Consider the following 288,358-nt stretch of genomic DNA (forward strand, 5'->3'; position numbering starts at 1 on the left):
AAATACAGAATATTTGACAAAAAAATATTGAAATATAACATTGAAGTACAGATGTTTATAAAAAATATATAAATATATGAATAAATAAAAATAAACATACAAAAACAAAAGAATGTTACTCTATCTTTTGCAACCTATGGAAATGCATTCAATTTATAATAAACTGCAGTTATCCAAGTGGTAATAAAAAGAGAGAAGGGTAAACACTCTGAAATAAGATGAGAAGTTTATATAAGCTAGAGTAAACTGAAGTATAAAAGTTGTTTATAACTGAAGATTTGAGGAACTCAATAAACTGGAGAAGGCAAGAATATATCTATTTTACTTATTTGAACAAAACTGAATCTTGGCCTCAGGTTCAATTATATAAGGATAACAAATACTGCAGTATAAGAAAAGGTTGTTTAAAAAAAAAATAGTCTTTAAAGAAGCATGGAAGAAGAAAATGGTAAAAAGAAATGAGGGCAAAAAGGAGGGGAAGAGATAGCTACTTAACTTCAGGGGTAGATTTTAATAAATATAGTTAGATATAATTCCAGGGGAAAAAAAATTGAATTACCATGACAAGAGTATTTGATTATCAAAATTATCTGACATGTAGTATTTGATCCATGGTTTCCATATACTGTTGAACTTTGACAAACGGTTATTATCTAAAGCGTCCATTTTGGCATGTATGAAAGATTGGTTCATTCTAATTTTGGTTTCTGCAATATTCACAACTGATGTTTTCCATGCATTGGCTATTGTCTGTTTCACAGCTATCAGAAACGTGAGGAATAGTTTGAATTGATTCTGTGTGAGAGAAACTGGTTTTAGATTAAGGAGCGCTGACATTGGGTCCGGTAAAATAGAACAGTCGAATAGTTTCGATATAATCAGGAAGACCTTCTTCCAGAATGTGTGTAAAATAGGACAATGCCACCAAATGTGCATATATGTACCCTGTTCCAGACAGCCGCGAAAACAGAGGCCTGAATTATCTATTGTGAATTTGGCTATTCTGGCAGGAAACAAATACCTTGTAAACACTTTATATAATGTCTCAATCGCCAAAATGTTTGTAGAAGATTTAGTGTTAGACCAGATATGAGACCAAGTCTTGGAATCAATTGTACACTCAAGATCTTTTTCCCAAATGGATATATATGTAGGTACTATTGTGTTAGATTTAGTGATCAATTGGGTATAGATTACAGAGGTACAACCTTTAGCGTGAGGTTCTTTGAGGCAAATTTTTTCAAATTGGGAAATAGTTTGTAGATTTTCACTAGAATTGAGGAAAGGAGTATACAAATTATTAATTTGTAGATATCTGAATAGTTCAGATTGGGGTAGCCTCATAATTCTGGGAAAGGTCGTATCGAGGATGATGAAGTTATAATCATATAGGCAAGTAATGCCAGCCTTAGACCAGGCTTTAAAAGTCTTAGGATATTTCCAGGCTGGATAGAAGGTTGGATTTTTATGGAAAGAAAGAAGCAGTTTATGCAGAGATTGTAAGCCATGTGAGGTTTTATGTCTATCCCACAATGATAGGGAATGCCTAGGGATTGTGTTTTTTAAAACCTTGCAATCTGCAGGTTGTAACTATAATAAATTATTAATAGTAAAAGGGTCACAGTCAATAGCCTCGATGGATACCCACATAGGGATCTCCGTAGTTGAGTGATATTTTGTTAATTGTGCTAACTGAGCTGCCTTATAGTACATTGTAAAATCTGGGAATCCCAGACCACCCAAAGATTTAGGGAGAACTAAGGTTTTCTTATGTAGTTGGGGTTTTATTTTACCCCAAGTGAATTGTATTGCCCTTTGCTGGATCAATCTGAGAAAATAAGCAGGAATATGAATAGGAAGTGTTCTAGATAGATATAAAAAATTGGGAAGTATGGTAATTTTTATAATGTTAATTTTTCCAAACCACGAGATCGGTAGGGATGACCAGTTAGATAATAAACTGGTAATGTGTTTTAATAAAGCCGGATAATTAGCTACAAATAAATATGAAGGATTGGGGGTGAGTTGAATTTCCAAATATGGAAGACTGTGATATACCCATTTAAAGGGTAGAGAATCTTGTAGAGTTTGTTTAATTTTTTTCGTGAAGTGAGATATTTAGTGCCAGTGATTTATGGACAATAACTTTAAGGCCTGAGATAAGTGAAAATTCATGTAATACAACCATAAGGTTTGGGGCAGAAGTTTGTGGTGAGGATAAAAATAGCAGAATGTCATCCACAAATAAGCATATTTTATGATGACATCCACCTAAATCTATAGCCGTGATTGTAGGTTCCATCCTTCTTCTTTCTGCTAGAGGTTCAATGAGTAGTGCAAATAATAATGGAGAGTGTGGACAACCTTGACGTGTCCCTCTCTGTATATTAAATTCATCTGATTTGTACCCTGCATATTTAATGTAGGCTTTGGAGTCATGATATAATGCGGAAATCCATTGGAAAAAGTGTGGACCAAAGCCTCATTTATTAAGGGTGAATTGCATGTAGGACCATGATATAGTGTCGAATGCTTTCTTAATGTCTAAAGAAAGAAAACAGGTTAGGATTCAACATATCTTAGTGGCATGTGACAGAAGTGCTGCACGTCTGATATTATCGCCAGCTTGTCGGATAGGTATGAAACCTACTTGGTCACGGTGTATGAGGCTACCAATAATCTTATTTAATCTATTGGCTAGAATTTTTTTGCCAGAATTTTTACACCCAGATTTAATAAAGAAATAGGGCGATAGTTTGACCATATTGTTTCATCCATATGTGGCTTGGGTATCATGCAAATAATTGCAGTCAGATTCCCTCCCCGAAGGAATGACCCTCCAAGAGAGAATTGAAAGTGTTTCACAAAACTGGTGATAGAATATCTGCATATGCTTTGTAATACAGAGCAGAAAATCCATATGGACCAGGCCTTTTGTTTAATTTCAGATTCTTAATAACTTCAAACACCTCTTCAATAGACACAGATTTTTCCATCATTTCCAATTGTTTTTTAGATAATATAGGGAGGGATATGTGAGGGAAAAAATAATTTGCTTTGGATGGGTTTAACTCATTATCGGATGAGTATAAGTTTAATTGTGATTTAAATTTTATTTAAGATTTTCAGTTTGTTTGTTTGTGTATATATCTCTGGAAGTTTTAAGATGGATAGGTTTAGTTGGGTTATGGCAGGATTTTAGAACCTTGGCTAAAAGTGTGTTTGGTTTGTTTGCATTCATATAAAAGTTATGTTGTGATCTTTTAATGGTTTTGTCTGCACATTCGGTAAGGAATAAATCAAATTCCAATTTGGCTTTATCTTATTCTGCTTTGGAAGAAGGAGAGGGGTTACGTTGAAATGCCATATGGCATGAATTAAAATTTGTTTCTAAAGTGCGGCAAAGGGCTTTTCGTTCTCTGTTTGAATATATTGGCTTGTTGTAAACATATGCCACTGATGACAGGTTTGTGTGCTTCCCATATAGTGGTTTGAGAAACGTCAGGTGTAGAATTATTTAATAGGTAGTCCTTAAGTGCAAGTTCAATATTATTTTTATGTACTGGATATTTGCTAAATACCGTGCCACCCTACTTGGCCTTGATATGCCTTTTTCCACCTTGGGTACTAACCAATTGGCCCTGCCCACATCTCCCCTTTACGTTGCAGTCAAGTAAAAAGGCTTACATAATGAGCAGCCAGTATGTACAACATTTGTGATATTACTGAGATAAGACGCTCTAATTCGGAGATAAGCAACCAGTAGATCGCAATCTACCACTAGATCTAGTAGATCAATGTGTGGGCTTGCCATTCCAGAACATCAAACAGAATTCAAGGCAGAAGATCTACTTGTAAAGTTGGAGCTATAGTATAGGGATCAAGTGCCACATAAGTGAATGCCTCCTCTATAGTGCTGACTCCTGTCCCATGCAGAGTGGTACCAACTGCACTCCACCTCTTATCATGGCTAGAGGTCTCCAGAGTGCCAGCAGCAGGAAATAAGAAATCTTCAGGTCAGTGTGAAGCAATACATTAGGCATAATAATATATGGCTGCTTTCACACTGATGCGCTGCAGTTTATCCACATCGTGGGAGCAGTGCAGTGTACCTGCACCTTTCCTGTGGGTTTGCTGTGCTTAGCCTAAGACTTCTATTACATCCTGCGGGTTTGGCGCACGTTCTGAAAGTATACCAAAACTCCTGAGTGTAGGGTATAAACCAGCAGGATATAATAGAAGTCTATGGCAAAGCGCAGCTAAAGTTGCAAATGCACTGCGCTGCACGCACGGGGCAGGTAAACAGCAGCACATCAGTGTGGAAGCAGTCTTATAGGTGGCTCATAACAGTAAGGGTTCAGTTACATTTGCAGTTTGGGATTGGTAAAACCCCATAGTTAAGACGCGTTTTTAGCACCCTGCCCCAACCAACCCTCTTTTGCTGCAGTGGCCAGGGGTGTACACATGTTGCAGCCACAGCAAGAGCATGACCCATTCAAGTGAATGAGGCCACTCTGCAAGAGCCCTGTAACCATGTGCAGTACAGCAAACAAGGGGTTTAAGCATTGTGTTGCTTTCTCGCCACCTGTTTAACCTCTTGGATCCCGCAGAAGCATGCAGTTTTAGGGCACTATCAGAGTGGCCCCTTTTACTTGAATGGGTCACAATTAGCAGGCAGTGACACCTACCAAAAGCAACAGGGGACTTAATCCCCCCCCCAACTTTACACTTGAACAAGCACTGAGGGTGCTGCTGCCGAATGTAACTAAGGGCTCATTCACAAGTGCAGTAGGCACTGCTGTTCCTCTGAAAAGCGATCTAAGTGTGTTTGACAGGTGGTGAGGAGGCAACATTGCTGTTCAATGCATGCAATTGCAACACGGTAGTATGACAATTGGAGGATTAAGTCAGGTGTGAGGAGGCAACACTGGGCGGCCCACTGCTCAGTGATCTTTCACTTCTGCCATGTTGTCCATGTAGATCTCCCACCTCTTAATGGCTTCTCCCAAGCATGTTACTTGAAGGATTGGGGTTTTCCATTGTAGCCCTCAAAGTCACATAAAATAGGGGGTCCTCTCCCTGCTGGACGGTATTTATTAAAATATTTTTTTACATTGGTACATGCAGGGCAATTTTAACAGCATCATGGGCCCCTGGGCATAGTAATACACTGGGGCCCCTACAAGCCTTTCCCAATTTTCGCAATTACTCTCAAGAAATATAGTATTAATAGTTTATAGAGTCAATTTGTTAATAGATTATTATTTTATTAGATTTGATATCAGATGATTTGTTTATTAGATTAGATAGATCTGTGCTGCAACCATGTGCAATGCACATGGTCCTAGTGGGGTGGTGGGGTGATTCAGCATTTTCGCAGTTAAAACAAGTGGTAAGGAGCTGACATCGCTTCCTCACTGGCTGACATATGTCTCTAAAAAGAGACATTTGGATTGTTTTTCAATCTGTATTTACACATAATGCAGAGCTGCCAGAATGATTCACCACACCAGCAGCTCTGCATAGCGACTGTGGTGGGGGCAGTGTGATGCTCAATTCAACGCATCTCATGGCTCCTTTTTCCTTGTATAAACTTTATTTGGAATGTAAAAAATGTGCACTTCATTCACGGTGATGTACAGTAGTGAGACATGTTGCATTGCCATGCGATTTGTCATATCTGCATTTTATTGCAGCATGCCGAAACGCAGCCATATGCTATTTTGCATTGTGAATGGGACACATAGGAAACAATTGCTTCCTGAGTGTGACAGACGTTTTACAATGCAGTAAAATATCTGTCACTGTCAGTGACTGGGGCAGGTGTAAATGGAAACAACAGTTCCACCTGCAGCTCTCAGCGGCTGTCAGTAGGTGGGAGCAGCCACCGGCCCTATTCACTATAACAACATGTTGCTGGTGGCTGCACCTATTGATGGCTCTCTGCGCAGCTAGCGATTACCTGTGGTGATTGTTGATGGACACAAACAAATTTCTTGCTGTAGCGATCACTATAGTGAGCAGGGTCAGCGGCCGCTTGCACCTACTGACAGCCACAGAAGGAACTGCTGCTGCAATGTACACCGGCCCTAATCGCTGGGGTGAATGTAGCCCAAGTGAGATATTGAGTACCGTATTTATCGCCGTATAACACACACTTTTTTCCCCTTAAAATCAGGGGTAATCGAGGGTGCATGTTATACACTGATCCCCCACCAATTGTGAGCCTCTCGGGTGCTCTCGGCGGCTTTTGGCCGCTCTCGCAGTCCCACGTGAGGCACCGAAAGCCGTCGAGAATGGCCAAGCGCGGCCGTAAGCCGCTGGGGGCCGCCGAGAGCGGGCGAGAATGGCCAAGAGCTACCGAGCGCTGCTGAGATGCACAAGACATCCGGCTCTGTATCTCGGTGGCGCCATTTTTAAACGGCAAGGCTACACTGACAAGGCTGCAAATGACACTGACAAGGCTGCATGACAAGGCTGCAAATGACACTGACAAGGCTGCAATGATGGTCAAGGCTGCAGATGGACACCGATAAGGCTGCATTGATGGGCATTTAAATGTAAGTTTTTTTCCTTAAACTTCCCTCCTAAAAGTTTTTTATTTCCTTAAAAGTACTCCTAAACTTGGGGTGCATGTTATACGCAGGTGCGTGTTATACGCGATAAATACGGTAAATGGATCGGCAAAGCACAGTGACAGTGCACCCACTCCAGGCCACAAACTCCTGGGACTCCCTGCCAAGTGGCTGATTGTGCTGCCTACACCAGCAATCAGCCATGGTAACAACTTAACCACTTGCCGACCGGCGCACGCCGATGTACGTCGGCAGTATGGCACGGACAGGCAAATCGGCGTACAAATTTGCTGCCGTGCCATCACGTGCGCGCCGGTCAGGACCTCCGTGAGTCCGATCGTGGGTCCCGCGGACTCGATCGCTGAGGGGATACCCACGATCGTCTCACGGGGAGGAAAAATGGGTAAATGCTAATGTAAACAAGCATCTCCCTGTCCTGCATAGTGACAGTGTCACTGATCTCTGCTCCCTGTGATCGGAGCAGAGATCAGTGACATGTCACACGTAGCCAAGCCCCCCCACAGTTAGAGACACTCCCCAGGGCTCACTTAACCACTACACTGCCACCTAGAGGATAGCCCCTTCACTGCCAGTGTCATTTACACAGGAATCAGTTTATTTGTATAGCACTGATTGCTGTATAAATGCCAATGGTCCCAAAAATGTGTCAAAAATGTCCGATGTGTCTGCCATAATGTCGCAGTCATGATAAAAATCGTTGATCGCCACCATTACTAGTAAAAAACAAATGATTAATAAAAATGCCATAAAACTATCCCCTATTTTGTAAACGCTATAACTTTTTACCAAGAATAGGTAGAAGAATACGTATCAGCCTAAACTGAGCAAAAATATAGTTTTTTATATATTTTTGGGGGATATTTATTATAGCAAAATGTAAAAAATAATGATTTTTTTTCAAAATCGTCAGTTTTTTTTGTTTATATCGCAAAAAATAAAAACCGCAAGGGTGATCAAATACCACCAAAAGAAAGCTCTATTTGTGGGAAAAAGAGGGATGTCAATTTTGTTTGGGAGCCACGTCGCACGACTGCACAATTGTCAGTTAAAGCGACGCAGTGCCGAAACGCAAAGCAAAGTGCTCTGGTCTTTGGCCTGCAAAATGGTTCGGGGCTTAAGTGGTTAAAGACTGCACGCAGCAGGTGCGCGCCGCGCTGCTGCTAACGAAGCTGCTGTCTATTAGCCCCCCCCCCCCCCCCACATTGACTTCAATGGTGTTTGGATTCAAAGTTTACATTTTCGGGAATCTACTTTGAGTTTTGTGATGGCCCAAGAATAAAACTCAAGCACATTCGATCATTATTAGTAGTAAACTAACCCATTCACGTCAGGGTACACATATGAGTAGCTAACAATTAAAAACACCTAAGAAATTAATTTAACATCTGGCATCGGATGTTAAAATACCTTAAACATTGGAAGTATTTTGTCATTTGAGAACTGAAATTATTCACATAATTTGGCAAAGTAAAAAATGATTTGTTCATTATCATATAAGTATATCTGTGTCTGGATTTGGGGGAAAAAAAACATCAACACCAAAAAGTGACTCTGGAATTGAAACAGATCGTTATTGTCCTTCTTTGTCTATATAACATACTTCTCAGCCTCAGTAATGAAGCAGATATTTCAAGTATGCAGAAGCATAGAAAAGAACTAAAGGTAAGAGGATCCTGCTTGCTGAAGTTTGGCATTGAATATTTTTACTATGGTATAAATCCAGAGAATTTGGAGAATTTGATCAACTTGATAAGTATTTGAAAATGTCAAGATTATGGGACAGTCAGATACATTATATGTCCATTTTGACATAATCCATTCAGTAAACTGTCTGGCTTGTCATGTTGTATTACTTCCTGGCAATTTTCCTGCTATGTAAAGAAATCTACAAAGCTGTTAACTCCATAATTTTAAAATCAATGGTCTTGCAGACAGACATGCACTCTAGTGCCTCTTTTTAAGGCATTTCTGAATTATTTTCTGGTGTATTAATGGCAATGTGAAATCATTTTAAGCCCTAGAATCATATAGTCCTATAGTCTGTTTTTTTTTTTTTTTTTTTTCATTTAACTTTATATTGTATTTTGCACTCATTAGTCAGTACACTATTGGCATATACAGTGCCTTGAAAAAGTATTCATACCCCTTGAAATTGTCTACATTTTGTCATGTTAAAACCAAAAATTTAAATGTCTTTTATTGGGATTTTGTGATAGACCAGTGGCGACTGGTGAAGTTTTAGGATGGGGGGGCGCCAGACCCCGCCCTTCCTTTTTGGCCCCTCCCACTTGGTGAAAATGGGCATGGTTTCAGCGAGATAGAGGGTGTGGCTCTAAGGTGGTGTGGTTAGCGTCTCAGAGGGAGGGACAGCAGGCCCAGATCCTACACAACAATAGAAATTTGTGTATTCTAGAAAGTTTAACAATCAGCAGATAAAGATACTCCAAACATCATCCCGGCACCATGGTTGTTGCGGTGTCAGGATGATTGAAGCGCATTATTTCTATTATTACATTGTCAATTACACCATCAATTTTACCAAGTGCTTATTAATTAAACCGGTCATTGTCACCAAAGGGCATCTGTAGTAATCCAAACCTCAATACCTAAATTGTTATAATAGTGCAGCTTTACCTTTGAGATATTAATAGACATGTCATTGCTTGAAAGTTGCTACAAATATATCATCTATTACAGGCAAATGCTGCTGGACACAAGGCTGAATTATACACCAAATAGCTGCATACTGCACTCAATAAAAGTGCTCTAGTGCAATAACTTCAAAATTCATATATAAATGATCAAATTACCAAAGTGCTACAGTGCAAATTGTTTCACATTATTATAATGCTATTAAACAAAAAAATAAAGTACCCTTGTGTATTCCAAATAAATATAAATATTCCAACTGGCTTCATAAAACATAAATTGAACTGATACTGTGAGAAATCCACACTAAAGTGTGATAAACAGATTCCAACAAAGTGCTCCTGTGCCATTAAATATAAATAATCAGAGTCCCAGAAAGTTAATAACTTAATAGGTGAACTATGCAATAAGAATCAACTCCAGCTTCACTGCTGTGCAGCCACCACTACGCATGCACAGTTCAGAATCAGAATTTTTTTTCCCCCCAAAGTGTTTTATTGACAACCATTTGTGAGTTGTGGTTGGCCAGGCTGCCAAGGGAGCCAGAAGTACTCGCTGCATGCTTCCCCACAGAAATTGCAGGTAGCAGGGCCAGAATTTGTGATGACAGGCCAGGCTACTGCTGAGCAAGACAGGTACTCTTAAGCCCCATACACACTATCAGATTATCTGCTGAGTTTTTCCTTCAGATTTACCAAAACCATATAATATGAGGACAACCCTTAGGAGTTTCAATGTGTATGCAATCAGGCAGGCCCTTCTACTACATGGTTTTGGTAAATCTGAAGGAAAAACTCAGCAGATAATCTGATAGTGTATATGGGGCTTAAGGCTTGGTTCACACTGCAGCGATGCGGGAAACCTGCAAATCCAGTATGGGTTCCTGCATCGCATACAACTTGCAGGCAGTTCACACTGCCCTTTACAAACTGCTGGGGGTGTCAATACAATGTTAATGACACCTCCAGTAAAGTTTTCATATTGCAGTGCGAACTGTGAATTTGGACAGGAATCGGATCACATGGGTGTGAACACTCATGTGATCTGATTCTGGTGAGGACCAAAAAATGGGTCCTGTGTGAGTTTGGTCCGAATGCAATTTCAGCCATTTGCATCACACAGACATCACATGAGATTTGCACAGCAGTACGGTGCGAATTGCATGTGATGTCTGACATCGCAGCAGTGTGAACAGGCCCTAAATGTGCCCCTCTTCCACTGTGGTGTATGAGGAATCTCAGGGGGATCACAGAAACTAGGCATGCAGAGAAAGCAGGGACAGGAGGTGTGCAGTCTGTGAGGCTGGAAAGGAGCCATTATAGTGATCTCTGTTATCAAGCCCAAGTAGAGGAAGGGGAGAGCATGAGGGAGGATCAGAGAGGCACCGTGCAGTGGTTGGAAGAACATCAGAGACAGTAGCTGGCTGGAGAGGACTTCACCTCCATTATCAAGCACAGGGAGAGGAGGGGGGGAGCGCATGGGAAGGATCAGAGGCTTCTGCTTTACAGCTACAGGGCTAGAGTTTTGTCAGGGACAGGCTGGAGCCATGTGATATCAAGTGTACTCCCTGGCAGGGCTCTTCTATTTGCTGTTATGTACAAAGTTAGTGCAGGAGGGAGAGCAAAGTTACAGCTGCCCAGGAAAGCTGCAGATCAGAACAGCAGAGCTCTCTCTATGTGTTCTCTCCAGACAGGCAGGGGCAGGCTCAATCACTCAGACAAAATAAAACCATAAAAAATCCAGCAACTTTAAAAAGTTTTACAGATACTCCCCCTCCACCCCCCTTCTCCATGGGAGCACAGCATCAGCACTTACCTTGATGACTGTGTGCTCCACTCCTCTCCGGTGTTCTCCGCTCCTCTCCTGCGGTGTGCTCCACTCCTCTTACTTCCTGTTTTCTCTCTCGGATGCAATGGGAGAGAGAAGACAGGAAGTGACATCTGAGTCAGATGTCAATCAAACCGCCCGGCCATAGTAATACATACTACAGCGCCGGGCGGAAACTACTCAGCGCTTCAGAAAGCGCCCCAAGGCGGGCTAAAATCGCGCGAATGAAGCGCCACGTCTGCAATCTCATGATTGCATTGACGTGGCGGTTCCCATAGTGCACTGTGTCCGGCTCTCGAACACAGTGCACTTCCTTAAAGAATTTTTTTTTTTAAAGGAGCAGTTTTAAAAATTTTTTTTTTTTGTTATTTGTTTTTTTTATTATTATTTTTTTTTTTGTGACTACACAGAAGGGGGGGGGCGGCGCCCGGGCGCCCCCTATGGACGGGCCGCCACTGTGATAGACCAACACAAAGTGGCACATAATTGTGAAATGGAAGGAAAATAATAAATGGTTTTCAATTTTTTTTACAAATAACTATGTGTAAAGTGTAGCATGCATTTGTATTAAGCCCCCCTGAGTCAATACTTTGTAGATCCACCTTTTGCTGTAATTACAGCTGCAAGTTTTTTTGGGTATGTCTCTACCAGCTTTGCACATCTGGAGAGTCACATTTTTGCCCATTCTCCTTTGAAAATATAGTTCAAGCTCTGTCAGATTGGATGGAGAGCGTCTGTGAACAGCAATTTTAACTCTCGCCACAGAATTTAAATTGGATTTAGGTCTGGGCTTTGACTGGGCAATTCTAACCCATGAATATGCTTTGCCCTAAACCAGGGATGTCCAAACTTTTTTCAGAGAGGGCCAGATTTGATGAAGTGAACATGCGCGAGGGCCGACCATTTTGCCTGACATTCTTTGAACCATTAAAATTTGGTCTAATGCCTCATACACACGATCAAACAATCCGGTGGAAAAGTCCAGCGGACTCAAGTCCGCCGGACAATCCGCCCATGTGTAGGCTCTGGTGGACTTTTTTTTACCCAAAAGTCCGGCGGACTATAAAGTATTTTTGCACTCCAATCTGTCCTCCGGACTCGCATTTCGGCGGACAGTACAGCCATGTGTATCCCAGTCCGCCGTACTTTTGAAATGAATGGACTTTTCCCCCCTAGGTCCATATTAGACCCTTATCCGAGCACACTACCCGGCCGGCCAGGAAAGGGGGTGGGGATGAGCGAGCGCCCCCCCCCCCTCAGCCGCACCAAGCCGCGTGTCCTCAACATAGGGGGTGCTGGGACTGTGACATCATAATGGGCAAGGACATCATCCGGTAATGTCCCTATATAAGTCGCCGCATGCCGCGTCCCTGCCATTGTGACCGGAGACAGAGACGAGGCAACATCTCCAGAAGAGAAGAAGAGAAGATGGCGACAGCGGCAGTGGCGACAGAAGACCGGGCCACCGCTTGTAAAAGAGCTAGAAGAAGGCGCGGTGGGAGAATTCAGGCAAGAAGAAGCGAAGAGGGTGACAAGACCCCTGAAGTCGGAAGAAGAGGGCGGCGGCGAAGAAGAAAGCCGGCTCCTCCGCTAGTAAAAAAGAGCTAGCAGAAGATAGCGGAGGAGTCCGGCAAGAAGACCCCCGAAGACGGAAGAAGACCCCCGGAGCTGTGCGTAGGGATTCCCCATTAAGTCCATACCAGGTGACGGGGCCAGCGACACCTCCTTCGCTGGCCCCGGCTACCTGGAGACGCGCTCAAAATGAGCAGACTTTTCTCCGCGTGTGTGGGCGAGTCCGTTCATTTCAAAAGTACGGCAGATAATCCAGCGGACTTAGTGCGCCGTATTAGTCTGCCGCAAAAGTACCGTGTGTGGGCAGGTAGCTCGTTCGGAAAGTCCGGCGGAAAGGCCGCCAGACTAAGTCCGCCGGATAGTCTGCTACGTGTGTATGCGGCATAAGTGTGTTCGTCCGAGCACTAATACACTGCCCAACAAGAATTCTCTTGCCTTTGTGGCTGTGTGTGGTGAAGAGATTAACTCAAGTGTATTATTTGGATACACCGTATTTATTGTCGTATAACACGCACCTTCACTTTAAGAGGGAAGCTTCAGGAAAAAAAAAACATAAAATTTTAAATAAAGAACTGTGAAGCAAAATAAGGCCCATCTGCATACCCACAATTGCCAGGAATGCAGCGCCCACCATTGCTAGGAATACAGCGCCCACCATTGCTAGGAATGCAGCGCCCACCATTGCTAGGAATGCAGCGCTCACCATTGCCAGGAATGCAGCCCCACCATTGCCAGGAATGCAGCCCCACCATTGCCAGGAATGCACCCACCATTGCTAGGGATTCACTCACCATTGCCAGGAATGCAGCCACCATTGCCAGGAATGCAGCCACCATTGCCAGGAATGCAGCCACCATTGCCAGGAATTCATCCAGCATTGCCAGGAATGCAGCCCCACCATTGCCAGGAATGCAGCCCCACCATTGCCAGGAATGCAGCCCCACCATTGCCAGGAATGCAGCCCCACCAATGCCAGGAATGCAGCCCCACCATTGCCAGGAATGCAGCCCCACCATTGCCAGGAATTCACTCAACATTTGCAGGAATTCACCCATCATTGCCAGGAATGCAGCCACCATTGCCAGGAATTCACTCACCATTGCCAGGAATTCACTCACCATTGCCAGGAATTCACTCACCATTGCCAGGAATTCACTCACCATTGCCTGGAATGCAGCCACCATTGCCTGGAATGCAGCCACCATTGCCTGGAATGCAGCCACCATTGCCAGGAATGCAGCCACCATTGCCAGGAATGCAGCCACCATTGCTAGGAATTCACTCACCATTGCTAGGAATTCACTCACCATTGCCAGGAATGCAGCCACCATTGCCAGGAATGCAGCCCCACAATTGCAATTGCTAGGAATGCAGCCACCATTACCATCAGTGCAGCCATGGAGGGCAGGGCGAGCGCCAAAGACATCCTACAGGAGAATCTCCTGTTTACACAACGGCCTCTTTAAGAGAAAGTCCCGCCTCCTTTGATGGACAGAACAGTCCTCCAATGGCAGAGATGGGACTTTCTATTACAGAGGCTGCCGTGTAAACAGGAAATTCTCCTCCTGTGTGCACGGCACTCGTCCCGCCTCCTCCCTCCGAGGCAGCCATACTACTCTTTTGTGGCCCCCGGCGATCTCCCAGATATATATGCTTAAATTACCAGGCGGGCCGTTCAAAACCGGACCACGGGCCAATCGTGGACTTTGGACATGCCTGATCTAAACCATTCCATTGTAGCTCTGGCTGTATGTTTAGGGTTGTTTTCCTGCTGGAAGGTGAACCTCCACGCCAGGCTCAAGGCTTTGCCGACTCTAACAGGTTTTCTCCTAAGGTTGCCCTGTATTTGGCTCCATCCATATTTCCATCATCACTGACAAGCTTCCCTGTCACTGCTGAAGAAAAACATCCCCGCCACCACCATGTTTCATGGTGGGGATGGTGTGTTCAGGGTGATGTGCGGTGTTAGTATTCTGCCACACATAGCATTTTTCTTTTAGGCCAAAAAGTGTGCTCCATCTGACCAGAGCACCTTCTTCCACACGTTTTGTCACCCATATGGCTCCCTGCAAACTGCAAATGGGACTTCTTATGGCTTTCTTTCAACAATGGCTTTCTTCTTGCCACTCTTCCATAAAGCCCAGATTTGTTGAGTGCACGACTAATAGTTGTCCTGCGGACAAATTCTCCCACCTGAACTGTGGATTTCTGCAGCTCCTCCAGAGTTACCATGGGGCTCTTGGCTGCTTCTCTGATTGATGCTGTCCTCGCCCAGCCTGTCAGTTTAGGTGGACGGCCATGTCCTAGTAGGTTTGCAATTGTGCCATACAGTTTCCATTTTCAGATGATGGATTGAACAGTGCTCCGTGAGATGTTCAAAGCTTGGGATATTTTTTTATAACCTAACCATGCTTTTAAACTACGCCACAACCTCATCCTTGACTTGTCTGGTGTTTTTGTTAGCCTTCACAATTCTGTTTGTTCACTAAGATTCTCTAACAGCCCTCTGAGGGCTTCACAGAACATCTGTATTTATACTGAGATTAAATTACACACAGGTGGACACTATTTACTGATTAGGTGAATTCTGAAAGCAATTGGCTCCACTACAATTTTGTTAGGGGGATTCGTGTAAAGGGAGCTAAATACAAAAGAACGCCATACTTTTTACATATTTATTTGTAAACAATTTTGAACACCATTTGAACACCATTTATCATTTTCCTCCCACTTCACAATTATGTACCACTTTGTGTTTGTCTATCACATAAAATCCCAATAAAATAAATTTACCTTTTTGGTTGTAACATGACAAAATGTGGAAAATTTCAATGGGTATGAACACCTTTTTAAGACACTGTATATGTCAATGGTCTACTGACTAATGAGTGCAAAATACAATGAAAAGTTAAATTTAAAAAAACAGACTATAGGACTATATTATTCTAGGGCTTATGAAGTATAAATAATTTTGTAGGAACAAAGTGGTAAAGATACAAAAAACACAACCTACAGTTATACAAATTGTAGTCATCCATAGCAGCCAAGCAGAATTAATCTTGCACAGAGTTATGAATTTCTGCCCTAGAAGAGCAAATAGTTTATTATGAATTTGTTCTCATAAAATTATATAAAGAGAATTCTTGGTTGTTAGACAAAATTTATGACTAAAGCCGCGTACACACGGGCGGATTGTATGGCCTACTTAGTCCGTCATACAATCCGACGGACAGTCCGTCATACTTTCGAATGAACGGACTTGACCACACACGGATGCACAAACAGTCCGTCGAAAGCTTGCACGATGACGTGTACAGCACGTACGACGGGACTAGAAATAGGAAGTCCAATACACAGCAATGCAACCTTCCGCCGTGTAAATCCTTTCTGAGCATGCGCCATTCTTAGTCCATTGAACTAGCCTACTCACGAGCGGATTGTCGGCTAAAACCAAAGTATGACGGACAGAATTACGGAAATTCCGAAATACTTAGTACGCCAGACTGCACGCTGAAAAAGTCAGCTGAAGCCCACACACGAGCGGACTGTCCGCTGAAATGTGTTTCGACAGACTAAGTAGGCCATACAGTCCGCCCGTGTGTACGCGGCTTTAGAAAATAGATCAAGGCTGTGGATGAAATTTGAGTTTGCTACTACCATGAGTTTGATGAGAAGCCTGCTGATCTTGCTGCGGTCCTTAAAGATAAAATAAAGGTGATTTTGGATAAGCCAGCCACTTCACTAGTGTAGCACTCCCCCGAGGGAGCCTCTGTAACTTAACTGGTCCTTTCCCAAAGTCAATGCAGAGGCAGCCAGGCACACAGCAACATGTTACTCATTCTAGCTCAATGATCAGGCTAGAGGTTATTCTTTTGGGATTTATTGCTGATAAACTTGGATGTGATGCAGGGATCTGTGGGATACTCCAGCAGCACTACAATAATAAGGGGACACTCTCCACTTCGTCAAAACTTCTCCCTCTGATCAGTGGTGGGTAGTGGGGTCCCACATGGTTCTGTGCTTGAACCAATCTTATTTAATTTATTCATAAATGACCTGTAGGGTGGAATAAACAGTTCAATCTCTGTATTTGGGGACGATACTAAGCTAAGCAGGGCAATAACTTCTCCGCAGGATGTGGAAACCTTGCAAGAAGATCTGAACAAATTAATAGGGTGGGCAACTACATGGCAAATGAGGTTTAATGTAGAAAAATGTAAAATAATGCATTTGGGTGGCAAAAATATGAATGCAATATATACACTATGGGAGAACCTCTGGGGGAATTTAGGATGGGAAAGGACCTGGGTGTCCTAGTAGATGATAGGCTCAGCAATGGCTTGCAATGCCAAGCTGCTGCTAACAAAGCAAACAGAATATTGGCATGCATTTATAAAGGAATTAACTCGAGGGATAAAGCGATAATTCTCCCACTCTATAAGACCCTGGTCCGGCTGCACCTGGAGTATGCTGCCCAGTTCTGGGCACCAGTCCTCAGGAAGGATGTACTGGAAATGGAGCGAGTACAAAGAAGGGCAACAAAGCTAATAAAGGGTCTGGAGGACATTAGTTATATAGAAAGGTTGTGAGCACTGAATTTATTCTCTTTGGAGAAGAGACGCTTGAGAGGGGATATGATTTCAATTTACAAATACCATACTGGTGACCCCACAATAGGGATAAAACTTTTTTTGTGGAAGGGAGTTTAACAAGACACGTGACCACTCATTAAAATTAGAAGAAAAGAGGTTTAACCTTAAATTACGTAGAGGGTTCTTTACTGTAAGAGCGGCAAGGATGTGGAATTCCCTTACACAGGCAGTGGTCTCAGTGGGGCGGGGGGTATCGATAGTTTAAAAAAACTATTAGATAAGCACCTAAACAACCGCAACATACAGCGATATACAATGTAATACTGACATATAGTCACACACACAGGTTGTACTTGATGGACTTGCGTCTTTTTTCAACTTCACCTACTATGTAGTCCCTCTACAACCTGCTAAGGGAATGAGCAGCACTGGGACACCATAAGAAATGCCCCAACTCAAGAAAGCTTCTGGAACAAAGGCACAAGGGATAGTAGCAGCAGTCACTAGGTTCCTACATTCAGGTCTGTACTCGCAATGCCCAGAATACTTGGAAACCTCCCTCCAATATCTGACACTCCTCTCATAAACGTTCCAGACCAGAGCCTCAGTAGACTTCCTTGATCAGGCTGAGGCCCTATAGATATCCAGACTGCTCATTTGACTTGCTTCATTCCTATCTTCTAAAACCTTCTAGAAGGTAGGGGCAAGCAATCAAACCTGCAGCCTGTGAGACACAGAACAGCCCATATCAATCACAAACTACTCCACTGATTACAGGGAAGCCAAAAACAAGACCTACATGTATCAACTATTCTAGCAATTTGTCTAAGAGGGTACTACATTAGAACGGGGGGGGGGGGGGGGGGGGGCACGGGCAGCCAAAGTGTAAGTGCATTGGACGCAGCTGTAGGGAAAAGGTAAGGAAAGATGAAAAACTACATAGGGAGTTGAGGTCAGATTGGGGCCAGTTATTTATTTATTTTATTTATTTCAGGTACTTATATAGCGTTGTCAATTTACGCAGAGCTTTACATATACATTGTACATTCACATCAGTCCCTACCCTCAAGGAGCTTACAACCTAATGCCCCTAACACAGAAACTACATAGGGAGTTGTGGTCAGATTGGGGCCAGTTATTTATTTATTTTATTTATTTCAGGTACTTATATAGCGTTGTCAATTTACGCAGAGCTTTACATATACATTGTACATTCACATCAGTCCCTACCCTCAAGGAGCTTACAACCTAATGCCCCTAACACAGATTCGTACATATACTAGGGCCAATTTAGACAGGATCAGATTAACCTAACAGCATGTCTTTAGAGTGTGGGAGGAAACTGGAGTACCTGAAGGAAACCCACGCAAGCACAGGGAGAACATGCAAACTCCAGGCATATGGTGTCGTGGTCGGGATAAAATTGTACTTAAAGTGTTACTGAACCCACAACAGTAAAAGCAGTCTGTATATGCAGTAAAGCATGCTTGTTATACTCAATGTGGAACCTAAGGGGTTAATCTTCTGAATTGTGCATAACGGCTGTGTGGTTCTGTCTTCTCTGATCCTCCTCTTCCTTAACTGACTCCAAAACATCTCTCGATGGAACAGAGCATTAGGAGTCAGGTTGCACGTGCTCAGATTCGTGTGTATTGCTAGAGCATAACTCCCAACTGACTATCTCGGGATTTCAAGTAAGTCCTGGGGTCCCACGGATCTGGGCTGAAGTCCTGGAAACCAGAGCCCAGCACTATAACAAGTTCCAGCACTTGGCTCTATTCAGTGCTGGTATTCTGAATGGGTGCAATGTGTGCTCTTGCACACTGCATTGAGTAAGGATACCTGTGAGGAGAGCCATTCTCCCCCGCAATCTACACTGTTATTTGTTGCTAGGACCGCCGGCGTCCTAGCAACCGATGACATCACATTTTTCAGGCCACCTCCCAGCTCCACCCACCACCTCTGGCTTCCTGTCTCTCAGTGGCTCCAGTGTGGTAAGAGGAGCCACAAAGTATCTTTAAAACAGTGACAGGCAGCGACCAAGAGGCATTGTGGGAGAAGCACAGAGACCAGAGCCCTCTTCTACACTGCAAGCCAGCCAGCGATCTGGTCAGCATCGTCCACCCCCAAGTCAAGAGACTTGATTACACACAGGTGGATTCTATTTATCACCATCAGTCATTTAGGACAACATTGGATCATTCAGAGATCCTTGCTGAACTTCTGGAGTGAGTTTGCTGCACTGAAAGTAAAGGGGCCGAATAATTTTGCACGCACCACTTTTCAGTTTTTTATTTGCTAAAAAAGTTTAAATTATCCAATAGATTTCGTTCCACTTCACAACTGTGTCCCACTTGTTGGTGATTCTTCACAAAAAATAAAAATTTTATATCTTTATGTTTGAAGCCTGAAATGTGGCAAAAGGTTGAAAAGTTCAAGGGGGCCGAATACTTTCGCAAGGCACTGTATATATATATATAATTTTTTTTTTATGTTTAATTGCTTTTTGTCTATTATTAAACTTTATATATTTTTAATATTCATTCTTTGATTACTGAGATAGTCCAATCAACAATCCTTTTGGGTGTGGTTGTACGAGGGTCAGTATGAGCAACTGCTCTGGCACCTACATACCAGCCAATTTTTCTGAATTATGAATTTTGGATGAGGGCACGTCTAATGTAAATTTCTGTGAATCTGAGGCTATACTCACATTGTGTCAATTTCTTCTTTAAGGTAGGCTTAGACAAAGCAATGAAAGCATATTTTATAGGTACAAGGAAACCCGGGTTTCATTTAACCATGCCCATTAAGCCCCTCCCACAAGTAATACTTTGGCCACACCCACATTTTGCATTGCCACGCACAACCAGGTCACTCCTTCTCTTAAGTGTCCCTCATTCTGAAGTTACAATGTTGGGAGGTATGCTAAAGAGTTTTTTTCTTTTGTTTTTTTTCTTGGGAGAGCGCATGTGATCAGCACAGGGCCAATCAGCACTGCCCAGACAAAGGATCAGGGAGGAATGAAAACGCCTCCTACAAGCTTAAAGCGTAACTCCACTTTTGTTGAAAAAAAAATATTCACTCTGGGTGATCTATGTACATTACAAAGATTATAACAACCTTTGTTGCAGATTCCTACCTTTTGTTATTCTGAAGAAATCACTGCTGTTCCTCGGTGCCCCTGTCTAATAGGAGTGGTTTCATAATTATCAATCAGCTGTGCAGCTGCAGAGCACTAATGAGGAAAGCTGCTGGGCTTACATCCCTTTAGACATGATTTCCTATTGGGAATATCTCATCAAAAATTACATTCTAAATAGAACTATAAAACCGCACTTGCAAAAAACATACAATGTGCTAATACAATAAAGTGCTCAAAAATACTTGTGATAATGAGACAATCAAATTACATCCATAATTGAAGAAAAACACAGTCTCTTGCAATGTGCTGGGTGCTCCAAATGCATAAAGTGCTCCAAATATATTGCAGGTGATGTGTCACCAAATATAAAGAACCCTTAGCTTTGCAGTCTGTGGGTTGGACATGCTGTGATAAAGTCATCTAATGTAAATGGGATAAGCTTTGGACTCCTCAGAAAACTCTCCACATAAACAATCTTGGGGATGATCAAAGTGAATTCACCAGCTTCAAAAAATGGAAAAAAAATAATAGTGAAGTACTGTTGAGAATATGATTTGGGTAATCAACGGCGCAACTTATGAGATTGCTAGTGGAAAACAGGCATCAGTACAAAGGACTAACTCTTCTTCTTCTCGGCGTGCGTTCCATGGAGAGCAGAAGTATCGTCAATGGTTTAAAAAGCAGAAGTACGTCAACGCATTTCACCCCTTCTCCAGGGCATCATCAAGGACATGTCAAGGGGCGAAAGTGGTGCATCTGTACCGTGTATAGAACCTGCTGCAGCAAAAATAACATTTTATAAAGAAAATCAAACAACTCAGTTGACTCCTCCATGCATGATGCTGATGGCAGGAGTAGCTGTGGACAAGGAGGTAGAATAAGCTGCTCTGACAGCTGCAGTGGACTGCTCACTAGTCTCAGCTTGGGTGATAGAGGCCGAAGAGGATGGTTTAGTAAGCCAGTCCACCATCTCCTCTGCATGCTGTGGCTGGATAGCATGGGAACACCACTAAACAGAAAAAAACGTGCCCTGCCAGAGGATGGACCATATCCATCTTTGCCTGTGGACACAGATGCTGCTGGCCCCCTTATAGTTGCATGGGAACGTTTGCCTCTTCTTGTTGGCCTCCCAGACATGATGGGGGGCTTATTACCTGAATTTAATAGAGATGGGTAAATGTGTAATTGGGTGCACTTTATTCAAAGAAAAGTGGTGTTTGGTGCACAATATTTAGAGGACTGCCGCTGACAAACTTACAAAAATGGTAATGGGTAAATTGGGTAAACTGTCAGTGCTGTCCTCCAATTGTTTCCCAATCACATGACCATTATAACAGTCAATCATAGTGATCGTGTAAAGTAAGGGAAGTTGGGACTGTTAAATTGAATGTTAAAAAAATATAAAAGTTATACAATTGATTTTCAAGCTGTTTAAATGAAGTTCACCCTTGATTTAATCAACATAAATCGGTATGTAGCACCAGCTCCTGAAGAGCACGCGCTATGTGTTTTTCTAATTTAAGGTTAAAATTGTCTAAATTAGGAGCTCAGCATCAGCCTGACTGGACTATGGGATGTTCAGCCTGGCCACAGTGGGAACTGTCTCTTCTGGCAGGCATGGAACTATGGTCTAGTTGGGTGTTTAAGTTACTCTCTCTCGGAGCCTGCCCAGTGGCAGTGGCGCTCTTGCTGTGCTTTCTGGGAGAGAGTATTTAAGATGCGGATGTCACATGGTTCGGGGTTACTGTCCAGAAGGATGTACTGACTTCATGGTCCTGGTCCTCCTTACCAGCCCCCAGGAAGGCTATGGCCTGGGGCGCGGATCCACCCTTTCTTGTTGTCTCGGGGCTGGCTAGCCCGAGGCAAGGAAACTAAAGGAGGATTCTGAGGTTTTTGGGTGCCATCTTCGGTTTGGGAGAGACCCAATGACTTCACGCTATACAGGGGAGGACTCTTCAGAAGAAAGCCACGTACAGGTTGGTCTCTTAGCAAGAGTCTGGAGGAGCTGAAGTACCCAAGAGAATCCGGTCACATGGATATTGCCAAGCTGGCTGAAAGATCCAGGTATCACACGAGTGTTCTACAAGTTTAGTTTTCCTACGTTTTCTACAACGTCCGTGGCAGAGACTTATCCTTGTATGTTCTACAACAACGTCTGTGGCAGAGACTTGTTCCTGGGTAAGCACCTTGTTGGCTGCTAGGCCTTGTGAGAGAGGGACTATCCAACTTGAGTGAACATCCAGTTGTGAATGGCTATTCTCTGGTGCAATCAAAGTAAGCAAGTTGTTCAATATTGACTTTGACAATAAGAGTACCTGAACTTCCTTTCCAACCCTCTGATCCCATTTTAAGAGACCGTTCATTGTCTACGTTTTCTCAAATAAAATCCATTTAAGTGGATCTGTCGTCAGTCTCTCAAGTTACTGGGCCATCTACCACGGGACACCCCTAGACATGAAGTGAGGAGAAAGAAGGTAACAGTAAGCCCAATCTAACCAACAGCTCCTTCGGGGGTTAGTGCTACAGTATATAACACATGCACCTTGATAAATGCAGAAGCATTTGTTAGCCATCTGTCTATGTTCTGATTGTCTAGCTATCAGTATAAGAAAACTGAAGCTCATGCAGCTCAGTGGGGTTGATTTACTAAAACTGGAGAGTGCAAAGTCTTGTGCAGCTCTGCATAGAAACCAATCAGCTTCCAGTTTTTTTTGCCAAAGCCCTTATTGAACAAGCTAAAGTTAAATGCTGATTGGCCACCATGCACAGCTGCACCAGATTTTGCACTCTACAACTTTAGTAAATCAACTCCAAAGTGTCAGTCAGCCTCACGATATCTATGTCCCGTGATTGTAAAGTCTAAATGGAAACTGATTAAATACACATCTTCTGTGTCATAGATAGCAAGGTAAGGATGGCTGAGAGACACCTTGAATTGCGTGGTGTCACTAGTAAAAGCAGGCCGTTTCCAATGATGATTAATGAGAACACAAACCGCATTAAAATATGGTGCTATGCACTTATCAAGATACATACACTCATTGGCAGCCTAGGTGGTCATTTCAACTGCATGAATTTGAGAGGAACAATACAAAAGATCTGTGCTTTCCATGTACGCTTCCCCCCTTTTTTCTTGGTGGTTCCTGTGAGCTCTGACTTGCCGTCCTGTAGGAGTGGAAATTTGTTCCGGCCGCCAATACAGATCCATTTAATACTAAATGTTTAATATACTTTAGTCAGTAGCATGATCCTAGTGCTTAGGGCAGCATTCTATCTGCCCATACCCCATGCTATACAACCTAGTGGATTTTTGGAAGTAGGACACCATCCATTGGCAATGATGCTGTGTATCATCTCTTTTTTTTTTTTTTTTTTTTTAAAGGAACATGTGATTTCCTCTGGTCCGTTTCTCCTTGGATCCTGTGAATGGGATACAAAGTCATGCTGATGAAACGCGCCAGGACGTGACCTAGTGACGACCGGAAGTGACGCCCAGACACCTTGCGTTCCAAAGTACTGAGGAGAATAACCGGAAGTGGTATAGGACAGCGTGGGGAGAGGCGTACTGTGCCTAGCTGTACGATTATCCTTCTGCTTTCTTAGCGAGTGGCGATTAAATACCGCATGACTACAAGGTATTTGGCCAAATCTGAACAAGGTCTGCGGCAATGTTTTAAAGAGGACAAGTTTGGTTTATTTTATTGGATACATTGTGGGATTTTAATAAAAGTTGTAAATGGAACTGGACTATGTGGAGCTTTTCTTCTTTTCTATATGGTGGTTTTGCATGAACCTTTTGGAAGCTGGGAAGTATTAAAGGCACAGGGAAGCGGAGTTCTGGAATATTTAAAGTGAGGCCTGATATTTTCGGAATTGTGGTGAGTGTGAACTCCAGAGGGGAGTGTGACGCACGTGTGGAGGAATCTGGTGGATGGGTGCAGGGCCGATCCTGGGCGGGGTGCACAGGGTGCAATGCACCCAGGCGCCAAAGAGGTGAGGGCACTGAAGCGCCCGAGTGCTCACCTCCCTCCTCTCCTTGTCCGTAGGTGTCTCACACCTACGGTCACTGCCACTGTGTTTCTTGCCGAAGTCCATCCCTCCTCCTTCCACCTGTCAGAGGAGGAGAGCGGAAACAGCCAGAGATCGTATCGGCTGTGTTTCTATGTGCAGAGAGACCAGCTGCGAAGTGATGTCACTGGGGGGGTTTGTCCTGGGGGGTCTATACTAATGGAGGGGGGTTGTCCTGGGGGGTCTATACTAATGGACGGGGGTTTGTCCTGGGGGGCGTATACTAATGTAGGGGGGGTTGTCCTGGGGGGTCTATACTAATGGAGGGGGGGGTTTGTCCTGGGGGCCTATACTTATGGAGGGGGTTTTGTCCTGGGGGGGTCTATACCAATGGGGGGTTTGTCCTGGGGGGTCTATACTAATGGGGGGGTTTGTCCTGGGGGTTCTGTACTAATAGAGGGGGATTTATCCTGGCGGGTCTATACTAATGGGGGTGTTTGTCTTGTGGGTTCTGTACTAATGGCGGGGGGTTTGTCCTGGGGGGTCTATACTAATGGAGGGGGGGTTGTCCATGGGGTCTATACTAATGGAGGGAGGTTTGTCCTGGGGGTCTATACTAATGGAGGGGGAGTTCTATACTAATGGAGGGGGGGTTTGTCCTGGGGGGTCTATACTAATGGAGGGGGATGGTTTGTCCAGGGGGAGGTCTGTACTAATTGAGGGGGTGGTTTGTCCCAGGGGGTCTGTACTAATGGAGGGGGATTTGTCCTGCGGGGGTCTATACTAATGCAGGGGGGGTTGTCCTGGGGGGTCTATACTAATGGGGGGGGCTTGTCCTGAAGGGGTTTTGTCCTGGGGGTCTATACTAATGGGGGGTTTGTCTCTGACCATCTCGTGTAACATGTCTGCAGTCTCTGACCATCTCTTGTAACATGTCTGCAGTCTCTGACCATCTCTTGTAACATGTCTGCATTCTCTGACCATCTCTTGTAGCATGTCTGCAGTCTTTGACCATCTTTTGTAACATGTCCGCAGTCTCTGACCATCTCTTGTAGAATGTCTGCAGTCTCTGACCATCTCTTGTAACATGTCTGCAAGTCTTTATATTATAAATTCAGTTTTTTCTGCCTGGAATTTGGAGATTGTCCATAGCAAAAAAGTGTCCCTTTATGTCAAAAGTGGTTTTAGACCAGCTAGAAAACAACAATAATAAATTAGAATCACTTGCAGAATTGAGCGATAGCAATTTGTGGGGAAATTCATCATCAATCACTAAATCTAATGACAGCGACAATTCTGCAACTGAGCAAATTTCAGTGTTTTTGATTTGATTAAATTATTGAATAATTTATATTTTTATTATATTATTATTTGTTAGAATTATTTATTATATTATAATTTATGATTTTGTGTTTCAAACTTTATCATACCCAGGATGTTTACTAGACTCTAGATTCCTAAGAATTACAGGCCTACAATATAAAACGCCAAATTTCCATGCAAAATAATTGTACCGCTTTCAGCACCTACAATCAGAAATACTCATACCGCCGGGGAGGTTAATGTGGCCTATAAAGTGTATAACTCAATTAAAAATAAATAAAAAACAATGTGGTTGCATAAGTGTGCACACCCTCTTATAACTGGGGATGTAGCTGTGTTCAGAATTGAGCAATCACATTCAAACTCATGTTAAATAGGAGTCAATACACCCCTGCCATCATTTAAAGTGCCTCTGATTAACCCCAAATAAAGTTCAGCTGTTCTAGTAGATCTTTCCTGACATTTTTTTAGTCACATCCTACAGCAAGAGCCATGGTCCGCAGACAGATTCCAAAGCATCAGACAGATCTCATTGTTAAAATGTATCAGTCAGGAGACGGGTACAAAAGGCATTAGATATACCAAGGCATTAGCAATACCATGGAACACAATGAAGACAGTCATCATCAAGTGGAGAAAATACAGCACAACAGTGACGCTAAAAGAACACCATACCCACAGTGAAGCATGGTGGTGGCAGCATTATGCTTTGAGGCTGTTTTCCTTCAACTGGAACTGGCCTTAATCGAGGTAGAGGGAATTATGAACAGTTCCAAATACCACTCAATATTTGCACAAAACCTTCAGGCTTCTGCTAGAAATCTGACCATGAAGATGAACTTCATCTTTAAGCATGACAACGACCCAAAGCATACATCCAAATCAACAAAGGAATGGCTTCACCAGAAGAAGATTAAAGTTTTGGATTGGCCCACACAGAGCCCAGACCTGAATCCGATTGGAAATCTGTGGGGTGATCTGAAGAGGGCTGTGCACAGGAGATGCCCTCACAATCTGACAGATTTGGAATGTTTTTGCAAAGAAGAATGGGCAAATATTACCAAGTCAAGATGTGACATGCTGATGGACTCATACCCAAAAAGACTGAGTGCTGTAATAAAAACAAAAGGTGCTTCAACAAAGTATTAGTTTAAGGGTGTGCACACTTATGCAACCATATTATTTTACTTTTTTATTTTTACCTCCCTCTACCTAAAAGATTTCAGCTTGTTGTTCAAATGAGTTGTACATTTTTTAGAGTATCTTAAAGAGGAAGTAAACCCTGATGGGTGTTACTTCCTCTTTGTTTCCCTGCAAATGGGCCCACGATGTCCCTGTCTTCCTCGCTAGTAGCGAGTGTCCATTCTTCACCCCTCTTCCTTCTGGGGCCACAAACTCCGGCTCTGTGACTGGCAGGAGTTGCGTGATGTCATGCGCGTGGGAGCCGCCTTTAATGGCATGACCCGAGCTAGAAACGGCACAGCGTGCCCTTCCTAATTCCGGTGCTTGCGCAGGAGAAATCGCCGTAAGGCGATTTGCAAATATCTCCTAGACCATGCAGGCGGGGGAAATATTTCAAGCACCTACAGGTAAACCTTAATCTAGGCTGACCTGTAGTTTAAAGTGTTTTTTTTTGTTTTGTTTTTTAACATCACAGTAACCTGACATTTTAACAGGGGTGTGCAAACTTTTTATATCCACTGTAGCATAAAAAATTGTAATAAGGATACGATAGTATAAATAGTGTACAGCCCAACAGGTTATCAGAACCCATTGGGCTACATTGAGAAAACAGTAGATGGAAGAGGAAGAAAGAAAATAAAAGGGTTGTGCACACTGAGGGATACCAAACAGAAGCATCCAGTTCAGCTAGGAACACAATACCTGGAATATCAGGCAACACAAAGATGCTAGCTTTCTATTGAACTATGTGGGAAAAGTAATAATGAGTGTAATAAGAAGGGAAGGAAAAAGCAAAGCCGGGGAGAAAGATGTACAGGAGGGAGAGAGAGAAGAAGAAGAAAAAAAAGATGGGGTGGGGGAAAGATACCATGGGGGAATCCCAGGTAAGGAAACCTCAATTTTTATTGTAGATAAAGGAGGCAAAGTCAGAAAATATCTGAAATGGGGCCAAACTGTCCACATAAGTTTGTGTGATTCAGATTTATCTATAGACAGGGGTGGACTGACAATTCATGGGGCCCCAGGGCAATAGAAGATCATGGGGCCCCCTTGGTCCCCACACTCGAGCCAAACCTGCACAGGGAGACACAGGGGGGAGGGAGAGCACCCAGGGGGACACTGGGGGGGGGCAAACTGGGGCACACTGAAGGGGGGCACACGGGGACACTGAAGGGGGGGTGAAGCACACAGGGGGACACTGGAGGGGGGCAGCACACAGCGGGACACTGGGGAGGGAGAGCACAATGAGGGACACTGTGGGGGGAGAGCACATGGGGGACACTGGGAGAACGCACACACACACACAGGGACACTGGAGGGAGAGCGCACACACAGGGGGACACTGGTGGGAGAACGCACACACACACAGGGGGACACTGGAGGGAGAGCGCACATGCAGGGGGACACTGGAGGGAGAGCGTACATACAGGGGGATACTGGAGGGAGAGCGCACACACAGGGACACTGGAGGGAGAACACACATACAGGGGAACACTGGAGGGAGAGCGCACACACAGGGGGACACTGGAGGGAAAGCGCACACACAGGGGGACACTGGAGGGAGAGCAAGCACACAGGGGGACACTGGAGGGAGAGCAAGCACACTGAAGGGAGCACACACACACAGGGGGACACTGGAGGGAGAACGCACCCACAGGAGAACACCCACACGGACACACACACGCAGGGGGACACTGAAGGGGGGTGGAGCATGCAGGGGGACACTGGAGGGGGGGGAAGCACACAGAAGGACACTGGGGAGGGAGAGCACAATGAGGGACACTGTGGGGGGGAGCACACAGGGGACACTGGGAGAATACACACACACACAGGGGGACTCTGGAGGGAGAGCGCACACACAGGGGGACACTGGAGGGAGAGCGCGCACACACAGGGGGACACTGGAGGGAGAGCGCGCACACACAGGGGGACACTGGAGGGGGCGGAAGCACACAGCGGGACACTGGGGAGGGAGAGCACAATGAGGGACACTGTGGGAGAACGCGCACACAGGGGGACAATGGAGGGAGAGCGTGCACACAGGGGGACACTGGAGGGAGAACACACACGCAGGGCTGCACTGGAGGGAGAACGCACCCACAGGAGAACGTACACACAGGGGGACACTGGAGGGAGAACGCGCACGTAGGGGGACACTGGAGGGAGAACGTGCACGTAGGGAGACACTGGAGGGAGAACGCGCACGCAGGGGGACACTGAAGGGAGAACGCGCATACAGGGGGACACTGGAGGGAGAACGCGCACACAGGGGGACACTGGAGGGAGAACGCACACGCAAGGGGACACTGGAGGGAGAACGCACATGCAGGGGGACACTGGAGGGAGAGCGCACACACACACAGAGGGGGATACTGGAGAGAGAACACACAAACACAGGAGGGCACTGGAGGGAGAACACACACACAGAGGGGGACACAGTGTAGAACACACACACAGACATTTTCCAAGTTGTTGAAAAAAAATTGTGAATAGACCGTTCATTGATTTATACCAAAAAAAGTTGAGGCTGTACCATTATACAATGTCCTTTTGGCTTTTGCTTGCCTTGGAAAGCAGATGGACTGCAGCAGATCAGTGGGCCGTGTTATATCAAACCCTGTTATTAGTAAGGAGAAGCCAGTGACTGAATAAAAGGTCTTGCAAACCAACTCATTGCCTTTAGCCTGTATACTCATAGTAGGTCAGTTCCCACCATCTATAAGGGATCCCTGCCAAGAATAGCTCAGTAGTCTCAACATAAAAATCCTTTGGAGACCTGCATGTCTAACTACACATCAGTGCCTTTTATATACCACCTACACGTTTTCATTTTAAACATACATTTTGTATATTTGTGACATAGTGTGGCCACTAATATACAATTTCTTTTTGTACCAGACGTTAGAGTTGTACTATGCTTTACAAAGTGCTGTATCCAACTTTTAGCCCTTGTACACACGGTCGGACATTCCCTCAAAACCCGTCGGATTTTGTCCAAAACTGGTGTTGCATACACACGGTCGGACAAAGTTGTCGGAAAATGCGATCATTCAGAACGTGATGACGTTATTTCCTTACGACGGGACTACGTTCAGGCTAGTAGCCAATAGCTTTGGTCTTGTAATTTGATCTGAGCATGCGTGGCACTTTGTCCGATCGTAATTCTCTACAAACGATCGGACAAAGTCCGATCGGACCATGTTGTCGGAAAATTTTATAGCCCAGCTCTAAAACTTTGTCGGTCGGATATTCCGACGGAAACAGTCCGATGGAGCCCACACACGGTTGGATTATCCGGCAACACAGTCCAATCGGACATTTTCCGTCGGAATGTTCCGACTGTGTGTACAAGGGCTTACTGTTGCCTACAGCAACTAATTATATTCTCACTTTCTTGTATCTAGTGTAGGAGGTTATAAAATTAATGACTGTAGCGGATTGATTGGTAGCAAAAGCACAGTTTAATTATTTTACAGTTTTGATCATGATTTCTTTTTTACTCATCCACAGTCCACAAATTGGCATTCTTCTACCTGACTAAATCATCTAGTTGTGGCATAATTGCCATTCATAAAATCCCCTTCCTGCCGAGCGTACGCAGATGTGCGTACTTGGCTTTTCGGGGGTTATATCAGGATGATGCTCGCAGCTGCAGGCATCATCCCAGTACCGTTGTTTAGAGCGGGCGATCGGTTTTCCAGGTATAACAACCGATGCAGCTAAAAGCTGTTCGGCTGTTATACCGGAGGAGCAGGAGGGGACCCCCATTCCACCGGAAGGCCCGAGAGAACATCCGCTGCTTCCGGCGGCTAGTGACAGACTGGAAAGAAGCTGGAAACGGCTTTGTTCCAGTCTCCTGGATGTAAACACGGAAGCAACGTCACAATGTCACTTCCTGTTTACTCGGCTGCCAATGGCACGGGATTAAAAAAAAAGATACGGTATTCATATACACTGTATTCAGTGATCTGAATACTTTGAAGTGTAAAGGAGGGATTTGGGGTCTTTTCGACCCCCGATCCCTCCATAAAGTGTACCTGTCACCACCTATTACTGTCACAAGGGATGTTTACATTCCTTGTCACAGCAATAAAAGTGATCAATTATTATTATTTTTTTAAAACACAATTTAATAATATAAAAATAAATGAAATAAATTAAAAAAAAAATTCAAAGTGCCCCCGTCACCGCGACCAAAGAAAAAGGCATAAGGAAGACGCGCCCGCATATGTAAATGGTGTTCAAATCACACATGTGAAGTATCACTGCGATCGTCAGAGCAAGAGCAATAATTCTAGCATTAGACCTCTGGAACTCTAACCTGGTAACCGTAAAAAAAAAAATTAAAGCATCGCCAATGGAGAATTTTAGGTAATTTTAGTTTGTCACCATTCCACGAGTGCGTGCAATTATAAAGCGTGACATGTTTGGTATCTTATTACTCGCGGTTACATCATCTTTCACAGTATACAAAAAAATTGGGATAACTATACTGTTTTTTGTTTTTTTTAATTCATGAAATTGTCCCCTTTCCCAAAAAGTTGCGTTTAAAACACCGCTGTGCAAATACTGTGTGACATAAAATATTGCAAAATTCACAATTTTATTCTCTAGATTCTCTGCTAAAAATATATATATAATGTTTGGGGGTTCTAAGTAATTTTCTTGCAAAAATTACGGATTTTAACTTGTAAACACCAAATGTCAGAAATAGGCTTTGTCATGAAAGGGTTAAAACCTCCCATGTGTATAAAACAACACATAGGGGCTTACTTGTTAAGTGGTTATCACGCACACACCACACATGTGCGTCCATGGGCGGCAGAGCGTTTTTTGCTCAGAGCGTGCTCCCTGCACAGTGACTGAACGATCGCAGACAGATCTCCATCTCTAGCAGTGATTGGGGGCTGGTGGGAAATGCAGCTACTGTGCCCATAAAATGCAGCTACTGTGACCCCCCCCCCCAGCTGCATTTAACAAGGTTGCATCCCCCCCCACCCGCTCGTAGTCTAGCTGCCACTTACTTGGTGGCGGGTCAGGCAGCAGGTGACAGCTGAGAGCTGTGGGAAGGGCAGCGGGTAAGGCGGCGGGTCCTCTGTGCTTTTCCTTCTGCCGGTCGTCCAATAGGAATGCCTGTCCTTTCAGCCAATCAGGTGACAGGCTCTAATCAGCTGCTTAAAAAAAAACTCCCCGGCTTCTGTACTTCAGGCGCCCGGCTTCCTGAAATGGGATGGACGCATTAAAAGGGGGGCCATGGATAGAGTCATGCTATGCTATGCATGATATCCATTAAGCATATAGAGAAGGGGCGGAGCCCGGGTGCCCCTAATGGACAGCCCGCCCCTGGTGCCTGATGAAAGCGTGGCTCTGAAACATTGCCAACGTATGTACCATGTGACCAAAGCACTGGACCGGTTAGAGGAATTCCTGGTGTTCTGGTGACATTTCTTCACATTGGTGAGCTGCTGGGTACACGTCCAGTCGGCCATAGAAGATAATTTGCCGTAATCCGTAAATACCAAAGCAAAAATCATCAGTGGAGTCCAGCCGTGTCCCCATATAGATGACAAATACACCATGTAAGAAAAAAGACACTACAAAATGTATAACAAATAAAACAATACACACAGTACAATCAAATAAAAATCTCATGGAAACACCCGCCAGACCACCAAACCCCACCACACACTTGGTCCTCCACACTATAAACTGAATGATGAACTAAATAATAATGAGACGGGAAATGACTTCACAGTCAACAGCGACAATTAGGAATTCACCAATACCGAGTATTTTCACACGTATGCTCCTGATATGATTCTTTGCATCCCTACAAAATGAATGGATGCAGGTATCGGCGTGTGTGTGACCGAAAAGTACGTGCGTAGTACGATCGTGATTTTTGCCGTCTCTACTCACAGATTTAAAAAAATGCGTATTGGTGCAACACGTATAATACATGCATTCTATGCATTAAGGTGAAAAAACATCTGACAGTGCCTGCGCCCCCAGCCCCCACGTTTTACTTACCTCACCCCTCGAAAGTCCCGTGCTCGTCCCCCGACGTCCTTTCCACCGTTCAGCCTGGCCGCTGATTGGCTGGAGTGGATGGATGGAAAGCAGAGCAGCCATTGGCTCGCGCTGCTGTCAATCACATCCACTTACGCGGAGCGCCGGGGGGCGGGGCCGTGTGATACAGCGAGCGGCTATAGCCACCGGTGTCTTATCATATAAGGTCCCCCATCAGATAGCGTCCGCTGTGTACTGTACATGCGCAGTACACAGCAACACAGATTCCGAAAATAGCCGAGGATGAACGGCGCCTGCGCACTGAGTCCAGGTTCTAGCCCCACCATCCAAGTGCACATAGAGTAGGAATAAAAAAGAGCCGAGCGCAGCGAGGCCGAGCCCGAAGCGTGGTGAGTGAAGCTCGCCCGCGAGGGGCCGAATAGTTTGCACAACCCTATGTCCGCTTGGATGGTGGGGCTACCACCTCCACTCACGGCGTAGGCGCCGTTCAGCTTCGGAAATTTTACGAAGCTTCTTCTGCCCCATATTGCGCATGCGCAGTACGGGGCGGACGCTATATGATGGCCAGACTGAATATGCCAGAACACCGGCTGTATCACGGGAGCGCGCCCGCAGATGCTTCTCACCATGCGAGGGAGCTCGCATGAACGTGAGAAGCACCTGCGGGAGGAAGCCGAGACAGCCGCCGAGGGACCCCAGAAGAGCAGGTTCCGGGCCACTCTGTGCAAAACGAGCTGCACAGTGGAGGTAAGTATGACATGTTTGTTATTTAAAAAAAAAAAATAATTCACTTTACAATCCCTTTCAGTCTGAGCTGCACATTCAGCGTCCAAAAACAGCTTCGCTAGACTGATGTAAAATCCGGCGCATGCGCAGTGCGATCGTGATTTTCGGGGACTCTACTGCGCATGCGTCAGCCGGGAATCCAACGCATGTGCAGTGTGATACGGATTTTTCAGGACTCTACTGCGCATGCATTGGCCAGGAATCCGACGCATGCGCAGTGCGATCAGGATTTTTGCCGTCTCTATTGCGCATGCGTCGGCCGAATCCGACACATGCGCAGTGGGATCTGGATTTTTCGTGACTCTACTGCGCATGCGTTGGCCAGGAATCTGACGCTTGCGCAGAACGATCGTGATTTTCGGAGACTCTACTGCGCATGCGTCGATCGCGAATCCGACGCATGCGCAGTACGATCAGGAATTTCGGGTGCTCTACTGCGCATACGTCGGCCGGGAATCCGACGCATGCGCAGTGCGATCGTGATTTTCGGGGACTCTACTGCGCATGCGTCGATCCAGAATCCGACGCATGCGCAGTACGTTCAGGAATTTCGAGTACTCTACTGCGCATGCGTCGGCCGGGAATCTGACGCATGCACAGCACGATCGTGATTTTTCGTGACTCTCCTGCGCATGCGTCGGCCGGGAGTCCGGCTACAGAGCGGACGCTAACTGCCGGGAGGCCTTCCCTGGACATCCTCCTGTTTACTTCCCCTCTGCGCGCCACCGCGGGCGCGCATCGGGGAAGTTCTGTGCTGGCCGTGTCCCTTGGACACAACCAGTCACAGATCGCTGTAAACGGCCAATCACAGCGGCCATTTACAGCGCGATCGGTGTGTCCAATGAGAGATGATCTCGTATGTAAACATATGAGATCATCTCTCAGCGCCGCTCTCCCTCCTCACACAGACAGCGTGTGAAAAGGGAGAGATGAACGGCTGCAGCGGGCATAAGTAAAAAAAAAGTGCCATTCTCCCCCAGTGCCATCCTCCCCCAGTGCCATCCTCGCCCAGTGCCATCCTCCCCAGTGCCATCCTCCGCAGTGCCACCTGCCCCCAGTGCCACCTGTTAGCACTATCTGTCCCCAGTGCCACCTGTTGTCAGTGCCATTTGTCCTCAGTGCCATCTGTCATCAGTGCCACGTATAAGTGCCATCTGTCATCAGTGCCACATGCCATCAGTGCCACATAGTGCCATCTGTCGTCAGTGCCACATATTAGTGCCATCTGTCATCAGTGCCACATATCAGTTCCATTTGTCATCAGTGCCACCTGTCAGTATCACGTGCCATCTGTTGTCAGTGTCACGTGTCATCAATGCCACTTATCAGTGCCATCTGTCATCAGTGTCACGCGTCATTGGTGCCACGTATTAGTGCCATCTGTCATCGGTGCCACATATTAGTGCCACGTATTAGTGGCATCTGTCATCAGTGCCACGTATTAGTGCCATCTGTCATCGGTGCCACGTATTAGTGCCATCTGTCATCCGTCCCACGTATTAGTGCCACGTGTCATCAGTGCCACGTATAAGTGCCATCTGTCATCAGTGCCACGTGTCATCAGTGCCACGTACAAGTGCCATCTGTCATCAGTGCCACGTATAAGTGACATCAGTGCCACATGTCATTGTCCTGGTGCTCCAGATCTTTCAAAAGTGTAATAGGTAGTCAACAAGTTAGATGTGTAATTTATGCTCCTAGAACATGTGACGGCACTCCCTGCATGTTGGGCCTCTCTATGTGGCCAGGCTGTGAAAAAGTCCCAGGAGGATTAGCAGAATTTTTTTTGGGGTGTCATTTGTGGTATACACATGCCATGTGAGAGAAATAACCTATTACAATGACAATTTTGTGGAAAAAATAAAAAATAAAAAAATCTTAATTTTGCAAAGAATTGTGGGAAAAAATTACAACATCAAAAAGCTCACCATGCCTCTTATGAATTACCTTGGAATGTCTACTTTCCAAAAAGGGGTCATTTGGGGGGTATTTGTACTTTCCTGACTTGTTCGGGTCGCAAGAAATGAGATAGGCCACAAGTACATCAGATGTGATCAATTTTGTGTGATTCGCACCACAGCTTGAAGACTCTCTAACTTTCACAAAGACCAAATAATATCCACTAATTTGGGTTATTTTTACCAAAGATATGTAGCAGTATAAATTGTGGCCAAAATCTATGAAGAAAAATTAATAATTTGCATAATTTTGTCACAGAAACTTTTTCGGCCTTTTTTCAAAATTTTCTGTCTTTTTTCATTTATAGCGCAAAAAATAAAAACCCCAGAGGTGATCAAATACCACCAAAAGAAAGCTCTATTTGTGGGGAAAAAAAGGACAACAAATTTGTTTTGGTACAGTGTTGCATGACTGAGTAATTGTCATTCAAAGTGAGCACCGAAAGCTGAAAATTGGTCTGGGTAGGAGGGGTGTTTAAGTGCCCAGTAGGCAAGTGGTTAAACCCAACACTGGTGTTAGTGGACGCATTATTAACCCCCATCAGTGGTGTCAGCAGACGCATTATTAAACCAAGCACTGGTGTTAGCAGATGCATTATTAAACCCCAGCACTGGTGTTAGTGGACGCATTATTTAGCCCCAGCACTGGTGTTAGCGGACGCATTATTAAACCCCAGCACTTGTGTTAGCGGACACATTATTTAGCCCGAGCACTGGTGTTAGCAGACGCATTATTTAGCCCCAGCACTGGTGTTAGCGGACACATTATTTAGCCCCAGCACTGATGTGAGCAGACGCATTATTAAACTCCAGTACTGATGTCAGCGGACAAATTGTTAACCCCATCATGTCTACAGTCTCTGACCGTCTCCTGTAGTATGTCTGCCATCTCTGACCATTTCCTGTAGTATGTATCCAGTCTCTGACCATCTCCTGTAATATATCATCATTCTCTGACCATCTCCTGTATCATGTCCGCAGTCTCTGATCATCTCTTGTAACATGTCCGCAGTCTCTGATCATCTCTTGTAACATGTCCGCAGTCTCTGATCATCTCTTGTATAATGTGCACAGCCTCTGACCATCTCTTGTACTATGTCCGCAGTCTTTGACCATCTCTTGTATTATGTCCGCAGTTTCTGACCTTCTCCTGTAGTATGTCCGCAGTCTCTGACCATCTCTTTTAACATGTCTGCAGTCTCTGACCATCTCTTTTAACATGTCCGCAGTCTCTGACCATCTCTTGTACTATGTCCACAGCCTCTGACCATCTCCTCTAGTATGTCCGCAGCCTCTGACCATCTCCTGTATTATGTCTGCAGTCTCTGGCCATCTCCTGTATCATGTCTAAAGTCTCTGGCCATCTCTTGTATCATATCTGCCGTCTCTGACCATCTCCTGTAGTATGTCTGCCATCTCTGACCATCTGCTGTAATATGTCCTCATTCTTTGAGGATCTCGTGTAATATGTCCTCATTCTTTGACCATCTCCTGTAACATGTCTGCAGTCTCTGACCATCTCTTGTAGCATGTCTGCAGTCTCCGACCATCTCTTGTAACATGTCTGCAGTCTCCGACCATCTCCTGTAACATATCTGCAGTCTCTGACCATCTCTTGTAACATGTCTGCAGTCTTTGACCATCTCTTGTAACATGTCTGCGGTCTCTGACTGTCTCCTGTAGTATGTCTTCAGTCTCTGACCATCTTCTGTATTATGTCTGCCGTCTCTGACCATCTCCTGTAGTATGTCTGCAGTCTCTGACCATCTCCTGTAGTATGTCCTCATTCCCTGACCATCTCCTGTAGTATGGCTGCAGTCTCTGACCATCTCTTGTAACATGTCTGCAGTCTCTGACCATCTCTTGTATCATGTCTGCAGTCTTTGACCATCTTTTGAAACATGTCTGCAGTCTCTGACCATCTCTTGTAACATGTCTGCAGTCTCTGACCATCTCTTGTAACATGTCTGCAGTCTCCGACCATCTCTTGTAACATGTCTGCAGTCTCCGACCATCTCCTGTAACATGTCTGCAGTCTCTGACCATCTCTTGTAACATGTCTGCAGTCTTTGACCATCTCTTGTAACATGTCTGCGGTCTCTGACTGTCTCCTGTAGTATGTCTTCAGTCTCTGACCATCTTCTGTATTATGTCTGCAGTCTCTGACCATCTCCTGTAGTATGTCTGCAGTCTCTGACCATCTCCTGTAGTATGTCCTCATTCCCTGACCATCTCCTGTAGTATGGCTGCAGTCTCTGACCATCTCTTGTAACATGTCTGCAGTCTCTGACCATCTCTTGTATCATGTCTGCAGTCTTTGACCATCTTTTGAAACATGTCTGCAGTCTCTGACCATCTCTTGTAACATGTCTGCAGTCTCTGACCATCTCTTGTAACATGTCTGCAGTCTTTGACCATCTCTTGTAACATGTCTGCGGTCTCTGACCGTCTCCTGTAGTATGTCTGCAGTCTCTGACCATCTTCTGTATTATGTCTGCCGTCTCTGACCATCTCCTGTAGTATGTCTGCAGTCTCTGACCATCTCCTGTAGTATGTCTGCAGTCTCTGACCATCTCCTGTAGTATGTCTGCAGTCTCTGACCATCTCCTGTAGTATCTCCTCATTCCCTGACCATCTCCTGTAGTATGTCTGCAGTCTCTGATCTTCTCTTGTAACATGTCTGCAGTCTCTGACCATCTCTTGTATCATGTCTGCAGTCTTTGACCATCTTTTGAAACATGTCTGCAGTCTCTGACCATCTCTTGTAACATGTCTGCAGTCTCTGACCATCTCTTGCATCATGTCTGCAGTCCCTGATGTCTCCTGTATTATATCTTCAGTCTCTAACCGTCTCCTGTAGTATGTCTGCCATCTCTGAAAGTTTCCTGTAGCATGTTATGATGCCGATTCCTCCCTCCCCTCTCTGTACCGATCAGTACAGGGGAGGGGGAAGAGATTGGTGTCAGCAGTGCTGTGGGCTGCATCTGCAGTGCCCACATCGCTGCTCACCGATATTTAACCCCTCAATTCCCTGACAATACTCTGCAATACCCTGCCAATACTCTGCAATAACCAATACCCTGCCAATACTCTGCCATACCCTGCCAATACTCTGCAATACTCTGCCATACCCTGCCAATACTCTGCAATATCCTGCCAATACTCTGCAATATCCAATACCCCGCCAATACTCTGCAATACCTGCCAATACTCTGCAATACCCGCCAATACTCTGCAATACCCAATACCCCGCCAATACTCTGCAATACCCACCAATACTCTGCAATACCCACCAATACTCTGCAATACCCTGCCAATACTCTGCCATACCCTGCCAATACACTGCAGTACCCAATACTCTGCCATACCCTGCCAATACTCTGCAATACCCTGCCAATACTCTGCAATACCCTGCCATTTTTTTTATGTCAGGCTTCCTAGCCTAGAGGTGAGATGTGGGGTCTTATTGACCCCATATCTCATTGTAAAGAGGACCTGTCATGCATATTCCTATTACAAGGGATGATTACATTCCTTGTAATACAAATAAAAGTGATCAAAAAATGAATTTTTGGGGAAAAAAATTTCAAACTAAAATAAATAAAGTAAAATGAACAATAAAAAATAATTTTTTTTAAAGCATCCCTTTCCCCATGTGCTCGCATGTAGAAGCGAACACATACGTAAGTCCCGCCCACATATGAAAACTGTGTTCAAACCACACATGTGAGGTATCACTGTGAATGGTAGAGTGAGAGCAATAATTCTGGCCCTAGACCTCCTCTGTAACTCAAAACATGTAACCAGTAAAAAGATTTAAAGCGTCACCTATGGGGATTTTTAAGTAGCAACATTTGGCGCCATTCCACGAGCGTCTGCAATTTTGAAGGGTGACATGTTAGGTATCTATTTACTCAGTGTAACTTCATCTTTCACATTATGCAAAAACATTGGGCTAACTTTACTGTTTTTTTTTGTTTTTTTAAGCACAAAACTTTTTTTTTTTTTTTAAACGCGTTTGAAAAATTGCTGCGCAAATACCGTGCGTGATAAAAAGTTGCAATGACCACCATTGTATTCTCTAGGGTCATTGCTAAAAAAACATATATATATAATGTTTTGGGGTTCTATGTAATTTTCTAGCAAATAAATGATGATTTTTACATGTAGGAGAGAAATGTCAGAATTGTCCTGGGTGCTCCAGAACACCTGATGGTGCTCCCTGCATGTTGGGCCTCTGTATGTGGCCACGCTGTGCAAAAGTCTCACACATGTGGTATCACCATACTCGGGAGTAATAGCAAAATGTGTTTTGGGGTGTAATTTGTGGTATGCATATGCTGTGTGTGAGAAATAACCTGATAATATGAAAATTTTGTGAAAAAAAAAAAAAAAAAAAGGAAAAAAAATCTTGATTTTGCAAAGAATTGTAGGAAAAAATGACAACTTCAAAAACTTCACCGTGCCTCTTACTAAATACATTGGAATGTCTTCTTTCCAAAAAGGGGTCAATTGGGGGGTATTTGTACTTTTCTGGCATGTTAGGGTCTCAAGAAATGAGATAGGCCGTCAGTCCTTCGGGTGTGATAAATTTTCAGATATTGGCACCATAGCTTGTGGACTCTATAACTTTCACAAAGACCAAATAATATCCACCAATTTGTACTTATTTTTACCAAAGATATGTAGTAGTATAAATTTTGGCCAAAATTTATGAAGAAAAATTACTAATCTTCTCAATTTTATAACAGAAACAAAGAAAAATTATTTTTTTACAGAATTTTCAGTCTTTTTTCTTTTATAGCAAAAAAAATAAAAAACCCAGTGGTGATTAAATACCACCAAAAGAAAGCTCTATTTGTGTGAAAAAAAGGACAAAATTTTCATATGGGTACAGTGTTGCATGACTGAGTAATTGTTATTCAAAATGTGAGAGCACCGAAAGCTGAAAATGTATCTGGTTATTAAGGGTGTTTAAGTGCCCAGTGGTCAAGTGGTTAAGCAGCTGATTTTGCACAAAGTTAAAGGGATATCTTTAATTTGTGTATTTATATTTGTTTATTATATTTAAATACCATTGCGCTGAGTGAAGGAGATAGTGACACCAGTAGCGCCAATTGTTTATTTCCTTTCTTTTTATACAAAATGCAATTTATTGCAAAAAATAAATAAAAATGTGATCCATTGATAAAAAAACAAAACAAAATAAGGCAGTTTATTAAAAGGGGGTATTAAAAAGTCCTATATATTCTTTAAAAACAATGTAAAATTATTTAGGTGGCCAAACTATTTATAGTTACTGTCAAGTTAATGTTAAAGTGTATAATTAATGTGGGCTACTGGCGCTACTTCAAACTTATTTCTATTCAAAATATTAAAATTAAACTTATTTAAATCACCATTTGCTGGCCCTAAGGCCTAAGATATATTCAGATAGTGTTTAGTGCTTTATACCAACTAAAGTGATTAGACTGGAAGATTCCTCACTATTTTAACCGAGGAAAATGTGATTTCTCAATACTTTATACCAACTGACTTGAATGAGCTAAAATATTCCTCACTTTTTTAACCAAAAAAAATTGAGTGATATCTAAACAGTTATGTGATATTCTGAAACAAGAGAAGGAAAAAATTCCCATACATAGGGAGTATGGCAGCTTAAACCCCCAATTGATACAAATTAGACAAAAACAACTAAATAAACATCCCATGCGCTAAATACAAAAAATCCCGAAACCAATCCTACACCTTCCTTGAACCACTCATAGGCAAGGAATATTACAATGTGAAAATTATAGATGTGAGGAAATGAAAAAAAAATATATATAAAAATGTATATAAAAAATAGAAAAAACAAAACAAAAAATTTTTTTTTTTAAATAATTAAAATATAAAAAGGAAGAGAGTGAAAATAGAAAAAAGAAAAACTAGAAAAAATAGTCCACAGTAACTCTTCTATCAAATATGCAAATTTTCTGCTTCAGGAGACAAGAAGGTGACTTTCGTGGTTATGACTGTTTATTGGTGACTTCCGTGCTCATTCCCCCTCAAGGGTACCCACTCACCGAATCCACGCACCCCCTAAGGGGTTATAGGCATATAAGCTGTATTCCACTTTGTTGAGGATTCCACCGCTCGGCTGTATCTTCAAAAGGTTCTCCACAGGTTTTATTCATTATTGGAGAGGAAAAAGACTCTTGTATCCGGTGGTAGTTCCTGCAATGGAGTCGTATAAGGATCCTTATACGACTCCATTGCAGGAACTACCACCGGCAAACCTCAGCAGTGATTAAATGCTACCAAAAGAAAGCTATATTTGTGTGAAAAATGATAAAAGTATCATTTGGATACGTTGTTGCATGACTGCGCAATTGCCCTTCAAAGTGTGAGAGCGCTGAAAGCTGAAAGTGCGTAGTAAGCAAGTGGTTAACAAACTTTGTTGCAGATTCCTACCTTTTGTTATTCTGAAGAAATCCCTGTGTGTTTGTGCCCATGTTCTGAATGAGTCTAATGGTAGTGGTTTCATAATTATCAATCAACTGTGGCACCTGCAAAGCTCTAATAAGGAAAATTGCAGGGTTTGCATCCCTTTAGATGTGATTTCCTATTGGGAGTATCTTACCAAAAATGTCCTTTTTATTGCAGGGGATGCCTGATATCTGAGAAAAGAAAGAGTAGGGTTTGCGCTATGGAGACAGTGGTTGGAAATCAGAAGAAACCAAAACTAAAAGCGCTTGGAAGGGAGGCTGCCACTACCAAAAAACTCCCAACTAAATGGGTAGAGAAAAGCTATATGAAAATGAGGAAGTAGTTACGGCGCTCTCCTATGCTAGTGGAATAAATCGCTTGCTGTTCATAGATGAAAATCGCATGACATAAAAATCGCATATGGGTTGGATTACCACTATTCAACTTTCTCAAGTGTTAGTGTTGCCAAATCACAGTGTAAAAAAAGCCAGACGACGTCCAATGACGAAACGCGTAGGGTGTGGCCTAGCGTACACACTCTCTCTCATTAGGCGGCGGCGGTGTTTTTACTACTTGTGACTATACAAACGTTTTAATCTACATATATTCTCTGTATCTCTTTTCATATGTGCAAACGAGGAACAATTGAATAGCACACCGAACCAGCTTTACATAGTGACAGAGGGGCTCACACTGTGGAGGCAAGTTAACCCCTGCAGGGGCAGGGGAGCTGGTGAGTGCGGCAATTTGCTTCACGCATGGATAACGCACCGGTTGTTTTTCAATATACACCAAGGCACTGAGCACGAGGCACTTTGATGGTTTATGAAAAATTCTTGGAAGAATAAAACTTTTTTAGAGGGATTGTTTTTCCAAACAAAAACTTTTATTTTTTTAATTTTTATTTATTTTTTACAATTGTAATTTTTTCAATTGTTTTTGGTTTTAAAAAAATTTGAAGAGGTTTCTTGATGCACTTTATAAAAGAGTTTTGTTTATGCAAAGTAAACGTAAGCTAGTCAGGCACTGGATGCACTAATTCACACAGTAGCACCTTAGCACTTTTTGCACAGTAGCTGTTTATGTTTTTTCCCTTATGTTTTTTCATTGTTATATAAGTTTTGCATTTGAGTTTGAAAAAAAAATTTTTTTTTTTTTTACACTGTGATTTAGCAACACTAACACTTGAGAAAGTTGAATAGTGGTAATCCAACCCATATGCGATTTTTATGTCATGCGATTTTCATCTATGAACAGCAAGCGATTTCTTCCACTAGCATAGGAGAGCGCCGTAACTACTTCCTCATTTTCACATGACGCCTGATATCTGACTTGTATCTTAGTGCAGACTTCTGGGAAAATCAGTGAACCACACGAGCAGGAAATTATGTTTCTGGGGTGCGTTCTGTATACAGAACACCTCCAGGTAGCCATATTGCATTGCATTTCACAGAAAATTACAGAGCGGCAGATTGAAAAGCAAAGGTCATTTTTTAATAACATTCAATTACAATATGACAATTGTATATGCTATATTATTTTTTTTAAGATACTATTTTTTTTTTTTTCCTAAGAAAGTGGAGTTACCCTTTAACCGGTGCATACTGATGCTGACAAATTTGGTTGGAACATCTAGGTTTTGACCTCTAGTAATAAAAGTTCCACCTCTTCTTTTATTTCAGTCTTCTAGCCATTCATGACATGTCAAAATTTGGGACCATTATGACCAAAGAGAGAAAATTGTAAGGTGTGTCCCATGTATTGTCAACAATTTATTGAGGTATTTCCTTAAGATAGTAAGTCATCTTACATGGTCTTGACATTACTAGCATTTTATTGGACACCATAAAAAATATAAATATGTTTATTTGATATACTGAAATTCAAAAGTTACTTTGTAGACTTCAAAGACTTTGGATTGATTGCATCAGTGATCAGAGATATATCTTAAATTCTTCACATAGTTCTTTTAAATATAAACCTCTTGGAGACCATAAGGCCTGCATTGATGAGCACAGAATAGAATCTGTGTTGGTGTAGAATTCTGCTGAAGCATTCCATTTTATTTAACTCATACACTGCAGCACTATGTTTTATAAAGTGGTTTATGTTTATATGGTCATTCTAACAGAAAAGACTGACTGCTCCTTACAGTGCCTTGTGGTTGTCCCTTAAAGTGTATCAGTCACGTGAACTGAATTCTCGGTAACCTCTACTGGGAGAAATATGTAGGCTACCATTGCTGACCTCCTTTTGAAAATGCTAGTTGCCAGGCTGTCTCTGGATTTAATGACTTCTGAGTCACTGACTTGGCACAAGCTGGCAGTTAAAGTGATACTAAACAGAGAAAAGTTAATTGCCATAATTCATTTACATAAATCATATATATCATGCCAGTGTTTTTTTTTTTTGTTTTTTTTTTTCTAATCCTCTAAGTACCTTAATGTTGTGGTGTTGTGTGGTCACATGATCGTTCCCTGCTCCTTGGCATCTGCAGGGAAAGATCTTTGGCAGGGGCTTCTATTACTCTGCTGATGTAGGTTCTCTACAGTGTGAGACACAGGGGTTGATTTACTTAAACTGGAGGGTGAAAAATCTGGTGCAGGTCTGCATAGAAACCAATCAGCTTCCAGGATTTTTTTGTCAAAGCTTAATGGAACAAGCTGAAGTTGGAATCTGTTCAGATGATCTGGATCCAAGGCTCTTTTTACTTTACAGATAATATGCAATTGCATTTCATATATTTAATATTGAACAAAAGAAAACGAAGCTTTGTTTGTGAGTTTCTTGGTGCATGTAATCAATCAGCATACTATATCCAGCCCCCATAGTATTTAACAATATGAGGGTTTATGGAGGAAAAAAGAGGGAGGGAAATGTCATTTACCACCATGTATATGCCAACTTGTGTGACTCTGTACTCATATGGGCTGTACAGATATACATAGAAGGGAACTGAAATTGAGCATGGTCTGTAGAGGACACCAGCACAATCTCAGGCTGCAGTGGGGACACAGAGAAGATGGGAGTGACAGCTGAAGGCGGGATCAGCCAGGTATATTTCACTCTTCACAAAACAAATGTGGTAGTAGCTTTGTGAGTATGAACACACTCTTGTATAGCATGTGACGAGAGTTTCTCATAGTCTGGATTTGGTGACACTCTAAGTTAGAACTGTGACTAAGAAAGTAACAAAATAACTGGATTAGCAGGGCATCAGCTATTTTTGGAAGAAGTTAGTAATGGTTGTCCACATACTTTAGCTCTTTCAGTTGGGACTTTCTGCCACAGGAATTTTGTAACTGCCAAAATGACAGGCAGTCTTCTTAAACTGTATGCATGGGGCAAAAAAAAAAAACATATTTAATGCATCTCTGTAATACATGCACAAGTCCCCATATTTTATGCCAGAAGATTTGTGGTTAGTTTTCCAAGATGTTTGTGTAGCGGCCATAACCCTTTGTAGGGCGGCCTTGACTTATTGGGCTTACCGGTTACCTTCGCTTGGCTTGTTCTTCCACGTCTAGGGGTTCCCAGGGTTGATACCCAACAACTTGATCGCTGACACAAATAGTCCTTTTTAAAAGGTTTTATTTTGCAATTGTAACATCCAATAACACAGTCTCTCATGGGAACAGAGGGCACGGGTGAAGAATTCAGGCACCTTGAACTGCAGATCTATCAAAGTCTCTAAATCCACCCAGAGAGCAGCCACACGCAGCTGGGTATTTCAAAGCTGAACAGATCTCTAGCCAGAGATCATGGCAGTCAGCACGTTGACTTAAAACTTGAAGCAATCCTATGAACGTGTACAAGTTGTAACTAGGGGTGAACAGGAACCTTGTTTCTCAGTACCTGGAACGTTCTCTGTCTCCTCAATGGTACTGGAAAAACGTGAATTCGTTAATGTCCTTCTCAACTCAGTAACCAGGCACTTCTCAGGATGCCACTTGTCAACCCTCCTCCGAAGAGTCCTCCCCGGTCACTTTCACGAGCTGTGGTGCCTCTGCAAGCTGAGAACACACCCGGACACCTTGAATCCTCCCTCAGTTACTGCGCCTCGGAACAGACGGATCCCTATCCCAGACCACACGGGTCCATTGGGGGCATCTAACAGGAACATGTTGCGGGATGTCGAACACCCCGTGACCGGGACCCCTCATGGGGCTACCCCGGTCCTGGAACCACACCAGACATGAACTCCTCTCTCTAAAACACGTGACCCACACTCCCACTGATTGGTTCCGAGAAGGTTGATACTCAAAATGTCCAACCAGGCCTGGTTCTGGCCTGTCATGTGCACCTCACCATTCGCATGTCCAGGCAGAACTTCCAACACAGCCCGGCAGGACTGATGTCAAGGCCAACCTATGTAATTAACCCTCAGGACCCCTACTGTTCTGAGGCAAAAAACTAAATTTACATGCGTATTACACTTTGTCCAAAATGTCATCCGCTACATGCTAAGTTCCTTCAAAAACCGTGTGCAAGTGTACCTAGAAGAAGTGATGCTGGTTTGAAGCAAAGGGGTAATCACACCAAATATGGATTAGATTTTTCTTCTGTTCGCTCACTTTGCATTTTGTAAATTGATAAAAATAATTAAAATATATATCAATATATTTTTGAAAGCATTCTTAATTTACAGCATTTCTTCACACCTGCCTAAACCTTTTGCACAGTACTTTATATTTAGGTTGTAACATTAAACATGGTCACAGTCCCAAGCCCCCACCTCTAGCCTTCCCCACCTTTGCTGAATTCTGCGGTTCTTCTCTCACCAGCTCCTGTCAGTTTTCTACATTTAGCATAGCTATGCATGGCTCTATCCGCACAGCTGTTTCATCCATTCACTGAGATCTGTAAATAGGGAGGGTACAAGTTCCATTTTCCAAGAACATATGGACTTCAATGGAGAATGAATGCAGAGACGTTACTACACCTATAGTCTTCTCTTACTCCCTCGAGCCCTAGTGGGTCGTAGGCGCAATGTACAGACTCCTGTAAACTGTTCCTCCAGCTCCGTCGGGGCTGGTGGAACAGTTTACAGGAATCTGTGCATTGTGCCTATGATCCACTGGTTGCTTTGCAATGCTTTTTAGTCTGCATAGCAAAAAAATTTAAAAATTCAATTTTTTTCAATCAATGTGGGTGCATTTATTAGTTTTTGCAAAAGGTGGAATACAACTTTAAAGTAATTTATGTGCATATTCTTGACAAGAACATAATGATAGACAACAAATGTGACCAAAATATAAAGATACTTTATTTCTTATTGTTTTTTTCTAAAGGTTAAGACCCCTTTCACACGGATGGACCGCCTATCCATTTTTCTTCCATCCGTCAATGGATGACAATGCATTCCTATGGGCAAACAGATGACCATCCGTTAACCTCTGCTTCCGTTTTTATCCGTTTTTTATTAACGTACAAGGCTACGTCCAGATCAACCAAAACGGATATTAACTGATGTTAACGGACAATGTCTGTCAACGTCCGATCAGTTAAGATCCATTTTGAAGAAATCATTTTTTTTTGTTTATCTGTATGGGAGGAGCAATGCTTTCTGGATCAAAACAGATACAAAAACGGATTAAAAAACAGATGTAAACATGTACATTAAATTATGAAAACAGATATTAACGGAACGGAAGACAGATGGGCGGTGACTGATCATCCCGGGAGCCAGCATACCTGTAATTCTGGACAGGCATTGATTACCAGCCATAGCTAAGCCAAGAAGATTAATCTTCAGCGAGTTGGGGGACTTATTGTAGGGAAGAAATGTACGTGAACCATGACAATATACTTCTTCTATTTGTGCCCTTTTCGACTGTTATCTATATTTTTGGATTTTTTTTTTTATCTGTTTGATAAGTACAGAAACTTACTGTATGTGATGACCCACCTGGAAAATCAGAGCTGCCCTGCTTTCTTTTCCCTGTGCCTGTGTAACCTCAAGCAGTCTAATCAGCCCTCCAAAAGATTTCCTTAGACTACAAGACATACCTCCCCCATGTTGTAAAAATTAGGAAAGGGTAGATGTTATGTACTATAGCAAAACACAACAGGGCAGGGCTGACACCATTTCTTGTGATTTCAGCTCAAGAAAGGTATTACGATCAAAATAATTGTAGCTCTGATGCCGGTGGTCCCTTTAAGGCTCAGAAGCAGTTTAGCATGGGCATTGAGCATGTGCCAGCTTGCTCTCCTTCCCATGGTGATTGACATGCTTGCAGGAGGAAGCAGGAGGAAGGAGAACTTCGATCAGTCACATTAGTGGCCCAGACTTGGGAACTGGCAGGGAGGCCAGGGAGGAGAAGAGAGATTGCTGTGTAAAGTTCAAGGAAACCCCAAGGATGCAAGCCAGGAGATGATCAAACAGGGGAGGGACCTGGAAGAGGAAGGTACAGGGAAGATCTGCAGGACTAGAATGCTCTCCTAAGCAGCCAGAGACAAACTCCCTTCCATTGTTCCAGAAAACAGCAAAGCCTCCTCCTTGCCCTCGTCCAGCTGTGACAAAATGGTCTACTCATTTCATCTGCTCCCACCCTGCCTGCAGCAACCACCATATGAGTACAGACTGCACTTGACTGGCCACCCTTTGGGTACTTACATTTGTCTACACTTGCTGTGACACTACTGCTTGTAAGGGAAACATACCATAATTGTACTGCCTGCAATTGCAACACTTTGCAAAGATCCTCCTTTGCCTCTGTGGATTATAAATACCTTAACTTGAAGGCTGAGCTCTCCACTGTTTAAAGGACCACAAAGCTTGCAGACTTTGTGTAGATTTAACCAGTGGCCAGTGGTTAGCTAGCGTCTATAGACTACATTTAGAGCCAAGTAATTAGCCCTATCCCTCCCATTTTGGTTTAGAGCATATTTGTTGTAATGTCTGTTGCCATTTATTGCTGCAGAATCATTCTCCACTTTACTAATGCATTTAGGGCAGGGCCCTTCACTAGAGGTAAAAAATAACAGATGTTAGACCTCTCTGTGCTTCATTGAATTTTGAACCATTCTGCTGGTTTTGAACTTTGGCTTATTGCAGCTGTCGCATCTGTTTAACTAATACCATCCTGCAGGGTGCATTTTTGTTTGAAAATGGCAATTTTTTCATTGGTGTTGTCCAGTCACTGGGCTGGTCATCTCTAAAAACGGTTGGGGAACATAAAAGTTTTTTGCATTTTGGGGGATCACTGCTACATCATTTTATTTCTAGATTGCTGGTCCACTGTATTGTATTCAAAAATACCACAGACAGTGGCAAGAGCGACAAAATATTTACAAATTAATACCAACAAATGCTTTTCATTTTGATGGAATGCTTAGTCTTCCAGATTGAATTGCACCCAACTTCATTCAATCCAGAAGATTGAAGACAATGAATGCAGGGCATCCTGGACCTATCCTCTAGAGCAGGGGTGTCCAAACTTTTTTCAAAGAGGGCCAGATTTGATGGAGTGAACATGAGCGAGGGCTGACCATTTTGCCTGACATTCTTTGAACCATTAAAATTCGGTCTAAGTGTGCTCGTTCGAACACTAATATACGGCCCAACAAGAATTCTCTTGCCTTTGTGTGTTGAAGAGATGAGCTCGGCTGTGTTATTTGGATATACCGTATTTATTGGCGCATAGCACGTACCTTCACTTTAAGAGGGAAGTTTCAGGAAAAAAACGTAAAATTTTAAATAAAAAACTGTGAAGCAAAATAAGGGTCAGTTCCCATCTGCGCGCCCACCATTGCTGCGAATGCAGCCCCCACCATTGCCAGGATTTCACTTACTATTTCCAGGAATGCAGCCACCATTGCCAGGAATGCAGCCACCATTAGCCAGGAATGCAGCCACCATTAGCTAGGAATGCAGCCACCATTAGCTAGGAATGCAGCCACCATTTCCAGGAATGCAGCCACCATTAGCCAGGAATGCAGCCACCATTGCCAGGAATGCAGCCACCATTGCCAGGAATACAGCCACCATTAGCCAGGAATGCAGCCACCATTAGCCAGGATTTCACTCACTATTAGCCAGGAATGCACCCACCATTGCCAGGATTTCACTCACTATTGCCAGGAATGCAGCCACCATTAGCCAGGAATGCAGCCACCATTAGCCAGGAATGCACCCACCATTAGCCAGGATTTCACTCACTATTAGCCAGGAATGCAGCCACCATTAGCCAGGATTTCACTCACTATTAGCCAGGAATGCAGCCACCATTAGCCAGGATTTCACTCACTATTAGCTGGGAATGCAGCCACCATTAGCCAGGATTTCACTCACTATTAGCCAGGAATGCAGCCACCATTAGCCAGGAATGTACTCACCATTGCCATCAGTGCAGCCTTGGAGGGGACATGGAGGGGGCAGGACGAGCGCCAAAGAACAGGAAAATCTCCTGTTTAGACAGTGGCCTCTTTAACAGAAAGTCCCGCCTCCTTTGATGGACAGAACAGTCATCCAATGGCGGAGACGGTACTTCCTATTAAAGAGGCTGCCGTGTAAACAGGAAACACTCCTGTGTGCACGGCACTCGTACCTCCTCCCATCTCCGAGGCAGCCAGACTGAGACTATATATCTTTTGTGGCCCTGGCGCTGGGAGATCGTCGGGGGCCACAAAAGATATATATGTTTAGACAACCAGGCGGGCCGTTCAAAACCGGACCCCGGGCCGTAATTGGCCCGCGTGCCGGACTTTGGACATGCCTTCTCTAGGGGGAGTCACCATAGTGCCTTTCACTTATACTGTAATGATTACATTAACATTGGTGCCCCTTTTTGTTTGGTTTACTAGGGACTGCCCACCGCTGAGCCTTGAACCTTACCTAACTGGCCTGAACATTTTTGATAAAGGTAAGTATAAAAAATTAAAAACACGCCATTTTGTGTAAACACATGCAGATTTTTTAGCCTAGAAATTTGCTATATATTGAGCTGATACAGTCTTATCTTTCTTTGTATTAAACCTGTTCACAGTGATCTTCCTGTACATTAAAGTGTTACTAAACCCAGTAATAGTTCATATGCCCCCCCCCCCCCCCCCCACAGTGCCCACGGCTTATAAATCTTTTTTTTACATTAAAATACTGCCACTATATACCTTTTTGGATGATCTGTATACCACAGTTACATGATAAACTATACAGTTTCTTCAGTGCTGAGAGTTCAGATAGGAGGAAATTTCCACTACAGCCTGTATACACGCCCACATGTGTGATGTTATGTCAATATCATGTGACCTGGTTAGCTCTGAGAACAAATAAATGTTCTCTCCAGCATAAAAGACACAACTGAGCATGTGAAGTTCAGCTACCCTGCCTGTGTTAGCTGGCCTTCCCCAGATAGACAGTGCAGGAGGGGGAGAATCTGTGCATACATGATAAAACATCTTTTTTTACACAATGCAGAGGCTTAACCTCTTAAGTTCCACAGTGAGTATAACAAGCATGATATTTTGCATATACAGACTGATTTTACTGTTGTGGGTTTAGTAACACTTTAATGTCATGGCCAATTACTAAAGGCATCTTCACAGTGCACCTCTGCACGTTTGCTAAACGGTTTTCATAAGGGTTAGCTGTGCTTTTCCACAGATTTCTATGAGGTCCTGCTGTTTCAGAAACCACACCAAAACTCCAGCATGCTGCATCATTGGTGCGCTTTTTGAAACTGCACCAAGACTGCAGGACAACATAGAAGTCTTTGGGAAAGTGCAGGTAACCTGCACAAATAACCGCTAGTTAACTACACTTTGCCCAAAGCACAGCGAGACTGCACAGGGCAGTGTAAAGCCACCCTAAATTGTAATGGGAAATGCCTAATATCTAGCAAGCTAAAAATATGCATGCACTTGTTTATCCACTGTATGGTGCAGATGTATGTATATTCACATGATGTACATCATGTCAGAGGTCCACCCCTTCATGTCAGATTGCTCTCATCATATCAAAGTTCCCTCTGTATATCAGAGGCTTCATATCACATAGTTAGAGTAACCTCATCAGAGAGTCCTCTCATCCACCTGTAACCCAGGGCAAACTGGGTTTCATGATTGGGGCCAGGCCCGGACTGGGACAAAAAATAGGCCCGGGCATTTTAGACTGAGCAGCCAACTTTTCCAGGGACCGGGGGGGGGGGGGGGGGGAGATGTCGGTAGACATTCGCGGGGGTGGCACTGTGATATAAAGGGGACTGCACTGTAAAGGAGCACTGTAATGATTACAGTGCAGTCCCCTTTATATCAGTGTCCCTGTCCTATTGTGGCCATACAATGCTAGTACTGTCTGTCTCCTATTGTGCCCATGCTGCCCAGTGACCTGCTCTCTTTGGTGGTCCTGGACAGCATGGCGCTCTCTTTCTGGTGTTGCGGTACAGCGTGGCTCGGGTACTGCGTGGCTCTCGTGGCTCTCTGGTGGTACAGGTACAGTGTGGCTCTCTGGTGGTGCAGGTACAGCGTGGCTCTCATGGCTCTCTGGTGGTGTGGGTACAGTGTGGCCCTCTGGTGGTGGGGATACAGCGTGGCTCCCATGGCTCTCTGGTGGTGCAAGTACAGTGTGGCGCTCTCTCTCTCTGGTGGTGCGGGTACAGCGTGTCTCTCTCTTGTGGTGCAGGTACAGCGTGGCTCTCTCTGGTGGTGCAGGTACAGCGTGGCTCTCTCTGGTGGTGCGGGTACAGCGTGGCTCTCTCTGGTGGTGCGGGTACAGTGTGGCTCTCATGGCTCTCTGGTGGTGCGGGTACAGTGTGGCTCTTTCTTTGGTGGTGCGGGTACAGCGTGGCTCTCTCTCTGGTGGTGCGGGTACAGCGTGGCTCTCTCTCTGGTGGTGCGGGTACAGCGTGGCTCTCTCTGGTGGTGCGGGTACAGCGTGGCTCTCTCTGGTGGTGCGGGTACAGCGTGGCTCTCTGGTGGTGCGGGTACAGCGTGGCTCTATCTAGTGGTGTGGGTACAGCGTGACTCTCTCTGGTGGTGTGGGTACAGCGTGGCTCTCTCTGGTGGTGCGGGTACAGTGGGGCTCTATCTGGTGGTGCGGATAAAGCGTGGCTCTCTCTGGTGGTGCGGATAAAGCGTGGCTCTCTCTGGTGGTGCGGATACAGCGTGGCTCTCTCTGGTGGTGCGGGTACAGCGTGGCTCTATCTGGTGGTGCGGGTACAGCGTGGCTCTCTCTGGTGGTGTGGGTACAGCGTGGCTCTATCTGGTGATGCGGGCACAGCGTGGCTCTATCTGGTGATGCGGGCACAGCGTGGCTCTATCTGGTGATGCGGGCACAGCGTGGCTCTATCTGGTGATGCGGGCACAGCGTGGCTCTATCTGGTGATTCGGGCACAGCGTGGCTCTCTATCTGGTGGTGCGGGCACAGTGTGGCTCTATCTGGTGATGCGGGCACAGCATGGCTCTCTATCTGGTGGTGCGGGCACAGTGTGGCTCTATCTGGTGGTGCGGGTACAGCGTGGCTCTATCTGGTGGTGCGGGTACAGCGTGGCTCTATCTGGTGTTGCGGGTAAAGCGTGGCTCTCTCTGGTGGTGCTGGGGCTATTAGTTCCTCAGCACAGTCCTCTTTTTACATGTCTCCTGTAGTGCCTGATTGCAGGTTTTCTCCCCCCAGCAGAGTGCATGCTAGCTAATGTAGCCATCTCCCTGCTGAGATCAATTGGGCCGCTTATCTCTACTACATTTCCCATGATGCCCCACTATTTTTTTCTGATTGGCCCTTTGCTGTGGCCAATCGGGAGAGAAGAACAAGCTCTCATGCTGCAAACAAGCCCAACATGAGAGAGGGGAGGACATCCTGACAGTGGCCCACAGCTTACACACCCCCCCCCCCACTGCGCAGAGGGACAGCTATGGCTGGAGGAGCAGTAGTTCATAGAGGCCGAGAGCCGAACTGTCAGCGCGGCTCTGAGGCTGAGCTGTGTGTGAGAGACACACAGCTCAGCCCATGCAGCCGCTAGTTCCGCTGGAGAAGGCACAGGCTGCGGCCGCATGGCGGTAGGCGAGCAGCGGCTGCAGCCTGTGTTAACCCTGTCCAGGCCGCGGTCGCCGCTTACCTCCCGCTGTGCGGCCTGATCATCAACAGGCTGTGGAGCGGGCAGCCCACCGGGCAAATGCCGGGTCTGCCCTATGGCCAGTCTGGGCCTGATTGGGGCACTCTGGGGGAACTCAAACAGGGTGCCATGATACCCTGTGTTGAGGAACACTGCTATAGTATAGAATATACAATATACACATTTTGGGATCCCTGTACTCAAGATGAATTACAGAAAAAAAATTGAATAATGATTTGGAACTATATTACACAACAAAAGAAACTAAAACTTTTTTTTTTCAACTTTGTTAATTTCTCTGTTTATTCTAAAAAAAAATATTCAGGTTACTCTTGCATAGAAATTACTAAATGAAGGGCCAATCCATGCTAGAAATAATGGAGTGAAATTAATTTTGGTATGCAAAGCAGTTAAAAAGTTATTTTTCAGTAAATTGGTACATACCAAAATCTATCATTTTGTCTGGGCACTAAGATTTTGTTTCATCCCGGGTTAATTGTGTAAAAATAAGTGTTGTTTACAAAGCAGTTATAACTGTTTGCATTCAATTTCAATGTTTTTTGTATTAGTTCTGAAGGGAGGATTTCTGTACAGCTCATTACCCCCACCTTGTGGTTATTGAAGTTATTACAGTTTTAAAAGAAAATTCTATAGCCCTACAGAATAACAAAGAATTAAAATTAAGGTTCTGTATTCAGCATTTCTCAATTTCTTCCAGTCAGAGCACCCCTTAGAAAGTATGCAAAAACCTGAGGCACCCCAGTATAAAATATAACAAAACTTAAATGTTACTTATCAATGGTAATCAATGGGAATCCTGAGCCAGGGACAATGCATACAACCACCATAATTAAAATGAATTTCACATCAGGAATCCCTTCATTACATCAGAGCCCCCCCCCCCCCATTCACATCAAGTCAGAGGTCTACCCCTTCATGTCAGAGTGCTCTCATCACATCAGAGTTCTCTCTGTATGTCAGAGGCCCCGCATCACATAGTTAGAGTAACCCCATCAGAGAGTCCTCTCATCCAGCTATAACCCAGGGCAAACTGGGTTTCATGATTGGGGCACTCTGGGGGAACCTTGTGTGGAAAAACACTGCTCTATTGTAGAACAGCAGGACAAACCGTTCAGCAAAGCTGTAGACTCTTACAGTAACAGCGAGACTCCCAAATTCAACATGAACCAGGATCTGTCCCACAGACAACAACAGGCATAGGGCTTGCAGGTTCTAGAGCTTTTCTAGGCAACAACATATATAAACCTGAGAGGTTGAAGAGAGAGAAACTGCAGCTCTGAAGCAGTCAAGCTCTTGGCAGTGTTTCCAGCCAGAAGGAGGCCTCATCTGAAGAGGTAAAGAATTGGGTTGTTTCGCCATATTTAACCTGGAGACAGTCTGGAAAGATCATGCTGTATTCAAAACTTTTATTTCAGAGGTTAAGTTTGACATGGTCAAAGGATCTCCAAAGCTTTTGTGTGTCCATAGTATTAGGAAAATCATTAGTTCAGCAGCCTGGAATTTCTGGAATCTCTGCTCAGTCATCAGTCCCAGGATGCATAGTCTCTTATGCCTATTGCGGTTCTCCACATCCTCCACCCTGGACTCCGTCAACTTTACTTTTGTCTGTAGTGATACACAAGGTGATCTCTGATGGTGCCCTCCATGTCCCCCACACGTCGCTTCCTCTCAGTCAAATGGGCCCGAAATGTATTCATATCCTTATATATCCATCCAATATCTGTCTGGAAAGAATCCATCTTGCCCAGGAGTGTGGTTTGGCAAGTAGGGATCACTTGCATTAGAGCTGAAAAATTAGCTTGTTCCAAGAGAACTGATTCACTATCCTCTGTCTGACTCGCCATATTGCTCCAGGTGTTTGCTCTCCCACCCTTCTGGAGTAGTGCGCAGTGTTTACCATGTTCTGGGTCGCATATTGTTTCCTGCCTCTAGTCCTAATCAGTTTCTGTCACCGAAGAGGTGAATGGTAAGTTTGTAGACAGCAGATTCAGTAGGGGAACAGGAGAAAAGTGTCACATGGCAGCAGAGCTCTCCTAAAAGAGCTCTCCAATCCGGTTGCTATCTTTGACAAGCCCCAGTAATATATTTTTAGCATAATATAATTATAATTTTAATAATATGAATCTATAATAATTGTTTTGATGTATTAGTTTTTATTTATCATTTCATAATCTGCATTAAAGTGATGGTCAACCTATTTGATATAGGGTTCTCAAGTGTGGCCCCTGATATCACCAAAAGGCCACACATAATATTCAGTTAATGTAATGCTGCAGAAAAGCTGTCAGAGACTAAAATCATGTGATGAGAGATGGTCAGAGACTACAGACATGCTATAGCAGCTGCCGGAGACTAAAAATTAGCTTCAGGAGAGTCATAGCCAGCAGATACATTAGACTGCTATAGATCACCGCTATTACAGTCCATATACAAAGCAATGCTTCTACATTTGTGCTCTCTACAGCTCTGTTAAAAAAAATTACTTGTGGCACATTTGATAATTTTCTCAGCAAGATCCTTCATAAAAGTAAAAAAAAAAAAAAAACATTTAAAGAGAAAGGGGATGGAGAGTTCAAAAAAAGTAAGAGTGTGAAAGAAGTTAACCAAACTACTAGAAAGCCATTCTAACAAATATTTTCCTTTACCTGCTTATGCTGCCCCAGTCAGGAGGGTTAGTGTTAAATGTGTTTCCTGTTTCTTTTCTTGGCTGGCTCTCCTGAGTCTGACTCCCTTGTTCTGTGTGATATAAAAAGGACAGGGGTCCGGATCTGAGGGGGGCTGAAAAGCAGCTGAAAGTCTAAGGTTGCTGCTGTTACCCTTATCTGACTCTGTCCTGTTGGCCTGCTGTATATGCCGAGGACTGGAATACCAACTAATGCACCTCCATCCCCAGGATCCTTTTTTAGCCTAGAGGGATTGCTGGGACCTGAATCCCCCCCCCCCCCCCCCCCCCCGAAGTTGCCACTCTTCGATACTACCATCACCAACTCAGCCAGATGTGGACTCTTTCCTGTGCAGGTAGGCTGGGGCAGCCATAAGCCTAAGTTAGTGACGAGTTTAGGGAGAGACTGTTGCCTTTTAACTGTCATTTGAAACTTTGCCTTTGCCTGGTCTGAATTTACTCAAGGGATGTAACTGAGTAACTGACAGCCTACAGTCATGGTCAGCTAAGCATATTGCGGTATGAAGAAAATGGTAAAAGAGCTAATGTAGTGTGAAGATTCAAGTGTATACAAAGGGTAACATAGGAGTCTTTAGCAGCTGACAATTGTAACATATTGTTGTTATGTTACCTTAGTAGTTATAGTAATTTAACAAAGGTAACTTTCATGTCACTTTTCATGTAATTTTTAAGAGTTATGATTTTCATTTCATAGTAAATATTGTAATATCACATTCTTTTTATTTTTTTGCCAATGCAAGACATATCAAACTCCATATATTATATTTTTTTCAATTGAATATACAGTATATGCGCTTTTGTGTTATACATTATTGCACTGTGAATAAATAAGAAAGAATATCTCCATGCTACCTGGACAACAATAAACAATGGAACACTAGCTGCAGCAGACAACGAACTTGTCAAACCGCACCAACAATAACGAAATAAAAATCAATATATGGTGTCGTGCTCTAGTTAAAAAATTAGTACCATAAATAAAGTGCTAAATTAGTTAAAGTGCTATATAAAGTGACATTGTAAGTGCAAAACTGCATAAAACGCATTTCTGATGAAGTCACGTGATCACGAAGATACGCGTTGGATTAGCTTACACGGGTACGGGAAGTGACATAATACCGCAAGCTTGCTGCTCGTTTTTATCTCATTTTTTACCTGTTTCTTTATGTGAGTACTCTTCAGCCTGCAAACGCAAACAAATATCTGTGATTACATACTTCATGATTTGGGTCCCCCCCCTCTCCTTTTTACTCTATGCTCACAGACCTGGGAGGCTGTCCGCTGTCACTGAGGCATGTAGAGATAACCTATCATTATATATGAAGACTATACATCAGGCTACCAGGCATATTAGGATATCTAGTCCATTGACGCTTCCCCTGGCCACTACCACACAAGAGGAACATCGGATGCGAGCCATTGGAGGATTTACTGACCACCACCATTTGTTACAACACGCTGTTACCTTACAGCGATAAGCCACTGCACACCTGAGGTGTTTATACACCAAAAAGGATTCACATCACTTATGCACTGAAAGACTGTATTTTCACTGACTGTCACTTGGAGCACAGCACTTCACTACATCTTATTTTTATTTTATTTTTTAATGTTTTCTATTCATGTGCACGTTGGACTCTACCTCATATTTTGTCAGCATTAGCACCTTTTTATTCTATGCGATTTGAAGGTTATGAGATTATGTAGCAATTGTGTTTCTATGCAATTTTGAACATGCGATGTCACTTTATATACCTTTTTTTTGCAATTTGAAGGTTATGTGATTATTTAGTAATTTTATGCGTTTTTATACAAATTTGCACATATGTTGTTATTATATATGCGTTTTATGCAATTTTACACATACGATGTGACTTTATATAGCACTTTAACAAATTTAGCACTTTATTTATGGTACAAATTTTTTCACTAGAGCACGACACCATATATTGATTTTTATTTAATTATTGCACTGTCACCTATTTGCTTATCTTGGAGTAACATAGCAGCAGTGTAATGTTTCTCTACATTTTCAACCCAGTTGATAGCCTTTCCTTTGGCATGTATACCGTGTATAAATAAAGAACATTGTGGACATTATTTTCACTCATTGAAATCTGAAGATTCTTTAGCTCTTTGACAAACCAATTGTTTTCTTAGCTGGGAGCAAAATACAGCAACTTCTGCCTCCTCTTCACTGTATGCAGGGTTTTCAGAGCTCTGCAGGAGTAAAAAAAAAATCTGAGAATGGTAATACAAAAACGTCATATACATACTGTGTGTAATATGTATATACTGTAAATGTATGTATGTAAATATATATATAAATATATACTGTATAGGGTATATCACAGTACTGTGCAAAAGTTTGAGGCAGATGTGAAAAATTGCTGTATATTAAGAATGATTTCAGAAATAGAAATGTTAATAGTTTATTTTTAGCTATTAATAAAATAGAAAGTAGAGAGCAATTCAAAACAAATCAATATTTGGTGGGATCACTGTTTACCTTAAAAACAGCATCACTTCTAGGTTCCCCTTCACACAGTTTTTGAAGGAACTCGGCAAGATGCTCAGCAAGATGTTCCAGACATTTTGAAAAACTAACCAATGATCTTCTGTAGATGTAGGCTGCTTCAAATCTGTAGGCTGTTTCAAATCCTTCCACATCTTCATGTTATCTCATACAGACTCAATGATGTTGAGATCAGGGCTATGGGGGCCAAACCATCACTTTCAGGACTCCTTGTTCTTCTTTACACTGAAAATGGTTCTTAATGCCATTGGCTATATGTTTAGAGTCATTGTCCTGCTGCAGAATAAATTTGGGGCCAATCACACACCTCCTCAATAGTATGGCATGATGGATAAGTATGCTTGTATTTCACAACATTGATCCTGATCAAATCTTCAACTCATTTTGCAGAAAAGCAGCCCCATACTTGTAAGGAACTTCCATAATGCTTCACTATTGCCTGCAGACACTCATTACTGTACCGCTATCCAGCCCTTCAGCAAACAAACTGCCTCCTGCTTCACCCAAATAATTTAAATTTTGACTCAGAGCACCTGCTGCCATTTTTCTGTACCCCAGTTTCAATGTTTTCATGCATAGCTGAGTTGCTTAACTTTGTTTCCACATCAGGGGTATGGCTTTTTGACCACAATTCCTCCATGAAGACCACTTCTGGCCAGACTTCTCCAGACAGTAGATGGGTGTACCCGAGTCCCACTGGTTTCCACAAATTCTGTGCTGATGGCACTGCTGGACATCTTCTGATGTCGAAGGGAAGTAAGCACGATGTGTCGTTCATCTACTGCATCAAGTTTCTTTGGAAAACCACTGTGTCCACAGTCCTCAATGTTGACCAATCCATGGTGTCCTCAATGCTGAGAAATACAGGGAGATACTTACCTATCATAATATACCATCAGGGAGGTGTGTGATTGGCCTCAAATTTATTCTGCAACAGGACAATGACCCCAAACATACAGCCAGTGTGATTAAGAACTAGCTTCAGTGTAAAGAACAAGGAGTCCTGAAAGTGATTGTTTGGCCCCCACAGAGCCCAGATCTCAACATCATCTAATCTGTCTGGTATTAGATGAAGGCAGAAGGATTTAAGGCAGCCAACATCCATAGAATATCTGTGGTTAGTTCTCCAAGATGTTTGGAACAACCTATCTGCTGAGTTCTTTCAAAAACTGTGTTTAAGAGTTCCTAGAAGAATTGATGTTAACTTGAAACCAAGGGGTAGTCACACAAAATATTGAATTGATTTTACTTCTGTTTGCTCACTTTGCATTTTTAAAATTAATAAAAACAATGAAAGTATATATTTTTGAAAGCATTTATTTAGACCTCGTTTGGGGGTGGCAAAAATGTGCGGTTCAGCCTTGCTTTTGTCACCGCCCCCCTAAGCTGCAATAGGCTGGATGTTTACATGTCACCACCAAGACGTTTCGGGACCGCGGTTAAATTGACCCGACATGTAGCGATTGTCAGGCGGCAAGTAAATGGGGAAATTCCGCAAACACCTGCACAATTGTCGTCAAAAATGGGGTTAAAACAGGTGTGAGGAAGCATGCAGTGCTTCCTCGTTGCCCGTCAGTAGCCTCTAGAGCGTGACCCAAATATGGATCGGGCTCTCAGAGGCGAGGGAGATTAGATGCGCGTTTACCCTTACAGCATTTTTTCACATCTGCCTAAATTTTGCACAGTACTATATATATATATATATATATATATATATATATATATATATATATATATATATATATACACAAAAACAAACTTGTAAATTTCCCTTTTTTATTCTTTAATGCCATGCTTTAAGCCGGGGGCCCCAAATTTTCGAAACAAAGGGGCAGATTACTGTCCTTTAAACTTTATGGGGGATGGACTGTGGCCAGTGGGAATAGAAAATGCCCTGACATCAGTGGAAGTAAACAATGTCCCATCATTCGTTTTAGTTGAAGGAATAGTGCCTTATTGTTATTAGTGGGAGGAATAGCACCCTGTTCTTGGTGTCAGTGGGAGGAATAGCAACCCATCCTTGGTGTCAATGGGAGGAATAGCACCCCGTCCTTGGTGTCAGTGGGAGGAATAGCACCCCATCCTTGGTGTCAGTGGGAGGAATAGCACCCCATCCTTGGTGTCAGTGGGAGGAATAGCACCCCATCCTTGGTGTCAGTGGGAGGAATAGTACCCCATTATTAGTGTCAGTTGTGGATAAAATAGTGCCTCAAGGGCTGGATAAAGACAATCAAAGAGCCACATCTGTCCCCAGGGCTGCAGTTTGCAGACCACTGGTTTAAACTTTAGATTCCAGGGCATTAGCAGAGATAATGTTAAAATCAGGAGCCTCTTGAGTGGGAGCATAATCCAGGAACTTTTGCATCTTTTTACAATTGTAAAATTGCTGTGTGACTGTTTATTAATATTCAGTAGCAACAAACATAACCACCTCAGGGGCACCACCATAGTGCAAAAAAACAAGGCACACTTTACTAAAATATATACGAAATAGTATATTCACAAAATTAAGATTCTGCACAGTGGGCCCAGAAGGTCAGCATGGAGGCCAACAAGTATGAGAAGGATCCTTAGTGCAGACCTGTTCTGCAGTATTAGTAATCTGTTAATAAATTACCGTTTAATAGTGACTTTAGATATGCTGCTTTAAGGCTGGTTCAACAGAAGCTGGCCGACATTCAGCCCGCGTTTACAGCAGTCCGCCCGACAGAAGACTGTCTAACGAACGGATTTTATCAAACGGGCAAGCTGGAAAACCAGCATCGATCAGCGCTTACAGCCAATGTGATCTGTAAAAGGGGGGCAGTCCCAATGTCAGAACAAAATAGCGCAGTGGGGAAGATTGCTGCACTTTTATCGCTTAGATAGCATGGCGACCTCTCTTTTTTTTTTTTTTTTTACGTTCAGCCTGGTGGGTTGAATAAAAAAAATCTTCCCATGTTTACCTAGCATTTGGCTGGTGAAATACAGATTTTTGGTCTGCTGCTCCATGCTGTTGAACATGATATAAAAAAAATTGTTCCTGAGAACACTGAAATATCTACCTTGCCTTTTGCCTATCTTGCTCCCATTAACTATTGTATTTATATCACTTTACCATGGCTCTGTGTAAAGCAGATAGGCTGCCTCTGCCCAAGCAGCTAATCAGTGCCTCTAAAAAGCCATGGCGAACATTAAGACAGTGGCCAAAAGGACCCAGACAAAGCTGACATGTCAGAATGTCAGCATGCTCAAGGGAGATTTTTGTAACTGAAGTAGCACCATGGAAAAATGTACCTAAAGTCAATATACAGTATGGTTTGCTTTAAGAATACCATGGGCCTACCTTGATACAAGCCGCTTCTGCTGCTTTCCAAGTTGCTAAGACACTGTGTATCAGGTTTTGAGCATTTTTCAATAGAACATCCTCTGCAGAATAATCATCACAGCCCGTAGCGGCCTTTACACTGTTGACCAAAATAAAAACCATTATAAATAAATGAACAAAGTAGTTATTATGAAATTATTATTTCACTCTCTATACCATGACATATCATTGTATTCAGCAGTTTCAGCTCCTGATCAGCCACAAGCATTCCCATTCTGACAAATCTAAAGATGGTCCCATGCTGAGTTTTTCTTTTGAAAGGTTGAGCAGCTTATATATACAGTATATATAGGTGAGTCACACTTGATGTTCCAAACAATTAAATCAGACTTACAATTCAAGCAGGCGCCATACTTACTGCTTCCATATAATCAGTCAAGAGGTGTGGACCTCTTGATTGAACCCAAGTGCAGAAATTTACAAATCACATTAAAGCAATACAGCCCGTTTTAAGCTTACACCCTTTTGACTTGAACAGGGCGAGAAGAGAAATCCAAATGAAATCAATATTTGGTGTGTGTCCCCTTTGCCTTCAAAACAGCAGAAATTCTTCTTGGTACATTTGCACACACTTTTTGAAGGAAATTGGCAGGTAGGTTGTTCCAAATACTTTGAAAAACTAACCACAATTCTTCTGTGGATTTAGGCTGCCTCAGATCCTTCAATCCTTTCAGTACAGTCTCTTCTTCTCTTCAATCCAGTCTCTTCATTTAATCCCAGACAGACTCAATGATCAGGGCTCTGTGGGGGCCAAACCATTACTCCCAGGGCTCCTTGTTATTCTTTACACTGAAGATAGTTCTTAATGGCATTGGCTGTATGTTTGGGTTCGTTGTTCTGCTGCAGAATAAACCTGGAGCCAATCGCATGCCTCCCTGATGGCATGGCATGATGGATAAGTATCTGTGCCTGATAAGTATCTGCCAAATCTCCAAAGCTATTTGCAGAAATGCACCCCCAAACTTGCAAGGCACCTCCACTATGCTTTACTGTTGCCTGCAGACACTTATTATTGTACCACTATCCAGCCCTTCGGCAAACAATTTGCCTCCTGCTACAACCAAATATTTTACATTTTGACTAATAGGTCCAGAACACCTGCTGTGATTTTTCTACACCCCAGTTCCTATGTTTTCATCCAAAGTTAAGTCACTTAGCCTTGTTTCCACATCATGGCTTTTTGGACACAATTCTTCCATGAAGACCACTTCTGGCCAGATTTCACCAGACAGTAGAGGGGTGTATCTGGGTCCCACTGGTTTCTGACAGTTCTCTGCTGATGGCACTGCAGGACTTCTTCCAATGATGAAGGGAAGGAAACATGATGTGTCTTTCTTCTGCTGCATGAAGTTACCTTGGCTGACCACTGTGGCTATGGTCCTCAACATTGCCTGATCAATGGTTACTCGATGCTGAGAAATACAGGCAGATACATATCCATCGTGCTATACCATCAGCGAGGTGTGGAATTGGCCTCAAATGTATTCTGCAGCAGGACAACAACCCCACACATATAGCCAATGTCATTAAGTACTATTTTCAGTGTAGAATACAAGGAGTCCTGGAAGTGATGGTTTGTCCCCATAGAGCCCTGATCTCAACATCAGTGAGTCTGTCTGGGATTACATGAAGGGACAGAAGGATTTGAGGCAGCCTACATCCACAGAAGATCTTTATGCTGGTTTAAAGCCAAAGGGTAGTCACACCAAATATTGATTTGATTTAGAGCGCTCATTTTGTATTTTGTAAATTTATAAAAAAATAAATAAAAAAAAACAATTAAAATACATATTTTTGAGAGCAATCTTTTCTTTACAGCATTTCTTCACACCTGCCTAAAACTTTTGCACAGTATATATATTTGCATCTGGGCAGTTTATCACAGTAAAGTTTCTCTTTGGCAGTTGACAGTACCCATTGGAGGAATAGTACATTTACTACAAGTGTTGCCACTGTTTAAATACAGCTGCAGGGAAAAGAATGGAGGAGTAAATACACTCTAGACAATAACAACACTTTAATACTTTACCTGGAAACAATGTTGAGTTGGTTGCTAATTGTTTGTATCTGCTCCATACCACACATGAGATCAGCTGTATTCCTCTCATCCATACAGTTTTTAGCCATTATTCGAACAAACTTTACAAAGGTCTGACCAAGTACAGCTATGGATTTAGCAGAGGCAATGAACTGTTCTGGGGTCTACATTGAAAAATAATTACAGCCAATGTGTAGGTCTTAAATATTGAATAAAAAAGTGGTTTGAAAGAAGCACTGCAAGGATCATAACACTTCATGCACAAAAGAAGAAAAAAGAAATGACATGCTTCAGCTGCACTGAAATAGAAGTCTTGTCATTGGCTTATTCACATTTTCTATAGGGCTATGTATGGGCTTTTTGTGGGATGGTGGCCCTTTTATGGCTTTTTCTGGGGAACCTGTATGTTTGTTTGCTTGTTTGTGCTTGGGGAGGACCCTGGATACTAGACCCGGTCTTGATACTGGATCTCAATTGCCCTCCGAATTAAAAGTGGGTCTGATACCATTTTGGATTAGGGCTGGCCTTTAGATTTACCGTCAACTATATAGTGCCTGCCTGATTGCATACAAATTGAAATGGTTTAGGCTTGACCTTATATTATATGGCTTTGGTAAATCTAAAGAAAAATTGTACAAGAAAATAAGAAAATTGTATAATGTATGGCCAGTTCATGTCTTTGGAGAGAAGTCAGGGCCTTCTGGTAGTATGTTGTTTTTTCAGATATAAAGGAACTGACCTGAAGGTGAGTACAGGGACTTTAATAATGATATCAGTTTATACCAGTGGCGGAATTATAGGAGTCGCCAAGATCGCCATGGCGACCGGGCCCCTTGCTGCAGGGGGCCCTTGAGGGCCCCCTGTACACTTCCATAGAAGGGGAGGCTGAGAGGAGCTCCCTGATCATCAGCCGAACTGAAATCGGCATTATGCGGGAGCTCCTCACATTAGCCTTTAGTGAAAGTGTGCTCTTTGTCTCCCCCTACAGTGCAGTACCTGGCAGGAAAAGCCAAGGTAAATAAATGTCTGCCTTTTTTTTTTTAATAAGACTAGCTACTGTATTTGTGTTTGTGTGTGTGTGTGTGAGCATGCATGTATGTATGTATGTGTGTGTGGGTGTGTGTGTGTGTGTGTGTGTGTGTGTGTGTGTGAGCATGCTTGTGTGTGCATGTGTGTGAGCATGTTTGTATGTGCGTGTGTGTGAGCATGCTTGTGTGTGTGTGTGTGTGTGTGAGCATGCTTGTGTGTGTGTGTGCGCGCGAGCATGCTTGTATGTGTGTGTGTGAGCATGCTTGTATGTGCGTGTGTGTGAGCATGCTTGTATGTGCGTGTGTGTGAGCATGCTTGTGTGTGCGTGTGTGTGAGCATGCTTGTGTGTGTGTGTGTGTGTGTGTGTGTGTGTGTGCGAGCATGCTTCTATGTGTGTGTGTGAGCATGCTTGTGTGTATGTGCGCGTGTGTGCGTGTGTGTGAGCATGCTTGTATGTGCGTGTGTGTGAGCATGCTTGTATGTGTGTGTGTGTGAGCATGCTTGTATGTGCGTGTGTGTGAGCATGCTTGTGTGTGTGTGTGTGTGTGTGTGCGAGCATGCTTCTATGTGTGTGTGTGAGCATGCTTGTGTGTATGTGCGCGTGTGTGCGTGTGTGTGAGCATGCTTGTATGTGCGTGTGTGTGAGCATGCTTGTATGTGTGTGTGTGTGAGCATGCTTGTATGTGCGCGTGTGTGAGTATGCTTGTATGTGTGTGAGCATGCTTGTATGTGCGTGTGTGTGAGCATGCTTGTGTGTGTGTGAGCATGCTTGTATGTGCGTGTGTGTGAGCATGCTTGTGTGTGTGTGTGTGAGCATGCATGTATGTGTGCGTGTGAGCATGCATGTATGTGTGCGTGTGAGCATGCTTGTATGTGTGTGTGTGTGTGTGTGTGTGTGTGTGAGAGCATGCTTGTATGTGTGCGTGTGAGCATGCTTGTATGTGTGTGTGTGTGTGTGTGTGTGTGTGTGTGTGTGTGTGTGTGTGTGTGTGTGTGTGTGTGTGTGTGTGTGTGTGTGTTGTGAGCATGCTTGTATGTGTGTGTGTGTGTGTGTGTGTGTATGTGTGTGAGCATGCTTGTATGTGCGTGTGTGTGTGTGAGCATGCTTGTATGTGTGTGTGTGAGCATGCTTGTGTGTGTGAGAATGCTTGTGTGTGTGTGAGAGCATGCATGTATGTGTGTGTGTGTTCATATATGTATGTGTATGTATGCATGTGTGCATGTATGTGAGTGTGCATGTATGCATATGTATGTATGTGAATGTGCATGTGTTTATCAGTGGCGGTGCATCCAAAAGGGTGCACAGGTTCCACCCCCTCTATGACCAATGGATAGATTCATGCATAGCATAGCATGAATCTATCCATGGCCACCGCTGCCACCCCCATATTTAGGTGTCTGGTCCCTTTTGGGGTGCCGGGTGCCTGAATTACAGCGGCGGGGGTTGTTTTTGCAGCACCTGATTAGAGCCATGGGCTCTAATAGGCTTCAAAATAGGTGAACTGCGAGCGCAATGCTTGACGCTCACAGTCTACCCAGGTGTGTTAGGAAAGTGAATTAATATTCACTTTCCTAACACTGAACCGCCTCTCCACCAATCAGGTGTGCGGGTCTGTTACCCATCACCCGATTGGTTGAAACGATAGACACAGCTATTAGACGCCCATCAGGAGGAGAGGACGGGAGATGGGGATAGCAGGAGATGCATGGAGGACCCCGCTCATGGCCGTTACCCGCTGCCCCACCAAGACAGGGTAAGTGGCGGGCAGACAGCGAGCGGGCTGTGGGGATTCACAGTGGCAGCATTTGATGGGCACACCAACAGCATTTGATGTGCACAGTAGCGGCATTTGATGGGCACAGTGGCAACATTTGATGGGTACAGCGGTGGCATTTGATGGGCACAGTGGCAGCATTTGATGGGTACACTGGCAGCATTTGATGGGCACAGCGGTGGCATTTGATGGGAACAGCGGCAGAGCTTGATGAGCACAGCGGCAGAGTTTGATGGGCACAGTAGTGACAGTTGATGGGCACAGTAGTGAAATTTAGTGGTACAGTGGTGGCGTTTGATGGTACAGTGGTGGCGTTTGATGGGCACAGTGGCTGTAATTTATGTTTTCTAAATCTGTTCCTTTATATGCGGCCACCCACTTGGGCCTGGGCCCTTGTGTTCCACCATTGGGCTCGGAGAAAAGAGCCCTGTCCGGAGGTCGGGGGGGCCCACCATGGTTTCCTGCATCGGGGCCCTGAAGGTTCTAGTTACGCCACTGGTTTATACACTATGGTAGACATGACAGGTCATGTTAGGAGATGTTAAAGAATAACGAGATTTATAGAAGAGCATCACCAATATCATTGTATGAATTTCACTTGCAGTTCAAACATATTTCCAGATTTAAGAATTGTATATTAAGAGATTATAATAAGGATATATTTTTACTAAATATATCATAGTTATATAAGAACCCATTCTCTCTTTGCATCCCAGTGACTGTCCTAGCCCACAATGATTAGAACATATACAATTCTTACTCCAAAGATAGTAGCCAGCATTTCAAAGAGCTTTTGTCACATTTCAAATACCTTCATCAGCACAATGCTAGTCATACAGTATATTTTCTATTTATAATGTTTTTGCAATAAAAAAATAAAAAATAAAAATAAAAAATACTTATTCACATGACCTGACTCTCAAAAGTCTAACCCATAGTGACTACTCCAGAGCATCCTCTTCTACACTCACATTCTGTTTACAGGTTTGACTTCTGACTTCCCCATTTCTCCTCTCTTAGGGAAGAGGAAAGAGTTTTAATAAATCCCATCATGAAAAATAAAAATAAGTGCACTAGTTACACGTCAACTAGTAGGGTGAAGGTGGGAGGGAAAACCTATGTATAAACAAAAATATGCATGGTGGATGGCCTAAATTAAACACTGTAGGCCAGACTTTTGCAAGAAAATTTTTAAAAAGTATCAAGCCAAAGTTATTTAAAAAGTGACAAATTCTCTTTCAAATTACAAAGATACAGTTCTCGGATGAATACCTGTATTGGTCCTTTCCTATTTATGTACTGTACCATGTAAGACATTTGTGCTGCCATTTCCTTGGTGATTTTTACAATTGTGTTACTCTCACCCTCCCATGTCTCCACTTCTGCAGCTAGAACACATGTCGTCACTTTGCGGGGATGCCAACCGATGTCTTCCAATGATGTATGGCTAGCCTAAAGGCATACAAAATTAAAAAATAAGAGTAGATTTTTTATTAACCTCCCTGGCGGTATGATTCAGTCTGGATTTAGGTGCTGAAAGCGGTACAATTATTTTGCATGGAAATTTGGCATCTTATATTGTAGTCCTGTAATTCTTAGGAATAACTCTCTTAAATATGTTCAAACCAGAGTCTAGCAGACATCCCGGGTATGATAAAGTTTATAATATAATAAAGAATAATAAAAAATATTCAATAATGTAATCAATAGGAACTTTTTCCGACCGAAAAATTGAGAACATGCTCTCAATCTTTTTCTGGCCAGCAAAAGTCCAATGGAGCATACACACGATCACATTTTCCGACCAAAAGCTCTCATCGGTCTTGCTGGCCGAATTTCCGATTGTATGCAGAATGTATGCGGCATAAAGGTTGATTAGCTAAAAGCAATTTAAGTGAATGAGGTAAGTTGACTTCTATCATCCAATAGTGTGCAAGCAAAAATACTGTTTGTTTTTTTCATTGCATGTGACTGGATATTTTTTTAACAGTGAATTAACAGTGAATTTTCACTACGCTAAGGGAAAATTGCCTTGCAAAGTGGACAGCTCCTTGCAAAACGAAGCCTATTTGCCATTAATAAATCAATTTCTTACTGTCATCAATCTGATGGGCAGTATCATTCAACCTATTTCCTCTGTGCCCAGGCCATCCTAGACCCACCCTAACCTGTGACTGAAGAGAAGGTTGAAACAAGCCAGTGATGAGCTCATCTCTTGGTCACTCCACTTTCTCTTCCTGTCAGCATGATTCTTTTCAGCAAATGAGCTGAGTCTCCCTCTTTTTCTACTTCCTTTCACCCCCATCCCTGCTGTACAGAAACTGTAAGAGGACTATACCAGATAAAATGTAGGTTCTTACACTGCTTGCATTCATAAATATTTTAATTATGCATTTATGATTATACAACTGCAATAATTCGTATTTTATACCTGCATATAGTTCAGCTTTTAAACTTCAATTCATTTGTCTTCTAAAATCAGATCACATGAATCTACCAGTTCTTTGTCATAACATGCAGCCTAATGCCGCGTACACTGGACTGGACTTTCTGGCAGACTAGGTCCGACGAGATCAGTCCATCGGACAATCCAATCGTGTGTGGGCTAGATCGATTGGTCTTCAAAAAAAAATAAAAATCAGACGGACCTAGAAATAGAACATGTTTCAAATCTATCCCACAGACTCAATTCCGATGGACTAAAAATTGGGTAAACCGTTCGTCTGTGTGCTAGTTCGATGGACCAAATATGACGCAAGGGCAGCTATTGGCTACTGGCTATTGAACTGCCTTGTTTAGTCCCGTCTTACGTCATCACGTTCAAAACGAACGGACTTTCAAATGGACTTCATGTGTGGCCAAGCCGGTTCATTCAGAAAGTCCATCGGAACTCCGCTGAAAATTGCTGCGGCGGCAAAGAAAGAAGAACACCGGTCAAAGAAGACAGAAGAAGAGTGGAAGAAGAAACAGGGGGAGAAGGAGAAGACCGGAGGATGAAGATGTGGGAGAAGATGGAAGACCGGACGAAGAAGCGGAGAAGAAGAAGAAGATTTTTAATAAAAGATTTGTCAAAAACACTACACTATTTTTTTAGTGAATGGGTAGGGGTACAATGTACCCCATACTCATTCACACAGGGGGGGCAGGATCTGGGGCCCCCTTGTTAAAGGGGGCTTCCAGATTCTGATAAGCCCCCTGCCCGCAGACGCCGACAACCACCAGGCAAGGGTTGTCAGGAAGAGGCCCTTGTCCCCATCAACATGGGGCAAGGTGGTTTGGGGTGGGGGGCGCAGAGGCCCCCTTGCCCCAAAGTACTCAATTCCCCCATGTTGGGGGCATGCGGTCTGGTATGGTTCAGGAGGGGGCCTGCTCGCTCGTCCCCTCCCTTTCCTGACCTGCCAGGGTGCATGCTCGAATAAGGGTCTGGTATGGATTTTGGTGGGACCCCCGTGCCATTGTTTTGTAAATTTTGGTGTGTGGGGGTCCCCTCCGGATCCATACCAGACCCAAGGGCCTTGTATGGACCTGGGGGGGACCCCACGCTGTTTTTTCTCTTGATTTTTTTTTAAGCCGGCAATTCTGTTTTTTTTTTTTACATTCAGTGTGAAGCCCGCTGACAACTGGTGACTCATTGGTTGTTAAGGACGCAGGAGCCGGCTTCCCGGCCCCCCTACTTAGCAACTAGCTATATACAATGTAAAAAAAAAAAACGAAAAATGCAAATCGTGGTAAAATCACAGTAAAAAACGTGGCAAGCACCTCAAAAAGCACTGCAGAAACACTCAAAAGCAACATGCATAGATGTGACTCAAACCTAACACCATGCCATCAATCAGCCTCAATAGGCAGAGAGAAGCAGAAGAAGGTTCTGTTGCCGATGGACAATTCCACCTCCAGTGTTCCCTTTGAGTCACTGTAGTATTAGAAGTGCCAGAATTTATGCTCTTTTATTGAAGCGACACTGTTGCAACCCAAAGGAATAGTTGCTGAGATCTAGGCTTATGTTTAGTGCCTGATATTTGAAAAATTCTAACTGCACAGCAATAACGCAAAATGTAACTAATGTTGAAAAATCCTAAAGTGCTGTTCCCAAATAAGCTTTAGCCTGTCAGTGTTACAATTCTGTAGCATAATGCTTGACATGACGCTACAGAATTGATCTGGTGTCACCAAATCATAGGGAAGGTGGAAACAAATATTCAGCTTATTTCTCATTTGTCTACAAATGTAAAATTAGAAAAAAGCTGAATTGAAATCTAATGTGCACTGAATTATGTGCTTTGCACACATGCATTACATTTGGCACTACCTTATTAAATTTGCTAATTTATGTAACTCAAGTAACAATTCTACCTTTTGACATTCCATAATGACAGATGTCTTCCTTAGATGTTCAGCAGGCACCAGCAGTAGCTTGGACTTAATTAAACTTTCAGCTTTTGATACTTTTAATTCTTTATTTAGTGTGTCCTGTGATACCGTAGTTGGTGTCATGTGTGTTTGTTGAGTGGCATATTCCCGTTTGGTTGTTTTTGTTTTTCCAAGAGATATTGGGGAATATGTTCTCCCGCAGGGTGACTCTTTAAAATATTTTTCATTGTGTTCTTCTACAGTAATTACCTCAGTTTTTGGACATATTGCTACGTGAATGCTTGTTTCCTTCTGCAATTCCTCATGAATAGTTTCAGCGTGTCCTCTATAAAGCACAGTATGAGTTTTTCTGCTCTTTATATTACTCCTTGCTATTTTTGTTTGTATCCCAATAAAGTCTGAAGGACCTTTTAGATTCTTTAGTTCCTGGCTTTTTGTTTCCTTTTGCCCTTCAGAAAGTAATATATGCTGTTGTTCATGATTCTTTGAGCCCTGTTCAACTTTTTCTTTCTGGTTTCCAGGAGTTAATTTATGTGTTCTTTGTTTTAAGGATTCCTGAATATTCATTTGTTTTGGGACATTAGAGCATTCTGAAAGTGCTTTATGATTCCTTGATCCCTGTTTAATTTCCTCCTGCCCTCCATAGACCACTACTTGCATTTCAAGTGGTAGCCCAGTACTATCTGAAAGGACTTTTTGATTTAATGATCCCCAATTGGATGTATCTTTTTGTATTGTGGTGTTTTTAGAATTAGCTCTGTGGTTGCTCGGTTCTTGTATTTGTATCTTTTTGCTTTCTATACCTGGTCTTTGATTTCTTGATTCCTGATTGGATGCATCTTTTTGTATTGTGATGTTTTCAGCATTAGCTCCCTGATTGCTTGATTCTTGATTTGATGCTTCTTTTTGTGTTTTTTTGCTTTCTGTAAGTGTTCTTTGATTTATTGGTTCCTGATTTGATGCATTTGTTTGTATTGTGATGTTTTCAACATTAGCTCCCTGATTGCTTGATTCCTGATTTGATGCTTTTTTTTGTATGTTTTTGCTTTCGGTAATCGTCCTTTGATTTCTTGATTCATGATTGGACACATCTATTTGTACTGCTGTGTTTTCAGCATAAGCTCCTTGATTGTTTGATTCCTGATTTGTTGCTTCCTTTTGTATTGTTTGACTTTCTGTAAGTGGTTTTGAATTTCTGCATTCCTGAATGAAGGTTTGTTTCAGCATTCCAGCACTTTTGGTATATGTCCTCTGAATCTTTGAATGGAGATGTATTCCTTCCTTCTGTACTGCATCAGGCAATGTCTGCCTTTTTATTCTTTTTGATTCTTTTCTGGTTATTTTATTCAGCACACCTTGTTGTGTCATCATAGCCTGTTCAGATGTTTCATTGTTTACTTTAGATTCCATCTGATTGGTCATTTCCAAATGTTCTCTATTAATTTCACATCCACTAACCTTTTTTTCACACTTTACATTGGTTTCTTGTTGTAAGGCCACACTAAATATTTTAGACTGTTCTTGAATAAAACGCTTATCATATTTTGTTTGAGTTACTGTTTCTTGTTGGGAGTTGGATGCTTCTATAATTTTTCTAACAGTGCTCTTTGGGTCTTTATTTAATTTCATCCGCTCTCCCTTTACATCTGTACTTTGTTTTTTACATTTTATTACATTTTCTAAATTACTTTTATTACTGTCATCAATTTCACTGTTGTCATCACCACAGGATGCACTTTGCTCATAAATAGCATTACTGCTATGTTCATTAGACTCATCTTGCACTCTATGACTTGAATATTTTTGCTCAGTTTCTTTGCCTGCCCTAGATGACTCCATATTTTTAGTCACTGTTTGTATTGATGTATCTGATTTTACATTCTCAAGGACAGTGGGAATGATAGCATTTTGGTTCTCTAACTCTTCGCACATTTCTAAGCACTCTTTGATAAATATTAAGGTTACTGCATCTATATCTGCATCACATTGAAGGTGTGAAATTAACTGGTCTGCTTTTGCTAACCAGTTCAAAGACATGGCATTAACCATGAACATTTCCCAGTTGTTGTGATTGTCTATAAGTAATCTTAATCTAGCTACTAAATCCCCTGTAAGGAAAAAAAGATGATCAACCAAAAATGCAACGTCATTTTTCTTTTCTAAGCAAAGATCCATCCTGAGTCTGTCTTTTATTAATGTTATATTACCTACTAACAATTTAGCTTCATTTTCAAAAGTCTCTCTTATTAGAGATTTGTCTGTAGTTTTAACTAAGACTAAATTGACCATTCTTTGAAGTAAAGTATGCTTTCCGTTATACATGATTTTAAGGTGGTACATAAGCAATTTTGCCTTAAACATAAGCTGCTTTTGAAGGAGCACACACTTTATGTTAAGGAACATTTTTGGCTTGGTAGCACATTTAGGTTCACTAAGTTCATCCCTCATTTTTAGAACTGACTCTGTCAGGGCATCCACCTCTTCCTTGAGAAGTTCAACAGTTTTTTGATCTTTCTCTTCTGTAAGCATCGAACCCGAGAGAGCAGATGCTTCCTGTAGCCATAATGAGGCTTCACACAAAAGAATAAGACTTTTGCACTCAGAAAGATTCAGTTCTGACATATCCATTGATTCAGAAATTAATAAATGATCAATGCCTATGAAGTCATCTACACATTTTGATAACTGTTGGACAGCAACTGACCACTGTATACAAACATCTTCTAATTTTTGAGTATCAGGTTTTATTTTAAAGCATAGTACTTTTGTGAGTAATTGATTTGCAACAGCCTGGCACTTGGAGAACTTGACATGAATTTTAATGAGAGATTCTTGTTTTTCAGAAAATGTGGGAAAATCCAGACCATCGTGGCCACTAAGTAAATGTTCACTTAAAGACTGGACAATCGATGAAATGTGCTGCATAATTCCATTAAATATCTGGATATTGGTGCTGGCATCCAAATGAGTTGAGCGGCAGAACAATTCATGAGAAAAGCTATACCAAAAACTTGCAAAGGACACAAGGTGAGTTTTAATCTCTTCAATACAATGTGAAAGTAAAACTGCTGTTTGAGTAAGTCTGCCCATGCAAACTGAGTCTGTGTCTCCTTCCTTAGTTATGTGAGCAAGACTTAATATTAGAGATTCAACTTCTTTATACCTATGTATGTCCTTTTCAGATATATTGGCCTGGGGAAGGCAGTCTTTGATTTCTTCAAGATAAATGCTTGAGATTTTAATTAGGGTAGAACTGTATACATTAATCTCCTTCATATTTAGCTGCTTTACTGCCGATAGAAGATCACCTACAAGTGTTTGAAGGTTTGAAATTTGCTTTGTCTTTCCAGTATTTACAATACTATTTACAAATTCTCTTGATCTAGTGGGTAAAGGAAGAGGTTTGCTCAGATACCCTTCGTATGATAAGCACTTGGTAGGCTCTCCTGAGATTTCATAATGCCCCGCTTTTACTTGATCAAATTCATTTAAATCAATTATCATAGGTTTATGACCTACTGGAGCAGCTTCTGTTCTTAAAGGACTAAGCAGGTCTGGATGATTGCATCCACTAACACCTTCTTTAACACTGTTTATACATTCAAACAACCTATTCATTTTCTCCAAGAAAGACGTTTGCGTTACCACACAGGAAATAGATTCAACACAATTCATTATAGCTTCCCTTGTTTCAATTACTGCTCTTTCCAGTTGTCTGACAAGAACTCTTAGGCCATTCCTGAAAATGGGGTCCTTACTTTGGTCAACATGTCTATTAATAACTTGACACAAACGTTCAGCCAGATCGCACAGGTCAGCACCATGATGCTGAAAGATTTCAGGCTCCTGACTTCTAAGGAGTTTTTCACAGTGATGCCTGTTAACTTCAATCTCTTTAATAGATAAGTCCAAAAATTGATGCACAGTAAGCATGCTGTCAAAACTGATCATAAGGCTGTCTGTAGCCTGGATCCATTTCTGATAAATGTACTGTGCTTTTTCAAACATTCTAGTTTCATAGTATGAGTTATTGTCTATAATGAACTCAACAACTTCATCCCTCACTCTGCACAAGAAATCTACTGAGTTTTGTATTTCTTCTACATTTCTTTCTTGAGAACAAAGAGCCAGCACAAGACTAGATATTTTCAGTAGATGTTCTGCATGATTTTGAAATGCTTGAAGGAGCTGTAAAGATTTTGAAGCAATGAGACTTTGTGTGTATAGAGTTGTTTTTTTATTGTTCTTCAGAGCAGTCTTCAACAACCTCTTTAGAGGATCCTTAACAGTAAAAGCATCTAAGATTTGATAGAATATAGTAGAAACCAGGAGTTGGCTAAGATCGCTAATTTCAACTTTCATGAATGCACATTGTTGTTGTAGTTGACAATGTAGGTTTCCAATATCTGAACTTTCCTGTAACTCACTGAGATAATCACAAAGCTTCTTCCTCTTTTCCAAAAGATGCTGGCAGTGCTTGACCAGACGCAGCTTTATATTTGGTCTTGAACAATCAGCTACATACATGGAGAAGAACACAACAGCTCCCACAAGGAAGTCCAGATCACTGCAGTTGAACTCTTTTAAGTTTGAAGTGGATAATAGTTTGTGCAATCTGCTCATATCCTGAGAAAATGAGCCTTGCCTTTTGTTTAGTTCTTGTTTGGCTGGTCCATTTTTTAGCAAACATTTTAGTTCCTCTAATGTTTTTGAAGCAAGATCAAAAATATACAACTTCGAAGCAATCATTTGCTCATTCTGTGGATGTTTTATGTTGCTCTGAGTTGCTGTGTACAACATTGGAACACATTTCCTGAAGGTTTGCATTGTTTCTGATAAATGGTGCTGGTGTAAAGTATCCTTGATGTCTATAATTCTCCTCTCTATCAAACTATTCACCAAGAGAAGAGCTTCTGAAAATTCACAGAAGTGAGTTAGGAGGTGTGGTGTGCTTTCTGCTTTGTGTAAATAATGCAAGCATTCAAGGAGCCAGTTTACAGCTTCATTAATCTTTCTCACTCCAGCATCATCTTCTAATTGAAGTATCTGTTAAAGAACATATTAATCACACATTATTTAAATAGCTTTTGCAGTGGGATGGAAAGGTTGTATTGCATAAGAATTTAAAGGTGAATTCCAGGAAGGTTTAAAAACACAAATAAATGTAGCTCCCTATTCATTAATACATCATTACATGCAGGGCCGTCTTTAAGGCAGGGGAAAAGGGGCAGCTGCCCTGGGCCCTGTCATTGTTGTGCGGCCCAAAGCAGCTGCCTCATACTTGCCAACTATCCCAGTTTAAATTCCCTTGTCCCTTGAGGTTTTAGTCCTGTTCTGTGTCCTGATATCTCAGTGTGAAGTGATGCTACTAATGCTGCCCAGCTCTGCCCTATTGTTGTGTACAGATGACTCACCAGCGGACCGTGTGTTTACATGTAAATAACTGTCATTCATATGTAAATAGCAGCAGTATTCATATGTAAATAGCTGAGGCCGGTGGCATTGATATGTAAATAAGGGCGGCATTCATATGTATATCATGCCCCTCTGCAGTAAGAAGGATGTGCTGTAATCTATAGCAACCAGTGAGCAGTATTACTGTACCGTAACCTCTAGCAACCAATCAACAAGCAGAAATCATGTGCTGTAACCTCTAGCAACTAATCAGTGACCTTACTGTGTGCTGTAACCTCTAGAAACCAGTCAGTAAGTAGTAATGATGTGCTGTAACCTCTGGCAACCAATGGCAATAGCTGCCTAATATGATACAGTAAACTGATTTTAAGTCTAGCTGCTATTTATTGTATGTCTCAGAGCAGGTGGAGAGCAACATTGCAGGGCGGGGGGGGGCAAGAAAATTTTTGCCCAGGGTCCAATCAATATTAACCACTTGCCGACCAGCGCACGACGATGTACGTCGACAGAATGGCACGGGCAGGCAAATGGGCAAACATGTACGTCCCTTTAAATTTGCCGCCCTGCCATCGGGAGCGCGCCGCCGGCAGCGAGCTCCCGTGCTGGTCGGGACCCCCGTGAGTCCGGTCGCGGGACCCGCGGACTCGATCGCCGCGGGCATACCCGCGATCGTCTCACGGAGCGGCCAAATGAAGAAATGCCGTTGTAAACAGCATTTCTCCATTCTGCCCAGCAACTAGTGACGCTGATCTCTGCTCCATGTGATTGGAGCAGAGATCAGTGTTCACTAAATGAAAGCCCAACCCCCCCACAGTTAGTAACACACCCCTAGGAACACTTAACTCCTACACTGCCACCCACTGGTTAACCCCTTCACTGCCAGTGTCATTTACACAGGAATCACTGCATTTATATAGCAGTGATTACTGTATAAATGACAATGGTCCCAAAAATGTGTCAAAAATGTCCGATGGGTCCCCCACAATGTCGCATTCACAATAAAAATCGCTGATCGCCGCCATTACTAGTAAAAAAAAAATAATAAAAATGTATTAATAAAAATGCTATAAAACTATCTCTATTTTGTAAACGCTATAACTTTTGCGCAAACCAATCAATAATCGCTTATTGCGATTTTTTTTACCAAAAATATGTAGAAGAATATGTATTGGCCTAAACTGAGGGAAAAAAATGTTTTTTTATATATTTTTGGGGGATATTTATTATAACAAAAAGTAAAAAATAATGCGTTTTTTTCAAAATTGTCGCTCTATTTTTGTTTATAGCGCAAAAAATAAAAATCGCAGGGCTGATCAAATACCACCAAAAGAAATCTCTATTTGTGGGAAAAAAAGGATGTCAATTTTGTTTGGGAGCCACTTCGCACGACCGCGCAATTGTCAGTTAAAGCGACGCAGTGCCGAATCGCAAAAAGTGGTCTGGTCTTTGACCAGCAAATTGGTCCGGTCTGAAAGTGGTTAAAGATGGCCCTGATTACATGTATTTTTAATTAAACCAATGTAAGTATATACATTTGCCTTGGCATCAGTCTCTTGCAATCCTCTGTCCAGCTGTGCTCTTGTGCTCATGTGCTAACAAGGAGCATGCTGATAGGAGGAGGACAAGTATACGGGTCACTCACTCACTCACTCACTAAGGAAGCAGAGATGAGCCCATCAGTTTGCTGCTTCTCCTTTCACTGTCCAGTCATAGGCTGAGGGAAACACAAGCCCCACAAGTGTAAGTTACATGCAACAGAGAACAATCAGGTCTTCTGCCCTACCAGACAGCTTTGTGATGTTCTTTGCCATGAAAAAGCCCTCATATACTGTATTTCAACCAGTTTGTTTAGCTGTTCTCCTGGAGTTCAACTTTTAAAGGAACAAAGAAAGCAGACTATGTAACATAATATATTTGACATTTTTTTTCTTTTTAACCTTAAAGCGATATTAAAGCCTTGTTTTTTTTAATTTCTAAAATAACAAACATGTTATACAGTGGTTTTGCACAGAGCAGCCCGGATTCTCCTCTTCTCGAGTCTCTCGCTGGAGCTCTTGGCCCCTCCCCCCTGCCAGATGCCCCCACAGCAAGCTTCCGAGCCGCAGCTCTGTGTATCCATTCATGCACAGAGCCATGGCTCAGCCCGCCCCCTTCGTCCCCTGATTGGCTTACTGGCTGTGATTGGCTCCCGCTGCTGCCAAAAGCCAATCAGGGGTTTGAGTACCGGGAGAGGCAAGGCTCTCATGGAGATCGCTGGATCGAGAGGGGGCTCAGGTAAGTATTATGGTTATGCTGCACACAGAAAGTTTTTTTTAACTTCATGCATAGAATGCTTGAAGGAAAAAAACCTTGTGGCTTTACAACTACTTTAATGCATTCTCCGCATTAATTTAAAAAACCTTTAGTGATGTAGCTCCCTCCCTAAATACTTACCTGAGCCCAATCTTGTTCCAGCACTGCTCTCTCTCTCCTTGCCTCCTCACAGGACTCAGATACAGCAGCGGGAGCAGGGCCAAGCCACACTGTGTGCGCCAATTGACACACACAGTCCAGCTTGGGATCGAGCCCACATGAGTGCTCCCATAGCAAGCAGCTTTCTGTGGGAATACTCGGAAGGCAGGAGGAGCCACAAGCGCCATCGGGGGACCCAGGAAGAGGAGGTTGCGGGCTGCTCTGTGCAAAACCATTGCACAGAGCAGGTAAATTTACCATCTTTATTATTACAAAAAAACGGAACCTTTACAATCACTTTATTCATATAATACATTTAACAAAATGGAGTTTATAAAAGATTTATAGACAGTAGACAGGGGCTATGCAACCTAATGTAAATATAGCACAACCATGCAAACCGATGTGCAACTGAATGACCAGTGTGAGATAATGTTCAGGATTTGAATGTGTACTTTGAGGGAACCATTATGGTTCAACACAACAATAATTTGGTTTTAGAACAGGATAATATGAGTGTTAGTTAGGCCGCGAACACACGGGCGGACTGTATGGCCTACTTAGTCCGTCGAAACACATTTCAGCGGACAGTCCGCTCGTGTGTGGGCTTCAGCGGACTTTTTCAGCGTGCAATCTGGCGTACTAAGTATTTCGGAATTTCCGTAATTCTGTCCGTCATACTTTGGTTTCAGCGGACAATCCGCTCGTCAGTATGCTAGTTCGACGGACTAAGAATGGCGCATGCTCAGAAAGGATTTACACGGCGGAAGGGTGCATTGCTGTGTATTGGACTTCCTATTTCTAGTCCCGTCGTACGTGCTGTACACGTCATCGCGCAAGCTTTCGTCGGACTGTTTGGCTATCCGTGTGTGGTCAAGTCCGTTCATTCGAAAATATGACGGACTGTCCGTCGGATTGTATGGCGGACTAAGTAGGCCATACAGTCCGCCCGTGTGTACGCGGCCTTATACATATGTTTTTTACTATTGCTGTATAGATCTAGCCCTGTAAAGTTCCCCTGGCAATCACCTTCCTTTGTTTTTATTTATCTGACAATTAGAAAAGTCCTTTTTTTGTTGTTGTTTACACTCATGCCATCCATTGCCCTCCATATAACAAAAAAGAAAAAATATGTGGGCTTAACTAACCAATGTGGTTTTTGCATGTGAATACAAGGTGTTCTTTGATTGGAGGAGGGGTGAAGAAGTCTATGGCATCCCACTCCTCCAAACACAGAACACCCTGCATTCAGCGCAAAGAATAAAATACATTTATGAATGTAGGGGGTGGAGAGTTAGCAACTCAATATCAGAGCTGTACTCCAGACAGACCTGCAGGTTTTAGCGCTTACCAAGGTGTATGGAGTAATGAAATATCATTAGTGGAAAGCAGTGGCGGCTGGTCCAGCTGGGGAAGGGCGGCAAACAAATTAGTTATTGGTAATTAGGACCCGCTCCCTGATTGGCTGGGAGGAAAAGCAGAAAGACAATAGCGAATATTAATTCGCTATTGTCACACAACTGGGTGGGCTCAGGGCGCAGTGCTCTGCACCCCAAACACACCCTGTTTTTAAGCCAATTAGAGCCTCAGGCTCTAGTAATGTGCTTCCAACAAAAAAAAAACCCCATAGAAATCCATGTGTCCAGCGTCCCACATGTAGATTAGGGGCCAGGTGCATGGATTAGGGGGCAGTATCCCTGCACCCCTAATGGAGTGGCCGCCAGTGGTGGAAAGTTATTTTTACATTGCAAATGTAAAATCATTTACACAATCTTACTTTGGACTGTTAAGATTTCTGTGTCAGTATCTATGGCACCAAGCCTCTCCTCATCATGTGTCTTTGGACTATTGAGCAACATAAACATCCAAAACCCAGAGAAGTGGGTTTATAAGGACTCTGTGGAACATTTTTTTTATCTGCGGCCAGTGGGGTTTTACTGCAAATCACTAACCTGAAGCATGAGCTGACTATTAGCCCTTATACACACGGTCGGACATTCCGACAACAAAATCTGTAGGATTTTTTCCAACGGATTTTGTCCGAAACTGGTGTTCACGGTCGGACAAAGTTGTCGGAAAATCCGATCGTTCAGAAAGTGATGACGTTCGTTCGTTGCGATGGGACTACGTTCAGGCTAGTAGCCAATAGCTTTGGTCTTGTAATTTGATCTGAGCATGCGTGGCACTTTGTCCGATCGGAATTCTCTACAAACGATCAGACAAAGTCCGATTGGATCATGTTGTCGGAAAATTTTATATCCAGCTCTCAAACTTTGTTGGTCGGACATTGCGACGGAAAAAGTCAGATGGAGCCCGCACATTGTCGGATTATCCGACAACGCGGTCCGATCGAACATTTTCCGTCAGAATTTCTGACTGTGTGTACAAGGGCTAAGGGTTAAGATGGCAGCCTGGATATGAATTTACAAATGTCATAGTTTATGTTTGATAAGGGGATACTAGTTTTAGGAAGTCAAATAGGCCTACCTGGGTGATGCAAAAGTGCACTGTCATCTGTATGTGGGTAATTGTGTAACAATGGCAACTTAAAGATAAAAATAAAAAATGTATACAATAAATGGTTATTTAGTATGGGGTGTTTGCCGCTTAACTGTCTCTATCTTTTTCACTGTTCAAAGAAACTGATCTAAAAAGAACAGTGATATAGTATGAGTGTCCTTCAGTGGGTGTATGAAACCATAAAACTGCCAGCTCCTTTTCACTGTCCCTCTGAGTATTGCACGCTGAACAGGAACACTTTAATTTTACAGAAAATTTACTATCAACTTTAGCTAAATGATTATAAATCAACTTTAACTCGACCCGGTTTGTTGAAAATATGACAGCACAGTAAAAATAGCAAGCCACAATTACGCTCCATGCATACATGATTATTCTACCTGGAACAATGTAAAAAGCATTTTTCTCACCTTCAAAGTTCCAGTTAAGATGTTTTGTGCTGCAGAGATTAGGTCTTCCTGGTGCTTTCGACCAGTAGGTTGAATACAGAGTTTCTGCACTGACAGCAGGATGGATTTTCCAGTTATCAGAAGGTTATTTGCAGTTTGCACCATTTCCTTTCTTAGAATACCATCATCACACTCCTCACCCAATCTGTGCAGGGAAGCAAGATAGTATTATTCTCTAAAGAAGCAAAAAATGGGTTTACCAATTTCTTTCTCTGGGGAATATTTCTAAAGTGGTGTAAGTAACACTAATGCTACGTACACACGAGCGGAATGTCCGACAGAAAAAGTCAAACGGAAGCTTTTCATCATATATTCCGATCGTGCGTATGCCTCATCTGAGTTTTTTTTTTAACGAAAATTCTGACGGACCTAGAAATTGAATATGTTCTAAATATTTCCGACGGAACCAATTCCTATCCGGAAAACCGCTTGTCTTTATGCTGTTCCGACGGACCAAAAACGGCGCATGCTCTGAAGCAAGTACGAGACGGAAACTATTGGCTACTGGTTATTGAACTTCCTTTTTTTAGTCTCGTCGTACGTGCTGTATGTCACCACGTTCTTAATGTTTGGACTTTGGTGTGATCGTGTGTACGCACGACAGTTCAGCGGAACTCCGTCTGAAAAACCTTCAGAGTTTATTCCAACGGGAAAACCGGTTGTGTGTACGCGGCATAAAAGCACATTCACTGCACATTTGGCTTTGTAATATCATATTCCTTAGTAAGATTTATCTGCATGTTCATTGCATCAAGCACCAACATTCACCAACATCTGTCCTTCAATAGGAAATATCACCTATTAAATTGACAGTACTAGTTATTTACGCCAGTACTTGGTATAGACTGTGCTGCGGAAGTTGAACGGAGCAAATACAGTATTTGCTGTAGGATAGGTTGGCATTAAAGCAAACCCACTGCCTTGCTCTGCATATGTAAAGCACATGTTTGCTTAAATGGTTAAGGGCTCATGTAGGGTTTGGATAAAAGTAAGTTAGGACTTATGCACATGGGTTTGATTGCTTGTCCACTTTAAGCTACTTTACATTGGCATGTATGGGGAGAAATACAGTTCACGTGAAAAGAGAAATGTCCATATATTCAGAAAAAATAGGGAGGTGCCTCATTCTATGAGAATGCTTTTTTTTAGCATCCGGTAGCTGCACTATTCTTTTCTTAAACAGGCATTTGCATCAAATACTGTGTGAAAGAAGGCCTATTTTTTTTTTTGCTATGGGCCTGTGTGCAAGAACATTAGTTGTTCTGTGGACCTGCAACAATTTAAGAGCCATGTCACACTGACGTCTACACATCTTAGATTAGAGTCCCCTCTTAGGTCAGAAGCCACACTTAGTTTAGAGTCCCCCTTTAGATCAGGAGTCCCCCTTGGATCAAAAGTTCTCCTTTAGATGAGTCCCTTTTACATCAGGGTTTCAACTTTAAATCAGAGTCCCTCTTACCTTACAGAAGGGAGCCGGAAGCCAGGAAGCAGAGCATCTCCTCACAGAGTAAGTTCCATCCTGCAGTGCGTGTTGGGGAAGCATGTAGGCAGGTGAAATTCGGCCTCCCTGCATAGGTGGCATTGTCTGCCAGCTGCCACGCAGAGAGTAGCTGAGGGTAAGGGGAACCCATGTTCCTCTGAGACTTTCCTTAGGTGTCCCCAGGGGGGCAGCTGTCTAATTAGATGCTGCCGCCCTGGTTGACCTCTGCAGCCATCTTAAGGATGGGCAGTGCTAAAAAATAGCACTGTCCCCCTTCAGTTGGCATGTATTTTCAAATTGGTTAGATCAGGGACAGTAACCTTCTGGCTAGGGACAGTAAATCTAGTGCAGGGAGAGGTTCCAGTGGAAGAGGGGCAGTCCATTCTAGGGTCCACTCTTCTGTGTCATCAGCTAGGAGCTTCTCCATCTTCAGGAGCCTTGTTGCCATACAGCCTTCCAGCCAACTACTCTGTGAGATGCTGTTGGCATTATTAGTGTTATGGTAATCCCCTGCAACTCCTTGTAAGTGCTGCTGTTACAGTCTGGCTGTGTTACAGTGACTCTGTTACCACCTTGTCGGAACTCTTCTGTTAAATATATGTTAACACAATACCTGCTCTGTGTTTGTTCACTCTACTCTAGGCACCCAACTCTGGGCCCCCTCACATTTGGGCCATCGGTTGCTAGGACTATAGTGTTCCTAGCAACCAATGACTAGGGATGAGCCCGCAGTTTTAGTCGAATGTAAGTTCGACTTGAACATCGGGTGTTCGTTTGCTTGCAAACAAACCAAACATATGGAGCGTTCGTGGGAAATTCGAGTGCCGCAGAACGCCCCATAGTGCACTGGCATTTATGATTTCTTGGCCATTTTTCAGAGAATATGAATGATAACACAAAAACTTTTCTTTCACTCATGGTTAGTGTTTGGCTGAAGTCATTTATTATCAATCAACTGTGTTTACTCTTTTAAATCATAATGACAACAGAAACTACCCAAATGACCCTGATCAAAAGTTTACATACCCTGGTGATTTTGGCCTGATAACATGCACACAAGTTGACATAAAGGGGTTTGAATGGCTAATAAAGGTAACCATCCTCACCTGTGATCTGTTTGCCTGTAATTAATGTGTGTGTAAAAAAGGTCAATGAGTTTCTGGACTCCTGACAGACCCTTGCATCTTTCATCCAGTGCTGCACTGACAATTCTAGATTATAGAGTCATGGGGAAAGCAAAAGAATTGTCAAAGGATCTGCGGAAAAACGTAGTTGAACTGTATAAAACAGGAAAGGGATATAAAATATATCCAAGGAATTGAGATTGCCAATCAGCAGTGTTCAAACTCTAATCAAGAAGTGGAAAATGAGGGGTTCTGTTGAAACCAAACCACAGTCAGGTAGACCAACTAAAACTGCAGCCACAACTGCCACGAAAATTATTCGGGATGCAAAGAAAAACACACAAATAACTTCAGGTGAAATACAGGACTCTCTGAAAACATGTGTGGCTGTTTCAAGATGCACAATAAGGAGGCACTTGAAGAAAGGTGGGCTGCATGGTCGCCAGAAGAAAGCCATTACTATGCAAATGCCACAAAGTATCCCACTTATAATACGCCAAACAGCACAGAGATAAGCCTCAAACCTTCTGGCACAAAGTCATTTGGAATGATGAGACCAAAATGTAGCTTTTTGGCCAGAACCATAAACGCTACATTTGGAGAGGAGTCAATAAGGGCTATGATGAAAGGTACACCATTCCTACTGTGAAGCACAGAGGTGGATCACTGATGTTTTGTGGATGTGTCACCCCACGACTGCAGTCTTTTTGCGATGACAGATGTTATATAGGCAAGAACGGGGCCACCCAGTGACCCCGCCCCTTCTGACACCATGTGCCATCAGAGGGGGGCGGGGTCATCTGGCTACATCAGTGGGTAGCCCCGCCCTTGCCTTTATAACAGCAGTTAGCGGGATGCCTCCCATCGAGGCAGAACTTTTTTTTTCTATTTTTTGGGTTCTTCGGCGCCGTGATTGATGAAGGATGGACATCACGGGACACTTTTTTTTAAATAAAGCAATTTTTTAAAAACTGTCTATTGTAGTTTTTATCTTTTGCCACTTTTTTTTGGTGAATGGGTAGGGGTACAATGTACCCAATACCCACTCACATGGGGGGGTGGGATTGTTGCTTCCAGATTCCGATAAGCCCCCCACCTGCAAACCCCTACAACCACCGGGCAAGGGTTGTGGGGATGAGACCCTTGTCCCCATCAACACAGGCTCTTCAATTAGGCAAATTAGGCGGATGCGGTGCCCCTGTGAGTGTGAGGCCTAATTAGAGAGCCACCTCTAATGCTGCTGTAATCTCCCTTTAGCAACCCCATTAGGCTGTGCGGCAGCAGCAGCATGGGTACACCCTGTAAAAAAAAATTTTATTTGTGAGATTAGGACTGAAATATAAACAGTATAACATATATACCATAGATAATAGTAAACTGTACCTTATTGAAGTGTAAGCAAAGTTCTCTGTAGCTTTGGATAATTCTTCTGCCATCTGTTCTAAGTTACAGCTTGCTCCGGTATATTTGCTGCCATCACACTCCAAAGCAATAACCAAGTGACAGAGCTGTACCGCCATTGGAGAAATTATCCTGTCTACAGTTTTGGTTATAAATAATGAAGTGATATCACAGTATGACGTGAAATCCATTGAGTCCTGAATAGTAATAAAGAAATAAAATCTTTCTAAATTTACCAAACAAAACTTGGCTACTTTTAATTGAAGCATGCAGTAATTAAAGTGTGCCTTATGCTAAATCCTTTTTTAACTGACTTTCATTGTGGAGGTCCTCTTCTACTTTCAGTCCCAGAGACACAGCAGGGAGTAAGAGGAGGTCTCTCCAAAGTAAGGAGATATCCCCTCCTAATTGTCATCTGGACACATTTCCCGAATGGAGGATTTTCTCTTACTTCCTGTTCCTGTGATAATTAAAAAAATTATAGGAGTTGTGGTCACCAGGACCAATAGTGAGAGTAAATCTCTCCAGCAGTGACACAATCAGAAATAAAAACCTGACAGAGGTTTCAAACCTTCCCCAGTTTTGGCTTTACACAAAAAACAAAAATAATATATAGTATATAGTATAATATAATAAACTTTGTGAGAAGGTTAGAGTAAAGCTCACCAGACATAAGGATCCTTGGCATGTTGGATGTTGTCGAAATTACCCCTTTTTGGAAAGAAGACATTCCAAGGTATTTAGTAAGAGGCATGATGAGTTTTTGAAGTTGTCATTTTTTCCCACAATTCTTTGCAAAATCAAGATTTTTTTACTTTTTTTTTTTTTTCACAAAATTGTCATATTATCAGTTTATTTCTCACACACAGCATATGCATACCACAAATTATACCCCAAAACACATTCTGCTATTACTCCCGAGTACGGCGATACCACATGTGTGAGACTTTTACACAGTGTGGCCACATACAGAGGCCCAACATGCAGGGAGCATCATCAGGATTTTCTCTTACTTCCTGTTCCTGTGATAATTTAAAAAATTATAGGAGTTGTGGTCACCAGGACCAATAGTGAGAGTAAATCTCTCCAGCAGTGACACAATCAGAAATAAAAACCTGACAGAGGTTTCAAACCTTCCCCAGTTTTAGCTTTACACAAAAAAACAAAAATAATATATAGTATATAGTATAATATAATATACTTTGTGAGAAGGTTAGAGTAAAGCTCACCAGACATAAGGATCCTTGGCATGTTGGATGTTGTCCAAATTATAAATGTATTTGTAGCCAGGTGCTTGGCTAGAGACAGAAAGCAATTTAGGACTTTCTGTGTCTCCCAAAGGACTTCAGCTGCATGGGTTAACACTACATTGCCTCCATTCACCAAGGGAGCTGACAAGCAGAAGGAGAAACTTGATGCTTGGCAGCATTAAATCACGGGAGATGAAGTTCAGGAAAGAAAATTTGCTATGACAGTTAATGTACTATTGGGCTACAATTCCCATTCCTCTTTTCCTCCAGATGTAAAGAGTGCCCCCTTGTCCACTGTGATGACCTTAAATTAAATAACCAAGTTCACTATATAGACCACTTATTTATTTACACATGTTGATGATGTCCCCCATAGTAAACTTGAGGGGAAAAAGCAAGCCTCTCCCTACAAGGTAAAGGCATAATGTGTTAGTATGCAGTGCATATTAGCACATTATGAAAGACTTACCTTGAAATGAAGCCCTCTAGTGGTGCGCTGTCACCACTGCAGAGGCTTCCATTGTCGCTTGGTCTTCCTTCCGTGTTTGCAGGCTCCGGCCGCTTGAATGGCCGAGTCCCATTGACATCACTCCCGTGCATGCGTGAGGGAATCTCAGCCGCGGCATACAGTTTTGAAGGAATGACATGGGTATGCCGTTCCTTCAGAGTACATGTGGCGGTGACGTCACTGGCTGCTGCTCACTAGAATATCTCCTAAACGGTGCATGTTTAGGAGATATTAATTTTACTTACAGGAAAGCTTTATTGTAAGCTTACCTGTAGGTAAAAATAAAACAGAGTTTACTAACACTTTAATCTCCTCTTCTCAAGAGAGAATTCAGCTAATCTTTCCTCATACCTGAGCTCCTTCATATCTGCCTCTTATCAGTTTGGTTGCACTTCTCTGCACTTTCTCCAGTTCCCCAATATCCTTTTGTGAACTGGTGTCCAAAACTGAACTGCATATTCCAGAGGTCCTATTAATGATTTGTAAAGGGGTATAATCTCTCTCTCTCTCTCTCTGCAGTCCATGCCTCTTTTAACCACTTGACCACTGGGCACTTAAACACCCTTAATAACCAGACCAATTTTCAGCTTTCGGTGCTCTCACATTTTGAACGACAATTACTCAGTCATGCAACACTGGACCTATATGAAATTTTTGTCCTTTTTTTCACACAAATGGAGCTTTCTTTTGGTGGTATTTAATCACGTTTTTTATTTTTGTGCTATAAAAAAAAAAATACAGAAAATTCTGTAAAAAAATTAATTTTTCTTTGTTTCTGTTATAAAATTTAGCAGATTAGTAATTTTTCTTCATAAATGTTGGCCAAAATTTATACTACTACATATCTTTGGTAAAAATAAGTACAAATTGGTGGATATTATTTGGTCTTTGTGAAAGTTATAGAGTCCACAAGCTATGGTGCCAATATCTGAAAATTGATCACACCTGAAGTACTGACGGCCTATTTCAATTCTTGAGACCCTAACATGCCAGAAAAGTACAAATACCCCCCAAATGACCCCTTTTTGGAAAGAAGACATTCCAAGGTATTTAGTAAGAGGCATGATGAGTTTTTTGAAGTTGTCATTTTTTCCCACAATTCTTTGCAAAATCAAGATTTTTTTTACTTTTTTTTTTCACAAAATTGTCATATTATCAGTTTATTTCTCACACACAGCATATGCATACCACAAATTATACCCCAAAACACATTCTGCTATTACTCCCGAGTACGGCGATACCACATGTGTGAGACTTTTACACAGTGTGGCCACATACAGAGGCCCAACATGCAGGGAGCACCATCAGGCGTTCTGGAGCACCCAGGACAATTCTGACATTTCTCTCCTACATGTAAAAATCATCATTTATTTGCTAGAAAATTACATAGAATCCCAAAACATTATATATGTTTTTTTAGCAAATACCCTGGAGAATACAATGGTGGTCGTTGCAACTTTTTATCTCGCACGGTATTTGTGCTTAAAAAAAAAAAACACAGTAAAGTTAGCTCAATTTTTGCATAATGTGAAAGATGAAGTTACGCTGAGTAAACAGATACCTAACATGTCACTCTTCAAAATTGCACACGCTCGTGGAATGGCGCCAAACGTCGCTACTTAAAAATCCCCATAGGCGACGCATTACATTTTTTTTACTGGTTATATCTTTTGAGTTACAGAGGAGGTCTAGGGCTAGAATTATTGCTCTCGCTCTAACGTTCGCAGCGATACCTCACATGTGTGGTTTGAACACCGTTTTCATATGTGGGCGGAACTTACATATGAGTTCGCTTCTTCATGCGAGCACATAGGGACAGGGGCGCTTTAAAAAAAAAAAAAAAATTTATTGTTCATTTTACTTTATTTATTTTAGTTTGACATTTTTTTCCCCAAAAATAAATTTTTTGATCACTTTTATTCCTATTACAAGGAATGTAAACATCCCTTGTAAAAGGAATATGGCATGACAGGGCCTCTTTACAGTGAGATATGGGGTCAATAAGGCTGGGAAGCCTGAAATAAAAAAAAAAAAAGATTCTGGCTTTGATCGTATTGGTGAGTCGGTAGAAGCACCGGAGGGTGGCGGGAGGGGGGGATGTCTATGGCTGGGTATTGCAGGGTATCACCGACTATGGCTGGGTATTGCAGGGTATCTCCGGATATTGCATGGTATCTCCAGGTATCGCAGGGTATCTCCGGGTATTGCAGGGTATCTCCGAGTATGGCTGGGTATCTCCGAGTATGGCTGGGTATCTCCGGGTATGGCAATTTATGGCAGGGTATTGCAGAATATTGGCAGTGTATTGCAGAGTATTGGCTGGAATTGTACTGCAGAGTATTGGCGAGTACTGCAGAGTATTGGCGGGTATTGGCGGTGTTGCAGAGTATTTGCGGGTGTTGCAGAGTATTTGCGGGTTTTGCAGAGTATTGGCTGGTGTTGCAGGGTATTGGCTGGTGTTGCAGAGTATTTGTGGGTGTTGCAGAGTATTTGCGGGTATTGCAGAGTATTTGCGGGTATTGCAGAGTATTTGCTGGTACTGCAGAGTATTGGGGGGTATTGCAGAGTATTTTCTGGTACTGCAGAGTAATGGCAGGGTATTGCAGAGTAATGGCAGGGAATTGAGGGGTTAAATTTCGGTGAGCAGCGATGTGGGCACTGCAGATGCAGCCCACAGCGCTGCTGGCACCGATCTCTTCCCCCACCGCTGTACCGATCGGTACAGAGAGGGGGAGGGAGGAACCGGAGTCATAACATGACGCCGGTTTGTTTACAAGTGATCACTCCGCGATGAGCGGCCGTTTACCGTGATCCGTGATGAGCCTGGTCCTGTGGACCCGGCGGTCACGGATGCTCTCGAGTGCGCGCCCCAGGGGGCGCGCAAGAGCGGAATTCTGGGAGGACATCATATGACAGCCTCCCAGAGTTAAACAACCGCCCTGTAGCCGTCATTCAGCTATGGGCCGGTTGTTAAGTGGTTAATACAAGAAAGGATTTTGCTCACTTTGGAAACCACAGCTTGGCATTACATGCTATTATTAAAGTGGAGTTCCTCTCATTTAAAAGTCAGCAGCTACAAAAAGTGTAGCTGCTGACTTTCAATAAACAGGCACTCACCTGTCCCCCGGTCCAGCGATGTGGCCACCTGATGCCTCGCTTTTCTCCCTCTCCTCTCTGTGGCGCCGGCATTGCAAGTGTGGGTGCCTGGCCCTGGCTTCACAGCCGAATGTGCACTGCGCATGCACGAGCCACGCTGCTTGTTATGAATGGCCGGGCATGTGACGTGTCCCAGAACATTGACAGGAGGGAGGGGAGGGGTGAACTTCCTTCCGGAACCGTGGCGCCAGGAGAGGAAGTGGGAGCTTGGTACCTGTGAAAACTAGGTACCTGCTCACCCCCCCCCCCCCCAAAAAAACATTAAGCTTATAAATTACCAGAACACCCAGATCCTTCTCCACCTTTTATTCACCCAGTTGTACTCCCCCTAATATATGCAGTATATGATGCATGCATACTGTAATTTTAGCCCCCAAGTGCATAACTTTATATTTATGAACATTAAGCCCTTGTACACACGGTCGGAAATTCAGACGGAAATGGTCCAATCGGATTATATTGTCGGAAAATCCGATCGTGTGTGGGCTCTAACGGACTTTTTCCGTCGGTAATTCTGACAGAAAATATTTGAGAGCAGGACCTCAAATTTTCCGACAACAAAATCCGATCGGACTTTTTCCGATCGTTTGTAGAGAATTTTGATCGGACAAAGTTAGAGAATTAAAAATAAGCTATGGCGCTAAAACCCTGTGCTTGTGCAACTCTGTGCATACAAATATGTGCTTTAGATATAGCCGTGCTAGCAAAATATTGCTTATCTATATAAAGTGCTGGTGCTGCCGTACTGTACAGTGCTGCATATATGTTCTATTAATATTATAGGTATCACATACATAAAAAATTCCAAATAAACAAGAAATTAAAATTATGCAAAATTGCTGTATAAAAGTGCAAATCAACAGTCCTATGAAAAATCGTGCAACAACCTGTGCAAAAAATTCAAGAAATTTGTGCAAAAAATTGTGCAAAAAATTAGTCCCAAAGCGCGTCCTTCAATATAAGAAAAGATTTTTTCAAATCGCATTTAGAAGTTGCTGAAAAATCGCATATTGCAGTATTTCAAGGGATGGTGGTAGAATAAAGTGACTAGTGCAAGGAAGGCAATATAGAGGAAAAAACACTCCTCCCCGGTGCGCCACTCAGTGCTGTGGGGATATGATTGCGCTCACCAGATCAAGCACCCTCATAGGGTTAACCGAGCCTTCACAGTATAAGCCACTGTGCTGCTGCTTAGACACTGCTGCTGGTGCGCTGGGGGAATGTTCACTCTTCACTTCCGAGTATGCTCCGTGGTTAAATGCATAAGGGAGGAGAGAGAAGCATATCCATAGTGCAAAAACGTTTTTTTAAACATCTTTATTCCATCATAAAAGAAAATTACTCACAAAGTATTAAAAATTGGTTCGCGTTTATAAAAAACTCCGCCGGCCGTTGCTATTGTTGTCAATGGAAAGGTGCACGTCCGTGCCCACGCCCTACGTGTTTCGTCAGAGCGACGTCTTCTGGAGCGGCCATGTTGGTGCACCTTATTGTTTAAATAGGGTGCAGTGCTCCAATGCGCTTGCGCGGATATTCCGCGCCATTTTAGGTATGGGAATTCCCTAACATCGGTTTATCTGTGCTTTATTGTGTCTGCTAAGTGCAGTGTTCCACTGCGCTTGCGCGGATAGTCTGCGCCATTTTAAGTATGGGAATTCCCTAGCCTTGTGTCAGTGCTTCATTGTATATACTGGCACGTCACTTGCGCTTGGTTTATGTTTGTACGGAGCACTGCAGCCTACTTCTTATGACTAAACAGGCATACTACTAACCAGAAAATAATGCAATCCCGGAGTATTATGGATATATGCATACAAAATGGGGGTAATGCATTTAACCAATAAGAAGATTAAAAAGTATGAAATAAAAATTAAATAAATAATAAATGAATACATTTAAATGAATTTTTTAAAACAAATTTTTTAAAACATAATGATCCCAGTGAGTATACTATGTGCTCTTAAATGGGACAACACTGATTATACTATTATTCAATCCTAGATGCAATTATAAAAAAAAAAATTATTTAAAGCGGAGGTCCACCCTAAAGTGGACCTTCCGCTCATCGGAACCCTCCCCCCCTCCGGTGCCACAATCGGCACCTTTCAGGGGGGAGGGGGGTGCAGTTACCTGGATAATCCAGGTAACTGCACCCACTTCCGGGATAGCTCTCTGCGGAAAGGGGCGTAACTTACGCCCCTTTCCGCAAGTGCCCGCCCCTTCCCGCAAGTGCCCCGCTGCCTGCTGGGAAACACACAGATCCCAGAGGCAGCGGGGACCGTCCTCATTGCGCAGCGCGGCTCGCGCATGCGCAGTAGGGAACCGGGAAATGAAGCCGAAAGGCTCCATTTCCTGATTCCCATACCCAAGATGGCGGCGGCAGCACTCGAGTGTCGATCTAGAGATCGGCTTCGGGTGCCGACATCGCGGGCGCGCTGGACAGGTAAGTGTCACTATTTTAAAAGTCAGCAGCTGCAGTATTTGTAGCTGCTGGCTTTTAAAAAAAAAAAAAACGCGGAGTCCCGGTGGACTCCCGCTTTAACAAAATGATGAAAGGAACAATTAGAAAATTATGGAACATTATGGAACATGAATAAACTTGGTTCGTAGAATGGAGAATCTCAAGTGAAAAATAGAAAAAATGAAGATGAGACTATGAATATAAAAATAAAAATAAAAATATAAATAAAAATATCAAGAAGAAATATATATAAAGGAAAAAGTATATATATATGTATTAGGAGAGATTTTTTAACTTGGAGGTATCAGAAATATTTAATTTATAAGGGAGGGAAAAAATTTTTATTTGCTATCGTTCAAGTTTTGTAAATCTCATATTTCATATGATGAATTGGAAAATCCTTATTATGGTTTTATGGGACCAAGCAGGAAACCTTTATCTGGCTTAGTCTAATAACTTTAATTATGGCTATTATACAGAGTGTTGGTGTATGATTTATCAATTGGGGCCTAAAGCCTATAAAGGTTAAAGGTTAAATATGTATTAATATTTATTTTTCTTACACATTAATATCATAGAATGTGTAACATTCGATCCAGCCGAATACATAACATTCGATCCTAAATCGTGGAAAAACTATTGGGAACTGTTAGAGAAGTATAGTTTCCATCCTCATTATTTATATAGGGTACGTAACCCCTGGGTCGAACACTGCACTGCATTCGATCTAAAATCATGTTACATAGGCAAGTTGGAAAACTCCAATTCGGAGGGGGGGTATGGTTATCAAAAATTTGTTAGAAAACAATTGAGGTCCAAATCTACATTCATTCCCCTTGGTTGGAGGGTGTCTAGGTTAAAAATCCATTTGGTCTCGTTTTTAGATATTTTAATTGTTTTGTCCTCCCCTCTCCAATGGCCTCTTATCTTATCAATTCCATAAAACACCATTTGCCCTGGATCACGGTTGTGGAAGTCTCTGAAATGTTTGGAGACACTATGTTTATGGTACCCTTTTTTGATGTTCGTAATATGTTCCCCTATTTTAATTCGTAGTTCTCTTGTGGTTCTCCCTACGTATTGTTTAAGGCAGGGGCACTCAATGACATAGGTGACATAGGAGCTACTACAAGTAATGAGCTCATTTATTTTATATTTACTTTCATTAGAGGTTGACCTGAAGGTGGTTCTCTTTTTATCTGTCTTTTTACTGACTCTACAGGGAAGGCATTTACCACATTTGTAAAATCCTTTTAAATTTCCCGCGATTTTTATTTGTTTGGGTGGATCCACCTTGTTTTTAACCAATTTGTTCCTCAGTGTGGGTGCCCTTCTATAGATAAACAGAGGTTTTTTTGGTAAAATATTGTTGAGCGAACTGTCTGCTTTCAGAATGGGCCAATGTTTTTTAATAATAAGTTCGACATCTTGGTGCTGTCTGTTGTAACCGGTGAGAAAGGCAATTTGTGAGTTGTTGCGTTTTCCTTCCTGTTTCTTATCTTCTAGTAGTTTGTTTCTTTCCATTTGTTTTACTTCATTCTTCAACTTACGTAGGTCCTTTTTCCTCGTATCCTTTGTTCTTAAATCTTTCAATAACTATTTCTGCCTGTTGTTCAAAGTTTGTGCTTTTACTGCAATCGCATGAGCTGGCCCTTCGGTATATTCCCCAGCCATCTTGGATGATGGCAGCTGTTTGTGGGGATGTAGCCATTAAGATCAGTAGGCTTGAAATAGGTGCGTGTACCTAGGCTGTTCTCTTGTTTGTAAATCTGTAGATCTAAATAGTTCACATTATGATCATTATAATTGCCAGTAAATTTTATATTATATATATTGATGCTAATTTCATTGAAGAAGTCTTGTAATTGTTCCGGTGTGCCCCCCCCCCCCCCCCCCACACACAATTATGATGTCATCTATATATCGATGGTACAGTTTGAGGTTCTTCCTGTGTACTCCATATATTTGTTCTTCTTCCCACCTGTTTAGGAACAAATTTGCTACACTTGGGGCATACTTCGCCCCATGGCTACGCCTTTTGTCTGGCTATAATAAGTCCCTTTATACCAAAAGTAGTTGTGGTTCATTGCCATTCTTAAACCTTCCATTGGGTATTTTATCTGTTCCTGTTTCAGGTCGGATTGCTGTTGCAACGCCCACTCGACACTGCTGAGTCCATCTTCCTGTTCGATGTTGATGTACAATGATTCTACATCGATGGTGACCAATATGTCTTTCTTTGATTGTCAATCCTCCTAACTCTCCCATCAGTTGTTTGCTATCTCATAAATACGATTTTCCTTTTGTTACCAATGATTGTAAAAAACTGTCAATGTGGGCCCCTAATCTAGAAAACAGAGAGTCAATCCCACTTATAATTGGTCTTCCTGGTGGGTTACTTTGATTCTTGTGAATTTTGGGGACATAATACATAATTTTTTAGCTGCCTTCTGTACAAGGTACCTTGCTTCTTTTTTATTCAAAATGCCCAGGGTTCTTCCTTTTTCCATATGTTTCTTAAGTTTCTTTTCATATTCAGCTTTAGGATTTTTCTTTAATTTCTTGTAGGTGTTGGGAATATTAAGTAAGTTTTCCATTTCTTTTTCATAGTCTTGTTTATTTAATATAACTAACCCCCCTCCCTTGTCGGCTGGTCTGATAACTATACCCTTACGTTCCTCTATTTGTTTAATAGTCCCCCATATATTTCTGCCTTTGGTTTTCTTTACTTCTAATTCCTTCAGGTCATTTTCGACCATTTTCTTGAAAACCCTTATGTTTTCATCCTGTGGTACCTTGGGGTTGAAGGTAGAGTTGTTTCTTAACTGGGGGTGTTTATAAATTGTATTATCATCTTCCTTGGCGTGCAAGTTTTTTGTCCCAAAAAATTTCTTGATATTAAGTTTTCTCACAAATTTTTGGAGATCAATGTACAGTATGTTTCAAACTTATTGAGTCCTTTATCCGGGGCAAGTTTCAATCCCATATCCAACACTCTGAGTTCTTCTTCTGTGAAGTTAGCCTGGCTAAGATTGTAAATGCCCTCTCCTACTGTTCCCTTCTTCTTTTTCTGGAGGCCTCCTCTCCTACCTCGTGTGCGTTTTCTGTTCGCCAACCTGACATTCTGTATGGTTTCTCCCTTCTCTGGTCCCAGTGGCGTTCGTATTCTCCATAATTTCTCCTTGGGTTCTCTTGTCGGGTTCCATCCTCCATTTCTTCTGGCGGGTCCCTGTTCCTGGTTTCTTCCCGGGTAACGAAAAGGCCTCCATTCTCTCTGGGGACCATATCGTATATCGGATGTTCTCGGTGGTCTGTATTCCTGTCCCCTGTGAAAAAAATCCCTTTCATACCTTCTATTTCTAAAGGGGGTATGTTGAGGTTATTCCCTCAGAGGGGAGTATCTGTTAGGGTGCCTTTGGATGTTAGGTGTATAAGGGGTACGGTTGCCTCAATGTCTGTTCTGATCCTGTTCCTCAGGTATCCTACTTTCTGGTCTCCTATAGGCTGGAGTGAAAGGAATATCTGGTCTAGTAGTGCCATTTTGTGTTTGTATGGTCTCATGCCACTGTTGTTCCTCACCTTGGATTAAGTTTTCTCTCGATTCCTCCATTTCTGATATTTAATTTTCTTCATCACTATAGTTACTATCTGTTTGCCACTTGTAGGCCTGTTGGTTCTTATAGTCCAACACGTCTCTTTTGAATTTTTTCTGTTTCTTCTGTTGCACTTCTTTGTCATACTTTTTTATGGCCTCCTGTAGTTCCTTTTCTTTATCAATGTATTCCGCTGTCTCCTTGAATGGTATGAGTTGATCCCTAAGTTGTAATATTTCCATTTCTATATTTTTTAATTTGTGCTGGCGTCTTATTACTATTTTTTGTAATAGCTCAGTCTCACTTTGGTTAAAGAATTTGTACCATTCCTCCATTAGGTGCTTGTCATTAACCGTATCATTGGGGGAGACGTCCCAACGTAACCTTCTGGGAGTTATTTTTTCGGCTATATACATCTCAAGTATGACCACGTCCCACCATACTCTCAGTTGTTTCTCAAGACAATGTTTCAAGTGTTTAAATAGGCTTAAGATATAGGCTTATAGATCTAAATCCTGCCTAATAACCACATGTTCTTGGTTAAACACTTCCATCAAATTGACCTTTCTACTGCTGACGTATTTAAAGATGTCCATTGCTGCAACTTAAAATGGGAACAGTGAGTCCCCACTGAAGTACAAATAGATAAATAAAGTTGCGCTACGGACTAGTTTCTTAAAAGTAAAATGTATGCTTAAAGAGGGGAGAAATTACTAAGGAAATTCTTAAAGGGTTGAAGCTGCCTATGCCTAGATCCTCCCCCCTTAAGTAAAGGAGGAGGTGAAAGATAGAGAATTAAAAATAAGCTATGGCGCTAAAACCCTGTGCTTGTGCAACTCTGTGCATACAAATATGTGCTTTAGATATAGCCGTGCTAGCAAAATATTGCTTATCTATATCTATATAAAGTGCTGGTGCTGCCGTACTGTACAATGCTGCATATATGTTCTATTAATATTATAGGTATCACATACATAAAAAATTCCAAATAAACAAGAAATTACAATTATGCAAAATTGCTGTATAAAAGTGAAAATCAACAGTCCTATGAAAAATCGTGCAACAACCTGTGCAAAAAATGCAAGAAATTTGTGCAAAAAATTGTGCAAAAAATTAGTCCCAAAGCGCGTCCTTCAATATAAGAAAATATTTTTTCAAATCGCATTCAGAAGTTGCTGAAAAATCGCATATTGCAGAATTTCAAGGGATGGTGGTAGAATAAAGTGACTAGTGCAAGGAAGGCAATATAGAGGAAAAAACACTCCTCCCTGGTGCGCCACTCAGTGCTGTGGGGATATGATTGCGCTCACCAGATCAAGCACCCTCATAGGGTTAACCGAGCCTGTTGCTATTGTTGTCAATGGAAAGGTGCACGTCCATGGCCACGTCCTACGCATTTCATCAGAGCGACGTCTCCTGGAGCGGCCATGTTGGTGCACCTTAACGTTTAAATAGGGTGCAGTGCTCCAATGCGCTTGCGAGGATAATCCGCGCCATAAAATGGTTTGTTATAAACGCGAACCAATTTTTAATACTTTGTGAGTAATTTTTTTTTTTTATGATGGAATAAAGATGTTTAAAAAAACGTTTTTGCACTATGGATATGCTTCTCTCTCCTCCCTTATGCATTTAACCACAGAGCATACTCGGAAGTGAAGAGTGAACATTCCCCCAGCGCACCAGCAGCAGTGTCTAAGCAGCAGCACAGTGGCTTATACTGTGAAGGCTCGGTTAACCCTATGAGGGTGCTTGATCTGGTGAGCGCAATCATATCCCCACAGCACTGAGTGGCGCACCGGGGAGGAGTATTTTTTCCTCTATATTGCCTTCCTTGCACTAGTCACTTTTTTCTACCACCATCCCTTGAAATACTGCAATATGCAATTTTTCAGCAACTTCTGAATGCGATTTGAAAAAATCTTTTCTTATATTGAAGGACGCGCTTTGGGACTAATTTTTTGCACAATTTTTTGCGCAAATTTCTTGCATTTTTTGCACAGGTTGTTGCGCGATTTTTCAGGACTGTTGATTTGCACTTTTATACAGCAATTTTGCATAATTGTAATTTCTTGTTTATTTGGAATTTTTTATGTATGTGATACCTATAATATTAATAGAACATATATGCAGCACTGTACAGTACGGCAGCACCAGCACTTTATATAGATATAGATAAGCAATATTTTGCTAGCACGGCTATATCTAAAGCACATATTTGTATGCACAGAGTTGCACAAGCACAGGGTTTTAGCGCCATAGCTTATTTTTAATTCTCTATCTTTCACCTCCTCCTTTACTTAAGGGTGGAGGATCTAGGCATAGGCAGCTTCAACCCTTTAAGAATTTCCTTAGTAATTTCTCCCCTCTTTAACTAGATGCTGACCGCCGGCCGTCAAATGACGGCCAGGCGGCGCACCTATTGTGGCGGGAGGCCGTCATATGACGGCCTCCCGTTTAAACAGGGAATGCACGTGATCGTGCGCGTGCATCCCTGTTTCTTCGGTGGCGGCGTGTCACGGAGACACCACTCGCCACCGAAGGGGGTGAACAGCCATTTGTTATGGCTGTTTACCACGCGATCACAGATGGTCACACCCCGGCTGTGCACGGCTCATGCGCGCGATTGCGAGCGCGCTGTGCGTGCACGTCGGTGGCGGCGTGTTCCCCGGGAACACTGCTCATCACCGACACTGGTAAACAGCCATTGGCCGGCTGTTTACCCACGTGATCGGCTGTGAAAGGATCACAGCCGATCACTAAAATGTAAACAAACCGCGGTAACGAGATGTTACCGGGTTGTTCTCCTCCTCACACACCGATCGTGTGTGAGGAGGAGATTGCGGTAACATCTCGTTACCGCCTAGTGTACACCAATCACACTGATTGCACCCCCCCAATAAAGAGGACCTGTCACCACCCCTCATAGTACCTGTCAATCACAGTCCATCAGAGTACCTGTCACAGTCCATCAGAGTATTTGAGTACCTGTCACAGCCAATCAGAGTACCCGAGTACCTGTCCCAGTCCATCTGAGTACCTGAGTACCTGTCCCAGCCCATCAGAGTACCCGAATACCTGTCCCAGCCCATCAGAGTACCTGAGTACCTGTCACGGCCCATCAGAGTACCCGAGTACCTGTCACGGCCCATCAGAGTACCCGAGTACCTGTCACGGCCCATCAGAGTACCCAAGTACCTATCACGGCCCATCAGGGTACCCGAGTACCTGTCACGGCCCATCAGGGTACCCGAGTACCTGTCACGGCACATCAGGGTACCCAAGTACCTGTCACGGCACATCAGGGTACCCGAGTACCTGTCACGGTCCATCAGAGTACCTGAGTACCTGTCACAGTCCATCAGAGTACCCGAGTACCTGTCACAGTCCATCAGGATACCCGAGTACCTGTCACAGTCCATCATGGTACCCAAGTATCTGTCACGGTTTAACAGTGTACCCAAGTACCTGTCACAGCCCATCAAAGTACCCGAGTACCTGTCACAGAACATCAAAGTACCCGAGTACCTGTCACAGCCCATCAAAGTACCCGAGTACCTGTCACAGCCCATCAGAGTACCCGAGTAGCTGTCACAGCCCATCAGAGTACCCGAGTACCTGTCCCAGTCCATCTGAGTACCCGAGTACCTGTCCCAGTCCATCTGAGTACCCGAGTACCTGTCCCAGTCCATATGAGTACCTGTCACTGCCCTTCAGAGTACCCAAATACCAGTCACCAAGCCATCAGAGTACCTGTCACCAGGCCATCAGAGTACCCGAGTACCTGTCACCAGGCCATCAGAGTACCCGAGTACCTGTCACCAGGCCATCAGAGTACCCGAGTACCTGTCACCAGGCCATCAGAGTACCAGAGTACCTATCTCCAGCCCATCAGAGTACCCCAGTACCTATTTGCAGCCCATGTCTCATAGAATATACGTTGGGATGTTTGCTTTCCAAAATGGGGTCATTTTGTGGGTAATTTCACTGTCCTGTGGTCCAGGACCTTCAAAAGTGTGATAGGTAGGAATGAAATGAGATGTGTCATTTATGCTCCTAGAACGCCTGAACGTACTACTTCAATGTTCGGCCTCTCTATGTGGCCAGGCTGTGTAAAAATCCTACACATGTGGTATCGCCATACTCGGGAGGAGTAGCAGAATGTGTTTTGGGGTGTAATATTTGCTATATACATGCTATGTGTTAGAAATATCTCATAAATTGACAATTTTGTGTAAAAAAAAATGCGTTTTAATTTTTTTCCACATATTCCAAAAACTTCTGGAAAAAAATTAACCATTCAAAAGACTCATTATGCCTCACAGATTATACGTTGGGGTGTTTGCTTTCCAAAATGGGGTAATTTTATGGGCAATTCCATTGTCCTGGTACTCCAGGGCCTTCAAAAGTGTAATAGGTGGTTGAGAAATGAGATGTGTCATTTTTGCTCGTAGAACGTCTGAAGGTACTACATCAATGTTGTTGCTCTGTATGTGGCCAGGCTGTGTAAAAGTCTCACACATGTGGTATCGCCGTACTCGGGAAGAGTAGCAGAATGTATTTTGGGGTGTAATTTGTTGTATGCATATGTTGTGTGTTAGAAATAACCTGATAATATGACAATTTTGTAAAAAAAAAAAAAATAATTAAAAAAAAATCTTCATTTTGCAAAGAATTGTGGGAAAAAATGACAACTTAAAAAACTCATCATGCTACTTACTTAATACCTTGGAATGTCTACTTTGTAAAAATGGGTCATTTGGGGGGTATTTGTACTTTCCTGACTTGTTAGTGTCTCAAGAAATGAGACTCACCTGATGTACTGAAGGCCTGATCAGATGTGATCAATTTTCAGCGATTGGCACCATAGTCTGTAGACTCTATAACTTTCACAAAGACCAAATAATATATACTAATGTGGGTTATTTTTACCAAAGATATGTAGCAGTATAAATTTTGGCCAAAATGTATGAAGAAAAATTACTAATTAGCAAAAATTTATGACAAAAACAAAGAAAAAGGCATTTTTTTCACAAAATTTACGTTTTATTTTATTTATAGCACAAAAAATAAAAAACTCACTAGTGATTAAATACCACTAAAAGAAAGCTCTATTTGTGTGGAAAAAAGGACGCAAGTTTCATATGGGTACAGTGTTGCATGACTGAGTAATTGTCATTCAAACTGTGAGAGCGCTGAAAGCTGAAAATTGGTCTGGTCAGGAAGGGGGTGTAACTGCACTGTATTGAGGTGGTTAAGCATTCATTTTACTTTTAAGAAACTAGTCCGTAGCGCAACTTTATTTATCTATTTGTCGATTGGACAAAGTGCCACGCATGCTCAGATCAAAGTACGAGAGCAAAGCTATTGGCTACTAAGCTGAACGTAGTCCCGTCACAACGAACGAATGTCATCACGTTACGAACAATCGGATTTTCCGACAACTTTGTCCGACCGTGTGTATGCAACACCAGTTTCGGACAAATCCGTCTGAAAAAATCAGACGGATTTAGTGGTCGGAATTTCCGACCGTGTGTACAAGGGCTAAGCCTTATTTGCCACATAGTCACCGAATTTAACATTGTATTGAGGTCTTGTAAATTGGAGAATTGGAGACATCCTGTAATTCCACTGCATAGCTTGGTGTCATCTGCAAAGAATGGTACTTTCAGTCCCAGACCCTATGTCATTTAAAAATATGTTAAAAAGCCACACACAAATTGCCACACACAAAACGATGACAGATCTTTGGTGTAGAAGAATATAACCACAGCCTTGATAATCCACACCCAATAAATAAAGTGGTCAATGAAATCTGGTAAACTGAATCATATTCCAATCACTTATTGGGTGTGGAATTATCAAGGCTGTGGTGAAGGATCACGTGGAAGGTTGTGGTTATATTCTTCTACACCAAAGATCTGTCATCGTTTTGTGTGTGGCAATCACATCACGTTTAAAAGGAACTTTTAATTGGAGCAGTTTGGATCACAAGGACTTTAATACTATAGTTGTAATAATTGTGGTCACTGGGATGTTATCACATGTTATGTATGAATTTGTTGTATATTTTTTTATGGTGAATTTATTATGGGTAGTTTTACACATTTTTTGGCAAACAAATTTTGGCAAACATTGATTGTTAATGAGAGGGGAAGTTATCACGTTGATAATAAATTTTGCTAATTAGCGCCCCCTACATGTCATCCAAATCTTAAATGAGGAGTATATTATTCTCTTTTTCAGGGGAGCAGCATTAGAATAATCATTTTTTTTTTTTATTTATTATTTTTTTTGGCGCAGAGTTCATTATAATTTTTTACATTAATTAGTATACAGTATATGTACTAGCTCCTAACATGTTTATTAAATATGCAAAATTACTTTATAAGATTCTTACCTTGTTCAAAATAAGTGTGCACTTTGACTCTAAGTTTGGCGGTAGGTTTCAAACAGATGTGGGGAAAACATTTTAAAGGGCTGTTTGATCTCAGATTAAAGTTTGGCATATTTAAGAGCTGGTGATGGTAACACAAAAAATAGTTCAGGGTGTATGTTGTAGCTTACACTGTCTGCAGATCCACTTTAGAAATGGAAATGGATTGAGGCCTCCACTCCTGCCAAAAACTTCCCAAATGTAGGCATTGTTCCTTTTCAGGCTCATGGCTAACAGATGTGCAGTTAGAATACTGGTTAACAGCAGATGCTGAATTAAAATAAAATGCAAAGTACCAGTGGGGCAAAAAAATGTTCAGCCTAGCATATGGAGCCTAGCATATGGTGGTATTCAGGATGTCCGTAGTCGTGCTGCAAGTTGAAAACACAAATCTATTGCTGCAGCTAGGCATTGGAATTGTTAAGTTTTCTAAAAAAAAAAAAAAACAAGCAAAAAAAAAAAAAAACACCAGACACCAGTGTGCATTCGCTGAAAGGCATTCCACCATAGTACCGGAAGCGACGTCACCCACTGATACGCCACGTTTACGAATTTATTTATTTATTAATCCAGTGAGCACTTAATTGGGTATATGCTTTAAAGTGATTGTAAAGGCTTGTTTAAAAAAGTAAATAAAAAAATAACAAACATGTTATACTGACCTCCTCTGTGCCGTTGGTTATGCACATAGCAGCCCGGGTTCCTCCTCTTCTCGGGTCCCTCTTTACTGCTCCTAGCCCCGCCCTTCAGCCAGCAGCTTGCTACAGGGGTCACCGAAGCCGAGGCAGAGCTCCGTGTAGCCATTCAGACACGGAGCCCCGACCTAGCCCCGGCCTAGCCCCTCCCCTCTATCCCCTGATTGGCTGACTGACTTTGATTGACAGCCACGGGTGCCAATGGCACTGCTGTTCTGTCTCAGCCAATCAGGAGGAGTGCACCGGATGGCTAAGGGAGTTGTGGACATCGCTGGAGATAGAAGGAGCTCAGGTAGGTAATTGGGGGGTCGCCTGGGGGGGACTGCTACACACGGAAGGTTTTTTATCTTAATGCATAGAATGTATTAAGATAAAAAAAAACTTCTGCCTTTACAACTCCTTTAAGGAAGCATTTGCATTGATTTATTTTTTACCGTATTTACTTAGAGGTTTTTGATTATTGGATAGGAGCGCTGTTATTTGGTTTAATCACACTTAGGTTTACCTTTACGTCAAAGTGAAAGTGACATCCCCATTGTATGTAACAATAGATAAGTGGTGCAGCATGAGCCAAATTCAAGTACATGTTCTAGACAGGTATATGAATTTGGTGCATTACTTACTCCTGACCCCTTCACTTCGTGCATTACTTACTCCTGACCCCTGCACTCTGTGTGATACCCACCCCTGACCCCAACCCTCTGTGAGCTAATTTCTCTTATCCCTTGCACTCTGTGGGTTATTTACTCCTGAACCCTTCCACTCTGTGTTCTACTTACTCCTGATCCCTGCATTTTGTGTTTGTTACTCAACCTCTGCAAGCTGTGTGTTACGCACTCTTGACACAGAGCAGGCTCGGGTTTTGTTTAACCATATCCCTTTAAGCCCCTCCTAATATTAACCACAATTTAGCCATACTTACTATTTAGGGCAGAATACTATCTGCACCACGATTAACCCCTCTCCCTACTCTGCCCCTGCCCTACCCCCGTTACCAGTGGGCATGATTAGTAGGGTATCTCCAGATATCATTTTGAAAATCTGGTCACTTTACTCAAGATCCCTATTGCCCAAGCACTACTACAATGTTGGGATGTAATGGCTGTGAGATAGGAGGGTATCTTCAAATGCCCCTTCCCCATCCCTCCTGATACACTTTTATAATAGCAACAGGATCGCGCTAATAACTTTTGAGATACAATTTCAGCCAATTAAGAGACTTGTATTGCGATAAAGTATAGCCAAGCAGAACTGCTGTGCAGCATTGCAAAGCAGGAAGCAAAGCCTAAATATGTAATGAGCAAATACTGCTGCCATATGTAAATATATTACAAGTTATACATAGACACAAGTTTTTTTTTTAAGAGCCGGTTCACACAGCGGGCGATGCGAGGCGACACGACTCGCCTCGCCTCGCTCTCGCAAGTCGCCCCCGTTCGGTACAATGGAACCGTTCTGAGAGGAGCGACTCGAGTCGCTCCGACTCAGAAAAAAGGTTCCTGTACTACTTTTGGGCGACCTCGGGGCGACTTGCATTGACTTCTATACAGAAGTCATTTGCAAGTCGCCGCTGAGGCCGCGGCAGGTCGCGGCGAGGCAAGTCGGAGTCGCCTCGCCTCGCCTGCTGTGTGAACCGGCCCTAAAACATAACATAATAAAAACATTTTAAATAATAAAAAATTAATTGCAGAGGAGGTGAATCCCTGGCCCATCTTCTCTTTTGGTGTAGCAGAGGAAGTACCAAGAGGCAGGTGTTTGAAAAGCCATAACTCAAAGTCCTATTTTTTGTTGTAGGTTTGCTTTAGCAAGGTAATAGTCACCTGCTGGTGGTCTCAGAGTGAGCTAAGCTAACCAGTACAAAATTCTGATTCCTTGAACATATAATAAAATATTATCTGCCCAATTATAAAGACACTATTACCCAGGCATTAAAGAACCACCATAGACCAAATTTACACAACATGATGGTATTTCCTCTAAACCAAATTTCAGTGTAGAGTGTAAAACTCAAACATATTCGTAATCTCTAAAAACTGGCAGATATTGAAATATTGAAATATAAAGCACAATTCTAGTTTTAAGAATATTGTTTTTCAGCAAAGGGTTGTAAAGCACAAACAAAAAGCATAAAATGATAAACCTAATAAGCCTTTTCTTACCATTCCGTTTACTTGCTGAAATATCCTGTTAGTTCAGGTGCATGCAGTACATCAATAAATGATGCCGTGTCAGTCGTTTGAACTGCAATGTGGTCTCATAGCAACTGTCTGATGCCTGATGACATCATCACACTTTTCTTCTAGCACCTGAAAACACACCGCTTTTTTTCTCTAGGAAGCTCAAGTTATTCTATCCATAGCATACCATGCAAGTGTAATAGCTTGTTGTTAGGTACACAGCAGATGTCCTATCTTTCTGAAATCTACAATAGATACAGACATCTTTGAAAATGGCCTGTCAGGTATTGGCTTGTGTTTTCAGAAAATGTGTCATATATAATTTATCATAGTAAACTTAGAAGCCCATCTCATGTGTAGATTTGATAAGCAGCCAATAGCCAAGTGAAGAAACAACACAAGGCAGACAATGCCAATGTTCATTGCAAGGCAGGGGCATAGCATTGTCAATCTGAAAAAGGAAATCCGATTCGGTTTACTGGGCCTGGTTGAAGACATAGCTCCTTCTATTGCTGAAAGCAAAGAAATAGGCCAGGCATACAAGTGCAAATTTCTTGCCTGCAACCATGGTTTGCATGTTTGTGGTTTTAATATTTGGAAGAGTTCATTAAGGCTGAATTCCAGGAATTCAGCTACTTTGTAAAAATAGCGGGTATACGAAGAGTTAAGTTCAACAAAGTGCATGCCACCTCTCTGAATTATATTTATTACTTATATAGATACATTTCTGGAGCTATTGCTATAGTTTTGGAAGCTCCAACACTGGACCTTCGGGCCTCAGCTTCTTCAGCAGCAGAGTCAATGCATCTTCTATACCCATCTCTCATTATGATCAACCTTATCTTTACGCAGAACCAGCAAGGGCCCCTCAACAGACAAGGTAGCTAGCTCAGAAATCAGAAAGATAAGAACTATAACCTGACAAGTAAGTAGTTCAAAAAGGATCTTCCTGATCTGATCAACAGGAAGTTAATGAAGCACCAACAGGACCACATTTTTTTTTCAAATATAAATTTTATTGAATTTTTCAAAGAAAGGGAGTACTGAGAAAGTACAAGACAACTATGGCTATAATAGTCAATCAAACATACATATTGGTCTTCAATAGAAAGCTTATATTCTATTTACAATATGGATGGCATAAAATACAATAGAAAAAAACATGTTAAATCATCTTATACATCACCCAATTCGACCATAGCTATTCCTTATCTCATATACATATTTTTATGATATTGCCCCAATCAACCCATGGCCGGATTATCTATGTCCTGACCACACTAGCAAGACCGGAGAGAGAGGCAGGCAGCAAATCCACTGGAGATAGAACCTTCGGTTCAGGGAGTAAAGGATGGAGAAAGCAAGAAAGGGAAAAGAGAAAGAGGAGAGGGGAAACGGGAGGTGGGGGTAAGGGGTGTTGTTGGACACAAGCGTGATGGATGAGGCAATGTTGTTACCTTTCAGTCAGTCAGTTTTCTTGTGATCTCTAAGCCCTTGTACACACGGTCGGACATTCCGACAACAAACTCCGTCAGATTTTGTCCGACGGATTTTGTCCGAAACTGGTGTTGCATACACACATTCGGACAAAGTTGACAGAAAATCTGATCGTTCGTAACGTGATGACGTTATTTAGTTACGATGGGACTACATTCAGGCTAGTAGCCAATAGCGTTGGTCTAGGAATTTGATCTGAGCATGCGTGGCACTTTGTCCAATCGGAATTCTCTACAAACGATTGGACAAAGTCCGATCGGATCAGGTTGTCGACAGTGCATTGAGGTTGGCTTGTAAATTAGAGATATCATGTAAGGACATCATTTCACGGCATAGTTTGGTGTCATCTGCAAAGACTGAAATGGTACTTTTAATCCCAGACCCTATATCATTTATAAAGATATTAAAAAGTAGGGGTACCAACACTGAACCTTGGGGTACACTACTGATAACCTTAGACCATTCAAGAATGATTAACCACCTCAATACAGTGCAGTTACACCCCCTTCCTGACCAGACCAATTTTCAGCGCTTTCACAGTTTGAATGACAATTACTCAGTCATACAACACTGTACCCATATGAAACTTGCATCCTTTTTTCCACACAAATAGAGCTTTCTTTTAGTGGTATTTAATCACTAGTGAGTTTTAAATTTTTTGTGCTATAAATAAAATAAAACGTAAATTTTGTGAAAAGAATGCCTTTTTCTTTGTTTTTGTCATAAATTTTTGCTAATTACTAATTTTTCTTCATACATTTTGGCCAAAATTTATACTGCTACATATCTTTGGTAAAAATAACCCCCACTATTATATATTATTTGTTTTTTGTGAAAGTTATAGAGTCTACAAACTATGGTGCTAATTGCTGAAAATTGATCACATTTGATCAGGCCTTCAGTACATCAGGTGTATCTCATTTCTTGAGACACTAACAAGTCAGGAAAGTACAAATACCCCCCAAATGACCCCTTTTTACAAAGTAGACATTCCAAGGTATTAAGTAAATAGCATGATGAGTTTTTTTAAGTTGTAATTTTTTCCCAAAATTCTTTGCAAAATTAAGATTTTTTTTTATTATTATTTTTTTTTACAAAATTGTCATATTATCAGGTTATTTCTCACACGCAACATATGCATACAACAAATTACACCCCAAAATACATTCTGCTACTCTTCCCGAGTACGGCGATACCACATGTGTGAGACTTTTACACAGCCTGGCCACATACAGAGCACCAACATTGATGTAGTACCTTCAGACGTTCTACAAGCAAAAATGACGCATCTCATTTCTCAACCACCTATTACACTTTTGAAGGCCCTGGAGTACCAGGACAATGGAATTGCCCATAAAATTACCCCATTTTGGAAAGCAAACACCCCAACGTATAATCTTTGAGGCATAATGAGTCTTTTGAATGGTTAATTTTTTTCCAGAAGTTTTTGGAATATGTGGAAAAAAATTAAAACGCATTTTTTTTTTACACAAAATTGTCAATTTATGAGATATTTCTAACACCTAGCATGTATATAGCAAAAATTACACCCCAAAACACATTCTGCTACTCCTCCCGAGTATGGCAATACCACATGTGTAGGACTTTTACACAGCCTCGCCACATAGAGAGGCCGAACATTGAAGTAGTACGTTCAGGTGTTCTAGGAGCATAAATGACACATCTCATTTCATTCCTACCTATCACACTTTTGAAGGTCCTGGACCACCAGGACAGTGAAATTACCCACAAAATGACCCCATTTTGGAAAGCAAACACCCCAATTTATATTCTATGAGACATGGGCTGCAAATAGGTACTGGGGTACTCTGATGGGCTGGAGATAGGTACTCTGATGGCCTGGTGACAGGTACTCGGGTACTTGGATGGCCTGGTGACAGGTACTCGGGTACTCTGATGGCCTGGTGACAGGTACTCGGGTACTCAGATGAACTGTGACAGGTACTCGGGTACTCAGATGGACTGGGACAGGTACTCGGGTACTCTGATGAGCTGTGACAGGTACTCGGGTACTTTGATGGGCTGTGACAGGTACTCGGGTACTTTGATGGGTTGTGACAGGTACTCGGGTACACTGTTAAACCGTGACAGGTACTCGGGTACCCTGATGGACTGTGACAGGTACTCGGGTACCCTGATGGACTGTGACAGGTACTCGGGTACCCTGATGGACTGTGACAGGTATTTGGGTACTCTGATGGACCGTGACAGGTACTCGGGTACCCTGATGTGCCGTGACAGGTACTCGGGTACCCTGATGTGCCGTGACAGTTACTCGGGTACTCTGATGGGCCGTGATAGGTACTCGGGTACTCTGATGGGCCGTGATAGGTACTCGGGTACTCTGATGGGCCGTGATAGGTACTCGGGTACTCTGATGGGCCGTGATAGGTACTCGGGTACTCTGATGTGCCGTGACAGGTACTCAAATACTCTGATGGACTGTGACAGGTACTCTGATGGACAGGTACTCTTTATTGGGGGGGGCGCAATCAGTGTGATTGGTGTACACTAGGCAGTAACGAGATGTTGCCGCAATCTCCTCCTCACACACGATCGGTGTGTGAGGAGGAGAACAACCCGGTAACATCTCGTTACCGCGGTTTGTTTACATTTTGGTGATCGGCTGTGATCCTTTCACAGCTGATCACGTGGGTAAACAGCCGGCCAATGCGCCGTGCACAGCCGGGGTGTGACCATCTGTGATCGGCCGTGACTTCATCACGGCCGATCACGTGGTAAACAGCCATAACCAATGGCTGTTCACCCCCTTCGGTGGCGAGCGGTGTCTCCGTGACACGCGCCACCGAAGAAACAGGGATGCGCGCGCCCGATCGCGCGCATTCCCTGTTTAAACGGGAGGCCGTCATATGACGGCCTCCCGCCACAATAGGTGCGCCGCCTGGCCGTCATTGGACGGCCGGCGGTCAGCATCTAGTTAATCACTAAATTCCCTGAATTCGGTCTTTTAGACAGTTTTCTATCCATTTACAAACTGATCTTTCCAAGCCTGTAGACTCTACTTTACACATTAGTCGCGTGTGGGGAACTGTATCGAACAAAATCCAAGTATACCACATCTCCAGCCACCCCGCTGTCCAAGGTTTTACTTAACGCCTCATAAAAAGAAATCAGATTTGTTTGACAACTTCTGTTTCATGAATCCATGCTGTTGCTTAAAATATTTTTTTTCCAGCAAGAACTCATCTATGTGGTCTTTTATTAAACTCAGTATCTTCCTGACTATAGAAGTTAAACAGGCATATAGTTACTTGGTAAATAAATATTGAATCCTGTGAAAAAATTACACAGGAGCGACGTGCTGACGTCATCGCATGCTACATCTGTTTGTAAGTACAGGTGTGTGTTCTGTAGCCAGCCGGCCACAATTTTATGCAAATTTTGGTGTTCTTTTTTGTCTATACACTGCAGCATTTTTTACTTTTAAACAAAAGTGCCCTACGGGTTTTACCTATGATTGCTCCATTTTCCCTTCTTTTGAGCAAACAATTACCTACCCTTCGCAATATCATGTGGTACCAGTGGAGAGCCGATTAAGTTGGGCTGGGTGACCTTTGCAGAGGATTTGTCGATTGGATCATGTGGGGAGAGCTTTCTGAGGAAAAGGCCCCGGCCGGGTTATGGCCATATGTGTTTTAAGTTTTCACAGCTGGCAAGCGTGCACTTCACTTGGTGGTGGGATTCCTTCAGCACAAGACACTTTATTGTGGAAAATATTCCAGCCGTCACTCAATTTGTTCACGGACTGTGGACGACTGATTTATATATTTCTATTTTTTCACTTTATTTTTATTTGTTTTTTTCTTTCTGGATTTTTATGTACATACTTATATGAATTTTTATGATCACATACATGAATTTTCATTATTTTAGATTTATAGCAATTGATATTTAGTCATTGTTTATTTACATTTGTATTGGTATTTGAATTATTGGTAATTTTTTTCACAGGATTCAATATTTATTAATTTATTATTTATTTAGTGTTCACATCATGAATTGATTTATTTTTAGGTTATTATTTTTACACATATATTTTTTGAGCACAACCTTTTTGGATTTTTATTGTTATTGGTGTGTATCTCACGTGATGTTGCTGCTATATTAGGTGTTTTTTTTGATCCAGCAAAATTCTTTGTTATAATATAGTTACTTGGTAAAGACTTTGTTCCATTCTTAAATATAGGCACCACATTGGCCCTGCACCATTCCAGTGGTACTATTTCAAGCAATAATGAGTCCCTAAAAATTGGATACAGTGGCTTTGAAATGACAGAGCTCAATTCTTTTAGGATCCATGGGTGGATGCCATCTGGTCCAGGTGCTTTATCCACCTTTATTCTGTCTAAATATTTCTGGACCATATCACTTTTGAGTCATTGTGGATCATTTGGGGCTGTTTTAATACCATCCCCATTACGGACTTGAGTTCCCCAAAGCTCCTTTGTATACACAGAACAGAAGAATGCATTTAAAAAATTTGCCTTCTCTTTGTCCCCAGTGACCCACTTTAGATTATTTTGTAAAGGGCCCACATTCTCAGACCTAAAGAATTTTTGGGGGTTTCGCCTATCTTTTGCAATCTGTCGTTCGTTTTGAATTTTTGCGTCCTTGATGTCCTTTCTACATTCTGTAATATTCTTTGTAACATTTAAACGACAATAGCGTTCCTTCATTTTTATACTTTTTAAAAGCTCTTTTTTTTATTGTTTATAGCTTTTTTAACTTTGGCCATGAGCCAAAGGAGATATGTAACAGGTATGTATGGCACCAGTGGTCAGTGCAGCCAGCTTTACAGCACAGGCAAAGGGAATGATCACTAATGCCTTCCCAGTTAAAGACACACAAACCATTTCAACCTTTAGGACTTCACTTGGAGGGGAACCTAATTCCAAATGTGAAGGGTCACGGTGCCAGATCTGGTTCACTCAACCCAAAATCTTCTGGGTCCCAAATGACGCTGTATGTACTCTTGGCTTGTTGAGTGTTCACCCAGGAGGCCAGAACTCACTTCTTGGTCACATGACGAATCCTAGTTGTCTCCCATTCCCAAACAACAGCTTTTTCTTCTCCGAAGGCCTCAGAAAAACTCTTCACAGTACCCAGAAACTAGTGTCCTTTTTTTCCATACTGAAGGACCATAGTTATACATTATAGTGAAAGGAAAGTGGCTAAAATATAGTAAGCTCCTCCTTACAGAGATATTGGACTAGGAGTGATGTCACTGAAAAATTAAGCGTCATTAAAATGCATTTAATTTGAATTTTGTTTGCCAAGTTACACAATAGGACAAGAGCTGGGACACTATACACATAAATAGACCACCTGCCCTCTTAGCATATTTCATAGAATATCTGTAATAGAGCTGTCACACATGCAGACATATTACTTACCTGTAAAAATAGTTAAACATCCATAATCAATTTAGCAATGCGGTATGTGTTGCAGAGGCCATTACATTTTTATTTAAATAAATATATATACAAACACACACACACACACACACACAACATATTTTCAATAGCGATAAAACATGTCAACAGAATTGTAGCAGATACACTGCAAAAACAAAAACCTATGGTGTTGTGGCTGTGTTTATGGTAAGCCAAATCCAAAGGAGAAAACATTTAAACTGTTCTACAACACAATTTTAGCAAAAATAAATGGTGTAAACAGTGCAATGAAACCGCTAAGGCACTATACTGGATTTGGAGCATACAGTCTACTTGTTGAAACCCTTGCGTTAAAAGCTATAGTTTCTCCCCAGCAGAATGGAGAAAACTCTTGTACTTCAGGAGCAATTCTGGCTGTTGGAGGCTGCCCTGGCATGCATTAGTTGTATCTCCCCTAAAAGAAAAGCTGCAAGGCTACAACTGCTTTGAGCTACCTAGAAATTTCTAGTAGAATCTAACTCTGGCCTTGCAAACTCTTTAAAAGCAATTGCTTGCAGGTGGATGTGAGCATTGACTTTGTTCTAGTTCTATTGCTTTCTGGGAGGAGTTCAGATGCAAGCAGCAGCAGTTCATGTTGGTCAAAACTACAAGTGAAACAAATAGGAATTCCTACCAATCTGCCTAGAGGAAGATACCACTTTAAATTGGTATCTTGGTTAAATTGGTCCACCCACAATGAACGATTCAGTATTGCTAAAATCCTAAGAGACCGGATCACCTATCAGCTTTTTTACATTTTTAAGGGCTTTGATGGAAAGTTGTTTACATTTGTCTGCCCACTTGAAGCATCCATTATAAAGAATTGCTGATCTTGTTGGCTTTTACATTTATTTTCAATAGTTCAAAACAGTGTGTATGAGCTACATTGCTAGTAAATGGAACTGCCCCTTAATTTTCCAGCAAGATTCATATAATAAATACACAGAGATCCTGTCAGTCCACAACACTATTTTACACACTGATCTCACTGAATCACGATAGCTGCAGCATCTTGATATAGACTCAGATAAAAGGTTGTCAATGTTGATAACTATTCCTAGCATTCAGAGCAGTAAATCAGTCAGGACCAGGAGAAGGAATCCAAGAGGGCACTCTGCATCTGGAGGTAATGACGTGTGGCAACACCTCAATCCCTCCCCACCTGTAGCGTGAAGACTTCAAGGGCCAAGAAAAAGCCCAGTAAAAGAAAAACACAATAAAATAACACTATGAGTGGTAAATATAAAATATGCAAAATTAAACAAATGCATAAAGAGGGAATTTACAATTGAAGAAAGAATATCTGGAGCAGTTCACAACAGAGTATGTCTTACGAAAGGAGCGAATAACAATGACATTTGTCTTCCTGCAGAACGTAAAGTGATTTTAGGAAAAGACCAACTAGCAGTCATGAGGATAACACTGTCCAAAGAATTAGAAAAAAAATCAGTCAAGTGTATGCAAGATGAACGAGAACATTTATGGTCAGCCTATGCAAAAAGACTGCCTAGCAATTATATGCTAGGGTAGGATAACTCAATCAATGCATAAATGGCAATCTGGCCTTTACATATACTCTTTGCTGTTGTGTTTTGACACCTTTTTATAATGAAAGAAGCAGTGACAATCTCAGCTGTAAAAGCATAGCATGTAAATTACGCTACTGCAGTCCTAGGTCACTATAACAAAACAGTGAGCAATTTGGTTCATTAGCATCCAGCCTAGAGCTGCCAGTCCAGGCCGAACACTATGCTCACTGCTGACTGACGTCAGTTCCGATATCGGCAACATTTGCGTTCCACGCTGGTTCTGTGGTTCCGACAGGGAAATCTGAAAAATCAACCTAATCCAGCCCGGGGGTGGGGGGTTGGCGGTGAACCGAGTTTGCGATCTTCATACGATTAATTGTGCAGCTCTAATCCAGCCATAACCGAATTAGGAGCTAACTCTTAAATGCATTTTTTTTAAAATCCTTTAAAGAAACCATTGGAGTCTGCATTGCTCTACACTCAGAACAAAAGTCAACAGCACACAGGATGACTGCTGCTTGCAGGGTTTAAGGAAGGCTGTAAAAGCTGGTACACAAGGGCCAAATATCAGCCAGTTCAACAGAAACCGTCTGACATTCGGCCAGTGTGTACAGCAGCCTGTCTGACTTCTGTTGAACGGGCAATGCTGGAAAACCAGCAGATGACCTGCATCTGATCAGTGTTCACAGCCAATGGCAGCCGCCTGTCAGAACACAATACCACAGTGGGGGAGATCTATCATCACTTGTGATCTGTCAAGTTTTTTTTCATTCAGCCCAATGGGTTGAACGAAAAAAAAAAAATTATCGTGTGTACTAGAGCTGCACGATTTTGGCTAAGATGAGAATCATAATGTTTTTGCTTAGAATAAAGATCATCATTCTTGTGGCGTAACATCTTCTTTCACATTATACAAAAAAAATTGGGCTAACTTTACTATTTAGTTTTTTTTTTTTATTCATTAATTTCAAGTGTATTTTTTCCTAAACCACCATTTTATTTTCTAGGGTCTCTGCTAAAAAAAAAAAAAAGAATTTTTTTTTATATATTTATTTATATATTTATTCTCATGTTTCCAAGTACATTTTCTAGCAGAAAATGATTTTTATTGCTCATGCACACGGACGTTTTAAAAAACTGGCTGCAAAGCTAGCTCCGATGCCTGGAAAAATCGTTGTTAAAAACGTGATTTTTACTGCGTTTTGCATTGGCGTTTTTTAGCGTTAGCGTTAAGTAGCGTTTTTTAAGAAACACATCTCTTGGCTATAGCACTCAGAAAACATGTTGCGCGTTTATGCGCGTTTTCCCGCGATTCGCGTTTTTACAGCTCTAGCTCCACGCCACGGAACGCACTGGTCCTGGGTTTTTTTTACAGCTTAAAAACGCCTATGCCATTTGCAGCTCAAAAACGCCTAGGTGGACATGAAGCCATAGACTAACATGGACAGCCGTTTTTAAGCTGCAAAAAAAGCTCAAAAAAGTGGCTGTAAAAACGTCTGTGTGCATGAGGCCTTACTTGTAAGCAGCAAATGTCAGAAAAGGTTTGGTCTTTAAATGGTTAAACCTCCTTCATTTACACCAGAGTTCTTTCCTCTACTTATTTGCATGAAGTGATTAACCAGTTGCCGACCGCCGCACGACGATGTACGTCGACAGCATGGCACGGGCAGGCATATTGGCGTACATGTACGTCCCTTGCCTCCCGTGGGTCGGGGGCCCGATCGGACCCCCGCCCGGTGCCTGCGGCGGTCGGTTTTCGTCCGGGAGCGATCCGGGACGAGGGGGCGGCCATTCATTCATGGCCACCCCCTCGCGATCGCTCCCGACGAATAGGAATCCCCCGTGACATCACTTCCTCTCCTGTAATGTAAACACAGGAGAGGAAGTGATGTATTCTCTCCTCCGTGTCGGTATTTTTCGTTCCGACACGGAGGAGAGCGGATCGGTGAGTTGCACCAACACTCTACACACACAGTAGAACATGCCAGGCACACTCACACCCCCCCGATCACCCCCCCAATTACCCCTGCCCCCCAGTCACAGTGACACCAATGTCATTTTTTTTTTTTTTTGCATTGGTGTCATTTGTGACTGTAATAACTGTTAGGGCAGTTAGGGTTAGCCCCCTTTAGTTCTAAATGTACCCCCCTAACCCCCCCAATAAAGGTTTAACCCCGTGATCACCCCCCGTCGCCAGTGTCACTAAGGCTGGGTTCACATTGCAGCGGTTTATGAGAACGAATGTGATTCGCACCGCACTGCAGTGCAAATCACATCCAATCTCTGTGCGATTCGAGTTCAGCCATTCGCCGCACCCGCCGCAAATTCGCACGGGACCCTTTTTTTGGCCCGCAGCAGAATCGGATCGCATGGGTGTTCACATCATGCGATCCGAGTTTGCAGATCGCACTGCGATATGCGAACTGATCTGGGGGTGTCAGTAACATTTCACTGACACTCCCAGCAGTCCGCATAGGGCAGTGTGAACTGCCGCCGGGAAGCATGCGATGCGGGAACCCGCCGCGGATTCGCGGCGTTTCCGCATCGCTCCAGTGTGAACCCAGCCTAATAAGCGATCATTTTTCTGATCGCCGTATTAGTGTCACAGGTGACGCTAGTTAGGCAGGTAGGTATTTAGGTTCGCCGCAGCTTTTTATAGCGCCAGGGACCCCCATATACTACCGCATAAAGCCCCCTGATTGCCCCCTAGTTAACCCTTTCACCAGTGATCACCATATAACTGTTACAGGTGACGCTGGTTGGTTAGTTATTTTTTTATAGTTTCAGGGCACCCGCCATTTATTACCTAATAAAGGTTTAACCCCCTGATCACCCGGCGGGTGTCATTTGTGACTAATAACTGTTAGGGCAGTTAGGGTTAGCCCCCTTTAGTTCTAAGGTACCCCCCTAACCCCCCCAATAAAGGTTTAACCCCGTGATCACCCCCCGTCGCCAGTGTCACTAAGGCTGGGTTCACATTGCAGCGGTTTATGAGAACGGATGTGATTCGCACCGCACTGCAGTGCAAATCACATCCGATCTCTGTGCGATTCGAGTTCAGCTATACAGATAGTATGGCTGAATTCGTGTCGCACCCGCCGCAAACTCGCACGGGACCCTTTTTTTGGTCCGCAGCAGAATCGGATCGCATGGGTGTTCACACCATGCGATCCAAGTTTGCAGATCGCACTGCGATATGCGAACTGATCTGGGGGTGTCATTAACATTTCACTGACACTCCCAGCAGTTCGCATAGGGCAGTGTGAACTGCCGCCGGGAGGCATGCGATGCGGGAACGCGCCGCGCATTCGTGGCGTTCCCGCATCGCTCCAGTGTGAACCCAGCCTAATAAGCGATCGTTTTTCTGATCGCTGTATTAGTGTCACAGGTGACGCTAGTTAGGCAGGTAGGTATTTAGGTTCGCCGCAGCTTTTTATAGCGCCAGGGACCCCCATATACTACCGCATAAAGCCCCCTGATTGCCCCCTAGTTAACCCTTTCACCAGTGATCACCATATAACTGTTACAGGTGACGCTGGTTGGTTAGTTATTTTTTTATAGTTTCAGGGCACCCGCCATTTATTACCTAATAAAGGTTTAACCCCCTGATCACCCGGCGGGTGTCATTTGTGACTAATAACTGTTAGGGCAGTTAGGGTTAGCCCCCTTTAGTTCTAAGGTACCCCCCTAACCCCCCCAATAAAGGTTTAACCCCGTGATCACCCCCCGTCGCCAGTGTCACTAAGGCTGGGTTCACATTGCAGCGGTTTATGAGAACGGATGTGATTCGCACCGCACTGCAGTGCAAATCACATCCGATCTCTGTGCGATTCGAGTTCAGCTATACAGATAGTATGGCTGAATTCGTGTCGCACCCGCCGCAAACTCGCACGGGACCCTTTTTTTGGTCCGCAGCAGAATCGGATCGCATGGGTGTTCACACCATGCGATCCAAGTTTGCAGATCGCACTGCGATATGCGAACTGATCTGGGGGTGTCATTAACATTTCACTGACACTCCCAGCAGTTCGCATAGGGCAGTGTGAACTGCCGCCGGGAGGCATGCGATGCGGGAACGCGCCGCGCATTCGTGGCGTTCCCGCATCGCTCCAGTGTGAACCCAGCCTAATAAGCGATCGTTTTTCTGATCGCTGTATTAGTGTCACAGGTGACGCTAGTTAGGCAGGTAGGTATTTAGGTTCGCCGCAGCTTTTTATAGCGCCAGGGACCCCCATATACTACCGCATAAAGCCCCCTGATTGCCCCCTAGTTAACCCTTTCACCAGTGATCACCATATAACTGTTACAGGTGACGCTGGTTGGTTAGTTATTTTTTTATAGTTTCAGGGCACCCGCCATTTATTACCTAGTCTCACTAGTGTACCCCTAAATTTAGGGGTGTCTACTTTCCAAAATGGGGTCATTTGGGGGGGGTTTGTGCCATCTTGGCATTTTATGGCCTTCAAAACTGTAACGCCCTTAGAAAGCCTGAAGGCGGTGCTTGGTTTTCGGGGCCCCGTACGCGGCTAGGCTCCCAAAAAGTCCCACATATGTGGTATCCCCGTACTCAGGAGAAGCAGCAGAATTTATTTTGGGGTGTCATTTCACATATGCCCATGGCATGCGTGAGCAATATATCATTTAGTGACAACTTTGTGAAAAAAAAAAAAAAAAAAAAGTTTGTAATTTTCCCGCAACTTGTGGCAAAATATAAAATATTCCATGGACTCAACATGCCTCTCAGCAAATAGCTTGGGGTGTCTACTTTCTAAAATGGGGTCATTTGTGGGGGTTTTGTGCCATCTTGGCATTTTATGGCCTTCAAAACTGTAATAGGTAGTGAGAAGTGAACTCAAAAATTTACGCCCTTAGAAAGCCTGAAGGCGGTGCTTGGTTTTCGGGGCCCCGTACGCGGCTAGGCTCCCAAAAAGTCCCACATACAGTGGTGTGAAAAAGTGTTTGCCCCCTTCCTAATTTCCTGTTCCTTTGCATGTTTGTCACACTTAAGTGTTTCGGAACATCAAACCAATTTAAACAATAGTCAAGGACAACACAAGTAAACACAAAATGCAATTTGTAAATGAAGGTGTTTATTATTAAAGGTGAAAAAAAATCCAAACCATCATGGCCCTGTGTGAAAAAGTGATTGCCCCCCTTGTTAAAACATACTATAACTGTGGTTGTCCACACCTGAGTTCAATTTCTCTAGCCACACCCAGGCCTGATTATTGCCACACCTGTTCACAATCAAGGCATCACTTAAATAGGAGCTGCTTGACACAGTAAGGTCCACCAGAAGATCCTTAAAAGCTACACATCATGCCGAGACCCAAAGAAATTCAGGAACAATTGAGAAAGAAAGTAATTGAGATCTATCAGTCTGGAAAGGGTTATAAAGCCATTTCCAAAGCTTTGGGAATCCAGCGAACCACAGTGAGAGCCATTATCCACAAATGGCGAAGACATGGAACAGTGGTGAACCTTCCCAGGAGTGGCCGGCCGCCCAAAATTACCCCAAGAGCGCAGCGATGACTCATCCAAGAGGTCACAAAAGACCCCACAACAACGTCCAAGGAACTGCAGGCCTCACTTGCCTCAGTTAAGGTCAGCGTTCATGCCTCCACCATCAGGAAAAGACTGGGCAAAAATGGCCTGCATGGCAGAATTCCAAGGAGAAAACCACTGCTGAGCAAAAAGAACATCAAAGCTCGTCTCAATTTCTCCACAACACATCTTGATGATCCCCAAGACTTTTGGGACAACATTCTGTGGACCGATGAGACAAAAGTGGAACTCTTTGGAAGGTGTGTGTCCAAGTATATCTGGCGTAGAAGGAACACTGCATTTCATAAAAAGAACATTATACCAACAGTAAAATATGGTGGTGGTAGTGTGATGGTCTGGGGCTGTTTTGCTGCTTCAGGACCTGGAAGACTTGCCGTGATAAAAGGAACTATGAATTCTGCTGTCTATCAAGAGATCCTGAAGGAGAATGTCCGACCATCTGTTCGTGTACTCAAGCTGAAACGAACTTGGGTTCTGCAGCAGGACAATGATCCTAAACACACCAGCAAGTCCACCACCGAATGGCTGAAGAAAAACAAAATGAAGACTTTGGAGTGGCCTAGCCAAAGTCCTGACCTGAATCCTATTGAGATGTTGTGGTATGACCTTAAAAAGGCCGTTCATGCTCGAAAACCCTCTAATGTAACTGAATTAGGACAATTCTGCAAAGATGAGTGGGCCAAAATTCCTCCAGGACGCTGTAAAAGCCTCATTGCACGTTATCGCAAACGCTTGGTTGCAGTTGTTGCTGCTAAGGGTGGCCCAACCAGTTATTAGGTTTAGGGGGCAATCACTTTTTCACACAGGGCCATGATGGTTTGGATTTTTTTTCACCTTTAATAATAAACACCTTCATTTACAAATTGCATTTTGTGTTTACTTGTGTTGTCCTTGACTATTGTTTAAATTGGTTTGATGTTCCGAAACACTTAAGTGTGACAAACATGCAAAGGAACAGGAAATGAGGAAGGGGGCAAACACTTTTTCACACCACTGTATGTGGTATCCCCGTACTCAGGAGAAGCAGCAGAATTTATTTTGGGGTGTCATTTCACATATGCCCATAGCATATGTGAGCAATATATCATTTAGTGACAACTTTGTGTAAAAAAAAAAAAAAAAATTTTTTTTTTGTCATTATTCAATCGCTTGAGGCAAAAAAATAAAATATTCAATGGGCTCAACATGCCTCTTATCAATTTCCTTAGGGGGTCTACTTTCCAAAATGGGGTCATTTGGGGGGGTTTTGTACTGCCCTGCCATTTTAGCACCTCAAGAAATGAGATAGGCAGTCGTAAACTAAAAGCTGCGTAAATTCCAGAAAACGTACCTTAGTTTGTAGATGTGACAACTTTTGCGCAAACCAATAAATATACAATTATTGACTTTTTTTTTACCAAAGACATGTGGCTGAATACATTTTGGCCTAAATGTATGACTAAAATTGAGTTTATTGGATTTTTCTAATAACAAAAAGTAGAAAATATCATTTTTTTTCAAAATTTGCGGTCTTTTTACGTTTATATCGCAAAAAATAAAAATCGCAGAGGCAATCAAATACCATCAAAAGAAAGCTCTATTTGTGGGAAGAAAAGGACGCAAATTTTGTTTGGGTACAACATTGCATGACCGCGCAATTACCAGTTAAAGCAGCGCAGTGCCAAAGTGTAAAAAGACCTCTGGTCATTTACCAGCAAAATGGTCCGGTCTGAAAAGTGGTTAATCACTTCCATATAGGGTATTTTCACCCCCCTCCTGCCCAGGCCAATTTTTAGCTTTCAGCGCTGTCACACTTTGAATGGCAATTGCGCCGCGGTCATGCGACGTTGTACCCAAATTACATTTTTATAATTTTTTCCCCCCAAAAATAGAGCTTTCTTTTGGTGGTATTTGATCACCCCTGCTTTTTTTAGTTTTTGCGCTATGAACAAAAAAGAGCATCAATTTTGAAAAAAACAAACACAATATTTATTACTTTTTGCTGTTAGAAAGAACTGCGACATGCGGTTTTGAAGATTGGGAAGGGAGAAAGATTGTGATTTTGATTCTTAACGATTAATCGTGCAGCTCTAGTATTTACCAAGATTAAGCGGGGGGACAACACACACATGGGTGTTGCCTATACTAAGTGCCGCCCAATGCAAATGGCAATCCAGCAGCCTCACAGCTTAATTACTACCAGCTTCAAGACTGGTACTAAACATACAGTACTTCACTTGCCTTTTGTCTTTACATCTTATGGTCAAGCAAAAAATTTTCCTAATTTACAGATAGAAACATCAGTGTTCCAGGTTAGGTTTCAGCAACATCCTTCCTTTTCTAGTTTATAAAAAAAAAAACAAATATATATATATACATATAAATATATAAAAACTGAAAGTTTGGCATTTAAAAGCAAAATTATAGTCAAGTCCAGCTCAGCACTTCCTGGAGCCTTCAGAAAGTCCTCTGATCCCCAAATTCCTATCATCTCTCTATTTGGCATGATACTGGGCAAAAACATTGGTTTGCATCTTGAACAATAAATAATGTGGCAGCCGAGCATGTCAGTATATAAATAAGGCAGAGATCTCAAAGCTTGATGAATATATTGTCCTGGTTCCGCTTCTGCACACAGTCATTCAGCGGAAAGACTGTGGAAATTGAAAGGTCTACGATGCCCTGGCAAAGTTCTGCATACAATTTCCTGTAAAAAAAAAAAAAAATGATATGCATTAAAATGTAAAAAAGCCATACTCTCAATTATATAGTCCAAAATAGTTATTATTTCTATACATATAGATAGTTGTGAAACACTATAGGGTCCTTTAATTTATATACCAATATTTTTTCTAGACATATTTTTGGCCACATCTTAGACCTTTTGACAAATGCCCCTTCCAGCCAGTGCTGCTCATCCGGGTGTCTCCCCTTGTTGTATCTATTCGCCTGTGCTCCCTCAGCTCCCGAGCAGGACACCTTTTGCCACCACCATGACAACAATGGTGAGTGACCCAGCCCAGTGGCTTAGTGAGTATGAGGTCTCCGATTTGTGGACCTCCCTTGCCAATTACTATATTTTTAGTTTCCCCTTTTGCCCTCACCAACATATACTTATTTCATTATATTTAATTTTTGTTCCAGACAAGACAAATATGCATCTGCCCCTGAAGAGCGAGCAAAATACTTGCGAAACGCGTAGGACAACAGCAATGCTCTTGATACATTCATACTGCTGGGTACTTCCCGTCGGGACATCATTAATGCTTTTCATATGTTTATTTTGTTGGGTATTTCTGTTGTGTGCATTGTGGTTCATATATTGTTCCATACGTGTATAACCTTCTACCTCCCTCATATTATGTGTACATATATTAATTGATCTATTTATTTATGATGAATTTTATTATCTCATGGATGTATTTGGAATGTAGTCATTTGAGATTTGTTTTTACCACTGCTGTTAACTTGGCTACTATGCCGGGTAACGCACATTTATTGTAGTTCCCAATTGGTTACACAGCATTATGTAATTAATAAATTAAAGTTTTTTACATTTCCGTGTGAACATATGCCTACTCTCTCCCACCTCATTTTAAAGTCCTAGGGCAATCTATCCTTTTCTTTTGCAAAATAGTTATTACAACCATTTCTTATTATCTGAATTGCACCTATTATAGCTCCAGGCTTGCTGGATTCAGTTAAATTCACAGTGAAATAAGCTTCAATATAAAATATATTCTCAAAGAACAGGGAATGTGCAGTCTCTAAAGCATTGCACCTGTGTTGAGCAGATTGTGGGTGCCATGGAAGATTCCTGCAGACTTGTCAGTGTATCTGTCTGGGGCAGACAGAACCACACACACACACACACACACACACACACACACACACACACACACACACGAAGAGACAATGAACTACCAGAGCACTCAACAGCGCAATGGTAGTTGAGAACTGCAAGCCAACAGCTACAAAGGCCATCTGTACTTATAGTTTCCCTTCCATAGAACTCTGAATGAATGATGCGGCCGGACAGGCGAAGCTCCATGCGGCTGGATGACATTTTTATTTTTTTTTATCTTGACAGCGAGCGGGAGGAGAAGCAAGTACATGTTAAATGTTCCACCCTAAAAACCAGGTGAACTTATCCTTTAACAAAAAAAATGTATTTGAAGCTTCATAAAAAGTGAAGGGGTCTATTCAGTGCTGGGACAAGGCCATCTGGTGCCCAGGGCGAAGATGGCAAACAGACCCCTCTATTCAGTGCAGACCCCCCCCATTCAGTGCAGACATCCCCTTTAGTGTAGCCCCTGTTCAATGCAGACCCCCCTTTAGTGTAGCCCCCGCTCAGTGCAGATGCCCCCTTTAGTGCAGACCCCCCTTTAGTGTAGCCCCCGTTCAGTGCAGACCCCCTGTTCAGTGCAGACGCCCCCTTCAGTGTAGCCCCTGTTCAGTGCAGGCCCCCCTTTAGTGTAGCCTCCCCTTCAGTGTAGTGTGCAGACGCGCCCCCCCCCATTCAGTACCTCAGATCAGCGCGGCGACACATGCTCAGCAGATCCCCTCCCCCTGTTCACACATAAACAGAGGAGGGGGAGGCGGCTTCACTCTCAGTGTCCACCTGCACCCCCCCCCCTGCATCACAATATAGATCGCCTCTCCCTGCCTGTGCCTGTCACTGCACCGCTGCCTAAACCCATGGCGCTGCCACTGATTCAATTGTGGAGGGGGGTGCCGGCCTGACACCCCCCCAGTGTATAATACCTGGGACGGCCCGCCCCCCAGTTAGTACGCCTCTGCACTGGGGACCTCTTTGAAAGCAGGCACAGCTCTGCAGTTTTGTAGGGGCGGCCGGCAGTAGTCACTTGTTGCCCAGAAAGTTTAATAGTACACTGGCAGCACTGCGCCCCCTTCCTACAATAAATTTCTCCGCCCAGGGCATCTGTCTCTTCCGGCCACCCCTTGTACCGGCCCTGGGTCTATTTATAAAAGGTGGAAACTGTCAAAAAGGCTGTTTTTTTGTCTTTGATGGAGGATAATACACTTTTCTCCTAGATTATAATCATAATATATTGCTGACCTTGCCTGTTTTCGTGAAGCGTGCATAGATTTTGGGTGAATTTTCACATACCGTATATACTAGAGTATAAGCCGAGATTTTCTGCCCCTTTTTTTAGGCTGAAAGTGCCCCCCTCGGCTTATACTCGAGTCACCGCCGTCTGCCTACCTGATCAGCGTGTCGTGCAGACAGACGGCGGCCATTCCACTGTTCAAAAGCCACGCCTCCCTGTCTGTGATAGGCGGAACACTCAATAGGTCGACTCGAATATAAGCCGAGGCCCCTAATTTACCACAAAAAAACTGGGAAAACTTATTGACTCGTGTATAAGCCGAAGATGAGACATGCAGCAGCTACTGTTACAGCTTAAAAGAGTGGAAAAGAGGGTCAACAATGCCCATCTGCAGCTGCATACCTCCCTGTGTCCATTGCAGCCTACCTGTGTCCTGTGCATGCCTCCGTGTGCCAATCTGCAGCCTCTGTGTCCTTCTGCAGCTCTGTGCCCATCTGCAGCTCCGTGTGCCATTTTGCACCGATCAGCATGTCATAAAAACATACGGCGGCCATTCCAGGATTCAAAAGCCGCACCTCTCCTCCTCGTCTGTGACAGACGGCGGCCATTCCACTGTTCAAAAGCCGTGCCTCCCTGTCTGTGATAGGCGGAACACTCAATTTCCCAGCAGTCAGTGTTCCGCCTATCACGGACATCCTCTCATCCTCGTCCGTAGTATGAGGATGAGTGGATGTCCGTGATAGGCGGAACACTGACTGCTGGGAAATTGAGTGTTCCGCCTATCACAGACAGGGAGGCACGGCTTTTGAACAGTGGAATGGCCGCCGTCTGTCACAGACGAGGAGGAGAGGTGCGGCTTTTGAATCCTGGAATGGCCGCCGTATGTTTTTATGACATGCTGATCGGTGCAAAATGGCACACGGAGCTGCAGATGGGCACAGAGCTGCAGAAGGACACAGAGGCTGCAGATTGGCACACAGAGGCATGCACAGGACACAGGTAGGCTGCAATGGACACAGGGAGGTACACAGGGAGTATGCAGCTGCAGATGGGCATTGTTGACCCTCTTTTTCACTCTTAAGCTGTAACAGTAGCTGCTGCATGTCTCATCTTCGGCTTATACACGAGTCAATAAGTTTTCCCAGTTTTTTTGTGGTAAATTAGGGGCCTCGGCTTATTTTCGAGTCGACCTATACTTGAGTATATACGGTAGATTGCCTATTAATGAACTGGCAGACAAATGATTTTGGGGTTTTGCAGGTGGTAAAATATACAGTTTTTTTTTTTTCTCCATTTCTGTAGTGATGTATAATAGTGTTGGGAGGCTAAAGTAGAAAATAGTGTTCTGAGGCCTATCACACCACTTGGGGTCCATGCACAATAGGAGCAGAAAAAATGCCAGAACCTCTGCCAGAAAAAAACTGCATAAATAGCTCATATTGCACAGGTGTTTAGAAGAGTTTATGGACATTTTCTTTTCATTTTTTTTTTTTTTTATTCCAAAACATTCTCCTCATTTCTCACTGCACACTTGAAAACTCTGAATGCTCATTTCCTGCCTAAAAACTCCTCTCAAAAAAGCACCCGTGATGTTTTTTTTTTTGCTTATTTGGGGGATAATCATTACAGATGTCCTCCAACTTTGTAGCCCAAAGATAAACTAAAACAAGTTGTGTGGCCTTTTGTTCAGGAGCAGCTTGAGCCCCACACCAGTTCTAACCTTTAAACCTACACATATAACCCAGCTGACCAAAAAGGTGGAGAACCCAGGTAATAGAATGCATATATCATTACAAGCTAGATATAAACAAGGTTTTTAAAGTAAGATTACTGAGCTATGGACCCACAGATTGCATAGAATAGCAACACATGAATGACTTACTGTGCACAAGCAGGAGCGCCATTGATTTCAATCAACCAGACTTTTAGTTCTTCATCAACCATGAAATCAAAGCCAAACAGCTGGAAACTCTGGTAGGGCAGATGTTTAGTGCAGATTGCCGGTTCTATACATGTCAGACAGACTCTGAGTAAAGGGTACAGATACTAAATGGTTAAAAATGTAGTAAACAGCCAAGAAACAGGACATCTTGTTCCAAAATCAGAGCACCCCCTGCTATCCCAATGCATTCAGTCTTTACAGATCCTGCTTGCAGGACTTTATTCCCATCTGGCTGTTGAAGCCAAATACCTTGTTTCTTTTATTCAAAACACTTATTATTTAAAATTAGATCCAAAATAAACAGAGTCACTTAATTCTAATTTAAGCTATGCTAATACAATAAAAGTTGAGTTTCAATATTTTTTAACCACTTTCAGACCAGACCACTTTTTGCGTTTCGCCACTGCGTTGTTTAACTGACAATTGCGTGGCCATGCGACGTGGCTCCCAAACAAAATTGACGTCCTTTTTTTCCCCACAAACAGAGCTTTCTTTTGGTGGTATTTGATCACCCCTGCGGTTTTTATTTTTTGCGCTATAAACAAAACTAAACTAGAGCGTCAATTTTGGAAAAAAAAACAATTTTTTTTATTTTTTGTTATAATAAATATCCCCCGAAAATATATAAAAAACTGTTTTTTCCTGTTTAGGCTGATAGGTATTCTACATATTTTTGGTAAAAAAATAAAAATATCGCAATAAGCGATTATTGATTGGTTTGCGCAAAAGTTATAGCGTTTACAAAATAGGGGATAGTTTTATGGCATTTTTATTAATAATTTTTTTTTTTTTTTTTACTAGTAATGGCGGCAATCAGCGATTTTTATTGTGACTGCAACATTATGGCGGACACATCAGACATTTTTGGGACCATTGTCATTTATACAGCAATCAGTGCTATACAAATGCACCGATTCCTGTGTAAATGACACTGGCAGGGTGACAGGCTGGGGGTTAAGTGTTCCTAGGGGCGTGTTACTAACTGTGGGGGGCTGGACTTTGTGTTAGTGAACACTGATCTCTGCTCCAATCACATGGAGCAGAGATCAGTGTCACTTGTTGCTAGGCAGAATGGGGAGATGCTGTTTACAACAGCAGGGTCGCGGTATCCCCGCGGCGATAGAGTCCACGGGACCTGCAACCGGACTCACGGGGGTCCCGACTGTCACGCGATGACAGGGCGGCATATAGAAATGGATGTACCTGTACGTCAATATGCCTGCCCGTGCCATTCTGCCGACGTACATTGGCGTGCGCCGGTCGGGAAATGGTTAAGTTAGCAGCTTTCATTAAAATAAATAAAATAAATCCTGTTTATTCTGCCATAAAGTCTCTTTATCAGGCACTTCCCGTTATTGGTTTAAAACACCCGTGTGAGGCTCAGAGTAAACGACGATTCACACTAGCAAATGGGCCATACGTGATTACCCGCAGGAACTCAGTGCGGATCTGTGTGAACAGGTGCAGATGAGAAGCATCATTGAAAGTAACGTAAGCCCGACAGCACCCGTTCCCATAGGTTTGCTCATGATCGGCCCAGGATGCAGACAGTCCCATTCGCTGTGTGAATTGGCCCTAAGGGCCGTTTTACACCACAATTTCTGAATGCGTGTTTTTGATGCATTCCAGTGTGTTCCAGTGTGTTTTTCTTCTTTTTTCCCCCCCTTCTTCATCTCAAATAAGGACAATTGAGGATATGTGCGTTTTTGATGAGCTTTGCCATGTTCCAGATGCATCCCATACAGAAAAAAACAAAACAGGTCCTACTTTTGTTGACTGCACTATAAACACAATGCAATGGTGTTAACTAGGGCTATTGGAATCCATGTTAACCACTTGCTTACTGGGCACTTAAACCCCCCTCCTATTTAAATACATTTATATCATTCCCCCCCCCCCAAATAGAGCTCTCTTTTAATAGTATTTGATCATCTGTGCGATTTTTATTTTTTGTTAAGACTGTAAAATTTAAAATTTTATAAACACAAATTTTTTTTTTTAACCACTTGCTTACTGGGCACTTAAACCCCCCTCAGTCCCAGACCAATTTTCAGCTTTCAGCGCTGATGCACTTTGAATGACAATTGCGCGGGCATCCAACACTGTACCCAAATGACATTTTTATCATTTTTTTTCCCACAAATAGAGCTTTCTTTTGGTGGTATTTAATTACAGCTCGGAGTTTTTTTTTTGCTAAACAAAAAAAAAAAAAATATCATGTTTAATAGTTTGTTATAAAATTTTGCAAACAGGTCATTTTTCTCCTTCATTGAAGTGCGCTGATCAGGCGGCACTGATAGGCTGCACTGGTGGGCACTAATAGGCTGCATTGGTGGGCACTAATAGGCTGCACTGGTGGGCACTGATAGGCTGCACTGGTGGGCACTGATAGGCATAGTTAGGCGGCACTGATGGGCAAATATGGGCACAGAGAAGGCGGCACTGATGGGCAAAGATGGGCACAGAGAAGGCGGCACTGATGGGCAAAGATGGGCATGGATGGGTGGCACGGATGGGTGGCACTGATAGGCACGGATATGTGGCACTGGGGTGCAGCACCTTTGTTGAGGCAGGGGGCACTTATTTTTTTTTTATTATGTTCAGTGATGAGGGGGCAGGTGGGCACTGGCAGGAGGCAGGTGGGCACTGGCAGGGCTGGCCATCAGTCCCGATCACGGCCGCCGGTGATCGGCTTTTTTTTTTTCTCCTTGCGCTGTCAGCGCGAGGAGGAATAATAGCTGATTACCGGCTCCGTTATATCACATGATCAGCTGTCATTGGCTGACAGCTGATCACGTGATAAGGGGTCGGGATCGACCCCTTGCTCGGATCGGTGATCAGGCGAGTCTCATAGACTCGCCGATCACAGGGCGCGCAGGCCGCTCGTGCACGGGACTACGTCAATAGACGTAGTCCCGGCAAAGGAGATCCGCGCTGTAGCCGTCATTCGGCTATAGCGCGGGTCTCAAGTGGTTAAACAAGTAATTTTTGTCCGTCATTGATGTACGCTGATGAGGCGGCACTGATGGGTGGCAATGGTGGGCAGCACTTCTAGGTGGTGCTGATTGGCACCACTGGTGGGCATTGATAGGTGGCACTTGTGGGCATTGATAAGTGGCATAAATGAGGCATAATTGCCTCTTCCTTTTGGGGACCGATGTCCCTTTAAGATGAGCCAGTGATCGGCTTTTTTTCTCCTCCGCTGTCAGCGTGAGGAGAAAAAAAAAGAAAAAAAAACTGTTACCAAGCTTTTGTTTTGATCATGTGACCAGCTGTCATTGGCTGACAGGGGAGGTTGTCATATGACGGCCTCCCGGGAATTCAGATCCGCGCTGTGGCCATCATTTGGCCATAGCACGGATGTCAAGTGGTTAAACACAGTCCATATCCACAGTCCAAATGCACTGGACTGCATTTGTTGTGAGCCAGCCCTAAAAGAATGAATATGTATTGTAGATAGCTGCATTGTTCTAATAACATGGTACTCCCAGAACCTCAAAAAGGAATGAATCAGGAATAAAATATAGAACTGCGCTCGCCAGTGTGCATAATTGAATAATATAAGCCATGATAAACAGTCACAGGACTGTAATTGAATCTGGGCTGTGATCCAATATGTAGAGATAGAGAAAAAAACATTTTGGAAAGTAGTGAAGAGCTGCTGGCCGAGCTGAAAATCAGCAACGTCGTCTTATTTTTAGGCTAGGTTCACACTGTTACGGGTGCTTGCTGGTGCAAAACAGGCTGTAAATGCTACGCCGCCCCGAGCCTGCAAGCACCCGCAGCCAAAGCGTGCTTCTCTTTTGTAGACAAGGGGGTACCAATATTTCTTATTCACAGCATGTTGTCAGGTGCATGTGTAGCCACCCTGCCTGAAGCAGGAGTGTCTAAATTTAATTCTGCATGGATGTAGTCAGCCAATGTCAACATGTAACTCTGTTATATCTAGGCCATGGTTTCTAGTTTTTAGAGACTCTTATTGACTGGAATGGTACCACTGGATTGGCGTAATGTAGAGCCTGTATTTATAAAGGGATCAATGTCTTTACCAAGTAATTACAGAGTGATTAGTTTAACAGTCAGGAAGATACTGGAGAGTTTATTAAAAGAACACAAGAGTTTTTGCTAGAAAGAAATATTTTAAACCGCTTAAGCCCCGGACCATTTGGCTGGCCAAAGGCCAGACCACTTTTTGTGGTTTGGCACTGCGTCGCTTTAACGGACAATTGCGCGGTCGTGCGACGTGGCTCCCAAACAAAATTCTATATCATAAGGAGCTGCGCTGAATATAATACAGTGAAAAAAATTACAAAAAATGAATGAAAAAAAATCAAAAAATTCCCTTTATAAAGGGATTAATATGGTTAATATATATATATATATATATATATATATATACACACATACATACACACACACACACACATATACATAACATGGCTATTCCATTTGTTTTTCCACATCAATATAATTTTTTATACCGCTGTATATAAGGAGTGTGACATTCATAACTCTTTCCCACAGTTAATATGGCGGAGACATATGTTTGGTGGAACTTGTGATATACAGATAAGTGTATTAACATCGTTCTCTATATTGCTTTATATAAGGGTTGTGGTATTTATATTGTTTTTCCCATAGCTAATATGGCAGAATCACATGCCTGATGGAACTCAGACCGAGGCGTGGTTTTATGTAATGATATTTAAGCGGTGCGTCAGGACGTCGACCCGTATCCCGGGACCATATCCTTGGAGTGACGAAACGCGTAGGGAGGAACGGCATGCTGATGTCACCGCGTTCTACGCCAGTTCCGGAATTACGGGCGGTAGTCGAGACCCGGCCGGCTCGATTTTTTAAATCGCTCTGTGTACTGTTTGGACATGCGAGTTTATTTGCAACTTTTATTTAATAAAATTGAAAAAGGGTTTTATGCTATGCGAGTGTTCCCTTGTTTTGCATACGGATTGCGTTATTGTGGTTTGAACATCCTGAGGATGGGGAGAGAGAGGTTTCTGCCTGGCTTCCTTTGATGGTTTACCCCGATCATATACCCATGTGATTTTTGGTCCCACTTAAAACAGGGATCTATCGTTCTGGTAAGCGGCCATAATCAGCTATTGGTGGTGGTATTCTTTTGGATTTCATAAACACGTATTTCCATCGGTGCTAGTTTCTATTCAACACTGGACTTCTTATGATTCTTCTGCATGCTGAATCTATTGGGATTTCCTTTTGGACTATTTTTATAAAAATACAATTTTTGTTTATTACGTGTTGTGCACTGGATTATGTACTACAAGTTATTTAATAATGTGTATTAATTTGATTCACATTTTGATATGAATTTATTACTTAATTTATTCACATCAATGTTTTTGTTCACCTGTGGGTGGTAGAACATCAATATTTTTCACATAATATTTATTATATTTATACATTTTTAGATTTTTTCATGAATTTTTTGGAATTTTTTTCACTGTATTATATTCAGCCCAGCTCCTTATGATATAGGAGTTTAATGTGTCGTGGTATAACGGTTTGAGCTGCTGCTCATAGGGTGGGTTTTTTGAATAGCACAGTTTTGCTTTTTTACTGTCCCAAACAAAATTGATGAGCTTTCTTTTGGTGGTATTTGATCACCCCTGCGGTTTTTATTTTTTGAGCTATAAACAAAAAAAAGAGTGACAATTTGGAAAAAAATTCATTATTTTTAACTTTTTGCTATAATAAATATCATACATATACATATATATATATATATATATATATATATATATATATATACACACACACACATACACACACACACACATATATATATATATATATATATATATATACACACACACACACACACACACACATTTTTATTTCCTCAGTTTAGGCAGATACGTATTCTTCTACATATTTTTGTTAAAAAAATGTATATTATATATTATATATATATATATATATATCTATCTATCTATATCACAATAAGCGTATATTGATTGGTTTGCGCAAAAGTTATAGTGTCTACAAAATAGGGGATAGTTTTATGGCATTTTTATTGTGACTGCGACACTATGACGGACACGTCGGACAATTTTGACACATTTTTGGGACCATTGGCATTAATACAGCAATCAGTGCAATTAAAATTGCATTGATTACTGTAAAAATGTCACCGGCCGTGAAGGGATTAACACTAGGGGGCCGTGAAGGGGTTAATACGTATCCTAGGGAGCGTTCTTACTGAAGGGGGGATGGGACTGCGCAGGGAAACTAACAGATCGCTGTTCATACGCTGTATGAACAGACAATCTGTCAGTTCACTGCTCAGAAAACAGGAAACTGTTTACACACCCAGCTCCCCGTTCTCTGTGTGCCCCGAGCGATCGCGGGAGCCAGGCGGTGATCGAGACCACTGGGCACTCGCATAGTTGTCGTTAATGCAACCGACGTAGCATAACGCCGATTCGCGCAGCTGGGCCATGCTGCCGCAGTTCAACTGCGGCGGCTGCTCGGCTAGCAGTTAAGCAATAATCGGCATGGATTCACCATGACTGAAGTTGTCAAACAAATCAGATTTCTTTTTTATGAGGAATTAAGCAAAAACTTAGACAAAAAAAGAGCTGTGGACAATATATACTTGGTTTTTGCCAAAGTGCCCCAGATGCGGCTAATCTGTAAATTAATAGCCAAATGCTTGGAAAGTTCATGCAGACTAACTATACAGAAGGCCGCTTGGCACAGGACCCCGGAAATCAAAAACATTATTTTAGTACAGGTGAGTAATATATAGTGATTGTCAGCTTCCAGAGCTATACGGCGGTTGTTGATACTCAGTGCTTTGGAAAACTGAAGATGTCATTCTGTTACTGCTTAGTACAGGTTTATATATTTGTTATAAATATATTATTTGTGATGTATTTCTGATGAGCTGAAATTAAATACTTATTGCCGGTATATGTCACCCCCCTGCATGAATCATAAACCGATCACTAAAATGAAACTCTGTACCTTATAATTTCTTTAATCTGCCAGAGGATGCTGTTTTCTAGGTTGATGTTCAGGCTGTTCTCAAGGTACTGATTAAACTCCTCAAAGAACATCTCATTGCCATCTTCATATCGCCCATAGTTTTTTGAATGCTCCTTCTGAATGCAGTGATTGGTCAGATGACTGGTCATGTCCTGAAAGTCAGAATCATTATATGGTTCCGAGGACGTTCTCAATACACCCTCTCGATACAGATAGATGTTGTACTGGTTGTCTACAAGGACCCAGCTTCTATAAGACACAAAAAAAAAAAAAAATTGTAACCCCAATATGCATTTACACAGACACTTTAATTTTCTACCCACATAACCATTAAGTAAGCAATTTTTCTACAACTAAGGCACCCTTATTGGGGACGTTCAACTTTGAAGGATTTATGTTCAAAGCACCTTGTGGTACAGTTGTCTTGATATATAATGTTCATATACTATGCAGAGAAATCAAGGTATATCAGAGAGGAACAGACAACATAGGATACCCATTTATGCAAGCTGTTCCATTATTTTAATAAGTTATGGAACTCCATATCATATTTTTATTTTTTTACTATGACACATTTCTTAAAGGGGAGTTCCAGCCTGGGTGAAAAAAATAAAAAATAAAAAAAAATAAAATAAAAAGATGAGCAGCTATAAATACCCCAGTTGAAGTCATTTAGGACGAAACGCGTCAGCCTGCTGCGAGCCAGCTCTTCACATTGTACCTATTTGGATTTTCTTTGTGATCCAATTGATTTTTATATTTTACACATCATCATGATGTCAGTACTACTTTTTAAGTAAATCTATATATTTTTGACCTATGGCATGTGGAAGCTTTCTTCTTTTTTATGATTCCATTTCCAATAATCTGATGGATGAGAGATCTGTCGGTGCAAGCGGGACTTCCGGAGACCGTGGTCTGAGATCCTGTTGCCATTCCATGCTTGACTCACCGCCGCTGGCGAGTGGGTTCAAATCATTCGGCAAGAGTACCTACCCTCCCCTTTTGTGACGGGCGCACAGTCCAGGGTGTTCCTTCCACAGATGGTTGTTTATCATCTTTTCCATTGCACACGGTTTCCCCTACTCCTTCACATTTTCGTATTTTGTGAGTTTATCCAAACACAGACATTGGTGGACTTTTTATTGCACTCTGCTTTTGTTTTCCAGTTCATTGTGGTCATCAGCAATTGATTTTGTTTAGCTCTTATACACTTCATTATTCTTACACATTTATTGTGTTGATGTTAAATTCACACGTACCCAATTTATTTTATTTTTTACCATTATGTTATTTTTTTTTTTTACGAATATCCATTCACATACTGTTGATGCGCATTACATTGTGTTCCTATTGGGAAGTGACGTACATCGTCGCAGCCTTGTGGAATGGAAGTCCCACAGAAAATAGAAGAAAAAGGTATGAAAATAAATAAAAAATATCTAAAAACAAGGGTGGGGGTGGGGTGTGGTTATTTTTTTTCTAAGGAGCTCAATTTTTGCCTACATAAAAATAGGATGAAAGTAAAAAGGTGCAACCAATCTGCCTATAGCGGTCATCTTGAAATATTAAAAAAGCCCACGGTCACCACAATTGCAATACCTCTATCAATTGATGTTTGCATCTTAGGCTCGTTCACCTACTAGCTACCTCTAGATCTATGAGAGCTTTGATAGGACTCTTATTGTTTTATGCACGTAAGCCTATACTCCTTGAATGGAAATCTACCCAGCACCCCACATTAGATTATTGGAAGAATATAGTCAATAATAGTCAATAAAGCGGTTCCATTGTATAAATTTACATATGAATCTAGGGGATGTCCAATAAAATTCTCCAAAGTATGGGATATTTGGACAGAGTCCAGAGATACTGTTAGATCCTCGGCAACCCCTTCATAGGATACTCTGTTTTGCTTCCGTTTACTGCTTAGATGTGGATCTGTATACAAAGACCGCCCGACCCTTTTATATTGCACACTCCAGATACCTTGCTTCCAGTTCCCCTAAGCTTTGGTTACCAAACACCTTGCCTTTTGTTGTTTTGCCTTTAATGTGTGTGTTTTCACTCAAGCCTGGGTATACCCAATAGGCTTTGTTTTGTATTCCAATTTATATTCTTACAATAAAAAAATAAAATAAAAAATAAATAATAATAAATAATAATAATATTAAAGAAGGCAACATAATCGATCGCATAAAATTGTGTGATCAAGAAGAGTAAATACTGTAAAACACAATAGCCAATATCAGTGATGCATAATTATCTATTGCTCTAAAAACACACATTTTTGAGATGACAGTAAACAGAAATCTTACCTTATATCAAACTTGCGATGTCCTGGTTCTAGCAATAGGGGGTTTTCTAAATACTTTTGAATAACATGGACTTGACCTTGATTGTCTATGAAGTCTATGAGTTGTGTTGCATCAGAAGATATAAGAATTCCTTCCCCTGAAAGAGATACAAAATGTTAAATGCCATATATCAAGGACTTTTCCATTCAATATAAAAGGTTTGTACTGCCTTCTTAACCACTTCGATACCGGCCACTCTCACCCCTTCCTGCCCAGGACAATTTTCAGCTTTCAGTGCTATCACACTTTGAATAACAATTGCGCGGTCACGAAACACTATACCCAAAAGTAAATTTTTATAATTTTCTTCCCACAAATATAGCTTTCTTTTGGTGGTATTTGATCACCACTGGGGTTTAAACTAAAAAAGCTTTTGTTTTTTTCTATAAAATGTTGTTTTTTCCTTTACTGACAGGCACTGATAAGGTGGTACTGATATGCAGCACTGATGGGCACCTACAGGCAGCACTAATGAGGTTCTGACAGGTGTTACCGTAGGGCACTGATTGGCAATGTGATGGGCACCAATTGCCACTTTATTGGGCACTGACTGGCAGCTGATGGGCACCTTTTTTGGCCACTGTGGTGGTACATCTGATGGAGCTGTGCTGATAATCAATGTGCTGATTATCAGCACAGACCTCCCCTCTGACAGCGCGAATCGAGGAATGCCATTTACCGGCACTTCCTGGTTCACGTGTTGATCACCTGTGATTTGTCACAGCTGATCATGTGGTAAGAAGCGTATCATGAGGCTTTTTACCATGATCGGACCAATACACCACACTCGCGATTGCCACGCTCCACGCCCCCACATGTTATCCTGCTGGAAATCATACGACGCCCAGTCAGGATATCAGAACCACTTCCCAGCCGTCAATCTGCTATAGTCGGGCGGGGAGTGGTTAAAGTGGAACTTTACGCCAACTTGATAAAAAAAATTCTTCAATCGTGCTACAAAAATGAGTGTGTGCTGTAAATTGCCCCCTGCATTCCCGCTTCTTTGTGCTGGAAGCTGCCCCCTGGCCGAGGCCCAGAGCCCCTGAGCAGCAGTAAATCATTAGGCTTTCAGCAGATCATCCTCTACATTTTTGGCACAGTGGCAAAAAATGTACAGCAGCTGAGCACGTGCAGGGTGACACCGCGTGGTACTGGATTTTAAACAGTATAAGCAATTATTTTAAATGTCCAACATAGTTATACCTGCAAAAGTTGTAAAGCGCTACGTAAACTGCTGGCGCTATATAAATCCTGTATAATAATAAAAAAAGGGACCAGCCTAAAAGGGATCTAGCAGGACTTAATTTTCTGACTAAACTTCAATTTTAGTATTTGTTAAAAGGAAGAAATGAAAAGAAATACACTGACAATCAAATTTAAAAAAATAACTAAAAGACAAAAAAGTTATAAATAGAGCAGAGAAGGATTAGAATCAGTATCAGGTATTATTGCTGTCTGTGCCCCCCTTATGGAGATTCATCCTATTTGTCTGGTTTAAAATTGAAAGTAAAAGAAAATCCCCAAATTTCCCCAGAAAAGTAATAGAGGAGGTAATCTTCCAAATGGGACACTAGTTCTGGTGACCTGTAGGTCCCCAAGAGATTCCCTTAATTAAAAGGGATCTCCTCTCACTTCCTGTTTTGGCTAAGGAACAGGAAGTAAATATAAATCTCCCCAACGGGACAAAGATGGAAAAAATAATCCTTACAGGGGTTATAACCCTGCCTTACGCTATCCAAAAATGAAAAACAAGGTTTTGGCTATAGTTCTACTTTAAGTATAAGGGTTCAGAGGCCAGGACAGCATACAGAAAGACAGTGAACCGAGATGAAGCTTGGAACGCTGCTCTAAGTCAGAAAAAAGGCTTAATCCCCTTGGTCCTCGGAAGTAGGGGTACCGGCGTTCAAGTTCACTCATCCAGCAACAGAATCTATAAACACGGGGAATGCCTCACTCCCAACCCGACTGGATTGTAAGTAAAGATATTAAAAGGCCTTAGTCAGCACTGCTCCGCAAACAATGTCCACTGCCGCGTTTCACCCGGCCCACCGGGGCTTAGTCATAGAGGTCATTAGGACTGTGCTTATGCACCTGAGAGGCACATGTGTTCCATACAGTCACAGCCAAGTAGCCTGTTAAAAATCAATGACAGACTGGCAGAAGCAGTGGTTGTGTGAATCTTCCCTCGCATCCGATCCCTTACATCAATACAGATAATGGTTTATTCACAAGATGCTGTACATCCTTAAAATAGAATTGCAATATTTGGTTAACAATTTTTAGTCTTTCCAAAACGGTGTGCAGCACTTGCAACATACTTGGGAATAGTTGGTCTTCGTTACAAGTAAATGTTGCAAATTATTATTATAGAGGATTTATACAGCACCAACAATCTACTCAGAGCTTTACAACAAAAGGGCAGATGGTACAATTACAATTCAGTAGAAATCCGAGGGCCCTGCTCATTAAAGCTTACAACTGAAGTGGTGCAAATTTCCTACACGGTGAACCTGGATATTTTCTTTCCCTAAGGTTTAAACGAAAAGAAACAAAGTATTTACACTCGCCTAGGTGGATACAGCAACTGATCACAGCAGCATCTAACCCCCCCCCCCACAATTCTGAGACAGCTAAATCACTCCGTTTTCAGGCTTCTGTGAGCAGAGTACTGGGGAATTTCAGTCACCGTCTGGTGCTCTGCCCTTCCAGTGCTCACTGGAGTGACGGGCTGTGGAGAGGGCGGGAGCGGCAGGCTCACTCTCCCAGTGGTGGGCTGGAGCTGTCGGCCAGGCATCTGGGTGGATCACGACTGTAAAGTCTGGATCTCTCTAGAGCATGGGCCAGCTGAGTAACGTCAGCCAACAGTGGACTTTAGCCCACTGTTGGCTGAAAATGGGTCAAATATAGAAGAACAAAGAGCACTTCTGTGAACCACAGGAGAAGTCGGGCCAAAAGAGCTTTGGCCCGACTTCTCCTTTAAGAGCTTGTATTCTATTTTACTATTACAGCTTAGAATGCTGCACAAATACTCAGTGATGCCTTCAGTGTTCACACTGTACTTTAAACTGAATATGCAGTATATTAATATTTCAAAGTGACTATAAATAATATAAAAGAAGTCAAAACCACATCCATATTTAAACACCTTACTTTGAAAGATTTATGCTTGGTCAGTGGCATACTATACATTAAAATCAAAATCCTAGAACAGAAATGTAATATATTGCAGTTTAGCAGCCCTTCGATGTGGTAGCTGCACTATTTTTCCTTTGTTCAGCCTTTATCTTTATTTTCACACACTTCCTGTTCTAAAATGATTATGCTTGCTCATGGTCCTGAGTCTGAAGGAGCAGTGTTGTCGACCTGGGACAGGAAAAGAGTCAAAACTCCAAAACACCTCCTCATAACTAGAACATCAGGGGAAATGTTCCCTAGTTCACAGAGAGCTAGGAACATTGCCAAGACCCCTTTTACACTAGGGTGGTTTTCAGGCGCTTTAGAAATAGCCTCTGCAAAGAACCTGAAAATCACCTCCTATTTATTCCAGTGTGTCTTTTCACACTGGGGCGGTGCGCTTGTGGGAAGTTCCAAAAAGTCTTGCAGGCAGCATCTTTGGAGTGGTTAGGAGCATTGTATTTAGCGCTCCCAAAACGTTCTACCCCATTGGAATGAATGGGCAGTCCTTTAAAAGCGCTGCAAAACAGGAGTTTTTAACCCTTCTTTTGAGTTAAAATCGCCCCGCTGGCAGGCAAAGGTAGCGCTTAAACAGCACTAAAGAGCCCGCTAAAACAAGTGGCACTTTAGCGCAAATGGACCGGCAGCTCATTGTGAAAGGGGTCCAACTGATAATATTGCAGAAAAGGCCCAAATCACAGGAGATTATCAGCTCACAAGACTGTTGGCAGAAACAACAGCCTAGTTTAGGTCTTTTGGCTTTCTATACTGTCAGTACAGATGGAAACCTACAAGGACCTGCTGGGATTGGAAGAACTTTGTCCAAGGATGTCTCGCTGCTGTGTATTTAACGTACATGTTATTATTTAATCATAAAATGTAGAATTGATGCCGTTTTAAAAGGCAAAGGATAGACAAACAAAAGGCCCATTTACAAGGGGCAGATTATGTTTGAATCAGCAGGGAATCTGTGACCAGATCCCCTGCTGATCATTAAATCATCACCTTGTCACCTCAGTTTTTACCGACAGAGAACGCTCTGCTCTATGGGCGGCCAGAAGTAAAACGGACTCCACTGTCAGTTTACACCCGACCACCTCCAATCCGCTTCACCTAAAGAGAAGACAACTCCACCCTCCTTTTTTAACAGACCTGATCAGAGCCAGAGGTAGGTGGGGGTAAATGGACTTTTGTCTATTCATAGGAATGCATGGACCTTCTGATCAGGTCCGCCTGAAAAACTGACAGGTTACATAGTTACACAGTTAGTAAGGTTGAATAAAGACACCAGTCCATTCAGTTCAACCTGAGTGAGTGTCTACAATTGTCCCTATCCCTGTACATTGCACACTCACATTGATCCATACCCTCAAGGAGCCCACAATCCAAGGTCCCCATTCATATACTAGGGCCAATTTTGGACAGAAGCCAATTAACCTACCTGCATGTCTTTTTGGAGTGTGGGAGGAAACCAGAGTACCTGGAGGAAACACACGCAGGCACAGGGAGAACATGCAAACTCCAGGCAGGTAATGTCATGGTTGGGATTCGAACCAGCGACCCTTTTTACTGCTATGCGAGAGAGCTAACCACTACGCCACTGTGCCGCCCATTGATTGGAATGCCCGTGTGAAAGGGACTAAATAGTGATTTCATTAATTTTTTTTCTCTTTATTTGGCAGGCTGTTAAATGATGAACTATCTTTTTTAAAGCATTCTCATTTTACATCATATTTTTCACAAGTGCTTAAAAAACATTTGCACAGTGGTGTATCTCTCAGAAATCAAATCAATAGACACATGCAAGATCTTTTAGGGTCACCTTTGGCGCCTGAAGAGGACTTGGCAATCCACACGTTTCCCTTCCCACTCTCTTTCCTTTCATTGAAGGATTCCAGAAACTCTTCACGATCATCTGTACGGGTGCTGTTGATTAGGTCTTGAAGTCCTTTCCTTACCTGCCCCACCGGAAACTTCTCAGATTTCTCATTGGTTGGGTAAATCACATACGATTCTGGGAACCACGGACATGATCCTGAAAGCTCAGGACTTGTTTTAAGGAGTCTAGGAAAAAAGATTACAACATAAAGTAAGTGGTCTCAAATTCAACAATCTAGATCCACAAGATGATGATGAGATGCCTTCAAGATATCACTTCACTTTGTAAAAAAAAAAAAAAAAAAAATTTAATGATATTGTTGTTTTGTTTAACCAGTTAGGCGTAAAGTAACTAATTTAAAGAAGGTAAAGTAATTGTAAAGGTTTTCTATTTTCTTTAAATAACAAACATGTTATACTTACCTGCTCAGAGCAATGGTTTTGCCCATTCTCTTCTGAGGAAGCAACTTCCTATGGTGGCACATGTGCAGGCTCGATCCCAAGCTGAGTTGTGTACGTCTATTGATACAATGCGTCTTGGCCCTGCCCTGTCACAGGACTTGATTGGCAGCAGCAAGAGCTAATGGCTCAGACTGCTCTCATGGAGTCTTGTGAGGAGGGAAGGAGAGAGCTGCTCTTGGGTAAAGTGCTGGATCAAGATTAGGCCCAGGTAGGTATTTTGGGGGTGGGTGAGATGCACGTGAACTTTTTATCTTAAATGCAGAGAATGTATTAACCCTTTAAAACCACTTTAAAAGGAATTGTTACTTCTCTGGTACCATACTCCCTTCTTCTGTGGGTGATACAGTTTCACTGTCCAGACATCCTGGTACAGTGGTCCCATCAGGGTTTACTTCCTCTTTAAATTAAGGGAAAAGAGAATACCAACCTCACCGTTAGGCTGTCATGGTCCCGTCCCCCCCCTTAATGCAAATTGGGGTGGAAAGACTGGGAAAACCACAGGAACTTTATCGTTATTCCTCTTGGTTACAGGAATGTCATTTTATTATGCATTTTTTCTTTTTCCCTTTTTACATTTTTTTTTTTTCTTTTGGATTCAGAGTAATGAGCTGTAACAGATGGGCAGGCCAGAAGATGTTAAACTACTCTTCTTGTATTGCTCACAGTACAATTATACAAATATATGGAATATTGTTAAAATTCAATTTTACTCCTCTTAAAAATTGCTGGTTTGCTGGTGTGAATGGGTCCTAAAATTGCACCACCCAACTGCTTTCATAGGCACGGTCAAAAAAAAAAATATAATTAATGGCACTTACTTTACCAAGGAAGCTTTCCGGCAAAGCTTGTCTGCGCCACGGTAATAATTTACCAGCTGTAGTAGTCCAGGTTCATGCCCTGTAGGTAAACAAACAAAACAAAGTAAATACTACAAATAGTATTAGTACAATAGTAATAGTACAAACTAAACGTTGGTAATACATCAGTATAATTTTGTTCAAACATTTATACAGAAATCGTTCATTAGAAGATTTTTTTTTTCCCCCATTGAGTCAACTAAATTTCATTTGAAACCCCTTAAAGCGCAAATATGGTCAAAATGTACATTAAATTTATTTATTCCATATTGTATTTCAATTATTTCTAGCCTACTATTGTTCTGACTAAAGTTAGAGCTGCATGATTCTGGCTAAATTGAGAATCACGATTTTTGTGCTTAGAATAAAGATCACAATTCTTGCAGCGTAACATCTTTTTACATTATACAGAAAAGTTTTCTAATCTAATGAATGGCCTAAAAACAAAAAAAAATAAAAAATAAAGCAGAAAGTTGTTCAAATACAATTCTCCTCCATGCTAAACGTGGATCAGTACGCTGCAGGATTGGCATCAGTAAATTCTTGCATGAGTGGCCCTATTCACATGCTTAGGTGCGCTGCAAGGGTTGTGTATTTTATTATACAGGCAATACCACCGATTTTTATACAATAGGGATTCTGCTGAATCAACGCAATGACCTGAAAAGCAAGGATGCAAACAAGGACCTAAAGATTTTCATACAAAGCTAAAAAAAAAGCAAATAATGTAACTCACTCCAAAATGACAAAAAATGGCTAAAAAATGACTGGGCATTGAGAGGTTACCTAGACAATGGTTATAAGTACTGCAATTTGAGTGAGGATGGATTTCTCAGGATATGCCATTTTTAATGAATGATGTGCCTGTCTATTTCTATGGCAAATATCATAAGTCATTTCACAGAACGTAATGGAAAACAATTGGTACTTGTGCCAGAAATATCCTTCCGGACAAATACTGAAGAGGCAGAAGGCCTGTGTCAGGATACAGAACATAGGAACAAGCATTATGATTGTAATAAGTAACCAACATGTGTGGTACAGTCACAGTATTACACAATCCAATCTCAACTTACTTAAAGGATAAGTTTACCTTACACCCATATTCAGGGTATAACATAACTATACAAGTACCTTAATAAATAGTAATAATACTAGGACCGCCCCCCAACCCCCAGCGGTGACAGCCGCGTCACTCACTGTCCTCTGTGAACGTATACCTACAAGCACTGCAAGCGCTGTGGTAGTTCATCGATTTTTCCCTTAATTGTGTTATTGGCTTCCTCGTAGGAGGGATGAGCAAGCATAAATACTGACAGGTCTATAGACCTGCATGGCATAAGCAATCTGCTAATTGCTAGTGCAATGTTTTACAGGCTCCTGCAAGAAAAAATAAATAAACTGACTTTTTTACCTGCAAAAAAATGTGCATTTATTATTTTTTGCAAAAAGTTATCCTTAGAAACAGAAACAATGAGAAGGCAGATGTGTGAAGGTAAAAAGCCCACGTAGCTTTCATGCATACATTAAGTCACATAATGTATTTTAAAAGGCATTCTACATTTTCATTTTTTGTTGTTGCTTTAACTAGGTATTAGTGTAGTTATATTCCCTGTCTGGTTTGCTTTACTTTGTAATGGGCTCACATGTTGTGGCTGCAGTTTGCAGTGCCATGGCTGATCAATTCCCTATGTCCATGTATTCATTCTCCTAGCTTGTCCCTAAGCCAATGGCTTCCTCTGCTGCTTTCATGTCCAGTGAGGAGAGAGCAGCTGTTCTCTAGCTCAAAGCTACACAGATCAGGCTTAGGCAAGTATAAGGTGGGGGAAGATGGAGAGGAGTTGCACACATAATGTTTTTTTACCTTACTGCAGAGAATGCATTCTTCAGTTTAAAGCATACCTATCAGGGGACCAAAGCCTAACCGTCCTAACCCACCAAACTTTAATAAACATATAATCTGCATCCCCATTCAGGGGGCCTAAACTGCAAACCACCAGGCCACAGTGCCTTTACAAGGGGACCAAAGGCGTGGCATTGAATGGGCATCTGCCGAAGTGCAAAAAATTCTTCACTGTATGCAAATTCATCAGGTTAAAGAGGAAGTAAACCCTAATGGGTTTACTTCCTCTTTGTCTCCCTGCAAAGGTAAAGCATAATGGACTACTATGCATCGCATAGTAGCTCATTATGTGTCACTTACCTGACACAGGAGCCAGCGAAGTCACCGCTGTCCCCTGTAGTCCGGCGCATCCATCTTCTCGTGGGTCTCGCTGCTCCGCCGCCGTCATTCGTCGAAGCCGCGATGACGTCACTCCCGCGCATGCGCACGGGAGCCGCCACGCGCAGCATATTTGCCGTTGACGGTGCCGCGCTCAGTGCGCCTGCATGCCGCTGTCTACGTCGCATGCACCGTAGACAGCGGTGCCTGTCTTTCGGCAAATATATATATATTTCTATTTCTTGGACCTACAGGTAAGCCTTAATCTAGGCTTACCTGTAGGTCAAAGTGTGTTGTAAGGGTTTACAACCACTTTAAAGTGATTGTAAAGCTTTGGTTTTTTATTTATTTAAGAGAAGCTGGGGTTAGTTTTTTTTTTATCTGAAACATACTTACCTAGGTGGATGCATCATCGGTATGATGAGGCATCTGTCCCCTGCCGACTCGAACATTGAGAACCAAGTGATCAAACACCGCCAATCGCTCAGTTCTCAGGGCTCTGCTTTGCGCCCCCCATGCTTACTCCAGCACTGGGCTGTGAAGGTGACAGGTGTGGCTGGCTCAGGCTCTCAGTCACTGTACTGGTGTCACTGGTCCCCAAAAAGGGTCAGTTAGGTGTCCGATTTCTCTGCAATAGCGCAGTCCCACTATGAGTCGCTGATCGCTACCATTACTAGTAAAAAATAAAATAAAATAAAATAAACACAAATATCTCATAGTTTGTAGATGCTATAACTTTTGCACAAACCAATCATATTGGGATTTTTTTTTCTTTTAACCAAAAATATTTAGCAGGATACATATTTGCCTAAACTGATGAAGAAATTTGATAATTTTTTATTTTTTTTTTATTGGAGAGGTTTTATAGCAAAGTATAGTAAAAAAATTGTGTTTGTTTAAAAAATGGTAATTTTTTTGTTAATAGCGCAAAAAAAAAAAAAAAAAAAAAAAAAAAAGTAAAAGGAGGTGATCAAATACCACCAAAAGAAAGCCGTTTGTGGGGAAGAAAAGGAAAAAAATGCTATTTATGTACAAAATCGTGTGACTGCGAACCACTTGAGCCCCAGAAAATTTGGCTGCTCAATGACCAGGTCATTTTTTGCAATACCGCACTGTGTCGCTTTAACTGATAATTGCGCGCTTGTGTGACGCTGTACCCAAAATTTATGTGTTTTTTTCCCCACAAATAGAGCTTTCTTTTGGTTTTTATTTTTTGCACTATAAACAAAAAATAAGCGACAATTTTGAAAAAAAAAAAATCCACAATATTTTGTATTTTTGCTATAATAAATATGCCCATTCAAAAAAAAAAAAAAAATATATACATTTTATATTATATGAATCAGCGAGGCAGGCCATACATAGGGATGCAGCGCTGAAGGGGGTACACTTTCCTCTACTTATGTAGTAGTACGTATCCAAGCCCTAATAAAAGGTCTCCCTCTATGGGATAATGGCAGTATTTATATATTCTGACATACTATCGCTTTCTATACCTTAAGGGTTTGAGCACTCATCCATTTAAATAGTAGTCCTGTACCCATGGGCCAATTTGGGTACTGTTGATACTGTATTGAATACATTTATAGCGGAAATTTGTTACTACTAACTGCTGTGTGTAACCTATAGTCTAATATATTTCCACATAACCGCTACATACCACTGATACTTATAGACCACAGGATGTGTGTACCCATACACAAATATGAAAATCTGACTTTTTTGATTTGGTCAATCCCTATATGTATTCTTCTACACATTTTTGGTAATTAAAACAAAAATCGCAATAAGCGTATATTAATTGGTTTGCGCAAAAGTTATAGCGTCTACAAAATAGGGGAAAGATTTATGGCATTTTTATTATTATTTTACTAGTAATAGCTGTGATCAGCAATTTCGTATCAAGACTGCGACATTATGATCGGACACTTGACACATTTTTGGGACCATGCTATAAAAACGCACTGATTTCTGTGTAAATGTCACTGGCAAGGAAGGGGTTAACACTAAGGGGGAATCAAGGGGTTAACTGTGTTCCCTCCTGTGATTTCTAACTGTAGGGGGATGGGAGTGACTAGAAGAAATGGCAGATTGTGGTTCCTAGCTAGCAGGAACTCACGATCTGCCCCTCCCCAAAGAACAGGGATTTGTGCGTTTACACATAAACACGTCCCTGTTCTGCCTCTCGTGCCCACAACCGCCAGACACGCGCATCGGCACCCCTGCAGTGCAGCGGGTGCACTCACCTGCTATCACACTTAAAGGGACCGACGTACAGCTACGACGGTTCGCGGGATTGTGCCGACCTGCTGCAGTATAATAATGGCAGCTAGTCAGCAAGCAGTCAAAGTAAGGCAGTGCCATATCACCAAAAAATTGCCTGGTCACGAAGGGGGGGGGGGGGTAAATCTTCCGGCATTTAATCAAGAAACGCCCTTTGTCGAAAATTGCCTCTGATGGGTATGTATCATCAGAGGCAGTATCTAACGATCTGCTAAGCACAGAGAGAGAATGAAATTGTCAGATTCTGCCTCACTGCCGCGGTGTGGGTTTTGGCTGTATTGAACGTCATGTTTGCGGTCTGTTGCACTGCAGCTTGAGTGTGTTAAACGGCGGGTTTTGGCTGTGTCTAAGGACGGGTTAAAACACACACAAAACCTGCCCCACAATAGTGAAGCAGAATCTGACAATTACATTCTCCCTGGGCACTTAGATCCTCAGCTACTGCCTCAGGACGATCTGCGCATGCGTCGTGCTGATGTCACACCAGCTGATCAACATATCAGCTGGAGTGACGTGTAATGCACACGCACGGATCCGTTGGAGGTATTTTCTCAATAGAACACCGGAAGTTCTATATCTGAAATATTTATATATATATATATATATATATATATATATATATATATATAAATCACACACACTTATTTATGGGCGTATAACACACACTATTTCACCTCGAAAATCAAGTGCAAATAGCGTGTGTGTTATACGCCAATACTGCAATTTGGGCTGCCTAGGAGGGAAAGGACGAACGCTGGATTACATACAGCAAGAATCTCCCGTTTACTCAGCGGCCTCTGTAATAGGAAGTCCCGCCTCCTGGACCGGCATTGGACCAGGTCCGGTCCAGGAGGCGGGACTTTATATTAAAGGACCCTGAGTAAACAGGAGATTCTTACTGTATGTAATCTGACGGCACTCGTCCCGCCCCCTCCCTGTCCCCTCTGAGGCAGCAGTAATCTGAGGTGCGGCTGCAGATGGGCATTGATCAGGCTGCATTCATTGCAATGGTGAGGCTGCAGATGGGCACTGATCAGGCTGGGCATTGATGGGCAATTGTGAGGCTGCAGATGGGCATTGATTAGGCTGGACATTGATGGGCAATTGTGAGGCTGCAGATGGGCACTGATCAGGCTGGGCAATTGTGAGGCTGTAGATGGGCATTTATCAGGCTGGGCATTGGTGGGCAATTGTGAGGCTGCAGATGGGCATTGATCAGGCTGGGCATTGATCAAGCTGTATTGATGGGAAATTGTGAGGCTGTAGATGGGCATTGATCAGGCTGGGCATTGGTGGGCAATTGTGAGGCTGTAGATGGGCATTGATCAGGCTGGGCCTTGGTGGGCAATTGTGAGGCTGCAGATGGGCATTGGTGGGCAATTGTGAGGCTGCAGATGGGCATTGATTAGGCTGGGCAATTGTGAGGCTGTAGATGGGCATTGATCAGGCTGGGCATTGGTGGGCAATTGTGAGGCTGCAGATGGGCATTGGTGGGCAATTGTGAGGCTGCAGATGGGCATTGATCAGGCTGAGCATTGGTGGGCAATTGTGAGGCTGCAGATGGGCATTGATCAGGCTGAGCATTGGTGGGCAATTGTGAGGCTGTAGATGGGCATTGATGGCCAATTGTGAGGCTGCAGATGGGCATTGGTGGGCAATTGTGAGGCTGCAGATTGGCATTTATCAGACTGAGCATTGGTGGGCAATTGTGAGGCTGCAGATGGGCAATGATCAGCCTGCATTGATGGCCATTGACTATTTTGCTATAAAGTTCTTTATTTAAAATCAACGTTTTTATTCCTGAAACTTCCCATCTAAAATGAAGGTGCGTGTTATATGCTGATAAATATGGTATATTTGTGATGTCACTCTGTCTATGAATAATCAGATCCATGCATGCTGAGTTGGACATCTGAAGCTTTTTCGCTCTGCCTATCCCAGAACAGACATCATTCCCCCCCGGGTACTATTCAGTTCTGCCTATCCCAGAACAGACACCGCTCATCCCCCGGGTACTATTCGGCTCTGCCTATGCCAGAACAGACATAGCTCCCCCCCCCCCCGGGTACTATTCGGCTCTGCCTATCCCAGAACAGCCATCGCTCACCCCCCCGGGTACTATTCGGCTCTGCCTATCCTAGAACAGGCAATCGCTCATCCCCCCCCCGGGTACTATTCGGCTTTGCCTATGCCAGAACAGACATCGCTCACCCTCCGGGTACTATTCGGCTCTGCCTATGCCAGAACCGACATCGCTCCCCCCCCCACCCCGGGTATTATTTGGCTCTGCCTATCCCAGAACAGCCATCGCTCACCCCTCCCCCCCCCCCCTATTCAGCTCTGCCTATCCCAGAACAGGCAATCGCTCACCCCCCGGGTATTATTCGGCTCTGCCTATCCCAGAACAGACATCACTCACTTCCCCCGGGTACTATTCAGCTCTGCCTATCCCAGAACAGGCAATCGCTCACCCCCCGGGTATTATTCGGCTCTGCCTATCCCAGAACAGACATCACTCACTTCCCCCGGGTACTATGCGGCTCTGCCTATCCCACAACAGACATCGTTCACCCCCCCGGGTACTATTCATCTCTGCCTATCCCACAACAGACATCGCTCACCCCCCTGGGTACTATTTGTCTCTGCCTATCCCACAACAGACATCGCTCACCCCCCTGGGTACTATTTGTCTCTGCCTATCCCACAACAGACATCGCTCACCCCCTGGGTACTAACAAGCTCTCTTCTGCACCACAGCTGGTGAGAGTGCTGCAGTTGTACTGTCTGAGATGCCCTCTTGGTGCAGCAGACAACACCCATATGCGGCTCCTTGTGCAGAGGGATGGATCGCCCTGTAATCCTATGGGGATCTAGCTGATGGGTTACAAATAAGTGGTTAAAGCAGTGTGACGTCACCGAGGAGGAAGGCATGCGGTCCCTATGACGTTTCTCACCCAGTCTCCCGAATGGCAGTCTGTTCCTTTCTCCCAGCATGAGATTAAATCGGGGATTGTCCCTCTTCAGTCTCTTCCATTGTCCCGTGGCCAGCAGGATCTTACACACTTCAGCATAGACGGTGCTGTTCTCGTCCCTCACCACGAAGGTGTACATGTCTCCGCCAACTCTTGTGGTGACCGAGCCGCCCAGCTTCGCAGCATCCCGTGCAGTCCACCGGCACCGCTACACTCCCAGGAGGAGAGCCATGCCTGGCGGGGTGGGGGAGGTATGACGTCACGCGTCCCCAGTCGGCGCAGGTCTGATCCGATGTGCGGCTATAGGAAGAGCGGCAGCTGCAGTCCGTCACTCTCCAGCCAGGCGATAAACCCCTCCCAGGCATTGGAGGCTGGCCTATAGGGTCAGGGAGCAATGGGAGGGGACTAGACAGAGGGATGGATGGATGGATGGTGGAGAGAGACTATTCCCTGCCACACCCTGCTTTGTCACCAAAGCTCATTCCATCAAAGTGACAAAAGGCAAAAGGTGCAACTAAATCTGGAGCCACTGAGGCTTTCTTCAATCACACTCAAAGCCTTGGTGGCTTTATTTATTTTTTGCATGCTAAAATCAGATTTTTTTTTTTTTTTTTTGTTGCTAAAAATCACTGTAAACTCCCCAAAAAGTATATAATTTCTGGAAGCAGGGACCATGGAGAATAAAATGATGGTAACTGCAATTTTGTATTTTTGCACAATATTTGCGTATTTATTTATCAAATGCAAAATCGTTCATTGAAGGACAAATCCATTCGTAAGAAATTAAGCTGTGTCCTTCAATTAACTCAGAGAAATAGGATTTTAAAGCAAGTACAAAAATTCAATTGCTCAGGGAAAAAAAAAAATTATTAAAAGGGATTGTAAAGTCCCATTTTTTTCCTATAAAAATAACAAACATTTTATACTTACCTGCTCTGCAGCAGTGGATTTGCATGGAGCAGCCCTGATCCTCCTCTTCTCGGGTCCCTCTTTGCTGTTCCTGGCCCCTCCCTCCTGTTCAGTGGCCCCCACAGCAAGCAGCTTGCTATGGGGGCCCCGAGCCGAGCTGCACCTCCGTGTGTGTCCATTCAGACACAGAGCTGCATTTTGGCCCCGCCCCCTCTCTCCTGACTTTGACAGCAGTGGGAGCCAATGGCGCTGGTGCTGTGTCTCAGCCAATCAGGAGGGAGAGTCCCGGATGGCTGAGAATCTTGTGAACATTGCTGGACAGAGATAGGGCTCAGGTAAGTATGAGGGGGGCTGCTGCACACAGGCTTTTTATCTTCATGCACAGAAGATAAAAAAAAAAAAAAAAAAAAAAACATTTTGAGTTTACAACCCTTTAGCCACTTCAGCCCCGGAAAGATTTTACCCTCTTCCTGACCAAGCCATTTCTTGTGATACGACACTGCGTTACTTTAACCGCTTTAGCCCCGGAAGATTTGGCTGCTGAATGACCAGGCCATTTATTGCAATTCGGCACTGTGTCGCTTTAACTGACAATTGTGCGGTCGTGCGATGTTGTAACCAAACAAAATTGGCCTTTTTTTCCCACAAATAGAGCTTTATTTTGGTGGTATTTGATCATATCTGCGTTTTTTTGCACTATAACCAAAAACATGAGCGACAATTTTGAAAAAACTATTTTTTTTACTTTTGCTATAATAAATATCCCCCCAAAAATATATAAAATATTTTTTTTTCCCTCAGTTGAGGCCGATATGTATTCTTCTACATATTTTTGGTAAAAAATAAAAAATAAAAAAATAAATTGCAATTAGCATATTTTGATTGGTTTGCGCAAAAGTTAGAGTCTACAAAATAGGTAGATTTATAGCATTTTTTTTTTACTAATAATGGCAGTGATCTGCGATTTTTATCATGACTGCGACATTATGGCGGACACATCAAACAATTTTGACACATTTTTGGGACCATTGGCATTTATACAGCGATCAGTGCTATAAAAATGCACTGGTTACTGTAAAAATGTCACTGTGAGGGAAGGGGTTAACACTAAGGGGCGATCAAAGGGTTAATTGTGTTCCCTAGTGTGTGTTCTAACTAAAGGAGGGGGTGGGACTAGCTAGGGGGAAGAGATTGATTGTGCGTTCATACAAAGTATGAACACCGATCTGTCTCTTTTCCGAGAACCGGGATCTCTGTTTACACACAGATATCCTCATTCTCGCTGTGTCACGTGCGATCGCAGGGCCCCCGGCAGTCATCGCGACTGCCAGGCACTCGCATCGGCTCCAGGGGTGTGCCCCTAGTGGCCAAAAAAAAGGAAGCGACGTAACATAACATTTTTGCAGTCAGTCTGCATACTTCCCAACTTTTTGAGATGGGAAAAAGGGACACCCATTAGCAAAAGTATGTGGGCATAGGACACGCCCCTTGTCACGCCCCCTTAAAGGCGAATTATACAAAAAAGTTTAAACACACAAGTGCTTTCTTTTTACCACTACTATTCTCTTATATTGGCTTTTGAAATTTACAAATGCAGCAATTTAGAAATTGGATGGAAGGTTTAGCACTGGTAAAACACTTTTGAAAGATAAAAAGTGCATTTTATATACAACTATATAGATCAAACCAAAATGAGGGACAAATGAGGAGGAAAGAAGGACAGTAACTTTATTCCAAATCAAGGAGTTGGGAGCTATGGTCTCTGGATGGCACACAGCACTGCCCACAATCCACGGCAATGCCCCAAGGCACAACAGCTCTCTCTAGGAATAGCCCGCTCCCTGTCTGCAGCACAGAAGTCATGTGGCTCTTCTCCTATAGCCTCCAACATTGGAATTGCAGCACAGTACACAGCTCACCATCCTGTGGAATCTCCATCAGCTCAGCCCTGTCCGTTGGCTCTGGGCAGACCCACATCCATTGCCCTTAGCAGATCTTTTCCAGTACCTAGGCTCACTCTTGGGCTGTGAAGGCAGCCTATGAAGAAACCCAGGCTATTTGGGCTCTCATGCACTCTCTCTCCTCTGTTTGTTCAGTGGGCAATGCCCAAAAGGAGTTCTTCTGCCCCCGTTGCTGAAGGCTGGCAAAGTCCTAATCTGTGCTCTCCTCTCCCTGCACTGTTCATTACTCCAGTGAAGGAGAAACAGCCAGTGTGGCCAGGGAGTAATGCTCTGCTGCATGGCTTAAAGGGACCACCATCAGCCAGCACTACACTCAAATAATTAAATATAAATTACAGGTTAAAGATGGTTATTTATATAATAATAAATACAATAATAAAGAATGTGCTGTCCTTACTGCATTTGATACACAGACCAGATCATTTTCCTAACATCCCTTGCTCTATAAGACAAAATTGTTTTATAGAATATTCATGAGATGAAACTAATAATAATGGTCAGAAAACAAAAACAGACAGCAAAATTGGTGCATTGATGGCTTGTAGAAAAATGCCTCTTGGTGAGGCGCCCCCTTACAATGGTGGCCAGTGGAGGAGTTGCTTTACGGTAATGGTTATTAGGAGAAGAACCACTTACATGACAGTCAGTAAAGTAGAGCCACTGCCAATTCAAGTTTTTTTCCAAAAGTATGCAGGCACCATTAGCTTTGTGATCAATAGCCAATCTTAAAGACATAGTGATATCCAAAAGAACCCTGGAGTTCCATGGAACCGTGGTTGAGAAAGTCTGCTTTAGAAGTTAATAGCAGGTAAAAACACTAGGAAAAGAACTAAAGGTTACAGAAAAGTTCATGTTTCCATACTTATTCTAGGTCAGTGACACAAACTACTGAAATAGGAGGGTCAGCAATGGCAGCCTACTCGTTTTTCTCATGATAGGTTTACTTTAACGCACAGAAGGCTGCCATTGTATAACATTGTTATAAGGCTGTCAGAAGAGCCAAGTTTCTCTTTGTTTCTGTAAAATTTTTTTGTAAATAAGTAAGTTTTCTTCTTCAGTGATAGGCACCGATGAGGTGGCATCACTGATGGGCACTCGTAGGCAGCACTGATGGGTACTTATGGGTGGCACTGATAGGTGAGCATGGATGGGTGGCACTGATGGGCATCACTGATGTAATTTGTTACATAATGGTGGCAGTCATTTGTGGGCACTGATTGGGCATTCATTTTCACATGTGGATGGCCATGGGGTACATTCCTGGCCATCCACATGTTGCCCCCTTCCCTGTTGGTCCTGGCGGCTTCCCTGGTGGTCCAGTGTGGGCATCCGAGGGGGGGGGGGGGGGGGGGCTGTGCTGATAATCAGCGCAGACTCCCCGTCGGGGGAGCCACCGATCGTCTCTCCTCTACTCGTGTCTGTAAGATGCGAGTGAGGAAAAGACAATCAACGGCTTTTTCTGTTTACATCGTGATCAGCTATGATTGGTTCTTTACCGAGATCAATGTAGCGGTGTGTCAGATTGACACGCGGCACTACGGATCGGCGCCCCCACGGGTGTGCGGTGGTTGTTGTCCTGAAGGACGTCATATGACACCCAGTCAGGATAACTGAATCACCGCCCGGCTGTCATTTTGCTATAGGCCGAGCAGAAAGTGGTTAAACATATAGGCATTTGGGACAGCTGCCCCAGGGCCATGGGTCAAGGTAGCTCACCAGACCCATATCTAGCCCTCAGTGAGCTGCGAGGGGGAAAATAAAAACGTTTGGGAGGTCAGGAAAAGCATTTATTTATTACACACATGTAGTACTTACCCTCAAAGGGGTCACTAATGTATGGGCCCCCTGATTCCAGATGACAAAAAAGACATTTACAAACAACAAGCTTTGACGCAATAAGGCATTTATTTCTGCAAATAACACACTTCCTGTCTCTTTAGGGTGGATTTACTAAAACTGGAGAGTGCAAAATCCGGTGCAGCTGTGCATAGTAGACAATTGGCTTATAACTTCAGCTTGTTCAATTAAACTTTGACAGAAGAAGAAGAAAGAAGAAGAAGAAGAAAGAAGAAGAAGAAGAAAAAGAAGAAGAAGAAGAAAGAAGAAGAAGAAGAAAGAAGAAAGAAGAAAGAAGAAAGAAGAAAGAAGAAAGAAGAAAGAAGAAAGAAGAAAGAAGAAAGAAGAAAGAAGAAAGAAGAAAGAAGAAAGAAGAAAGAAGAAAGAAGAAAGAAGAAAGAAGAAAGAAGAAAGAAGAAAGAAGAAAGAAGAAAGAAGAAAGAAGAAAGAAGAAAGAAGAAAGAAGAAAGAAGAAAGAAGAAAGAAAAGAAGAAAGAAGAAGAAGAAGAAGAAGAAGAAGAAGAAGAAGGAAGAAGAAGGAAGAAGAAGAAGAAGAAGAAGAAGAAGAAGAAAGCTTACTGGTTTTCATGCAGAGATGCACCAGATTTTGCACGATCTAGTTTTAGTATATAAACACCTTTGTTTCTACATTTGTTTTTCCACTGTATCTATAGGCCTGCTATGGTTGTTACACAGATAGTACTTCAAAAATGTCTTCCTTTGATCATCTCCATTATATGATGGATTGATGGGCTTTGGTTTCAATTCACAAATAACAAGGTCACTGCATTTCTGGGAAAACCAACATGTATTTTCTGTACCTGCTAAAAAATGTCTTTGCCGAAAAAGTGAAAATGAATGCAGCCACCACATATAATCGACTGGTAAGATGCAACATTATATTTTTCAGCTTTGGGTTTTTATATGCTTTAAGGGTGGTTGAATTTGGCCTACCTCTCATTGTAAGGAACCTAAATAGACTGCACTGAAAGTGTACCCAAAGTCATAATTATTACTTCCCCAACAGTCTAAAGCTCATTAAGGGTCACTAGCTGGTACCAGCATCTTCTACCAGGCTTCTTTCAGGTGCTGGTATACTGCCATCTTAATTGGCTGGCACCAAATTATGTAAATTTTGTGCAGGAGTCAGTCACATAGGGACCGTACAAGCAATGAAAACAGCTGAACATGCTAATAGTCAAGTAGGTTTATTTTATTGCAGAAGAGGCATTGCATGTCTCTTGTGACAAACAGCCTGCCTGCTCGTAAGATTTCAAATTTTGCCTTTAGTTCCGCTTCAAGTTGATGAGAATATCCAACTGACACTTTCAATATTAAATTTGACACTTTTTGGAGTCCAGTTTTTCTAATTGGAATTTATTGAATGTCTATTTATCTATAATGGATAGGAAACACTTGCATACTATGTTCCCTTCTGACAATCAGCTCCACTCCATGAGTGTACTCTCTGCCATCTCTGTCCCCCACCACCTTTAGGCTTAGTTCACACTATTTTAAAACAAAAAAACTGACCATGTCTCTATTCACTACTACAGTTGTCTATAGTGAAAAAAAATGGAGAATTCAATAAACTGCTTAATGCCACTCCTCCAATTTAAAGGAGGCTAATGCCGTAGCCAAATCATAAGCATATAAAAATAAGGGTTTTTTTTTCCCCACTTAGGGCAAACCTAAGAGAAGTAATTTCCCAAAATGGTAAAGGTGGCTCCTATAGCTATAGTGGGCAAATAAGAGATTGGAAATAATGTGAATCCAAAAAGTTTACTAAATTACAAAAATTCATACATGTAAAATTGACCCAGCCAAATGGCCTACTAAAAATCGATCCTATTGTGCTCTACATGCACATGCTACAAATTCCCCATAGATTCTATTCAAAGTGAGCAACAACCTAAATACACAAAAGACAAACAAACATATAAACATACAACAATTAACGGACGAGGCGCGTCTGTAGCCACGCATGTGCCGATGACCTGTCATGCATAAAAAAATATGCTATATTAAAAACAAATAAACAGTGTTATGGCAGGAGATCAGCGCATGCGCGGTCCCTAGGGTTGTGGAGATCTTAGCATATTCTGAATTTCCAGCCAATAGGTCAAATAACCCTTCAACACTAACAGCTATGCATGTTGCCTAAATGGATCAGTGACCATCTAATTTATAGATGATATTTGAACAAGTTGGTGCTAAATACAGTAAAGAAAACCTTTTTAATTTTTGATTTTCATGGAAGTTCATAGATGTTAAATTCCGTTTTCTTTTTCCATATTCAATAATAAATGGTTTCGCCACATGGTTGTTTTCCTAAAGGCATGATATTTGTATCAAAGCTCACACTATGCAGTTTGCTTTTGAACAGTTTCTGCAGTGCTTTTTGCGTATTTGCACGCGCTTTTTTTGACACATTTTTGATGCATTTTGCATTTTTTTATGCCCGATTTGTTGTTAGGCAGATTAAAAAAAGAAAATCGTGGTAAAACCATGCAAAAACTTACTACATGCTCTTCTGAAGCTTCTCCATTAAAGTCTATTGAATGCATGAAAGTGAAAAACCTTCAGCCTTTGGAACCACTTTAATTCCTTATTTCATCCTTCCTACTGGTTTTATTTCAAAAAGACAAATTAAAGTGTTACTAAACCCACAACAGAAACATCAGTGTGTATATGCAGTAAAGCATGCTTGTTATACTCACTGTGGAACCCAAGGGTTTAATCCTCTGCATTGTGTATGAAGGCTGTTCGATCCGGTCTTCTCTGATCCTTGTCTTCAACTGACTCCAATCCATCTCCTGACAGAACAGAGCATTAGGAGTCAGTTTTTCTTGGAAGAGTACGTGTGATTAGCACGGGGGGGGGGGGGGGGGGGGAATGAAAACTCCTCCTACAAGCTTTAACCAGACACTGATAGAAGTCACCAGACTGCTGTAACTGCTGAGGAAAAAAGGTATTAAGCCGTTTATATTTACTAAAACAATTGCATTTCCATGTTCTGTGTACTGTGGAAGACCAAATATAGTGAATGCAGGGTCCTGGGGTAAGTAACACTTTAAGGGGCAGAGTGTATTCAATGCTTTTCAGAATAGTGCTCTGAGTAGGTGATGATAAAGCGTCATCCTTAATGTAAAATGTTTTTTTTTTTGGTTTGGGCTCTTTAGCGCTCTTTATGTGAAAAATGCCCACTTTAAAACAATGTACACAAACATATACATAAAACAGACTTTTAATCTTCAGGTTGAATAGTAATTTATTAATACACTATATAAAACACTGATTACAGTAATTTTTAGTAAACAATTCTGTGCATATCATATTGCTAAAAGGTCAAGTTCACCTTTTACATAGAACAATAAATTCACCTATATTTTTTTCTTTTTGCAAATGAGCCTGCAAAAAACACTGCAACCACAAACAGTGGGTCCTGGGCGCAAGGCCCCCGCAGGCTCTTTCTCCAGCTCTATGGCCATACCAAGGTAGAGACATTCAGTTAGAGAGCTGGAGGAAGTGTCACTGGACTATGAGTGTGGTGATCACACTGAAAAAACACTGAATAGATTCTCAATTAATGCATAACTGAATCAACTGACATTTTTATATAAACCGGGTGTTCACCTTAAGGGCCAGTTCACACCAGATGCAGTTCCGTGCAGTTCCGTTTTTTCTGCACCAATACAGTCAGTTTCTGGTCAGTTTCTGTTGCAGAAATTGATCATAACGGACTGCATGGTGTGAACTAGAGCCATTGAAATACATGGAAAACACTGTGCATGCATTTTTAGTGCAGAAAAAAAAAAAAAAGTATGCGGAACTGCGTCTGGTGTGAACTGGCCCTCAAAGTACATTTGCACCTAAAAATAAAAGGTTTATTTTTAAGTGATTGATATACAAGTTGAAAGTGAACATATCCAAGTAGACTGAAGAAAGAAATTAGTGTTTGTATATTGTGCCTATGCTGAATGAATAGAGAATTTAGCATAGGCCAGTGATCTCTAAATGACAGGAGGAGTGCGGACATAGTGTGTACATACAGTAGTTAGATGGGAGAAGTAGTGATCTACATATTCCTCATTTAAATAAAAAATGTTTTTTTTGTTACCCCAGAATGATTGTACCCTAAAGGGCAACTCCACTTTCATGGAAAAAAATAATATAGCATATATTATTGCTACAGAAGCCATATTGTTAATAGAAATTACATTTTTTTTTCAACCTGCAGCTACTGTAATTTTCTAGAAATTAAATTCAGTGCAAATTGGCAGTCTTTAGGCGTTGCATGGTGGGTGTACAAAACGCCCCCAGAAATGTAATTTCCTGCTTGTGTGAAGAACCCTTCACTAAAATACAGGTCAGGTTGTAAGGAATCTTCTGCATAAAAAAAATAAATAAAAAAAAATAAACTTTTGGAGGACATGCTTCCTAAAGGTAATCACTTCTAAAGAGATGCTGACACTGCTGTTTCTCATCAGAACCCTAAAAGTGCATCAGCTGCTTATAATGGATTAGTCACTCCTATTCTGAATCACACAACTATTCCTTCAAATCCAGTTACTATGTATCAGTTATGAATAAAGTACCTACCAATCACTCACTGCGTTTATTCATAGAAAGAAGGGGTATTTACCAGCCCTTGCCCTGCTCACCATCCTGAAACATCCCCACGCCCCCAGCAATTGTTGGGAGAGGAGAGAAGCAGGCAGTGCTGCGGGGAGAATGGGGGATGGTTAGAGACCAGAGAAGCACACAAATTGTGTTTATTCATTTAACCACTTGCCGACTGCTGCACACCGATATACATCGGCACAATGGCAGCGGTGGGCAAATGGGCGTACCTGTATGTCCCCTTTAAATGAAGGGGCTAGCGGGCATGCGCGACAATGGTCCCAAAATAGTGTCAAAGGTGTCCGAAATGTTTGCCATAATGTCGCAGTCCTGATAAAAATCGCAGATCACCACAATTACTAATAAAAAATGCCATAAAACTATCCCCTATTTTGTAGACGCTATAACTTTTGCACAAATCAAACAATATACGCTTATTGCGATTTTTTTATTTTATTTTTTTTACCAAAAATATGTAGAATACATATCGGCCTAAACTGAGGGGAAAAAAATTTTTATATATATTTTTGGGGGATATTTATTTTAGCAAAAGATACAAAATATTGTGTTTTTTTTTTTTTTTAATTGTCGCTCTTTTTTTTGTTTATAGCGCAAAAAATTAAAACCACAGAGGTGATCAAATACCACCAAAAGAAAGCTCTATTTGTGGGAAAAAAAAAGGACATCAATTTTGTTTGGGTGCAACGTCGCACGCCCACACAATTGTCACTTAAATTGATGCAGTGCCGAATCACAAAAAGTGCTCTGATCAGGAAGGGGGTAAAATCTTCCGGGGCTGAAGCGGTTAAAGCCTACGTTTCATAAAGAGCTCATCCTCTTTTTTTTTTTTGCCTTGTCTGCATGCTTGAACCACACTCTTGTGCATGAAGGGGATTCCCATATTCTTTAAAAAACTGAAAACCCCTTTCCGACTACTGGACATTTTGTAAAACTTCAGGTAGTGCATTCATAGAATGTATAGTGTAATGAGGAGTAGGGCTGGGATTGCTGTTTATTTGGGGGTTCTTATTTAACCAGATGGTTGCCTTTAATCCAGCATTCAGTCCGCCTTGAATGTCTGTGTCCAGATTGTCTCCCACCATCACACAGTCCTCTGGTTTTACTGACACTAGATCACAGCAATGGAGGAAGATAGATGGTGCTGGCTTCTCTTCTGAATGTTCTCCTCCCACCACAATGGCATCAAACAATGCACTGACACCACAAGCTTCAATTTTCTCTCTTTGAACCTGCCTCTCTCCATTTGTTAACAGAACCAAGCGCACGGATTTCCGCAGTTCGCATAGCATGTTTTTGGCGCTTTCTGACAATGTCATGAGTTGTAGACGCTTGGTTTTCCATAATGCATATGATTCTTGGGCCAAGTCCTTGTAATCTCCAGGCTTGATTTCCTGCATGGATTTCTCCCAGTGCAATACCCTGAGATCATCAATGGTCATTTCAGAGGGATCAAATGTTTCATGAAGCAATTGTGCTTGAAACCTATTACATATGATATGTATTTCGTCTTCTTTGAATTGGCTTTTGTCTTTAAGTAATTTAATCACCTGTGCAAATAAGGCAATCCATTATAGAAATAGAAGTAACATTTCTGCATGCTAGAAAACTTAAGTGGTTCTAAAGGCAGAAGATTTTTTTAACCTAAAAAAAAAAAAAAATTCTGGGTGCAGCTCCTCCCCAGCCCACACCTCCCTTATACTCACCTGAGCCCCATTTCCATCCAGTTACATCCAGTTACATGCATGAGTGCAGCGGCTATTCCATGTCATTTCCTCACTGGCTCACACAGCAGCATGAACCCTATACTCCTACTGCTGTCAATAAAAACCAGTGAGCCAATAAGGAGAGAGCAGGGCTGAGCCCTGCTCTGTATGTGAATGGACAATGTCCATTCACAGGATCATGGCTCTGGAGCATGCCTGCTCAAGTGCCCCCATAGCAAGGTTTGCTATTGGGGACAGTCATCAGGGGGGAGAAGCCACCAGCAGCAAGGAACCCAAAAATAAGAGGATCAGGGCTTCTCTGTGCAAAACCATTGAACAGAACAGGCAAGTATAACATGTTGGTTTTTGTTTTTTTCAATTAGTACCTTTAGAATTACTTTAAAATAATAATTCCAGGCATAAGTGTGTTATACATACTGTAGTTACACTGGTACAGCTTGGATGTATATGACATACCTGCCCAATGCCACTGGAAGCAGAAAAAAAATCACTAAAATAGACCACGCTTCTTAAGTGATCTCCTTTTGCTTCCTGGTCCAGAGTGACCGACTGGAAGCACTGCAAAACACAGAAGGTTAACCACAGAGCATGGGCTCAGAATAAATACAAAACGCTCTCCAATCGGAGAATGTGATGTCACTGCCCCCCTCTCCACCTCATCCAATCAGAATACTTTGCATTAATTCAGAAAATACAAAAGGAGTCTTCCATGCTGAGGTCAGGAGGTCAGTCACCCATGCTGAGTGACTGACCTCCTGTATTTACAATGCAGGAGGGCAGCCAATCAGCATGGGATCCAGAAGTTACTGGGGATCACTAAAATAACTTCCAGCAGCATCGGCCAGGTATGATATATACATAGTCCAAGCTGGAGCAATGTAGGCATGCACAACAACCCGATGTCTAGAATTATTCTTTAAAAGCGGAGTTTCACCCCCACAAAAAAAAAAATTAATAAAAGTCAGCAGCTACACATACTGTAGTTGCTGACTTTTAATAATAGGACACTTGTTCTGGAGTCCAGCGATGTCGGCACCCCAGCTAATGTTTCCATCGGCTCTCGGGTGCTGCCACTGCCATAGCCGGTAAGGGAAACCAGCAGTGAAGATTCACAGCTGGTTCCCTAATGCGCATGTGCGAAGCATACTGAGCTCTCTAACTGCCCTGGGGGCAGGGGAAGGAAGAGGACGAGGGCCGGACTTCTGATGTATCTCACTGCGGTAAGGTCTGATGGAAGTGGGGACAGGTATCTGTCAAAAACAGGTACCCCACTCTCCCCAAAAGGTGCCAAGCGTGGCACTGGAGGGGGGGGGGGGGGGGCAGACAGAAAAGCAGAGCTTCCACTTTTGGGTGGAACTCCGCTATAAATCTGAGTTTCAGGTAAGCAGCTAAACAACCAGTTGAAATATATTATAGGGAAACCATTTTATCTATCATGGTCCTCTACTTCTTCCCCAACGCTGTTCTTCATGATGCCAAGCGCTACCCTGGGACTGCAGGCACACAGTGAGGGAGATTTACTAAAATTGAAGTACTCAGAATCTGGTACAGCTGTACATGATAGCCAATCAGCTTCTAATTTCAGCTTGTTCAATTAGACCCGGTTCACACAGGGGCAGCCCGACTCTAAGGCGACCTGCACACGACTTCTGCGGCGGCTTGCAAAATGACTTCTGTATAGAAGTCAATACAAGTCGCTCTGAAGTCGTCCCAAAAGTAGTACAAGAACCTTTTTCTGAGTCGGAGTAAATTGAGTCGTTCCTATTAGAACGGTTCCATAGTACAGAAGGGAACGCGACTTGTCAGGCGGCTAAGTCGCCTGACACATCACCCCTGTGTGAACCGGGTCTTAAGCTTTGACAGTAAATCCTGGAAGCCAATTGGTTTCTATGCAGTACTGCACCAAATTTTGCACTCCCCAGTGTAAGTAAATACCACCCGCTCCTAGTATGTCCCCTGTCTTTGAGGTTGAAGATGCCCAGCATCACGCAACCAAAGACTGATGAAATCTGGCATAAAAGACTTACTGCAGAGACAGCGCCAAAAGAGGCGAGTATTGCAGCCTGAGCTGCATTCCCTATTTATATACAAGCTGGAGGTTCCATTTTTAAAATATCCAGAAGCTTGGCTTTAACCTTTACTTATTAATGCACAGAATGTAGATATATATTGTATTCATTTATAGGAACAGAGAATTTCATAAACTAGAACTTACCTCTTCTATTGCTTTTTTGCTGGCTCCAGAAGTGTCAATCAATGTGTTATCCAAATCAAAAAATATGGCTTTAATTCCATTTAACACCATTTCTGAAAAGGTGTGGGCACAGACTTAGGAAGTATCTGACAATAAAAAAAGTAAATAAAATTAAATATGCTGCACATGAAGTCGCACTGACAGGTGGCTTTGAAATCGCACTGAAGTAGTGAGATTTCAAATCTGCATTTGATGTAAACCGGGGCTAACATTAAACATCTACTACAGCATTTACGCACAAAATTTAAGCTATTCTTGAGTACATTTTTCATTTTAATACAGATCGATTAAATTACTTTCTTTTTTCATAGATAATTTCTGATCATATTTCCAATTGGTACCATAGGTTTTACACCCATTTAATATTTTAGTTAATGAAGAAAAATTTGTTGCAATTGCTCACACCTGGATTCATCAAAAATGAAATATGTGCGCTTACCTTAAAGCGGAACTAAACCCTCCTATCGTTTTAAACCAAGGAAGCCTCCATCTTGGCCTCTGTTTAATCTTCAACTGCCATGGTGCTGCACATGTGATCAGTTAGGACTCCAGCCATTTGATGGTTTGACAGTTTGGTTGAGAGCACAACAGTGAGGCCGCGTACACACGCGGGGACTGTTAGCCCAACTTTGTCCGCTGAACAGTGTTTCGGCAAACAGTCCGCTCGTGTGTGGGCTTTCAGCGGACAGTTTCAGCGAACAGTCCGCTGAACAAGGTTTTTCGGAAATTCCGAAAAACTGTCCGCTGAAACCTTGTTTCAGCGAACAGTCCCCTCGTGTGTAGGCTTGTTCGTCAAACTAAGTTCCGCGCATGCTCAGAAAGGATTTATACGCCGAAAGTTATAATGCAGTGTATAGGACGTCGTATTTTTCGTCCCGTCGTACGTGCCGTTCACGTCATCGCGCACGGTTTCAGCAAACTGTTCGTCCGTCGTGTGCGGCCATGTCCGTCCATGCTAATTTTGAGCGGACTGTTTGCCGAAACTGTTTGACGGACAAAGTTGGGCAAACAGTCCCCGCGTGTGTACGCGGCCTGACAGTTATATTCCCAGCAAGTTCCCAGGAATAGAACTGTTTTTTTAAGCTGTTAAAGCCAAACTTTATCCATAAAAACTTGATCAAAAATAATGCTCTCTAGCAAGGAACATACATTCTACATTAATAATTATGCCACCAAAATTAGTGTGTGCTGTAAATTGCCTCCATCGTAGCGCCTGTTTCTTCTTGCTGGAAGCTGTCATTTTGCTGAAGCCCAGAGCCCCTGAACAAAAGTAAATCATAAAGCGGAACTAAACTCATTGATTTAACATTAAAAAAAAAAAGGTTTCTGGAATGCCAGTATTTCTAACTGTCACATTTGCTTGTTTCCTCAACAGAAATGGAAAATCATCAAATGGCTGGTGTCATAGCTGTCCACATGTGCAGCACCATGGCAGTTGCAGATCAAACAGAAGCTGGTTCCTTAAATGTAAGAGGGATTATTCCTCTTAAAGGCTGTCAGCAGATCGGCCTCTACCAACTCGGCAATGCCTGGAGAGCAACTGAGCATGTGCAGAGCAGGGTGAGACAGTGTATTACTGGATTTTAAACAGTATAGACACTTATTTTTAATGTTTTACATAGCTATACCTGCAAAAGGAGCCAGCCTAAAGTGATATAGCAGGACTTGATTTTCTGACTAAAGTTCCACTTTAAGTTAAAGTGGAACTTTAGGTTCCAAAATAAAAGTGGGCAGACAGGCAAGATTTTTAATGCAGAAGAGACATGCTTGGTCTCTTCTACATTAAAGCTATTTATCTACCTGTCCGCCCCTGTACAGTAAGCTTTAAACATTAATAAGTACCTGTCCAACATGAATTAAGTTAGTTTCCCACATGTTTATTATTCTTAAAATGAATGCTGAATAAAAGCGTATCTTAAAAGTATAACTAAAGTCATTTTTTAAGTTGTGGAGAGGGATTACAACACCTGTCAGGGATGGATTGTGTGCCTGGACTAAAATTCATTTTAGCCCCTAATAAAAGCAGCACACATAGTAAACAAAAACACTGGCTAGGCACAGTTAACCCTTTGATCACCCTAGATGTTTAACCCCTTCCCAGCCAGTGTCAACAGTATTAGTGTCACTAAAGAAAATGCACCATGTCACAAAGCTCAAATCATCTCACCACTGGTTTCTTGAACAGGACAATGAGATCACTGTACTCCAATGGCCTCCGCAGTCACAGAACGGAAGATTTGCATCATGAATGTGCAGCCGACAAATCTACAGCAATTTCATGATGCGATCATGTAAATATGGACCAAAATCTCTGAGGAATGTTTCCAACACATTGTTGAATCTATGCCACAAAGAATTAAGGCAGTTCTGAAGGCAAAAGGAGGTCCAACCCGGTACTAGCAAGGTGTACATAATAAAGTAGCCAATGAGTATATATCCCACAGTTTGTAGACACTATAACATTTGCGTAAACCAATCAATATACACTTATTGGGATTTTTTAACCAAAAAATGTGTATTATCAGAATACCATTTTGGCCTAAATGAATGGAGAAATGTGATTTTTATTTTATTTTTTTATTGAATGTGTTTTATAGCAGAAAGTAAAAAATTATTATTTTTTTTTTTTTTTTAATTGTCAGCCTTTTTTGTTTACGGCGCAAAAGATAAAAACTGCAGTGGTGATCAAGCACCACCAAAAGAAAGCTCTACTTGCAGAAATAAAATAACATACATTTTGTTTGGGTACAGTGTTGCATGACCGTGCAATTGGCAGTTAAAATTAAGGCAGTGCCATATCGCAAGAAGTGTCCTGGTCATGAAGGGGGGTAAATCTTCCAGAGGTCAAGTAGTTAAATTCCTGTTCTGCTGACAACTGAACAATGTGGCACTCGCCGTCACTTTCTGTTGCAGTGACAATGGTCTTTATTATTCTCCCCAGCGGCAGCGCAAACATTACTAAAAACCTTTAATGCAGCCTCACACCTCAGCGTTTTGTAGCTTGAAGCGCCAAAACGTTGGAGGAGAAAAAAAAAAAAAAGTCTCTATGGAGATGGTTCACATCTCCGCTTCAAGTCACCTGAAGCTGAAAAAAGTTCTGGAGCTTTTTTTTTGTAGCTCAAATTGGGCAAATTTGAGCATTTTTATTCCCATAGAAATGCGCGATTGTGTGCAATTTTTTGCTCAAATTAAAAAGTGTAAAACATAAAATAACAATAATATATTATTAAATAAATGTAAACTAAAATCACAAATAACTAAAAATCATCATAAATAAAATAAATTAATAATATGCAATGATATATAAATAAATGATAAATAACACCTAACCTTAAAAAGAATAAGTTATTATAAATAATAATAATAATAATGATAGCAATAAACATACAAACCCGAAAAAAAAAAAAAAGGATAATAATTTATTTTGTGTTAGGGTGTTTAGGCATTACATTTTTTCAAAGCGGAGTTCCACCCAAAAGTGGAACTTCCGCTCATCTGATTCCTCAGGTGCCACAATTAGCACCTTTCGGGGGGAGGGGGGACAGAATAGCTGTCTTTCACAGGTATCCTGTTCCCACTTCCGGGAGTCAGGCTGCGGTCCACAATTCCACCGCGGGGCTCCCTCCTCCTCTCCCTGACGCTGGGCCAGTAGGAGGGAGGAGCAGGGCCTCACGCATGCGCAGTAGGGTTCCTGGCGTGAAGCCGTTAGGCTATATTGCCGGGTTCCCTTACCCGTAATGGCGGCGGCGGCACCCGTCAGCTGATGGAAACATCAGCTGCGGTGCAGACATTGCGGGACTCCAGGACACGTAAGTGTCCTATTGTTAAAAGCCAGCAGCTGCAGTATGTGTAGCTGCTGGCTTGTAATTTTTTTTTGGGGGGACGCAACACCGCTTTAAGGGTTGGGGTTATTATTAATGATTATTTTTATTTGAGTAGTTGTAGTAACACCCTAACAAAAAATAAATAAATGAATAAATAACCGTGGTTATTGATTTACTAAACCCGCACAGTGCAAAATCTGGTGCAGCTGTGCATGGTAGCAAATCAGTTTTTAACTTCAGCTTGTTTAATTAAGCTTTGACAATAAAACCTGGAAGCTGATTGGTTTCTATGCAGAGCTGCACCAGCATTTGCACTCTCCAATTTTAGTAAATCAACCCCCCCATGTCAGGAAGCTCTTCTGCAGCTTTTGCTCCTTCCCGTACAGCTAATGCGGGTGTACCAGCACACAGACGAGCTCATGCTAATATCCAGTGTGCACTGACGCGTAGGCGTCTCCTGACCACCCTGTGATCTTACCATGCATACCCCCGAATCACCTCAACTACGTCCCTGACTGTGACAGTCACCTACTTTTAAGCTACTGGCACCCGTGCTTCTTTGAGCCTTGTACCTCTGTCACCACATTCAGGGGTGTCCGGACCAGAGCCGCAGGGGAAGCCCTTTCATCAACTCGGCCTCCAACCAAGGTACGAGACACCCTAACCCCGAATCCTAACCTTAACTCCAACTCCTTACCCTAACAAACTAAAATAATAATACATGAATAATAATAATAATAATAATAATAATAATAATAATAATAATAATAATAATAAAAGTAAAAGCTAAAGGGAAAAGCTCAAACTGCTGAAATACCTAGCAACAAATGATAGTTTTCTCTATTGGGCAATAAAAAAAAAAAACACCAAAGCTCAAAAATGCGTGCAAGTCGCGCATAAGAATGTGCCAACCGCGCGAAAAAAACTCTCAAAGACACTACGCTCAGGTGTGAATGCAGCCTTATAAAGACCGCTATCCAAAAGTAATGGCTCTTTCACACATGTGGACCGTTCAGATCAGTTCAGTTTTTCAGGCGGACCTAAACGGACACTCCCTGTAACTCTATGGAGCGACGGATGTGAGAGGCGACACGTCCGCTGACATCTGATCCACTAAATCCAGACGGATGGAAGCCCTATTTTCCATCCGTCTGGCACATCTGATTGGATGAAAGCGGACAGGTGGATCAGTTTTCATCCGATCTCCCCATAGAGGAGAATGGAGGACTGACATGACTTGTCATCTGTTGGTGTCCTGTCGCATAGTGTCCGCTGTGTACTGCGCATGCGCAGTACACAGGACAACCAGATTCCGAAAATATCTGAAGATGAATGGCACCTGCGCCGCGAGTCCGGGTTCTAGCCCCACCATACAAGTGGACATAGAGTTAGAATAAAAAAAGCCGAGTGAAGCAAGGCCGTGCCTGAAGCGTGGCTGTGCCTGCGCAGTACGGGGCAGACACTTTTCAATAGCCGGACTGAATTTGTCACAACACTGGCTCAGTGGATATCAATGGCTCGATCCTTGCTGAGTGAGCGGAGTCCGTGAAAACGCACATGAATGTGTGAAAGGACCCTTAAAGAAAATATATTTATAGATTGGCTCAACCAGCAAAACAAAACAGAGCAATCACAATGCAAAATAAAAATAAAAAATCGATCACAGTGCACAGTAGGATTAGGAAGTGACCACTAGATGTCACTGTACGATAAAAAGAAACGCTTTCTTGGTCTTTACTTATGACAGCTCAAGTGAGATTACTAGAAGTGAAGCATGTCCGCCTACCCTGCAGAGCCAACGTAACGTTACAAATGTGCCCCACAGAAAGACACAAATACTTTACCACGGTGTTATGGAGTGAAGTGCCACAAGTCAAGGCCAGCAGGCGGGAGGGCGGGGTGTAAATGTTAGAATGACTGGGAATTCGTTTCCTGTTCCTTGATTGAGGCACAGGCTAGTCTCTAGAGATCTGGTCTACAACAAAATGGCGGCCTCCTTTCTTCTCACGTCTGAATAGAATGATTCTTTCCTCTTGTCCATAACGAGGCGCCGCTGTCTCATTACATACACACGGTTGCAGACATATTTGAAAGCCGAAGCTGGCAATGGTACTTGACGCTTGATAGCTACAAGTCCTGGGGTGCGGAGACTGGCGGAAGTACGTCACGGGCAGCATGTGTGCAATGACCACACCCCCTCCGACTTCACATGTGCTGCTGAGTACTAGGTTCTGTGTGTTTGGTGTTCAGCAGTGGACTGTGTGTCCTTCCTGCTATCATGGACTGGACTCAGAAGTGGGATAAACTGCCCAGGGAGCCCAGTCTAAAGAAGCTGACAGACCCTGGCTATGGGAAGCCTGGAAAGAAGCAGCACCCTCCTCTGCAGGACATCACCAGAGCCCACATCGAGTCCTTCAACCAGGCCATGACAGAGGGACTCTTCCAGGCAGTGCAGGTGAGGGGGGGGGGGGGGGGGGAAGCACAGGTGGTTATACTTTTCCTGTGTGCTTTATATTCATAGCTTCTAACTCATTCTTTAAAGTTCAATGCTGGGCAAAAAAAAGTTTTCCCATGCAGTGTGGCATTTTTGGACAAAAATGTTGAACGCGTCGCTCCCTGAGACGCGGCATCAGCTGTTCTTCCGAACTGTGTGCACTGATGACACTGTACGGCATGCGATATCAGGAAGGATGACAGAAGATGTTGTTTACTTTCTCCAACCTCAGTCTGCAGGCACAGAATGATGTCAGCCACACTGCTAGGAGTGACATCACCCTATAGCTGGAACTCATCCCCTGACAGAGCCTGCACCATATTCCTGCCTGACACTGGAACTGCCCCCCCACCACTCTGCTCAATGGTCTCCTCGTAGTCCTGGGTGCCCTAACAGTTCGGTGTCCCTATCACTTATCCCTGGTTCACATTGGAACGTTTTGACATGTCAAATCGCTGGCAGTTCCCAGAAATGGCACTGTCCTAATCGGTGCGACACTGCGTTTGTGACCAATTTCAAAAAGTAGTTTCTGTACTACTTTTTGCAATTTCACCTGCGATTTACATTGACATCTGTGCAGGAGTGAAATCCATGATAGCAAACCACGGCTGCTGGAGGAGATATCAGGCGGTCCGCCCCCAAGCTGATGTCACTTCCGCCTTATACCTACAGGAGTCCCAGAACTTCTCCTCCAGCCCTGTGAGCACCTCCAGCGGCCATCATTTGCTATCATTGGCGGGACATGAACACTGCAGATATGGATTTGACTAAATATTTACTTTGTGAGTTATAATATTTTAATAAACTGCCTATATCTGCACTACATGGCGCTTCACTTTCTTTATTGGGTTCACACACACAGGAGTGGTGGGGGGAATCGCACGTGGTTTGAACAGGAATTGCACTGCATTCCTGTGCAAATGGCAAGCAATTTTTGCAGTGCAATTTGCACCTATTTATCTTGTATTGATGCAAAACGCACCTCAAAGTATCAGTACTCATACTCGCCGATTAAAAATCCGGTATTGGTGCATCCCTAGTAGAAATCTTCGACAGCAGTTCTGATGACACTCCAGGATTCCCTCACTTTGAAGGGGTTTCCTCTCCTTCCTGTTTTGGCTATGTGACAAGATGTGAAGAGAAATCTCCCCAATGGGAGACAGATGGCAAAACACTCCCTTACTCTATACAAAATGGGAAGAAATTTTGTCTTTTAGTTCTACTTTAAAGTGGTTCCAAACCAGATAGGTCTGTTATCTATTTGTGCCCTTAAGGGCTCATTCATGCGAACACTGACATCCATCATGTGTGCTGAGCCACTGGGTTTTGCATCTTCAACCATTTTGGAGCTGTGCACAGGCAGCCTATAGATACGGATACAGCAGCTGCATAAATTTTGACATGCGTGCACAGATCCAAACACACACATTGTGTTCAGATCCTTGCACCCAGTCTTGCATATGTGTCAAATTTTGACATGTGGCTGTGTCTGTGCAGCTACTGTCTGCATCCACTTTTGTAGGCTGGCCACATGCAGCTCCGAGGTGGATGCAGACTCAGGCAAAAGAGGATCAGCTTGCAGTATGGGTGTCAACGCCCATCTGAATGAGTCCCACAGTGGTACTAAAAGCAAAAATGCCATGTATGCAGTCACTAGCATTAACCAAGCAGTCTGTTTTTTTTTTTTTTTTTCTTCCCTGTGATGGAGTTTTATCTGTTCCTGTTATTTTTCACTTTAACAGATCCAGCTGCGAAGCAAAAGTGTCAGGGCTCATTCCCACGTGCATCAATACCCTATGTTTAAGTGGCATTTATGCAGCTTTTTTAGAGCTTCATAACTGCCCTTCCATGCCTGCCATTATTCATTTCACAATGGGAGCCACACAGTGCAGTAGCTTTGTGTTATTTAAAAATTAAGTACCATGTCTCTTTCAAGAGGCGCCAACGTTTGTCAGCCACCTCCAACCATTTCAGTGGTAACAGGCCATAACTACACCTTAAAGCGGAGTTGCACCCAAAAGTGGAACTTCCCCTTTATAAAGGCTTGGTTTAAATCAACTCGCTTTAAATCCTAATTTTTAAAGAGCAACTGTCATCTCAGTCCCGCGGCGGCTCCTCCTCTGACCCGCTGTTGACTCACCAACAGTCTCATTCACTTTAACCACTTAAGCCCTGGACCAATTGGCTGCCCAAAGACCAGAGCACTTTTTGCGATTCGGCACTGCGTCGCTTTAAAAAAAAAAAAAAGAGTGACCATTTGGAAGAAAATTCATTATTTTTAACTTTTTGCTATAATAAATGAGAGAGAGAGACAAAAAAAAGTGTGTGTGTGTGTGTGTGTGTGTGTGTGTGTGTGTGTGTGTGTGTGTGTGTGTGACACGACAGGGAGCTGTGATCGGTGTCCCGTCACTAGGCAGAACAGGGAGATGCTGATGTAAACAAGCATTTCCCCGTTCCTCCTCTCCATGAGATGATCGCAGACAGAGTCTGCGGGACCCACGATCACTCGCAGCGCGCACGTGCGTGTCTAACCGCTTTGTAAAGGGCAATGTACAGGTACGTTGATCTGCCTGTACGTGCCCTTCTCTGACATATATAGGCGAGAGTCGGCCGGCAAGCAGTTAATGGGACGGCTGGTGAAGAACGTGGCAGCAGGTGAGTAGATGCCCGCTAACAGGCTCTGCCGTGATAGATCTCAAACGACAGGTGCTTTTTAAATATGAGGACCAATTCTTACTGGTAGTTGAAATCTTTATTTACAAACAAAATGAAGGTTTCCTATTTAGAATAATAAGCCGTCAGGTTAGTAAAACCATGATATCAGAAGCGATTCAATCATAAAAATGTTCCTGGACTTTGTTTTTATATCATGGTTACTGTGAAATTGTGTGACTACATCAATGCAGTGCATGTTATCTCAGCTTGCAGAGCTTGGATTCATTGAATTAATTTACCGTAAAATGTAAATATTGTAGAATATACAGCCTCATGCTACTTAAGCCCCATTTCATGCCGAATAAACAAAATTATTAATGTATTTTCATTTTCTATTTATCTTGTTTATAGATTTTTTTTTTTTTTTTTTTTTCCTCCAAAAGCATTTTATTAAAACAAAACAAAATTTGATAAATCAAAAAAAAAATTTTTTTTTAAAATTTATCATTGGATGGATTTGAGAATTCCCCACCCAACGAGTTAACTTTTAACCCCCTTCCTGTTCACAGAGAATAAAGAAGAGGGCACACTGGCCTTGTGCATTATCCCAAGCAAATTTATTGATAAAAACCAAATTAAAAACTGCTCACAAACATGAAGAAATTTCACTCGTAAAAGCCACCTGATCCTGGCAATCAGTCCTGAAACCAGCAGTCTCTGGATGGTGATAGAGAGGTTATAGAGAGTAAGAAGGTACTCCTTTGAAACGTGTCAGCCTGCAGTGGCTCTGATATCCCCTCTATCACCATCTGGAGACTGTTGGTTTCAGGACTGGTTGCCACAATCAGGTGGCTTTTACAAGCAAGCTTTTTTTTTTTTTTTTTTTTTTTTTTTTTTTTTTTTTTGTGAGTAGTTTTTAATTTTGGTTCTATCAATAAATTTGCTTGGGATAATGCAGAAGGCTGATGCACCCTCCTTTTCTTCTCTCTGTGTCTGTTAGGATATCCTGGAGAGCAGCAAGGTCTGAGAAAATATCCCCTGAGCAATACATCACCCGGACGTCGCACGTCTGCAAAGGAGTATTTGTTTGCTCCCATCCTGTTCACACTCTGACCAAGTGCAGATAATCGTTCACTGTATACAGATTGATACGGGCAAAAAGTCACACCATAATTTTGGTGCGTGTAACTGTTTTCAGATGGAGAACTTTTTTTTTTTTTTTTTTTTTCTGATTTCAACACAGGGACCACATGTTAACTTGCTGTCTAAAGTATTCCAATTGCTTTCAGATGCCATTTGCAACAGGATAATTAAATATATTTACTTTACTTGTCAGGGGTCATAAAGTTTATGCCTGATCGGTGTATATTTAAACTTTGAGTATAATACCTGATACAACTATGCTATTATACACTCTTTCCTTTCTCCTGTCTTTTAGGCCATAAAACCAATGGAATTTAGTTTTAAAAATGCTCGTGTATCATTTCAAATTGTTGATGCGGTTATCAGCCAGCCCATGGTCCCCAAGGGAAGCCTCTGTAAGGATCCAAAGGTTTACCCGGCTGAATGTAGAGGGCGAAGGTGCACTTACCATGGAAGGCTGACTGTGAGTAAACCTAAGTGGGGTTCTTCACATGCCCCTAAAATGTATTTGTGAAGGTCTTTTGGGGCAGCAACAGGTAATAGAGACAAGTAGTAACATAAAAACGTGTAAGCATGCCACCTAGGACGACTCTCCAATAGGGTGGCATATAACAAAATGGGTGTAAATCTCAGAAATCAATCCTTTAGGTATTCTTATGTCTCAAGATACTATCAATGGGTATTGGAAAATAAATTGACTTTCAGAAATGGCAAATGCCTATAAAAGGTTGTGCGCACCAGCTCATATTTACTCTGTAATTCTTCAAATGAATGCAGAACATTGTGTTCATACACGTCAGGATGAGCAAGAATGTACATTCCCAAAAGGGGTAGTCTAGAAATTGAAGTAAATGTGGGAACATAGGATTATGCCATAGCGGAAGGTCTATGTTAATATCTCCAAGTCTATACGCTTGGCTTTCCTCCACCGTGCACAGGCCAGAGTCAACATTGGTAAATTCCCCCTAGGTTGTAGTGTCATAGATGCCTCTAATGCAATCTAAAGGTGGTTAAGCTTTAGTACATGGGCTAGATGAGATATTATTTTTAAAAAATTTTTTTATTTTTTTTTGTAATTATGCTTTGTCTAATTAGTTTAACTGTAATATGCTTCCTTCTTGTTTTTTATTTTTTTATTCATGAACCAACCAAATGTATATTTTATAAGTGATTAATGATTACCTGTTACTGATTTTCCTGGTTTCTCTTTGGCACCAAAATTATATGAAAGATTTTGGTCTAAAATACTTGACAATTGGGCATACTCGCCAAATAGGTTCTTGGATTGCCGCAATTGTAGACGTAGGTAGAGGAGTATTCCGAAACATACAATCTCAGTTGGGACCAGATACTATCTAGAGATTTGCTTTCTAATAGCTCCTAAAGTGGAGGGAAAGCCTTAAAATGTTACTAAACCCAGGAGCCTGCATTTACTATATCTGGTCTCCAACAGTACAAAGAATACGGGAATGCTTTTATGTAAGTACATATAAGCTGCTTAAATACCTTTTTTAAATAAGCAGTCTTGTGACCTCTCAGCGCCCAGACAAACACTGGTCAACACCTGAAGGAGGAGTTTTCATTCTCCTCTGACTGTCCTATGAGGCTGTGTGACCATTGACCCTCTGTCTGGACAGTGCTGATTGGCCCTGTGCTGATCACATGCACCCTCCAAAAAAAAAAAAAAAAAAAATAACCTCTAGCAATACACACCAAACTAGGAGTGCCCCCATGGCTCTTCTATCAGCAGATAGATTGCGGTCAGTAAAAGAAGGGGAGGATCAGAGGATAGGATCAAACAACCTTTTTACAAAACGTATAGGATTAACCTCCGTGGAACACAGTGACTTTAAGCATGCATGCTTTTCTGCATATACAGACTGATTTTACTGTTGTGTATTTAGTAACACTTTAATGCTTTGAACGGGGCACACTGCAACCCTAACCTATCATTAAAGTGGAGTTCCACTCATTTGTAAGTTTATTAAAAGTCAGCAGCTACAAAAAGTGTAGCTGCTGACTTTTAATAAACACACTCGCCTGTCCAGCGATGCGGCTGCCTGAAGCTTCGCTCCTCTCTGCGGCGCCAGCATTGCAAGTGTGGGCACCCGGCTGTGACTGCTTCCAGCTTCACAGCCGGGTGCGCATTGTGCTCTTAGTGGCCAGACAAACTGATATGTCCCAGATTGCAGAGAGGGAGGGGAAGAGAAGAGGAGTCGTCGCCTAGGCGATGAGAGCAGGAAGCGGGAGCTAGGTACCCGCAGCTTTTGGTATGCCCCAAAAGCTGAAAATTGCTGTTTTTATGCCTCCTTGTTCTAGTGATGGTCTGGCTCATACTGTGTACTGATAGGCAGAGCACATAAAGCAAATTTGTGTGTGGTAAATGTAGAAACATATTAACGCTTTTTTTTTAATTTAATTTTTTTTCAACAAAGGACAACCTAAAATGTTCTAATGGGATGGTTGTTTAAAATGTATTTTATATTGCTATTACAGGTGGATATAAGTTGGTCTGTGAATGATGTTCCCAGTGGTGTCATTAAGCAATCCCTTGGCTATGTTCCCATCATGGTAAAATCCAAGCTTTGTAACTTACATGGCCTTTCACCAAAGCAGCTTGTGAAGCATCATGAGGAGGAGCAGGTAAGGGTATAATCTTGGACAACAACTTCTTCAGGCTGTATTTAGATCTGCTATTAACATTGCTGCACCTCCAAAAAAGTTGTTTGACAAGGGGGTGCAGTGCCAAAATATCTTGTAAATGCTGCAGCACAACCTTGTGTATTACATGGAGGTGCACTGAAACTTTGTCAGCCGAAACCCATTTTTTTTTCATTCGGCCGAATGAAAAAAATAGCCGATACTGAAAGGGGTCGTCCCGGGTGTCGCCCATTGTGGGAGTGTCATCCTGGCACACCCAGTCCTCCACTCCTTCCTCCCTCCCCTCGCCACGATCTCTGTGTTTCACAGAGCTGTGATAGATGGCACACTGATCCAATGGTGGGACATTGAATCAGTGTGAGGTGATTACAGGAGACTGACATTGTTAGTGCAGCCTGGGCAATTCAAATCCAGCTCCATGTCACACACGGAGATTGCCGCTGATACGGGCACTGGTGGGGCTGCATATGACAGGTACTTGCATGCTGCTGAGCACTGGTAATACTGCTGCGCACTGGCAGGCTGCATATGATGGGCACTGGTGAGGCTACTGTTGAGTCTGCATGTGTCGGGCACTGGTAAGGCTGCATTGATCTCTTGTACCATGTCTGCTAGAGGTGCACTAAATGGAAATTTTGCTAATACTATTAGCAGTGTGTTTAAGTAAGAGATCAAAGACCTGATACAAGAGATTAAAAAATTTAATATTAATTTTATCTGATAATTAAAAATTTGAATCTAATACAATTACTATATATATATATATATATATATATATATATATATATATTATTATTATTATTATTATTATTATTATTATTATTATTATTATTATTATTATTATTATTATTATTATTATTATTATTATTATTATTATTATTATTATTATTATTATTATTATTATTATTATATTTTTTTTTTTTTTTTTTTTTAAACTGTCATTTTCGTTATCGGTATCAGGCTCAATTGCCTGCTTTTATTCCGGAATCTGCAACTGTAAACCTAACAGGCATGTTCCAAAATGCAAGCATCAATCAGATGTTAGCTGGTAATGTGAGAAAACGTAAGAAAGTTCTAACCGATGAGGTTCTACACTTGTTTTCTTGCACTGGTATATCATTGTTGCATACATCAAAGGTAATTTATGCAGTGTGAATTGTCTTCTCTATTTTCATAGGAAATGGGTGGCTATTTTATAATCAATGGTATAGAAAAGGTGATTCGGATGCTAATTATGCCAAGAAGGAATTTTCCTATTGCAATGATTCGCCCCAAGTGGAAAAGTAGAGGTCCCGGTTATACCCAATATGGTAATTATTTTTCTTTCATTTTTCACTGTGTGTGTGTGTCTGTGTGTATTCTGACTAGATTACTAGCATAATTTTATTAACATCATGACCATGCAGCACAAGCTGCAATGCACCTGAAGAGAATTAATGAAAAGTGGTAGAAACTTTTGGCCTCATGCACGCTGGGCATCAAAAGCACCATTTATTTTTTATTTATTTCTGTCTCTAAACCTTTTTATGTTGGCCTATGTGTCCATGCCCACATGGGCATTTAGAGACAGAAAGGAAAAAACAGTTCTTGGGTGTTCAGAAGTGGAGTCTGGAGGTTTATTTCCCCCCCCCCCCCAAAAAAAACGCTTGCTGCATTTAACCACTTGAGGTCGAGGCCATAGCCGAATGACCTCTACAGAGCAGACCTCAATTTCCGGGAGGCCGTTATAGGATGTCCTCCCCTGTGCAGGCATCCTGTGATCACCGAGTCTCGAGACTCTGCTAATCACCGATTCCGGCCCCTTATCAGGAGAAAAAAAGCCGATCACTGACTTATGTTAAAGGGACATAGGTCCCGAAGAGGAAGGAGGCACATCTGCCTCCTAGGTGACACTGGCCCCACTGGCAGGTGACAATGACAGGTGACACTGAATGGCACAGGTCATTGTCACTTGCCAGTGGGGCCATTCAGTGCCACCTGTCATTGTCACTTGCCAGTGGTGCCAATCGGTGTCACCTAGCAGTGCTGCCTATCAGTGTAAGCAATCAATGCCCATCACTGCCGCCTCATCAGCATACATCAATGAAGGATAAAAATTACCTGTTTGCATAATTTTATAACAAAATATAAAAAAATGTTTTTAACAAAAAATAAAAATACAGAGGTGATCAAATATCACTAAAAAAAGCTCCATTTGTGGGAAAAATTATAAAAAATTGAATTTGGGTACAGTGTTGTATGACCGCGCAATTTGTCATTCAAAGTGCGACAGCGCTGAAAATTGGTCTGGACAGGAGGAGGTTTAAGTGCCCAGTAAGCAAGTATTTAAACATGATTAAGTGTTAGGCGTGTTTAGCACTTGAATGTTTGTTTTTATTGGCACCAGTTGAGACAGATCTTGTCTCAGATACATTTTATAAATTCACCCCATTGTGTGTTGGGGTGCCAATCAAAATAAAAGCACGGTACCACACTGGCCTGGTTTGAGTGCACCCTTAAAGTGTAGTCCTTTTAGTAGACTACTCCTTTGTTATCTACTGAGCTGGACAAACTAATAGAATTTAACGAACTACCGGGAAGTTTAGTTCATAAAGTACTATTAAGAAATTAGATGAACATGCTAGAAAGGATTCACATGAGGTAAAATCCGGCTGTATTAATGTGTGTTGTGACTGATCCACACATCAGTTGGATAAAGAATATTAACTAAACTTTAAAGAACCTTTTAATGTGTTTGTTAGGGAAAAGTTCCCGATACAATCTCCCAGGACTGTGGGGGGGGGGGGGGAAAGAGGCTCCGTCTACCTAAAACAGGACACCCATTATCCACATTCAATAAAAAGAACATAGTTGTAGTTATTTGCATTTCCTCTGACCTAACAGCAACACTTTGTTTTCCCTCCGGTCCTTTTATATTAGTTACATGGACTTTGAGTATATGCTGCCTCATGATTTCAGGGACAGTGGTCTTTTCTTGGCTAGGACTTACTTTTGTTAGTATCCTAGTTGTGGGACCTTCTCTTTTCCCCAAGGCCTCTTCTCTGACTGAGGAGACGCAACTATCCTCATTGGTGCAGAGGCTCTAGTGAAGCCTTTTATTTTCTTTAATTTTAGTCAGACTCAGAGTCCTCTACTGTATTGCATCAGGAAGTGTGGGGTAAGGAGGAGCCCTTGGTGGCCAGCTGAGCCCTTCATGTACTCTGAATGAGCTAAGGCCAATAGCATCCCTGGGTGTTGAAGGGAGTTCGCATGGCTGAAGCAGGTCCATACTCCTTCTCCCTGGATGTCCGGGTAGAGAAGTATAGCGACAGGTGATGCTTGTCCTTCAAGTCAGGTGATGCATTTCAGTGCGTGGGCTAGGTCAGAATGCGGCCTAATACACTGTAGGTCTTCCTGAATGGAAAGCAATATATTGGTTGAATGGGAACACCCTTACGCCAACAGACACAAGGGAGAGCTCAAACGGGTGGTGGATGGACCATTAAGCAGACCTGGACATTACCAGCAGACTTCCTCTGGTCAGCAGTGCTACACCACAGTCTTATTCTGTCATGCAAGCTGCTACAAATCTGCGTGTCTTTTACAAGAGAAGAAATTGAATGCAGTGTGTTTTCTGGTCCACCATGGGCATGGCACACAAGATAAATTCTAGGTATGGGTATTTATTTTGGACCTATGTAACTATGCATATACCTAGCTGATTTTACCCTCCCCATGAAAGCTGGAAATCACTATAATAGGCACCACTACTACAGTGATCTCCACGAACTTCTGGGTCCCCTGCCAAAAAGCTGCAACAAGAGATCACCTGCCCAGCATGGTGCCATTCAGAGAAATCTTTGCATTTTATCAATGAATGTACACTGTTCTCTGACTGGGTAAAATGGGCAGGGCGGTGACATCAAAATCGCCACCTCATCTTATCGGCGAATGCTTTGAATCAATTATGAAAATGCAAAACCTTATATAATTGGCACCACTGCCTAAGCAGTAGGGCAGCTACCCAGCCCGGAAGACAGTTAAGATCACTGGAGTAGCAGTTCCTACTACAGTGATTTTCAGGCTCCAGGGAAATCGGCCAGGTGTGGTATATTCATAGATGCACCACAGTAACTGTGAAAATATCCATACTTGGAATTCAGCTTTAACACTTTCCTACATTTATTTTACACCATGTGCATGGGTACTAGGGTCTACTTTATTTTAATTGTATTTTACTCTAGTACTCTTAACACTCTCTCCCTTTTTTCTTTTTTTTTTTCTTTTTTTTTTTTTCTGTGGTGAGGGCCTAGGGCTGTATGCTGTAATTAAATGAGGACTTTTTCTGCTAGCTTTTAGGCACTTGCCCACCTTTTTATGAGCTTGGGAGGCTTTGACCATCTCTCATCCGATTGTGGGCTAGATGGTTACTCCTGTACTGCAATGTATTGGGTAGCTGTATCTACACCAATTCTATATGTCTTATTATTATGGATCTTATTTGCTTGTATTCCAGCTACTACTGTTGGCTATGTTCAGGTCTAGGGACTAAAGCTGGAGCTATTATGGGCTACTAGTAGCTAATATTCACCCTAGTTGGTCTGCTTAAAATGCATGTAAAGCTTGTTTTTTATTTTATTAAAATAACAAACATTCCATACTTGGTTTTGCACAGAGCAGCCATTATCCTCTTCTGGGGTCCCCACCTGCCTTCCTGTCTCCATATCCCCCTGGCTGAGTGCCCCCATACCAAGCCACTTGCTATGGGGGCACTCGTTTCCAAGTTCTCTTCTCTGTTCATAAGACACAGAGCAGGGCTTGGCCCTATCCCCCTCTCATCCCTGCCTCTGAATGCCAGCAGTGGAAGCCAGTGCTTTCTTGCACATCGCTGGTAGTAAGGTAAAAATCCTCCTGAGTTTCTCCTCTGGAAAGATGCATAACTGGTAGCCATTAGCTATTGTCTCATTTGCATACATTTTGCAGATTGTTGGATATGTATTAGATGTACACACAAGTCTGATCTCATGCTTCTGCAGTATGCTAGGCCTCTGTATATTTAAATATGGCTCATATATTAACTTCTGTACATTGTTGGACAAAGACTGCTGCTATTAGATTTTTGGCCACATCAAGAATTTTAATAGAAATTTATTATTGTGGTTTAGCTATCAGAGGTTTGGGTTCATTTTACAGGTCTTTGACTTCAGCACAGATGAGAAACAGCGGGTTGCATAAACAACTCTACAGAGCTGCCACTTGGTCCAATTTTCATACAGGGGCTAGACACATCCAGATTGCCCTACTCTTCTGTCAGGCCTAAGCCTTGTAGTTCCTGCAAGCAGTAGCCCCACCTGAAGACTCTATTCACACCTGTGTGTTTAGCAAGTGCCCTTTCAAAACGCTAAATTTGCATGCTGTGTTTGTGGTTCCATGCAATGGCACCCCAAACACGTCAAACAGATGCTCGTTTTACTGCACTCAAATACGCACAATAAACTAAAACGCTCGAACCAGAACTCGGATAAAAGCTCCTTAAGCTACTTTGCCACCCATATAGCAGCCCATTAAAATCCTATGTGTGTAACACAAAAAAGCGTGTTTAAAATATTCTGATAGTAAATGCAGCCTAATAGGTTTATTTCTGGCTTGTCCACTCCTGGAAAGTGATTGGGGAAAATTGAGTTGGTAACTCCATTTTCATGAATCTTCCAGAACAACATATTCCTGCCCTATGTTGTGTGTTGCATTGTGTTATGATGTTCCATTAATTGCTGTTGATTGTTGATCAATACCTAAGTGACTGTGCTTTATATTGATTGGTGATGTGTTGCCTATTTAGGTAGGCAGAGCCTCTTGTGCTGTCCTTGAAGATTCCTGTAAATTACGTTACCAGCTTATGAACCTCTTCCACTTCCCCTTTTATTTTTATTTTTTTTATTTTTCCCATTAGGTATATCAGTGCGTTGTGTCAGAGATGAACACACAGCTGTGAATATGAACCTACATTATTTAGAGAATGGCTCTATAATGGTGAATTTCATCTATCAAAAAGAACTCTTCTTCATTCCTCTTGGCTTTGCGCTGAAGGTAAGTTTTTCTGAAACAAAATTGTTTACTTTTTATATCTCAGCTTACTTATACTGTGAAGAGAGATGTGTGACTGAAATCTTTCAACAGGGCCCCACTCGCACTTGATCTCAGCATCCCCCCTTTTTTTTTTTTTTTTTTTTTTTTTTTTTTTTAACCCTGAATGACGGGCGAGCCCAAATCCTGAGCTTAGTTTTCACATAGGATATAAGGGGTTCAGTATTTAGATGTATATAGTCTGTTGATATTCTGGACACCTGTACCCCAAGGTATTTAATGGTACTAACTCTTTGGAGAGGTAGCATGGCTTGTGACTCTGTTGGTAGGAAACTGTCTATTTGTAGTATCTCTCCCTATTTTTAAACCAGAAAAGGTCCCAAATTGTTCAATTGTGTGTAGTGCCACGTGCAAGGAAGGACCCGGGCCAGGTACAACAAGGGGTCGTCCGCGTACATACTGATTTTCTCAATCAGTACCAGAGCCTAGTCCCTTAATTTCTGGATTATCCCGGATGGATATGGCCAATGGCTCAGCTACCAGGGCGTACAACAGCGAAAGGGGCCAGCCCTGCCTTGTGCCTCTGCTGAGGTCAAACTGCTCAGAGGGCCATCTGTTTGCCATCACCCTGGCTGTGGGTGACTGGTATAGAAGTTACACCCATTTAATAAATTTAAGGCCAAAGCCATTCCCCTTGAGACATTTCCATAAGTACACCCACTCCATGGAGTCATAGACTTTTGCCGTGTCTAAGGTTACCACTACCCGAGATCCTGCTTCCCTATGCGTGGCTTGCAGGTTAATAAACAACTTGCATAAGTTGAAGCATGTATTATGACCTGGCATAAACCCTGCCTGGTCGACATGTATTAGAGAGGATAATTTTGTTCAATCTCAGTGATGGTACCTTAGCAAGGATTTTAATGTCTGCTTGGAGTAGGGATATGGGACAATATGATTCCGGATATCCTGGATCCTTCCCTTGTTAGGGAATGAGTACTATTACTGCTTCTCTCATGGACGGCGGCAAGGAAAAGGTCTCGAAAAGGTGGTTATATAGCATGAGTAGCTTTGGAGTAAGAAATTCACTGAACCGGGAGTAAAACTCAATTGGGAGGCCGTCCGAGGCATTTGGATCTGGCAAAACTGGCAATAGCCAATTTAGTCTGTGGTGAGGGGAGCCTCAAGAAGGTCAGTCGTCAGTTGGGGAAGGGTGATGCCATGAAGGAAGGCCGTTCTCTGGTCAGTGGGGTCTGTTGTAGTTTTGTGCAGGTCTGCAAAGAAGTCTCTAAATCTAGCTGTTACGCTATGCAGAACTGTGATCTGTTGTCCCCCTGTTCCATGCAGGGTGATGACCACCGGGGGGTCTATCTTCACTGTGGACCAGATATGCCAGCAGCTTACCTGCCTTTTCCCCATGCTCAAAGAATTTTTGCTTCGTGAAGAACAGCTTTTGCCTGGCCTTTGTAAACTGAAGTTGGGTTGCTACTCTGGATTGCAATTTGAGTCGGGCTGCTATCTCTGGGGTAGGGTTAGTGGCATATTCCCTTTCTGTGCAGGTTAGTTCCGCTACCGCCCTATTAAAGACCTCTGCGGATTTCGTCTTAATTGCATTTATGTGGGAGGCGAGGGTCATGTGCGCGTATATTTTAAGAGTCCCAAACTGCTGAAATAGAGGCAGTTTGTTTGTTTTCTGCAAAGTATAGCTTTCATAGGTTCAGGAGCTCATCATCGTCCGGCAATAGGGACAGCCAGAATGGGTTCAAGCGCCAAGGCTTTGGGGGCTTACCGATGGGAATACTCAATGAGATCCAATATGGGCTGTGATCAGATAACAGTCTTGGGCAAAAGGCAGTTTCTAGTAGTTAGGGTTTTGGATACAAAAATAAAATCAATGCAGGACATGGAGCTGTGGGAAGGTGAAAAGCAGGGGTAAGTCTTTGTAAGGGGAAGCTTGTAGCGCCAAGTGTCTATTAAGTGGAGAGTGGAGATCAGTTTAGAAAATTTTGTCTGGTATCCGTGTCGTGTATGTCCCCTGTGAAGTCTGTAATCTATCTAGTGCTGGCCGCAGAGTTGTGTTAAAGTCTCCCATCCAGATCGCTGGTATTGTGGGGTGGCGGGTCATAAGGGCGAGTCCTTCCATAATCATGGTCATACTGAATGGGGGAGGTATGTAGAAAGCCAGGAGGAGAAACTGCTCACCATATAGTTTGGCATGGAGAAACACACATCTGCCCTGTGGGTCGGTAATTACTTCACATAACTCGAAGTGTGAGGACCATCTGAAGCCTCCCTTCTATATGCGTCTCTACCAATACCACTACATCTGCTTTCTGCCTCTTTAGGAATGAAAGGGCTGCCAAGCGTTTAATTTTCTCTCGCAGGCCCCTCACATTCCACGTTAGGAATTTTATAGATGTCATCGTATAGCATCTGAAAAATAACCCCTCACTAGGATGTCCCCTTTTAGGATCACCCACTAGAAATTCATGCAGTACCAAGAACATGAGTGTTATTAGAACCTGCCATGTATAAGGTAACCAATTTAGGCAAGTACCTGTTACGATCACCTCTTGTAATAACACTCATGCACTTAAATTTTGAGAAAATACCTGTAAAACAGCTGGGGACTTGCCTAAACGCGGCCGCCGCGCGGGACGATCGCGGCCCTGATGGGACCACCGGAAAGCAGGCGAGGCGTGAAGAGGGTCCCCAGAGGAGCCGGCCACCCCGCGAAGTATGCCTATTGGAGTGGAGGATTAGCTTATAGGATTAATGGACGGAGCTCTGGGCATGCAGGACCTACTCCATGCTCAGTCAAGCCATGCCCCCAGCATCTTTGGTTTTTCATGCAGTTCTAGCTAATTGAAATCTAATTTCTAGGCAAAAAAGTGCATTATTTGTGAATGAATGAAATACTTGTATAGCGCACAATGCGAACTGAATCGCCTCTAGGTGATTTGTGTTTGCAGACATCTTATGGAAGTCTATTGGGACAGAAAGGCATAACTCTGTTCCATAAGAAACTCATGTACTTTTGATCGACAAGACTCAAATGACACCATTGATTTATAATGCAGACAGGGAAGGGAGAACATAGTGCAAATACAGCAAAGTGTAGTAAGTAATAAAAGCATGAATATGTATTGTAATGATAAAAATGCACTTGCATAGATGATATGCAACAGGCAGGTAGATCAGACTGTGATGGAAACGAGATCAGCAACCTCAGATGGTGCACATCCAGCCTTGGCCTGAGGCGTGGAGAGAGAGGGTGCGATGTTGGATGGTGACACCACTGTGGGATTCCTTTTGCAGTGTACAGGACTTGGAAGTGCAGCCACGAACACCGGGACCTCCTCTGCCTGATGTCCCTTCTCAGGCATGCGGAGTCAGGTTTTGAGTCATACATGCCTCGTCAGCCTGACTGCATGGGGTTATTACATTACAGGAAACATGGTAAGCGAGCCTGGGGATAGACCTCCCAATACTAAAGCTGGGCCAGAAGAAACTGGCCAAAGGCAACGGAGGGAGCACCATTTGGAACGCAAGCATAGATGCCCAATAAATCATAAATGATGAATATAGAAACTCATAAGAATCGATAAAACACTCCATAATTGGAAAATATGAACCAGTTTACATGGATGCAAAGGTAAATATGACTATGGGAACTGGAACACAGAGGTGTAGAATAAAGTCCCAGAGACATCATTGAATGGTGTGTACATAAAGCTTCTTATTCAGACTGCCAGGGGCCAAAGTGTCCAATTTTTAAAGATCCAAAATGTCTGACACAAAGGGTCTTGAACTGTTCACCCTCGGCTAGGGACGCAGAGATGGAAACAATGGTCAATAACTGAAGTACGCTTGGATCTTTTGCCATGATGGACAAGTTAACGTCTGGACATACTAAACCTAGGGGGAAGCATTTTCCCACACTTCGCCTATGTTCCCTGAAATGGGTATGGAGGGGCCTGATGGTCGTACCCACATATTGTAAGCCACAAGAGCAACTAATGCAGTAAATTGCATATAAGGAGGAACTCACTAATTTCATAATTTTTTTTTCCCTGATAGTCCTTAAAGAATCTTTGCCCGTGGGTGACGAAAACGCATGTCAAACAACTGTGTTTTTTGCAATGAAACATTTTTCTTGAGGGGGTAAAAAGTTGTGTTCTTGAAACAGTTGTGTGCTCAGTCAGCTTGCTGTGGGGGCATTAATATTCTTGATGCTTCTGGCTCTCCTAAAGACCACCTTGGGATGGTTAGCAGCCATGGATCTAATTCCACTGGCCCGGCTTTGTTATTGGGAGGTCCGCCTCCAGCTAGCTTGTCATATTTCATGTACTGTGGTCTTAGGGGCGGTATCGGGCCAATCAGGTGTGCTATGGATGCACATGCTAATAGGAGAGGGCCAAATGAACACAAGATTGAGTTTCACTATGCTGTTTTTCCTTCCTAATTGGGCTTGAATTTGAGTAAAATCGGGACTCTGTCCTGCCCTTATTTGGCAGGGATGTGTACATTTCAGAACTTGATGGCAAAAGTAGAATAGTTCATGTGTATGTTCAAACTTGATTGAAGACCGTTAAAGAGCACATTGGTTTTGTCTAAATCATGTACAAATCGGTTGGATAATGAGTGCTAAAGGTTGTTTTCACATTGTTGGCTTAAATGATCATTATAATCGTGACCAATCGTGACCAATTTCAAGCAACCATTCTGTTGCTGTTTTTGATAATTATTTATTTTTTATCTTTTTAGATCATTGTATAAAGAATTGCAATTTACATTTTTTTTTTTCCATAATTAATAATACATGTGGGAAGGGGATATCAAAGAGCTAAAGCTAAATTTTTAACATTGTTTCGCTTTTTTATTTAATTTTTTTTCCCCACCAGGCGCTTGTTAACTTCTCAGATTATCAGATATTCTCAGAGTTGATTAAAGGCAAGGAGGAAAACTCCTTTTACAGGGACTGTGTGACCCAGATGCTCAGAGGCGTTATGGAGGAAGGTTGTCACAGTCAGCAACAAGTTCTCAAGTATCTTGGAGAGCGATTCCGTGTCAAGTTCTACCTCCCAGACTGGTATACTGATGAGCAAGCAGCAGACTTCCTTCTGGAGTAAGATACTTGTGACTTAAGGGCACTATTGCCACTTACCATGAACATCTCTTCTATAGTTATGGTTTAGGTTCTATTTTCATATTTGTACATATAGCACTGCCAAAATAAACTTTGCAAAGATCTATATATAAAACGGGCAGAATAAATTTAGGATCAGCATGTATTTTAGAATACATGGAAGTACTGTATGTCAAGGTTTACCTGTCAACATATTGTTTGACTCCTCCCTGTGAGAAAAAGTCCTAATGTGGTGCTGAGGACAAAGATGTGAAATTACAGCTATCAGGGATTTAGTCTTAGACCCCTTTCACACCAGGGCGTTTTGCAGGCGCTATAGCGTTAGAAATAGCGCCTGCAAAACGCCCTAAAGAAGCTGCACCATTGTGTGTAGTGTGAAAGCCCCGAGGGCTTTCACACTACAGCGGTGCGCTGGCAGGACGTCAGAAAAAAGTCCTGCCAGCAGCTTCTTTGGAGCGGTGTGTTTACCGCTCCTCCACCGCTGCTGCCCATTGAAATCAATGGGGCAGCGCTGTAATGCTGCTGGCAAAACGCCGCTATTGCGGCGTATTGCTGGCGGTTTTAACCCTTTCGCGGCCGCTAGCGGGGGTAAAAGCGCCCCGCTAGCGGCCAAAATGCGCCGCAAATCCGGCGGTAAAACGCCGCTAAAAATAGCGGCGTTTTACCGCCGACGCAAGGTGCGGTGTGGTGTGAAAGGGGTCTTACAGTTGCTTTTTTACATTAATGGGAAAACACATTTTGGATGAGCACATACAGTATTTTGAGATTTCTGTAGGTATTCCCTTTTGTAAATACAAACCTCAGTGCAACCTTTATCACATTCCAATAATAATTATTTAATGAGAAAGTTAATCACATGATCTCTTGTCAAAGGGGAGAATAGGGGTTCAAATTTAGCTGATTCTTTCCTTTGAGACAGTTCACGTGACCGAAGAATTGTGGTCATTTCATTATTTTTATTTTTTTTCTGTGCTAAACATTATTTTTCTATTTTAATTTTCCAGACAGTGTATTTGCATACACCTTAAATCCAATTTAGAAAAATTCTACATGCTGTGCTACATGACTCGAAAGCTTTTCACTTTTGCTAAGGAAGAGTGTATGGAGGAAAATCCTGACAGCTTAATGACCCATGAGGTTTTGACCGCAGGACAACTGTTTCTCATGTTTTTAAAGGTTTGTTAGTAGGTTTTAAAATGGGAACCTTATCAATGTTCAAAGGATTGTTAAAATATAACCTCTATCACTCTTTGCCTTTGCACTGTCCTGTGTCTATACAGGCCAAAGCAAGAGATTCATTTTAAAGCCGCCCCAGACAGCATCTGACACTTAACTGCCTTTTGTTCCCCCATCAGTCTCTTTTATAAGAGGAAAGGGGGCTCTGTATAAGCGCATTGATTCTAATTGTACCTTCCACTGAGCTGTGGACTCTCATTATATCCATGTGATAGCACCAATGTCTAAATAGAAAATCTACCTAGCACATAATCCAAGCTCTATAAAACGCTGCAGTTTTAGAGAAAGCAGTGGGGTGCAGTAAAAATGTGGCTCAGATGTGTGTTTTCCACCGCCTCCAACCACAAGTATAAACTAACATTTGTAACACCTTTTTTGTTCTGATAAACTTGGAATGTATCTAGCTGATTTAAACTGAATGTTCCGTTTTGGCTTTAACTAAAACTAGTGTAATGTGATTTATTTATCAAATGTAGGAAAAAATGGAAGGTTGGCTTGTTGCTACCAAACTCACCTTGGACAAGAGAGCTCAGAAACCCAATCTAGTTCTAAACACAGAGTCCATAATGAAAATATTCGGTAGAACAACTGATCTGACACGAGCCTGTGAATATTTGCTGGCTACTGGAAATCTTCGCTCTAAAACTGGTAAGCTAAGTCTGTAGAGAGAAGGCTGGTTGAAAACTACAGTACTGGGTTTATTTGATGTTTACTTTATTTCCATGGGTTCCATAGGGTAACACGTTTTAATATTCACATCAATCTAAATTTCCAATAAGTGTTTCTACATCCTATTGCATGTATCATGATGGCACTAAAGAATACTGCCAAAATTAGCAGAATAATATTGTTGGACTTATATGTAATGCTTCCTGAATGTTTTAAAAATGTTGGCTAAGGGGCACTGTCAAATAAAAGTATAGGGGGTAAAGGGGGGGGGTACTTCTTTCTGTACGATCGTTACAAGGGATACCTTTATCTGGGGTTGTTGCACATTGTGCAGAGGAATCATGTTATTCTGAAGTCCACTGATCTTCCTCCTGAGAAATGCATTTGGGTCTTTCATGGCCATAGTGATGTTCACCCTTGAACTATTGAGCATGAATAGGAAGGTGCACTACCTCTAGTTGTAATGCAGTGTCATGGTTATGCATTAGAGTTGTTCTCCTTACCTGTCTGCATGTGTTCATTTCTAGAGACCAGCCGAGCTTCACCTGACTGCTTTTATTTCCTTCCTCTGGAATGGCTCCACCCTAGCCCCTATCAGACTACACTATATTAACCTTTGCACTGCTAGCCTATCCTGCTGATCAACCTTTGTGTATTAGCTTCTGATTTCCGTTACCAACCTTGGCGTGTTCTGACCATCCCTGCTTGCCTGTGACCCTGACCTATTGGCGTGTACCCGACTATTCTGTTCTGCTTGTGGCCCCGACCTTGGCTTTGTCCCTCACCATCCCTATCCTCCTGTTACCTACTGTGGGTGTGAGCTGGGGGTCGCGACCTGGAGCCAGTTGCAGCCAAGACCATCTTCACCACTCGAAGCTCTGGTGAACACCAGCTGGCTCTTAGACTCCGCGCCCCGGGGAATCTTACGCTCTTACCCCAGTGGGACCTGTCCCCCGTCTGCAGCCGTCAGCCGTAGGGTCCACAGCCTTGCGGTGCACCCCCAACCCTACGGTGTGCACCTGTCACCTGGGCTCTAGGTGACCTGACATGCAGGCTTTTTAAAACCTAATATATGTGATTTCTCATATCTCTTCTTGGACAAACGACCCAAATGTAACTTTTTATTTATTTATTTTATTTTTTATAAATTTTTTGCTTGAGGAGTATTTCATTACTTGTTTAAATGAAAAATAATGACTTTTGTCCATTTTCTATATGTAATGGTTAAGTTTTTGTCTATTTCTTTCTTCCCAAGGTCTTGGTATGCTCCAGGCTTCTGGTCTGGCAGTAGTTGCAGACAAGTTGAACTTCATTCGATATCTCTCACACTTCCGCTGTGTGCACAGAGGTGCTGCATTTGCGAAGATGAGAACCACAACTGTCCGTCGTCTTCTACCAGAATCTTGGGGTTTTCTATGTCCGGTACACACACCTGATGGCGAGCCCTGTGGGCTAATGAATCACATGACTGTGACGTGTGAAATTGTGACGCAGACCTCAATCAATGCTCATGTGCAGGTTTTGCTATGCACATTAGGTGAGTATCCGTTTGTTTGCTATCCTGTTTTGTGAAGGTATCTGATTTTATTGAATGTTTGCATACAAAGCTTTCTCTGAATGGCTGAGCAGCACGCAGCTCGACTTGGTTTTCAGTAATGGAAGTTTGCATCCTGCTGTCGGAACACTGTGTGTGTGTCTATATATATATATATATATATATATATATATATATATATATATATATATATATATATATATATATATATATATATATATATATATATGTATATATATATGTATATATATATGTATATGTGTGTGTATGTATATAATTTTATCTATCTATCCATATCCACTTAATGACCAGGCCATTTTTTTTTTTTTTTGTAAAACGGCACCGCCACTTTAAAGCGGAAGTAAACCAATCCATAAAACGGTTTAATTTCTGGCACACACTCCCATTGGTTGTGCTCTCAACCAAGCTGTCAAACCATCCAATGGCTGTGTCCTAACTCGGCGTTTCTCAACTCCAGTCCTCAAGGTGCTCCAACAGGTCATGTTTTCAGGCTTTCCATTATTTTGCACAGGTGATTTGATCAGTTTCACTACTTTAGTAATTACCACAGCTGTTTCATCTGAGGAAAATCCTGAAAACATGACCTGTTGGGGTGCTTTGAGGACTGGAGTTGAGAAATGCTGTCATCACTGATCACATGTGTAGCATCATGGCAGATGTAGATTAAACAGAGCCAAAGATGAAAATAGGGGGGGTTTACTTAGATTTTCACTGATAATTGCGCAGTCTTGCGATGCTGTACCAAGACAAAATTTGTATTTAATTATACTTTAATCTTTCTTTTTTTAGGTGTCACTCCAGTTGATGGAATTCCAGGCAGGTCCTTAGCAGATTGCTATCAGGTTATGCTGGATGGTGCCATGGTGGGCTGGATAGATAAAGACTTGGCTCCAAATCTTGTCAGTGCTCTAAGAACCTTTAAGGTATTTTATTTATTTTTCCTTGTTCTTTGCACTCAGTGTGCCTGTTTTTTGAACTGCTAATTTAGAATGTTTTTTTATTTATTTTTTGTTATGGGCGGTATCATTCGTTATTTAGGTAATAGTTTATATTACCACCATACTGCCAAAGTTGTTAGTAAGGCCCTTTTCACACTGGGCAGATTGTGTTCAGAACAGCAGGGGTTCAACTCACAGATCGCTTGCTGATTGGAGCAGAGTGGACTGATGACTTATTAGTGTCTGCTGTGTTTCTGCAGCGTGGACAAGTACCGTGCCTGCTCTGCTCCTGTGGGTGGCTTTAAGTAAACCGACTCTGCTCTCCATTTACACCCAACTATCTTTGATCCGCTCTGCCTAAATGGAATACAGTTCTTAGAGCGAATGTAATATGTTTATTTATTTTTAAGGGACAGGAAATGTGGAGATCCTCTTTAACCTTAGGCAAACAACTGCTGATCTTTCCTTCTGAAAATTCTTGTTTTATATATAAATATTTTTTATACATTATACTGATGCCCAAAGTCAGACCTGGAACAAGTTCAACTGTAAACTTCTGACTGCAGGCTTGTTCTGTCATAAAGAAATATTGAAGCCAGACATCTCACACATGTACAAGTTGGAAGCATTGGCAGTCCACAAATTTTTCTCTTGACAGGTGTACCTAAGAAAGATATGAAGAGTTAATTACTCAAGACGCAAATAAAACATTTTTGTATACCTGTTTTAATGATGTCTTATTTGTTTACCATGAAATGTGAACAGTCCGTTTTTTAATTGATAGTAAATGATGGTCTTTGCGCTATTTATCACAGCTTTGCTTCATTTTGTTTCAATAATAGGTAACGCAGGAAAAAAAGATTCCACCCTGGACAGAAATAGTGTTGATTCCAATGACTGGGAAGGCCAGTCTGTATCCTGGACTTTTTATCTTCACCACTCCTTGTAGAATGGTTCGTCCTGTCAGGAATCTAGCTGTTGGGAAAGAAGAGCTTATAGGAACATTAGAGCAGGTATGTTGGTTTTAGTCCCTCCGAGGTTTCAGGCACTGCAATTTCCGTGGATATACCAAAGCAAAAGTGGTGACAGATGTGATAGAAAACGCTACTACAAGCGTACCTTGCCTAGTTATATTTTTCATGTATAGTGCATGTTATGTGATGTGTAACATTTGAAGGTAATTGGTACAGTACTCCTCATTACAGTGTCTTCATCTTCCTTTCTTAACATATAAGTGCTGACTTTGTTCAAACATCACTGAGGCTCCATTATACTTCATGGGCTAAGTCTCAGCATCTGTGCTAGAGCTTTTATATTGGCTATGTATACAATTGCATATCTTAGCACTGTATTCTTTAACCAGCCAGTTAAGTCTATCACACTCACAACCAGTCCCTCCATTACCACAAACTGACATGCCAATATTAAAATCTATTGCACTCACACAGCTCATCCCACTGCTCTTGATTATTGCTCTACTACCTACCAGAACACAGCACTGATAAGATTGATTACTTGGAGAAGGAGAGAGCGTATTTATACGTACAAAAAACATTTAGAGACTGCGTAAAGAATAAGTATGGGTACTGTTCTGCTTTTAAGACCCATCCTGCTAAATGGCATTTACATTCATTCGTTGTGAATGTTGAAATAACAAATGTTACTTACCTTCTCTTTATCTTCAGGTTGGAGATTCTTATTTAATAAAAATAGCGTTAATCAGGAAAATATTGCATTATGGCCACTAGATGGAGCAGATGATCATAGCAAGTATTTTATTTCCTATGATCATAAACTCTATTAAGTGGCTATAATTTGCTATTTTTCCTGAGAAGTTAACACAAGGAATTCCTTGATTCACACTACTTTTTATGACTGAAGAACATCTGACCTGGAAAAAAAATGGCCTCAATGTTCACTTTTCCCCTTTGGCAGAGAAAATGTATTCAAATGGGGCTTTCGAAATATATATAGCTATTTTTACCACTTTAATTACATTAACACCAAACACAAAGAGCAGTTTATGTATTCCTACAATAAAAAATATGATAATATATATATATATATTTCTATATCATATTTTTTATTGTAGGAATACATAAACTGCTGTTTGTTTGGTGTAAATGTAATTTAAAGTGGTAAAAATAAAGATACAGAATATTGTGTGACCATACGCAGCTCGCTGGCTGGGTGCCCACAGAATGCTGGCGGAGGGGAGGTGGAGAGGAGCGAGGCTTCGTGCGCCCACATCGCTGGACCGTGGCACAGGTGAGTGTTAAGTCAGCAGCTATACTTTTTGTAGCTGCAGACTTTTAAATGTGTGGAACTCTGCTTTAAGACTCTTAAGATGCAGTGTCTGCATTTTTTTTTTTTTTTTTTTTCCCTTCTGCTTTCACCTGGTGGTTCTGCCACTAACACCTCTCTGTATTAGAGTGCCTACACTGTGGATGAAGCAAAGAGGCACATTTTGAACAGAATCGTCAGTTTGGGGAGAGGGTTGTGTTAGATGGATTAGCACAGGGCTCAAAATTTCAAGTCCTGAGCTACTAGCCGGGCCTTAAGAGTTACTTGCCACAGGTTACCCCGCCCAACCCCTACCCTGCTCCTCCCCTAAACCCAAATTAAATTACAGCTTAACTATAACCCCCAGCATTGGTGTCCGTGAACATTATAATAAGCTCCAAAACAGGTATCTGAGGCTGTGGTGATAACCCTTAGCATTGATGTCAGCGGATGAATAAAAAGCCCCAGCACTGGTGCCAGACGCCATAATAAACTCAGACGGAGGTATCGGAGGATGCATCAATAACCGCTAGCACAGGTGACAGTAATAATATCCTCCCTCTCCTACATTGGTGATTAGTGGCATTGAACTGTAACCCTTCCCATGACCCCCAATGTGGGGGGAGGTGGTTAACTTTCACTACCACTGACCTCACACCCCCCGCCTGCATTGGTGGACATGGCAATGCTAACCCCTTCCTCAATTTCAGCCATTTCTAGTCCCATTGCCTTAACGCTATGGTGCTGGACAGGGAGCCAGAACAAAGAAACAAGTAGTTAGCTGAGCTTACCTAAGCACACTTGCTGCTTATAAGTTCACATCTCCTTCTTTCAGGAGGGCAGGCAGGTTGATGGGTGGATAAACAGGCGGGCTGTTCAGACAGATGGAGAGGCAAGTGGGCGGGTCAGCAGGCGGACTATTCAGGCAGGTGGGAGGGATCTCAGAAGATTGCTGCATCCCCATCCCGCCCACACGACAAGCAGCCAGAACCTGAAACTGCCAGTCTCAAAGCTGGAGGGAGGGTGAGTAAATCCTCCAGCAACCAACGGAGCCTGCACTGTATGGTGCTCGTAATGATAGGAGTGACGGAAGCATCACTCCTATCTTTCAGGCAGCTGGACACTGTGTCACTCATCTGCTCTCCGCGCTCCCTCTCTACTCGCCCCCAGCAAATTTTCACTTCAAATGCAAATTTTGAGGACTGGACTAGCAAATTTAAATGCACTAACAAATTGAAGCCAAACTCCAGCTAACACTTTTATAAACATTTGCAGGAATTTGTATTTATTATTTATTCATTTTATTTATTTTCCTTTTTGGGATAAATATTTTACATAACTAAAAGCTGACCATTTGTAAGCAACCTTGTCAGTAGTAAATGGTTTGGCTCTAACTGCTACATCTGCATGACAGCTTGTTCTGTTGAAAAATAACACTTGCTGGTAAGATCAGAGTTGCTGATTGGTAAACTGCAAATTAATAAATGCTTGCTTTTTGAGTCTCATAAAACTGCTTTAATCTCAACTTGACATGTGTGGTGTATTTATTGATTTTTTTTCAGGTCTTTTTGAACATAGCGATATATGAAAGCGAAATTGTCTCTGGTGTCACCACTCATCAGGAGCTCTTTCCACACAGTCTGATGAGTGTGGTAGCTAACTTCATTCCCTTCTCTGACCACAACCAGAGCCCCAGGAACATGTACCAGTGCCAGATGGGTAGGGGTTATTTTTGTTTGTATGTGGATTAGAAAACAAAATTGTACAGTCGTCTGCAACCCTATAAGCAAAAAGTGCATTTGATATGCAGTTTCATTTCTCTTTTACACAATACATTTTAGTACAATTGTTGATACCGTTAAACAATCCAAAACGTGACATATATTTTATGGACAAGGTGTCTTTTATAGTTCCAATCAGAAAGCTGAGGAATGCAAACTCGCCACTCCCACATGGATCTGCTTTCTGCGAAGTGTGGCACATTGTTCTTATGTGTATTGTGTTGCGTTAAAACGCTACATGTATGCATTTTAACACAATGCACCTAAATGCATGGAAATATACGTTTACTCAGTGCATATCTATCTAGACTTATCTGCATATCTGTTAGATATCTTGCATATATATCCATTTTATTCTATTAATATTATTATTATTTTTTTTATTCTGGCCCTGGCAGTATCCTTAGCAATTTAAAGCACAAACGACAATGCACATCCACGTTTCAAATATTTTCATCCATTTTAATGTAGATTTGAGAGCGAACAGGCCCTTAAGGGTTCTATGGGCTTTAAAGTGACATCAATGCCTTATGCACACTGGACATGCTGCTTATACAGGCATTTTTTTTTTCCAACCTGTAGAAGCAGCTCTATGTTGGCTTTTGTGTCCATGCACATTTTGGCTTTACAGGTTGAAAAAAGTGTGTGTGTGTGTGTGTTTTTGTAGTGTTTTGGGGAAACTGTTTATAAGATGCAAACACCCCTAAACAGCCTTCTTACGCTGCTTTTTTCTGCCAGCATTCCTGGAATTGTTCCTGCTGCCTATTATGCATGGACCCTAAAGCCTCTTTTACACGGGCGGTTGTTCTGCCGCTGTTTAAAAGCACGTTTTGCTATTTTGAAATTCCAAGACTCCAGGCACAAAGATCACTTGCAGTTGTACATTGCGATTAGCAGCATTTACGTGTGTTTACATATGGCTGCGTTTTAGCTATGGTGGAACATTCTTGCCATTTCCAATGTGCTTCTGTTTTTTTTTCTTTCCTCATTGCCGCTGCTATCCACAGGTGAAATGGTACACTGCGATTACCTGTGGTTATGTGCAGATGGCTGCAATAAATTGGTCCTGGAAGTAGTAAACTTTATTTTTTTCTAACCGCACAATACCCCATGTAATGAAACTGTGGCTAAACGCAGTGTGTGAATGAGGCCATAAAAAAGCATTGTGTAAGTTTAGATGAATTAACTTCATCTGTCCGCAGCTAAAAGCTGAATTCTATCCGCCAGTGTGAAAGGGGCCTTAAGGTTGTTTGTGTGTGGTGTTTGTTTATTCTAGTCAGGGCCAGATTAACAGCATCATGGGCCTGGTGCTGAGGATTTTGGTGGGCCTTTTTTACGGAAACAAAATGAAAATGCAAAAATGTTTTACTAAAACAAATTAAATATACTTTCACCAGTAATATCGGCCGTGCAGCCTTTGAGCAGCAGGAACACCCCCAATACCACCTGCTATGCGGTCTCTCAACAGCAGCAACATAGGAGACCACATTTCCAAACTGCCATTCAGGGAGATCCCCCCCTTCCCAAAAAAAAAAAAGAGGGGGGATGTAGTCTCGGGTTGATGGGGAAATAGGTGGCGGGGGGTGATTTTTCAGGCAAATGGCACTTAGCACTTAAAATCATCCTGACGCTATGCTTGATATGGCATCGGGATGATCAAATTCCATTATTTCTATTACTACATTGTAATATATAGTGAAATAGTTCAACTCACCATGATGCATTATCAGTGGGAACCTGAGCTTGTCACTTCCCACCAGATGCAGTGTGTCGCTTGCCACCATTGCCTGCTGCCAGATGCCACCCGCAGCCTGCCACCAGATACAGTGTGCCACTTGCCACCAGATACAATGTGCCACTTGCCATCAGCATGCCACCAGATACAGTGTGCCACTTGCCACCAGCAGCCTGTCACCAGATACAGTGTGCCACTGGCAGCCTGCCACCAGATACAGTGTGCCACTTGCCACCAGATACAGTGTGCCACCAGATACAGTGCCACTAGCAGCCTGCCACCAGATACAGTGTGCCACTTGCCACCAGATACAGTGTGCCACTTGCCACCAGCAACCTGACACCAGATACGGTGTGCCACTTGTCACAAGCAGCATGCCAGATAGTGTGCCACTTGCTACCAGCAGCATGCCACCAGATTAAAGCGGGATTCCACCCTAAAGTGGAACCTCCGCTGATCGGAACCCTCCCCCCATCCGGTGTCACAATTGACACCTTTCAGGGGGGAGGGGGGTATTTTCACCCACTTCCGGGCATAGACTCCCACGGGAGTCTACGCCATTTCCTGCCCTGCCGCGCTGTCTGCTGGGACACACACGGGTCCCAGTGACAGCGCGGAGATTTCCTATTGCGCGGCGCAGCTCGCGCAGTAGGGAACCGGGAAGTGAAGCCGATTCGCTTTACTTCCTGATTCCCTCACCTAGAATGGTGGCGGCAGCAGCCGAGGCACGAGCGGTCGATCGGCCTCGGCATCGCTGGAACCCGGGACAGGTGAGTGTCCATTTATTAAAAGTCAGCAGCTGTAGTATTTATAGCTGCTGGCTTTTAATATTTTTTTTTGGGCGGAATCCCTCTTTAAGTGTGCCACTTGCCACCAGCAGTCTGCCACCAGATACAGTGTACCACTTGTCACAAGCAGCCTGCCACCAGATAGTGTGCCACTTGCCACCAGCAGCATGCCACTTGCCACCAGCAACCTGCCACCAGATACGGTGTGCCACTTGTCACAAGCAGCATGCCAGATAGTGTGCCACTTGCTACCAGCAGCATGCCACCAGATACAGTGTGCCACTTGCCAACAGCAGCCTGCCACCAGTTACAGTGTGCCACTTGCCACAAGCAGCCTGCCACCAGTTACAGTGTGCCACTTGTCACAAGCAGCATGCCAGATAGTGTGCCACTTGCTACCAGCAGCATGCCACCAGATACAGTGTGCCACTTGCCAACAGCAGCCTGCCACCAGTTACAGTGTGCCACTTGCCACAAGCAGCCTGCCACCAGTTACAGTGTGCCACTTGCCACAAGCAGCCTGCCAGATATAGTGTGACACTTGCCACCAGCAGCATGCCAGATACAGTGTGACACTTGCCACCAGCAGCATGTCACCAGATACAGTGTGCCACTTGCCACCAGCAGCATGTCACCAGATACAGTGTGCCACTTGCCACAAGCAGCCTTCCACCAGATACAGTGTGCCACTTGCCACAAGCCGCCTTCCACCAGATACAGTGTGCCACTTGCCACAAGCCGCCTGCCACCAGATACAGTGTGCCACTTGCCACAAGCAGCCTGCCACCAGATACAGTGTGCTACTTGCCACAAGCAGCCTGCCACCAGATACAGTGTGCTACTTGCCATCAGCAGCCTGCCACCAGCAGCAGTGTACCACCAGATACAGTGTGCCACTTGCCACAAGCAGCATGCCAGATACAGTGTACCACTTGACACAAGCAACATGCCACCAGATACAGTGTGCCATTTGCCACAAGCAGCCTGCCATCAGATACAGTGTGCCACTTGCCACCAGCAGCATGCCAGATACAATGTGCCACTTGCCACCAGCAGAATGTCACCAGATACAGTGTGCCACTTACCACCAGCAGTGTGCCACCAGATACAGTGTGCCACTTGCCACCAGCAGTGTGCCATCAGCAGCCTTCCACCAGATAGTGTGCTACTTGCCACCAGCAGCAGTGTGCAACCAGCAGCCTTCCACAAGATAGTGTGCTACTTGCCATCAGCAGCCTGCCACCAGATACAGTGTGCCACTTGCCACCAGCATGCAACCAGATACAGTGTGCCACTCGCCACCCACAGCCTGTCACCAGATACAGTGTGCCACTTACCACCAGCAGCCTGCCACTGCCTCCAAGACTCTCCCCAATTGGTTAGAAGAGACAGGGCCTGCATAGTCAATCAAATCCCTGGAGCCCCCACCCCTCCTGAGCTGGGATGGTATGGCTGTATGCCAGGAGTTTTGTTTAGACCAAGTTGTACAGGGTTGTGTGTGCAAGCTTTTGGGCTCACACTGGTGTGCTGCAGTTGGCTGCACTGCTCATGTATCTGCAGTTTTAGCTGCAGTCCTATTGATTTATATCAGGTTGCAGGTTTTTGCTGCATTTTCTGACAGTGTGCCAAAGATGCAGCATGCAGGAATTTTGGTGCGCTTTCAGAAAATGCAGAAAAAACAAACAACCTAATAGAAATCTATAGGACTGGGGGTAAAACGCAGGAAAACTGTGGATACACCAGCAATGGGCCAAAACACAGCAAATCAGTGTGAACCACCTAAAAGCACAAGGGACCACCAAGCACTGCCACAGGCTGATGACACAGTTCTAAACACTTTGGCTGCAGTTATAACAGCTACTGCTGGAGAAAAAAGTTAAAAACGAGGGAAAGGGATATAAGAAACCAGTCACTGAGCTCACATGTGGACGGTCCCTGGAGGCTGATCACTCAGAGATATCCTGTTCACCTTCTATCTGCCGGTGTTTCCCACCCACACGGCTCCTTCACTGCACAGACTTCACAGAGGGGGAGGGGAAAGGCAGAGCCAACTCAGCCTCTCCCATTTGTGTAGGGGGGGAACTGTGCACTGTGACATTGTAATAACCACAGTGAGCAAACACAGATGCAGCCAGACACCCCTACATTTACACACACTTCTCCTGTCCCATAGAAGTTTATGGACAGGAAAAAAAAAAATCGGGCTTATGCTGCTGGCTGGGTGGGCCTATTTTAAGGCAGGGGCTTGGTGCTGCAGCTCCATCAGCCCCTATGTTAATCCGGCCCTGATTCTAGTAAAAAAAAAAGTCCTACTTACCTGCTCTGTGCTATAGGCAACGGTGCCCATAGCTCTGTGCTATGGGGATACCCATGTGGGCACACTCCGGAGGTATTGCAAGTTCTTTTTTTAATACAGAGAATGTGTGTAGGGTTTAAAAAAAAAAAAATGAATTTAGAAACCTAGTAACACAACAAAGTTAGAGGGAAAGTGAAGAATGCCTGTCTACAGACGGTTATCAGAACAGCTGTTCCTAATGGAAAATATACCTTCTTATTTTGTGGACAACTCTAAAATATTGGCTTTTTCTGAAGTCATCCTATGAGACGGCTTACGAGAAAGAGGCTCTGCTCAACAGGAAGCACATGATCCATATATTTATATAAAGCCTGGTCAAACTCTGATGTCTTTTCTCCAGCCAAACAGGATCACATTGTTTTTTGTTCTTTTTCTGCAGGCCATCGTGCCAACGGCTGGCACTTCCCAGGCACCTTGTTTCCTGGCACAGGAGCAGGGTTCCTGGGCTAGGCTGTTGGCTGGGGGTTTCTTTCCTATTCTTCTATTAGTTCCAGGAGACGGGGTGGATAAAAATCTATCTTTATCAAAAAGATCATCTTCCTTCCCTTTTTTTTATTTTATTTAATATTTTTATATCAAATTTTTATTTTAATGCTTTTGGAGTAAAAATCTATCAGAAGATACATTAATAATTTTAGTTTATTCAGCATGAAATGGAGCTTAGTTATGTAGTATGAGGCTGTATATTCTGCAATATTTACATTTTTGGTAAACTCATTCAATGAATCCAAGCTGAGGTAACATGCACTGCATTGATGCATTCACACAATTTCACAGTAGCCATGAGATAAAACAAAGTTCAGAAATATTCCTTCATCTCATTGTTTTGCAAACCTATGTACACTACATTATATATATATATATATATATATATATATATATATATATATATATATATATATATATATATATATATATATATATATATATATATATATAATATATTATACTGTGTGTATGTGTGTGCAATCAAGCACCCCCTGATCGCTCAGTACTCAGTCTGCCCTGAGTACAGAGCGGGGCTGTCTGCTACCTCTCTGTGCTTTGCCCCACCATGAAGGCGGGCGAAAGTGGCTGGCTTTCGGCAGCGTGCTGAGAGGCCAAGCCACCTGCCGGTCAGGCATCTGGGAGGATGCCGACCATTGTCTGGATCCCTGCAGAGCCTGGACCGGCTCTGCCACCAGCCAACAGCCTGATTTTGGCTGAATCTGAGTCACAGGAGCGTAAAACTAAGTGCACTCCTGTGACCCATAGGAGATTTATGGCCAAAAGAGCATTTAACTCTGTGCAACCTCATCTTTTGTATTTTTTACCAAAAAATTGGGTAATATATTGTTTGTGTGCCCCAAAATGACCTTTTAGTGTATTTTATTTATAACCCTAAGAAAAATAAAGATCCTCAAGATACTACCTCCTATTCATTAAACCTTATAAAATGTGTGTCCATGTGTAGGCAAATACCCAAAATATCTCAGAAAAGAGACAGAAGGGGTGGGAGCTATCGGTAAGGAATATGTTACAAAAGCTAAAAATCCTGATTGGGCTCAACAATCCTTACAAACAAAAATAAATACTAATATTTATATATATATATATATATTTTCTATATTCGCTGGATCAATTTAGAATCAGTTGTGTATTTATTATCAAGAGAATGCAACTTTATAAAATGGTACCACATAAGACAAACTACACTTATGTTAAAAACTGAATATCCACCTCGCATATCCAAAAAGTCCCAACAAGGTATAGGACATGAAGTGTAATTCCCCCCCCCCCCCCCAACTTATTAAAGTCCAAGTGTGGAGGAGGGAGAGATATCTAGTCTAGAAATTGGGTTTCAGGGGTAGGATTCCAAGGGATACTCCTGTGGATAGCCAATAATGTAAATATGCAGTACAAGATTCCTATAGGGTCACTACCCCAGGTGTCCATGGCTGTGCTGTAAGTTAGTAGATTCCAACTGTATGTTCCAAGATCTATAAAGCATCTATGGTGGCCCAGATAAAGAGAAGTAAAAAATGCAGTGGTCCAGAGAAGGTATGCTTCCAGGCTTGTTAAATGTAAAGATCCACCTGGGCTTACATATGGGAATGTTGCCCCCAGTAAATATCACCCTGAAACCTCCCTCGCATTGCAAGGTTTATTCAACTGACAGCAAGAAATCATAAACAATAGTGGCCTTTCCATATGTTCCGTATTGGATAAGAGATTGTTGGAATATATGCACAGCTTATTTGTAAAAACGCGTTTCAAACAAATATAAATTCATTGGCATATTATGTTTATCACGTTTCACAGCCTGTGAAATAACTTGGTCCATAAGTAGGTCATCCAACATGGAATTCTCCCAACTCTGCATAAGTCCCTGGGATTGGAGGTGGAAAAGTATGAACCGTGCCTGACCGGTTTTGCTTTCTGAAAAAGTGAAAGGGTTAAAATAGAAAAGGCCCCACCTTAACAATATTTTCCACAGCAACATCTAGAAATATATTTTCATATAATAAGTTGAAGCAGATGTGCCATAAAATATATGGAACAATTACGGTATTAGCATTCATAAAATGGGGGCATTTTTATCGGTAACCCTTCTTCTTCGTCTTTTTATTTATTTTATGCAATTCAAGTTATGGCTTTACTCAATATAACAACTGTGAAGTTGTTGCTATACTGCTGAACAAATGAGTTCTTGCATTATTTGTATAACATAGCCCTTGGTTATTTATATTCTTTTCACAAGTAGTTCAGAGATGTTCTTACAGCCACATGTAAATAAACACCAGAATGACTGATTCACCACAAACACTCAAATGTGTCGCTGCTTGCTGCTGTTACAGTGTACCCTTGTCTAAGAGCCAGACCACAGATTTCATATATTCATACAGAATGGCAATGACACACATCTATGCTACTGATTTTAGACTTATGCAGCCTGACTGCTTTACAAGGGCCTTGGCATTTGCTTGCATCATTACAGATTCTGCCCTAAACGGTGGGGGCTTTAGAAAGCTTCTATTAGATTATGCCGTGTGTGTGTGTGTGTGTCTATAGAAATGTATAATATTTCTCTGCTAACCAGTTCTCTTTGGGATGCCCAGTACTTCAGTTATAATGTTTGTTCCTTTTTTTTTTATTTTTATTATTTTTTTTTTTCAGGTAAACAGACTATGGGCTTTCCACTAATGACCTACCAGGATCGTTCTGACAATAAATTATATCGTCTCCAAACCCCACAAAGTCCGCTTGTACGTCCCTCTATGTATGACTACTTTGACATGGATAATTATCCTGTTGGCACCAATGCTATTGTTGCCGTCATTTCATACACCGGATACGATATGGAAGATGCCATGGTATGTTATATTTATGCATAAGTCATCTTGAACGCTAGTCCGTGGCGTAAGAGGTAGCGTACATATATTTTTGTAAATTGCTTTTTGAATGAGCGCAATTTATTAGACCTCATGCACACTGCATCTAAAAAAATGCTTTACAGGTGTTTGACACTTCCATCCCCCCCCCCTTTTTTTTTTTTCTCTGCTCTCCTGCCTCTAAACGCCCTTCTGTTAGTTCATGTGTCCATTCATACATAGGTATTTACAGGCCTTTAGGGGCAGAAATCTGAGCACAAGAGTGTTTGGCAGAAAAAACGCCTGATGCACCTAAACTGTAGGCACTTTCAGCAGTGTGCGGCGATGCCATTAATTCTTGATAGCACATCCATACATTCTGCTAACCTGCACGCATTCATGCACACCAAAATGCAGTGCCACGTGTTTTGCGGCATCATTTTTTCAAAATGGGCATTCTCCTCCTTTTTTGCACATTTTCTCACACAAAGGGGAAGCCTATTGAACCGTAATGGGTTGTCTTAAATCTGCAGAAACATGAGAGCTCATGGTTGCACCTTCATGGTGTGAACAGAGCCTTTCAGAGTGGTAAATCTATTTGACAATCACTTTCCATTGTCAAATGCCCATTGTAAAGGCATTATAGAACACATCCAATCAAGCAACATTCCAAGTGTCTGGATTTACTAAGCTGTGAGTGGAAAATATTGCATTGAGTGGGTCAACTTGGAACCTTTGTCAGTGTGTGGGTTTTTTTTTTCCCCTGTTGCTCAATCAGGAAAATGATTCCTTCCTGTCCCAAAGAGGATTTATGTTCACAAAGAGAACATTTTTTACAAGTTTTGATAGTTGCACCAATACAAGGGTCCCTATTTGAAGTTATCCATTGTGAAAGTAACAACCATAAAATGTTTCCTTTTTTATTTTCAGTATAAACATTGATGGATCTCCCCATCAGGGATATAGACAGTAATAAAAACCTGACTGATTATAAATTATTGTCCATTCTATTTAAATATAATAAAATAAAATTTCTGAGTTCCAATTTAAGTCCACAACTGTTGATCTACCTGTCAGACAAGGGCACCTAGGAAATGCCACCTGTCGCATGTCCTTGCATATTAACAATTGGGAGGCAGAGTATCCCGAGAACACCAAGTTCCTCGGTCCGGAAACAAGTAACAGCTGTACAATACGCACACTTATATTCTATGGCTACCACCAGATGTCAAAGGTGCAAGCCCTTGGCGACTAGCTCATTTTGAGAACCTTGTTTAGTGTAGGAGGGAATGAGAGCAGAACTTGATTTGGCCAGATAAAGACAGCTGTGATACAGTTGTCAGTCTCCAGTATGTCTGGCCATGAGAATGCACCCAAATCTGATTGGCCACACATGGGCAGATACAAATCTTGCATGCAACCTGGTACACGCTAAGGGTTGGGGAGCAATTTAGCAATTGGCACATATTTCTGGGAATCCTCAATCTACCCTGTGAGCTAGAATCCTTGCTTTAATCGTCTGTTGGGCAACACATACACACTCTTGGCTTAGTATACCAAAGTTACTTGCCAATTATAAAATGTAATATCTAGAAGGTGGCACTCTTCATGAAGGTATGTAGAGAGATTGAGAACAAAAAGGGGAAAAAAAAATGCATTTAGAATTTTGTACATAGAAACAGGAAGAGGGGGGGAAAAAATGTACTTGCCAGTTTTGAGCAGTAAGGTTTATCCTAGTTGACAAACTACCAGATTGAAATTTACTGACACAGCCAAGTTCTTACTGGCATTTCTGGCAGTCCCACTCCCGGTTTACCTTGCTCCCGTTCCACAGACCCGAGGCGCCGGCCGCTCCACTCGGCTCCCTTCCACCATGACATTGCAAGACACACTGAGGCACCGCCTTCACCTGACTCCCCACCCCCTACCGGAACACACTGTAGCGGGCACTTGGATGCGCCATGCATCACTGCCATATTTTCTGAGATAACGTGACTCCCTGCTGGGCTGTAGTTAAAAGCTCTGCTAAGGTGAGAATTGTCCACTATTTGTACTCCAACCTGTTCAAAACATATTGGCGGTTAGGTGCTAATTTCTTCAGTTTCTAGGCTTGAGAGTTGTCTATTTAGATTCTAAAACCTAGCCATTGGGGCTTATTTACTAAAGCTGGAGAGTGCAAGATCAAGCTCACTTCTGCATAGAAACTGCTTCCTGGTTTTATTGCCTGAGCTTAGAAACAAAGTAGTAATGAGATCTGAGAGTGAAGTGTGGACAACTAAAGTCAGCTCTGCAAAAACTGTAGAAATTTTAAAATAAGAACCATTGTTCTCAATGGCAGCCAGTCAGATTTCACTATTTGTTTTATGTAAAAATGAATTCAGGTTGATCCCTGCACTCTACTATCAAAGTCAAAAAGCTCAAGTCCCAGATCAATGTGTATTTTGGCAGCTGCACCTTTTACTAAATATGTTCAGATTTAGGTGTCTCTGTGAAAACATTTGAGTTAGATTCAAGAGTATTTTGTCTTTTTCAGATTTTAAACAAGTCATCTTGGGAGAGAGGATTTGCCCATGGCAGTGTGTACAAAACAGAATTTGTAGATCTTTCACAAAAAGTTAAAAGTAGCGAGGACAATTTAGTGTTTGGCATCAAACCAGGAGATGAGCGGGTGATGGGAAGACTGGATGAAGATGGCCTACCTCCAGTTGGAGCTATCCTGAAATTCGGAGACCCATTCTATAGTTATCTCAATCAAAGTACTGGAGAGAACTTCATTATGTATTACAAGTAAGTAATTCTAACTAATTAAAATTCTGTTTCATACCCTATTGTCCAATTTAAACTGGGAGCATTTGCTGCCCGCCAGTTTTTACTGCATACAGCGGCCTGCACTTTGCTTGGCATTCATAAAATTCAGGTTGCATTGTGGATCCTGTGATATCCCACATAGATCTCACTACCAAAAGTGTATGTAAACCCCTAACAATGGGTGCTCCTTATTGGCTTTCTTTTGATCTGTTAATAGTATCATTGAAAGCATCTGGCTATATCTGTTTAGTATGTTTCGTACAGGGTCTCAAACTGGTGGCTCTCCAGCTGTTGAAAAACTACAAGTTCCATCAAGCCTCTGCCTGTGGTAGTCATGTTTGTAACTGTCAGCCTTGCAATGCCTCATGGGATTGTAGTTTCGCAACAGCTGGAGGGCCACCAGTTTGATGCCCCTGGTTTATTAGGTGCCCAAAAAAATACCTGTGGTTTGTGCACTCAAGAAGTGTCATCAGCCCTCCCAGTTTTTCTTTTGCGCTACAATACACCTCCCCTCTGCATACAGGAGAGGTGTAGGTGATGTGTAGTTTGGCAGATTACAACTGTACAATTGAGTGGACACCATTGTATGTGATCTCAGTTTAGTAAAGGCTCTGTGGTGTCAGCCCAAAACAGAAAATTGGAAGCGGAGTGCATTTCTTCCAGATCAGCTAATTTTTCAGTACTTGCAGGGTCTTTAACAACTTCAGCCCTAGAAAGATTTAGCCCCTTAATTACCAGGCCATTTTTTTGCAATCCGGCACTACGTCCTTTTAACTGACCAGAAAAAAAAAAATTGATGTGTGTGTTTGTTTTTTTTCACAAAAAGCTTTCTTCTGGTGGGATTTGAGCACTGCGGTTTTGATTTTTTGCGCTATAAACAAAGGCTGACATTTTTGAAAAAAAAAGTTTACTTTCTGCTATAATACTTATCCAAAAAAAAATATAAAAAACAAACTCTTCTACATCATTTTGGTAAAGAAAATTGCAATAAGAGTATATTGATTGGTTTGCGCAAAAGTTATACCATCTACAAAATAGGGGATAGATTTATGGGCTTTTATTTATTTTTGTTTTTACTTGTAATGGCAGTGATCTGAAATTAGCAGGACTGCGACGGACGAATCTGACCCCAAGTGACAATTTTTGGGACCAGTGATATTACAGTGATCAGTGCTAAAAATAAATGCACTGATCATGGCATAAATGACACTGATAGGAAAGGGGTTAACTGTTCCCTGGGTGTGTTCTAACTGTATGGGGGATGGGCTCACTGGGACAACAGATCGCTATTCCTGATCATTAGGAACAGATCTCCAGGTTGTCCCCTGTCAGAACGGGGATCCACATTGTTTTTTATAGGTAGATCCCTGTTCTACCTCTGTACCACGATTGCACAGTGTCCATTGCATACAACGACGTACGTATGGCATTTTGCACAATAGTCAACCTACCCCAGTAAATGTACTGTGGCTTGGAAGCAAGTGGTTAAAGGAGTAAAACCTGGGTGATGTACTGAATGTTGTGTGGTGTTTTTGTTGTGTTTTTATCAGTAACTTGGTGGCATTAATGCAGTACCACAGCTTTATAAATGGAGCTCTAAAGCCTTGTGTTTTTTACCATTGAATGCCTGCAGAACATACTACTGCATAGTGGCTCCATGCACGTGAATGCGTTATAGAATTTTCATAGTACCACAATGGCAGCAGTGTGTGTTAACATGGTTGCTGGCCATGTTTACTTGTGGTTTGAGGGGCAGAAAAATCACTGCTCAACTGCCTTTTTCCTCCCCTCAGCTGCCCATATAAATGAGGCCTTTGTATCTAAGTTTAATGTTTTTCATGTTTTTTGTATTGTAAGGTTGTTGCTGTGCCTTGCTAGCTGGTTTTAAACTGTTTTGTGTCTTGTTTCAGGAGTAAAGAAGACTGTGTCGTAGACAACATCAAAGTTTGCAGCAATGACTTGGGCATTGGAAAGTTTAAATCTGTTTGCATCACCATGAGGGTGCCACGAAACCCAACCATCGGAGATAAATTTGCCAGTCGGCATGGCCAGAAGGGCATCCTCAGTAGACTCTGGCCATCAGAGGATATGCCATTCACTGAAAGTGGAATGGTTCCAGACATTCTGTTCAACCCACATGGTTTCCCATCAAGAATGACCATTGGAATGTTGATAGAGAGCATGGCTGGTAAATCAGCGGCTTTGCATGGTTTGTGCCACGATGCCACACCTTTTACCTTCTCTGAAGAGAATTCGGCTCTGGAATATTTTGGTGAGATGCTGAAGGCAGCTGGCTATAACTACTATGGCACCGAGAAACTATACAGTGGCATTAGTGGGGAGGAGCTAGATGCAGACATTTTCATTGGTGTGGTCTACTACCAGCGACTGCGTCACATGGTTTCTGACAAGTTCCAAGTAAGGACAACAGGAGCTCGAGACAAGGTGACCAACCAGCCTGTGGGTGGCAGGAACATACAGGGAGGTATACGCTTTGGCGAGATGGAACGTGATGCTTTGTTGGCTCATGGTACATCCTTCTTGCTCCATGATAGACTTTTTAACTGTTCTGATAGGTCTGAGGCCCATGTGTGTTTAGAATGTGGCAGCCTCCTGTCCCCTTTACTAGAGAAGCCTCCTCCATCCTGGTCAGCCATGCGGAACAGGAAGCACTATTGTTCAATCTGCAATCGTTCTGATACAATTGACACTGTGTCTGTGCCTTATGTATTTCGATATTTTGTGGCCGAGTTGGCAGCAATGAACATCAATGTTAAACTAAATGTCAGTTAAAGACCGATGTTATACAAAATGCCTTGTTTTATAGTGAGAAGCATTCTGTGCCTTGTGGACAAACTGGTGAATAACAACTCGGACTTACGAACTGTCTAATTGTATACATTTCCTCTTGAGGAATATCTGCCTATGGAAAATGATTTTTCTGTTCTGTGAAAATGGAAAAACAAAATTGCTGCATTTATTAAGTGTTTTCTTATTTGCTAATTTCTTATTGGGACATGGCAATCATGGCAAGGGACAGTCATATTCAATGCTGAAATAGTAAAAATAAAGATGTGCTGTATTATACAGCAGTAAAATGTTTTCTCTTTCGTTCATTGACTGACACAGCATCTTCATCTTGACCTTAGGTTTATATCGCCCCTTTAGGAGAGGACTAGGCATAAAGTGTTAAAAACGGCAACGCTTACACAGTACCTCCCAGGGGGCAGTCCTAATGGCTATAACCCCTCACATTGCATCCAGCAGCTAAATTTTTTTTTATGACTAGTGTAGAAGGACCTGGCTCTCGGTGGGATCATTGGTCCTGGGATTTTTTTTTTGTTCTGCATTTTTGATTCCTGTGATCTACAATCAACAGCCGGGCTGGGTGACGTGCTCGATAATTGGATCCCAATAGTCTCCCCAGCCTGGCCATCGAGCGTAATCAGGCCCTGGGTTGGCCACGACATGCCTCGTCTGATCCAGGGGCAGCCGGTGAGCTATATGCTCTGGGGTACAGAAATGACCGAGCTACTGCTGTCTGTCAGTGTGCTGTGGCTGACGGCCACCCCGTACTGCTCGGGTAATGGGTCTGTTCATGGAATGCATCCAGCAGTCCCTGCAGAAGTGGTAAGTATGGTTCCAACTGTCTCGGCAAGATGGAGCAGCTGGGCATTCCCTGGGAGGTCAACAAGGAGGTCTCTCGCTCTCCCTTTCTTCTCTCCCTGTCACTTCCCTCCTCCCCATGCTATGGGCTGCTGTGATTGGGCACATGGGGGTACAGTGCACGTACCTGGCTGGGGGGGCTCTGGGTCCTGGCAGGGGGTTGCGCTGGGTGTTGGGGGTCCACTCGCCCCCTTCCCTGTTTCTGGGCCATGGTAGGGTGTTTGTGGTGTGTTTGGGGCCGCGGCCATTTTTCTGTAGCCACAGCCGATTTTTTTTTTTTATTTATTTTTTTTTTTTTTTTTTTCCCCCTTTCAGACATTTTTTGGGAAGTTCGGCAGCCATTTTCTCAGTGCCCTCAGATATTTTTGCCTCTAGTTTCCTTCTAGAACAGCTCTCTTTTCACACAGACGCCTCATGGATGACACGGGGGAGAGCGGACCGCAGCAGCACAGCGCAGTACCTGGATCAGGTTGATGAGTCCTGCAGGGGGCCTCTCTGTCTGTGGCAGCTAGGAGGGTGGACATTTTGTGCGACTTGCCTTATTTACCTAAGTAGTGACAGGTGAGTGTGGATCAGCATGGCTTCAGAAGCTGGTGCTTCTTCCCCAGGCATCACTGTTATTGCAACTGGTTCCCCTGCGGTGCCTATGGACGCTCTGTCCTGGAAGCCTTTGTTGCCAGGGTGAAAGTGACGTGCAGGCACAAGGGGGTAAAAAAAACGCCCCCTCCCCCCACCGACTTCTGGGGAAAGCTCTTATTCAGACTCTGGCCCCACTGTGACAGGTGGCCCCATTCTGACGTGTCAAAGGTTGCGAACCAGGACCGTTCAGACAGTGAGAATGACTCCGTGTCAGGGCAGGAAAAGGCGCTTGTAGGAGCACTTATTACAGTGGAGCGGGATACCCTAAAGATGGAGGATATGGCAGAGACATCTACAGAGGTGTCGGTCCCTTTCGGGTCCCACAAGTGTGTGTGTGTGTGTGTGTGTGTGTGTATAATAAATATATATAATGTGTGTGTGTGTGTATATATGTATATATAATAGTGTGTGTGTGTGTGTGTGTGTGTGTGTGTGTGTGTGTATATATATATATATATATATATATATATATATATATAATATTATAGGGGTGCAACGGATTGTCACCAATCCGTGATCTGAACGGGTCAACTCTCTCGAATCAGCACACGCCGCAGTCACGTCCTTAGGAAAGGGCGCGGCTTCGGCCTAGCTCCAAAGCGGCGGCCATCTTTCTACACCCAGGCCGTTTACAATGTGATTGCTCCGTCAAATGACTGAGCAATCACTTGTAAACAAACCAACGCCGATTCCTCTCTCCCCTTTCTACTCATCTGTACAGTGGTGGGGGAGAGATCGGATGGATGCAGCGCTGTGGGCTACATCTGTAGTGCCCACAGCGCTGCTCTTTGACAGCCTACTCTGCCAATATTACAGTGGGGAAGATGTGGCGGTGGAATTTTCACAGGTTTTTGCAAATTCAATTATTTGCTGATCCGATCCGTGACTCTGATCCGAGGAACGCGCCGATTCGTTTTTTGATCCGTTGCAAGATATATAGATATAGATAGAGAGATAAAGAGATATATATATATATATATATTAGTGCCTTGCGGAAGTATTCGGCCCCCTTGAACTTTTCAACCTTTTGCCACATTTCAGGCTTCAAACATAAAGATATAAAAAAAAATATTTTTGTGAAGAATCACCAACAAGTGGGACACAATTGTGAAGTGGAACAAAATCTATTGGATTTTTGAAACTTTTTTTAACTAATAAAAAAATGAAAAGTGGGGCGTGCAAAATTATTCGGCCCCCTTGCGTTAATACTTTGTAGAGCCACCTTTTGCTGCGATTACAGCTGCAAGTCGCTTGGGGTATGTCTCTATCAGTTTTGCACATCAAGAGACTGAAATTCTTGCCCATTCTTCCTTGCAAAACAGCTCGAGCTCAGTGAGGTTGGATGGAGAGCGTTTGTGAACAGCAGTTTTCAGCTCTTTCCACAGATTCTCGATTGGATTCAGGTCTGGACTTTGACTTGGCCATTCTAACACCTGGATACGTTTATTTGTGAACCATTCCTTTGTAGATTTTGCTGTATGTTTGGGATCATTGTCTTGTTGGAAGATAAATCTCCGTCCCAGTTTCAGGTCTTTTGCAGACTCCAACAGGTTTTCATCCAGAATGGTCCTGTATTTGGCTGCATCCATCTTCCCCTCAATTTTAACCATCTTCCCTGTCCCTGCTGAAGAAATGCAGGCCCAAACCATGATGCTGCCACCACCATGTTTGACAGTGGGGATGGTGTGTTGAGGGTGATGAGCTGTGTTGCTTTTACGCCAAACATATCGTTTTGCATTGTGGGCAAAAAGTTTGATTTTGGTTTCATCTGACCAGAGCACCTTCTTCCACATGTTTGGTGTGTCTCTCAGGTGGCTTGTGGCAAACTTTAGACGAGACTTTTTATGGATATCTTTGAGAAATGGCTTTCTTCTTGCCACTCTTCCATAAAGGCCAGATTTGTGCAGTGTACGACTGATTGTTGTCCTATGGACAGACTCTCCCACCTCAGCTGTAGTTCTCTGCAGTTCATGCAGAGTGATCATGGGCCTCTTGGCTGCATCTCTGATCAGTCTTCTCCTCCTTGTCTGAGCTGAAAGTTTAGAGGGACGGCCAGGTCTTGGTAGATTTGCAGTGGTTTGATACTCCCATTTCAAAATGATCGCTTGCACAGTGCTCCTTGGGATGTTTAAAGCTTGGGAAATCTTTTTGTATCCAAATCTGGCTTTAAACTTCTCCACAACAGTATTATGGACCTGCCTGGTGTGTTCCTTGGTCTTCATGATCAGTCATTTAGGACAACATTGGATCATTCAGAGATCCTCGCTGAACTTCTGGAGTGAGTTTGCTGCACTGAAAGTATAGGGGCCGAATAATTTTGCACGCACCACTTTTCAGTTTTTTTATTTGCTAAAAAAGTTTAAATTTATCCAATAGATTTCGTTCCACTTCACAATTGTGTCCCACTTGTTGGTGATTCTTCACAGAAAACTAAAATTTTATATCTTTATGTTTGAAGCCTGAAATGTGGCAAAAGGTTGAAAAGTTCAAGGGGGCCGAATACTTTCGCAAGGCACTGTAGATGGATATATATTATAGAGAGAGAGAGAGAAAGCGAGAGAATGTGTTGTGAATTCATGAAGAAATACATTTAATATTCACTGGCGGAGATGAGAGATTTCAGTAGGCCTAAAAAAAAAGGTGGATGAACTATAGTGTTGATATTATTGAACTGTGACCTCTTGGAGAACTTTAAAGCAAAGTACAAGATCTCACAGGTTTTTCCAAATGTTAAAAGGATTAGTTCTTTTTAAACTTTTACAAAACCTGTGTTGAAACAAGAGACTGGAACAATGGTATTTTCTGTCACCAAACAAAAAGCTGTTTACTTATTTTGTTGGTTAGAGTGAGAAGACCAAACTTGCATAAGTATTTATCACATGGAAATAACCCTTAACTTGAAAACCCCATTGTGCGTAAGTAAAAGACTGTTTGGACAATATACAACCATGCAAATAGCTGACACCTTGTCCAACAAAACCTATTGTAGGACACAACTAAGCCATTTAATCATTTATTGGAAGCTCAGAGTTCATCTCAAAACATGCTGTAAGATTCATATACCAGTATCATCCATATTTTTAAAAGCCATTCAAATTATATATAGGTCACAACAGAGATATATTCTAATTTTAGTATCTAATGATCTAAAGAACTTTGTCATAAAGAAATTATATATGAAAGTGTGATTATTAGTAGAATTGTTTTAGGAACAAATTAGTATTAAGACGATCATGATATGAATTTAACCTATATTTAGATAAACAAATATTGGTTTGGATACCTGAATTATACATGTATCCATATAGATAATAATTGTATGTGATATTGTTTTGATATATATCTACCCTGTGTCCTTTCTAAATGGACTAAAGATTAATAGATATACATTGATATGCATATATATATATCATCATTTTATGCAAGTGATTAATCAATAATTATGTTAAGCGTATTTTATATTATACTATCATTCCTGAACACTCGAGATATATTCGTTATAACATATATAAAAAAAAACTAACGCATATTATAGAAATAAAAAATATTAACTTAAAGAGATAAAACACCAAACACATGTGAGACACCTGGTGGTTGAAGGTGCTATTACCTTAAAATCACGAGACTAATGGGAAAGGTGATCATTAAGTCTGCCTGCCAATAGGAAAGGGACACATACCCCCTGGGCAGAACTTAGTATAATTTTATGATCTTTTTGTTTAAGAGGATATTTAAGAAACGAAAAAGATGGTCAAAAGAGAGAGCTGGGGGAAAGAGCTCAGGGGGAAGCCATGCATGAATACACATTTTTACATTCATGAAGATCCCTGCTCCTTGGAACTCGGAGGTCACACAAAGTAATTCCTCTGTAAGAGAATCTAGATTGAAAGCCGCGGCAGCCATCTTAAAATTCCTGGTAACCAACAATCCACACTAGTAGCCAATCGGAATGGGTAAATATACCATATTGACAAGTATATGTTTATCATCTCTTCTATGTTTTCTTAAATATTGATTTTTTTGAATATTCTATTATTGAAAATATTTCTCCCGAATCAATAACTGCCTTTTAGATTTTTCTCTAAATTTAATTTTTCATTATAAATTTCTTTTTGCATAGATGCCAATTTTATTGACAAACGAATGTCTAATTTATTTCACATTGTTAACCGCTTACTTACCTGCAGTATAGTAACGGTTGGATGTGTGAAATACAGACATTCTGTTTAATTGTCAATTATCAAAAGGTTATTCTACCGAGAAGTAATAATGGTGATAATTGTGTCCAGGGTACTACTACGCCCAGTTTGAAGGTGTTTCCATTAATTGTCAAAATGATCAAGTAATGCAATCTGTAATTTAATATTTCATGTAAATTTTTGTCTTTTGTCAACCAATTAATGTAACTATTTTGTATGATCACTCGTGAATAAGTTTCACATATATAGACTGTCATATAGATTGATTCTGTATCTAAAAATATCTTCGTTAAAAATTATTTAATAAATATTGTGCGGGAAAATGTCCTTAAAAAGCACAACATATATATAGATAGATATAAAAATATCTTTATTTTTCTTAGTGTTATAAATAAAATACACTCAAGCCCCATACACACTATCAGTTTTTCTGCTGAGTTTTTCCCTTCAGGTTTACCAAAACCATGTAGTAGAAGGGCCTGCATGATTGCATACACATTGAAACTCCTAAGGTTTGACCTCATATTATATGGTTTTGGTAAATCTGAAGGAAAAACTCAGCAGAAAATCTGATAGTGTGTATGGGGCTTAAAAGGTCATTTTGGGGCGTACAAACAATAATAAATTTAATATATATATATATATATATATATATATATATATATAAAAAATACACACACGCGAAACACACACACACACACACGAAACACCTCCGGCCATTTTGAATGTGCATCTACCACGATCAAATACATTTTACCCTGGATTGGGCCAGCAAAATCAAGATGGAATCTTGACCATGGGTATGTCGGTCACGGCCAAGGTAGCAGGGTTCCTTTCTTTTGGCGTCGCTGAGCTTGACAGCACCCAGGACATTGAGCCACATAATCTTCAATTGCTTTATCTATTTGTGGCCACCAAACATAGCTCCGGGCTCTCTGCTTCATGCACACCACACCAGGATGGCCCTCATGCAGTAGCCTTAGCATGGTTGGTTGCAAATACTGAGGTATAATCACTCTATTGCCCCACTGTAGGCAACCAGCATTAGTCACAAGCTCACATTTTCTGGTAAAGTACGGATGAAATTCACCTGGGACTTTCTCTGGTCACCCAGACTGAACATACGAGAATATCTGAGACAGGAAGGGATCTGTGGCTGTATGTCTGGCAATTGGGAGGTGGACATGCAGGACCGTGGCCTGTGTTCTTCCACTATGCGTATGTCTCTAGGTGGGTGGTCTCTAATTGGCAATCTGGAAAATGCATCTGCATTGCCATGGGCCTCGGAGCGGTATCTGATAGAATAAGTATAACCTCCCAAGAATAAAGCATACCATTTGTAAGCGAGATGCGGTTGTTGTAGCAATTCCTTTCTCAGGATTCAGTATGGACAACAGAGGTTTGTGGTCAGTGATAAGTGTGAACTCCTGTCCATAGATGTACGTGTGAAATTTTTTTGTGGCCCATACAATGGCCAAAGCTTCCTTGTCTATCTGGGAATGGCTTTGTTCTGCTGAGGTTAAAGAGCTGGAGGCAAAAGAAATGGGGCGCTCCGTGCCATCTGGCATGACATGGGAAAGCATGGCACCCAGTCCTCAAGGTGAGTCTTCACAAGCCAAGGTGACATGTTTCTTTTAAATTGTAGTGGACCAGAACCTGAGAGGACGGAATGAGCTCTTTAGAAAGCTTTGTCTGTCCATATCCATTTAGCTCTTGTATCCAGTAAGCGATGTATCGTGTAGAGCTGGTGTGCTAGGTTCGCCAAGAAACGGTGGTAGTAATTTAGGAGGCCAAGGTAGGGCCTGAGTTGTGTGATGTTCTGGGGAGTAGGGGCATGGGTAAGGGCTTTCACCTTTTCTTCAGTAGTGTGTAACCCATGTCTGTTAACAGTGTGGGCACAAAATTCCAGTCGAGGCTTGAAAAATTAGCATTTTGAAAGATTGGCACGACAACTATACCGTTGGAGTCTCTCTAGCACAGCTTCAACATTGTTTGTGTTCTTCACCAGTAATGAGCATGTCATCTAACGTAGTAAACATTGGGTGAAAGGTATGCCTGCCAGGACCTCATCCATGATCCACTGCCAGATGGCTGGAGCTGGGGCTATGCCAAAAACCATGCGGTTATATTGGAATAATCCTTTATGGGTGTTAATGGTCAACAGATGGCGTGAATCTGGGTGTACTTGCAGTTGCAGGTAAGCTTGCTTTAAAGCGGAGGGCCGGTTATAAAAAAAAAAAAAAAAAAAAAAAAAGTCAGCAGCTGCAAACACTGCAGCTGCTGACTTAATAAACACACTCACTTGTCCAGGGCGCACGCGATGTCGGCCTCCCGAGGCCGACCCGTCCCTCGGCTCTCGGGTCCCGGCGCCGCCATCCCTTGTAAGGGAAACAGGCAGCGGAGCCTTACGGCTTCACTGCCCGTTTCCTACTGCGCATGCGCGAGTCCCGCAGCTACTGCGCATGCGCGAGTCCCGCAGCGCTTTCTGAATGGGACGCGCTGTGTTCTGGGACACACAGTTCCCAGAACACAGTGCGACTCATTACCCAGAAGACGCCGCGACGAAGAGAGAAGACAGAAGATCTCCGCGGAGGAGGAAGAGGAAGATTAGGAGAAAGTGCCTAGCAACAGGCATTTCTGGTAAGTAAAAAAAAAAAAAATTTTTTCATTTTTTTTTTTTTTTTTAGATTTTTTGTAATTTTTAAAAAAAAATTGTTTTTCAGGGTGGCCCTCCCCTTTAAGTCTATTTTTGTAAACTTTTGCCCCCCCAGCCGTTGAGCCAAATAGATCTTCAAGTCAAGGCAATGGGTATTGATCCACAAGAAGTTGGTTGTTCAGGGCAACCCTGAAATCCCCACAAATTCTAATGTCTCCATTTTTTTTTCTTGACAGGCACAATTAGTGATGCCCATTCACTTCTATCAACTTTAGTTATGATCTTTTCAGCCAATAGATGGTCCAGCACTGCTTCCACTTGCAAAGGGCACGGATCTTGCCTTACAAAAAAGAGTCCTCAAAAACCTCCTTAAAGCGTGACTTCAGGGATTCCACCCAATGGTCTACCTCATAAAGCAATGTACATTGGGCAAGGGCAAGAGGGGGCATGCCCAGGGCTTTGATCCAGTCCCTACCATACAGAGGAGAACCTCCTTTACTTACTACATAAAGGCGTAGAGGTTTACTGCGCTAGCCTAATGTCACAATGGGTTTCACATAACCTAAGGGCTGTAGCAGTTCCATGCTGTAGGTTTGTAGTGTGAGATTTGTAGGTTGGAGCAGTAGGAACTGACCCGATGCCTTTAAATCAGTCCATGAAATGATGGACACAGCCGCCCCTGTATCAATGTCCATGGAGAGAGGACAGCCATTGAGTGTGACATCCACTTTTATCGCAGGAGTGTTCCCAGCTACCCGCAACAGTGCAACAGCCTGGACACAGGTCTCCTCATCAGAGCTGGAGCCGTTCTTGTCAGTATCCACATGAAATGTCTGTTTATGTCTACCTTTTGTGGTAGTGTTCGGGTAGTGTGAGCTGCGCAAACACGCCTAATGTGACCAGTCTTTCCACAAAGAAAACAAACTACATCCTTGAACTTGCAAGCAGGTGCACTGTGAGAAGTGTTACCACAACGGTAGCAAGTTGGTATCCCAGAGACAGAAGAATTAGGGTGGAGAGGTTTAGGTTGATTTGGCGATGGCCGATGTGGGTGTCGGGTGATAGCAGTGTGGAATATTTCCTCTCCCTGGCTTGCAGGAGGTTCGGGTGCTGCCTTCAGTAGTGTGGCGTCCCGTGTAGCCAACTCCATGACTGTAGCAAGGTCCGTGGCTTTCGTCAGAGTCAAGTCGGGTTCTGTGAGTATACGTTTCTGTATGGCTGGGACGCAGAGTCCCATGACAAACATGTCGCGGAGAGCTGTCTGCAGGTAGTCTCCAAACTGACAAGTGGCAGCTAGTTTACGTAAAGCAATGATATAAGTCTTTATATCCTCCCCAGTATGCTGCCTCCTACTGTAGAATTTAAACCGCTCTGCGATTTCGAAGGGCTTTAGGTTGTAGTGCTCATGTAGACTCTGAATTAAGTCAGGTAAGGGCTTAGAGGCTGGCTTGTCTAGAGAAATTAAGTCTCTGAGAGTGCCATATGCCGCCTGACCCAATGCTGTCAGGAAAACTGCAACTTTCTTTTCTACAGCCACACTATTTGCTTCCATATACTGCTCCAGCCTCTCCATCCAGGAGCTCTATGATTCAGCAGCAGGATCAAATGGTTGCATAAACCCTATGAAAGCCATTTGTGCTAAAAATCCACAATCCTTGTCGCCACTGTTATGTCCCTTTGACACAGTGTCTCTCAGGGTGTTGCTAGCAATGCTGCCAGTGTCTTCTCAGAAAGTTACACACAGGCTGGATGCACTTATTAACCAGGGAAGAGTTTATTACTCACTCAGAAAGCGATGTACATTCTTACATGAAGGAGTCATATACAACATGTCTCCCTCTAAGTAACAGGCTGCTGCTTCCAGTCCCACACACACACTGTGAATGACTTCCTGGTACAGCCCCTCCCCCGGCATGCATCAGGAGAAAGGGGTTAAGGGTCACAGTGATTCTGCATAAACATTACAGCATCTAAGAAAGCACTGGTGGACTTGCCCTTCCAGGGAGAGAGGCTATTTGGAGCCTCGATGGATGACATTATTAAGAATGTTACTGGGGGTAAGAGTACGTTGCTCCCACAGTCCAGAAAAGATAAGGAGTCACGCCGTAGGCAAGGGCCCTCCTTTTCCGCTCAGAAGGAGATTTTTCGTCCGCCCGGGTTGGCAGGTAAGCGTTCCCAGTCTGACAAGGTGCCTGCTGAGGGACAAAAGCATCCCTGGTTTGGCAAGCCAATCAAGCCTGTGACCAAATCTGTTACCGCATGAAGGTTTGCCCCACCCGACTCTCGGGTGGGGGTCGCCTTCAGGAGTTTGCGGCCCGGTGGACCTCCCTGCTTTCCAAGCAGTGGGTCTGCAAACTGGTTTCATCTGGATACAAGAGAGAGTTTCTTCCTTGTCTGCCAAACAGATTTTTTTTCTTATCCTTCCGGCTCTTCGGGAAGCCATGTTCGGGGGAAAGTACAGGACCTGCTGTTTGCGCAAAGTAATAGTGCCTGCACCGACGTCTGAACTCCTCGGACTCCTCAAAGGTGAGTCTTTCTTCCTTCGGACAAGCTGCAGACTCTTCAAGCTAGTGAAGTTGTTGTCCTGCAGGTGGTCGTCAATGCATTTTTGCATTCGAGTCCTGGGTCTCATGGTAGCCACTTTCGAGGCGGTACCGTATGCTCAATTCCCACTCGAGTCTTGCAAAAGGAGATCCTGTCCAAATGAGACAAATCTCCGTTGTCCCTGGATTGTCAAATTTGGGTGAGTCAGCTAGTCCGGGATTCCTTGCTCTGGTGGCTGAGGTTGCCGGTTCTTCGGTCCGGGAAGTCGTTTCTTCCTCTTCATTGGACGGTGATCACAATGGACGCCAGCCTGACAGGTTGGGGGGGAGTTTGGGGCGTACAGTCGGCCCAGGGTTGTTGGACCCAGGAAGAATCCCGCCTGCCAATCAACGTGCTGGAACTTCGGGCGATCAGGTGGTGCCTCTCCACATGGTCACAGAGGCTGCAAGGCCATCCGGTAAGAATCCAGTTGGACAACGCCACGACGGTAGCATATGTCAACCATCAAGGAGGAATAAGGAGCTTGGCTGTAGCACTGGAGGTCGCTCCCATCCTGCGGTGGCACCTGGACTACCTAAGCTGTCAAATTCTGGACCAAGGGGAATGGTTGCTACATCCAGATGTATTTTAGCTCCTTTGCCTAAGGTGGGGCACGCCAGATGTGGATCTCCTGGCTTTTCGACTCAATCAGAAGGAACAGAGGTTTGTGGCCAGGTCAAAGGATCCCTAGGAGGCTCCATGGGGGCATTATCAGCTGATTTATGCTTTTCTCCCACTCAAACTTCTACCATGTCTGCTTCGCAGAGTGGAGGCCAAAGGGATTCCAGTGATTCTGATTGCCCCAGATTGGCTTTGACGTCCATGGTACGCCGACATAGTATGAATGGCGGCGTATGTCCCTTGGCGGCTGCCGATGCGAGGTCCAATACCTCATCCTGCTTTACGGTCACTGGCTTTAACGGCATGGCTGTTGAAAGCCAGGTACTAAGGGACTGTCAGATTCAGCAATATCCACTATGCTGAGGGCACGGACGCCATCTTCTCGGAAGATTTATTATCATACGCGGAAGGCCTACAGCTCCATGTGTGATGAGATGGGATGGTGTCCATGCACGTACTCCGTTTCCAGGATCCTGCTGTTTTTGCAGCGAGGAGTGGATCAGAAACTTGCCTTAAGCACCATTAATGGGCAGATATCTGCTTTTGGCTGTCTTTTTTTTTTTTTTTGGCGACTCATTCATTGGTGAGTACATTTGTTCAGGGGGTTCAATATGTGACCCCTCCGGTTTCGACCACCCCTACCGCCGTGGCATTTGAATCTGGTGCTCTCGGTGCTTCAGAAACCGCCGTTTGAAAACATTAGGGGGATCCCCTTATTGACACTCTCAGAAAGTAGTCTTTCTAGTGGCCATTACATCTGCCAGGAGGGATTCTGAGTTGGCGGCCTTGTCTTGCAAGTCTCCCTACTTGATCATCCACAAGTATAAAGTGGTGCCACAGCCTTTGTTTCTGCCAAAGGTTGTTTCGGCCTTTCACCTAAATGAGGACATTGTGCTTCTGCCTTAATGTCCTTGGCCATCGCACCCCAAAGAGGTGGCTTTCCTTTGCATTCCTTGGACGTGATCAGGGCTCTGCGGGTGTATCTGTCTGCTACGGCTCATTTTCGGAGATCGGACTCGCTGTTTGTATCGGTGGCTGGTCCGAAGAAGGGACTGGCGGTCTCGTCGGCCACCATTTCTCAGTGGATCAGACAGATTGTGGTTCAGGCTTATGCCATAAGGGGGTGGGCGCCTCCCTTTCCTGTCATGGCACATTCTACCAGGGCACTTGGTGCCTATTGGGCTTTCCGACATCAAGCGTCTGTTTCTCAGGTGTGTAAGGCGGTGACCTGGTTGTCCATTAACACTTTGACTAAATTTTACAAGGTTGATGTGAGCGCATCTTCGGATGCTTGCTTCGGCCGCAAGGTTTTGCAGGCGGCTGTTTAAGGTTGCAACTCCTCCGTTGAGAAGCTCTGTTATGGGTGGAGTTATTTTCTTGCTGTTCCCACCCCTCGTGTTTTTTTTTTTTTTTTTTTTACACTGCTTGGGGACGTTCCTAAGGTCAAGATGAAGATGCTGTGTCTGTCAATGAACGAAAGAGAAAATAGGATTTTTGGACTCACAGTAAAATCCCTTTCTCTGAAGTTAATTGACGGACACAACCCACCCCTCCTATTTATGTTTGTACTGCTTTTGACGAACTGAGCTCGTGGATGCAGTGTGAGGGTTTATCGCCAGTAGGACCGCCACCTGGGCGGTACTGTGCAAGTGTTGCTGTTTTTAACACTTTCTGCCTAGTCCTCTCCTAAAGGGGCAATATAACCCTAAGGTCAAGATGAAGATGCTGTGTCCGTCAATGAACTTCAGAGAAAGGGATTTAACGGTGAGTACAAAAATCCTATTTTTTTTCTCTAGACGACTTGGAGGTATACTGTGGTTGAAGTGTAAAGGTGGCCACATGTTACAGTCCGATTGTACAGTCTTGAAGATGGCTGTAGTAGTATGTAGGAAGATTTCAATTTACCACCTAACCCAGCAACCATATCATATGGGGACATGCTATATTTTGACCCCTAGGCGCCAACCACGTGCAAATATGAGCCCTCTCAATGGCTAAGCCTTGGTGTCGGGGGACTGCATATTTGCAAGCATTAGCACCAATAGAGCTGTGCTGAGAGCACAGGTCATGCGGCTCATGAAAAACTCCCGATTGCTTCTTACGATCGGATCATATGGCTGCTGTGACAGCAGTCACATGGTCACAAGCCCTACCCTGCCTCCCGGAATGCCAGACCCTTTATAGGTGTCGGCACCAAGGGGTTAAGTACACCAGTTACTAGTAAAATCTTTTTAAAACCAGCTTCTAGTGTAAAATTTTATCACATGTCCTTTTTTTTTTCCACAAATAGAAACAAAAACAAAAAAAGAAAATTTTGAAAAAAAAATATTATTTTTCTATTTTACTTTCTGCTCTAAAACTTTATCCAATAGAAAAAAAAAATGTGAAAAAATCTAATTTCGTAATTAGTTTTTAGGCCAATAAGTATTCTGCTACATATTTTTGGTTTGCACAAAAGTTAAAGCAACTACAAGCTATGAGATGTATTTTATGGAATTTTTATTTCTTCTTTTTTATTTTTATATTTATTTCTTTACATATTTTTTTTATTTTCTTTTTTTACTAGTAATGATGGTGCAGGGAACATTTAGCATGAAGTACTGCCCTTTGTGCTTATTTCTTTTTAGAAAAGGCTTTGATTAAACTTTAGGTTTTAAGAGAAACTAAAGAAATTGGAATCCAACTTTTTTTTTTTTTTTCTCAAGCAAGATTAACCACTTACCGACCAGCGCACGACGACCTATTTTTGAAGAGGGATATCTTGGTAACGACAGCAGCTGCTGCCACAACCGAGATATCCATCTCTTCAGGCGCCGGTCGTCTGTAGGATAACCGTGGTCTCCGCGGCGGATTCGCCGCGAGATCACCGCTGTCGGCAGGAGAGGTGCCACCCCCCCTCCCGCCGCCCTCCCGCACCATGCCACCACCCATACCTCTTTAAAGGTATATTTTTTTTAAATGTCATTTTTTCTTTCTTTTTTTTTTTTTTTTTTTTTTTGCATTTTAGTCCAAATATGAGATCTGAGGATTTTTGACCCCAGATCTCATATTTAAGAGGACCTGTCATGCTTTTTTCTATTACAAGGGATGTTTACATTCCTTGTAATAGGAATAAAAGTGATCCATTTTTTTTTTTTTTTTAAAAACAGTGTAAAAATAAATAAAATAAATTAAAATAAATAAGAAAAAAAAAAAGGTTTTTAAAAACACCCCGTTACGACGAGCTTGCGCACAGAAGTGAGCGCATATGAAAACGGTGGTCAAACCACACATGTGAGGTATCTAGCTCTAGACCTCCTCTGTAACGCAAAAAATGCAACCTGTAGAATTTTTTAAATATCGCTTATGGAGATTTTTGAGGCTAAAAGTTTGATGCCATTCAACGAGCAGGCGCAATTTTGAAGCGTGACATGTTGGGTATCAATTTACTCGGCGTACCATTATCTTTCCAATATAAAAAAAAATTGGGCTAATTTTACTGTTGTCTTATATTTTTTATTAAAAAAAAGTGAATTTTTTCCAAAAAAAGTGCGCTTGTAAGACCGCTGTGCAAATACGGTGTGAAAAAAAGTATTTCAATGACCGCCATTTTATTCTCTAGGGTGTTAGAAAAAAACAATATAAAATGTTTGGGGGTTCTAAGTAATTTTCTAGCAAAAAAAAACAGTTTTAAACATGCAAACACCAAATCTGAAAAAGAGGCCTGGTCCTTAAGTGGTTAAGAATGACAGTTATACCTTTCAAAGCAAGTCATCACAGACTGTTCTTATATTCCTGTTTTTTTCAGTTGCTTTTTTGTATGTAAAATGTTTTATTTTTTTTTTTCATTCAAGATGGCGAACAGAATGGTAAAACCCCTATCAAGTTATCTGTTGCTGTCTGTCCCATTAGGGAGATTTCTCTGTACTGCCTGTCCTGAAGACACAACAGGAAATTATGAGAAATGTCTCTAAAGTGAACTCTTGTTTTTTTGTTTTTGTATTTTTGCACACTAGTCTCATATTGAAAATGAAGAGGTAACTAAAGTTACAAAAATTCTCGTACGACAGAAAATAACTTTGGAAGTGATGTAATTTGTATTGTAATGTATTCTATAGTTTCTGAGCATGCGTGGTCTTTGTTTTCTGACTTTTTTTTTTTTTTCGATGAATGCTGTATTGATTAACCACTTCAATACAGGGCACTTATACACCTTCCTGACCAGACCAATTTTCAGCTTTCAGCGCTAACGCACTTTGAAAATTGCACGGTCATACAATACTGTGCCAACACGAAATTTCTCATTTTGCTCCCACAAATAGACCTTTCTTTTGGTGGTATTTTATCACCTCTGGGATTTTTATTTTCTGCTAAACAAATAATAAAAAAATTTTTTTTGAGAAAAAATGTTTTTTGTTTTTATTTATTTTGTGTTTTCTGTTCCAAAACTTTGTAAATAAGTAAGTTTTCTCCTTCACTGATGGGAACTGATAGGCCTAACTAGGTGGCATGGATATACACTAATTGATGGTACGGATGGAGGCCAATTAGTGCCAAACAATGCCTGAGAATCAGAGATGCCCATTGTTGGCACTGATTGGCATCCCTGGTGGTGAAATCCCTGGTGGTCCTGTGTGATCAGCCGTGATTGGACACGACTGATCATATGGTAAAGAGTCTCCGTCAGACTCTTTACCTAGATTGGTGTTGCGGTATGTCAGACTGACGTTTGATATCCTGGCGACGTCAATATCCGGTTAGGATATTGAAACCACTTTGCCGTCGTCATTTTGCTATATGGTGGGCGGCAAGAGGTTAAAAGAAATCCTGCGTTCTGACATCGTACAAGAAACATTTTCAAGTTTGGATAGTTTCGCAAGAACTGTTGTGATCGGCTCTCAATAGCTGTGTACTAACGATCAGATTATCGTACGATTGCTTCAAAAGCAGTATTTTTCATCTGATTTTTGATCGTGTGTTCTAGGCTTTAGTGTGCTGTCACATCAATAGTTTCCCCAATTCTAGGATTTTGCCATTGCTTTTGCTGTGATGACATCCTAGAATTTTTCTTCCCTTTTTTTATTTTTTAATAATTTTTTTTGTCACCATGACAAACCACCAGGAAAAAAGTACAATACCTAACATTGGTGTTAGGCCCCTTTCACACGGGCGGCTGTTCTGCCGCAGAAATCATGTTTATTTTTTTCTACAAAATTCAAGGCTCCAGGCACAGCGATCAGCTGCGTTTGCACAGTGCGTTTACCAGCGTTTACATGCGTTTACATGCGTTTTTATGCGGTTGCGTTTAACTGCAGTTTTTATTCCCATAGCAACCCTTTTATTTATTTATGTTTTTTTGTTCCCTGGAATGTACCCATGATGCATTGCAGTCCTCTATATTTAAACCTGTTTCTTTGTTCTCTGGCTGAGTGTGTGTTGGAGTTTTGCAGGAGTGGAGAGGAGTGCTGAGTTTTGTGCCAGTTTTTTTGAAAAATGAATGCAAATATGGGTAGTTTGCTTGCAATGCTCATTTTGCTGATGATGAGGATGAAGAGAAGAAGAGCGATCCAGAGTAGGCGACGTCCTCGTCGTTACTGGGTCCATCCCCTAACGTCTCAGCGCCTATCGATCGGCTACTTTGCCCTCATGTTCGGTGAGCTGAGGACTCATGGGGACAAGTTCCACAATTACACCAGGATGTCGGTGGCATGCTTCGATGAGCTGTTGGGACTTGTTAGAGGACGCCTGACCAGAACCACGACCAATATGCGAAGAAGCATTAGTCCAGAAGAACGGCTGTTACTTACGTTAAGGTAGGTTTTCCATATGTTGAACAAATGCTTAAATTCATGTACATGCAGGCTTAGGCAATATTGGCAATAGTGTGTGTGTATGTATGTATATGTATATGTATATGTGTGTGTGTATATATATATATATATATATATATATATATATATATATATATATATATATATATAGATGAATCTATAACCTAATCTATATCACAACAGCGATTTTTCGCACATTACTCCCATTACCATTATTTTTTATCCTTGAAAACTATCTATCGTGCCTTGCACAGTCAGTTTTATTTTTTGCAAATAGGAAACGTCATCAAATTTCAGTAGTTTCTCATTATGTAGGTGAGCTCTGAACACAAAGGCAGAGTTTTGCATTAACAAGCAAGGTACCACCAAATAATATTTTGTACTAGACCAACCCACCACCAGGCTTCCTGTTTGGATGCCAGCACCTACTACCAGAGCCGAGGGATTTATCTTTGGGCTGCAATGTGTTAAAAGTCATCAGCTTATCTAGATGCTGATGTTTATTTGTTACCATGTAGAACTCCATATGTATATTGATTTTTTTTTAAATTTTATTTATTTTACTATATTTTATATTTTCTGAATTGTTATCAATTTTGTATTGCAGATACCTTGCCACTGGTGCCAGTTTCACCTCCCTCCATCATCAATTTCTGATGGGAATTTCCACCGTATCCACCATTGTGCATGATACCTGTTACGTCATCTGGGAAGAACTGAGAACATCAGTCATGCCGGAGCCAACATCCAGTCTGTGGGAGGAAATAGCGGAGGAATTTTGGGAGAAGACCAACTTCCCAAACTGCATTGGGGCATTAGATGGGAAACACATCCGGCTCATCAAGCCTCCAAAATCCGGTTCCCGCTTTTTCAATTATAAGAAATACTTTTCTATTGTGCTTCTGGGACTCAGCGATGCAAATATGAAGTTCATCGCTGTGGATGTTGGAGCGTATGGGAGTTCTGGAGATTCGAGAATTTTCAGAAATTCCGTAATGGGGCGGCGTTTTCAACATGGCGAATTTCAGGTGCCACAGTCAAGGCCTCTCCCTGGTACTACTGGACCAGATCTTCCACTTGTAGTGCTGGGAGATGAGGCATTTGCCTTATCCACGCACCTGCTAAGGCCCTATACCAGGCATGGTCTCACTGCCAGGAGGCAAATTTTTAACTATAGACTCAGCAGAGCTCGAAGAATGGTGGAGTGCGCATTTGGCATTTGCGCTGCCAAATGGCGTGTTTTGATGACAGCCATGCATCTGGAAGTTGAGCATGCCGTCAATGTGGTTCTAGCGAGTTGTGTTCTCCACAATTTTTTGAGGGGTAAGGAGATCGTGGCCACCGAAACCCCTGTTTATGAGGAACCCATAGGTCCTGTTACTGGCACTCGTCCAAGTAATCAGGCCCTACAAGTCCGTGAACATTTCACTGATTATTTTTTGAGTGAAGATGGACAGCTGCCATGGCAATTGGACTATGTATAAATTTTTAACCATTGTTGCATGTTTTTTTCATCACATATTTCAGGTTTTTGTGTCAGTTTTCACGTTTGCCTTAAATAAAGTAGTCGACAATTTTCAACAATTTAAATTGTTTTTATTTCTATCGTTTGCAATGCACAGGGTGTATTTAAAAAATTGAAAAACATTACAAAAACATTGAATGCTTGCAAGTATAGAAAAATGTTTTTTAATTACTTTGGAATATATATATATAAAATCTCCTTTTAGTTTCAAGTATTGAATTTCAAGTGCAACAGATAACGAGTCCACAAAATATCCCCCACTACCCCCCGTAAAAAAAAAAAAAGGTTACAGTATTCCTGCACTGCACAGGGTGTATAAAAAAAATAGAAAAACATTGAATGCTTGCAAGTATAGAAAAATGTTTTTTAATTCCTTTGGAATATATATATATATATATATATATATAGAGATATAGAGATATAGAGATATAGAGATATAGAGATATATATATATAAAATCTCCTTTTAGTTTAAAGTATTGAATTTCAAGTGCAACAGATAACGAGTCCACAAAATATCCCCCACTACCCCCCGTAAAAAAAAAAAAGGTTACAGTATTCCTGAAGTGCTGTCAGGCCCCTTTCACACAGGGCAGATCAGTAATGATCCGTCCCGTGAAGATCCGCTTGGTCGGCAGGGATTGTTCCATTGTCCCCACTGAGCCGGTGGCAGACAGGGCTGTCCCGGCACACTGTGCCCTGTGAGCTCTCTGTTCTCTTCTATGGGGATCGGAAGAGCACGTACCATCTGTCCGTGTTCATCCAATCCGCTCTGCAGATGGCTAGAAAAATTGGATTTCCCTCCGTCTACAGAATCGGACAATTGCGGTGGCACCCGATATCGTCCGCCTCCGCAACAGTCCGATTCTGCAGACGGAGTAAAAACCTATTCTATCCGTCTGCAGAGCCGATCGGATGGACACAGACAGACAGTCCGTGCTCGTCCGATCACCATAGAGGAGAGTGGAGAGCTGACAGGGCGGTCCCTGCACAGTGTGCGGAGACCGCCCTGTCCGCAGCCGGCTCAGCGGGGACAACGGAGCAATCCCGCTGAGCGAGCGGATCATCACGGGGCAGATCATTACTGATCCGCCCCGTGTGAAAGGGGCCAAAGATGGGCACTGAGTGCGGTAAACAGTTCTGAAATATTTGGCTAGATGGAGAAAGTGCAAAAGATGTCGCCATGTACACTCCACTGTGTAGATGGGGTAATCACCCACTGGGCCAAGTCTCTCAACCTAAACAATGCTAGCACCCAATCAGAAAGTTCAGGTATTGTGAGAGCAAGTGGGGCCAAGTAGCAACATGTATAAGCTTGGGACAGTGGGAGATTCTTCTGTGCGTACAGTTCAGTGTACATGGAGGAATCTGGGGTTTGTTGTAAACATTAGTTCGTGTAGGTAAAACATTAAGTAGTGTAGGTAAAACATTAAGTAACATTACACAACAAGAAAAATACAACCGTCATATCACTGCCATAGGAATACTATAAGTTTTCATATATTGAATAATTAGGGTTACGCAGGGAAGAATGGCTTGGTTCACTGCCAACATCTATGGGTGATCCTGAATGGGAAGATGAGGGTGAAGACACTGGGTGTGGCTGCACATGCATCCTTTGGTAACCAGGATTAGACGGGTAAGATGTATACAGTGGTGGGGGTCCTACATAAGGGTTAATGGCAGATGTTGTGTCATGGCACTGCTGACTGGGCATTGGTCTACTGAAAGACCCACTAGGTGAATTAAAACCCATAGCCCATGGCTGAAATTTAGGATATGGGCGTTGCTCTTTGCAAGCGGACACAATATACGTTAAATAGGCATGTATATCACCCCTGACCTCAGTGCGCTTATCTGCAGGAATCTCCCTGATTACACAAAGCAACATTCTTAAAAACATAACATCGGGGTCTGAGATGTTGAGGAATTCATCATCTTTTGCCTGGTTTTGTGATTGGTTTCTCATTTCTTCAATGATACGGTTGAAATATTCCTCAAAAGGTGTCTCTTGTTGAGTACGTGTTCGACGGGTGGTAGTAGTAGACCGGACTCTCCTATCTGGATTTGCCTGCAATATTATAATATATAGATTATGCATCTGATACTGAGGTCACACTGAACAGCATATGATGGCTTGCACAAATATTGCAGCACCTGTTTAGAATAGATCACACACAGGTACTTGTTTTGTTGCAAAAACCTGATCTCACTGAAGACCTCCAAAGCCAGAAGAACAAGTCACACCTTGCCCAAAAAAACAAGTCGTTGTTGTTTCTACAACATTTGTGCCAACACCAGCTGCCTTTTCAAAATGTAACGTCTTTTGTGGACAGAAATTGTGACATTTTTAAAATACATACCGCAGGTTCTTGAGTGGATGGATGATATTCTTGGGATGACACTGTTTCTGTGGTTTCTTGACTGGTGTCAGCGTCTCCTGATGGTGATGGCGACGAACTTTCGCGCCTTGCGCTTGCTCTCACAGGGACACTTGACACAGTTCTAGGTAACAATAAAGATTACACGTTTAAAAAAAAAGTGAACATGAATATGCCTTTAATGGTCACAAATCGCTAAGTAAAATAAATGGATATACTTACGTGCGCATCTCAGTGGTGCGCCTCAAAAAAGACAAAGCCTCTGCATGGGGGTTAGGCCTGCGACGAGTTGAGGGTGCTCCGCTTCTCTCCGCAGCCTTCTCTTCGTTGACTTCTTTTTTGTAACGGTCGCGCAGGGACCTCCAACGTGTATAAACCTCCTTTCCTGCAATATATAAAAAAAACATACAATGGCCTGGTCATTAGGGGGTAAAATCTTTACTAGGATGCATGTGTACCCTGCTGCATAGACACAACAAACCTTGCACTCACCTCGGTTATCCTGTTCAGTTGCAGACATCTCGTCCCAGTTCGGTGTGACATATTTGTAGACTTCTTCCCACTTTGCTCTCTTCAGCACTCGGTCTGCATATCCTGGGCATTCTGAGTCCCATAACTCTGGTCGGGCTTGCACCAGTGCGATGATGGCCTCGTGTGAGATGTCTCTTGCCGCCATGCTGTCTTCTCCCCTTTCATCCCTCTCAACTTCCTGTGTCATTTCCCAGGTACACCTGCTGTATAGGATGTGCTTCCGGGTTTTTTTTTTCTTCTTTCACGCTGCTGGCCGCAATTGACACAAAAGACTGCGATTACCTGTGGTTATGTGCTTATAGCTGCGCTACATCGCACCTGGACGCATACAATTCTATTTTTTCTATTCGCACCGAACCGCATGTAACGAAATCGCCGCTAAACGCTGTGTGTGAATGGGGCCATAGGAAAGCATTGTGTGCTTTTAGCTGCGGTAGAAATGAAGAAAATCCGCAGCTAAAAGCACCATTCTATCCGCCCGTGTGAAAGGGGCCTAAGCCCCTTTTAACGCTAACCACATGTAAATAAATCTTTAAATTATTAACCAATCATTTTGAAACATATAGTGAGATAACTGTGCACTTTTAAGTACCTGTCACCTTCATTCATATTGGGAAATTTGTGAAAGACTTTACATTATCCTAAGTGTTGCAAAACTTCTTCAAGCAATACCACAATCTAGTAAAAACTATTGGATGTACAGCCTAGCCATCTGTTCAAATGAAACTTGTACTTTCTACCAGGTATTAACAATCATCCTGTAGCCATGATCCGCTTCGTTAGACCTGATCTAACATTGGCAGATTAGCAATGGTTGGCAAAGGCTCAAGTCTTCCTCACTGATGTAGCAGAATTCCTGCACCATTTCTGTATTGGACAGGTACAATATGGAATTGCAAAATGCAATTGCATTTAAGTTTAAGGGTACAAGCTATAAAATGCTTCTACAACAAATTTTTACAGACAGAACAGGACACGTAATAACATTTTTAAAAATGTTTTGGTTATGGTATGGTATTATGGGTTAGTGGTCAACTACCTAAAAGCCCTGTGTGCTTGACATGTTACAGTGGAGCAGGTTTTGCCCTGCAGTGTAGCCTGTTCTTTGAGGCTGTTCAAAAGGGCGGCCTGTTAGTTAGAAACGAGTCCCTAGGCTAGACTGTCCTGGCCCAAAATCAACCGGAGAGGAGTGGGAGCAGGTGTAATTTTTCCTTTTTAGTTATATCACATACGGTCATGTGATGGGGAGATGTGGCGCGGAGGCGGAGCTGGACGTATGATTCCAGGTATGTTCCACCTGATTTCCTTACTACTCTATCTTTCCCTCAACTCGTCTTCTATCCTTTTTCTGACTTCTCTCACCTCTTTTTATATTGGTCGACTGATCAAGAATGACCCAGTAGTTGACACACCAGGTGGTGGGCGGGGCATGGGGGCGCCGGCTGGGGGTCGGGGCTCTGCTATTAGACGGCAGCCACAGCGGTGTGGATAACCCGAACTAGATGAGGGCCGGCTGGCGTCGCCGCATGGAGGGAGGTAAGCTGGAGGTGCAAGCGGCTCCCCTCCCTCCATGCTCGCCCAGCCGAATCACTCCATTTACTGCACTGCCCTGAGCCCCGATCCTGCCCATACGACGGGCTGGTCTGCCCCCAAAGTATCACTCCTCCCCGGAGATACCCACAACTGGCAGAGGTTGGAGGTATCCACTCCCCCGTCTGTTTTTTCTTTGGTTATGTTGGGGGTTCTCTCTTTCTCTGCCTCCCTCCCCCTTGTGTAGGAGGGATCCCGTCTCCAGCTCCCTACCTGGTCACTGAGTTCTTCCTGCTTTAGTTTAGATAATGGGTCGCAAGGTGATAGCTTCTCTTATATGTTTCAATGTGTTCTATCTGTTTTTGTTATTTTGAAAAACTGAAATGCGTTCTGTTTACTGAATATGATTATGACAAATTATGTTGTGATGCGATGTTACTTTGCCTTTCATTAATAAATAAAGATTGTACAAAAAAAAAGGGTGGCCTGCATGCACAGAGGCCATTTTGCTTGTTTATTGGGCTCAGTAACACATGTATTTTCAGGTTCCTACAGCACAGAATTGGACCAACAGTGCAAATTCTCTGCCACAGTCCCTGCACAGTGCAGCAGTTTACTGCACATCGGCCCCAGGACATGGGAAGTACCTGGGACACTTGTCCATTGGAGGTGACTGCCAGTTAGGTGTTGGCTTTTGCCTACGTTCTTTTCAGCTAGTTGGCTCTTTCCTATAGGCTATCAATGGCTTACAAACCCTCATCAAGCCATGGCCTTATGCAGATGGGGTGGGGATGATTAGTGTGGACTTCCAAATCCCTCTATCAGGTATGGGAGGACTGGGGGCTTGCTCTGTCTATTGACACAGACAGTGGAACTCGGTCCTGCCTAATACTCATTTTGTTATTACTGGCTGTGATTGACCGCAGCAGAAGCCAATCCCTTCTGCTGCACTCTCTGAGCTAATGATGAGGGAGAGAGCAGACAGAGAATCTGCTCTAGTGCACTGGATCAAGATCAGTCTCAGGTAAGTATGGGGGGGCTGGGGGAGGGAACTGCATGAAGATTTTTTTTTTTTTTTTATGCATTAAGGTGTAAAAAAAAACTGCCTTTAGAACCACTTTAAAGCACCCTTCTCTCTGGTAGGAGCAGCTCTGCAGTCTGTGGTCCAAGATGTGTGTTACTGCCTGGATCACCAGGTGAATACTGAGAATAATATGCAGCCACCAAATCTTAAGATGGTAAATGACAATAGATTATATTTTTGGTTTTGGGTTTAATACCGCTTTAAGTACCAGCAAGGGGCAGATCTCAGCCTTGAACGTTTTGCTTCATAGACCTCTTGTGTCCTATTCCTTTGTAAAAGTCTTTGTGCTTTCACATGAATTGTTCCCCTCCACCCCCAGTTTTTATCTCTGTGGGGCTTTCCCTTAATCTTGTCTGTATTGCAGACTCCTCCCTTTGAGCCTCTCCAATAAGTTTCTTCCTTTCTTGTTGCTTCTTATGAGTAATGCCTTGTACACACGGTTGGACGTTCCGACAACAATATCTGTGTGATTTTTTTCCGAGGGATTTTGTCCTGAACTGGTGTTGCACACACACGGTCGGACAAAGTTGTCTGAAAATTGGATCGTTCGTTACGACGGGACAACGTTGATACTAGTAGCCAATAGCTTTGGTCTCGTAATTTGATCTGAGCATGCGTGGCACTTTGTCCGATCGGAATTCTCTACAAACAATCAGAAAAAGTCCGATCGGATTTTCCGACAATTTAATCCGATCGGACCTTTTCGGTCTGAATTTCCGACCATGTGTATAGGGCATAAGATTGTTCTTTTGGTTGCCAGTACTTTGGCTCCCCAGTTCCTGGAGTTGGCTGCACTTTCCTGCAAGGATCTCCTCCTGGCTCCTCCCCAGGATTAAAGTGATTGTAAAGGTTTTTTAAATAACATGTCATGCTTACTTGCTCTGTGCAAGGGTTTTGCACTGAGCGGCCCTGATCCTTTTTTTCTGGGGTCCCCCTGGTGGTGCTCCTAGCTCCTCCTCCACATTGAGTGCCCCTACGGAGAGATGCATTCCATGGGGGCACTCATGCGGGTGCGCTCCTGAGTTCTGCTGCTGCGTCCATTTACACAGACTGCAGGACTTGGTCCTACCTCCCTGGCTCCCATGTCACTGGATTTGATTGAACCAATGGCTCCTGCTGCTATCAATCTATCCAGTGAGGACCTGCGACAGTGGCTGGTACTGTTGGGCTCGTTCTCAGTGCTGGAAAGATTGGGTTCAGGTAAGTAAAAGGGGGGCAGCTGCACCACAAAAGGTTTTTAACCTTAATGCATAGAACGCATTAAGGTGAAAAACCATAAGACTTTACAACTCCTTTAAGAAGTGTTGAGGCCTTGGCCCCTTTTTTTTTTTTTTTTTCCCCCAACATGGTTTGTTTGTCCCACCTGAATCAGGAAGCTTAGGATTAGGACATAAAACTGTTGGCCTTTCGCTGTGTTGCCCATTCCCCATGTTCAGTGCCTTGGGAAATTGCAAGTAGCCTTGAATAAGAAGCACCTCATGTATGAACAATTAAGATCTCTTTTCCACAATCGGTGGTGTCAACAGGAAGTATTGATAGTTTCAAAAGACTCTTGGACCTGCATGTTAGAAAACACAATATACAGGGCTATGGGAAATTATCTACACAAACACATCAACACAGGTTCAACTGGATGGACTATTGTTTTTATTCAACCTTACCAAGTGTGTCAGAATATTTGGTTTATTTGTAAAAATACTTTTCTTGGTGTACATCACAGGACCCAGGGATTCCTTCTTTTTTTTTTTTTCTCTTCTTTCGTGCTTGATACAAAACTGAGGCTTCGCTGAGATGGGAAAGGTCATGTCTGGGTGGGAATTTCCTGCCATTTTTTTTGGCCAGTATCCATTCACTTCAAACTGCCAGCATAACCCAAGTAGACCTGAATATATAAAGTACCTTGTGCCCTGTGATGTATTCCAAGAAGGATTTTACAGGTAAACCAAAAAATTTCCATCAGTGACAGAATTACAGAACATTAGTATGAACAAAAACAAGTATACTTATTTTTTGTCTGCATGAACTATATATAAGAGAACTATTTCTAACTATATATACCATTTGTTATGATGCTCTTGAAGTTCATTATTTTGCCTTATTTGTCCCTTAATAAGTCTTGAAATTATATGAAGTTTAAACTGCTTTCTTTGGTGAATATTGCATAATCTTGTTGCTTTTGGAATGAGGAATTACATAGCACAGGGACTTTGAGATGGCGTTCTCCTTCCTCAGTAATGTCAGTTCATCTGTTCCAAAGATCTTTCAGAGAAATTTGTGAAACGGTGATACCAGACATTCTGCAATATATTCAGTATCTCACAAAAGTGAGTACGCCCCTCACATTTTATTATATCTTTTCATGTGACAACATTGAACAACTGACACTTTGCTACAATGTCAAGTATTGAGTGTACTGCATGTATAACAGTGTAACTGTGCTATCCCCTCAAAATAACTCAACACACAGCCATAAATTTCAAAACCTCTGGCAAGAAATGTAAGTACTCCCCTAAGTAAAAATGTCCAAATTGGGCCCAGTTAGCCTTTTTGCCTCCCCAGTGTCATGTGACTCATTAGTGTTACAAGGTTTCAGGTGTGAATGAGGAGCAGTTGTGTTACATTTGGTGTTGTCGCTCTCACTCTCTCATACTGGTCACTGGAAGTTCAACATGGCACCTCATGGCAAAGAACTCTCTGAGGATCTGAAAAAAAGAATTGTTGCTCTACATAAAGATGGCCTAGGTTATAAAAAGATTGCCAAGACCCTGAAACCTGCTACAGCATAGTGAAGACCATACAGCGGTTTCAGGACAGGTTCCACTCAGAACAGGCCTTGCCATGTTCGACCAAAAAGTTGAGTGCATGTGCTCAGCGTTATATCCAGAGGTTGTCTTTGGGAAATAGACGTATGAGTGCTGCCAGCATTGCTGCAAAGGTTGAAGGGGTGGGGGGGCCAGCCTGTCAGTGCTCAGACCATTCACCGCAAACTGCATCAGATTGGTCTACATGGCTGTCTTCTCAGAAGGAAGCCTCTTCTAAAGATGATGCACAAGAAAGCCTGCAAACAGTTTGCTGAAGACAAGCAGACTAAGGACATGGATTACTGAACCATGTCCTGTGGTCTGATGAGACCAAGATAAACTTATTTGGTTCAGATGGTGTCAAGCGTGTGTGATGGCAAACAGGTGAGGAGTACAAAGACAAGTGTGTCTTGCCCACAGTCAAGCATGGTGGTGGTAGTGTCATGATCGTGGGCTGCATGAGAGCTGCTGGCACTGGGGAGATAAAGTTCATTGAGGGAACCATGAATGCCAACGTGTACTGTGACATACTGAAGCCGAGCATGATCCCCTCCCTTCAGAGACTTGGCCACAGGGCAGTATACTAACATGATAACGCCCCCAAACACACCTCCAAGATGGCCATTGCCTAGCTAATGAAACTAAGGGTAAAGGTGATGGACTTGCCAAGCATGCCTCCTGACCTAAACCCTATTGAGCATCTATGGGAAATCCTCCAACCAAAGGTAGAGGAGCACAAGGTCTCTAACATCCACCAGCTCCGTGATGTTGTCATGAAGGAGTGGAAGCCCCAGTGGCAACCTGTGAAGCTCTGGTGAGCTCCATGCCCAAGAGGGTTAAGGCAGTGCTAAAAAAAAATGGTGGCCACACAGAATATTGACACTTTGAGCCCAATTTGGACATTCTCACTTTTGTTGCCGGAGTTTTAGACATTAAGGGCTGTGTTGAGTTATTTTGAGGGGACAGCAAATTTACACAAGATGTGTAAGATAGTTATGCAAGATGTACACTTTCTACTTTACATTGTAGCAAAGTGTCATTTCTTCAGTGTTGTCACATGAAAAGATATTATAAAATATTTTAAAAAATGTGAGGGGTGTACTCACTTTTGTGGTATACTGTATACAGTGGTACCTTGGATTACGAGCATAATTTGTTCCAGAAGAATGCTTGTAATCCAAAGCACTCGTATATCAAAGCGAGTTTCCCCATAGAAGTCAATAGAAACTCAGATAATTTCTTCCACATTGACTTCTATTATATGCAGTACCGCATGTGGCCAGAGGTGGGGGGGGGGGTGCCTGTAACCGCTCGAAGCTGTTCAGATGCACTCGGAAACACACGAAAAAGCTCCGAGCGTCACCAGCGCCCCCCACACCTCTGGCCAAATACGATACTGCACACCGCAGAGGATTTACTCCTGCTCGTTTTGCGAGACAGCTCTCAGAAACCGAGTCAGGATTTAAAAAAAAATAATAGCTTGTATTGCAAAACGCTCGTTAACCGCATTACTCGCAATCCGAGGTATTTCTGTATATAGAAAAGCTTCATAGTCTTCACCCTATGTATGTTAAGCTCTGCTGCTTGATTTCTATAGACAGATGAGAAAAGTGCAAGCATTGGGCATTCCAAAGCACTGCAAGTTATTTCTATTCCAAGGTCAAGTGAAAGTGTGCCAACCAGCTATGTGTGCCAGTCACTTCAAAGTGCCTTTATACATGCATGTGTTTGAATAAAAAAAAAAACCTTGGTGTTTATAATCAGGATTTGCATCACTTACAAAACCTTTTCTGATCACAATAAGGAGGTTGCCATTGCTGATTTCTCATTCTGGAAATGCTAACTGCCTTGCTGTCACGTTAATAGTCTGATTTGAGTAATTTAACCACTTCAATACTGGACACTTTTACATATACCCTTCCTGCCCAGGTCAGTTTTTAGCTATCAGCGCTGTCACAATGACAATTAGTCATGCAACACTTTACCCAAATTAAATTTTTATCATTTTCCTCACACAAATGGAACTTTCTTTCAGTGGTATTTAATTACCACTGGGTTGTTTTTTCTGCTAAATAAATGAAAAAAAGACCAACAATTTTGAAAAAAACAAGGTTTTTCTTTGTTTTTGTTTTAACATTTTGCAAATAAATCCTTCTCCATAAATTTAGGCCAAAATGCTACATTTCTTTGGTGAAAATAACCCAAAGTAGTTTATATTATTTAGTTTGTAGGTAGGTTATAGAGTCCATAGACTATGGGATATACGTATACCTGAAAATTGTACTGATGGCCTATTTCATTTCTCGAAGCCTGAAAAATGCCAGGACAATGGAAAATGTTCTATCAAATACTGTAATTTCTCTTTAGTTCATTGACGGACACAGCACTTCTTGACCTTAGGGTTATATCGCCACCTTTAGGAGAGGATTAGGCAGAACACATAACAAACCAGCACAGTACTGCCCAGGGGGCGGTCCTACTGGCTATAACCCTTCACTCTGCTTCCAGCAGCTCAGTTTTTTTCTGCCTTGTCTAGGAGAAGGACCTGGCTCCCTGTGGGGACCAGGAGTCTTTGAAATTTTTCCTTTTTTTTTGCTGTCTTTGCTTCCTGTGATCTACAATCAACAGCCGAGCTGGGTGACAGGCTGGATAATATAGATCCTGGTAGTCTCCCCAGCCTGGCCATCGAGCTCGGGCAGACCTTAGCTCCGCGCTGGGTCGATGGCGACAGGCCCCATGCTGGTTCAGGGGTGGCTGGTGAGCTATATGCTCCAGGGCACACATATGACTGGGCTACTGCTGTCTGAGTCACAGTGTGCCATGGCCGACAGCCACCCTGTACTGCTCAGGTGATGGGTCTGTCTGTGGAGTGCGTCCAGCAGTCCCTGCAGGGGGGGGGGGGGAGTATGGTTCCACCTGTTTAGGCAGGTTGCAGCAGCTGGGCACTCCCTGGGAGGTAGATTAGGGGGTCTCTCTCTCCCTGCCTCTTACCTCCTCCCTATTCTAAGGGGGTGCTGTGTGGCTGGGCGTAGGGGGTGCAGTGCACGTACCTGGCCCGGGGGTCCTCCAGGTGGTCTCTGGGTCCTGGCAGGGGGTTGTGCTGTGCATTTTTTTTGTCTGCTTGTTTTTCCTCTTTGTTTTTACTTAGCTTGTTCCACCCGTATATCCTTTTGTTTTAACGTTGTTTGGTCTGCTCGGTTATCCCTTTGTTTCTCACCTTCGTTTGCCGCCATGCGGGGCGAACGTTCGGCGTGGGAACCATTTGCCTTTGTTTGCCGCATGCAAGGGGGAATGTTCGCCCTGGGAATGTTGTCTGTTAGCTCTCTAGCACTCGGCGTCTGTTTAAGCGTCTGTTTAAGCCAGGAACAGAGCAAAACTGACACAGAACACCCCGTGTTTTGGAAGGCAGAAGGGAGAATGGACAGCAGCACAATGCTTAGGTCAGGGTGGCGAGTCCTGCGGGGGGCCTCAGTCTGTGGCAGCTAGGGGGTAGGCATTTTTTCTTGCCTTAGGTCCCGGGTGACAGGCGAGAGTGAGTCAGACATGGTGTCAGATGCTGGCACTTCTTCCCCAAACACCCCTATGATAGCAACTGGTTCCACTGCACCTGCGGTACCCATGGATGCTTTGTTGGTGGTCCTGGAATCATTTGCCAGGGTGGAAGCGGCGTGCGGGTGCAAGGTGGGTCAAACCAAACCCCCGTCCCCTGTTCTGACACTTCAGAGGTCAAGGACCATGATCCGCCGGACAGTGAGGAGGAAGCCTCCATGTCCATTTTTAGCGCAGGAAAGCGCTAAAGGGAGAGAGGATACGGCTGGGGCATGTGCAGATGTGTTGGTCCCACAAGCTGATCTGCACAGCTAAGGTGTTTTCCCTACCTAATTTATTTTGTTTATTGTCAAGGAGTGGGAACGCACGCAGCGTGCTTTTTCAGGGCACTTCTTCCTCAAACACCCCATGATAGCAACCGATTCCCCTGCACCTGCGGTGCCCATGGACGCTCTGTCGGCGGTCCTGGAATCATTTGTTGCCAGGGTGGAAGCGAGGTGAAGGGCGGTCGGTTACTCCTGTGAGGAGGGATTCCTGAAAAATTGGACATCTCCTCCGTTCTCTGACCCCCGGTATCTAGGTCAAATAAGGTGACCACGATTCCGGTGGAAGGGTTCCCCCTTTTTTCAAGGACCCTGCTGACAGGAAGGCCGAGGCGGTTGCCCGAGCCATGTTTACAGTTGTGGGGTCAGTGCTTCAGCCGGTGTTAGCCAGGGCTCTGGTGTCACAAACACTTACTGAATGGGCTAAGTTGTTGCACCGCGAGTTGCGGAAGAAACAGGTTTCCCCAGTCTGTGTGGAACTGGCAGACCAGTTGGTGCACTGCCTTAAGTATATCTGTGATGCGGCCCGGTATATGGTCCCTTTGCTTTCTCGAGCCTCGGTATCAGCAGTAGTGCGGCATCACCTGGTTTGGCTCAAGTGTTGGTCTGCTGACCAGACATCTAAGAAAGCGCTGGCGGAGTTGCCCTTTCAAGGTGGAAGGCTGTTTGGCACCTCGCTGGATGACATTATTAAAAATGTTACTGGTGGGTAAGCGTCCCCAGTTGACAAGGAGCCCACTGAGGGACAAAAGGGTATCGCAAGCTGAACAAGCCTGAAAACAAATCGACTTCGGCTCTCGGGTGGGGGGGGGGGGGGTGGGCACCTTCGGGAGTCTGCAGACCAATTGACTTCTCTCCTTTCCGACCAGTGGGTCTGCGTGCTGGTTTTGTCAGGCTACAAGATAGAGTTTCTTGTCCACCAGACAGATTTTTTTCCCTCCAACCTGCATCTCCTTCCGGCTCGTCGGGAGGCCCTGTTTGGGGCAGTACAGGACTTACTGCTGCATAGGGTGATAGTACCTGTACCGACGTCGGAAAAGTTTCAGGGATTCTACTCCAATCGGGTTGTAATCCCAAATAAGGAAAGGGTCCATCCAGTCCTGGATTGCAAGGCCCTCAATTGTTTTATGAAGGTTCGGAGGTGGAATCCATTATGTGGTCACTGCACACCAGAGGTTCCTGCGATTTGCAGTCGGGGACGAGCACTACCAATTGGTAGCTCTTCCATTTGGCCTAGCGTCGGCACCAAGGGTCTTCACCAGGTGCTGGCTCAGATTCTGGCATTGCTGAGGTAACTAAGGATCGTGATCATGGGTTACCAGGATGATCTCCTCCTGAGGGAGGCTTCTGCCTCAGGACTAAGGGACGATGTGGCAATCACCATGCAGACTCTTCCGGAGTTTGGCTGGGTGTTGAATCTCCAGAAGTCGGTGTTGCAGCCAACCCAGTGCTTGGGGTAGATTCTCGACTCCCCAAAGGTGAGAGTCTTTCTTCCTTTTGGCAAGCTGAAGCTTTCCAATCTGCGGTGAGGTTACTAATGTCCTGCAGGTGGTCGTCGCTGCGTTTCTGCATGTGAGGTCTGGGCCTCATGGTAGCCACATTCGAGGCAGCACCATATGCTCAATTCCACACTCGAGTCTTCTAGAAAGAGATCCTGTCCAAGAGGGACAAGTCTCCGACATCCCTGGATTATCAAATCCAGGTGAGCCAGCTAGCCAGGGCTTCGTTTCTCTAGTGGTTGAGGTCTCTGGCCCTTTGGTCCGGGAAATCGCTCCTTCCTCTTCATTGGACGGTGACCGGCTGTGGGGAAATTTTTAGCATCCAGTCGGCTTACGGTTGCTGGGAGCAGGAAGAATTCCATCTGTCGATCAATGTGCTGGAGCTGCGGGCAATTAGGCGGTGCCTCTTCACATGTTCGCAGAGGCTGCAGGGTCGTACAGTCAGGATCCAGTCAGACAACTCCATGGCAGTGGCGTATGTCAATCATCATAGAGGGACAAGGAGCTCAGCGACAGCGCTGGAAGTCTCCCACATACTACAGTGGGCAGAGAGGCGCGTGACTGCTCTGTCAGCCAGTTACATTCCGGTAGTAGACAACTGGCAGGTGGACTACTTAGTCGTCAGTTGCTGGACCAGGGGCAATTTGCAAAGGTGGGGCATGCTGGATGTGGATCTCTTGGCTTCTTGGCTCAACAGGAAGGTACAGAGGTTTGTGGCCAGATCAAGGGATCCCTTGGCGGACGCGTCAAACGTGCTGGTGGCCCCATGGGGGCATTATCAGGTAATTTATGCCTTTCCCCCTCTCAGGCTCCTCCCTCGTCTGCTGCGCAGAGTGGAGGCTGAGGGGATTCTGGTGATTCTGATGGTCCCAGACTGGCCTCGACGTCCTTGGTATGCCGACATGGTGCGGATGTTCCTTGGCGGCTGCTGGTGCAGGAGGACCTTCTGTCTCAAGGTCCGATACTCCATCCTGCCCTACCATCACTGGCTTTAATGGCATGGCTGTTGAATGTCAAGGGAGAGGGACCAAGGGCTCCCGGCTTTGGTGATGACCACTATGCAGAAGATTTATCATCATACCTGGAAGGCCTACATCTCCCGGTGTAAGGAGAACTTATTTGGTTTCCAAGATCCTGCTGTTTTCTGCAGCAAGGGATGGATCAGAAGCTTGCATTAAAGAGGGATTCCACCAAAAAAAAAATATTAAAAGCCAGCAGCTATAAATACTACAGCTGCTGACTTTTAATAAATGGACACTCACCTGTCCCAGGTTCCAGCGATGCCGAGGCCGATCGATCACTGGGCTCTCGGCTGCTGCTGTCACCATTCTAGGTGAGACCCGTGTGTGTCCCAGCAGACAGCACCGCAGGACAGGAAATGGCGTAGACTCCCACGGGAGTCTATGCCCGGAAGTGGGTGTAAATACCTGTCTTTGACAGGTATCTCCACCCCCTCCCCCCTGAAAGGTGCCAATTGTGACACCGGAGAGGGGGAGGGTTCCGATCAGCGGAGGTTCCACTTTAGGGTGGAACCCCGCTTTAAGTACCATTAAGAGGCAGATATCAGCTTTGGCTGTCTCTTTTCAGTGGCCATTGGCGATTCTCTCATTGGTGCGTATGTTTGTTCAGGGGGTTCGGCATGTGGCCCCTCCGGTACGCCCGCAGTTGCCCCCATGGGATCTGAATCTGGTGCTTTAGTTGAAAACATTAGGGAGATCCCTTTATGGACGCTCTCTCAGAAAGTAGTCTTTCTAGTGGCTATTAAATCTGCAACGCGGATTTATGAGTTGGCGGCATGCAAGTCTCTTTATCTACATGAGGATAAGGCAGTGCTGCGTCCGCCGCTCTCTTCTCTTCCAAAGGTTGTTTCGACCTTGCATTGAAACAAGGACATCGTGCTTCCGTCCTTATGTCCTCGGACGTTGCATCCTGACGAGGTCGCTTTACATTCTTTAATCCTGCGGGTGTATCTGTCTCCTATGGCTTCTTTCCAGAGGTCAGACTCTCTGTGTGTCTTGGTGGCTGGTCCGAGGAAGGGCCTGGAGGTCTCTTTGGCCACTGCTTCTCGGTGGATCCGACAGATTGTGGTTCATGCTTTTGCCATAAGGGGGCAGTCACCTCCCTTTCCTGTAATGATGCTTTCTACCAGGGCAATTGGTGCTTTCTGCCATCAAACGTCTGTTTCTCTGGGTGTAAGACGGCTACCTGGTCTTCCGTACAGGCTTTCACCAAATTTTATAAGGTCGATGTGGACGCATTTTCGGATGCATGCTTTAGGCACAAGGTTTTGCAGGCGACCGTCTGAGTTTGTGACTCCTCTGATGAGGAGTTCTTTTGGTGGTGGGTGAAGTTTATTTTCTCTGTGTTCCCACCCCCTGTTTTAACATTTAACAGGGACGTCCCTAAGGTCAAGATTATAGTGCTGTGTCCGTCAATGAACAAAAGAGAAAATAGGATTTTTGTACTCTGATGTTCATTGACGGACACAGCACCCACCCCTCCTATTTATGTTTGTACTGCTTTTTGATGAACTGAGCTGCTGGAAGCAGAGTGAGGGGTTATAGCCAGTAGGACCGCCCCCTGACAAGGAAAGATCCAGGCCCATTTGTAGGAAGCCCAGGATATCCTGAATCTTTAGGGTTATTGCAAGAACCTGCAGTGGTGGAAATGTAGTCTGTAAATTTTGACCAAATCCTTTGGTAGACTGTTGGTACCTGCTCTTCTGGCATTCAACGTGGAGATAGCCCTGCTTGGACAACCTAGGGCCTCCAACCTTCCCCTCTCAAAAACCAAGCCATCCGGGGCAGATGGGCCGGGCATGGATGTACAGTTGTCCCTTGCGATAGGAGATCTGGCCTGGAGGGCAGAGGAACCGTGTCCCGGAAGCTGAGTTGCATCAGCAGGGGAAACCATGGCCTGTTTGGCCAGTATATAACTATTGCCACTATCTCTGCTTCTTTCTACCCGAGTCTCTGCGGAAAAATATAGTGATTAATATACCATCAAATGTATATCACTGTGATATACATTTGATGGTATATTAATCACTATATTTTTCCGTATATATTTGTGGTGTTTGTGGATAGATGTGGTCACATTATCTATTTTTTAGTGCTACACTTTATGTAATTTTATCCGATACCTTGACAGTCAGGGGGTGAACGGTGCGGTGGTGGGGGAAATTACAAGCACTTATTCCCCCGTATAGATTTCAATAAAATAACTGACAGCCGCTTCTCCTCCTTTCCCTTCCACGGTTTACAGCTGCTTTATTGAACTCTATACAGGGGGGATCGGTGCGTGTAATTTCCCACCACCACACGATCACCCTCTGGCTGTCCCTGTATACTCCTCCAGTCCCCCTGTGTCCTCTTCCAGGCTCCTCCGGTCTCCCGCTCTGGTCCCCCCTCCATGTCCTCCGTTCCGGTCCCCCCTCCGTGTCCTCCGTTCCGGTCCCCCCTCCGTGTCCTCCGTTCCGGTCCCCCCTCCGTGTCCTCCATTCCGGTCCCCCCTCCGTGTCCTCCGTTCCGGTCCCCCCTCCGTGTCCTCCGTTCCGGTCCCCCCTCTGTGTCCTCCGTTCCGGTCCCCCCTCCGTGTCCTCCGTTCCAGTCCCCCCTCCGTGTCCTCCGCTCCGTTCCCATCTCCGTGTCCTCCGCTCCGTTCCCATCTCCGTGTCCTCCTGTCCCCCCGTGTCAATCTTTCAGGATGGAAAGCCAGTAAATCTGTCAGCTCCTTCCTATTCCAAATGAACAGTCAGTGATCACTGACTCTGTCCATTCATAACTGAGCATCATAAAATGTGTTTACGATACTTCAGTTTATGAATGGAGAGAGCCTCTGTCTCCTGTCCATTCATCTCCAGTGCAGCTGAGGCTGTTGAGAAAAGGACTGGGGAGTCTGTCCCCAGTGCCTTTCTGTGTCTCAAAAAGGAAGATGTCAGGGTTCTGTTAAGACCCCTGATATCTCACCAAAGCCCCCCCACAGGGCTGATAAAAAATAAATAAAAATTAAAGAATTCTAATAAATATGTAAAAGGTTAAATTGTAAAAATAATGAAAAAAATAAATAAAAAACACACCGACCCTGTCAACTCCCAACCCCCCCCAAAAAAAAAAAGCATTGTAAAAAATGTTTAAACATTTTTTTTTTTTTAACAAAATGAAAATAAAAAACTGCTGACACAGTCCATGTGTCATCAGTGCTACATATTAGTGCCACTGTTGGGTGACATTAAAAAAAAAGTATCAGTAATCAGTATCAGCGAGTATCGGTACTTGTACTCAGTCTTAAAAAAGTGGTATCGGTGCAACCCTACTTCTCGCCCACCAGAAGATGCTCCTTTTGAGAACTTCTGGCCTGACAGCTAGTTTCTGTTCCGGGTCATCCTGAACTCAGTCAGGTTTATAGCGGCGAGCATCCCTTTGAAGTTTGTCTTTTTATTTCACAATTTTTTGGAAGATGAAGAATTAAAAAAAATTTTTTTTACTATTTTTTAAAATGTTTTACATACTGCCACCAGTGCAGTTTACCAAGTGCAGTACAGCATCATCATATAACTGGTGTGGCGGTGATCAGAGACACTGATTGGTAACAGTTTGTACGATTTTTTTTTCAATTTTTTTTTTTTTTTTTTTTACACACTGATTGCTTATAATTGTGAATTTCTTTGCTTCAGCTCCCCATGCACCTCCTATGTCTACATCACCCTGTGTCTATTAAGCCGCGTACACACGTAGCGGTATGTCCGACGTACTTAGTCTGGCGGACTTCCCGCCAGACTGTCCGTCGGACTTTCCGAACGGGCTACTTGCCCACACACGGCACTTTTTGAGCGGACTAATACGGCGTACTAAGTCCGCCGTACTATCCGCCCTACTTTTGAAATGAACGGACTCACCCACACACGCAGAGGAAAGTCCGCTCATTTCGAGCGCGTCTCCAGGTAGGCGGGCCCGCGAAGGAGACGTCGCTGGCCCCGCCGAACCCCAACGCCGAAAAAAATCAGCGTGGGGGTCCCCCCCAAGTCCACAACAGACCCTTGTCCGAGCACGCTACCCGGCCGGCCAGGAAAGGGGGGGCGAGCGAGCGCCCCCCCCTCCTGAGCCGTACCAGGCCGCGTGCCCTCAACATGGGGGTGCCTTGGGGAAGGGGGGGCCGTGCGGCCCCCCCACCCCAAAGCACCTTGTCCCCATGTTGATGAGGACAAGGGCCTTTTTCGGACAACCCTGGCCGTTGGTTGTTGGGGTCTGCGGGCGGGAGGCTTATCGGAATCCGGGAGCCCCCTTTAATAAGGGGGCCCCCGGATACCGCCCCCCCACCCTATGTGAATGAGTATGGGGTACAATGTACCCCTACCCATTCACCTGTAAAATAAAAGTACAAAAAAAACACAACACACGAGATAAAATACTTTATTGCACAGCTCCGGGGGTCTTCCGTCTTCGGGGGTCTTCTCACCGGACTCCTCCGCTATCTTCTTGTAGCTCTTTTGCTAGCGGAGGAGTCCGGCTTTCTTCCGACTTCGGGGGTCTTGTCCCCCTCTTCGGTTCTTCTGCCGGGCCACCGCGCCTTCTTCTAGCTCTTTTACAGGCGATGGCCCGGTCTTCTGTCGCCGCCTTCCGTCCTCGTCGTCCTCGTCCTCGTCCTCGTCGTCCTCCTCCTCGTCCTCGTCGTCCTCGTCGTCCTCCTCGTCCTCGTCCTCGTCCTCGTCCTCGTCATCGTCGTCCTCCTCCTCCTCGTCCTCTTCGTCGTCGTCCTCCTCCTCGTCCTCCTCGTCCTCCTCGTCCTCCTCCTCCTCCTCCTCCTCGTCCTCCTCGTCCTCCTCCTCCTCCTCGTCCTCCTCCCCCCCCCAGGGATGCGCTGCCACTTATATAGGGACAAGGGGCGGTGTCACATGGGTTTATGTCACATGGGTTGGTGTCACATGGTGACCCCGCCCCTTACGATGTCACAGTCCCGGAGGATGCTGGGACTGTCGCCATGTGACCAACCCATGTGACATCAACCCATGTGACACCGCCCCTTGTCCCTATATAAGTGGCAGCGCGCTCGCCCCCCCTTTCCTGGCCGGCCGGGTAGCGTGCTCGGACAAGGGTCTGTTGTGGACTTGGGGGGGACCCCACGCCGATTTTTTTCAGCGTTGGGGTTCCCCTTTAAGTCCATACCAGGCGGCGGGGCCGGCGACGTCTCCTTCGCGGGCCCCGCCTACCTGGAGACCCGCTCAAAATGAGCCAACTTTTCTCCGGGCGGGAAAAGTCCGCTCATTTCAAAAGTACGGTAGACTGGCATACACACGGCCGGATTGTCCGCCGAAATGCGAGTCCGGCGGGAAGATTGGAGTGCAACACGGCATTCTAAGTCCGCCGTACTTTTGGGTCAAAAAAGTATGCCGGAGGCTACACACGGGGGGATTGTTTGGCGGACTTGAGTTTGCCGGACTTTTCCACCGGATTGTTTGATCGTGTGTACGCGGCATTAGGGGCACAGGGTGACCAAGAAAATAATGGACATTAAGAATGTGATTTGGATTACTTAAAATGGAACAGTAATATTTATCCACAATATCTCCAAGGAAATATACAAAGAGTATTCCTGGTTTGTTTGATTCTGAACTATACATGTTAATTGAAAGAGCTGGTCACCTTGGCCTCTGGAGCCGGACAGTCTGCTACTGAGAACTCCTGCTATAGCCCGTTGCCTACTAGTCTGAGGAGGTGGAAGATCACTGTTGGTATTGTTTATTGTAATTAGTCTCCAAAAATTGAAATAACACTCCTAAAGCCACATCTGTGTAAACTTGTTTGGAAGTGAGAAGGGGTAAAGGGCCACAGGGCAGTAATTCGGACTTTACAGGCAAGATGGACAATGATATAGTATAAAAATATATTTTATTAACAATAAGTCATATCAAACAGGTTAGGTAAAAAAGAATTAAAAACATACGATAAGCATATGATAGTAATGAGTATCTAGCGTAAACAAGAGAGTTGACACCAAATAAACGGCAATAAGCCCCTGTGCGTCAACATGTTTCGCTGTTTTGCTTTGTCAGGACACACTTAGGGGTAGTTGGAAGGAACAGGTCTCACTATCAAAGTTAAAATAAATCCATCAGACATTATATTACAATAACATATAATAAAAAAACTTTCAAACATTGCTATATCCAGATGACATACGCACATCAGATACAAATAGCTACCTTGTCAGCATAGAAATATCTCCAAATGGAGAGCTCCCAGATGATCACCCAGGAATCACTGTGTAAAGCAGGAGGCAGTTTCCTACGAATACCAGGGACCGAGTATAAGGCTGCAATAATCAGAATGTTAATCCAAGTTATTATCCAAAGAGCAGCCAAACTGAACATTAAAATAGGTGATAGTATATAAAAGACATACCTGATGGCATAAAGATATATAGATATGAATATAAACTCATATGGTTCACCGGGGGAGGAAGGAGATACACCGTAACTATCCAGATAATTAACCACTTGCCGCCCGCCCTATAGGGAATTGACGGCGGCAAAGTGGTTTCATAATCCTAACCGGACGTCATATGACGTGATTAGGATTATGAGCCGATGCGCGCCCCCGGGGGCGTGCATCGCGGCGATCGTTGTTGCGGGGTGTCAGTCTGACACCCGGCAACTACAATCTCGGTAAAGAGTCTCCGACGGAGACTCTTTACCACGTGATCAGCCGTGTCCAATCACGGCTGATCACAGTGTAAATGGGAAGAGCCGGTGATCGGCTTTCCCTCACTCGCGTCTGTCAGACGCGAGTAGAGGAGAGCCGATCGGCTGCTCCTCTGACAGGGGGGGTCTGTGCTGATCGATTATCAGCACAGCCCCCCCGAGGATGCCCACACTGGACCACCAGGGACACCACTAGACCACCAGGGAAAAGGTAATAAAATCCATAATCCTCCCTAGACCACCAGGGATGCCAGTCAGCACAATGGGTGCCAATCAGTGACCATAATGGATGCCAATCAGTGCCCACAATGGGCATCACTGATTGGCATGCATTATTGTTTGGCACTGATTGGCATCCATTACTATAACACCGATGCCGCCTATGAGTGCCCACCTGTGCCGCCTATGAGTGCCCACCTGTGCCGCCTGAGTGCCCACCTGTGCCGCCTATCCATGCCCACCTGTGCCACCTATCTATGCCCACCTGTGCCGCCTATCCATGCCCACCTGTGCCGCCTATCCATGCCCATCCGTGCCGCCCATCCGTGCCAGCTATCAGTGCCAATTTGTGCCACCTATCAGTGTCCGTCCGTGTTGCCCATCCGTGTCGCCCATCCGTGTCGCCCATCAGTGCCGCCTATCAGTGCCACTTCATTGGTGCCACATTGGTGGCCATCAGTGCCCATCAGTGTAGCCCCATCAGTGCCCATCAGTGAAGGAGAAAACGTACTTATTTACAAAGTTTTGAAAATGAAACAAAAAAAAACATTTTTTTGTTCAAAATTTTCGGTATTTTTTTATTTGTAGCGCAAAAAATAAAAACCGTAGAGGTGATCAAATACCACCAAAAGAAAGCTCTATTTGTGGGAAAAAAATGATAAAAATTTCATTTGGGTACAGTGTAGCATGACCGCGCAATTGTCATTCAAAGTGCGACAGCGCTGAAAGCTCAAAATTGGTCTGGGCAGGAAGGTGTTTAAGTGCCCGGTATTGAAGTGGTTAAAGGGGGAGAGTAATAGAGAGATGACGGCTAGAACAAACAGCACCCTTTCACCTGTTTTCAGTCCACAATAACAGGGGCTTCATCAATAAATCATATGGACAGATATATATTCCTTCCAAACTGGATATATCGAACTCTCCTATACCTGCCCACAGTCAGTATAAATATATAGGCTCGATAGGTATATTTAAACAGGTGGTAAGGATAGAAGTAAAAAGAAAAACAAAAAAGAAAAAGGCATCAGAATATTGCTCAAGCAGCTAATTGGATCAAAGCATTGCAGCATTACATTACCTTTCATCATAGGCCTTGTTGACTCCTCTCCAAATGTTGTGTTTATGGTTGTGGCCAAAAAGCTCAATTTTGGTCTCATCACTCCAAATGACTTTGTACCAAAAGGTTTGAGGCTTGTCTCTGTGCTGTTTGGCATATTGTAAGTGGGATACTTTGTGGCATTTGCATAGTAATGGCTTTCTTCTGGCGACTCGACCATGCAGCCCATTCTTCAAGTGCCTTCATGTTGTGCATCTTGAAACAGCACACCACATGTTTTCAGAGAGTCCTGTATTTCACATGAAGTTATTTGTGGGTTTTTCTTTGCATCCCAAACAATTTTCCTGGCAGTTGTGGCTGAAATTTTTCTTGGTTTACCTGACTGTGGTTTGGATTCAACAGAACCCCTCATTTCCACTTGATTAGAGTTTGAACACTGCTGATTGGCATTCTCAATTCCTTGGATATATTTTTATATCCCTTTCCTGTTTTATACAGTTCAACTACTTTTTCCCGCAGATCCTTTGACAATTATTTTGCTTTCCCAATGACTCAGATTCAAGAAACATCAGTGCAGCATTGGACGAAAGATGCAAGGGTCTATCAGGAGTCCAGAAACTCATTGACCTTTTATACACACAAATTACAGGAAAACAGATCACAGGTGAGGATGGTTACCTTTAAAAGCCATTCAAACCCCTTTGCGTCAACTTGTGTGCATATTATTAGGCCAAAATCACCAGGGTATGTAAACTTTTTATCAGGGTCATTTGGCTAGTTTCTGTTACCATTATAGTTACATAGTAGATGAGGTTGAAAAAAGACACAAGTACATCAAGTGCAACCTATGTGTGTGATTATGTGTCAGTATTACATTGCATATCCCTGTATGTTGTGGTCGTTCAGGTGCTTATCTAATAGTCTCTTGAAACTATTAATGCCCCTCGCTGAGACCACCGCCTGTGGAAGGGAATTCCACATCCTTGCCGCTCTTACAGTAAATAACCCTCTATGTAGTTTAAGGTTAAACCTCTTTTCTTCTAATTTTAATGAGTGGCCACGAGTCTTGTTAAACTCCCTTTTGCAAAAAAGTTTTATCTCTATTGTGGGGTCACCAGTATGGTATTTGTATGTTGAAATCATATCCACTCTCAAGCACCTCTTCTCCAGAGAGAATAAGTTCAGTGCTCATAACCTTTCCTCATAACTAATATCCTCCAGACCCTTTATCAGCTTTGTTGCCCTTCTTTGTACTCGCAACATTTCCAGTACATCCTTCCTGAGGACTGGTGCCCAGAACTGGACAGCATATTCCAGGTGCGGCCGGACCAGAGTCTTGTAGAGCGGGAGAATTATTGTTTTATCTCTGGAGTTGATCCCCTTTTTAATAAATGCCATTATTCGGTTTGCTTTGTTAGCAGCAGCTTAGCATTGCATGTCATTGCTGAGCCTATCATCTACTAGGACCCCCAGGTCCTTTTCCATCCTAGATTCCCCCAGAGGTTCTCCCCCCAGTGTATAGATTGCATTCCTATTTTTGCCCCCCAAATGCATTATTTTACATTTTTCTTCATTGAACCTCATTTGCCATGTAGTTGCCCACCCCATCAATTTGTTCCGATTTTTTTTGCAAAGTTTCCACATCCTGCGGAGAAGTTATTGCCCTGCTTAGCTTAGTATCGTCCGAAAATACAGAGATTGAACTGTTTATCCCATCCTTCAGGTCGTTTATGAACAAATTAAATAGGATTGGTAACAGCACAGAACCCTGGGGGACCCCACTACCCACCCATGATCATTCTAAGTACTCCCCATTTATCACCACCCTCTGAACTCGCCCTTGTAGCCAGTTTTCAATCCATGTACTCACCCTATGGTCTATGCCAATGGATCTTATTTTGTACAGTAAACGTTTATGGGGGACTGTGTCAAATGCTTTTGCAAAATCCAGATACACCACGTCTACGGGCCTTCCTTTATCTAGCTGGCAACTCCCCTCCTCATAGAAGGTTAGTAGATTGGTTTGGCAAGAATGATTCTTCATGAATCCATGCTAATTACTGCTAATGATACCGTTCTCATTACTAAAATCTTTTATATAGTCCCTCCAAGAGTTTACATACGATTGATGTTAGGCTAACTGGTCTGTAATTCCCAGGGATGTATTTTGGGCCCTTTTTAAATATTGGTGCTAAATTGGCTTTTCTCCAGTCAGCTGGTGCCATTCCAGTCAGTAGACTGTCAGTAAAAATTAGGAAAATGGTCTGGCAATTACTTGACTGAGTTCCCTAAGTACCCTTGGGTGCAAGCCATCTAGTCTCATTGATTTATTAATGTTAAGTTTCCCAAGTCTAATTTTAATTCTGTCCTCTGTTAACCATGGAGGTGCATCCTGTGATGTGTCTTGAGGATAAACACTGCAGTTTTGGTTACTGAAGTCCCCCGATTCCCTTGTGAAGACTGAGGAGAAGAATAAATTCAATACCTTCGTCATCTCCCTATCCTTTGAAACCAGAAGTCCTTCCTCATTCTTTATGGGGCCGATATGGTCTGTCCTCCCTTTTTTACTATTTACATACTTAAAGTGGTTCTGCACCAAAAAAAAAAATATTAAAAGCCAGCAGCTACTAATATTGCAGCTGCTGACTTTTAATAAAATCACACTTTCCTGTCCCAGGGTCCAGCGATGTTGGCGGCAGATGACGAGCGATCGCTCGTCTCGCTGCTGCCCCCGCCGCCATCCTCTGTCAGGGAATCGGGAAGTGAAGCATGTCGGCTTCACTGCCCGGTTCCCCACTGCGCATGCGCGAGTCACGCTGCGCGTCTCTTCAGATCCCCCGCTGTGTCCTGGGAACTGTGTGTTTCCCAGAACACAACGGGGGGGGGGGGGAGGGGCGTCTGCGGGGGTCTGCGGCGGTCTGCCTGGAAGTGGGTGCAGATACCTGGATTATCCAGGTAACTGCACCCCCCTCCCCCCTGAAAGGTGCCGATTGTGGCACTGGAGGGGGGGAGGGATCAGATTAGCGGAACTTCCCCTTTAGGGTGAAGAACCGCTTTAAAGAATTTCTTGGGATTTTTTTGCTCTCCTCCGCTATGTGTCTTTCATGTTCTATCTTAGCCGTCCTTATTGCACCCTAACATTTCTTGTTGCATCATTTATAAAGTGAATTCTGATGTTGATCCCTCAACCTTGTATCTTTTGAAGGCCTTCTCCTTTGCTTTTATATGCATTTTTACATTTGTAGTTAAAGCGGGACTGTACTGGGGAAAAAAATATTAAAAGCCAGCAGCTATAAATACTACAGCTGCTGACTTTTAATAAATGGACACTGACCTGTCCCGGGGTCCAGCGATGCTGGCAGCCGAGGCCGATCGATCGCTCGGCTCTCGGCTGCTGCCGCCACCATTCTAGGTGAGGGAATCAGGAAGTGAAGCGAATCGACTTCCCGATTCCCTACTGCGCATGCGCGAGTCACGCAGCGCAATAGGAATTGTCCGCGCTGTCTCTGGGACCCATGTGTGTCCCAGCAGACAGCGCGGCAGGACAGGAAGAAGCATAGACTCCCACGGGAGTCTATGCCCAGAAGTGGGTGTAAATACCTGTCTTTGACAGGTATCTCCACCCCCCTCCCCCCTGAAAGGTGCCAATTGTGACACCGGAGGGAGGGAGGGTTCCGATCAGCGGAAGTTCCACTTTAGGGTGGAACCCCGCTTTAAGCCATCCAGGACTTTTTGTTTATTACCCAATGGGATGCACTGGCTAATGCCCTTATTTAATATTCTCTTAAAGAAAACCCATCTCTCCTCCCTGTTCTTTGTTCCTAAGATTTTATACCAATTTATGCCTTCTAGTAAGGTTCGTAGTTTAGGGAAGTTGGCTCTTGAAATTCAGTGTTTTTGAATTCTCCTTATGTTTGCTATTTGTGTGATTTATACAGAAGTCAATTGACCTGTGGACGCTATTCCCTAAATTGCCATGTATTTCCACATCCGTGATCAGGTCTATATTGTTGGTAATCAGTAGATCCATTAACACTTTATTTCTAGTTGGTGCATTATGATTTCAAAAGAGTAAACACTGTTGATTGATAATAAATAGCTTCAGCCAAACATTAACCATGAGTGAAAGAAATGTTTTTGTGTTATTCATATTCTTTGCAAACAAATGAGCACAACTATATATATATGTGTGCGTACGTATATGTGTACATATATATATATATATATATATATATAATATATATATATATATATATATATAAAATTAGGTGACTTCTAAAGGGAATTGGCTCCACTAGATTTTAGTAAAGGGAGCTGAATACAAATGCACCATATTTATTTGAAAAAAAAAAAAATTGAAAACAATTTATAATGTTCCTTCCACTTTACAATTATGTGCCACTTTGTGTTGGTCTATCACATAAAATTCCCCAAAAAATCTATTTACGTTTTTGGTTGTAACATGACAATGTGGAACATTTCAAGGGGTATGAATACTTTTTCAACACACTGTATATTGCTGAGTGACGCTGCTGCAGAGCATGAAAAATAATGGTGGGCTTAACAGGGTCCCAAAACCCCTCATATTTCATGAAATTAAATATTTGCTGTGGGTATTCAGCAGAAAAAGTCAAGAATCTATTTCCAAAAATGTAGAGCAACACAGGTCCCTGAGGTTATTCGTAGTGGCTGGAACTGGGCTGAAGTAGTAAAACATGAAAACTAAAGACCCATGTACATGGGACGCTGCTAAACGTACGTTCAGAGGCAGTTGGATGCTTTTTCAACTGCCCCTGAACTCATTCAATGTTATCCTATGTGACCAAGTACACAGTCTCGTTTATTGCCATTTTTAGGTAGTTGCGTTTACCAGCGTTTCCTTGAAAGCAAAAAAATGAGTTCAGACACAGAAGTTTCCGACGTTTCAGACGCCAAATATGGCTTCCCAGGGAATAACATTGTATAGGTAAGCTTCAATTGCTGTAGACCTTAATATGCACCTACCCCCTGCATCTTTAAAAAAAGATAAATCTGCTCCATGTGCAATAATCACTTTTCCTCTGTTGCTGTCCCCCCACTAGAATTATCTGTCCAGCTCTGCTGCTCTTCTTTCTGGTTGAATGACACCCAATTATCACCCCCACATTTAGAAAAGGGTTTACTTCCATCTCTTTTATGGCTTAAATATATACACATCATAAACAGTACCATAGTACTGTGCACCTTTAAAGTCTATAGCTATATGCATTTGTCAAGTTAATTCCAACCCATTTACTCCTCTGTGAAAATATCTACCTTAAAAAAGGATAAATAATCTTTATTACATAGGACATGTTAGTTAAACACACAGTCTGCTATTTGCAGAACGTCTTTGTCCTCTTGACATTGCTGACCTTTAGAAAAGGTTTAATAGTAATAATCTATATCTTCACAGGAATAACTCCTTGGAGATACTCCAAATCTTCTATTAGGCTGTCCATTTCCTGACACTTATCAAAAGCTGTTTTGCAGCATGCCAGCCAAAGTCATTAAGGATATTGCCTTACTAATCTGACTGTGTAGACATGGGATGTCTTTGTACTCCGGTAGTCCTCTGCCACAAAATATGACAATGTACACAGTGGTAAAAAGAAAGTTTATATAAGGTGTGTCGTAACGAAGATAAGGTAAACAGATGCCAAGTGATAGGACTCTTCCATTTTATTGACGCAAGGTTTATATTTCTCCATGATGGAAAATGTATTTATATTAGGTCCAGGCTGTCAAACTAGACTGTTTTAGAGTAGACCATATATGTCCTAGAGCCCACTTAAAATATTATTCCCCATAAAACCGGTAATAATAGAGATGAGCTAGAAACAATTTTAAAGTTGTCACGCAAATCTTTATCAGGGAACTGCAAAATCAAAATTATCTGCCCTGTTCAATATGATTATTAACCTTGTGACCACAAATCAAAAATATACTGTATATAAATGTTGCCAAATATAATAGTTCAATCATTTAAAATATGCATGCCCAATAAAAAGTACAAAGTCCAATCATCCAGTGAAGTATATTTATATATTTAATGTCCGTATGAACAAATCTAGCATAATTCTAAAATCTTCCAACCCTCTGTAGGTGCCAAAACCACTGTTCTGTGCAACCACCACCAACCCCTGTAGGCACACACTCTCCTTGGTGACCAGACCTTTAAACTAAAGGTCTGGTATGGCAGGTTACAAACAAACGTCAACCACCCCAACCTGTAACTGGCCTTCGAAACAAGGAACACGAGAAAGGGTAATGCATGTCAAAAAACAAACAAAAATTCCCAGCTCACTTACCATCCAGTCTGCAACAAACCAAATTGACCCTGTCTAACAGTTCACGTTAAAGACAAGGGGTTTAGTTTGCACACATTTGCAAATATATGCATAAGCTGCAGTAGCCACGTCTACCTTTAAGAGGAGTGGGCTACCTCCATCAAAACCTGCCCATAATCTATTCATTAATTATATACGGTATGTGCTCCAATTTGTGAGATTCTCGAAAAAAAAAAGAATTAGGATTGCAGTATACTGAGGTGCCATGACATGGCCGCTGCAGCTTACACATATATTTACAAATGTGTGCAAACGAAATCCCCTTTTTTTCAGTGTGCAAACAAATTGCCACTGCCCTCATCTATAACTGGCCTTTGCAGGAAGGGGAACATTTAGTGTCACTATTCGGCCGCTAGCGGGGCAGTTTTAACCGCCGGCATATCGCTGCTGCAGCTGGTTTAGTGGCACTGCCCCATTGTTTTCAATGGGAAGGGACGCTTTTTTTTTTTTAACAAAGTGAAAGGGAAGGGACGCTTTAGGAGCCGTGAATACACCACTCCTACAGCACTCCAAAGATGTGGCTTGCGGGACTTTTTGTAGGAGAGGCACTTTACAGAAGAGGCGCTTTACAGGCGCTATTTTTAGCGCTGTAGCGCCTGTAAAGTGCCTTAGTGTGAAAGTAGCCTTAATATTGAGAGCCTCCACAGTGCCTTTAAAGCTCCTGAAGACTGCCTCCCATGTCACTTGCGTGACGTTAGAAAATGTCCTGCAAGCAGCATCTTTGGGGCGGTTTGAAAGCGCTGTATACAGCACTCCCAAGACACCCCTGCCCAGTACAATGAATGGGCAGCATTTTGGAAGCACCACAACACGGTCAAAATCGCCTCACTAGTGACCGAAAAGCACAGTTTAAACAGCACTAAAGCGCTGCTAAAACGAGTGACGCTTTAGTGCTAGTGCTAATGCGGCTGCAGCCCCAGTGTAAAAGGGGTCTAAAGGCATAGGTCCAGCATATAGCACAATGTCAGAAAAAGTGTTCAGTGCATCCCCACACCAATATTTCAACAGTTAAAGCGGTAGTAAACCCGCAATTTATTTTTTTATTTTTTTAAACCTGCAAAGCAAAAGGCATAATGAGTTAGTATGCACCGCATACTAGCTCATTATGAAATACTTACCTTAGAACGAGGCCCCGACATCTCGCCCGATCCACGCCGAGGGAGCCGACATGCTCCCTCGGCGTCTCTTCCGGGTATCGCGGCTCCGGCGCTGTGAGTGGCCGGAGCCGCGATATCGTCACTCCCGCGCATGCACGCGGGAGATTTCAATCCGGCCGGGCGAGCGCTGCCGGATTTTCACGGAGAGAACCCCCTTGTGCGCATGCGCCGCTGCAGTCAGAGGCGCATACCGAGGGGAATATCTCCTAAACCGTACAGGTTTAGGAGATATTTTTTTTACCTACAGGTAAGCCTTATTATAGGCTTTCCTGTAGGTAAAAGTTAAAAAAGTGGGTATACAACCACTTTAAAACAAATGGCCCCTACCCTCACCTATAACTGGCCTTTGCAGCAAGGAGCACATGCAAAACAAAACCTAAGAAATTGCCAGCTCAACTTACCGACCAGTCAGCAACCATCCGAATTTCTGCTGTGTAACAGTATGCGTTAAAAACATAGGTTTAGTTTGCACACATTTGCAAACACATGTGTGAGCTACAGAGCCCCGTCAAGGTACACCAGTATTTTCTTCAGTCTTAACTCAAGCACATGCATTATAATTCTGCTTTAATGTATTATTATTCCTGAGCAGTGTGACAATTTGCAAAGTTCAAAGACAGATTTATTACTAAAGATACAACTAATTTGTAAAGGTTCACCTTTTGTAATCTTCACTAGGAATGTGTTTTTGTAAAGGTTCACCTTCATTTATTTATTTATTTTTAAATAACATATTATACCTGCTCTGTGTAATGGGTTTGCACAGAGCAGCCCGGATCTGCCTCTTCTCAGTTCCCCCGGTAGCACTCCTGAGAGTCCATTCACACAGGAGCAACTTTGGATCCGACTTGAAGTCGTCCCAAGTTGCCTCAAGTCGCGCAACATTATAAAATCAATGTAAGTGAATGAGAGCTGTCTTAATGTACACTACTGAAGTCGCTCCGACTTCAGAAAAGGTTCCTGTACTACTTCAATCCGACTTCTAGGCAACTTGTACCCATTGATTTCAATAGAAGTTGCCTCCAAGTCTGATCCCCTGTCTTAACTGAAGCAACTTTCCAGGAAGTAAAAATAGTTTTCTAGGCAAACCCCTCCCTCCCACAGAGCTGATTATTATGTGATTGGCCACTGGTAAAGTCTCCTCTCCTGGAAGCAACTTCAAGTTGCCTTGTAAGTTGCCTCAAGTCGTGCTGTGATTCATACTCAAGTCGTGTCCAAGTTGCCTCCCAAAGTTTCGCTCAAAGTCGTGTTGCCCCTGTGTGAACGGACCCTAACCCCTTTCCCCTGCTGAGTGCTCCCATAGCAAGCTGCTTGCTGTGGGGGTACTAGTCTGTTCGCTTCTGAGTCTGTGTGAGACACACAGAGCATGGCTTGCCCCCCCCCCCCCCACTGGCTGTGATTGACAGCAGCGGGAGCCAATGGGTCCTGCTGTTGTGTCTCAGCCAATGAGGAGGCAGAGACCCAGGAGAGCTTCTGTTCCTGTGCACATCGCTGGATTTCGATTGGATTCAGGTGATTATAAGGTGGGGGCTGAGGGGGTAACTGCACACTGTAGGCTTTTTACCTTCACACATAAAATAAATGAAGGTTAAAAACCTTCAGCCTTTAGAACCACTTTAAGGGGTGATCAGGGTCAGGTCTCATCTCATTTTACATTTTGCGACTAGAGCAGCCAAAGGAGGTATTCACGATTCAGGCTGTAACTTTGTCCTAAATCTGTCTCACCATGCATCCATACATCTCCATGTTCCTGTTTAGCATTGCCTTGCCATAGAATTGATAAATGTCCCTCAGAGTTATTCTGCTCTGAAAATGCTTCCGGCACTGAACCAAGGAGGAAGTCAGTGACAGCATTGAAGCACGGAGAGGTAAGTGAACACTGGTTTTTAAACCAGGGGAACTTATAAATTGAAAAAACAATCCTGGAGTTGTGGAGTCCTGGAGATGCAAATGAATACAGCTGTTGTCTTGTTGGATGAGTTATTTTTTTATCAGGTCATTAGGCTTACAGCATAGTTTATTTTGTTGGTTCTTCTAGCTCACTCAGAGGTTTTTGGCAAGAACATATGAAGCTGTGAGAATATTTATTTTCTTTTTGTTACCAAGAATAATACATGGCCAAACTTGCAAGTGATGGAAACACTAAACAAACACAAATGAGAAGTTACATAAACCTGCAGCTAGTCTAAACACATAATTATCATTGTGTGGTATCACAGCAGTTAAAGTTAAGCTTTTTTTTTTGTCGTGCTTCAAAGGCTTGAAGACAGAATATGTTGTAAATCCCACCCCCTGACAATAATGAATGGAAAGAAGAAAATAAACATTCTGTATTATCATAGAACTAATTCAGATGACATCCACTTTATTCCACAACTTGCCCAAACACCTGTTTTACCTGACACTCTTAAAAAAGAAGTATGACAAAAGCATTTTTGGCCATACATCTCTTGTGGGTCACAGGACTACACTTCCCTTCTCTTATGATGAAGAATTAGTTGATAGTGAGCTATAGCCTGCTATCAGCTGACAGGGCAGAGCCGGTGCAGGCTCTGGAAGAATACCAACAGTTGGCTCTGCCTTTCAGCACAGGGCTGAGAGCTGGAGCTAGCCGTGCCCGCCCTCTCCCCATCCTGGTGCTCCAATGAGCGCTGGAGGAGCAGAGCGAGAGCGGTGACTGACAGTCAATTCTCTCTGCTTAAAGCAGACAGAGAACTGATTGATTAGCGGGCCTGTGATCACTCACTTCTAAGTTTTAGAGTTGGTGTGGGACAGCTGCAACATCATACAGATGCTGTAGCATGGAGGTGAGTATGAATGTTTATTTCTTTTACATCCCATACTTCTCCTCTAAGGCAGAGTTCACACTATTGCCGCATGCGGCTCACAGCAGGGGTCTGCTGCGTCCCCGTTTACCGTTTCAGGTCTAATTTCAGCCCAGGTTCTCAGGAAGAGGCCTTTATCCTCATTAACAAGGGGGCAGTGGGTGCTTTGGGGCAGGGGGGCAGCCCCCCCACCCCAAAACACCTTGTCCCCATGTTGATGAGGACAAGGGCCTCTTCCCGACAACCCTGGCCGTTGGTTGTCGGGGTTAGCTGGCAGGGGGCTTATCGGAATCCGGAAGCCCCCTTTAATAAGGGGGCCCCAGATCCCTGCCCCCCCTATGTGAATGAGCATGGGGTACATCGTACCCCTACCCATTCACCTGGGGGAAAAAGTGTCAATTAAAAAAAACACACTAAACAGGTTTTTAAAGTCAATTATTAGGCAGCTCCGGAGGTCTCTTCCGACTTCTCCGGCCTCTTCTACCGGTCTCCGGTTCTTCTCCCGGTCTCCTTTATCTTCTCCCGGGCTCCTCCGCTATCTTCTGCTATTTTACTAGCATTGGCCAGGTCTTTTCCGTCGTCTTCTTCCCTCCGGTCTCCATACTCATACCCCATAATCATTCACATAGGGCAGGGGGGGGGTCGGGCTCTGTGGCCCCCTTATTAAAGGGCTGTATTCCGATAAGCCCCACGCCTGCAGACCCCGACAACCAACAGCCAGGGTTGATGGGAAGAACCCTTGTCAACATGGGGACAAAGTGCTTTGGGGTGGGGGGGCCACAGGGCGCCCCACTGCCCCAAAACATCCACCCCTCCGTGTTGAGGGCATGCGGCCTGGTACGGTTCGGGGGGGGTTCGCTCATCCCCACCCCCTTCCTGACCAGCCAGGCTGTGTGCTCCGATAAGGGTCTGGTATGGATTTTGGGGGGACACCCGCGTCATTTTTTCGGCGTAGGGGTTCCCCTTAAAATCCATATCAGACCGAAGGGCCTGGTATGCTCTTGGAAAGGGAACCCATGCCGGTTTTTTATTTAAAATTTGGCATGGAGTTCCCCCTCAACATTCATATCAAACACAGTGTCTGGTATTGGCAGGGATCCAAGTCGGATCCTGTTCATTGCAGTCGCACACGTCTCTGACTTCAAGTCGCAGGGCAAAGTTGGATCCAAAGTAGGACGAGTGTAGTGTCACACCAGTGTAAACCCGGCCTAAAAATTTTTTAGATGTTGGATTCGTCTTATCAGTATGTAGAAGTGGTTTTCAAAAAGTTTCCACACTTTTTTTAACTATTAAATATAATAAAAGTGCAGAAACATTCTGAAGATGCTTCGTATTAGGCAGGATTCACAATTTTCCAGGGCGTTAAAGTACTCATGTGTGTTGCGCTTAGGCAGACCCATTCATGAGCTGCCAACTCACCCCAGTGGACAAAAACCATGCCTTACCCATTTTTGGGAACATAACCTCAAAGTAGTAGATTGTGGCATGCTGCAGCACAGCTGTGTTGCCTTAATGTCTTGGGGTGTCTTTGAAAATTAATGGTGCCATAGAGAACTCACATGTGCATACTGCAATACCACGTGTTACCATAATGCAAGAGAGTGACCCTAGTCTAAATTAATTTAACCAACTTGCTCCAGCCCACCGTCAAATGATGGTGGAGCAATGCAGTTCTCGTTCTGGGGTGACATCATATGGCGGCGTCCAGTTTAGCACAGCAAACACGGGCATGTCGTGTTCCTGGGACACAACGTGACCCTGATCTAGCCAAAGTGCCGCGGCCGTGGCTCTTTGTCCATGTGATCGGCTGTGTCCAATCACAGCAAAGCACATGTAAACAAGAAAGTGTCATTTATCATCTCTCCTCGCCTCACACTGACAGAGTGTGAGGTGAGGAGAACTGATCAGTGGCATCTCCTGACAGGGAAGATGTGTAATCAGGGCACTGATCATCAGTACCCTTATTACAATGCAGCCCCAGCAGTGCCCATCAGTGACATCAATCTGTGGCCATCAGTGATGCCAGCTTGTGCCCATCAGTGATGCCAGTCTGTGCCCATCAGTGATGCCAATCAGTGCTGCCTATTAGTGCCACCTATCAGTGCTGCATATTAGTGCCTCCTTATCAGTGCCCATGAGTGCTACCTCATCGGCGCTCATCAGTGAAGGAGAAAAATTACTTATTTACGATGATTTCAGACAAAGAAAAACTATTTTTTTTCAAAAATTTTGGTATTTTTTCATTTTTTTTTCAGCTAAAAATTTAAAACCCAGTGGTGATTAAATACCACCAAAAGAAAGCTCTATTTGCGAGAAGAAAATGATAAATCAATTTTGGGTACAGTGTTGCATGACCACGCAATTGTTCAAAGTGCGATATTGCTGAAAGCTGAAAATTGGTCTGGGCAGGAAGGTGGTGAAAGTGCCCGATACTGAAGTAGTTAAAACCATGTTACTATGCATAATTTGTTATCACTATTAATGAGCATATATGGACAACAACAAAAGCTTATTAGATTTGAAGACTCTGCTTCCTACTTTGCAGTGCTACACAAGGGGGGGGCTTTACTGCATCTTCTTAAAATGTAAGTTTGTGAGTTGGCCAACTCATTTTAAACAATGCACTTCCTGTGTAGCTAATATATTGGGGTTGATTTACTAAAGGCAAATAGAATGTGCCCCTTCAAAGTGCAGTTGCCCTCTGCAAGTGCAATTGCTCCAGAGCTTAGTAAATGAGATGAAGATTCACTTTGCAAAGAATACTCAATCACATGCAAGAAAAAGAAAAAAAATGCTTTTTTTCTTGCTTGTATGATTGGATGGTGGAAGTCAGCAGAGCTTCTGCTCATTTACTAAGCTCTGGAGCAACTGCTCTTGTTCAGTGCAACTGCACTTTGCAAAGTGCACGGTCTATTTGCCTTTGGTAAATCAATCCCATTACCTCAACAGCTGTTAAAGAGTATGTAAACCTCAACAATAAACTTCCCTTATTTGCTTCCTTTTGGCATGTTAAAGCCCCGCACTGTTGAGCAGTTAAAAGCAAAAATGGGACAACATTCCACACACAAAACACCAGCAACTGTACTCATTAGTTCATAGACATTTACAGAGCATTGTTAAAAGAAGAGGAGACGGTAACTTTTTTGAGATGTATTGCTGTCATCAATTTAAAAATTGCTGTATTTTATTTCTTAAAATGGTACATTTTCTTAATTTAACCACTTCCCGCCCAAGGCCATCATATGACGTCCTGGACTTTGAGTGGGGATAGCTGAATGATGTCTGCAGCTGCAGGCATCATTCAGATATCATTGTTTTCTGCCAGCGGTTCCCTGCACTGTAAAAACAGTCATAGCGGCTGTTTGTCAAACACCCAAATTTGCAGGGTGTTCGCGCCCCCCCCCCCAATGTCTTGCAATGCACCGCATGCTGCACAGTGCATTTTGCACCCTAATTGGGCAAAGCTTTTCCCAATCAAAGCACCTTGTCCCCATGTTGATGGAGACAAGGGCCTCATCCCCTCAATCGGGGCTATTGGTTGTGGGGGTCTGCGGGGGGGGGGCTTATTGGAACCTTGAAGCCCTCTTTAACAAGGGGGCCCACAGGTTCCCTCCCTCCTTCTATGTGAATGAGTTTGGGGTACCCCTACCCATTCACCAAAAAAGTGTCAAAAAGCAATAAAACCACACACACAGTTGACAATTCCTTTGTTAAAAAAAAATCCCCCGTAAATCCATCATCAATCACCACACACCACACCCAAAAGAAAAAAATAGCGATGGTTTTAAAAAAAAGTTTGCATTGATACATATCCCCCAGGGCAGGACTTGAATTGCCTTACCCCTTTTATAGCCAATTGCTTGCATATAAGCCTTCAAAATCAGCACTTTTGATCTTTCCTGTTCGGCTCCTATAGACTTCCATGGGGTTCGCTGTTCAGGTTAGAACTATTCACCTGTTTGGAAGTTCTGCTGTGAACCGAACATGGGGGAGTTTTCGGCCCATCTCTATTAATAAAGTGGTTGTAAAGGTAAAAGGTTTCTTACCTTGAAGTATATGCAAATCCTAATCCTCAAAAAATTATTAAATGCTTTAGTCTACATTCCATGAACTACAAGGAAGCTTTGAAAGGCAAATGCACACCTGCTGTGAAGTGTCTGTGTTTGCTTTTTACTCATTGCAAATATGTTTTCCATTATCCAGTACAGTCAGTACAGGCTAATATACCCACCTATCATAGATTACACCATATGACCAAGGAACCCAATAAGTCAAAATGGCAGAATGCAAAGGCTTAAAGTAATTGTAAAGGCTTTTTTATATTAATACAATAAAAAGATGCTATACTTACCTGCTCAGTGCAAAGGGATTTCACAGAGCTGTCCCTTACTTCTATTGCTTCTGGAGTCCCCCGCTGATGCTCTTCACTCCTCCTTTCCTGTGGGTGCTCAATCAGCAAGTTGTGTGCTGAGGAGGCCCTGGGTGGTCATGCTCCTGAGCCAGAGTGTGTGCATCCATAGACACTCTCTCTCCCTACAGGATTTGACTGACAGCAACAGGAGCCTATAAGCCGCTGATTGACGCTATTACTAGTAAAAAAAAAAAAAAAATAGATAAAAATTTCATAAATATATCTCATAGTTTGTAGAGACAGCAATAAAAAAACTTAAAGGAGTTGTAAACTTGTGTTTTTTTTCAGCTTAATGCATCCTATGCACCTGGCAGTGACCGGCCCCCCAACCCCCCCCCCCCCTTTTTACTTACCTGAGCCTTGGAACTTCATCTGGCAGGGGCGTGTTCTTCCTCTGCCCAGGGTTCTCAGCTCTTGATTGGATAAATTGATAGCAGTGCATCCATTGTCAATCCACTGTCTAACAAATCCAATGAAACGGGTGCCGGGGGCGGGGCCGAGTCATACATTCCGCAGCTATGGACTCAGGAGCGCGCCCACCCTTGACTCCTCTCCAGGCTCCCCCTCAGAGACTGCAGACATGATAAATGTCAGGAGATGGTTAGAGGATACCAACAAGGCACAGGAGATGATTAGAGGATACGGACATGGCACAGGAGATGGTTAGAGGATACAGACATGGCACAGGAGATGGTCAGAGGATACAGACATGGCACAAGAGATGGTCAGAGGATACAGACATGGCACCGGAGATGGTCAGAGGATACAGACATGGCACAGGAGATGGTCAGAGGATACAGACTTGGCACAGGAGATGGTCAGAGGATACAGACATGGCACAGGAGATGGTCAGAGGATGCAGACATGGCACAGGAGATGGTCAGAGGATGCAGACATGGCACAGGAGATGGTCAAAGGATACAGACTGTAAGGGAAACCTGGGCAACAAGCGAGATGCTCAAGAAAAGATATATATTGGCGCATGCGCGAGCGTGTGCACGCGGGTGTGCACTGGTGCACGCATTGGTGCGCTTGCGCACACACGTGTGCACATTGGCGCCAATCCGTCTATTTAAACCTGCCAGTGACATGCACAACTTGCTGAGTGGTCTTTTCAGCTAGTGCTTGCTTACCCGATCTGAACCAGTTTTCTGTATCCTGACCTGGCTTGCCTGAACCACCTCTTGACCTCTGCCTGCCTACTTTTGACCACGGCTTGTGTTTTGACTCCGCTTCCGCCTGATATTCTTCTTCTTCCAGCTACTGATTCAGTGTCACAGAGCCCCTGTCTTCAGTTCAAGCCCAGTGCTCTCAAATCACCTGGTTCCTGCCAAAGTACAGCCAGAGTCATCTGCCACCTTGGCCCTCGTGCCACTCTGTGTCCTCCACTCTCTGTCATCACTACCAGGGGTGTTGGACAGGAGGTGCAAGAGAAGCCCCCTCTACAGCTCGATCTTTACCAGGTACGTGGCACAGACATGGGACAGTAGATGGTCAGAGTATAAAGACATGGCACAGGAGATGGTCAGAAGATATGGACATGACACAGGAGATGGTCATAGAATATGGATAAGGCACAGGAGATGGTTAGAGGATATGAACATTGCACAGGGGATGGTTTGAAGATATGGACATGGCAGAGGAGATGGGTAAAAGATAAGGATATGACACAGGAGATGGTTAAAAGATATAGACATTGCACAGGAGATGGTTAAAAATATAGCCATGGTACAAGAGATAGTTAAACGATATGGACATGGACTGTCTCTGATTGACCGTGTCCAGGGTCACAGGTGTGCTTGCACTGCTGGCCAGGGTCTGTCGTGGGCCCGTCCGGCCCCGGGGGGTCCAAGTCCGCGTTCTCATAGTTACACGCTAGCCCACTGCACTATTCACTATCCAGTGGATGCAGGGTCAGCTCGGGATTGGATTGTCTCGGGGATCTTCGAAACTGCACATGCACAGTTCTGACACGAGCCGATCGCAGCCATTTTTACTGCCACTTTTCTGCTGCTATAGGCATTTACGGGCAGGAGAAAAGTGCCCTTTTTTTATGGGTTGCCCGTTAAACTACAGGTGGTTGGCAACACTGGTCTCAATTCTCTTGATCTATTATGTAAACTCAAATGACCCTTGTTTTAATTTCTCTCCACATTTCCACACACATTAACGCCACAGGTGTGTGCAGACTATTGAATTAGGGTGTGCACCCCAAAGCTCAAACATACAGTACGTGTGTGTGTGTGTGTGTGTGTGTGTGTGTGTGTGTAAATATATATATATATATATATATATATATATATATATATATATATATATATATATATATATATATACACATATACAGTCATGGTCAAAAGTTTGCATACCCTGACAGAAATTGTGAACTTTTGGCATTAATATTGAAAATATAAATATGACTGATCATGCCAAAAAATATTTTATTTAAGTATAGCACTCACATGAAGCCATTTATATCACATCATTTTTTTGGATCCTTTTTAGATCACAATGATAACAGAAATCATGGCTCTGATGAAAAGTTTACATACCCTGGAATGTTTGGCACAGACACAGAAGGTGGCACACACAGGTTAAAATGGCAATTAAAGGTCAATTTCCCACATTTCTGGCTTTTTAAATCACAATTAGTGTCTGTGTATAAATAATCAATGAGTTTGTTAGCTCTCACATAGATGTGCTAAGCAGGCTGAGCCATAGACACTGAGCCATGAGGAGGTAGAAAAGAACAGTCCAAAGACCTGTTTAACAAGGTAATGAAACTTTACAAAGATGGAAAAAGACATACAAAGATAGCCAAAGCCTTGAATATACTAGTCAATACTGTTTATTAACTTATTAAGAAGTGGAAAATGAAGGGCTCTTTTGATACTAAGCCAAGGTCAGGTATACCAAGAAAGATTGCAGCCACAACAGACAGAAGAATTGCTCAGGATACAAAGAAAAATCCACAGGTAACAGCAGGAGAACTACACGCTGCTCTCCAAAAAGATGGTGTGGTTGTTTTTAAGGAGCACAATTCAACAATACTTGAACAAAAAGAGCTCCATGGTTGAGCTGCCAGAAGGAAGCCTTTACTGCACCAATGCCATTAAAAAAAAGCCAAGGAGGCATGTCAAGGTGTTATTGGGCATATTGTAACCAGGCTTTTTTGTGGAACGTGTACAGTAAAGGCTTCTTTCTGGAAACTTGACCATGCAGCTCTTTTTTGTTCAATTATCATTGTATTGTGCTCCTTAAAAACAACCACACTATCTTTTTCCAGAGCAGCCTGTATTTCTCCTGAGGTTACCTGTGGGGTTTTCTTTGTATCCCGAACATTTCCTGTGGCAGTTGTGGCTGCAATCTTTCTTGATCTACCTGACCTTGGCTTGGTATCAAGAGATCCCCAAATTTTCCACTTCTTAAGTGATTAAACAGTACTGACTGGCATATTCAAGGCTTTGGATATCGTTTTATATCCTTCTAAAAGGTAATTTGACTGTTCTTTTCTACCTCCTCATGGCCCATTGTCTAGCCTGCTTAGTGCATCCACGTGAGAGCTAACAAACTCATTAACTATTTATTCAAAAACCACTAATTGTGATTTAAAAATTCACAAATGTGGGAAAATGAACCTTTAATTGCCATTTTAACCCACGTGTGCCAGCTTCTGTGTCTGTTCCAAGGCCAAACATTCCAGGGTATGTCAACTTTTTATCAGGGCCAGTTGGGCGATTTCTGTTATCATTATGATTTAAAAAGGATCCAAAAAACAATGTGATTATAGCGGTACCCCCGTGAGGGCTACTGATTAACTCTATACCCCACTGGCTACCCCGACTCTGCAGATCCTCTCTTACCCCTGACACCTTGGGTTCCATTCTGCAATAGGATGTTATCAATGAGAAACTCACACAATGTAACTGAACTACTCAGAAAGTTTACTAGAATGAATGATAGAATACAATGAACAATGTGCATAAACACAAACCGTAAATGACAGTTGGTATAATTCAATTTAGATAGACAAACTATTAACTGTATAATCACCGATGGGAGTATATGTAAACAGGTGCACGGTGGAATAAGTGTTCAATATCCCTCAATAACTGTATTTAACACCTTCCCACTGAAACCTCAATACACACACAAAATTGCAGTACAATATCCCTTACATTCAATAACACAATGCAATGTCTAACATGTACTCAATGGCTCCCCCTAGGTGGTAATTCAAAGTTCAAACCACCAATAAAGTAACAGTGCCTGGTATAAAGAAAGGATGGTAAAAAAATTTGACTCCAGATGTCTTCAGCTAGCCTGTAGACTTTACAGCGCAAGGAACATACAAACCCCAGAATTCAGCTGTATAATGCCTGTGAAGAAGTAGATTCACCTCCGTGGAACTACAGGTTTCACCAGCAGTCTGTAAAATAACTTACTCAGCAAAGCTGTGCACCTTACTGGAATGGGAAGGTGCCCTCTCACCACAATGGACTCAGAGGCTGTGGGTCTCCGTCTGGACTCCCCTCCTGATGTCTCAGTCTGGTAAAAAAGATGGTGCCGCCATGCTGTACCGCAATTCGGGATGGCTGAAGTGCAGGAAGCTTCCAGATGTTCTGGTGCTATAAACCAGTCCACTTGCTAGGCTGGCAAGGCTGTACTCTGAAGTACCTCAGAGGCGGACAATCCAGCTCCGCACTGTATAGGCCACAGTCTCTCACTCCTGGTAACACACACAGACCTCCTGCTGGCAGGTATTGAATGGCGTCCAGAGAGGCTGAAAGATGGCCACGCTGATCCTTTTATTACTGCTCCCAGCATGCAGTGCTGCATACTTTGCATTGTCTGTATTGTAGTTCAGGGCTGATCCAGCTAACAGAGTCACTTCCTCCTCCAAACTACATCTCCCACAATGCTTTGCTGTGTTGCTTCTCAGGAATTAGAAGAAAATCCTAACAACATTAAGAAGACACTAGAGGGAGCCAAACTAATTTGAAATAATTACGACTATAATTATAAGGTACCTGTGATAGGTAGTGTCCGAAGTGGAGATTCAGGCGAAAACTTAGGCAGATCAGGTTGGCAACAGATCAGGTAAAGCAGTACACAATCGAAATCCAGAGAGTGGTCAGGCAAGCAAAGGTCATACACGAGCTGGCGGTGAAGTACAAAATCAACAGCCTAGAGAGTAGTCAGGAATTCAGGCAGAAGTTCATATACGGTATTCATAGTCACAAAGCAGTCACAACAACCAGGGAGCTAGTCCACACAAACGGGCACTGAAAGATAGGAAGTGCTGCTATTTATGCGCTGCTTTGATTGTAGATTGTCCACTGCTGGCAGCAGGTGGGGCTAGTGAGTCCAAGGTAATGCATCAAACTAAGAGAACATAGCTATAACTCTAGAGTTCTTCTATGGCACAACAAGTAAGACTGCAGCTGTGGGACCAGGAACATCCCCAGTTCAAATACACTCAGGTACATGACAGCAATAACTATAGTAGCAAACCCTTGGCTACCTGATAATAAATGGCTTCATGTGATTGCTATCCTTAAATAAAAGACAGTTTTTAGGCATGAACAGTCATATGTTCAATATTAATGGAAAAATGTCACAATTTCTGGCAGGGTATGCAAACCTTTTAGCACATATATGTATATATATATATATATAGATAGATAGATAGATAGATATACACATATATATATATATATATATATATATATATATATATATATATATATATATATATATAGATAGATATCTGTAAATAGGTAGATATATATATTTATATATAGATGTACTTAAAAAAGTAAACAAACATTTTAAAATATATTAAAAGTGGACGGTGTCAGGAGGGCAGAGATTGGTGTCAGTTGGGCAGTGTGCATTGTCAGTAGTTTTTTATTTTTATAATTATTTTTACAGTATTTGTTATTTATAATTCTTTTATGGGCCCTACTGGGGGCTTTGGTGAATTATCAGGGGTCTTAACAGATGCCTGATGTCTCACTTTTGTGACAGAGAAAGGGGCTGAGGACAGAGATTCCCCAGACCCTTTTCTGCAGCCTCAGCTGCACTGGACAGTGAATGAATGGGAAATTCTCTGTCCTGAGCAGCTTCCTGTTCATTCACAATCTGAAGCCTAGTAAACACAGTTTACTAAGCTTTAGTAATGAATGAACACAGTGGGTGATCTGTACCAATTACTCACTGTGCTCATTCAGAAAAGGAAGCAGCCGGTAAATGACACGGGCCCAGACAGCAGGAGGATTATACACCATACAGGGGTGATTAGCATGTGTCCAGGCCCATGATTAAGGCAAATATATCCAAACTTGAATCCCCTTTTTTAAAATCTTCTTCACAGTCCCAGTGGAAACATATAAGGCAGAGACAGAGAACTCTTCCATCACTTTAAACCGTTTAATAAAAATGTGCATAAAATCAGAATACTCACATGTTGGTGTGCCCGTCCCAGCACCCAGAATTGTTCGGGAACCATGCAGTCCAGCAATGTGACTCCACAGGCCAAACCCTACCCAATGCTTTTAATTATCAATGGATGTCAGGAGTGGTGTGGCCTCTGTGCATGTGTTTACTTTATGGGATACTCCTGCTAACTCTTCCCTCCTCCTTATGGGCGTGGCTTAGGTATCCGTGTATCTCATACACCTCTCCCTTTCTTGCATGACATCAGGCTAGGTTCCTCAGCACTCTGTGCCCAAAGAATGGGACAACTGGCTACAAACGGAGGTGCCAAGCATGCATGCATGCTATACAAACACTGAAGTCCTTATTTAAAACACAATAACTTGCAATGGACAGTACACTGCGTGTTGGACCCATGTATTTCATCTTCCTCTAGCTCAGTTCCCTTGTTGTGTTGCAAGCCCGGTTCTTTTGATACACTGTGCATGCACGCCTTTAAGAGACTTCCAACAGCGGCTGGTGGTACATTTTTTCGGGGGGGGGGGGGCAGCAATTTGACCAGTTAGTCTAGTCTCCTGTACCCCCCCCCCAGTCGGTCAATCGGTCCCCGCACTTACTTGAGCTAGGTGCAGCAGGCGGCGTCTCCTCCTTCCTCGGCTTCACGGTGGCTTCCCCAGCATCTCCACCCTCCTCCTCCTCCTAGGTGGCCTTTTTTTAAGCCTATTAGAGCCTTTGGCTCTAATCACGTGCTTTAAAAAAAAGAAAAAACTCCCATTGTAATCCATGCCTCCGGCACCCCACATGTAGATTAGGATAAATGGATTGTAGGGGTGGCACCCCTAACGGACTGGCCGCCACTGCTTTCCGATGATGGTATAGTTCTCAAAAACAGTTTTAACACAAATCCTGTACAGAGCTCTTCAAACATCCCATAAAGTGAGCATACCTTATGCAGAAGGCAAGTCCAGAAAGCAATCCTTTTTAAGGCAATAGTCCATTAAGGCAATAAATACACAAAAGGCACCACAAATCCCTTAAAGTCCATAATTGGTAGTAATCCAAAAAGGCAGTAAGTTCGATTAGCAGCTACAAGTACATAGGCAACTCCAGGCTCAAAACCCTCTCTGGGAACCCCCGATTAGGCTCCTAACACCCCTAAAGGGGGTAATCTATCCAGCTAAATTTTGGGTTGACCTCTAGGGGGTGGTCACTTTGCTGCAAATAGCAGGAAAAACATTAACCCTTACAGCCTGGTTACCCCTAGCTTTCAGGTCAAGCTGATGACACAGGAGTGTAGCCAGGGATAACAAGTGCTTATGCAGAAAAAAACGTTAACCCCTTTTCAGCTCATGTCTAAACCCCTAGTGCAAATAAATCCATTACCCCTTTTATACCCGAGGCTGCTACATAAAAACTATTCATGGTGGGGTCCCACTTGCAAATTAAAATAGAACAAAAATAAAACAAATAGTGAAATCACTGAATACTGAATATTGGATTTAGCATAACCCATCTGGGGCATTTAAAATAAATGAAAAGAATACAAACATATTTTGTAAAACCATCACAATTAACTATGTGTTAGAGCCCATGTATGAGCAGTAGATCTGGCCACATCACCAGTGCCTCTAGAACACAGGAAGCACCATCTAGTTAAATGTGAATAAACGCTAAATTACTTTTTTTTCACACAACCCAGCAGGAGCATTTAATATCAGCACGCAAAACTGCATGCACCACTGATTTTGCATGTTGCGGGGGAAATGTCCACTTTAATGCATCAATTGTAAGTATCTGAAATTATATGTGTGCATGACCAGCTTTATTTTTTGTTACAGGGGGTGGTATTTAATTGCCTTAAAACAGCTTAGATTGCATAACTGAAAATTAGCTAATTTGTCAATACTTTTGTTCTGTTCTTCTCTGTTCACTTGATGGATCCACCAAGTGAATATTACGTGAAAAGCCACATCTCTCTAATTGTACCAATAACTTTCAAGAGCACAGAGTTGTTTAATTTCCCACTATACCCAACAGATCAAATCATTAGCTGTAAAGAGCCTAGATACTGGGAAGGTCCTGCTGGTTGTTGGAATATAATGAAGATGTACAAGAAAACGAGTTTGTTCTGACCCCTGTTACTTGGAAAAACGAAGTGTTACTCGAGCAGTAGTGTGGATGTGTTTACATCCATTAGAGAAAGGAATATGAGTGTACTCTTGACACAGGGGCTTGGACAGGGCTGACCTAGGATGGAAAAAATTATGTGAAAATATTGCACCGGTCAGATATTCATTACATACATTTCCATGTTGATACTAAAAGCACATTCCAGTTAAACATGAATATTTAACATCTTTGTCAACATTTAACTCTGAGAGTCCCTATTTAATCCTGCGCACCAGAGTGCATTTGTTCGTCATGCACCAACTTCTCTTTCTGAGCCCATGGAAACTCGCTTGCTTGCACTGAAGCATGAGATGGAATTTGCACTTTGCAGAATTATGTAGCAAAAGCCTGCAGAACCAAGATGCCTTGCAATGCCCAGACTACCATTGAAGTCTGACAAGTCTTTAACCCTTTGAGGACCATAAGATTACCGTCATCAATATAAAAATTATTATATTTTTTTCCCTTTAAGAATGTATTAGAACAATAAATAAAACCATTTCCACACTTGTGTCATTTTTAGAGGAGGAATTATGATCCAATAACATCTGACTATTTAGGTTACTTTTTATGGAAAAAAAAAAAGAAGCAATTTTTATTTTTGTACAGTTTCGTAAGTTCGTACAGTTCAGTTGATGTAACTAAGCCATTTCATGAAATAACTGGAAAAAAAGCTAGATCCATTTGTTGATAAGAACTAATATTTTGACTCAAACCAAAAAAAAAAGTATCTTAAGTTCTTAATCAGATGACACAGGCAATGAAAAACATGGGACAAATACGTCCCTTGGTCCTCCAAGGGTTAAGCAGAGCGTATAGTAATTTTACATGACCTCATGAATACAGGTAGATTCATGATATATCACAATGCACAACAATGTTAAAAAAAAAAAAAAAAGAAGCTCTACCTCTTATTAAAAAGCAGTTCTCAATCCAGTCAAATGACTTGAATGTCTGGGGTGTGATGATGTCATCAGTCTGCTGGAGACAGGAAGGGGCATTTCCTTAGTCTCCAACCCCAGTGATCAGGCTAGAAAATTGCAACTATCTATCAAGTGGCAATGGGAGAGGCTTCCATATGGGAAGGGGAGAGGGGAAATAAGGGTAATTGGTCATAGATATTTATGAATATAGCCAATAACTGCACATTATCTCAGTCTAGGAAGAAAATGCTAACCACAAATGACACCTGAACAAAGATGATATTGTGCTTCTCATAAGAATAGGAGATGAAGGCACTGTCAGGGAGAGTGCTATGGCAGGTATTAAAGTATTTCACTTACACATTACTTAGTATATGTGCACTTAACATGAAACAATATATGTGATGTTAGGTCAATTTTAATTCATATTTTTCACGTCTAGTTCCAAGTCAGTGACTCTCTAAGTAGTAAAGACAGGGTCTGGATTATCCAGAGCATGCCCCTTGAAAAACAAGTCATTTTTGACAGTTTTATAAAAAAAAATTTGCTCAGAGGTCCAAATGCTCGCTACTGATATTTTTAGCTATTAGTGGAACCTTTTTACATTCACACGTTTTACATTCAATGGTTACTCCAGCAAGCATATCTCCCCACCACAGTTTCTGTCTTTTCTTGGACTCAAGCATTTGCAGTTTACGCAGTGCTTTACAATATAAAAGGAAGACAGTACAGTTACAATACAATAAAATACAAAAGGGCCCTGCTCATAAGAGCTTACAATCTAATGTACACACAGTCAGACTTTCCGACGGGAAATATTCAATGTGAGCTTGGCCAACATTTGTGTGACCGTGTGTATGCAAGACAAGTTTGAGCCAACATCCTTCGGAAAAAAATCCACGGTTTTGTTGACAGAAAGTCCTATCGTGTGCATGCGGCATTAGACTTATGCCTTTTTTTTCCCTGACGCATCATGGCAGCACACACTGGGTTGTGACTCCGCCCCCACAACCTCACAGGATTGGTTAACTATAAAACTAAAAGAGAGGCACCCCGCTTCATTCTCTTTTTTATCCTCATCTGACAAGATTGGATGGACATTGCACACCTCTTACCGCATTTGCCCCAGCAGATTCAAACCTCTGCTGGTTGGAAGTCCCTCCTGTACAGTCTTTAAAGGCGCTATATGGAGGGAGCCCCAATCTGGTGGTCTCGGGAGCATTAGAAAAGTTTTCTGGCATTTTAACAAGCTTTAAAGAAACTTAAAAGTTCGCAGTGGTCTCCTACCTCCCCTCCTGCAAGGGTATTACTCTTTTTCCTTTCTTTTCTATTTTTTTTCTCTTTTTCAAGCTTTCCTGAGCCTTGTAGTCCCACAGGCAGCCAGATTAGGGCAAACATGACCGCCGCGTCTGTCACCTCGCTCTGTGCATGTGCAGTAGGAAGTGATGTAGAAGGTATTCGTCTTTGCCACAGTTGGCACAGGTGCTGACGGAGCACTTCTGCAAATGTGCGACAGCATCACCTCTGTCGCAGCAATGGCAGTGGATTTAAATAGCCAGCTTTCCTGTCAGTGATCTCTGGATGCTTCTACTGCACAGGAGACTGACGTTTTTCGTACTTTCCAGGTTCTTTCTCTTGTGGTGATCTCTGCCTGTATATAACCTTTGATTATCCTGATTTCATACTGGCTAAACTATTTTTACCATCCTGTTTCAGGCTGCCTATTACTTTCTGCCACTGCTCATGGAGACCACTGCCCAGGCAGACCACCCTCAGCATATAAGGTAAGAGACTGTCCACCTTTTATGGGTAAGTATTAAAAAGAGAAAAAAGAGAGCATAACCACTAACGCTGCATTTTCTGGCAACCCTACCAGGTCAAGAGCCTCAAACGCAAGGCATAGGCCATGCCTCAAGCCACAGAGGGTCTTGGAGAAGCTGTTCGAGGTCCTCATTCCATCATCGGCACTCACATTATAGTCGCTTATGCCACAGCTGATCACGCCATAGGAGGTCACCCTCATCCCATCGCAATAGGAGTTATCACATCCGTCCTGCAGCAAATGCTTCCTGGGTGTGCGGTGCTCCAGCTTTGCCAGAAAAATTAGCCTGCCATACATGCTTCAACAAAGGAATCAGATGCCAGAGAGGTTACTGACCTTATCAGGGAGTCAGTGCGAGAAACCATACCGGAGACTTCAGCACCTGAAACAGACAGTTCCAAGTACATCTTCTGCAGCACCTCTTCATACCATAGAACCAGAATCTTCTTCCGAGAATGAAGATCCGGAAGTGTCAGCCGGATTTGACTTTACCTTTGTTGAGCCTTTCGCTAAGTCAGTTAAGAAGGCTATAGGTTTGGAGGAAGCCAAGGAAGTGCGCCGGAGGGTTCGGAAATACTTCCCGAACTTAATGAAAGAACCAGAATCCTTTCCATTCATTGAGGAGTTAGAAGATCTTAATAAAGACAAATAGGAAAGATCTGATAAAAAATCCAGCCTTAATAACAGGCTAGCAAAATTGTACCCTTTAAAAGAACCCAGAGTTAACCCCCTGATTTACGCTCCAGTCATTGATGCCTCTTTGATGCGACTTGCCAGACATGTCACCATACCAATCGGTGATGCAGTTACCTTTCGAGATGTACTGGACCGAAAGATCGATTTTTATTTTTTTTGTAAAGTATATTCCACGACAGGTGGTACTTGTAGACCAGCAATTACCACAGCAGCGGTTGGTTGAACCATTTCCGGATGGACAACCAATATATAAAAATCTTTACATGAAGGAAACGACCAGGAGAAGATTATCACTTCCCTGGCAGGCGATTTTGTAGCTGAAGCCTCCGTAGACATCATCAGGTCATCTGCCCTCGCAATGCTAGCCTCAGTAATGGCAAGAAGGGGCTTGTGGTAGCCTTGGGTAGCCGACGCAGCATCAAAGATGAACTGGTTAAAATTCCATATGATGGGACAAACCTTTTTCGGTTCCAAATCGGACTCGACCATTTCTAAAGTAACAGGATGCAAGTCAGGCTTGATTCCCTCCAACAGAAGACTGAAGCCACAGAAAGCTCCTTCCTATAGAAGCAACCTCCCAGAGAGGTACAGGGAGGCAAAGACCTATAGACCAGGAAGAGAATTTAAAAGAAACTGGAAAAATACACAGTCATCCTTTTTGAGAATGCAAAAATCCAAGACCACCGAGACTGGGGAACAGCAGAAGTCCTTTTGAAGGTGCACCCCGTCCATCATGTACAAGTGGTCGCCAGACTCAAGAAGTTTATACAGACTTGGACGGAACATATCGAAGATTCCTGGAAACTTTCCACAATAAAGTTTGGTCACAGATGGAGGTTCATAGACAGACTGCCCAGAAACAACTTTCAGCTAACCAGACTCCCATCTTCTTCAAAAGAAAATGACTTCTGGAAGTCCCAAAATGTCAAAAGGGAAGGGGATTTTATTCCTCACTATTCCTAGTAAGAGAAAACCAGAAGATCTATGACCAGTGTTGGATTTAAAGAATTTCAACAAAAAAATCAAGATCAAAGCCGTAGAAGATTGGATGCTATCCGTAGTTTTATTGGACACTTATCTATACATTCCAATACATCTGGCCTTTCAAAAATTTCTCAGTTTCTCAGTCATCCACCATGACTTTCAGTTCCAGTGCCTACAATTTGGTATCTCTTCTGCCCCTAGAACCTTCACTAAAGTTCTTCTACCAGTAATCGCATTCCTCAGAGAAAAGGGTTTAAGGATACACTATTATCTAAAAAGCATTCTGCTTTTAGCAGAAAGTCAGGAAACCCTGCTCCAACATCAGAGAATACTGGTTACGACTCTTCAGAGCTTCGGCTGGTTAATCAATTGGGAGAAAAGCAACCTTCAGCCCACACAAAATATGATATTCCTGGGGCAGAACTGCTCCCTCAAGAAAAGGTGATTCCACTAGTCCAGAAGATGCAAAAATTGATAGCAGCAAGGCATTTTCCAGCCAGAGTTTGTATGAGCATTCTAGGCTCCATGTCCGCAACTCTGCTAATGATCCAGGGGCACAATGGCACATGAGAGTGCTAGAAAACTAATTTCTGACGCAGTGGGATGGAGTATCAATGCTTCAGACAATTCCTATCCACAGCTGAGTGAAGCAGTCAGTATGGTGGTGGACACATTCAGGCAACCTCAGGAGACACACGCCTATAATCCCTCCAGTGCCGGAAGTAATCACATCAGATGCCAGCCAGGTAGGATGGGGAGCTCATTACCAAGATCAAGCAGCTCAGGGACAATGGCAGTTCCAAGCACAGTGAATGGTATCAAATAAACTAGAGCAGTTTTTCAGGCTCTCATAGCCTTTGGCTCATCATTGAAGTGGAAAAATGTCCTAAAACAGATGGCCAACAAAGTGGCGGTGGCATACATCCAGAAGCAAGGAGGTACCAGGAGCTGCACACTAATGGAGGAAGTTTGTCGTATCTTGGATTGGGCACAAATATATCTAACAGACCTGAGAGCAGTATATGTTCTGGCATGCACAAAACATGTTGGCTGACTATTTGAGCAGGGAACTTCTCTCAAACAATGAGGGGGCTCTGAGCCATCAGGCCTTCTCCTGACAGAAGCTTGGAGAATATTGGAGATTGATTTAGCAGCTACACATACTAACACAAGTGTCAGAGATTCCTGTCAAGTGCGGCTTTCCCATTAGCCAAGGGAATAGAATGTCTTCTCCACCCTTGGAACTTCAGGCTAGGGTACATATTTCCACCAACTCCACTAATCGCGAGATTCCTTTCCAGGCTCAGGAGGTCTTCTGCTACGGTGATAGCAATAATTCCTTTCTGGCTGAGGAGGCCTTGATTCACAACTTTATTACAACTCAGTCTGCAGCAACTGCTACCTCTCTCGGTGACACCGGACCTACTATCCCAGGGTCAATTCCTCCATCCGGCTCTAGAGAAGTTGCACTTGATGGCATCGAGGTTGAAAGGAATAGGCTGCTAGAACAGGGTTGTTCTCAAGAGGTGATATCAACACTACTACAAGCCAGTATCAGGGAATTATTAGACCAGACTGTGTGGATTGCACAGAGAAAACCCAAAACGCATGTAGGTGAAATAACAAAAGTGTTTATTATAAATGACAATAAAGTGAAAACAAACAGTGCACTACCAACCACAAACAACAAGTAATATATACAATAAATGGGAAATACCAGAGTCGTCAACAAAAGCCAGGCCGAGGTCATACACCGGGGGAATCAGTAGATGGGTAAGGAAGGGGAACCAGCAGGAGAGGGAGAGGACGGATGGATGGGCTGCAGAGCAGGGATCTTAGGTAACAGGAGACAAGAGGGACAGGTCCAGAATGGGCTCAGGATCAGGAGGGATCAGGTAAGGTAGATACAGGCTCAAGGTCCAAGTTCAGGCAACAAGGTCAGGGCACATGGAGAGAGCGATACCAAGGCAAGCATGTGAGGGCTTTCCGGGTATTTATAAGACTGCCAATGATTAAAGTAACAGCTGAACGCAGAAGGTGCTGTCTGCTCCACACTGCCGGAGTACACCCGCTGGTGGGCACCGGTACTACAGCCCAAGGATCCAACAGTGCCACCAGGAGGTAGGTCCTTTTATTACAGGCCCTGGGTGTTAGAAGACACCCGCTGGTGGACACTGGTACTGCAATCCAAGAGACCAACAGCGCCACCAACGGGTGGACCTTTTCATGACAGCCAGAAAGGGTACCACTAACACCACATACGGGAAGATATGGGGAAAAAAATTCTAAGGCCCAACAAAGAAACTGGAGTCCAGTATCGCCGGAACAAAAAAGGGTCTAAGCTCAAGTACCCTAAAGATACAGATTTCTGCCTTATCTGCAAAAACAGGCATTAGATTGGCATTACATCCCCTCGTGATTCAGTTTATGAGGGAATGCTTAAAGATCAGACCTCCTAAGAGACCAACGTTTCCAGCAATCAGACCTTTCATTAGTACTAGACGTTCTTTCGACGTCTCTGTTTCACCCCACTGAATCGGTATCATTATTATACCTAACACTAAAACGAACCTTCCTTGTCACCATTACATCAGCCAAAAGAGTTTCAGAGATTCAAGCACTGATGATAACGGAACCATACCTGGTCTTTTACCCTGACAGAGTAGTGTTAAGGCCTTCAGACAGTTTCATCATGAAAGTGACAACATCGCTCCATTATAATCAAGACATCATTCTTCCGTCTTTTACTAATGATCAAGATATAAAATTAGCGATCACCAATTATTTGACGGCTACAACTTCCTTTAGGAAAACAGACAACCTCTTGGTAATTCCTCATGGGATCAGGAAAGGTTAGCGAGCAGCACCATGCACTATCGCATCATGGCTAGTCAAGTCCATCAGGAAGGCATACTCAATTTGTCAGCTTCCAGTTCCTGAGGGCATTAAAGCTCACTCAACTAAGGCAGTGGCAACTTCATGGGCAGCATATGCAGGGTTTTACCACAGACGGTATGCAAGGCAGCTAGCTGGTCATCCAGACATAGGTTTATGTCCCACTATAGAGTAGTTTCTGCTCAATTGACCACGGTAGAATTTTGGAGAACCATTATTAGAGCCAATTTTTCAGCGTTATAAGGAATAAACATTTGTTTCGTTTCACCCACCCGACTGGCGAGTTATTTCCCAGTGTGTGTGCTGCCATGATGCGTCAGGAAAATGGAAAATTGTATACACACCTTTCCATAATTTTCCTTTCCTGACACATCTTCATGGCAGCACACAGCATCCCACCTGTTCTATAGGTGATAGATACAGAGAATGAAGCGGTCATGTTGTGGGGGCGGAGTCACAACCCAGTGTGTGCTGCCATGAAGATGCGTCAGGAAAGGAAAATTACAGAAAGGTGAGTATACAATTTTCATTTTTTTTCTGCCCCTCTAACCCTGGGTGTCAAATGGTGGTTGATATGCTCTTCTCTAATCTGTTAAAGATAAGCCCCAGTCAATCTAAGGAAAAATTCCCTTGTAAAATTAAAATTTGTTAATTGAAAATATTAAAACCCAAGGACCAACATGAAATGCAGGCAATTAGCATGTTTAGATGGAGAGGACAACAATTAAAAGGTTAGTGAGTCGGATTCTTAGCTCTTCAAACAATATTGTACAGCGGCACCCCCAAAGGAGCTGCTTGGTAATGTTGGGTTCTCTGTTCTGCGTCTTGACTAAGGCCGCGTACACACGGGTGGATTGTATGGCCTACTTAGTCCGTCATACAATCCGACGGACAGTCTGTCATACTTTCGAATGAACGGACTTGACCACACACGGATGCACAAACAGTCCGTCGAAAGCTTGCGCGATGACGTGTACAGCACGTACGACGGGACTAGAAATAGGAAGTCCAATACACAGCAATGCAACCTTCTGCCATTCTTAGTCCGTCGAACTAGCCTACTCACGAGCGGATTGTCCGCTGAAACCAAAGTATGACGGACAGTATTACTGAAATTCCGAAATACTTAGTACGCCAGACTGCACGCTGAAAAAGTCCGCTGAAGCCCACACACGAGCGGACTGTCCGCTGAAATGTGTTTCGGCGGACTAAGTAGGCCATACAATCCGCCCGTGTGTACGCGGCCTAAGAGAGCAACCTCAGCCCCTCTGACACACCTGGTGAATAAAAAATCACTACAAGCACGTATAGAGACTCAAATATAAATACATTTTACCTGACTCAGGGTTGCTACCAAAAAAATAAAACACATCTGTTTAGTGATAAATGACTTCATTTATTGATACAAGTTTAGAATAAATGTCAGTAGAACATCTCCTAAAAGGTACATATTTAATTAAGCAAAGGGGAAAATGGTTTCTGGGTAGCAACTGTTAAGGTCTTTAGTCCTGACTCAGCCAGCTAAACGTACTTTTACGTACAACATGCAGTACTAGAGCTATAAGGTAGTTGTTCAGGTAATTCCTAATGCCTCAGTGTTTAGCGGTGGTAGCAAGTAATGGTCGTACGACCCTCCTATCTAGACCCAGTGACACAGCAATGGTCCCTCCGATCAGGTGTTAGCTCCCTCTGGGTTGCTCAGTCTCTCTCACTCTAGTACAGACACACAGCACAGACCTTCGCAGTCTCTCTCCCTATGCTGTACTCATCCCCTCCCCAAATTTGCACAGGTAGAACTTCTCTCTTATTCTCCTTTCCTGCCCCCAAGCTTGATGGAAACTAACGTTCATGCCCCATTATCTTCAATAAACAGCCCACTCTCTAGGACTACATGTCCCATCGGACCCCTCTCTCCTTTCTGCTGCTGCTTGCCAAGAGAGAGGGGAAGCAGGCAGCGAGCAAGGAATGATTCTGAAAGCTGCTCTGTTTCCCTCTGCAGCTACGGGAAAAGGGAAGGGGGAGGGGGATCACACATGGGCAGTCCAGCTTGCTTGGGTCCTCTGCCTTGCCATCCAATTGCATTGCTGATAGAAGGAAGAGGGGTGAGCGGGCAGAGCAGTCTTTAGCTGGCAAGGCGCCTGGTTACAAATGTAAAAGTGGCATGTTAATACAGTACAGTTATGTAATATATATAAAAAAAAAAAAAAATAGCATTCTCATTTGCTATTTATTGCAGTTTTGCATATTTGTTTTTTTAATTTAGAATATGCTTTTGTACACAGAAAAACAAGAGTTTTACAGCCATGACTGCCATTCTTTTCTATTTTGAGTTGACATTGTGTAGCAGCCAACGTAGTCTTTAGGCCTTTCTGAGCACAAAGTGAACTGTGATTCGTAATCGATCGCAGCATGTTGTAGTTTGTCATCTTTTGTTTCATGCTGCTTATATAATCGTCCCTAGCATCTCGTAATTATTACTGTATGAAACAAATATTTCCTATAGGCCCTGACGCTGGTTAATTTAGAGCTGAATAGAGGCAAGCAAAGCTACATGCTAAGCAGTTTAATTTCTGTTATATTAGAAATGTTTGTGAAAAAGACAAAGAACACTGATGTAAGAACATAAGAAGCCAGAATGGTATATGTATAATGCATATAATTACCTTTTGATATATGACTTTTTTGGTTAGAACATTTTTATTACATGTTAAAAATGTCCACATTTAGTCCTCATTTAAATAGCTGCAGTTAGTCATATCAACCTGACCCTTGATCACATATTGTATGACCAGGAATTGATATACCACGTATGCAGTAACATAAGGGTCCTCTGAAATGTAGAGGCCCATTTGTAATAAATGTGGGTTTAGTGGGCACTGGGACCCCTCTTTTTTTTTTTTTTTTTTCACAATTAGTTTTTTTTACACATAGCACTATGTTTCTCATTTGCAGGTTAGGTAAGAACCAAGGAGACATTCTTCAGGATGTGTCACCATGCTCCTGGTTTGAAGTAGTGTTGGTCAATCGGTACCGTCTAAGCAACACTAAGATATAAAGAATTGTTTTCTTATTTCCTCTTGGCACCATTCGAGACAGCTCAGTATATAACCAAAGCTATTCTTTATCTGTATTTATCTATTTGGAGATCTTTTCATATATTTCATTACTCTGTGGGGTAAAAATCTATAGCTATCTGTCTATCTATCTATCTATCTATCTATCTATCTATCTATCTATCTATCTATCTATCTATCTATCTATCTATCTATCTTCTATCTATTTCTCTCCGAATGGCAGCTTAAAAATTGTTATCACGCAGGGACCTTTTTTTGGCTACATCCACTACTGCCATTGAGTAATAGATCACCAACAAAATTGTCATGTATAGGTTACTCATAGGTTACTCATTCACCAATATATAACAGTTTGGGCACATTTGATAACAGGTGCTAATCTACTGTGGACGAAGTACCTGCATGTTCTTGTGGGACTATCACGTTACAAATGTACTTTTTGGAGTTTCTTTGGATTCTTTTTTATAAACATTAAAGCCGCGTACACAGAATCAAACAATCCGGTGGAAAATTCCGGCGGACTCCGCCGGACAATCCGCCCGTGTGTGGGCTTCGGCTGACTTTTTTTTACCCAAAAGTCCGGCAGACTAAGAAAGTAGTTTTGCACTTAAATATGTCCGCCGGACTCGCATTTTAGCGGACAATACGGCCGTGTGTGTGCTAGTCCGCCGTACTTTTGAAATGAACGGACTTTTCACCGCCCGGATAAAAGTCCGCTCATTTTGAGCGCGGCTAAAAATACAACAACGTACAACGTAAGGCATTAACTTTCGTTTGGGGCTCCTTGAAACCCTGTCTGCCCAAACACACTCTTTACCTTCCAAAGCCCAAAGGTGGACTAGGGTTTCCTAATTTTACCACCTATTACCATGCAGCTCAATTAGCCCATATCGCTAAATATCACGCAAAACATGAAATTCCGCTTTGGGTTGCGCTGGAATCAATAGATTGCGACCCACTTTCAATAACCAATCTCGTATGGTCTAATTCCTCCGACCATAAAAAATGCAATAATCCTATAACTAAACATACACTAGCCCTTTGAGATACATTTAAATGAGTAAATAGACTACAATCTCCCCATATACCTCTTTTATCATTTCTTAAAAATCCACTTTTCCTGACAGACTCCATGGCAGCCTACGTGTGGGTTAACCCCCTCTTCTCTCCAATGCTATAGGACCACATACCCATAAATTTGAACTCACCGCTAGGGCGGGCGAGTGGCTGTTTCAGGCACAAGATACCCCAGTGGTGGAGGGGAGGTTGCCTCTGTATGCCCAGGATGGACATCTGGCAAGCAACTCAGCTGGTAAGGTCTGCTTTTTCTTTTTTTTCACTTCCATGGCAGCAGTTTTTGTTTTTCTGTCTGTTGTCTTCCTACATCTCCCCCGTTAGCTTCTTGAAGCCTCTCATGGTGTCTGGAGCACTTCTGCGTTCCAGGACGTTGCAACACTTGCAGGTTGCGGCTGCTGCTAGCTTCTGCGCATGCACGAGGCTTCCGTGACACCGAGGCCTGGCTCACACATGCACAGAGTGGCGGAGCACCCAGCAGTTGCACAGGCGCCGCTCGGCAGCCCCCACGGCACAGGCCCGAGGTGGGGGAGGTGGTGATGTCATTCGGACTTGGGGTTTAAAGGGTTGTCAGCACCTGCCAAGTCGGGAATACCTGTGGGCAGTGAGCGCCAGCTTCCCCAAGCCTGGGTTTGTATTGGATAAGGTGAACCTGTGTGGGAATTTTGCATATCTTAAAGGGGAAGTTTTGCTTGCTCCCCTGTTTATCCTAAATTTTCCTCATATTGCCCAAGATCCCGTGCGACTCCTTCATCTGGTTTGACGTTCCATCCAGGGGTCATGGACAGGTCTCCGCCTTTGTCCGGCCAAGCCCTCACAACACAAGGTATGTGCAGTTGAGGGGGAGGGGCTGAGTTTCTTTTTTTAGTTGAAAATGCGCTTAACGCCAGATCTCGCTCCCCTTTCT

General features: G+C 43.0%; 5 protein-coding genes across 5 annotated transcripts; 1 reads left to right on the top strand and 4 right to left on the bottom strand.

Moving 5' to 3' along the window:
• Positions 1 to 68,072: 68,072 nt before the first annotated feature.
• On the bottom strand, positions 68,073 to 97,506 carry LOC143986687 (uncharacterized). Its single transcript, XM_077485094.1, has 5 exons — positions 97,312 to 97,506; positions 86,829 to 87,043; positions 82,803 to 82,986; positions 71,989 to 77,052; positions 68,073 to 69,087 (listed from the first exon to the last, which is right to left on the bottom strand). Exons 1-5 carry the CDS (start codon positions 97,504 to 97,506, stop codon positions 68,848 to 68,850), a joined length of 5,898 nt encoding a protein of 1,965 aa, XP_077341220.1. The 3' UTR covers positions 68,073 to 68,847.
• Positions 97,507 to 122,754: 25,248 nt separating this feature from the next.
• TTL (tubulin tyrosine ligase) lies at positions 122,755 to 151,559 on the bottom strand. The gene is made up of 7 exons (XM_077486119.1): positions 151,390 to 151,559; positions 143,893 to 143,971; positions 142,557 to 142,798; positions 137,522 to 137,657; positions 135,183 to 135,452; positions 128,118 to 128,261; positions 122,755 to 123,870 (listed from the first exon to the last, which is right to left on the bottom strand). The coding sequence occupies exons 1-7, from the start codon at positions 151,544 to 151,546 to the stop codon at positions 123,756 to 123,758; spliced, it is 1,143 nt and encodes a 380-aa protein (XP_077342245.1). The 5' UTR covers positions 151,547 to 151,559; the 3' UTR covers positions 122,755 to 123,755.
• A 7,807-nt stretch (positions 151,560 to 159,366) lies between these two features.
• NANP (N-acetylneuraminic acid phosphatase) lies at positions 159,367 to 170,677 on the bottom strand. The gene is made up of 3 exons (XM_077486121.1): positions 170,404 to 170,677; positions 164,697 to 164,821; positions 159,367 to 162,304 (listed from the first exon to the last, which is right to left on the bottom strand). The coding sequence occupies exons 2-3, from the start codon at positions 164,784 to 164,786 to the stop codon at positions 161,669 to 161,671; spliced, it is 726 nt and encodes a 241-aa protein (XP_077342247.1). The 5' UTR covers positions 164,787 to 164,821; positions 170,404 to 170,677; the 3' UTR covers positions 159,367 to 161,668.
• A 56-nt stretch (positions 170,678 to 170,733) lies between these two features.
• POLR1B (RNA polymerase I subunit B) lies at positions 170,734 to 211,346 on the top strand. Its single transcript, XM_077486120.1, has 15 exons — positions 170,734 to 171,014; positions 175,147 to 175,314; positions 177,348 to 177,494; positions 178,690 to 178,822; positions 183,442 to 183,578; positions 188,480 to 188,703; positions 189,729 to 189,900; positions 190,437 to 190,608; positions 191,885 to 192,166; positions 192,995 to 193,128; positions 193,986 to 194,156; positions 196,989 to 197,145; positions 205,243 to 205,439; positions 207,970 to 208,223; positions 210,155 to 211,346. The coding sequence occupies exons 1-15, from the start codon at positions 170,838 to 170,840 to the stop codon at positions 211,035 to 211,037; spliced, it is 3,408 nt and encodes a 1,135-aa protein (XP_077342246.1). The 5' UTR covers positions 170,734 to 170,837; the 3' UTR covers positions 211,038 to 211,346.
• A 19,061-nt stretch (positions 211,347 to 230,407) lies between these two features.
• LOC143987425 (uncharacterized) lies at positions 230,408 to 233,343 on the bottom strand. Its single transcript, XM_077486122.1, has 4 exons — positions 232,816 to 233,343; positions 232,546 to 232,708; positions 232,306 to 232,447; positions 230,408 to 232,013 (listed from the first exon to the last, which is right to left on the bottom strand). Exons 1-4 carry the CDS (start codon positions 233,039 to 233,041, stop codon positions 231,429 to 231,431), a joined length of 1,116 nt encoding a protein of 371 aa, XP_077342248.1. The 5' UTR covers positions 233,042 to 233,343; the 3' UTR covers positions 230,408 to 231,428.
• Positions 233,344 to 288,358: the final 55,015 nt, after the last annotated feature.

Source organism: Lithobates pipiens, unplaced genomic scaffold, assembly GCF_037356315.1.
Source record: "Lithobates pipiens isolate NorthernLeopardFrog02 unplaced genomic scaffold, aLitPip1_a1.2 Scaffold_18, whole genome shotgun sequence".
Classification (NCBI taxonomy): Eukaryota; Metazoa; Chordata; class Amphibia; order Anura; family Ranidae; genus Lithobates; species Lithobates pipiens.

What these genes read in the sequence shown, in the direction of transcription:
- LOC143987425 (XM_077486122.1), bottom strand. Translation starts at nt 233,041, where the DNA reads ATGACACAGGAAGTTGAGAGGGATGAAAGGGGAGAAGACAGCATGGCG. An exon ending in AACTGAACAGGATAACCGAG is followed by an intron (nt 232,709 to 232,815) that starts GTGAGTGCAAGG and finishes TATATATTGCAG; the next exon opens with GAAAGGAGGTTTATACACGT. An exon ending in CATCCACTCAAGAACCTGCG is followed by an intron (nt 232,014 to 232,305) that starts GTATGTATTTTA and finishes ATAATATTGCAG; the next exon opens with GCAAATCCAGATAGGAGAGT.
- POLR1B (XM_077486120.1), top strand. Translation starts at nt 170,838, where the DNA reads ATGGACTGGACTCAGAAGTGGGATAAACTGCCCAGGGAGCCCAGTCTA. An exon ending in AGCATCATGAGGAGGAGCAG is followed by an intron (nt 177,495 to 178,689) that starts GTAAGGGTATAA and finishes CTATTTTCATAG; the next exon opens with GAAATGGGTGGCTATTTTAT. An exon ending in CTCTTGGCTTTGCGCTGAAG is followed by an intron (nt 183,579 to 188,479) that starts GTAAGTTTTTCT and finishes TTTCCCCACCAG; the next exon opens with GCGCTTGTTAACTTCTCAGA.
- LOC143986687 (XM_077485094.1), bottom strand. Translation starts at nt 97,506, where the DNA reads ATGGTCCCCAGAGAGAATGGAGGCCTTTTCGTTACCCGGGAAGAAACC. An exon ending in GAACAGAAAACGCACACGAG is followed by an intron (nt 87,044 to 97,311) that starts GTAGGAGAGGAG and finishes ATTACTATTCAG; the next exon opens with GACTCAATGGATTTCACGTC. An exon ending in TTTGCTTACACTTCAATAAG is followed by an intron (nt 82,987 to 86,828) that starts GTACAGTTTACT and finishes TTCCCTGCACAG; the next exon opens with ATTGGGTGAGGAGTGTGATG.
- NANP (XM_077486121.1), bottom strand. Translation starts at nt 164,786, where the DNA reads ATGGTGTTAAATGGAATTAAAGCCATATTTTTTGATTTGGATAACACA. An exon ending in GCAAAAAAGCAATAGAAGAG is followed by an intron (nt 162,305 to 164,696) that starts GTAAGTTCTAGT and finishes TTATTTGCACAG; the next exon opens with GTGATTAAATTACTTAAAGA.
- TTL (XM_077486119.1), bottom strand. Translation starts at nt 151,546, where the DNA reads ATGTACACCTTCGTGGTGAGGGACGAGAACAGCACCGTCTATGCTGAA. An exon ending in CAGATTAAAGAAATTATAAG is followed by an intron (nt 128,262 to 135,182) that starts GTACAGAGTTTC and finishes CCCTTTACTCAG; the next exon opens with AGTCTGTCTGACATGTATAG. An exon ending in GGCGCTCCTGCTTGTGCACA is followed by an intron (nt 123,871 to 128,117) that starts GTAAGTCATTCA and finishes TTTTTTTTACAG; the next exon opens with GAAATTGTATGCAGAACTTT.